The sequence below is a fragment of the Nesoenas mayeri genome (assembly GCF_963082525.1).
Source record: "Nesoenas mayeri genome assembly, chromosome: 7".
Taxonomy (NCBI): domain Eukaryota; kingdom Metazoa; phylum Chordata; class Aves; order Columbiformes; family Columbidae; genus Nesoenas; species Nesoenas mayeri.
The window spans coordinates 26,185,859-26,401,548 of record NC_137551.1 but is presented as its reverse complement, the minus strand read 5'-3'; the positions used below and the strand labels follow the sequence as shown (position 1 = coordinate 26,401,548).

Sequence of the window (215,690 nt, the reverse complement as noted above, 5' to 3'; positions counted from 1 at the left end):
TATTGCAATCTGTTCACTTATTTCCCTTCCCAGCACCGGCTGGAAGCAAAACTCCCGTACAACCGCAGTTGGGCTGCGCCTGCACGGGGGGAAGCCGTGAAAGGCTTACTGGGAGCAGCACGGGCAGGGTGCCCCTCCACATCTCCTGTTCAGCCAGCTGACCAAGATGAGCATCTATATCCTTCTTAATGGGAAAAGAAAATTAAAAAATAAATAATACTCCATTCGGAAGAGCAAAGGTTGGAAGTAGCTCCTCTGCTTGCAACGTGCCGTGACCATGCGGCTCGGAGCCGCAGCGCTGTGGGCAGCACAGCTGGGCAGCCAAACGCAGCCCCAGATAAATAATCCTGCGAGGAAGGGGAGCTGTCGGGTAGGTAAGGCCCCAAGCCTGAGCTGTGTTAGGAGCTGGTAGGAACGCCCTGCAAATAAACCATCTGGATGACAGGTTTTTTAAATAGACGTTGTCCTTGCTGCTTGGCTTCGCAACCTTTATTTTGTGCTACTGATGGGAGCCGGATCCTGCGAGTTTCAATGTGTTTCTGGCTGGCAGGAAAGCTGTCGGGGCTGGGGGTGCTGAGGTGCACGCTGCCAGGGAGCGCAGGTCCCCCCACGCTGCCACCATCACCCGTGGGCCTGGGACACCGCGGTGCCTGCGACCAGGCAGAGCCCGGCGCCTTGGGGCGTCCGAGCAGCTGTCCTGCCTCGGCTCCATCACCCTCCCTGATGTCAGACGGGAGGATTTATATGTATTTTGAGTTCATTTTTATAGCCAGCACCTGTGAGGCCAGCACCAGGCAGGGATAACTGAGGGGGCCACACTGGGGGGGGCCAGGAAGGTGGCGTGGTCATGGAGAGCTGGTCTGGCGGAATGGGGAAACTGAGGCACAGCAACCCCTGCGCACCGGGGGGCAGCCCCCGGGTCTGGGGCCGGGCAGGGTGCTGGGCTGAGGCTTGTGGGCGCTTTCAGAGCCAGGGCAGAAGCTGCAGCTCCTGCGGGCCCGTGGGGGCAGGGGGGGACGCTGAATCGAGCACATTCAGCGCGGCACAGCTGGTGCGGGCTGTGGGGCAGGGGGGCCGCAGTTGCTTCTGACACTTTTGCTTCTGAATGTAATGATAAACTCCCTTTCCCGATTAGCGCTGATCCCTCTGCCTCCAAAACAGTTGGCCCTAATGAACATACGGCCCAACAGCTGTAAGCGGTTATACATATGCATAGATATATATATTTATCCCCCCCCGGCCCATCCATATATACTGGAGATCACAGCTGTTGCTATTCTTCCTTGCAATGCAGATCAGACACTCTCTCTCTTTTGAGTCTTACTTGACCTATTTTGCAGGCGCAAGATTTTTTGTGATGATGATTTCCCCAGTTGGTGCTTTTCATTCTGCCTGAAACATCTTGATTGAAGGCGAACAATGGCAGCTCCGGCAGCCGGCAGCGCCCCGCACCCACGCGCCGCCCCGGGCCCGCCAGCCGCCACGCGCCGGGGCCGAGGACGGGGACGGCGGCGCTTCCCGGGTGGCAGCGGCTGCCGGCTGCTCCGTCCCACCCGCGTCCTCCGCAGCCGCCTCCTCGCGCCCACGGACACGGCTCTGCCCCCCGGCCCTTCGGCTCAGCCCAGCCTGGACATCGAGGCCTGTGCACCCCCAGCCACCTCCACCCGGGCTGTTCCGCACTCAACCCTGAGCCCCTTCCCGGCAGCTGGAAACTGCTCCGCTACCCCAAAACCTTGCAAACCAGGTGTTGAACCCCTTGGGGTCCCAGGGGTCCTTCAGCTTTAAGGTCGGGTGCAGAGATGGTTCCAGAGCTGGCAGGGATAGCAAAACCCCATCAGCTGCTGCATCCCGCAGTGCAGCGATGCTCTGGTCACCTGTGGGTGATGGAGACCTTCAAAACCCTTTTTCCTGGGGAAGCGCAGCCTCCAGTCACAGCTCAGTGCAGGGTTTTGGGGCTGGCAGGGAGCCTCTGTTGCCCCACAGCCCCCCAGCCACACAAGGTCCCCCGAAGAAGGGCCCGAAGTCCCTGCATCTCAGCATGGCAAAGCATCCACCTGGGTGCACACAAAGCCATTTCTTGTTTGGCGTTTTTCATTTGAACCATGTCCTTCATCGAGGTTTCTACAGCAACCGGGAAGTTCCTGTCCTGGCCCGGCTGGAGGGAGCGAAGCAGCCTGGGGAGCGGAGCAGGAGGGCGACAGGGGAAGAAGCGAAAAATAAGGTTTGAAAGAGCCAAGGCTGCACTTTCCTCCTCCATCCTGGGCCTGGGGCTGCTGCGGCCAGGGCAGGGCTCCAACCCTGCCCGTTCCGCTGTCCCCAGAGGCACTGCAGCCAGCTGGGACCAAGTCAGGGGCTGTGAACCGCGGGCCACTGGGGCCCTGCCAGGTCAGGGGCACCACGAATGTCCCACCCTGCCCAGCCGCGGCCGCATCCCTGAGCCTCCCCGTGGGCCTTGCGTTAAACACAGTGAGTTACCTTAGAAACACACTTTTCTTACAAAACACAACACAAAAAACCCACAACAAAACAGAACAACAAACAAGCAAACCAAACCAAACCAAAAAACACAGAAAAAACCATAAGCTGACAGGGATTCATCTTAGGCAGCGAGTCTCTTCATTTATTCATTACAAGATAATACCCAAATCTGGCTAATTAATATTCCTGCATATTTTCCAAGGGCTGATGAGGTATCTTAAACATCTCTCTGAGATGGGCTTTCATATTTATAAGGTTGATGTGTGAACTTAAATTGATGCCGTCTAAATATACCCCTCACGTTTAAGCACGGGGCTTCACTGCCGGGGCACAGGGGCTTTATCCCGGGTGCACAGCCCCAGCTCTAGCAGGACCCGGGGTTTGGTGGGTGGGACAGCCACCAAAAAGGCTCCCACGAGCTGGGGCGGGATGTGGTGTTGGCATTCTTTCCACGAAGACGTGAGATTTCTGTTTCCTTGGGTACCGGGAGCTGAGCACGGTGAGCGCTGACCCACTGGTGGCCGTGGGGTCAGCAGCGCTTTGTGCGAGGGATGGCTGTGAGCGCCCATGCAGCTGGACGTGGCGACAGGTACTGGTGCCGGGCTTGCGGCTCCTGACGAAACCCTTTTCCAAGGTTAAAAATAGGACTTGGTTGCAAACTCAAAGCCTGGTTTGCATTTGCCCTCATTATGTTGATTGTTGATTTACATGTATGCAAATGGAGAAGAGGCAGCGGCTCCTCCACCTGGGGACCCCTCGGCATGGTGGAGCCCAAACCCCAACAAGTAAATCCCTGCTGAAGGACGGGGCCATGGCGCTGCCACTCCTCCCCCATAATCAACCTGGAAAAGAAGCATCAGCCCCTCTCCTGGCACCGATCCGGGGGACAAGCCCTGCAACCCGAGTGTGGTGGCCAGAGGCACAGCGGTTATCGGTGCCGCCGCCTTTCCCCTCGCCCTGTTCCGCCAGATGTGCGTGCCCAGCTCCAGCTGTTCCCCATCAGCCTCCCCCGCGCAGCACCGCTAGCCCTAGGATCCTTTTTCCACCAGGCCCCACGTCCTTCATCAGGCACCAATTTGGTCTGGCCCAGCTGCTCATTTTTCTTTCCACCGTGTGACATGTTTTCACCCGGCTCCTAATCCGTCTCCCTCCATTCACAACTTGAGCTGTTTATGGATGTCTCTCCGCTCCCCCTGCTTTTAACCCCCCTGGACAGAGCCATCCATCAACAAAACGCCCCTGAGCACCCAAGCATCGGTGCTTTCCTCCCAGCAGCTCGGGACACCATTAGCCCAACCGGGCCAAGGGCGCATGTTCCTCCCACTGCTCAGGGGTGACCCTGGGGGCCCATCACCTCCTCCCTGCCACCAGCAACGCGTGGGGTGTGATGGTGCCATGCTGCAGGTAGCCGGGACACCAGGGTCCTCCTCCCAGCTAGTGGGGCCGAACTGGCCACAGCACCAGGGTTCTGCAAGGGGCACCCCGTTTTGTGGGCTCCTCCCTCAGGTGAAGGTGCAGGGTGAGGGTGATCTGTGGTGGGAACAGGTCCTGAGCCCCTGGGGTCACCCTGCAGGGTGAGAGCTGCACTCGCATCCCCCCGTCTGTCAGCGACAGGTGCTTTAATGCCTGTGTGGGGCTGGCAGCTGCCTGCTCGCAGCGGGGGAGGCAGCTGTGCTGAGGACGAAGATGATGATGATGGGGACAGCTGGGAGGGAAAACCTGAAAGCACCAAACATAAGGACCACAGCTGGGGATCACCCTGGGGTGGGGGGTGGCCCTGACTGTGCATCAGGGACCCTCCTGGGCCCCTCTCCATGGGGACAGACATAGCCCATCTCGCCTCTGCTTCAGTGTCTCCATCATCACAGGGGCTATTCACCGCTCGGCTCTGGCCATGCAGACATGGAGGAGGCAGCGCAGGGTCCCTGCGGAGGAAGCTGGGAGAATTCTGTTCCCTCCTGCTGCCCTGGGGTGCTTCGCTGGTGCCCAAGAAGTAAACCCCCAAATACCCCAACGGTTTGGGTGTTTCCTGAAGTGTCTGAGCAGGACAGGGCTGGGAAAAGCCCTCTGCACCCTGTGCGCAGGGTGGCACGGAGCACACAGGGGCAGAGGGTGCTGCCCCCCAGCGCAGCCTGGGAAGGGGCCCTCTTTGCAAGGGATTCACTGTCACCTGCCTTGGGATGGAATGGGGGGAGCTGGGTGCGAGGGTCCCCCTCCCTCGGACCCGCTGCTCCCTGGGTTCCGCTCACTGAGACTCAATCCCCTTCCCGTTTCCCACCGAGGCAGCACGGGGGGAATCCAAAAAGGAACAAAACCAGGGATGTTTTGCAAACAGGCAAAAAATTAAAGCAGGCAAGCCTGAAGACAGCGACGGAAAAACCCTAACGGCTCTGAGACCTGCTCTGCTGTGGGAAGCCGGCTGCGTTCTCCCCAGCTGAAGAGCTCGCCCCTGCACGACCGCAGCCAGGACAGCCCACGGCTGCGCCACGCGCCCCAGCCCAAGGCTTCCCCCTCGCCCTCCCAGCCTTGGCCGAGCATGGTGCCAGCCCAAGGTGCTGCCAGTGCCCACAGAGCCCCGCAGGGCAGGGGGCTTTGCGGGGGGAAAGAGCCTCAAGGGCCGGGTGCCGGCACGGCGGAGGCAGGAAAGCCGCCGTCCCCGTCACACGATGGGGACTGTTCCGGAGGCTGTGGGCAGGATGCAACCCAGCAGCTCTGTCCCTGACTCACATCCTCACCCGCTGGGACAGACGGCACAGAGCCACGGCTCCAGCACCCCTCCCTGCGGCACTGGGACACGGGATGGGTGCCGGTGGGGACCCCTCCCCAGCCGGGACCCTCTGCCACCCCGTCCCCAAGCTGTCCCTCCGAGCAGCCCTGCAGAGAACCCCCCCGGGGGGCACCCGTGGGCGGGAGCCAAAGCCGGGGGAGCCTCGCGCCGGAGCGGCACTCCCGGGGACGAGCTGCAGCACAGCGAGGCATTTGCACTAAGTGATCACATTTATTTGAATATTTTGTGTGTGTGTGTGTTCTAAAATCGGTTACAGAATAAATACCTGTGCCTTATAGCAGGAAGTCCACTTTTTTTTTTTATACAAAGTGCTTGTTACAGGAAGTTGCATCAGCGATACGCAGGAGGGGGGTGTCTCTGGCCACGCTGCCCCTCCCGAAAACTAGAACAGATTTTTTTTTATTTATTCTTTTTTTTTTTTTTTTAAAGTTTCTTTTCCCTTTTTGTTTGTGCATTAAATTTCCTGCCATTGTGTATTTACAAATCTCTGAAAGGAGGAAAAAAAAATGCCAATATGCATGAGAAGTGGCCTCATAACACAAAAAAAAAATGCCTTAAAAAAAAAAAAATAAAGGTAACAAACCCAAAATCTACAAGTATCGTTTCATATTGAATCAATGAGAGATTTTTTTCTTTTTTTTTTTCTTCTTAAAAAGGGAAAGAGAAGGGTGGGGAAAGGGGAAAAATTGAACCAAACCAGAAAAGAAATGAACTCAGAGAAATGGGAAGAGAGAAGGTGCCATTGTCCCTTCTGAAGTTTTCCAAAGGCAGAGGAGTGAGGAAGAGTACGATGCACAGACCCAGACGCCCGACTGAAATCCCCATCAATTTCTTCTCAGTAATATCTCCCTCGTCTTTTCCCAGCGAGGGGCAGGAAGGACTTCGCAAAATTAAATTAAAAAAAGGAATTAAAAGGATTTTAAAAAAAAAAAAAAGAGAGATTAAAGAACAACCCTCCCCAAAATCCTGGAGGGGTGCGAGGTGGGAAAAAATTGGGTTTGATTTAAAAGGAAAGAAAAAAAAAAGCCAACCCAACTCAGACTTTTCTCTCCAAACGCATCATCGAGCGAGACTCTCCGGAGAGCGACGGTTAACTGGTGACGTAGTGTTTCGCCGACGGCTGGCCGTAGACCCTATAGAAATCCTGCCGCCCGTGCTGCTGGGATGCATCAATCCATTCCCTCACGGCAAGTCCCGGGAGCGACTGGGGCACGGCAGGGGCGGGCGGCAGCGGGTGCGAGTACTCCTGCGAGGAGACCGTCCAGGGGAAGTGCCCCGACCGCGGGTAGGGCTGGTGCCCGCTGTGGTTGGAGACGGAGGAACAGTAACAGTTATCCACTGAGCAGACGAGGATTTTGCGCCCGCCGTACTGGGAGAGCACGGACTGCTGAGATGACGTGGTGTTGGGGTAGTGAGATGGGTTGAAGACGGAGCCCGAGTGCACCGGCTGCGGGCCGCTGGGAAGTCCAACTATGTGCTGCGTGGAGCTACAAGGCACCATGGCTTGTGCGGACTGCCCCTCGCCGGCCGAAGCGCCCTGGCTCATGTACTGGCTCGCCACAGTCCCGGACGATGGCTCGAGGAAGCTGCCCTCGGGGAAGGCGGTGGAGTGCTTGCGCTTCTCCGCGCCAGAGTTGCTGACGGTGCAGGGGTACATGGGGATGCTCTGCAGGAAGGGGACCGGGGTGCTCAGAGGACCTGCGGAGGGGAACAGAAGAGGGTTGCGTCAAGCACGGCACAGCACAGCTCCCTGGTGCTCTGGCTGCCGGTCTGAACTCACAGCGAAGCACCGAGACCCGCGGTCCAGCCCTGCGTGAGCAGAAGGTCCCCCAGCCACCCCTCCAGCGGCAAACTGGGCACATGGCTGTACACAGGCAAATTTGCAGGTCCTGTTCTGGGACCTTGCCAGCAAGCTCGGAGCAGCCCCAAGTGCTGCTCTGGAAACACGGGCACAGGCTGAGCCTGGGGACAGCTCGTGACCATGGGATCTGTGACAGGATCTGAGAGGGACAGCCTGGGTGACAAACCCAAATCCCCAAGGAGAGAGGACTGGGAAGCCCTTCCAGGACGTGGTCGGTTCCCAGGTGTGGGGTGGGGGCTCTGGGACCCACATCTTGCCACCGACTCTTCCTGGCGATGGCCGGCCTGTCCGCTGTGTCACACCAAAACACAGCTGTTTCACAAGCCAAGGCAAATGTCCTAGGGACAGCCAGGAGCTGGCTTCATGGCATCTCCGTGTCCTGACCCCACCGACCACAGAGGGGTTCCCAGAGGGCCCTGCACCCCAACAACTCTCCCCATCCTCTTGTACTGGGATCCACAGGGCAGCCAGCCATGGATACAGGAGGCAGAGAGCTCCCATGCCCCCCACCCACTACCCCTCAGGCTTCACCCACCTTCCAGCAACTTCCTGAGCTGCTTCTCCTTCTTGGCGATCTCATTCAGGAAGAGCTTGGAGTTGAGGTGGCCAATTTTGGGTGGGGGCAGGCTGCCACCTGTACAGTTCTGGGTCCTGATGGGGACCGTGCGCAGAGAGGAGAGGTGTGAGGGACAAAGCACACTCAGGAGAGGGTCAGGAAGCCCCCACGCTCCTTTCCCAGCACTTTCCCAGGGCTGAACCCCTTCCCCAGGGGAGCAGCACCGAGGGCAGTGGGGAGCTGGCCCTCCCAATGGGCCAGTCCCTTCCCACCCAGCCTTGCTGTGAACATCCTGTGCCATCGCGCACATCTCACAGCCCCTGTATCAGCACCCCAGCTCGCCCCCACTCTGCTAGTGCTGGCTTTAACCCCGGGCCCTGGAGGGAAGAGGAGATAAGCAGAGCTGGACTGAGCCCTGCGCCCCAAACCAGCTGGTTCCATCCTGGCTGAGGTGCTGGGCCCCAGCTCTGCTCTTCCACAAACACACCACTACGTTTTCCCCAGTCTAAAGTGAAGACTTGATTCAGTGCCCCTGGGAGGGGATTTCTCGTCCTCCCAGACACAGAGGGAAACCGAGGCACAGAACATGCCTCTCCCAGGCCCTGCAGCATCCCCAGTCCTGCTCCTCCCTTGGACACTGTACTGCTGCTGCCCCCACAACAGTCCCCTTTGCCCCCAAACGCACCTGCCCAGCCACGCTTACCTGTCCATTAAGATTTTCACAGACTTGGTGTTCTAGGAGGGGAAGGAGAAGTCCTGGTCAGTAAGGACAGTCCCTGTCACTGCAGCCACATCCCCTTTTGGTGTCACCTTCTGTGGCCCCCCAGGAGGGGACAGGCTGCCCAGGGGTGCTGAGCTCCTTCTCCCCCCAGCACAGGCTGCCCCAGCCCCATCTCCAGCTGCAGCACCTCCTCGTACAAGGCTGGTGCTGAGACTGCCCCACTGCTTCTCACCTTCCAGCAGTGGGACTGCTGAGCCCTCCGGAGGCATCAGTTAGTCCTGGTCACTGCCCGCCGCCCGCTCACCAACATGCCTCACACCTCCCCGGTTCTCCCCACACAGCCAGACCTCCCCCGCCCCTTCTCACCCCCAGCACAAGCAGATCGTCTCACCTTCATGAAGTTGATGTCCTCGGTTTTGTCAAACATGACCTGGACTGAGCTGAGGAGCTTCTTGGCCTCCTGCATGCGCTCGTTGAGGTGGAGGACCTGGGCTGCGTTCTCATTGCAGAACTTGGCCTGGGCCTTGTCTAGTATCTCCATGGTCTTCCGCAAATCCTCGTCCAAGATCTGGTGCATCTTCTCATACTGCAGGCGCACCTCGTCCTTCAGCTGGCTCACCTTCTCCTGGGGGAGAGGAGAAGGGTCAGGCCCCCTGCACCCTCCAACCTCTGCTGTGATGGCCCAGGACACCTGGGTCCTTTCCCCAGCAGAGGTGGGTCAAACTGAGAGCTGCACTACAACTCTGCTCTCCTTCAACAGCCACACAGACCAAACTCTGTGGTCAGCTGCTGTGTGGGACTCCTGCGTGCTGGAGACTGTGGGGCTTTGGCTAAACCAGCAGATCCCCCGGGCCTGCCTCCTGGGGTGCAGGTGGGGATCACCTCTGAGAGGTGATGCTAAGCAACAACCTGCTGTACCGAGGCAGATGTGCTCCCCTGAGAAACACTGCCCAGCCCCATCCTCACCCTCATCCTCATCCCTGTCTTCATCCCCACTCCACGATAAGGTCATGTCACACTTCAGAGCCCTTCCCTCCATGGTCTGGGAGGCCGAGGGGCTTTACGGACCACGAACTAATCTTGTTTTACCTGTGTCCCAGCAAAACGCTTGCATCTCTTCCACCTGCTGGATATTTCAGCGGTCTATTTGAGGTTCTCCTATCTCCAGACTCTCCCATTGCACTCCAGATGAAGAGGGTGGCCTGGGGAAGGCTGTGCCGGGCTGAGGTGGAAGGGCCACCTGATACTTAGGCACAGCCTCATACCTTGCCTCCCAACTCAACTCCAGGACCCACAAGGCTGTAGGGCAGCCTCAAACGCATTTAATCGCCCAAAAATACGACTGCCAGGACAGGAATGGAGACAGCAAGTCTGGCCAGCTGCTCTTCCCCTGCGTGTCCTCCCTCCTCCCTGCCCCCGCATCCTGGGAACCTGTCCCCATCGCGCCATGGGGTGACAGTCCCCAGGGCTGGCCACAGCAGGGTGAAGCACCAGCTACCTCGACCAGCCGCTTGTCCGATTCCAGCTTGTAGAGCTGCTCTTCGATGTCTTGCTCCCGCTCCTCCAGGCGGTCCTGCTGCTTCATCAGCATCTTCTGCAGAGACGGGAGAGAAAAGCAGCCGTCAGAGCCCGGCAGCCACACGTGCTGGGAAGCTTCGGTGCCACCCGCACCAGCTCTGCCCACACGGTTTGGAGAGGAGGGGGCTTTTTCCCAGCAGGATGCCATCACCAAGCTGAAAACACCCATGTGTCTGATGCAGGTGGAAACCTCGCTATTTCAATGGCCATGCAGAGGGGCCATGTGTGCTGGGGTTCTTTATCAGCTGAGGACCTTGATTTGGGTCCCCTGGATGGGGGCAGCCCCTTGCCACGCCCTGGGGAGTCAGGGACAGGCTCATTTCCCACTCTGGCAGCACTATTTGGAGGCACATCACCCACTGCCGGCAGGCTCCCGCGAGACATCGCCACCCCCTTTGTGCCCCCGTACACCACGACAAATCCTTTCTCCCTTCCCTGCCCCCATGACAAGCCCCAGAGCCAGCATCAGTGTAATCGGGAGGGACAGAGAGAGGAGGAATGAGGTCTCCCCCAGCCACACTGCCAGCCCCGGCCCCCACTCCTGGGGGCTGGGCCGGGGCTATCAGCTGAATAACTGGGACAAAACCTTATCCCCAGCCATCAGTGTGCGCGCCTTGCTCTTGCACGCTTCCCTGGCCAGGGTGAAACCCATGAGAGAATGGCTCCGTCCCTGTGAGCAGGGGCAGGGCTTCCCAAAACACCCCTCAAAATTAACTCCTATTATAACTCTTCCCCCCAGTGGTTATCCCAGGGGAAAGCCACCACACCGACGGGGCAAGAACGGCTTCGCCCCGCATGGGGAGGCAGCGTTGGAGACTCTCAACAACGAGGGCGAGATGGGAAGAAAGCGGCAGTGAGGACGTATTTCGAGGGGATTATTGCTATTATAAACCGTCGCTCGGGGATTTATAATCAAGTAATTAATTCCTGGACGAGGCGGGAGGGGGAGGGTGGCAGAGGCGCTGCCGGGATTAATTGCATTGCAGGGAAAGGCTGTCACCTCCGACTCAATTCGGGAGCAGGAATGCGAAGCCTCCTCCCTCCTGTTGTTTTTCTTAAGGTCTCAGGCACCTCCAGCCTCACTGCTGCTGGGCTCCTACCACTAATAATAACAAGGAGCTAAAAAAATCCGGCTTCCCACTCACAGTCACACTCCACATATGTGCCCAGTGCCACACGCGTGCACCCACCCACGCACGTGCAGAGGGACACACAGACAGTACATCCACCGAAACAGGGCTCAAGGGGCAGCAACAGCGACGCAGACCCCCAGGCACGGGGAGACATTTGCTGGCGCGTGGGTACAGAAACACGGGGGCTTGCAAGCATCCAAAGGCATCGCTGCTGCTTTTTTTAAGACCAGCTGAATACGTGGGAGCATCGACATGGAGAAAAATTTGATGCACATATTAAAAATCTCATTTTTTCATAGTAAAGGGCTTGTTATTTGAGCTGCTGCAGCGCTAAGAGGCTGCAAACTGCTGACAGGTTACACACAGTGGGAACTGAGCTCCGGAGGGTGGGTGCAACCCCAATTGCTCAGAGAAAGCCAAGGGCGCAGGCAGGAACCGCGTCCCAGGTCCTGTGCCAGGACTGCTGGTGGCTTTTCTGAGGGCTCCGCCAGTGTTCTGGGTCCGGCACCAGGCAGAGCCGCGGGGCAGACAGGCAGCAGCCCCGGGCAGAGAGGCGGCACGCAGCACCCTGCTCTGGCAGCAGTTCATGCAAGTGCACGACACAACCTGCTCCAAGCACTGCTGGCTGAAAACACAGTTTGCAACATCCCCCTGCGCAGGTCTGGTGTGGAGCACAGTGCACCCAGCATCCACAGGCTGGAATCTCCCCACTGAAATCACAGTCAACTGAAAGAAAAAACACCTGTTCTGGGGAAGGAGATGCCTTCCCGCATCCCTACTTGTGGGAAGTCAATCGAGGCAGCCCCTGCTCTTTCCCCCGATGCTGCCAGGATGCTCTCACAGGGAAAAGCAGGGCTTCCCATCACTGCATGAACCACCCGGCCAGCCCCACCAGCATGAGGGACCCTGAGGGACGGACCGGACAGCCCCGGACATGCACGTACCACCGTCCCCTTCCCGCCGCCCTGCAGCTGCCGTGGCAGAGCTGCCAACCTCTGTGTTTTGTAACAAACCTCACAGCACTTTGCTCCTGGAATCATACAATTATGTGAAACCACAAATAAATACATAAAAATATAGATATTAAAATAACTTCTACAAATGAAAGTGAATTTAATAGGCCCTCACAGCTGGAAAAGGTGACCAAAATCCAATCTACAGCCGCAAAAAACAGAGAGAACAGAGGACATGCAGTGTTTTCTTGAAATCTCACATTTGAGCCACTCTCTTGATTTTAGGGCGATTTAAAAACCATACATGCCTGGGATTGCGGTGGGATGTGAGGGATTTTCACCCATGGCAACTGAAACCTTAACAAGACACGTAGGTATGAACTACTCCTTCTGGCACTGAGGGGAGAAATCTCATTGTCTCCACAGCACGGGCTGAATTCCTTAGGTATTTTGAAAAGGAAAACATATCCCTTCTCCTTGCATCCCCTCCCAGATCTGGCATTTCTGAAGTCATGAACTCCTCCTCCTCCAGGATCAGAATTTCTCAGGGTAATTTCTCATATTTCATGCATGACCTTGCTGCTGGGAGAACCGCAGCTCCCTCCATACAGTCCCTTCCTGGGCTTCGAGCAACTCCGTGATCCCAGTTTGTCTATTCCAAGACACGTTGCCAGTTTGCAAAACAGCCACTGAAAATGCTCTGTATTCCAACATCAGTTGAGAGTGAACCCATCTAATTAATTAATAAGTTAATCTGTGGCAGGGGTAAGTGGCTGGTCCACCCAGTGGACCCAGTGAGATGGGCATAGTCACCAGACACCAGTTTATTCTGCTGGAGTTGCAAGGAATTTCCCCGCTCCTCATGGGAAAAAAATAAAGGGGGAGACAGAAGAAAGGCTGAGCCCTAAGAGGAGGTTAGTGGGGCTCTCTGCAAACATGCCACAGGCATCAACCCCACACAAGAGAAAGATCACTGAAGGTGGAAGGAGAGACGAACAGAATTATCTTTAGCGCACTGATCAGGAGCCCCATGCAGAGCAGGAAGCACCCTGGGAGCAATCGCAGCAAGTTGGGTGGGTACCGAGGTCATGCACTGGGACAGAAATGCTGCTTGGAGGGCTACCTCTGCGGGAAGGGAGACAAGTGCTGCAAGGTCTCATTGTGGGAAGGACACGCACAGCTGGTCCCCGTGGGATAGTGCTGGGGAAAGGCTCGCTGGCCATTGCTATCTGCCCAGCGCTCCTGGGAGGACACTGCCGCCAGGGAAACTGCCCTCGCCCCCTGCACACCTCACTGCACATCCTGGTCTGTCCCCCCGAGCCTGGACACGGGCAGCTCTGCACTGGCAACAGCGGCCACTCCAGTGTAGGATACGTCCAGCTCCCCAGGCAGGGGACAGAGGGATGTCTGCCAGGGGACAGGGCTGCCCCAGCAGAGCAGCACTTCTGCAAGATTAAGTGTCTGCAGCCACAAGACAGAAAGATGGAAATAAAGAGTTTAACAAGGATAACGCAGGGCATGTGGGGTCCTCATCCAAGAGTCATTAAATGGCTGCAGCATCACAAGCATCGGCTGTGTCACACACGTGGGTCCAGCTCAGCTGGCCAGGCAACCCCCCACTGCAAAGAGGGGCACTGGGGTGTGGGAAGGAGCTCATACCCACCTAAGACCTCCCAGGCAGGGACAAACCTGTGGGTAAGATGTCTCCCTGGCTTGTCTCAGCCTGTTCTCACCACTGTCATCTCCCAAAGGCCAGGGCTAATTCTGCGGTTGCTGCTGAGCCCACGATAACAGTGGATTATGTCCCTGCCCTGCCAGGAGCCCAGTGCTCCCCTCATCCTTGCTTTGAAGCCCCCAGCAGCTCATGGCTCCGGGGCCAGCACCAGTGCAGCAAAATGTCACGATGTGCCTCAAGGTGTCACCTGCTCCAAGGATGGCCAGGGTCCCTGTGTGCCTCCTGGGCAGAGCTGGCGGGGAGAGCCTGCGGCACCCCTTCCCCAGGGGCTCAAGCACTTGCCAGCCCCTGTCTGACGTCCAGCGGGATCAGGAAGGAGCCTGGCACCATCATCAAAGCCAAAAAGATGCCACACAACCCACTGAGCAGCTCTGGTTTTAAACGAGAGCGGCAGCAGTGAAAAGCTTTACCGTGTTCATGGGTGAAGTGAGGCCCATGCAGCTTCTCTGATGTCTAATAAGGGTTGTGCATCCTTCAACCACATCCCTGCACACTGACCTGCAGGATGCTCGCAGGGTGCTAATTCCCAACAAACTGGGCTGAGAACAGCTGCGGGTTCAGAAGGTAGTACAGGAGGGCAGGTGGACAAACCACAAGAGCACAGAGCTCTCGTTCCCATAGGAAAGCGGGGGGAGCGGGAAGCCAGCCTGCCCCACAGACAGCCTTTAACTGCAGCTGGACGGCTGGCCCAGGACCGGCACGCTTGCTCCTCTGCCTCCCTCCTTCCTCCTCCTCTACGCCCAGGCCTTCCCCTCGCCGCCAAATCCCAGCACCGAGTGAATAAGGACATTGTCTGCAACCACCGGAAAGCCAGAACTGAGGGAGCAGCTCAGAGCACAAGGAGGAGGAAGGGCGAGGAGGAGGAGGAAGGTGGAACCGGAGTGAGGAAGCTGTGAAGGGCAGATGCCTGTTGCGGGAATGGCTCCAGACACCTGCAGCTCAGCCCAAGGACCGGGATCAAGGGCCCCCATTGAGACCCACATCCCGGCATGTTGCTGGAGACGGGCCTGAAGTCACAGCGACTGAATTTTAATGCACTGAGAGCCCTGGACCGAGGAGGCGAGCACAACCTTTCTCCTCGCAGCGCCTCCCACTCACAGGCTTCCTGCTCCCCAGCCCCACTCTGCTGTCAGCTGGCCAGTTTTCTGAGAAAAACCCACGCAATGAGCTATTCTCATCCCTCCTGAAAGCGTCCCCCCACCTGACAACACACCGGCACCTTGACACCGTGCTGCTCTGGACCACGGTACGCCAGTGCCACCAAAACCAGGATCTCAAACCATGAGATTCCACACCGCTGCAGCCCAAGGGGACCTGTCTCCACAGCCCAAACCCCCTGATCATCCCTCCCATGGTCTCCTGCTGACCAGACCCAGGCAAAAGCAGCTTTGTCAAACTCCCCACACCCTCTGTGGCCCTTGCTGGAGGTTGATTCGCTTACAGGGACAGGAAGGAAATGTTTTCTGTTTGGAGTTTCATCTTGCACACATTTACAGTAAGCACCAGGCAGGAGGGGAGGTCTTGGGCCAGAGCAGGAGCTCCACCTCTCCCCAGCCAGCCCGGAGCACACGCACACTGCTCCAGGGCTTGGCTCTTCTCATGGTGCTCCCTGCACAGAGATCAGGCCGGTTTATCCCAGCTGGGGAAGGAAACGGGGGAAAGGAACGGCCTCTGGGATATTAATAGCTGCCATTGCTAGGAAAGGATGGGAACAGCAGCCATGCAGGGCATGGGCATTAGAGGTCCCTCGCTAGCGTCAAGGGACCCCCTCGGTCATCAAGAGAGTCGGCACTTTGTAGGAAAGGGCTGGAGGCGGAATATCCAGTGCCGAGCTAGGGGAACAGGATACAGGGTGCCTCTCGCAAGAGCGGTTCTCTGCCCTGTTCTCACGCCAGGGTGGGTGGAGATGCTTGTCCCCATCTCCCTGTGAGACGCTGCCTGGTCTCCAAGCCTTCCCCAGCATGCCAGGGAGGAGAAACCAGCAGGCTAAGCCCCACATTCCACCACCATCAGCTACCCCAGATGCAAAGCCCCATGTCCCACCGTGGTACAGGGCATCCCTGCAGCGTGGCTGGCACACAGCAGCTGGACGCGCTGCCCAAGCCACAACTCACGGCTGCTCAGGTCGGCAGGATGGTGGGCACAACAGACCATGCTCCTCCACAGGCCTTCAGCCAGCAGACTCCAGAGTGCCAGGGGTCTGTGCCAGTGCCCACAGCCCAGGACAGCTCTGCCCCTTGTTTACACCCAGTAGAAAGGAAGAACTCGTTAGCAAGGGGAAAATACAAGGCCTTATGTCGCGTGGGGCCAGCAGCAGGATTTCTGAAGGCCAGGAAACGGGGACCTATTCTCCATTGGAAAGCGACCTTCAGAAGGACCTTGAGGATGTTAATTTGCCTCCCCAGGCCTCTGTGTCCCCCCCTGCTCTCCAGTGCCGCAGAGGTTATTTGTGGCTGTGCCTCTCGCACAAATGGGATAAGGATGCTGGGGCTCTACCTGCAGTTTTCAGACCAAAACTTCAAGCCATGGCCCGGTTGTCACTGCTGTCAGCATCCTCTGAGCAGGGACAAAGATCTGCTTTGAGGGGAAAAAGGAGGATAAAGGACATTAACAAGGAGGGAGATGAGGCCGGTAGCTGCAGAAACATCCCCTCTGTGCCAGAAGCCCCCCAAGTCCTGGAAGCAGGAGGGGGATATGGAATGCCCAGTATGGGCGATGTGCTCCCCAAAGCAAAGGAACCCCAAACACCAAAGCCACTTCTGCAGCATGTTGGAGGGTAGGAGCGAGGCTGTGGTGATCATGGACCAGCACCAGATGAGCTGCCCCTGTGCAAACCACAGTAAGAGGCAGTGAAAGCAGGGTGAACCAACTCTGCCAGACCTTAGGGTCAAGCCTTGCTCACAGCGTGGGGAGGTGAGGAAGAAAGGAGGTGAAACATGCCGGGAAGATGAATATGTGGAGGGAGGAGCTGGTTTGCAAGCCGAGCATGCAGCCAGGTGAGTCCCAACTGATGCCACCTGCTCTACAAGACAAAGATGAGCCTTAGTGATGCCCATGACTTAGGCCAGCACAGCCACCCCCTGACCCAGATCTGCCAGAAGAGATGGAAAATGTACTCCCGCACTGTGTCCCAGCAGTGTGGGGACAGCAGATGCTTTTGGGTGGTGCAGGAGCAAGACAGAGAGACCAGCCCCAAGAGCTGCTGGGGCTGCAGCTGCAGGCGTGACCAGGCCCTCGGGGCAGCAAGCAGCTCAAGAAATCATTTTCACTCTGCTGAAAGGGAGGGAGAGGAGATCCCCACCCAGGCCTGGGCGCGGATGGAGGCCAGCAGCCCCCGGCCAGCTTTCGGAAGGGAAGACAGTCCAGGCCTCCTTCGCCTGGGAGCAAGGAGAGCCAGGAGGAGTCACAGGGCTCGGCTCTGTTTAATAAGGACAAGGTTCACATCTTCACCACCACCAGGGATGTAAGGGAGGAGCACTTCCCCTCTCCCGACTTTTGGTTTTAGGAGGAAAATGTCCTGGTTTGGGGCTGCTTAAAATCAATGCCAAAATTCATCCTGCTGCCTCTCCAGCACAGGGCTCCAGCTGCAGATCCCAGCACAAGCTCACCCTGCCCAGCACAACCCAGCACCAAACGCCCTTTGAGCGACTGGTCCCACAGCATTGGCAGCAACATCCCAAAAAGTTTCAGACCCAAGCACCCTGAGCAACCGTTTCCAGCCACTTGGGACTTCAGACTGACACCAACACCTGGAGCTGACCTGGCCCCTATGACCAACATTGCCTTGTGCTTCCTCCCCACCACGCCAAAAGATAAATTCCGCTGCACCGACTGAGATTTACCAGGTTTCAGAGTTTTTCAGAGCCTAAGAGGCTGTGTAAGAAGTCCTGCCCTTTCCGCCTTCAGCGCACTCTATGCTTGTGGTTTCTTGAACGCTTCCATCAATTTACATGTACGTTACGGGAGCTCGAACCTCCTTTTCTCCCTCTTCTGTCTCTGTTTTCATACCTCTGTCCCTTCCTGACCACGGATCCAGCTGAAAAATTAAGCCAGTAAAAAAAAAAAAAGCAGTCTCTTTTTTGCTGGTCCATGTTTCCACAGTGGCTCTCACCAGCACGCTGCCAGCTCCAGTGATGGCAGCCTGGGCAGAAATGGGAGGTTGCTCAGCACTGAAACTCAGTCAAATCACAAAATCCTGCTCCTCACTCAAGCCCTGTTCCTCTGACATGTCATATGCGAGTCGTTCCTTCCATAACCACCGCAAAAAATAAACAGGCTCTGGCAACACCTCCAATCCTACCTCGATCTGCTGCTGTCCCAGCCTCTTCTAGCTTTGTTGAATCCCAAGATCTTCCCAACATGCTGCCTTGCCTTCAAAAGCAGCCATCCTGCAAAGACCCACTCCCATCGCTTGGCAGCAAACCTAGCCCCATCTGCAGCCCCTGCAAAATTGAGAAACCCTCACTCCCTCTTCCAAAAAAACATCTTGGATTCAAGATCCAGCTGGCCTGTGTGATCTCAGAGCTCCCTCCCTCAGGGGTGAACCACAGCCAGCCTCTTCCACCCTTCCTTCCATTGCAGCCTGAGGTGCCTTTTCCCTGTCCAAAGACCTCGTCTCTGCAGCCACCACGGGAAGACATGAGATCCGAACAACGGCCCCTTCGGGTTCCTACCTCCCAAACTGCTAATTTCTGCTCTGGAGAGAGCCTGGCCTGAGGATCCGGATGCACGAGCAGGTTTTTGGGGGAACCCAGCAGAGCAGCCATACCCACACACACACACACATCCCAGCCACGAGACCACCGATAAGTGTGCAAAGGTGACAATCTGCGTCTATGTTTCCCATCAGTGTCTTGCTTGGAGACCCAGAGGTAAGCGGTAGGGCTGCACAGGTGGCACAAAGTCCCTCTCCATGCTCAGGCAGCACTAGAAAGAAAACCCTGCTTTGATTTAAAGGCCATGATTTTACTTTTTTCCCTCCTAACTGATCTAGTTAAACTTCCAACTGCTCAAGGCTATTTTAATTTGTACTGGTAAGTTAAATCAACACAAACAAGGGCAGAACAGGTTTGTATGCACCTCTGTTACTGGCTTGCACCAACTAGAGCATAGCTAGATTTCTCCAGGCAGCGTTTTTTTTCTTTCCTAATAAAGATAAGGGGGGATTTTTTTTTTATGCACCTTCGACTGACAAATGGAGCCTGAAAGCGAGCTGGGAGTCAAAGCCTTGTGGAAAGTCAAGGTGACTTATGCACCAATAGGCTGGATTCAAAGAGCTTTGCAAAAATGCAGATCAACTAACAAGATTTATAAAACCCGCTAGGGGCTTAGAGGCCGCTTAATTCTCAAAGGTGCCAGTGAAAGTGCTTGACTCACAGAAGGATGGATGTGGCTTACAGAGGTGGCTATCTCAACTTTTTGGTTGCTTCAAGAAAAGGGGACTCAATTTCTCTTGGAAACGAGCTTTTGACATGCCGATATGTATACTGTGAGCCTTGGCTCCTCCATCACTTACTTTAAAGAAAAAGAAACCAAGTCCTGCTGCTGCAGACAACTGTTACAAACATCTACAGAAAGCCACAGCAGAATCTGCAGCTTCAGCTCGCCAGCGCCAGACAACACCCAGAGGAGTATGAGACTCAACCGGATTCGGCACACAAGCTGGAAAAAATAAAAAGGGGGGGAAGAAAAAAAAAAAAAGAAGAGGATTTTGCACTTCTACAGCTTCCCAACACTCAGCGTTTCGCAGGCTGGAACCAGCCCGTCAGCACCTGCGGCAGCCAAGGCGGCGCACAGTCAGCCCGTCCGCCGCTCGGCATCCAAGAGGGGTCCGACCACGACCTGCTGAACGCCAAGGACCCCTCAGCTGCCTCCCTGCTGGGTTTTTTCTCTCCCCCTTTTTTTTTTGTGAGGCGGCTGTTGAGAATCTGAAAGCCCGGATTATAATCTTTATGAATCCCATAGTTAGATCACACTGAACAGCAGCCCAGCAATACCAGATGTTCAAACAAAGCTGCCAACCGACAGCTGTCTGCAGCTTGCAGCGTGTTTTTACTTTAAAATGCAAAATGATACCAATCTATATTAAAAAAGAGACGTTCGGAGCCTTGTGATAGCAGCTGAAGCCGTGGATATTACTCTTCCATGCAGGGTGTGGCGACAGAAGGAAATATCTCAGAAACTACGCTTCAGCCACCCTCCCGGCCCCCCCAAATCCTGGCCCCTTTCCTAATGGGAAAGAGACTCACGTTACTGCCTGAGTGCCGTGAATGTACCAGTGCGTGTCCAAACAAGCCAGTAAAAAGAAAAATGCAGCATGAACAAACACTGTATAACGAAGGATGCCAGAACAAATCTGGGCGCTGCACAATCCGCACCTGGCTCAGTACTTCTGGCTTGCAGGAATCGCGCAAAGAGGGTTCTGACTTAGTCAAACGTGACATCCCAAATTCCCCACCAGCCGAGATCACAGGAAATCTTTGGGACCAGTCCCAAGGCTGCCTCATTGTGCTCTGAGCAGCAACAGCATGAATGAATCACACTCTCTTTAATGTGACACCCAGCTCCCAGCAACATACTCAAGACCAAAATATTTACGTTGCACACGAGTAAGAATAGGACCAGATCCCCTCCCCAGCCTGGTGACATAAAAAGGCCAACCTGGTCTTGAATCGAGCAAGTGAGTGGTGGCAGGGTAAGAAAGCAGGATGCAGAGACCAGCCCCGTGTCTCACAGCCTGACTCTGCCCCGCAATGCTGAACAGGAGCCCTTTGCCGTGGCGGCAAAACCCCCTCAGCGGTGAGCACCAAGACTACAAGGCCCGTGGTACCACACTCCTGACGGAGCTCAGCAGCCAGGCGACATGCGATGGAGCATGCTGGAACCTGTAGTTTCCAGCCAGCCAGCTGCAAAACGCCATCCACCAGTAAACACGTCTCAAATTAAAGAGATGCGAGGCCCCCGAGCTCCTGGCAAGGCGCCAGCCACGGCTTTTTGTTGGCAGGCGCTTGGCCAATTCCCATGTGTTGCATTAGCTCCTTTCTGAGGAGTGGCCAAGAGGCTGCACCCCGCAAGCCCCCCCGGCAGCCGAGCTGCGCCCTGCCTGCACGGACAGAGAGGTGCTCCCAGAGCTCCGGTGCAGCCCTGGGCCCCAGGAGACATCAGCCTTGCTCCTGCCTTGCTGCAAGCTCCTCCGCTTCTGCTCTATGGCACTGGACCGCTGACACCGGAGCAAGATCCTACAGCCAACCCTGTCCAAGCTTCACCTACACAGAGCCCAACACTGCATCCCTGGAACGGTCAAATAATGCTGCCACCGAAGCAATCAGAGTCACAGGCAGCAAGAAGCAACATACCAGCACGGTGCTTTCAGGAAGCGCAACACAGCAGGCAAAGCTTTGCTGAACACCCAGGCTGGCAGGGCTGGGGGCAACCACCACCCTGCAGCATTGCCGACCAGGCACACAGCCTCCCCCAGCTCCAGAGAGGCCGGGACCGTATGTCAGCCCTTGGGGAGCGTGGCACCCTTCTCCTCGCCTGCTAGCCCTCCCCGCTGCGGAGGAAATCGCGGGCCGGCTGATGTCAGGAGGCATCACTTCACACAAAGGCCAGGCTTCCTGGTGGGGAAGGGGTGGGGGAGCGGGGAGGAAGGGGAAGAGGAGCCTGGGGCAAAGGCAAGCGGCATCTCCAGCTCCCGGTCTATGCACGAGGGGCAGCGGCAGGAGATGGCGCAGCCCCTTCTCCTTTAATCGCCCTTGCATGAAGGAAAGAGGCAAAAACCTACTTCCCAGCACCCTTCACAGGAGCCCCAGCGTAGCCCTGCCCGCAGAGCTGAGATGGAATGTTCACCCCTCTAAGGATGTACAGAAAAAAGGGACTCAAGTTTATTTTAATTTGGTCCTGCAAATAAATTAACTCCACCTTCTCCACTTCAGCCGGACTGTGGCTGCTGCCTACTGGGGGAAGCACGTTCCAGTTGCACATGGGGGCAGAGCCTCCTGCCCAGTGCTCACCCAGGAGAAAAGCCACCTCTGTGACAAGCCTGAATTCCAGCACCCCCAAAATGGGCACAACCACACACCCCACCTGCCTCCTGCCCACAGGTGGCTAAACGCTTACGGCACACATTAATTGATAAGCACAGGTAAAACCAACATATTCAGGACAAAGTCAAGAGTGACCCGCAGCCAGGTTTCCCATTTCCGCTCCTTAGTGTGCTCCCCAAAGCCAAGCGTCTTTAAAACACGCAGCAAATCACGGTACCCACACCATCGACATGACCTCCTGCTTCAGCCTCTCCTCACCTCCTCTGCCTCCCACAGCCCCAGCTCATCCCCCAGCAGTGAGGGCGGCTGGCGGCCAGCACCGGGCTGCATTGCTTTTGTCTTCACCTCAGCCGCCCTCCCAAGGGCAGGAATGCTCTGCACCAGCTGCACTGGGACTGCCGAAGAGGGGGTGGCCCTAGGGGACCTGCAGGATCTGGTTGATGTTGACTGAGGGAGGGAATCGCTGATGTTGCAGGAGGCAGCCTGGAAAGGTGGGTTTTGGATGCAGGCACCGCCAGGGAATAACCACAAAGGAGCAAACCCTGCTCCTCTCCTTCAACGTGCTGACTTCTGCTCCTAGGAGGAGGCCTGTCATTGGTTTTTAATCTCGCCTGATTACGGGCCAGCCTTTGACATTATTGATCTCAGGCCCCTGAAGTATCATTTATCTTCCAGGTTTGACTCTGCAGTCAGAGCTTGACAGCTCAGACCCCAGTCAGCTCCATCCTCCCAGGGAGCCAGGGGAAACGCTCTGCCCTGCTCCCCATCCTGCTGATTCGTGCGAGCTGTATTTGCGGCTCAGTTTCCATCCACAACTGAGGTGGCTTTCACCAGATGCCCTCTCCCCACCTAGTGTTTCATCTCCTGACTCAAAAATCCAGGTTCTCAGGTCTCCAGCAGACCAGCAGTGCTGCAGCAAGCCCAGCAGTCCAAGGTGCCTCCAACACCCACTGCTTCCCCCTTTCAGTTTCATTATCCTCTTTTAAAGAGGATGTGGTGGAAGCACAAAGGTTACAGGATCTGCTGAGAGCCGCACAGGGATCAGGGGGCAGTGCCAGCATGCAGGGTACAACCAGAGAAGCCATTTCTAGCCATGACTGCACTGCCATTTTCTAGAGCAGGGAGAGAGACCAACAACAGTAGCTCCTTGTCCCCTGGCAAGCTTGCACCCACAAAGAAACCCAGCGCTTGTGGTGGCTTCTCCTTACCTGCTGGCTAGCACAGCCATGCTGCAGGACTAGCTTGTGATTTCTGCTTGACCTTCAAAACGTTAATGCCTGCTCTCTCCGCAGGGCAGAACAACAGCCAGGCTCCACGGAGGCAAAGCAGCAGGCAGGGTTGGGATTCACGATGCCCTGTGGATGGGACACACCTGGGATTGCTGCCCCATGGGTTCCTCCATCTTCCACCTTGGCTGACAGACTTTCCCAGCCTCCACCTTTTGAGAACCACAAGGTTTTCCTCAAACATCTGTGTCTATGATTACTGGGAGGCAGCGTGCGTGTGAAGGTTGTCTTCTCAGATGCCTCCTGTCTGTTCTGCAAAGCTAAGCCTTGCCTTTTAGGAGGAATGTTTCCCAAGGAAGACTCCAGTGGGCAGGTTTAACATGCAGAGGGAGGTTTAGCTTTTGCTTGTTGCCTCGGTATGGTTTATCAGATTGCTGCAAAAGCACTTTGATAAATGGAGATTAGTACCATGTAAATTCATAGATGACAGTGGTAGCCAGCAGTCAACCTTGGGAAGGACCAAGGGAGAAAGAAACTGGGTGAGAACTGGTAGCAGGGCCCATGTTGAGCAAGGAAAGCCTGAGTCTCTACGATTACTTGCCCATGGTGCCACGGACTTACAGACTCCATAGGAGGTCTTCCCACCTCCACTTACTTCTACTTCAGGGTAACACCAACTCCCCTAAGCAGGCTTCATGTTGATACTGACCATTAAACCGACCTTCTTCTCCCCTATTGTAAGTAAAATGCTACAGAATCCTTGGCTGGAGGACCGGCTGTGGTTTTACCTGCTGGGCTCTCACCCCTGGGAGCTGCGTTAAGTGAAGGGGGGAGTCTTTGCAGGTCATGCTAAGTGTCATTTCTAGTCCCCTGCCTTGATGCAGGACGCCAGGAGATAGAGGCAGGAAAATAACCCACAAATGTGCTCCTGTTGCCTTGTGGGGGGCAGATCCTGTCCCTATTCCCTACAACAAAGCATCTCTGACCCGAGTGCAGCTCGCCAGGCCTCGGACATCCAGCCACAACGGTGCAGTAATTCCCTCCCGAGCCTGGCCACCCCCATCGCTAAGGGCCCAGCACAATTGCTCAGGGAAGGGGGACTGCAGGCCCCCCCATCCCCAAAGGGTCTCTGAGGGGGACAGAGACCTCACAGCGCATTTATTCCGCTCCATCCATTTGAGAGGCGCGCTTCAAGGGGCTTTTTGCTGTTGGAGGCGGGTGCACCAGGACAGGAGAACAAAGGGAGGAACTGGCACCCCCAGCCCTTTGTCTGAGCGCAGAGGAGTTCACCTGCAGGGAAAACCAGCTCCCACCGCAGAGCCGGCAGCTCCACACGGATTCAGATGGGGAGAGGGATGCAGCCCCCCCGCTAGCAAGAGGATAATGAGCAGAAGGACACAATCGCGTTACCCTCTCTCCCCTTGACACATGCACAAGCCCGTCACAGCCCACGCCAACCCCTCACTTTGAACAACAACCACATCAGCAATAAAAACCATCGCCACAAAAACATCAACCCACCCCCCCGCATGATCGATCTGTGTCTGCGTGTGGCCAAGCACCAAATCCTGGAGCTCAGCTCCACTGACCAGGATCAACTGAGAGGAAAGGGAGTGGGTGACTAGTTTCCAGAGGATGGGGCTTTAAAGCCACACAATAACTGGCTCAAATGAGGGTTTGGATTAAGCTGTTTTACAGCGAGGGAAAATACTGCCTCCATTAGGATATCAGGGATTTTCCTTTCTCCAAAGCTCAAGCTCTAGGATGAAGCTTCCAGGTCACCCAGGCAGGGAGAAGAGAAGGGGGTGATGCTGAGCAAACAGGGGATCCCACAAAGGGAGAGGTAGGTGGAAGGAGGAAAGGGCAGATCAGCCCTCCCTAAGCCCCAGATCACACAGGCGGCTGGTCTGACAACGTTTACTCATATTTCAGAGAGACACAGCCATCCGGAACGTCACTCTCTGCCAACTGCCTCATCTGGAGCCATCCGCAGCTCGGCTCTTCCCAGCCCACTCTGGAGACAGCCCCCTTAGAGCATCCACACACCAGGGAACTGAGAAAGGACAGGTAGGCGGAAGAGAAGAAACATAAAAATTAAATTAATTCATGCTTTTTTTTTTTTTTTTAATTTTTTACAGTTCTGGTACATCGTCCCAGCGAATGGTGACTTCGAGTGCGTGTTATGTAGGCAGCACGGTGCAGAGTGGCAGAGAGCTGCCCTGAGCCAGGAACCTTGCTCACTTTACCATCACAAGCAAATGACAAGGCAGAAGAGGTACATCTGCAATCCCCTGACGAGAACAGGCCAAAGCTGTCCTTATCAGGGAGAATTTGGGACTAGGAACCTCTTCCCTGAGTTCATCTGGGGGACATATGTAAGAACTCTTGCGTGCATCCAGTCTCATGCCTTCAAATAACTGTCCCTCCCTCTGTATTTGGGACCAGGCATCTCTTCCTCCCAATTCCAAGTGCCTGCTGCAGCTCTCTTGGGTAAAGGAGGGCCCATGGAAGGAGAAGGGCAGGACATGCCTGGCCCCCCGCTTTCCACAGTTCCCCATTGGTCCCCCCCGCATCTGCCCCATCTTCTCTACCAGCAAACAGAGGTTCATGGCAGAAAACTGGCTACCACTGCAAGTGAGCTCAGCAGCTCCAGCTCCTCTGAGCCACCCCCCTTACTCCAACCAAATCAGCACCTCATGATCCTACAGGCTGCTGATAAATGTAGAAAGTTGACAAAGTCACCAGAACCTAGCCCAGATCCATGGCATTTTATATTTTAAAAGAAAAAAAAGCCAGGCCAGACCAGATTCTGCCCCGGAGCCTGCGTGGCAAAGCAGAATCCGGCTCCAAGTGTTTATTTATAAATCCGTACATACACGTACATTTGAATTCTGACAGAATTAATTCTGGCATCCAGCTAATTCAAAGCATTCCTCCCCCATCACACTACTGTTGCAGGCCAGCCCAGCACAGAAGCTGATTATAAAATGCTGCACTAGCCAGGCATTTCTGCAAAGGCTTGTGCTATTGAGCATTCAGTCTTTCCTTGCTTGGCTATTTCATTGTTTCGGTGCCGATCCCTCCTCTCTTGCCCTGTGTTTCCTGGTTACTTTTGTCCCTGCTCTGGAAGCACTGCTGCTCTCAGCCCCATTTCAGTTAGATTAAAAAAAAAAAAAAAAAAGGCAAAAAAAACCCAACAAAAAAACAACCCAAAACAATTACATGAAATTAAAGAGAAGAAGAAATCACCACCATGTACTAAGATTTCCAGTAAACAGATAAGTAAGAAGCAAAAAATAGGCCAATATGCTGCAAGGCAAGCTACAGACAGATCTGGGGATAGAAAACCCGCTGCCTCCCTCCGAAGCACAGCTAAGAAATCCCTGTGTGGTCACACGCTGTCCTCTGGAGCAGAGAGGAGAGAGGTCAGGGCAGCCAGCACTGTAAGAGCCTCTTTATTCTTGGGCAGTTGCACGAATCTGATCGCTTGTGCCCTTTGTGAGACATGGAAATCTGCCTTCTCCTCCCACCCCCTTCACCAGTCCCCCTCCTTTGGCTCCCTGCTCAGATGGGGACAGAGGCAACTCCTCAGCTCCAGAGGCAAAGACCAGAGCAGCGGAGAGGCTGGGGACCCCGCTCCGGCAGCACCAGCGTTGGCCGAGCATGTGGGACAGCTCGAGGATGGGGCTTTGCTGGATGATCCTGGGACTCACACATCCCTCAAAGCGCCCACCTGGGCTCCCACATGCGGTGCACAAGGTTGGGGGTGCAGGAAAGCCCAGGGTGTCACACCACAGCCCAGGTCTTTCCTACTTCTCCCTATCCGCCATGCTCATGGGCTCAAAGAGAGCAGCATGCTGTGCACCTCCATGCCAGCATCCACAGGACACTTACATAAATATCACAGGTTGGATTTAGACTAAACAAGGGTCTGGGCTAAGTTTATTATGCCCTCATCACCAGCCAAAGCTTGGTTTGTACCTCCTGGCTCAGAGATCAGACCAGAACACGTCCATCTCAGCGGCTCATTCAAAGCCGTCTCCAAGGGAGGGCTTCAAGGTGGAAAGCTCTCTGGACAGGGCTGGCTGGCAGGGGTGGGCAAGGCTGTGCCTAAGACATCGCCACCTGCGCAGCAGTCCTATGCACCTCAGGGTAAGCCTGGGCTACAATATGTTGCTATTCCTTGCGAAGCAGCTCAAGGTCCTCAGATGAACCTCTCCTTCCCTCTCTTCCTCCCACCTCACTCTTCAGCAGCATCCATCCAAATCATCTTGTCCCCATGGGAAAAGAATGTTCTCCACTGCAGTCCCTGTCCTACTCCCTTACCAGAGCTGGCCCCTCCATGCAAGCCTCCTCACCCAAACCCACCAGGCTGCCCCACTGCATCCTCCATCTCTGCTCTCACTTCTCAGATTGGCTCTACACAGACATGCCAGACCAGCTGCAGGCCTAGAGTAAGCAACCACTGGCAACCCGGTGGGCAAAGGGCAAGGAAAATGCTCAAGCTTAGCAGGAAAGCAGCAGGTAAAAGCCCTTAATCCAAACCCTGGGGTGGCAGGAGACTGTCCCAGTTCAGCCAAAGATCTGAGACTGCCAAGATATCTGCTGCCACTGGGGCAGCAAACCCAGATGGGTTTACAGCAGGGTGGCTCAGACTGCTGAGACCTCTCAAGGGCAGTACAGACCACTCTCAGTTCAACTAAAATCCCCCACTGCCCCTAACAATGCAGCACAGCAAAGCCTGACAGATTGATGGTGGTGAACAGCACGGAGCTACAAAGCAGGGCAAGGTGGGTGCTGGGATCTCTGCAACTGCCCAAGGCCCTATAAGTCATTACTCATCACAGCAGCTTGACCAACTGACAGCATCCCAGGGCACAATGATCAGTCACATTTAGGAGCCTGGCGCTGGACACCCGAGGCCCCTGAGCAGGAACTAGGGCATGGGCAAGACCTGGGGAGGGAAGGACCCAGGCTAGGCTGACCAGGGAGGGGGAAGGGGCTGGTGGTTCAGCTCTGGGGTGCTGGTGGAGGCTGAGATGGAGGGTGCGGCGAGAACCTGCACATCTCCAGCTTCATAGGACCCACTAACAAAGTTGTCTATGGACCAGGTATGTTCAAAGAGTGCTGCAGGGAATGCAGCCAGGCACCACCCACACCATCTACAGTCATAAGAGCTAAATTAATACTCAAGCACTTGGGCACTTGCACTCACAATGCCTCCAGTGAGCTGCATGCTGCACTCCTCATAAACAAGTCATCTGGTAAATAAGTAAGCCTGTAAAGATCCGGCCCATCACAAGTTACCAAACCTGTTTCAGAGTAAAACAACTCTTGTCAGGATCCTGGCAGCAGAGCCCACCCCAGTCTTCTCAGCACTGAGGCTCCCCAGGTGCCAGAAACGCCCCCCAGCACGGATGGCAGCATGGAGATGTGACATGGGACTCATTTCAAACAGGAAGGTGCCTCTGGTGTCAGAGCCATCTATTGAAGAAAAGCTGGTGGCATTTTCCTTCTAGAGACCTAGAGCGTTCAAACCGCAGAAGCAATCAGTTGGGACAGGGAGGAAAAGCACACAGGCCACCTCTGCACTGGGGCTGGTGACCAATGCTGGCAAAGGGCCAGCATTCCAGGTACAGACCTGGGATTCACCTCTTGCTGTGCTCACTACCAAGGGCTCAACCTCTCCTCCCTCCGGCATTTTAGAAAGCACCTGAGCTGGATTTATCTGAGGGGCTTCCAAGAAAGCAAGCCCAAAGCCACAGAGGAGCAGATGGACCCAGCAGCCCAGTCCCCATCCGTCCCCCTGGATTTGCAGAATGGGTGCTGCTCCGTGGCCAGTGCTGCGGGATGCTCCTACACACCTGCCGGAGGATCCCCAATGTCTTCCTGCAAGTCCCAGCACCATCATGTGCTTCCTCCCTCATAGTGTTCAAAACCACCAGAGATCTTCAGAATGTGGAGCGATTTTCCTCCAGTTTCCCAAAAATGCACTGCAAGCTGGGTCAGAGGGAAATCTACCTCCACCCCCTGAAATCGAACAGAAGCAGGAGCAGAACCTTTGCCCAAGTCCTTCCCCACCAGCTGAGGACAGGCGGCTGGGACATCCCCAGGCAAGCTCAGCTGCACCCAGCCTCAACAAATCTTGTCCCACACAAAGACAGGGCAAACATGGTAATACCCCATAAATGAGTCCCTTTCTCTGGCTGCTGCCTTCAGACCTGTGCTCCAATCCCAGCAATGGATTTTTCCCCTTTTTTGGATTAAAAAAAAAGGCAATGCATCAGCCTCACAGCGGAGAAACTTTCAGCCCTGGAAGTAGTTCCCCCATGCTCAAGAGGCAGCAGGTTCCCCAAGTAGGCAGGAGGCACGTGGCTGGGGCAGCAAAGGCAAAGATGGAAGAAAAAATGTTTCGTTTTGAGACCTTGACACAAACAGAATGACAAGAAGCAAAAAAAAGAGGGTGAGTTGTTGGCGCTTTTTTTTTTCCCCTCTCCTCTTTAAGCACTACAAAAACAGGAAACAAAGGAGAAAACATCTCACAGGGGGGAAGAGGAGGTAAGTGCTTTATACGCCCACAAAAGAAAGATTAACCACATATTTTATTTACTGTTTGTATTACGGTTGCACGGTGAAGTTCAACCAGTTCCTGGCCAGGGCTCTGCGAGTTTCTGCAGCACCTAACGCCGAGCAGCCCCCTTCACCCAAACCCACCAAGCATGCACCTCTGCTTCAAGCCAGCCCTCCACAGACACCCACCTCCGACCCCTTTTGCCAGCACAAGGTCTCCCGCCCCAGTTGCCAGCTGAGAAAGCACCGGTGTTCTCCCCAAGGAGTTTTGAGCGCCTCTTCCCCTTCAAATTGGACTGTAACTGGGGTAAGATGCCCTTTGAGGTGGGTTGGCAGCAGAGCCAAAGCAATACATGCTAAAAAAAGGTGAGTTTATGGGGAGGATGTTAACAGGCTCCCATCCCTCTTCTGCCACACCGGGTCAGCGTCACACCCCTCACACCAAGGACAGGGCTCTGAGACTCCGAAATTTGACTCATTTCTCAATTAACGGCTTCCTGAACGCGAGCCACACATGGAACAAACCTCTCACGACGGGGCCTCCCAAGCCCGGTGTTACTCATTCCCAGTCCCAGCCCTCCTTCTCCGGGATGCTCCAGGAGCAGCTTCACCACTGCGGGGTGAGCAAGCAGCCAGGAATCCCGGGCCTGGCTCCCGCAGGCGGGAAGCCGTCACCGGCCGAGCACACGCACCCTAATTCGGGAGCCAACACGGCCACCTTCCTTGCCGGCTCGCAAGGGGTGGCTTTCAGCCAGAGACCTGCCCAAGGCCAGGCAGGGGGTGCCAGCAACCTGCAAGGTGTTTTTCCTTCCCTCCCACAGCCAGTTCACGGAAGAACTGCTCCAGCTGCAGGGGCGATCCTTGGGGCACGCCATCCCCCCGCTTCAGGCTGCCCTCCATTGCCCCAGCCTCCGAACGCCTAACCAAGCCACGCGCCCAGCGGGAAGAGACAAGCTTATCATCGCAGAGAAAGGAAATTAAGATAACACGGCGACAGAGGTACCGAGGGATTTTGGCCAAGGTCACAAATTAAGTCCGCGGCTCTACAATACAGCTGTCCGACGTATTCTGTGTCTGGCCACATATCCTAAAATTTCACACCAGGGCCAAAATCCAGCCTAGCCAGTGGCAGCTTTCTGCCAGGTCATTAGCAGCGTGCATCCGCAAAGAGCAGCGAACATCCAGCCATAACAACGGCAGCAACAACAAAAAAAACCCACGCAGCAAGAGCGGGAATAGATGAGATCAAAGTGTCCTGGAAAAGGACCTGGAAAAATAGTTTTGGTCCCTGGCTAAGACTCCCGGGAAATGCACAAGCGAGCCCCATCTCGGCCCTGCATAGCCTTCCCGGGGTGGCTCCCCACCCTGGCAGAGGGAGACCAAAATGACTCCCTATAAATAGAAGCAGAAAAACGCTTCTCCAAAAGCCTGGCTGGGTCTTTTCCCTTCCAGCGCGTGTGGCGGAGCTGCTGGCACCTCCGCGGAGGTCTCTGGTTTTCCCCCAAAAAACCTGGAGAGGAAAATAACCTTCCTGTGAGCTCAGGCTGACTCCTCTCTGCACAGAGCTGCCCCCCTCCCAGGCCTGGCCATCCAATTGGAAAGTAATTATAGTGCAATTTTTATTTATGACTTTTTTTTTTTTAATTGCTAAATGGTGACTCATTTTGGCAACATCAAAATACACAGGAAATCATCCCCATTTTACAGTAATCACCATTCAATTCATTGTTAAATATTTATTTGGCGGACAAGCGTCGGGCCTCTTTCGAAGGGTCGGAGGGGGAGCAGAGGGGCAGCCCCGGGAGAGGGGGAAGGTGGTGGTGGGGTCACCGCAGGGCTGCCTGCGGGGCTGTTAAACGCCTGCCACGAACTTCGGGGTGGGGAGCCAGGGGTGAAAGCTCCCGCCAGATGGTCTGGCCACGAGCAAAATACAGACTCGCTTTCCCTTGAATCCAGTGCTACGCCCCATGCTGCTTTAGGGAGAGGGGGCTGCCCTGTGTCCCCTAATAAAACCTCCATTATTCGGCAAAACCCCGAGCACGAATGCCCGCCAGCGAGGAGCCGTGGGTCTCTGACACGAAGCTCTCCCAGTGCTGGGGGGAAGGGGATGGCGGCCACCGGCCCCGGCGGGAGGGGGTGGGAAGAGTCAGCAGTTTGACATTCATAGGCCTTACAATGAACGGGGTCCACATCTGCAGCTGCTTTGTCCCCCCAGGGAGCCTGATTTCGGGGCGACTCGACCTTGGACACAGGTGGCTGCCCTGCCTTCCCCAAACGGCTGCACATCCTAGCAGGAACTGAGGAAACGGCCCCTCCAAACCCCCCAGCCCAGGCCCTCCACCCTTCCCCGCACAGCCCAGACCCAAGGGGCTGCCAGTTCCATGGCCAAACAGCTCCGAAGGACCCACAGCACAGAACCCCATCCCCAGGGAGCCCCCCAGCAACCACAGACTCCGTCACTGTTCGGCTGGAGCGGCCACCTAACATGTCTGCCACGGGGGGACCAGGTGGAGGAGGAGGAGCACCAGGGTGGATTTGTTCCAGCCCTACACAAACACAGGCCTTCGGGGAGCAAACGGGGCAGAGAAGAGGGCAGCCAGGGAGCCCGGCAGCCCACCCGGGCCGGACAACCCCAGGTCTCCAGGAAGGTCTGACTTACCCTGATCTCATTGCGGCGGATCTCCACATCGCAGACCGAGTGTCCCTGGTGGGCCCCGCTGTAGTAGCAGCAGAACTGGCAGACGGCCACCTGCTCGGCCTCGCAGTGGTACAGGCGGTAGGCGTTGTGCTGGGGGCAGCTCCAGGCCCGCACGTCGTCCGCCTCCACCAGGAGATGGCCCCTGGCCGTGGAGGGCTGCTGCAGGTGCGTCTGGACATGGGACTGGCAGCACGGAGCCTCGCACCTCAAGCAGATCTTCTGTGCCGGCAGCGGCGGGCCCCGGCGGCAAAAGACACAGTGCAAGACAGAGGGAGGCTTCTCCAGGTTGAGCGAGTTGAACTTCTCCACGATGTTGGTGAGCTTCAGGTTCTTCTCCAGGTTGGGCTTCTGGTTGTAGGCCTGGTTGCACTCTGGGCACCGCACCAAGCCCGACTCCTTGGCCCACGCCTCCCCGATGCAGCCCCGGCAGAAGTTGTGCTTGCAGGGCAGCTGGACGGGCTCCACGAAGACATGCAGGCAAATGGGGCAGATGAGCTCCTCTTCGAAGCAGTTCTTCCAATTCTCGGCCATCTCTGCCGGCGGCCTCTGGCGACGTTTCCCACCACCCGCTTCGGTCGCTCAGTGCGGTCTAGGGGCGGACGCCGGGGTCTGTCCTTCCTGGAAGGGGAAGCCCGGGGGTGAACGGCTGCGCTCCCCCCTCCCCGCAGCACGCGCAATGAATAAATAAAACCGCACCAGATCTTAAAATCAAGGATATAATAAACCACAGAGCAGCACTCTAGGAATCTCCAGAGAGAAAACACGACATCCCCGCCACTTCGTTAGAAAAGCAACACAAACAGTTAAAAAAACCCAACAGGGTATTGTAAGATTTACAGCCCAGAGTCTTAACCACCCCTAAAAGCCATTTGTTTCTTTCTACCCCAGAAGGTGAATCAAAACTTACCAAAGGTTGAAAAAAATCCATACAAAAATCCAGCAGAGGAGTCCAAGTTCTGTATAAAGCTCCTAAATTTAGCGCTCCGGATCTGATTTTTCTTTTCTTAGGTTTGCAACTGACATTCAATATTTTAAAGGGACTTTTGTCCCCCAGCAACCTGGCTAACAGCTGAGAGCACTGACTTGCTCGGTTTTGTTTTTTTTTCTCCCCTGTATTTCTCCTCCCTCTCCCCCTGATGGGAGTTGCGATTGAGAGTCTTTTAAAGGAAACAGATCAAAGGGTTAAGATCCAAAATGGGAAAAGGACAGATTAAAAAATAATAATAATAGCGATGATGACGATGGCAGCAAAACGAATTCGCTCCGCGGCCCCCGAGATTTGCTTCTAGCCCGGTGGAACAGCTGAGAAAAAAGGAAGAGGGGAAAAAAAAAAGACAAGACAGGAAAAAAAAAAAAGGAAGGAAAAAAAAAACCTCTCGCCTGCTTCGAGGTTGCGAGGTCTTGAATGGGAGAGCTCGGTCATTCAGAGCAAACCCCAGCCCAGCGCAGCCCTCCCAGCCTCGTCCAGCGCTCCCAGAGAGGGAGGGACGATCGGCTTTGCCAAGGGGGGATCTAAACCCGGCGGGCCCCGAATGAACCTGCTCCGGCTTCCCACCGGGGCTGGGGGAAAAAAGGCGTCCGGGGGCTGGGGGGTGTCCGAGCTACCCCGGTCTCATGGCCGGCCGGGGGGACGCAGCCCCGACGGCAACAATGCGATGGAGCCGGGGGTCCCGCAGCGCGGGGCAGAGGGACGGGTGTCCGAGCCGCCCGCCGAGCGCCTGCCGCTCCCGGTGCCGCTTCCCCGGCCTGGCCCCGCCGGGAAGGGGCGAGGCGGCGGCGGGCAGCCGGGAGGAGCCGGCCGAAGCGTGCGGTTCCGGGAAAGCCGAGTCAGCTCTCAGCCATTTTGAGCTGCCCTACTGGAGAACGGAGATCGAAGGCGCATTAAAAATAAATTTTTTTTTTTAAAAAAAAGGTATAAAAAATAAATAAAGTCACCGGAACAAAACCGCTCCCGCTCGCTCCCCCGCCCACGCGGCGGGGCTCTGCGGAGGGGCTGCGGCTGCGGGGCCAGCCGAGCCTGAGCCGAGCCGTCCCGTCCCGGCGGGGCCGCTCAGCAGAGCCCCCCGTGCCTGCCCCCGCCGCCGCCGCCTCCAGCCATCTTGGGCTCGCCCTGGGCGCCGCCCGCCCGCCGGAGCCCCACGCCCCGGCCTTCCTCCCACCGCCCCCGGGGAGGCGGCCGCGGCCCGGGGGGGGAAGAAGAGCGTGGGGGGGTCCCCGCAATGGATCTCCTCGGGGAGGGGGGGAGGAGGGGGCGGCGCCGCGGAGGCGACCGGGCTCAGCCCCGGCGCGGGGGGCCGGGGCGGCGGCGGGGGGCGGGCGGGGTGGCCATGGGGGCGGCAGCCGCGGGGGATATATCGACCGGGAGGGGGGGAGCGGGAGAGCCCCGCCCCGGCGCGCCGAGGGGCCGCCCCGCTCAGGAGCCGGTCCGGGTGGGTGGGGGAAGCGGAACGGAGGCGCCCGAGCCCGCAGGTCCCGCCGGGCGCTGCCGCTGCCGCCTCGGAGCTGCGCGGTGCTGCGGCGCGACCGGCCCCGCCTCGCCCGCGGCCCCGCCCACCGCGCGTCACGAGGACCGCCCCCCGCCCCGCCCCGCTGCGAGACGGCGCTGCCTTAAAGTGGACACGGCGGGCGGTGGGGTCCGCGCGGTGCTCGGCCCAGCGCAGCCCGCGGCTGGCGACATGGCCGTCCCTGCTGCTGCAGCCAGCCTCCCAGGGGCCCGGGTTTGTCCCGTCTGGGATGTCCCCGCTGGCCACTACGCCAGCGGCAGGGCCATCCTGCCCGGCCACCAGCATTCCTGCGTTGCCAGGAGCCAGGGTTGCTCAGGATGCCAGTCCATAAAAAGGGGCTGATTGTCCTGGAACCAGCTCACATCTGGGCCACAGCTGGCCCTAGATATCAGAAGAGCCCTCTGGAGCTTCCTACACCTTCTTGGCTCCCCCCTGGATGGGCTGTTACTTTGCACAGGACCATTTCAGGTCTGCAGAGCAACAGCCGTTTGTCCTTTGGGGTCTTTCCAGAACTGGCTGCCCCAGCACCTCCTGCCACAGCCTGGGACACAGAGGTGTCTCTGTTAACAGCTCTCCCACCAAATGCTTCTGCAGCTGTTTGGTGGGATCCTGTATATCCAAGCCCTGCCAAATGTGCTGGGCCACCAGGAATAAAGCATATTGCTGGTGTAAATCCATTTCCAATTGGCGATGGGTGTCACAAGTGTCTTCAAAATTGAGTATTTAGACCAAAAAAATGCTCAGGATGCACAATCAGGTTTTCAGTGGAGTGACAAAGGGGCAAAGGCTCAGACAGTGGCTTCAGGATATGGCACCAATCTTGCCCCTTGGTGACAACCACTGATGGCAATTTGCCTCCAAGAGGGTTTTACCAGGAATTCCCTGACTGCAGCCTCAAAGCCACGGACCAAACTGTCCAGAGACACCACCCAGGAGTGTCTGCTATAGCACCCTATAGCCCCAGTGCAACAGGCCAGCTGGGGCAGCTGGCTGCCCGCTGGAGGGATGAGCCTCCTACAGCACACTCGAGGCGGGGTGATCAGGGTCTTTCCAAGCTTTCCTTTATGGGAACCCTCTGTGCACAGGCAGGTCCTGCCAAGAGACACCCCAGTAAAGAGATGGAGTGACGGCTACCAGCCATCTTTGGGTTGGTTTTTGATTTGGGATCCCCCATCCCACTTCCCTGCCTCCACCTTTCTCCTCTCACTTTGTGCTTCGATGAGACACGAGGGATAACATCTACCTGCTATCTACACTATGCCCAGCACACCCCAGTCCCGAAGTGCTGCCCCGGGGCAAATAATAACAAACAATAACAGCATTCGTACCCCAGCACATCCCCCAATGCTGGTGGGATCACAGCCAATGTGCAGTGTCCAGGCTGGCTTAGGACACTTCACTTGCCTCTTGTTTCTGAGTGAGGCTCCTACAGCCTTTTTGCTGTGATAAAACCTATTTCTGGGCTCAGCTGGCCAGTTCCTGCCTGCACAGAAACCCACAGCCAGGCCCCCCCAGGACTGGGGCTCACCCTCTGTCACCCCCACCACCCTCCTCAGTCCCCGCACACCCAGCCCTCAGCTCCCGGGGCTCGAGCACTGATTCCTGCAAAGGGAGCGGTTTGCCATGGAATTCCTCTGCCAGGCCTCAAAGCCTATGGGCTGTACGTCTCCTCTGGGGTTTTACAAGCCATCCAGCAGCCCGGACCGGAGAGAGCTGTGCAGGGTGGCATGGGATGTGTCAGAGCCTCTGCCTGCGCAGAGGCAAATCTCTCCTCGAAAAGTCAGTGCAAAACTATTTGTGACTCTCACTTTATAAATGCAGGCAGCGCCTGGTGGCAGCCACCGTCCCCACCCCAGACACGGCATGGCTTTCCTGCAGGGGCTGCTGGCGTCCCCCCATGCCCTCCAGTGCAGGTGAGCTGGGGAAGCCAGCTGGCATCTCACAGGATTTAATAAAGGAAGGTGGATGGGATGGGGCTGACCCAAACTGAATAATGCACCCTGCTCTCGATTGGGAATCCCCCTGCCAAAGGAGCACTGCTGGCCTTGCTGCTGTCACACCCACATCTGGATGGTGCCATCTCCCTGCCCAGCTCGGAGCTTCCCCCTTGCCAGGGAAGCCCCAAAGACAGGCTGGGCATTGCAACCCTTCCACAGCCAGCAGGAGTTGCCAGGGGGGGGGGTTGTAGGCAGGGACCCCCCTGCTCACACAGCTTCCAAACACCCTCCTGCTAGTGCTGGGCGGGCGATGGACACCAGCAGGACATAGCTGCGGAAAGCCTGCCCATGCTTTGAGCTCCGCTCCACCAGGATCCGGCCCTGTATGGGTGTCCCAGTCTGCGCCGCGGGGCCACAGAACTGGTTATCAGCTGAGTCCTGGTGCGCATCCCTCAATCACTCCCAGCCTTGGGTTTCCCAGCTGCCGCCAAGCCATCGTTCCCCCTTGCTGGCAGTTTCACTTTGGCAGCCCTTAGCCCTGCCCTGGAGAGACCACCACCCCCCAGCCCCTGGTAAAGCACCAGCATCTCTGCCAAGGGCCAGTTAGCACTAACTGGGCTGCGGGAACCCACCCTGGCAGAGCATTGCCCCATGCCCTACAGAGCCAGGACACTCAACAACTTGTCACTGGGGTGTGACATTGCCTGGCACAGAGCTACCTCGTCCCTGTGGAGCAGGGATGTGTTGCTCGGTCTGCAGAGCCAAGCTGCCTTCATCACTGCGGCAGGGGATGAGCGGGGCTGTGCCTGGCAGCTGGCACCAGGGACCTGCCTCTGCTTTCCCAGACAGACTCCAGGGGTGTTGAACCAGCCTACAGACACAAACTCTGTTTGCTATTTAGGGCCACGGACCCAACCGAGCTGACCAGACGAAGGGTGTTCACACAGATTTACTGAGCAGCTGGCTGTTAAAGTGACAGCTTCCTTGCCTGCCACCACCCTGTCCCTGGGATGTTCCCGAGGGGTCCAGCACCCAGCCTCACACCTTCCCCAGAAGCCTTGAGCCTTCCAAAAGTAATACAAAAGTAAGCCATCACTGCCCTTCTGGTCCCCTTCCGTGTAAGCCTGGCGAGGTGGCTTAGTTTGATGGAGAAAGCTCCCTCCACCCTGCTCCCTGTGATTAATGCATTAAGTGCTTTTGCTGAAGTTTTAAGACTGAGTTTGAGGAATTAAGGAACTTGCAGGGTGGCAATAGCCTGGTTTGCAGCACTGAATCTATCTGCTTGTATCTGTCCCCTGTTCCTGGCTGGGGCAGAGGAAGAGGGTAACACCCCCATGGAGGAAGCACGACACACAGGTCCTCATGGCCAGTCACCCCCTATCGCAGCCCAGAGTACAACACTGACATGCACTGCTTGTGCCTGGCCATGCCATGTATGTCCCCACTGCAGTGTCACACTTGTCCCTCCCACTCTATCGCCTGCCTGCTCTGGCATACTCACAGCCCAGCACCTGCTGGGGAAAGATGCAGAGTGCCTGGTGCATCTGCAGGAGAAACCTCCCGTCCTCTACAATTAATAAAAAGTGACCAGGAGCTGGGTGTGCTGCCTGGTCCCCGCAGCACGCAAAGCACATTCCCTTGCCCAGCATCCAGGCGCTGGAATCCAGTGACATTCACATCTGACCCGACAGCTGGGAGCAGGGCTGGGACAGTGTGCTCGATGCAGGGGTGGTGATGCCCCTCTGGCCCCTGGGGAGAGCTTTGCCCTCATGCAATGGGTGTGCAAACAGGGCTCCTCTTGGAGCAAAATTGCTGGGCTTTCTCCCTCCTGAAGCCTCAAGCATGGGGCAAAGAAGACATTGGGAGATGGCTAAGGGGCACTGCAACGGGGTGGTGACGGAGGGGAGCTCCGCTTTGGCCCAGGGCAAATCCAGGGTGGGACAACCCAATCTGCGGTTGAACGACCAAACCCAGGGTTGCACAGGGAGCCCCGGCGCAGGGGCGATGCTCTGGGGCTCAACACCCTGGGCAGCCTTGGGGTGCCAGTGGGTGCTGGCGAGCGCAGCAGCGGGTCCAGCAGCTGCGGGGCTGGAGCGCAGGGGGCCGGGACCGGGCCGGAGCAGTCCCCTGCCTGGTGGGGTTACTTTCTATGCAAATGCCTGGGAGCAGCTGCCCTGCCGGTGTGACTCATTTCCTGCTCTTGTGTCACATTCTGGTCAGGCCAGTTTGGCAAAGGCTTTCTTCTCTCCCTCCCCAGCCTCTCCTCATTCTCTCCCTCACTGCCGAGGGCTGGGAAGTGCATTCGCTCAGCCACTGGCAGGATGAGACAGGATTTTCAGGAAACTGCGTCAAAGCCACAAAACCTCCATATATATATATATATATATACACACACACATATATATTTATGTATAAAACCTCAACAAAACAAAAAAACTAGCACAATTTTATTTTATTTGAGCACAAGGGAGACGGGTAGCCAGACAGGCTCCTGTGCTCTTCCCCCACTGGGACAGCTGCTTCCCCCAAGACAGGATGGGTCCCTGCAGAAGAACTGCAAAAGTTTGCTGGGTGGTTGAGAGGGAAAAAATGTAGCTCAGTCTAATTTTACCCTCTGCTTCCAGTCGGAGAGGTGGTGTCGGAGCCGGGCTGTCTTTCACAGGGGATGGACGGTGCGAGTATCCGAGGGATTTGCCAGCCCTGGGGTTTGCCTGGGATTTCTCGCTCCTCGGCAGTGCTCCAGGGCAGCCTCACCACTGTGTCCTGAAAAACATACTGGCCAGGGTTAAAAGTAACTCATTCATCTTAATGGGACTGGGAAGTGATGCTAGCAAATGCTGTCAGACCCCAGTGCAGTGGGTCTCCCACCACAGGGCAGCACAGGGGAAGGTGATGGCAGGAACAAATCCCTCTGGTTGCTCCGCAGCCCCGTCCGGGCTGGCGCTGCCCCCAGCCCAGGCTGTGCTGCAGATACAAAAGTCACTTTTTGAGGAATTTCCTGTGTGTGTTCTGTGTTGTAGCTGCAAGGGCAGGTTTTACAGCCCCCCAGGCAGCAGTGCAAGCCCTCCTGCTCCATGGCTCTTGTTCCACTGTCCCTCTGTCCCCTGTGGGGTGTAGGGCCCCACACATGCACCCCTCGCTGCCTGCAAGGCTGAGGCAGAAAGCAGCAAACCTTCTCCTCAAGCCTGTGGCTACCAGTAGCCCAGTTTCTCCTTCGGCATCAGCCCTTTCCCTGGTGCATCAAGCCCTGGTACAGCCTCCTGCACTGTAGCTGGGCACCTCACTGGGGGAAGGACAGAGCTCATCGGTGCTGCCGGCCGAGACGTGAACTTGGGGACGCAAAGCTGTGGCCCTGGGCCCGCTGGTGGGACACTGCGGGTGGGAGCGGGGTGCAATCCCACCACCAACTGCGGCTGGGTTCAGCTGCCCTCCCATCACAAGGCCCCCACAGTCCCCAGCCGGGCCGAGGTGTAACCTTTGCAGTCTTCACTCTGGAGCAATTTCTCAGCCTTCCTGTTCCTTTTCTTGCGTGCTCCCTGCAATCAAAGCTGGCTGCAGCCAAATGACCCAGGGCCACATGCATGCTAAAAGCCTCCCTGCCGGGCAGCTACTGAGTTTTCCTTTGAAGGGCAGAGCACTCGCAGCCACAGTGCCCCATGCGACCCCCAAACCCGCAGCCCCCCGAGTCCAGTGGCACCGCTGAGCCCTGGTTCGGAGCAGCCGGAGGAAACTGAGTCAGGGTGAGGGCAGGGGCTCAGCCCAGAGCTGCAGCCCGTGCACCTCCCGCTGCTGGGGCTCTGCTTCCTCTGAAAGCTCAGAGATCTGTTTGCCCAGAGCAAAGGGAAGAGCATGAGGGTATTTGTGTAAATTAGGTCAGGAAGCATTGATAATAAACTGTCACTTCTGGTTGTGTAATGGGAGCAATTACGGGTTTAGGCCTTGTTAAGACATCGGTAAGGAAAACATGGTTTGTCTGGGGTAGGAGGAGTGTGATGGCAAACAAAAAGGAGGGTCCTGTTGACACAAGGATGAAGCTGCCATTGTGTTGGAGGCATTTCTGTCCCATCTTGGTGCTTCAGCAGCCTGGGGCTTGGATTGACTCCCATGCAGGGGGATGCAGGGGGATGCAGGACGCAGCAGAAGGCAGGGAACAGGCTCCGGGCTCTCCCTCAGCTCTGCTCCTTCTCCCAGGCACCCCACGGCTCCAGGAACTCAGGGCAGGTAGTTTTAACCCCTCTGAAATACCTGGTCCCTGATCCACCCCGCCCAGCTCTGCACTTGGTGCCTGCACAGCTGGTCCATGGGGCCTGATGGGGACCCATGGGCAGCGAGGCTGGTGCTGGGCTGTGCCAGGACAGCCTGGGAGAAGGGTCTGAGCTCTTCCTGCCTGCACAGCCACCACCAGCCCTCCTCCCCCGGGAGCTGCCAGGCTGCCCTGGCTGCCCTCCGCACTGCCAGGCAGCAAACGCCCCTGCCCGTCGCTCCCGGCCCCGGGCAGCCCCAAACTCAGCGGGCGGGTCCCTGCCGGGGTCTCCGCAGGGATGCTCAGGCACTGGCACGGCCCACACAGACCCTGTCCAAAATAAACTCAGGGCTCCCCACCAGCAAAACCCCGGGGGCATGGCCAAACCCGGGATGGAGGCTCTTGTGTCCCCTCCATGGGTGCAGGGAGAGCGGGAGGCTCCCGGTGTGAATTCATCCCAGGCACCCCACAAAGGAGGGGCTGGGGCACCCGACGGCCAGGGTAAGCCTTTAACCACCCACAACACTGCACAGCAGGAGAAGAAATTCTCGAGGCATCTATTAATGTAAAAAGAGCCATACTTTACATTTGGTCCTGCTTATGAAGGATTACTGCGCCTTTTAATAAATAGTTAATCAAGTGTTAGAGTCCAAGCAAGTTGATAGGTTGCTTATTACCACGGTTTATAACCTTTTATGAATGCTGTCTGTCGATGTACTTATAAACATCCATACCACATACTTATCGTGTCTTGACATGTTGGTCACATCTGTTGGAAGTTTATTAACTGTTGAGCTGCTCGCTAACGGCAGACCGGGAGGGATCCCGCTATTTATCTGTATTAATCTGTGTGGCTCAGAAAGCACACCTGCATGGGACGCGTGGGCCGAGGGGTGATGTGGGCATCCCCCTTTGTCCGAAGGGGGTTCAGAGCAAGCAGGATGCAGCCGCATCAGAAATAAGTTGGCAGCGGGGTGTTGCTCCCGCGGGTGTGTTGCTTTTTTTTGCCACCAGGACAAACAGCCAAAGGAAGTCAGTGGCAGATTCTTGCTCCATTGAAGTCATCGAGCTGAGACATGACATTGTCCTGGACCACCCGCTTGAATCAAAAACACAAGTTATTGGGCTCAACGTGAGAAGAATTGGGTGAAATTCTCTGGCCTGCGAACAAGGGAGGTCATACAGGAAGATTTAATGGGATCTTCTGGCCTGGAAATCCACAGAAATATCCTTGGTTGTCGCTGTTCGTGCGCAGCTGAAGCCCCCCTCGCGTCATGTTGCAAATAATGAAATAAAACTCTCAATAAGCTGAATAATCAGAAAACAATTTTCCAATAAAAGCATCCCCCGAAATCTCCTTTTAAGGCAAGGACTGGGATTCCCACCGCCAAGCGTGTTCCTGACGCCTTGCGTTATTGTTCAGCTGCCCGTACCGGGGCCGGGCAGGCTGCCACGCCGCCCCGCGCCCCTGGGGACGGCCCGCCAGCCCCCCCGCCCCTCAGCCCTTTTTGCCTTTATTTTTCCCCTTTGCCGGATGCTTCAGATAATTTTCCTGTTCAAGAAGCAAGCGAGGAGTACGAGGTGCCGTGGCCCTGCGCTCGCTCCAGCTTTTTTGACAGCCAGAGAAGGGACTTGTGCGTTAGGCAGGCAGGGGTGATCCCAGCCTGGGCGAGAAGCTGCGTCTCCCTGGTCGCCTTGGCCTTGGACACTCTTGGAGATATTTTTTAAATATCTAACCACGCTATTCCCTTTGCTCCCTGCTCCTCAGCGCTTCTGGAGGGGGTACCTCATCTCCTGCAGCAGGAGCATCTCCAGCACCGGGCAGCCTTGCTCACTGTCCCCCAAGCCTGAGGAAATGTTAATGATGGGGAAGGGCATTAAAAATACTTGTCCCCTTGGTAGAACAAAATCAAACCTGAATTACGCTTTTTTGGAAAGCTGCAGCAGCAATGGCTGCTGCTTGAAAGGCACCGGCAGCCAGCACATCCCTGCCGTAGGTGAGCAGTGCGGGGACCAACGGGACAGACCCCTTGTTGAGGGGCGTTCTGAGCCGGGCTGCCATGGCCTGTGCAATGTCCTGCTCCGGTCAGCGTGTGCGATGAGGTGTTGGGGCAAGATGGGGCCATTATTTTCTCCAACGTGAACTCTGCCTGACAGCGGAAACAGTTGCTTCAAAAGCTTCTTGGAGAAGCCAGAGATTCTGGGCACGCCGTGGGCTCCAGGCAAGGAGCTGGGGCACACGGGGCTTCCCTACCGTGCTGCGCCCAGCCCCGGCGGGTCCCGCCTTCCCGCGCTGGATGGCGAGGCTGTGGCTGGCAGCGGGGCGAGGATGCTTGCCGGCTCCCTGCCGTCCCAAGGCTCGGCCGTGGGCTGGGGGTGCTTGTCCCGTGTCGTGGGGGAGGCAGCAGGACCTGGCCCAGCCTTGCTGCTTCATCCCCTCTCCGGTTACAGCCTGGCCACGGGGCCCCCAGGAGCACGGGGTGTTAATGTGTCAGGTCCTGCTGGGAGCTTTTCTTCCACGCCAAGGTGCTACTGTGGCTGGCTGTGCCATGAACAGCGCTGGGCGAAGCCGCGAGCAGGAGAGAAACCAGGTAAAAAGAGGGTAAAATAAAAATCCCAAGCGACTTGTTGTGCCGATTCCCTGCTAGCCCATGCTCCTGGGTGCTGCGTGACATCCTTGCGGGCTAAAGTATGGAGAATCCCTCCCTCCGTGTCTGCACCATCCTGCTACGGGCTGGGGGATGTTCTGTGGGATGGAGGACATGCTGTGGGACTGGGGACATGCCATGGGAAGGGACATGCTGTGGGGTGATGCTACGGGAGGGGGTTTGGGGTCAGGACCATCCCTGGGTGCCCAAGTCCAGCACAACCAGCGGGCACACTGGCTCTGCCCTGGGTGGGCAGGGAGCACCGTGGGATTGGGACACCTTTCTGTGGGGGCTGCTCCCTCTTCCTACCCCATGGGGTCCCATCTCCCCATCCGTCTCCCACTCTACAGTGCACACCCTCCCCCATCAAGGTTCGCAGGCACTGCTGTTAACTTTTCAGATGGGAAACAAGCTCCAGCCCTCCCTCTGCACCCAAAAAAAAAACCCAACCAAACCCCAAAAAACAGAGAGGAGAGAAATAAACAAACAAATCCCTTCCCTCTCCTGGCTTGGCATCTGCTCGCAGCCCTTGCATTATTAATTAGAGAAGCTGCCGGCATTATTAGCAACAAACCGCTCCTAATGAAGTTCAGAGCCGCAGATCCAGGAGGGGCTCCCAGACACCGCTTTTCAGAAACCTTAATTAAATTCAGTGCCCGAAGGTGCATTTGGCTGGGGGAGGCAGAGCGGTGAGGCTGCCCAGGCCGGGCACGGCCGCGCCGGTGCTGGGGCCCGGGGTGACGGGTGCTGGAAGGAGAGGGGCGCCCTGCTGTGCCACAGCCCCAGGGACACCCGGTCACCTCGAATTTGGGGCCGAACGGAGAGATCGGCTGCAAAGGAGCTGCTGCCCAGCCGCTGCAGGGATGGTGAAAATGCATCATTTAATTCATTCATGAACGGAGTTGCCAGCAGGGAGGGTTTTCCCACTGCATGAGCAGGGGGTCCCTGGCCGGTCCTGGTTCCACTGCTCTTGTTGGGATGTCCTAACAGAGCGGCCCTGTGCTTGCAAATGCTTCGAGGCCTGGGAAGGTGAGTGGCACGGGGGGTCTTGGGCCAGGGGACCAGCTGTGGGCAGCCTCTCACCCCCCAGGCCCCTGCCTGGGTAAATAACCTCACTGAGGAACCCAGCCGTCCAGCAAGCTTTCCTCAAGCGACATGACAAAACCCAGCCAAGCTGTGGCCACGTTCCCTTCAGAACGGCCGGCGGCTGCAGGAGAGGCTCATCAGGAAAGGATGGTTCTCACCCCAAACTTCAAAAGAAAACAAATCCTCGCAGGAACGCTTTCTGCTGATTGCTCCCCTTCCCATGCAGGGAGCGCCGAGATAACACCCCTGAAGAGCAAGGGCAAAACCTGCCCAAAGCTGGATTTTGGCTCCCCTTGCATCCTTTCCCTTCCCTGCCACCCTTCCTCTACACACGGCAATCTCCCTTCCCCCTCGCGAGATATTCCACCCTTCCTGACCTTAAAGGAATTTATTACTGAGGAGTGTGAAAAGATTACTGCAAAATCGTTCTGCGTTACTGGGAAATCATTGCAACATTAGCTCAGTAATATTTTTTCATGTTTGCTGTGTCTCTGCTCTGACATATTCAGTCTCCACGCGCACATCCACACCCCCGCAAACCCCGCCGCAGCCAAGAGGCGCTTGGCGGAGGATGGGAGCGTGGACCTGACCCGGCACTCACCCCGGTCCCTCCTTCCCGCACTGGAGGATGAGGTTGCCATCCCTCAGCTGACCGGCCGTGTCTTCAGACCCACGTGTGAGCATTCCCCAGCCTGGCAGGTCCAAACAGTGCAGAAAACCCGGCTGTCAGGGAGCCAGGGCTGCCCTGGCTCAAGGGATTTCGGCAGTGGATGCTCAGGGAGGACCCTGCACCCTGTGGGGCCCTGGACTGGCTGTTTTGCTGAGCTTTTTTGGGAAAGGAAGATCCCTTTCTCTCCCATGCTTGCGCTTGGGAGGCCTGAGCGACAGATCCCGCTCCACTGGGGCCGGGGGAGAAGGTGGCGATGAGAAGAGGGGGCTGCGGAGGCCTGTGATCCCGCCAAGTCGCCCCAAGAGAAGGACACCAACAATTCTGCAAATACGTTTAATGCACTTTGAATACACAGGAGGAAAAAAAAAACCAAACAACAAAAACGCTGTGATTCACAAAAATATTACAAAAAGTCACGTGCAGGCGAAACACACCCAGCACTGCAATACCAATGTAAGAATTTACATTAGAAACTAATATAAAATATTTAAAAACCTCTGCTAGTTTAGCTTTCCATTTGTTTTTTTTTTGACTTTATTAAAAAAAAAGGAGGCGAGGAGGGGGCAGAAAGGCCATCTACAAGGTACTGATACACCGGCTGCAGAAACTCGGGCTCCTTCCAGCCCGTCGGTAGTGTCCTCAGGCTCCTCGCTGGACGTGACCCCGCACACACCGCACACTCACACGCCTGAACTACAGCACAGTTCACCTCCGCGCTGCGAGGGCAGCCCCAGCGGTCAGGGTTCGCTGTGGTCCTGGTCACCCCATGTATCCCCTGCCCTCAGAAGCTTGCCTTTGCTCTAGGTTTTGCAGCAACCGTCCAGCATACAAAACAAGTAGTGTCCCCGGCCAGCGGCAAAAACTCCATCCCTTTAAAAAAAGGGAAAAGCGTGTCCAACCTGAGCTGGATGAGAGAAGGGGTTTTGAACGACTACACTTGGGTTGAATGACCGTGGCCAAATGTGGAGCACCAGGACTCCTGGGCTGGATGGGTGCAAGCAGCATCCCATCGCGGGGGCCAGGGCATCAGTACAAGCCCCCAGCGGGATGTCATCTGCTTCCACGGGGCTGCAAACTGCCACTTCGGGGAAAGCCAAAGGCTGGGAACAAAAGGGCCCGGCGTCCCCCAGCCCGTGATCAGTCACTGCCGGGACAACACGGCCACTCGCCCCCGCCTCCCCTTCCTCTGCCCCCGTGAGTCTCTCAGCCTGTTTGCAGGAACAGCATGTGAGCTTCGCCGCCAGCACCACAAAGTCCTTGTGCACTTCTGCGCCCATCCTGCCCGCGGCATTGTCAACACACGCCGTGCTTATGTAGGACCTACCGCACTCGGTGGCGACAGCTCGGTCCCTCCCACCCTCGTGCAGCGGAGGGTTTCCGGAGCCGCACTTTCGCTGCAGTTGGGCCCCAGGGAAAGGAACAAAGGAGCCATTTTCATCTCCAGCCTCGCCAGGAGCAGAGAGAGAGGGCGAGAGAACAGACCAGTGTTTGCAAAACACAACAATCGGCAGGAAATTTTCCTCCGGCTTTTTTTTTTCTCTCTTCCTCTTTTTAAAGAGGGGAGACATAGCATCAGGACAGTTTAAAGACAACCAGGCACTGGCCAGCCACGTCTGCCACATGCCATCCTTTCTGGACTCATGTTCCTCTCCCACTATCAGAGCCCTATGAGCCGAATGGTGAACGATGCCATGGCCTTTTGGCGAGGGAAAGGGCAGGGGCTGCCTTCACCGCAGACTGGAAATGATGCTTCTGAACTGATGTGCCGCTTATGATGATTTTATGGTCTGTCAGTTGTTTTAGGGGAAACAGAATCACAGTAGAAATGGAAGAGGTGGTGAAGCACGATACACGACAGGTTCAGTGCCTGAGAGAGACAGGTTGATGCGAGGCTGGGTTTAAAGCACATTTGCAACCTCAGGCTTATTCTCCATTTGAAATTTTGGACTCATGTTGAACACAAGTTGTTTGTTTGTTTTAAATAAAAAGAAAACAAGCAGGCAATGCACAACAGAAAAAAAAAATGTTATAAAAATAGCAGGTTGCTACAGAGCTCATTGAAAGCTGCCACAGTCCCAGAGACCTAAATCCAGCTTTAAAACCTTGGGACGTGAACCTCACCGGCAAAAGATTGCTTTGGATACAGTCTGGCTGCTGTGCAGGCTGGCATTCATCGATAGGGACAGATGCACAAAAAGGGATACCTGGTTGCTCGACAATCCATCTGCCCTCACAGCTTCACTCACAGGGAGAATTAAGGCACAATATATAGTCTAAACGAAGGGCAGTCACATTTAGGCTGGAGTCCCTGGGAGGTGGAAGGGTTCTCGTGGTGCCGGACCCCTCCTCACCTGGCCGCGATGGCATGGCGGCTGGAGCCCAAGGCCTGGTTCAGTGGAGCCGCAGGGTGCAAGGCTGTGCCCTGGGCTAGGGCAAAATCAGACACACAGGTCTAAGTGTTTCCTCTGGCCTGAGGATCTGCAGATCTCTTCTCCCCTCCCAACACGACGCTGCCTTGCCCTGGCCAGATACAAGCCGGCAAAGCGGGTCAGGGACTCCAGATGCCCATAGCGGCGGGGGGAACTGTCATCAGGACAGAGAAACAGCCACGCAGTCGCGATCCCACACCGACGTGCCGTCTGACCTGCGTCCTGCCAAGCACATGGGCAGCCATGCACTTTCCAGTAATGCATCTGACAAAGGTTTTTGTGAGGAGTTGGGGAGACTTTTGATGAAGGGAACGGATGCCGGGTGAGCAATGAAGCTCACTCAGTGACCAGCCTGGAGGTTCTCCCGAGGGGCAGCGGAGCAGGAGCTCCACTCCGCACCCCACACTAATTAAAATAACAAATGAGACTGAAGCAGCCACATGGTGAGTCCCCATCTTTGACTCAACCTCGGACGCAGCTATTGCAGCCACCTGCAGTCTCCCCGACCAGCGGCGGGCAGAGGCCAGAGCGGGAACGCGCAGTGGGACGTGCGCGCCCAGCTGCTTGTGCCTGTGCAGGACCTCAGTGGGTCCTGGCGTGGAAATGAGGACCTGCCTGCGGGGACCCCACAATGTGCCCAGGCCCTAACAACTCTCACTTTGGTTTTTAGCTTCCCTGCACCCGTGTTTGCTCCCCCTGCAGCACCTGAGGGCTGCGCTGCCTCAAGCACCCCGAGCTGTGGGTGCGGGAGGGCGGCTGTAACCCGCTCCCCACCACAACCTCTCCGCAGCATCTGCCCCCTCCAAGCCAAGCATTGCCTTCAACTGTCATTTCTTTTTTTTTAAAGCTACACCCTCTAAATATTTCTACTGGTCGCAGATGAAACACAACACAAACCCCACTTCTTCAAAGACCACTTGATGACCTGATGGTGTCATTTCAAAAGCCATCCAAGAGCAACTGAATATTTGAACTGAACAGCTTCAGAATATCATTTCAAATCACTGTTGGCAAATCTATGCACAGTAAAACCAATATATCACCATTCTCAAAGACATTATGCACAGCAGGCAGCACCTATCTAAGCCACTGAAAATATCACTGTAGGTCACACCAGCTACAAGACTGACTGCTCTGCTCAGATCGTATCCCACATACTTTAATACTGAAACTATACATTCTTTCTCCTGTTTTTAATCACGAGCTGGCTTTTGGGGCTTCTCCTTTCAAAACTGCTGTCACATGTTGGATTTTCAAGGCATTGAGGGTCTGTCACAAGGTTCTTCGTCTTTGGAAACATCCCCATCAACCTTCACTGCAAGATTTCTCCAGGAGGGAGAAAAACTATACTTGCTGCTTCTAAACTGCATTCATGTCCATTCAGACCATTCTCTAGCCAACAAAAGCCTCACAGGTTTTGGTTTCATACACTCCTGCTTCTGACCTTCCACACAATCTAGAAAACTTCAGCACCAGTGGACCTACCATCTCAGCAGCTCTGGGCTAGAAAAATACCACAACATATATTAACACTGATGCATTTCTCTCTTGCAAACTGTTTGCTCACTAAAATACAAAGGTTTCTTTTCCATTCCCTTCACATGCAGGCATGTCCTTTTCCCCCAGATGAAAATATCCAAACTCGAGATCTCGTTTACTTGCCAATGAGTAAGACTTTGGCACAGTTGCAAGCTTGATGCGAATCGGGAGGGGACGTCCTGTGGGTGAACAGCTCTTCATGACACCGAGTAACGTGCAACTTTCTTATTCTTAGATAACTTCTGAGAGGCAGCAGCATGACCCTGGAGCTTAAGGGCTGACTCTCACCAGTTTCTCTCTTGTCGTTGGTCTAACAATAAGACAGACATTTCTATTTTGGCAGTTATTTGCCTAATATTTTTCTCCTTGACTAAATAGGAAGATTTCATTTCCTTCCCTTCAAACCTTCCCCTCAATTGTTATCTGGCTACCAGCAAAGATCTGTGAGAAAGTGTCTCAGAAATAGAGATTTCTGGCATGCCACCTGTTCATAACTCAAATACACAGAACTATATATAAATACATGACATGGAACAAAAATACACACACACAAGGATACTGGGTGGATTTTCAAATGCATTCAGCCTGCTCCCTCTGAAGTCAATGAAAACCCAACCCAGAGCGTCTGATGAGAGTAAATACGGTGAAGAAAACATACACATAGAAAGGCAGAACTGGAGCAGGAGCCGGCTCGGAGGAGGTGCTTCCCTGCGCGCAGGACCGCAGTCCTGCTGCGAAGGCTCGAGGAGTTCACAGGGCAGGAGGCCCTAAGCTTTCCAGATGTGCCTGAGCCCACAGAGGGTCTGACGGACTTTCTCTCTGCCCTGTGCTGATCTCTGCAGGAACAGCAACAATTGACCTTCCAAATGTCCCTTCTCCACTAAGATGTGGATTTTAAGCTCCTTTTAATGAGAGCTAGCATCTGGAAACCAGGAAGAGCAGCCAGCATCGTGGCAAGGGGCCAGCTCTGCTGCAGGCACGCCCAGCAAGCTCCTGCAAGAGCCCTCCATGGGCTACTGTTGGTGGATGGCTTTGGGACAAAATTGTAGCTGCTGCCCTTGCCTTTTTCCCGACTGCCACAATCGTCTGTTTGTTCATTATCTTGGGGTGGGACACTTGGGCACGTCATTTTTGAAGCTGGACTGGTACATTTTCATGCCGCTTTCTCGCCCACGCTGTCCCCTGTATATACATCTCCAGTGCTGAAGGGATGCTTAGTGCTAACCAGGACAACGAAAACTGGCCAAAGATCCCACAGACGAATGCAGTCTGCCACAGCACAGACATCACTCTGGCTGGCACAAGCAGATATCTCAAAGTTTGTTCTTTCACAGCAGGATTTTAAGATGATCCTCTGAGTTCAGACCAAATGACAAACTCATTTACATGTAAATTGCTTTCATAGCTCTGCAGAAAGGAAGGTTCTGCTGAGCAGTGTTGGACCCTGCATTTGGTCTGCCTTAAATTATAATATAACAACAATTATAATAATACAAATACTACTTAATACACAAAGCACGCCCTCCCCTGCAAACCCTGGCATGCTTCGGTAGGTCCTACAGCCCTCTAGTCAATAATCAGCCTCTGCACAGAGACACACTGAATGACTTGCCTGAGGCCACAGAGGAATTCTGTGGCAAGTCCAAGGAGAGTTTTGTGGCTTCTAGCTCTGCTTCTTGACCAACATTAACCAGCCTCAAATATATGCAAAAAACATCAAAGCTGACTTTGCCAGGAAGAAATTAAATCAGGAAACAGAAAACCAATTCTGGGGTACTGCAAGGCTTCCTGGACTTTGCTGTTTGATCAGGGGAGTTCAGTGTTAAAAGCTTTTGTTATACTTGTATTATGATCACACAGCAACTGTGCATAAATCACCAAGTTCGCTTGTAGGCAGAAAGGGGTGGAAGGAAAGCTGCACCTCCCCTGACAAGGAGTAGAAGAGTTGTCATGAAAAAACAATGGGCAGAGGAAGGCTGGGAAATTCGCATCAGAAAGAACCTGCAACAGCAGCAGGGGGTTTGCTGCAGCACATCCACAGGGGCCAGCATCTCAATGCAGACACACAACCTGAGCCTGCAGAGACCACCTCCTCTGCACACCACGTTTTGCTCCAAGGAAGAAGCCACGGGGATCTCAGAGAGTGTCTTTTCAAACTGATTTGGATGCTTTACAGTTCAAACCTATCTGAAAGGAGGGACATCATCAACAAGAGCCACCACAGCGAGGCTAGAGGGGAACACAGAGCTGCGCGAGGGCCCATCTCTGCTGGAACAGGGAGAACAGTCGGCTGAACTGAGGCTGAGTCTCCTCTCTGCTGTGCCAGGGCAGTGGAGATCTCCATTTCACAAACCTTCAGGCAGCCCTGTGGATGCTGCAGAGCTGCTGAAGTTGTCCCTGTGAACAAATGGTCCTCTCTAGCTTCTTGAATTCTGTACAATAGCAAGGAAAAAATACTTGACAGTATCTCTTTAAAGATAAACACACTGTAAACAGGAGATCTCCCCCGCCCCGGTAGCTTTCTTCCTCCTGCTTGTGCAAAACCAGAGGTTGCGACCTTCCCTGGGGTTCAGGCACAAGGACAGGATGCATGAGAATAAAGTTGCCTCTGTTTGCAGTGATACCATAGCTAATAGCACCAAGACCAACACTTAAAACATGCCTAATTTGAGGGCAGGGAGGATCTGGGTTTGTTTTTCTTGACTGAACTAGAAAGTTCATCTTTAAATCTGTTCAGCTTCAAGCATGTGAGCTTTTGGCCTCCTTTAAACAGGGGAAATACCATTCTGTTTCTGAAAAGAAAAAAAAATAGCACATGGAAGAACAGTTCTGCAGTCAGTAAAAGTTTGGCTAACAAAAGGACTCCAGAGTCACGTAAAGAACATTTAATCCATGGATTATAGGCTCGCACCTGGCAGAAATGCATGTGTAAATACAGGCGTGCAGAGCATCTACACCCTGGGCTAAGGCAGAGGGGAGTTCTGTAGCTAGGAGAAAGAAAGGATTCTTACTACTTATCTTCATAGTTAAATATTTCTCACTCGCACTCACACATACGCAGGCTGTTCCCAGAGAGCTCAGCCTTGGGAAGGATAAAGGAAAGGGCTCAGTTCGGCCTGGGCTGGTGCTGAGTAGCTTCTCTTCTGTTTGCAGTGGTTGTGCAGCAAACTCTTTTATTTGCAGGCAGAGTTTTTACTGCATTAATTATCCTGTGAGTCACTGGGCAGTGGACAGTAACTTGGCTCTCCCGGTTGTTAGAAGGGTGTAATTCAGCTCTAATGCAGCGGGTTGTCGAACACGGCATCTGGCAAGATGGAAACTTTCAGTTTCTTTTCAGGCCAGCTGTACTCCTTTGGAAGTTTAAACTGTAAGACAGTAAAGAGAACCAGTTAATGTATATCACTGCAACCTAACTCACAGAGAAAACAAAATCGTTACAAGGGCGGGCAGCCCCACGTTGTTGTTATTTTTTCAAACAAGAGGCCACTAAGAAAACATTTCCCCATTAGTATGTTTTGGACAGCAGTGGACATTAGATAATGTGGCCTGTGCCTCAGCTGCCAAAGTAAAGTTCTGAGATTTCGGCCCAAGCGCTGTTTACTTCACCAGACGGATTCTGGAGTGTTCCTGCCCCCATCATCATTTCTCTTCCCCAAGCTCTCTGAAAATTCACAGCACAAGTATCTCGGCTCCTACCTGATGATGTGCCTTTCCTTTTACCTACCCCAGACCCCAGAGCTGCCGTTTGCTTTAAAGAGAGACTTATGTCAGGCTTCAACCTCCTGCTCATACAGGGTGGGATATTTGTGATCTAGCACAGCTCTGCTGAGCACCAGGCTTGCAAATGGCCATCCCCTCCGGGGGTGCAGACTGTGCCGCCCTGGCTGGGGAGAGCCAGTGTGCCCAAACAGCATTTCTGCTCCGGCCCTCCCCACCTCTGGTACAAAGGCTTTGCAGAGCACCTGCACAACGCCTCAAATTCACACAGGCACTTGGCTGCTCAGGCTGTTTTGCAAACGTTGATTGAAACACGGGGAAGAGGGATTTTTTTTCCCAGTCTGGTTTACATAGCACTGTCACTGGCCAGTGTTTCCCAAACAAGGCAAGTGCACTAGTCCAATCCTGATGTTGCTCCAGGGCATCCCACTTTAGGCTGGGATGTCAACACAACATCTCTGGTCCCAATCATGACTGTGTTGGGGCAGATGTCCAAGGAACCTTACCACCAACCCTTCTCACAATCACCTTTGACCACAGCCAGATGGCAACCAGTCTGGACAAGCATTTCAGGCAATCCCAATGCCCAGACTGAGGGTCCAAAAGCCATGGGGGACAGTTCTGAAAGCCCATTTGCAGGATGATTTTAAGACTCTGCTGCACCCATGATGTGGTACCACCTGACACCCCAATGGGAACCCCAGGGAGAAATCTCGCCAGGACCCCACACCACCAGGGCCAATTCGGAACAACTACAGCAGTCCTCCCCTAGGAGAGCCCTCAGACCAAGGCCAGCAGTGGGTAAGCTTCCCAGGGGCTACATGAATTAGAGAGTTGGTGCAAGGAGGCCTGTGAGACATCCATCTTTATTCAATTACTTGTCTTTCTTCCTGTAAGTGCCCCATTTCTGAAGGACATTAACACAAGCTGAGTGGTAGGTTCCTGCTAAAGGAGATCCCCTCCAGCTGCTTGCTCTGCAGCAAGGGCGGCTCTAATGTGAATTTGCTCCTGACCTTGCTCCATTTGTAGCTGTGTACGAAGGCAACCTGTAGTTGAGACCCACTGACCTTAGTGTGCTGGGCTGGCAGCTTAGGGTCTGACCCATGATCCAGGGGCACAGTGGGAGAATCGTTCAGGATGGTGGCTACCATAAACTACCCCTATTTCTCCCCTAGGAAACATAAACAATCCAAGTCCCACTTACGTGTTTTTTTTAAAAAAACCTCAAGCTCTGCTTGTATCTTGCACCACATAATCTAGTGGCCCTACACTGCCCTGAAGATTCCTCTGAGTTCAACGTCTAGGGTATGTGAAAATCATGCTAAAGATACTCAGATAATTTCACTTAACAGGAGTGGCTCTTCATGCAGCAAAGGACAGACTGTCCTTGCAGTGCTTCGTCCTACCACACGAATATCATCAGCAACAGTCATGGCTGCTGAGGAACGCCTTGAGTTGGCCCAAATCGAGATCCTGCAAGCTACAAATCCTTGGAGGAATCTGGATGCTGAAAGATCACATTTCATCCCAAGTATTTTCTGTTTTATAAACAGGAGTGGTTCCAAAGCAATCCTCTTGGAGAAGTCATCCTTTGCATTTGTTTGTTTTCCACTTTTTAATTTAGCAGAATCACAGTAACTCAGAACCGAGCGCCTGGTCACTGTGCCAGGAGCTGCCATGCCCATTGCGCTGCCTCTCAGCGGACAGCGAAAGCACATGAGCCGTCCAAAGCCTTAACTAATGGGCCTTCAAACCAAAGCGCTCCTAGGCTTCCATGTCACTAGCAAAAATGAGCTTTGGATTAGGTTTAACTGGATAAAAGCTGGCCTGAAAGTCACTGCACAGCCAGCAGCATGCTCCCCTCACTCGCACAGTGAAGAACATCCTGGCATTGAATCAACCCTGGATTAAACAATTAGAGCCCTGAGATTTTCCTGGGGGGAGGGAAGCAGGGCAAGGGATGGGAGGGCTGCTCTACAAGCCAAGGAAAGTTTCTTTAGAGTCTGCAGGGAGCTGTAAAAAATGAGATTAAAAATATTACATGTCATTTCTGCCACTACTCTTTGAAGTCAAGCAGAATATTTATATGGTATGCATGGGAGACAGGGTGTTAAATGTTCCCCAGGAAGAGATCACATGGCAGGGGGAAGTTTAGCACCGCACAGCAAAGCTCTATAAAGCTCCCTTGGCTGCTGCTATAACACTTCCAGGCTGGTGATGGTCCTCTGCACACTGTGCAGGGGTAGCAGGTGAAGGCCGAGTAGCAGATGTGAAAAGCCCCCGTCTGCTCCCCAAACCCAAAAAAGGAGGCCCCTATAACAGACTGCTCAGCATTAAGTGTGCTGCCACTGCTTTCAGCCTTTCTGAAAGCAGGGAAGGTGATGTGCCTGGCGCTGCTGCCAAGGACACTGTGCATGAAATGGAGGAAAACCTGGCCTAGGGGCTGCACCACTTTGATTTGAGGTGCTCAGATACCATGTCAGGAAAGATGCTGGTAGAAAGGAAATGCAGTGTCTCCCTTAGTACCCACCCCTGCCCTGTATTTCTTGCAATCCCTGCTCTCAGTGCCTTAGTTCACAGCAGACGTGAAGGTTTAGCAAGGCCTCATGTCTACAGGGCAGGGCTGCAGCCTATGGGCCAAGGGCAGGACCAAGGCGAGCTGCAGGACGGGCTGAGCTCCCCGGGACAGTACATGGGATACATGGGAATGACGCAGCCTTACTTCCTCTGGAGAATTCAGATCTTCTAAATCTTCCAGCATTCTCTCTACAAACTCTTCGGTCAATAGGATCTGCAAAGGAAATACGGTAGTTTATGCATTTACACTCCTAGTTTTAGCTAATTGCCAAGAAACAGAACGACTTCTGCAGAGAGCGGACTGTACCAGCTCACTCCGTCCCTCATGTCCTTCTTTCCTGCAATACAAAGGTCGGAGGGTAAGGAGCTCCTAACTTTGCCTCCCATCCCAACCACTGCAAAGAAACATTAAAATTATACAGCAATCTTTTTTTGACCCTCTATTATCTTCCTCAGGCTAAAATTAGAGGCTCGGCTTTACACAGACAGAGTGGGAAAGGAGGAAAAGGGGTCAAGATAACAACTGTTGGAGAGACAGTGGGAGACAGAGCTGCTTTCATCTGATCCATTGAAGGTAAACGCACAGTTTAATCAGGAAACGGCAGCGCAGGGAGAGCCTGAGACCCACACAAAGCCCATGCTCTGGGCACGGGGAGGGCGCTGACCCGAGCGTGGCACATTGCACACATCAACCAGATGCCGGGGACAGGAGGTGCCAGTGCCAGGCACCTCTATGTTGTATCACACGTGCCCATCCATGTACCCGTGCTGGGAAAGCTCTTGGCTCATCTCAAGGCCAGGCTGGCAAGCACAAAACTGCCCAGGAAAGTGGCTGCTGATGGGTCAAAAATTACCAGCTGAAGGCCACAGTCCTGGGTGCATGGAGCCCCCAAGTCACACAAACCAGAGACAGCGGGGAAACCAGGGAATTCGAGGGGAGGAACTCCCACCCTCTTTAAAAAAGCATGGGATAGCTAAAAGCAAACACGTCCTGCCTCTCCTCACAACAGCCGTAAAGGCCAGAGCTCCAGGCAGGCCAGCTGGCTTGGCACAGGAGCAGAGATGGCAGCGTGGGACCAGGCAAACATCCCCGTGTGGTGAGGGGGTGTTGGAGTGGCATTCCTGGGAGTTGGGTTGCAGCACCATCCAGCAGATTATTCCCATTTCAGCCTACAGGTTTGTTCTTTCCCCCTGTTCCTCCTTTCCTTCCTTTGCTGCATCCTTTCCTCTGTCTCTGGCATCGCTTTCCATCCTGAAGCAACCACCGTCCCCAGGCCTCTTTTCTCACTCTTCTCCCCTTTTGCTGTTCCCCCCAGTCACGAGCTCCATGCCCTCCCAGAGACAGGACTGCTGCAGCACCAAAGTGACAGAGCTAAGCGTCCAGCCTGCTGCCCCCCCCTGTCCCCTCCAGGGCAGCCAGGCTGTCCCATCTCCGTGCAGAGCCACCTCTCATGCCCACCAGATCCTTGCTGCTAGTAACATCAGTGGAATGACCACCAGGATGCCAAGGGCTGTTTGGCAAGTCGAGGCCTCTGGGCTTCATTTTGGTAACATATAAGCAGAGCTATCGGACAGAAAGAGATAGAGAAGACTCTGGTCTCTCTCTCTTCCTTTGCTAAGAGCAAAGACGCAGAAACAACAAAAAGAGATTGAAAAGCTACCAGGTGTCTGCCGTTCTCTCCCCTTTAACCTGGATCATCCCTTGAGCCTGAAAAAGCCCCGCTCCAGACAGAATCCAGGAGCTTGCTGCTTTGGACAGGACTCTGCAACCTGGCACCAATCCGCAGACTGGCAAGCTGGGAAACGTTGCACTGAAACACGCAGCACTACCGCAAACTACTGCAGTCTCCTTGCAGGAGCCTGTAACTGTTCTGCCTGTTGGACTGGAGACACTTGGCTGTTGGCTGCTCGCAGGAGGAAGCCGCTGTGTCGGAGGCAGAAGGGCAACCCGATCGCTCAGCTCTGAAGAAGAGCTGTGTGGGGAGCTGGGGCTCTGCACGGAGCAGGCAGATCTGTTTCTGCGGAGGTGCAGCCTGCAATGGGGTGAGGGAATGAAAACAATTTGGCAGACATCAAAATCTACAGAACAGCCGGAAAAAGGAGGAGGAATTGGTATTCACAGTAATCAGGCAAGGAGGAAATGAATATTCAGCCATCCACGGATGAGCAGAAATGCCAGAGGTTGGGATGGGTGAGAAAGCAGGAATGAGGAGCCACTGCTTTGACAGGGGGACTAGAAGACAAGTGCAGCAGGAAGACTCCTGGGTGCTCGCAAGGTGCCAGAGGCAGGAGGGAAATGGGAACCACGTGTGCGAGGCAGCCAGCTGCTCTGAGGTTGGAGGAAAACAAGACAGGGTACACAGGGGTAAACAGCAAAGGGTGGAAAGACTGAAGGAGGAGACAGGTCAGGTCGCAGCTAAGCCACAGACTCCCAGAGTAGGGACAAACCTACATGGAGGACTGACCTGGGGTGCAACTCCCTGAGATGGCTGAGCCCATCTGCAGCTCGCTGCTCCCCGTCAGTGAATGTTGGTAATTTGGGTGAAAAAAATCCCAAACTCCACTGATGTAGTGAGCTGAATAGGCTCCCTGAAGGGTCTGACAAGCGGAGTGGGACAGGTGCCCCACAGCTCAGCTGTCTTGTGGACTGCATTTGCGGGACTGAAGTGATGGCAGCCTGAGTACGGAGCGGGCTGAGAAAAGATCACAGTACTGTTCTGCAAGCCCTGCACAGACAGTTAACTGTGCTGGATGGCAGGTGTCACAGGCTGCAATGACAAACTGCTGCAGTAACATTCACACAGGGTGTCACTCAGAGCTCATCCTCAACAGCTCAAGTCAGAAAAAAACCACTCCAGACCTCACTATCACACGCTGCTGGGAAGATCTGCTCTTTTCGGAGAAGAAGGGAATATCTGATGCAAGGGCGTAACCAAATACACAAGCAGCCCTGTCCCTTGCAGAGGAACTGGCACTCTGAAGCCCTCCTGGGCACGCGGGGGAATGCACGTGTCCGCAGCACACCAGCTGCTGAAGAGGGCTTTGAAGCTAGAGGTATTGTCATCTTGGATTCATGTCTAGATAAGATTTCTTCTCTTAGAAGTAGCCAAATCAAAATGGCCCAACAGCATGAAAGACTGTGCATGTAGATCAGGCTGCCATCCCCACCTACAATCAGCAAAACCACCTTTGTGCTGGTGAGTCTTTGCTCCTGCAGAGAAGGATGAGAATAAATCCAATCCTATCTCAGTTTCCCTCAGTCATAATATTTCAGGTTTCCAGTTCTTGTAGCTTGCCTGCTCCTGCACAGTATGATACCCCATTACATTAACACACACACGTTATATGTGCATGATATTAAAGGTGACATTCCCAGCAAATAAACATGACAGACTGCCATTGCTCTAGGCACCTAATTTAATTTCCTCTGGGATTTAAACCTTAGAAGCTCAAATTAAACAAACAGGCCCCGTTCACTTTATATTTCAGACCTGAATCTAGAGTTTTCTTCTGACTGTTAACTGATCTTATCAACAGGACACTGCGCAGAGATCACAATGATGAAGCAGCTTATTCCCTCCCCAAAGAAAAACAGAGCCCTGCTGTTGTGCTGCAGCCATGGGAAAAGCCGTTGCAACCTGGAGGGCAAACGAAGCCGTCCCATGCGCACTGAGCACGTCTGTTCTCCCATGAAATCTCTTGGACGGTGCTGAGGAAGCAAAGGAGCTCCCCCGAGCAGCAGCGGGTGCCCCGGGTACTTGCAGCGCTGTGTTTTCCCAGCTCTGTGCAAACACTCCCACCGCCCAGCCTGCCGAAGCTGGTTACGGGTGTAGCTCAGCCTTTGTCATGGCTGTTTGCAGTAGGAACAGGGAATGGCCTCACCAGCCAGCTGTGGGTATCGGAAACATCTCCTTCAGTGCTGCACAATCCTGCTCACGCCAGGATCTCCCCGACCTGACCCAGAGAGGCCCGGACACATGCCATCCCATTGCCCGCAGATCCAGACTCCATTTTCTGTGTGCTTTGCAGCTCTGTAACTGTTAGTCACGCTGCAAATGCTTGGAAGACAATGAGCAGCCAAAAGATAAGTCCTGTGTTTTCTATCACAGGAAGCTACTGCACAACTGAGGTTCGAATTTTGAGTTCTCACTGCCTCACTAATAGCTGCTGTGTGTAGAGACACATTACAAAATACCAGGCTAGGCTGGTGGATGCACTCAGGGAAGACAAGGGCTGTGTGCATCATGTCTCCCTCTCATGGCAAGTCTCACCTGAGCTTGCTGAAACCTACTCCTGACCTACAGGGCTTACTCATGGGTCAACTGAAGGAGCTGGTGTTGAAGCTTTCGGTGTCGAAGCTTTCATACCCGCACATAGTTGAGAAACCTGTATCGTGACTTGTTACAGGTACATGGCTGCGAGTGTATGAAAACAGGCGAGATCTAAAATGTACACAAGGTCATGGGGCTCTAGACTAGTTCGGCTGACTTTGAAAGTAACTGGTGCTTAGTAAAACATTAAAGACTTTATAGTCAGCTCATAGGTACCTCCCCAGAGTTAACACCCCATTTCTCACTATAGGGTTCAACTCTACCATGAGGGCTTGAAATTCTCAGCTCAGGAAAGGCTGGCCGGGGACAAAGGTCACACCAATGTTGAAAGCCTGGCACTGCTGGGAAGTCTTTGATCAAAAGGAAGACCCTCAGAAGCTGAGCTTCTGGATCAATCTGCAGCTCCATCTATTTTCAGGAAACATGCTTTATCCAGGGCAAGACACAAGCGATTAGTCCAGGGACAATTAAGTAGGAGTGCTTTAACTGATAACACCCAATTTTCTTGCCTACCCAGAAACAAACCAATCCCACACTTTGCCCTAGTGCTTTGTTTGCATTAAACATTGCCACTTGCTCTTCTAGCAGGTTTGTCAAAGAAATGAAAGGTTTTATTAGTTCTGGACTTAGTACAGAGCTGGCTTGTAGGGCTCAGCCAGAGAAGGTGGGGATACATTGCAATAAACCCCTATGTAAACCATACCAACCCTCCTAAGAAACTGTTCATCTGTCCAGGTGTTGTGCCTGGAATGGGTGGAGCAGTTATACCCTAAGCCACATGTCATCTGTTCATCTGCACATAAATATCCAGCAAATTTTAGGAGCCCTTTGCCCTAACAGTGTTTCAGCTTAATTACTGTCGACAGCACAGCAAAAAGTGAAGTTAAAGTACATCAGCATTTCCCACTGAAATGAAACATTACCAATAAAACCCCTGGATGAATCATGCTTTGTGCCACAAGCATCCCCCAACCCATCTCTCTGCTCGCCCCTTGCCTTGGCCTTTTTTGTGCTGCTTTGCTTTGACGGCAAGTGGCTCTGGGCAGAGGCCTTGTCACTGCATCTTTCTACGTCACACCCAGCCCCGACACCATCTGAAGAGGCCACCTTGCTGCCTGAATCCACCACAGCTCTCATTACAGCCTCAAAGGTATCAGTATTGCAAAAAACACCTTTGACGGGAAATTCCACTGTTGCTCTTCCAAGAGATTCACAATCCTCTTTGTAAAGGAAAAACATCCACGCACAGATGCCTCAGGGACCGTATTGCTTCACATCGCGATGTTACAATCCCAGAAGAGGAAGTATATGGTGATGCTGAAAGATTCTGATCTCTTGTGATCTCTCTGTGACATTCCCAATTACAAGGCTGATCCCGGGGACCTGGGCTCCTCAGAGCCCAGACTGACGAGATCTGACCTGCAGACAAAGCTGCTTTCAGTGAACATAAAGTTCGGCTCAGTTGAGGAGAGGGCTGACCGGGGAGCCAAGACAAGTGGCAATACCAATTCTTGCAGAGTGAAAATGCAAAGGAAGAACAAGCATTTCAGGGAGTGCTCCAAGTGGGTGGAAGAAAACCTACAAAAAGTAGCCCAAACGTTTGAGTTGCAAGGGAGGGGCATTAGGCGGCGGGATAGTCAGGCGGTTTAAGGATGGAAGAACTTGACTCATCCAAAACCAGCCTGGACAAAGTACCAGAGAACATGCTGCAGAAGAGTTGATATGAGGAGGATCGTGATGATCTAACGGGACATGTTTTAACCCCAGTGTACATTTCCCCCAGCGTTTCATTCAGCAGTGAGACAGAACACCACAAAGGGATGATGTGGTGAGGTTTTGGGGAAGACAAACTTACTGGAAAGTGTTACTTAGATTGCCCTAGACTTGCTCAAGAATTTGAGGGAAGCCACCCAAAAGATTCTGAAAAAGTTTTTTTTTAGGAAAGATGCATAAAAGTGCTTTGGGGAGGAGTGGTTTGTTCATGACTTAAACCCATTTGTGGGTCTTGTTCTTACACTCACCATGCTAGGCATAACACACCTACTCAAGTTTGACGAGACCAAAAATCAACCTCTATCTCTTCAAGACAGGGCTTGACTCACAGCTACCGCTTACAGGCGACCATCTCAAGCACCAGAGCAGCTCTTTCCAAACACTGCCTTGAACCGCTGCTGCCGCCATTATGCCAATGAGCATAAATGATTTAACATGTGGTACAGCAGAGAGAAGAACCAGATGTGCTCATTTCCAGGGGAATGTCCTAACGCTACCGGAACAGAGTCATTCTCTTGTGCTCTCCGTCTCTGTGACTAATTCAGTGTTTTATATGATGTGGAACAACTCCAATTGGATGAGCTGAGGAAGAACCAAAATACCCTATAGTTGTGGTGCCCATAAAGCAAAGCAGCAGAAACAGGGGTTCAAATAAAAGGAAAGGGATAAAATAATGAGTTTCTCATATCCTAGACGAGCATTTTATCCCTCAAATATTGATTAGAGAAAGCAAAACTTCTAACAACTCCAGCTCCATTCTGCAAAACTAGATTATTTTTTTTCTGTTTTTATTGAAGAAAACCTATTTCTGGTCTCATTCAACATAAAAGGATTTTTTTTTTCAGCTTCTGGTCTCTTTAAGGCTTTTGTTTCAGCAAGAAAAACTGAAAATATTTAAAGATTGGGCTCAGTCTGATCTTCTTTCCCAGATTTTTCCCTTAGGTTGCCAAACCAAAAGAATGGATCATCCCCCATGACCCTGCTCACAGTAATCCCACCCCCCCGACTGCCAGCACAGATAGCGCATGTTGATAGCTCCTGAATGCTGGACGCTTCCCACAGCCTCCATGTACCTATCCTGCCCACAGGCACGTTTAACATTTTCTATGAGAAGTTTGACCTTGCTGTTCTAAGCCTCAACTTATTTTTCCATGCTGGATGCCTTGTTTTTGATTTTTTTTTTTTTTAAGGTTTTTAGGGGAAAAGGAATCAAGTTATCTCAGAGAGGTATTTTGGAAAAAGTACTTTTTGACAGTGCTAACAAAGGCGGATGATCATTTTCTTGCAAAGCACTAGAACTAACCCTTAGGAGGAGGGCAATGAAGATTAGCAAAAAATGCCCTGCAAATGAAGGGAAAGTCTTTCTCCCGATCATGCAAACGCTTTGCCAAGTCAGAGGCCTCTGAAAGTAACTGCCCATAGCCTTTCAGAGAAGGGCAGAAAAATGTCCTGAAGAGCCCTCTTCACTGAGCATGTCCCAGCCCCAGGTGGCTCTGCCCCAAACACAGGGCTAAGGAGCAGTTTTGCCTCCGATCATTCCTCCGAGCAGCGAGGGATTGCTATGGCACCCAGCACATCGGGACGAAAGGCAGGGAAACTCTCCAGCGCTCTCAGCGTTTCTGCTGGAAGTCAGGCTGTGTTGAGGGGGAAGAGAAGGAAACTGCCAACTTGAATGAAGGGGAGGAGAGGAAAGCAGAGACGGGCCAGGACAAGGGTAAGACACAGACACAGAAAAACAGGATGGAGGGCAGATCAGAGGCCAAAGCTGGAGGTGACACAAAGGGCAGGGAGGCTGGAGGAGAACCCCATTTCCACAGCCCCAGCACCCACATGCTGTCTGCTGGATGTTGTAAACCCACTGGCATGGGAGGCGAGCAAAGAGCGTCCTCCAGCAGCAGCTGGGGCCAGAGTATAACACCCCACCGCCTCTGTGAGTTCCTCGGCTTACATGGAGTCATCAACCTTGTGCCGAGAATCAGGGGGTGCCAACTGCAAATGAACCATAGCCTCCATCTGCCTAGCAGGATTTGTTCTGAAACCAAGTAAATTACCTGGAAAAAAAAAATCCCTCTGCATTCAGAGACCAGCGACATCGGGCACACAAAACTTTGGAAATGGCTGCACAGGGATCGCCTGCGCCATGCTCGTTTGGCCCCAGCGTGCGTCTGCCTCACAAAACAAATCTGTAATCACAAGATCGCCTGCTGTTTTTCTCCCACAAGACCTCTGCCCTGCTCAGTCCTCAGGATGGTTCTGCTCACTGAATGCAGCATTAGTCATCATTTCTTTTCATTATCATTCAAGTTGTTTCCTTGTCCCCTCCTACTCTCTTCCCCTTTATTTAGTACGCTCCATCCGACTACTGCCAGCATGGATTACACTGGAAGTACCTAATCTTACTGTCCTTACCACTCTCACAGCCTCTGACGTGCTCAGCCTCACATTTCTGCGAGGCAGGGAAGCGCTCTTCTCCATGCACCAGATGGGGGAGGGAGGGTAAAAGAAGCTAAGAGACCTAACAAAGTCAGAAGAAAATCTGCAAGAGTGGGGAGCTGAACATGGGACTTAAGCTCCTAGGCTGACCCCTTACCCCAAAGAGACCCTTTCTCCCTCCTGACCTGCCAGAATGAATTTTAATCTCTTCCTAAAACTGTTTCTGGTGTTCATCTGTGGAGCTGGAATGCTTGGCAAGCATTGAATTAATCTTCCCAGGATGACTGCAAGAAGGTTTTCCTGAACAGACATGGGAAAATCAGCAAAGAGAAAACTGAGTCTGAATGTCCACTTTTTGTGTGTGACCATTTCAAGACTCGCAGGTCCTTGTTTCCCAACCCACTCAGCACTGCAGGGCACAGGGTATCAGCAGAGGAATTCCTCCTGGCCTCCCGGCCTCTGGGAACATAGATCAGACCTCAGGTCTCGAGTGACCATTCAGAAAACAAGGAACACAAACTCAGTTGCCACCCAAAAACATTTCAGCTTAAGACTCTGGAACAGCATTGAGAAAGAACAGGGTAGCAGAGGCAGGAACACGATCCAGTTCTCCAGGGCAACATTTAACAGGCTTTGCCATGAGACTGTTGTGATTCTTCTGCAATTATCTGCCTCATTCACTATGCACCTTCTAATTTTGACAAACGAACAAAGTGGAAGTCCTATAAGCAAGAGTCTGCTTTATTCCACACTCCTGATTCATCCCCTAAACATGCTGCACCTTTGTGCACTGAATGAGGCAGGCATGCTTTGTAAAGAATACATATGATCCTTCAATTAGATATAGTATCAAAATACACATATGTAACAGAGGCAAGGCTAAAGTGCAGAGATATTTCTTAAATACTGTGTGCTAGATTTTGCAGTTAACGAGGACTCCTTAACTATAGGTTTGTTTTTACTGCACTGTATTGGCTCGTACGTCAGAGTCTGCAGCAATATCTGATGCGTAACATGTATATTGCACATGATCAAAGACTTGAGTGTCATCTTCCTCCCCAGAACAATGACTGCCTAAAGCAGCAGGAGAAGAAATTATCTAAAGGTAGTGTTAAACAAACCTTCTTCTCCCCTCTGGGGAGAGTAAGCAGTCCAGGTGAGCAAGGTAGGAGGGGAGAACAGTCTGCTTTGTGCTAGACAGGCACAGAGCCCCACATAAAAGCAGAGGAGCTTTGCAGAAGCATGTCCTGACTCCCATCACTGGAGACTTAATGATGGTAATTCCTAAAGGATGATGCATGCTGACAGGCTTTGACACAAACTACCCCAGGATAATATTAATATGTATTAAAGGCTCAGGCAACTTTATTGGGACAGGCTTGATCAGTAACACATTTCAACAGAGCATCCCTATCATCTGCTGGAACATAAGTAAGGGAGGGAGGCAGAACACACGCACAACCTCACCTTGCTTTGGGTAGGCTCAGAGACAAACAAGGTTGATTCGTGATGAATTGCACGCTTGGCATAGCTTGGATGTTGGACCAAGAACCTTGGACGCTCCACCACGAATACAAATGTCACTGTGGGGCAGTTAATGTCAGAGCCTGTTTGCATGATCAGCATCCTTAACGTGGGGCCAGACACCTCCTGCACAGCCTTTCTCTGTGCGTCCGGAACATCTACCCTTCGGAAAGGAGAGGTGCTGAGGAGCCAGCGTGGGGGCTCTGCTGTCACAGCTCTGGGGGGAGGGGGAGTGGAAGAAAGAACTGCAGAGCCTTTGATCATGTGTAATGTTAATGCAAGTGTTAAACATCAGAGACTTTGCCACAGTAACTAGCACATAAACAGGCGTCTAGTGTTAACAAGGAGGACTTCTTGAATATGTTTGTACATTTCTGAGTCAAAGCAATTTCCCTATTCAACAATACATGACACCATGGAAGAAGTTCAGAAATAAACCAGCCTGACATGCTTAGACCTTTAATAGAATTTAGCTTCTTAGAACTAATTAAATGTTACCTAAATGAAAAAAAAAAAAAAAAAATCCAAGTACTTGGGAAAGGTGCCAATTTGACAGCTCTGGAGAATGAAATAATCTAATCATACCCAATGCATGGGCAGCAGCAGGACAGGCTTCCCCTACTAACATGCCTCGAATGCGACCTGGAAAGGCTGCTGATAGAAATGGGGCGTACCATCTCCGTGCTCTAACAACTCCTTGCCTTTTCTGCTGAGACCGCTAAAACGGCTCCCGCTGAGTACCAGCTGCAGTGGTGATATGGACACCTGTCTGGTAGGAACGGCGCTGGGTCCTGCCAAACTCCTGTCGTCTGCAAACCCTCCCCTGGAGCCCAGCGACTGACAGCTCATTGCTCAGCCTGGGCAGCGGGGGCCGATAAACTGTGCAACACCTCCAGCCTGTCCCACCTTGGATGGGCTTCACTCCAGCCCACGAGATGTAAACAGGAGGCGCTGTGTTTAGTCTGCAGGTTTGGGCTTTCACTGCACCAAAGCTCAGGCTCAAGAGGAGTCAGTCTCTGGCTGCTGCAGAGTGGAGGCCAGGATTTTTCAGGCTCTTATCTCTCCCCTAAGACAGCAGAAAAAGTCCACAGGAGATGCCTGCCACCTCTCTTCCTCTCCACAGTCCCTCCATTTACTTGTCTCTGCAACAAGCCTCTGCATTGCAGTGATTTGCTGTCAACCACCAACTCTCCTTGGAGCTCGTCGCTGTGCCTGGGGTCCCAAGCGAGGGAGGAAGAAAATCCTCTCTGGGCCTCGCTGTGAAAGCTTTGTGGGGCTTGCCAACTTGGCCAGCCCAGGCTGCAAGGGACTAAACCAAACACAGCTCGCCTCCTCGGAAATTTTATGCACCACAACTTCTTTTACTTCTGAAGTAAAGCCACATGAACCTCCCTCCTCCGCTCCCAAGACCACAAGGGACTGCTGAGCACAGATCAAGCCTCCCATTGCATATTCAGCCAAGAGCCTCCGACACTCCCACATGTATCTCACACAACCGGGTGCCCCTCCTCTTGTCCCAGGCTGCTTTTAGCCTCCCTTCCTCCCCCCACCAGGTCTGTCCTCCTTCATTCTTATCCCAGGACGGGGCAGGAGCCAGCAGCAGAGCCAGTCACATCAGAAGAGAAGATCCAATTAGTTGACCTTGTGTAGGAGACAAAAGAGGGAACTTGCTTCTCCTTACCCCTTGGAAGGCAGCAATTATCCATCTTTCCCTCCCAGCTACTCCAAAGATTTCCATAATTTTCAGCAGACATGGAAGCAAACAGGTTGATAAGAGTTAATATCAGTTACGCGTCTGAATGGTGACCTAACTACTGCCATTCTTCACTGTTTAGAGGTTACCAGACTACTCTACACATCAATACATTTCGATATGTGATGTAAATGCAAACAAACACTCTTATGTTTGGAGTTAAAACAGTCACAAGATCCTGTGTATCGTGTGCTGGCAAGCACAGGAACCAACAGCAAATGACCCACCCTTAAACCTGACCGTTTGCTGTTAATCATTACAGGAGTGTTGCACTTTCCAGTCAGCACAATCAAAGCACGCAAGCTCTTTGAAAAATCCCTACACACAAGACGATTCTAGCCAAGATCAGCTTCTTTACAAGTCATACAGATTTCAAGGTATGATGTCCTCCAGACGTATGAATACGGGCAGTTGAATGCCTTGAAAACAAGTCACTGGAAGGTTAACTGCAACACTGCAATGCTAAAACTAGCCCTTGCCTTCAAAATAGCAGGGGAGGCAGGAATGCAGTGAAGGCAGAGACGTACTGCATGCATATAGTCCCTCAGAGATGAGCTTTTCTGCATAAACACATTCCTCAAAGCTTTTTTACTTTCGCAATATGTTTATAACCATGAAGAAATTCAAGGTTAGAATAGTGCTACGCCATCATATCATTAGTGCATCAGTGCTCCGTAGGGCTGACCCTCAACACCGAGCAGATGGGGAGTTTCCGAGGAAAATCTGTGATACAGAAAAAATATGGGTGCAGAAAATGTGTGGGTGCTTCAAGCAACCACGAACTTTTGTCAAAGAAGCAACAGGAAAGAGCTAAAACTGAAAGAAGCAGTGCTCTCTGTGCTGCTCTCCTGCTAGGGGATGATGTAAAGCTGAGATCTTGGCTCTGTAGGATCACAGCCCCACAGCTTCCTAGCTCTTCCACCCTGGCTCCATTCTTGTTTAGGTCATTCCACTCTGCCTCCCCAAATTCCTTTCTGGAAGAAATCAAGAGTAAATACAGCCTGTAAAGTGCTCACTGACTGCAGGAAATGGACACTACCATATTCACAGATGATTTTTGAACTTTCCAGCCACTGCTTATCAATTTGAGTTCCATTAGTATAAATAGTAACAGTTCACCATTACTTTTTGAGTTCATAATCACTGGAAATATTACGCAAGAGCTATGGGAAATGTTGCAGCAGAAAATACAGATTTGTCACTCTTAAACCACACAAGACCTCAGCAGGATCATTTTTACAACACGGTAAAGGATGAAGGGGGAGAAAAAGGAAGGAGGCTCTCTCACTTGTAACCAGGGTCCGTGTGCTGCATAGGGGTGCTCTTCTGTAGCAAAGGCTCCTTCCACTCCTGTTGATACAAACGTGATGGCTGTATCTCCTGTAATACTTTTATATGTAAAGTGCCGTCCATGTAAGAGTCTTCCCCTGGGGAAAAAAACATGTATGTGTGAATTGACAGGGTGTGAGCAGCATTCAACAGAATATAGCTTCTGCCATCAGCATGAGAAACCATTTTGAAGGCAGTAACCACTAATTTTTCAGGAATACATGAATAATTTCCTCCACAAAGCAGGCCACAAGCCTCCTTCTGAGGCACAGAGGTCCCCCTTATCTCCCTCCTTAATCTCGGGGCCTTGTTTCAGAACTAGAATACATCTAAATCCCAGTGGATGCCTATCCCCGTGATGACGCACTGATGTATGTGAAGGCAGGAGACTGGCAGTCTTTCAGTACGATGAAAACTGCAGGAGGGAATCCAGACTCCACATCATGTGGAAATATGAAGATGCATTTTCTAAGCAGGCTCATGGTGGGGCCCAAACTTACCAACTGCGACAATACCTAGTAATCCCACTGCCCCAGCGCTTGACAAATGTAACCTCTTATTACTTAAGCATTTCAATAAAATGCCTAGAAAATATACACACATGACTACCTACACTTCTGTTTTTTTCATTCAATGCCTTCCATGGGGAAAATCATGGCTCTGGTGCTTAAGGCTCAAAGCCTGTGTGACACACATGAACAGCTTCCAACAGGCAAGGGGGAAAAATTCAGGTATGATATATAGTGCCTAACAGAGTCACAGTTGCTTGATGAGTTACTGCTGGTCAGCTGAGCTGTGGTAACTGATCAGGACAGACTGTTCACGCATTTGTGATGTAAAATAAATTATGTTCAAGTTAACTATCCCATTGGTTTCTCAACAGGCACAGGCAAGTGTGCACCTACTGCTGATAACTCTGATATGACAGATATGTAACTCATTCTAAAGTAACTCAGTCAACCTGCAATCATTTGTCTTTACCCCACAGCTCATCTTTATGTTAAGGACTACATTTGCCACAGGTATTAAAAATAGTGTTGACTTACATTGTGGAAACCTAGAAAAGTCTCTTACAGTGGTATGCACAGTCTGATCCTTCAAAAGACAATATGTAGAATATGCATGCTATGTTTTGTTTCTTCAATCATGCAACTGACATAATTTGTCTAAAAAACACACTTATAAGCATAAACTGACTGCAAATAGGCTTTGCACAACCACTTGTGTCTGAGTCCATAAGCCAGAGTTAACAACTTAAGAGACTTCTTTGACAGAATATAGTAAAACATCCCTTCTTTATCATAGAGTTGCCAGCATTAGACTAGTAAAAAAATCCCTATACTAACCCTGTCCTATTTCAGCATTCAAAATACACTGGACGACATAAAAACAATGAGAAACAATCTTACCACGAGGAACATACATGTAAAGAATCATCTGTTTCTAATGTGTTTTGGCAAAATATCTCAGCTCTGGCCTTTAAAGACCCATTGCATACATGTCTGTATGGTGAAACAAAGACACAAGGCAAAAACAGCATGTTAGCGCATGCTGAGGAGGAGGACGGCTTCACTCACCTTAGGCAGAGGGGAATGAGTGCTCCGGACTCCTGGTTAAATTTCAGGTGTACGCTCTCCAGCTGTCTTGTGCGGATTAGCTCGTGAGGAATGATAGCGGCTGAGCTCTCGCTTTCTAAACTGTCCTTACGGCTTCTAAATGCAAAGACAAAATGCACATATTTAGGATCCCAGTGCTGTGTGCTATTTCTGCTGCTTTTCAGAGTGATTGTGCAAATATTGAAGGACACAGGAGCAAACTGTTACCAAGGCACATCTGAGTTTTCATTGTCCCTACAGAGACATAGCTTCCCTCAGCCTACTAGTCCCAGCACGCAGCTCTTGACCTTGATTTAATGACACAGGATCTGAGCTGGTGCATACACATGGTGCATCTCTTCCCAGCATACAAGAAATATAATTTCTGGGAAGAACTGGAGCAAAACTACACTCTCCAAAACCCCAAGCCCCTAGAAAATGGCTTGGAAGAATGAGCAGGCACGCCCTCCCTCCTGCTTTTCCTTTATCATCAGGATTTTTTGGCGGTACTCTGCAGGTAAGAGTTGCCCAGTCCCTTGTACCCTTGCTGATCTTTGAGGTCTCAGGAATCCCTACAATTGTCTCCAAATAATTTATTTGCACAGTTCAACCAAAAGGTTTTGAGAACCCTCTGCTTCCACCAGCATCAAGTGCAACAGTGAGAAGATGGACTCTACACGTGATGAGTAGGACATCCACAGACTGATTTCCCTTGCAAGTGAGGCTGCTTTAAGACAATGCAGCTTTGCTTTCTTATTCACTTCTGCAAGACTCACATATTGTGAAGCTATGGCTAAAGGTTAGTTTGTTACATGATTATTAACTTTGCCAGACAGAATCCTCCAGATAATCAAACAGGTATATCTCAAAATACTTGATCATAAACACTTTATATGTTCAAAGTGCATCAGTGTGATCCCTTATTTAATAGTCCAGAAAAAAGAATGAAGGACAGGGGGTTTATGATTTCTGCAGATGACATGGACTGATGTGACGTGTCAGATACATTATTTATATTTTGCCACCTGGTGTTCCATGTGCGTTTAAGTAGAGACTTTGTTAAGTTAGTTTCTATAGCACAGAATCACCAGAGAAGGGGACAGGGAAAAAAGGGGTGAACTGAGAGATACCACAGGGCAACGTGGTTCCGTCATGCCAGACAGACCAAAAGTCTGTTTGGGAGCACTGTTCCTTCCTCCATCCAAGTGGAGTCACCTTTAACATACATCTGGAAATGATTGTAAAGAAACAGTTTGACCCTCATGAGCTGACTTAGATCACACATCTACTTGATTTTACGTTTGGGTGCTGTCCCAAAATTACTCCCATCTACCACACACATAGTAACACAGTTCAGTGTGGCTTCCAAAGCAGATCAGCCTGTTGGCTCTGCCAGGTCACCTAGTCCCAGGTGAGCCTTCCCCCAGGCTGCTGAGCTGCCTGCTCTGAACTGAGGATACATGCTAAAACTGATACCTTGCAGTGCCTTCCTGCAAATACTCTGCACGGCCGGATCTGAGACACGCAGGAAAAAAGAAATCAGAGCAGCTCAGCTCCCTACAAGATAAAAGCTGTAAAACATGTCCCATGTTCTGTCTTGACACCACACAAAACCAATAATGGACCCAGCAAGGACACAGTAGGTCAGGAGAGAGCTTATGCATGGGGTGGGCTGATGGACTGACAGTTAGCAGAGTGTCAGTCTGGCGGGTTAACCCTGAAGCAAAGACACAACGTGCTTTGTAGTCTCTAGGTGGCACTTAAAGCTGTGTTTAATCTACTTCAGCAAACATTTTACAGCTCTTTGTAGGTGGGGTCTTCAAAGAGTGGAGTGGGCCAGCATTTTGCAGGCTGATTACCTGAAAGTGCAGTTACAGTTGATTAATGATCAGTTGACCTTAAGCTAAGCTTTACCTCAACTTCCTTATCAGATCTTATATACACAGTCAAATGTGGGAAAGTCAAGCCTGTGGTCTACCGCTTCCAATCATTCATTTATCAATCCCTACCAAAAGTGTCAGCCATTAGCAACGCATGATTTTCAAGCGGGCCATAAGCTTGCACTCATTAAATGCAGCTGCAGAGTTTAGACACCCTGGAGCAGATCAGGAGTTTTACAGCAAATATTATTGCTACAGACAAGAGACTGTGCCCTTCTCACCTGGACTGCCTAAGGGCACTGGGCATGTCCCATAACACAGCCTCCCTCCCAGGCAACCGCTGCTGCGGGTTCACGCTTTGGAAGGACAGACAGTCCCAGGACTGATGCCTGTATACCCCTGGGCTCCAAACCCCTTGAGCTGAGGTGGATTTTTAGGTTTCCAGCATGCTAGCCAGTACAGCTACCAGCACAATGGGGCTGCGGTCCAGAGGGGAAACAGCCTCCAGTTACTAATGCAATAACAGGAATGACGACAATATTCTGGAGAGAAGGGGCAAAGCTTTCTAAGTCTTATTAAAAACAGCAAATGCTGTTTGTCATTACACGCTCAAGAGAAGATGTTGACTAATGTATAACTATCAAACGGAACTGTCATGACATTAAGGCTGTCAATAATTATGACTTCACATTAATAAGTAACCAGCCCTTCTGTCAAAGAGGTGGAGGAGTGAAGCAAAATGGTAGTTAATACTTTGAATGGTACGGAATTATTAATCCTTTCTACAGAACTTTTTCAAAATAGTCACGGTCTCTGTGTTTCTTGTTTCACTTTAGTAGACCTCACACAATTTCAGCTATTTAAAGTTAAGGCGAAACTCCAACAGCAGAAACCAAACAACCTTCTAAGGAAACGACACCTTTCTAAACCAGAGGTCTTTTTGGGGGGCACTTCTGGACATGTTGTGGCATGCACATGACACAAGGCCAGAGTGTCATCACTTCCAGACTCTGGAATATGTCAAGACCCATTAAAATTCTCCCTTTGGGAATGGAAATCCTTATGCTGACCTTTCCGAAGGGTGATGGCCCAGATGAAGGGTCAGCAGACTTCTAGGTTGTTATTAATAACAAGTTCCTTTTGTAACACATGCTGCCATCCACAGCTTGTAGTTTTCAGCCTCAGAAAAATGTAGAAAAAGTTTGCTTTCTAACACTAACATCCCTGGTTTTACGACTGTCAGCCACCCATAAGCCTTTGCTTTCTCTACCCCATCACCAAATAAATCAGCAGCAAAAGCCAGTGGAGTTTTATTTGTTATGACTAAGGCCTAGCTGACTATCACGTAAAATGTTGCAAACTTTGTCTATTCCAGATTTAATACTTCATCCAACCCCCACAAAAAAAATCACGTTTCTCAGTGTCCAGAAAAAACAAGTCTGCAAAAGCCAGGGCTGCTGCATTAGGAAAGGCAGCGGATTTAAATGGAAGCAGCGTGCCGGAAATGCCCCAGTTTAAGGACTGCACATCTCGTGTTTTGTGAAACTGGAGGGGAGCTGGAGGAGATTAAAGCGCATTTCCCTCTGATTGGGAGCTTGTGGGAGGTGTAAACGTGGGCAGTTGTCAGATTAATTCTTTAGATGATTACATTCTTTTTGTTTCTTTAAAGCTGTTTGTAGTTGGGTTTGATGTCTCCTGTTCTGGGCAAGTGTATTGCTGCAGTTACCAAGGTGACTTTATCTGACTTTCAACTATTTTTTCCAGCTTTGGTTTCTACCAGTAGTCTGCTTCTGGGTGGAAGAGAGAGGGAGGAAACGCTGTTTGTTGGTTTTTTGTATTTTTAAAACTTGTGAATGCTGATTAACAGTCCATGAACTGAACCAAAGCCATATTCGATTCTTTTTTTTTGAGAGAGAGAAAGAGGAGTGGTCAAACCATTGCAAGGGGGTCCCTGTGCCCTGCAGCTTCCCCCGAACTCTGTCAGCAGAGAAAAAGGGCCAGAGGAGACTACAGGTCCCAGTGTGCTGTGCTCCTCCTTGATGTGAGCGGCCACACGCTGGAACTTGTAGCCTCCCGGGGGCCCTCTCTTTCTATTCAAGATGAGGGTGGCGGCAACCTGCCTAATTTTATGCCAATTAGCAGCAGCCCATGGGGATCCTGGAAAACTGCCAATGCAATCACTAGGTTGCACAAAGTTTGTGTGCCCCCTCCTTACAAGTCATGTTTATAGCAACCTCTTCTCAAGCAACCCCACTGGCACTTATTTTATTGGGTTCAAGAATAACCAGGTTGATCGGATTAAGAAAGGTTTGTTTATTCTTGCATTTGCGTTTCGCTTTATGATCAGAGCACTTGATCTCATGGATCTGTCACAGAAGGAGGCCTCGGTTCTCTTCCAAGCTCTGTCGCTGACATGGAAAATAATTTTTCTGTGTTTCCAAGTTACCCAGGTACCGAAATCGCAAAGTACACAGCAGGGGCTCTCTGTAGGAGTGGGTGCCCACTTCCTCACTAACCTGAGTTACAGTCGCTGATTCTTGCTTCCTTGGTACAAATCCCAGCACTGAGTTAGCAAATGCAAACCATTAGCACAAGCTTACACAGCTTGGAAAGGAAGGCTGGACTGCTTTTTTTTCCTCCTTTCTTCCCTTCTCAACTGTTGCTGTTTCAGACCTCCCCACTCCCTAATGAAGATATGGTCAAAGATCGCTTAAGTGCCAGCAATCTTCCAGTGTCTTTCCCACAGTTTCCCCTGAAGGGCAAACCAGCAGTTGTGGGAAAGAGCCCTGAGCGTCTTGGCACACAGAGTCACGGGACACGTCACAGACGCACAGAGGCAAAGGCAGGAATGGGGAGGACACGGTTCCACAGCTCCTGCTGTGGCCACTCTGAGGCAAGGCTAGCTTGAGTGCTCAGGCCTGGGTGCTCATCAGCCTGGTTAAACCAGACGGTGAAGATGTTCTCTGTGTGGTTCCTGGCACAGAAGACCTCCAAGGACAATGCCAGTTGCAACAATCCTCTTGCCACTCACATATCCTTTCGGAAAGCTGCATAATAACTACTCCCAGTGCTTACAGGGGCCAGACTGTTCCAGACCTGCAGCTGAACTGGGACTGAGAGATTTAGGCTGTGCCACTGGCACCCTGCAGACTCACGGGCAAAGTCAACTCTTTTTATGCTTCACGTTCCTCGTCTGTAAAACTGAGACGTTTTTCCACATAGGGGTGTTGCAAGGATTAAGTCAATGTTTGCAAAGCACTTTTGGATTCTTAGATGGGGAAAGCTATGCAGAAGTGCAAGTTATTAGCACGGTGACCGCTCTGCACTTCTACTGACACTGGTTTTCCAGACGTTTGCTTTCCTAGTTCGCAGGCTTGTCACCCAGCACTCAGCCTCATGCTTAGAGACACTCCCTAAAGTATATTGCCTCCCCCCATTCAGCATTCCTTACTCCAGCAAGACACCACTGAATGGTGTCTCGATGAGAGAGCATGCCTAAATAAGCAGGATTGGATTGGAAACTTACTGCTTAGTGGTTGCAGAATCAGAAAGTCTAGCCAGAACCAGGCAGTTTCGGAGAACGCTGAAATGCTCCCCTTATGTAAAAGTTTGCCTCCAAGAACTGAAGACAGGAAACCAGCTACACAGACAAGAGCTCCCCTCCGCCCAAGCAAAGCAGCAATCAAACCCCAGCGCAACTGGGAGAAGCAAAGTGCAGACTCGCCTCGAAGCAAATCCTACATCTTGATATTACTGCCAGAGCTTCCTCAGAAATGCTGCTCAGATGGAGCTTGTTAATGTCCATTAACCCAACTTTACCGACTGAAAGGAGAGATCAGCACGCTCTATTTACCGACTCAGAGGAACTACATGAGCAGTGGACTCCACTCCTGCAAGTGGTGTCACTGTTGCTCACATGTTCCAAACCAGACACACCGTGTGACAGTCTGGGGTTATCCCAGGACTGCTGGAGTGACACAACTTCTCCCTCTTGCCACAAGGGAAGGGCAACAACCTGAGATGCTCAGGGTGCAGTGAACCAGAAGGTCACAGCCAGGACAGTCCTGCCAGCCCCACCTGCCGCAGGGTTGTTCCCTGCTCTGTTTGCCAGGAACCTGCCTTCATTTCCCTGCACAGCTGGGAACTGTTCAGGGCTGGATGGAATTAGCACATGGGCACAGAGTTACAATATGTTCAGGTTTCCCTAGACTCAACCTGTCCTTCTGCCCGGAAATTGAATGCAGATGGGATTTGAGGTCTCTGGGGCATCTGTTGTCTGTCTCTGGACAAATGACCCCTGTGCATGAGGAGACCAGCACATACAGAGTTATCTGGGAAACCCAAGACAGAAACATGGGAATCAGACAAGTTGAACCACATCGCTTTATCCTTCTTGAGAAAAGGGAGAGCAATAAACAGCGGAGAGGTGCTAGAAAAGCCTTGTCAAAGTAACACAGCCTTGGGAGACCTTTTTCCACCACTCAAGCCTCACCCGCAGACACTGGGGACGCGCATGGACGTCACTTGAATACTGGCACAACAAAACGTAGCAATTACTTATAATTTTAGCCTCAACATGAGCAGTAATGCAGTGTGCTAGCTCTAGGTTTCTACTCCATGCCTCAGCTCACAGGAGCAGAGAACGGTCTGAGTCAGCCAAGGGGCAGAAAAACACGACTTTAAGCAATGCTGTGTGATCAAGAGGACCCCTGAGGGGTGGAAAAGGTCAAAAATTCTCCTACCCCAACCATGGCTCTCACTGCAACTGTGGCAAATAACTCCTCTGTCCTCATCTGTAAAATGAAGATACTACCCTGGTACCTCACAGAAGAGCACAGCTAATTGCCAGGGACAAATAAAGACTTGGCCCCAGAACTTATTACATCAAGAAATTAAGTAGCGAATGAAGCAAAACTCCGTAAGTGTCAATGATCTTTGACATATGGAGCTTCCAGCCCACTGAGGTCTGAACAGCAGCAGTGTTTAGTCTGACATCTAAACGTTCCCTATGGGTAACAGCTCGTCGTATCCAACAAGACTGAATCTGCACAGTTCAGGAGACCAGGAGCCTTGTCATTCCGTCTGTCTGAGCAGCACCTACGAGCCTGATGGGTCCTAAGAAATAAATAATGCGCCACTGTAAAGTACACTCGTATTCATACATGCCTCATTTTTCCAAGCAGTAATCAAGAGTATTATGTTACCTATGGTCAAAATGATTAGTCATGTTTCCAAAGATTAATTTACATGTTCTTTTGTTTAATGCATACGAACTGATTTAATGGCTGCTTATGAACTGAGCTAATAGTCTTTTCGAGAAACAGATGTCCGATGCAGTTTTAAGCATTAAGAGTGCTTTTATTCATATCCTTAGGAGAAAAGGGCTACACAGTCTACAGTAATAACACTAATGAATCAAAGTACTACAGCTGCCCAACAGGGTTTGACAGAAAACAGCTTTTTCTCAAAGGAACTTTTTTTTTAGGACTCTGGGACAGTGAACAACTGGTAATATGCATGCTTAACATGTAAGCATGTTCTTTGCTGGAGCCAGAAAACTGAATCAAGGCCTATCTGCAACCAAACAATGTGAGGCTTTTGCATAAGCACTGAAAACTGAAACTACACAAAGACAGAGAAATCTGTATGGAACTTGAATCCTTCACACTTTATACAAATAAATATTCAAAAGTTTGAGTGTTTCTGATACTATTTTGTGACGCTGAATGCAGAACAGGTTGTCTGATTTAAACTCTGATAAATTATTGTGTGTGGGTGGTAAGGTTAGGATAAAAGGGAAGAAAGCTACTAGGAAAGCAGTTGGTGGCTGCAAATCTATGATAAATAAACAGCACATTCCTCTTCTGCACAAAGCCATTAGAGTCTGTGTCAGACTTCAACATCCTAATGTCAGCTGGGTGCAAATTTGACAGCCTGGGGTTCTGCAGTGCTTGCTATGGAAAGCAGCTTTGGAACAATTTGCCATGTCCCAACGGAGCATTTCTGTCAAGTTCCCAAGGAGCGTCTAATGCACCAGTTATCCACAGGACCCTTGCAATGAACCACGGGTTTGATATTTTATGGTCTGGTGTGTACAGTGCAGGATATGATTACACACAAGCCTGCTTCCCATCAGCCAGCACCTCGTAATCGTTAACATATTTATCCTTGTGGTGCCTCAAGAAGATGACATTGTTATTGGTCCCATTTTATAGATTCAGAACTGAAGCTCAATAGCTAAAGGACTTGCCTTTAATTACACAAGATTTATAGTGAAGGACAGAACTGTGTTGCTGCCCTACAATGTCCAAGCAAGGATCACACCAGAAGGACTAGATCTATATGCAGAGTTGTCTTTCATCTCAGGTGCTTGTAAATCTTCTGAAATGACTTTATCTGTACTGGGTTCTGTGCCTTTTGTGTCTCAGCCTTTGCCACTGCTACCTGCTACCTGTTCCTATAGCGAACATGGATGTAGATATACTACTAACACACAAAAGCTGAACTCCTAACTTACATCCCTCTGCAGCAGCTGGAAACGAGAGTCTCCAGATCATACTCATGTACTTAGCAGCACGTTGAGCAACTTTGCTCAAACACATAAGACGTGTTGAGACAGTGTATTAAGAAAGGCTGAGACCTAATAAGATCTTCCTCTTCTGGTTCATCTGTACCGCACTGTGCTGGAAAATACGTTGACTGGTAAGTTTTAGCCACAGTAAGGGTAACAATCAAGTCTGATTTAAGTACCAGTTAGTTAGAGGTTGTGAGTAAACACTGATTTCCAGAACAAACCACCCCTCTCAATACGGTCAATGCATTGAACAAGTCCCGTTGCATCTGCTACATGAACTGGAAAAGAGAAGCCACCACTCGAGTAGAAAAATACCTTTTCCAAACTTCTCTCAAAGCCGTCAGTAACATAGAGGAAGTATTAGGACATACTGCTGTTTTAAGTTGAGGAGATCTCCTCTATCCCTCCGATACTAACTATCACCAGAGGAACTGCTGGCAAGACACACAGCTGACAGCTCTCTTGCCTTAACCGAGTTGCTATTATGGAGAAATAGGCTACCTATCAGTTTCCACAATGGTAACCATAGACCTCAGAGAAATGTATTGATCTTCCAGGAGGCAAACACCAGGAACCAGCCATTCCTGCAACTCAGGCTTCAGGTAGGGGGTTGTGCAGCTGCTGCAGATAAGAGAGATTGGCAACAAAGATCACTGTCAGGGATATGAGGCTCTGAATTTGACCTGCCTTCCTTTCTGTCTCAGAACAGTTAAAAACCCAGGTAAATATTTGTATGCTCCATCTTAGACCTCTGCTACTCTTTCACCACTCTGTCTTGAACATATCTCTGTTTATCTTACCCTGAATAACGTAAAGCTTTCTTATCTAAGCAACAACAGCCTCCTAGCATTAAGGGTTACATCAGCTGGCTCCCTGACCTGATGTGCACCCCAAATGTTTCTGGTCATCCCCAACCACTGTGAACTCAGAGCTTTTACTGGGCATGCAGATTCATGCAGGAGCACAGAGCCTGTGAGAAATCACGCTCAATACTTTCAAGCCTCCCAAGGCTGGGTGTGATATGTGCAAATGCAATGGTATAATTTTATTTTTTCAGTGCAGCCAATGGACCACCCACCGGTCCAATGGGACTGACCTTCAGGTAGGGAAATACTACTCAAAATCTGAGTCAGGTCACAATCTGGCTCCATAGAACTATATAGCAAAAGTAAGATTATTCCTAAAGCAATAATAAATCCACTTGAGATTTTTTTTTTTTAATAAGCACCAATATCTCAAATTACTTATTAGTACACAACATCAGCAATTGACATAATACTTCCCCAAAGGACTGGGCAACTCAGAAACATTCATGTGTAAGGCAAATCAGAAGTCAAGCACAAAACGTAACAAAAAAGAACATCAGGGTCCTAACCAAGTATGAGGAATCTTTTTCTCATTAAATGCTTGAATTAAGAAAGAAACAGGAATTGAAACAGAGCAGGATGCTGTCCCTGCCTGGCACTACAGGAAAGAGATGATTTCATGATGATCTTTACTCCTGGAACAAGAAAGCATAAATGTTCATCGGAGACTAGGAAACCAAAGGAAATACCAAGATGAAAGAGCGCAGCCAAGATGTGTGCCTTTCTGTATCATTTAGATGAAAACATTAAAATTGATGGGCAGACATTTAACTAGCAACTGAAATGAGCTTAAGAGGAGAAGGGGAGAAACTCCAAAAGAGAGAGGTGCAGATGCTGCAGATGGCTTGAAACTACAGGTAATCTCCTATAGATTCACTGAAGACAAAAATTACAAATGAGGAGAGATCTACAGGTCCATCTAGTCCCACTTAAATCACCCATTAGTCTGCAGACTATTAGAGACCAGGGCGGTATTGGCATATAATTACTGCCAGTACCTGTCTGTTTAAAAGCAGGGCAAGATCAAAGTCACTTAAAAAAAAAATTAAAAAATTAACATTTTAACCAAAAGGTTCATAATTATGAACTTGAAAACAAAGTGCTCAGGTGACAATTATCAGCAAATGCTCATCTATACCACCTAGCTCTTTGGATACCGTAGCACTGTTTGCCACAGTCTGATTTCAAACATTGCACACCCTGAGCAGCAGGTCCTCCTGAACACAGTCAGAGCCACTCTGCATTAACAAGGGTTGCCTAAAATCCCTCTCAAAATCTGCCCTCCAGAGCACTAGCCCATTAACCCAACTTGAACAACTATTCTCCTTCTATCCCCTTGCTTTGCAAGTACTTGCTGCCAGCTTTCCACTCCCCTTGTCAAGGCTTTTACCACCCAGCTTTAACTTTGTTTTCTAGGTTGAGCTCTTTAGGCTCCCTCCTCCCACCAGCTCAACGTGCCAGGTGATACTTACGGTGCTCGGTCATGGTTCAACCCGTTCTGTCTTTGTGCATTTATCGGAGGTAGAACAGGTTTACTGTTAATCTCAAGCCCTCTCCGCAAAGTCTCCCTGATTTGCTCCGTATCTGCAAAAATAATGTTTTTAACATGATTTAGTGTCCCCAGAAACGTCACAGACACAAGATGTCAGCTTTTTTATTTTTTAAAGGCCTGTTTCTATGTTGTATTTCTTCTAAACTCTTCCTCTTCAGAAAGAAATGAAGAGATGCTAAGGGTGCCACTCTTCCTGCACCTTAGGAGTTATTTCACGTTATAAAGTCAGCTTGAATTCTCTCGGTTTGGACTATGATGTCATGTCAGGCAAGGAGAGCTGGAACCTTTGGTACTAAGCCCTCCTGATGAGGAAATTCTGAGTAGTTTTGCATCCTTTCATAAATGAGATGTTTGCTGTTTCTGCAGCTCCCACAGACCCTCCCGATACATTTCTCACTAGACCTAATAGTAATTTGTTCCTTTACCAAACAAGTTTAAGGAGGTTCCAGAATTTTTGCAATTGGCTTTGCAAATCTGTTGATTTATTTGCGACCAATACTCACAAAAGAACGGAATTTTATGCAGTGCAAACCTTAGCCTCAAGCTCACATTTGAAAATAAACTGCAAATTAGGCAGTTCAGACGCAGTCATTTTAATGTTTCATTTTCCTATAATGTCTAATGGCCAAATATTTTAATAGGATGCTTTCCCACTTTTCTCAGAGGTTTGTTAATATTTTTTTTTCAGAAATGTGGGAACTGGATAGAGTAAAAAATATCCAAATTATTTCAAAATCTTTTGAAGGATATACAAATATCACCATATATATACCTGTCCCGGGCTTTTCATTTGCAGTGCTGAGGGAAAATAGCCTTTTTAGATCCAGCACAGTTTAAGGTATTTGCGCAGAAGCCAGAAGGAACCCTACATGCATTTAAATATTTTTTCTACCATGTACTTAAAAACAAGTAAGATTCCATTCCTGTGGAAACCATTGTTAATTCCAGGAAATCTCAAGCTCTCAAATTTTACATTGCTTCACCCATTTGAAAGGTAACATGCATAGTTTCAAGCATGTGTAATAGCTATGACATCTGCATGCTAAGATGGCATCTCACAAAGGGGAACTCCACGGTATTTTATTTCTCCTTTCCAGAGTTCCGTATTTGCAAGAATCACTTGAGTTCAGCTACAGCAACGTGCAGTGTCAGTCCAGCTTGCGCCCAAGAGGTGACAATGGTAACACGGCAATGTAGCCCAAGAAAGCGCAGTTGCTTCACCTTGTGGGTGTTTACAGTCCTGGTTTCACCCAGTGCTCAGTTTAACTTTGCAAATTCAGGTTAGAAATAGCCTAAAAACTGAAAGAAACATTCAGACAAAACACACAAAGATCTCTTTTTCCTTTCTCCTACCTTTCTCAGAAAGGCCACACCAAAAATAATTTTGCTCTCTTGAGACATGCTGAGCCGTCCAGTAACTGCGATGTTTGTTATGAACCCCAAGATGCCGCATGACCCAGCCCACTGCCCAGACCCACTAGAATACAAGTCAAAAGGCCATGACAGCAACTCTGCCCAGGACCTCCTACCTTTCCCAGAGAGCCGCCGCGGCTGGGTCCCAATGCAAATGCTCCTGCTGTCTTCGTCATCCTCCGGCGGCCGGCTGAGGTCATCCCAGGCACATTTGGCACTCACTCCACTCAGGTTTGAGCCATCTGTCTCAATTCCTTTATCCACTCTCTCCTGCTTGAAAAGATCCAAAACCCCAAGACTTTTTTGGAGGTGGCTTGAACCTGAGCTGGAGCCCACCCTGGCTCAGCCCAGCCCTCAGCAGCTCCTGCACATCTCCCCTGTGTGCCCAGTGTCCACTCTCTGCTTTGATGTGTCAGCTAATGGTGACTGCACATTGAGCCACATCAGGGAGCTGGGCTGAACTGGAACAAACCTTTTCTGCAGCAGGTTGGTCTGAACTCCTGCCCCTTCCCCACTGCTTCACTCCGTGGCCCAGGCAGGCACAAAGGGGGAAAGAGAGAGGTGGAAATCAACAGCCTGGGGTACGCAGAGCTGCTCCTTTCAGTGTCAGCTCCTGTTTACACCAACTCAGAGTATTTATACACTCCGGTATAGAAAACAGCCTGACAGTCTACCTATCATACATCAGTGATAAAAAACCCCTAAATAACTAAACTTAAGTTCTCTTTCCAAGCTTACCAAGAAGTGCCACGATCAAAACAGCTCACAGAGAGACTCATCGTTCACAAGAGCTTGTCATTTGCAAACTGCCCAGGCAACCACAGCTTTTCAGTGTGCTAGGGTGTTCACAAAAGGACAAACGTGCAAGGAGACACAGGTCTGTTCACAACATCAAAGCTTTTGCAGAACATTTTGCAGAACATTGGCAAAATACACAAACTCCCTCCGTTACAAGCTGGACTTTCCAAGCACTAACCACTGTTTGGGTCTCGGAAGGTGTTGCACACCAACAAGCAGCTGGATGCTCTCAGACATCATGCATTTTCTCAAGGACATGTGCATCAGTTGCCAGCAAGACCATGCTAAGCTACAGCCAAAACTTCCACAGGACACCTGCCTGCCAGGGGAACGGGCATCAGTCTGAACTTCTACCTGTGTCCCACAAGGGGGTAATGTTGAGCTGAACAAACTCAGGGCTGAGCTATACCGAGGAAGGGCTGCTCTTATCGATGGCACCCAATCAACCCTGTCAGGTTTTCCCTTCTTCTGAACGGGTGTCAATTCTGGTATTGCTCAGTGGCGTTAGCAAGGTCTTCATCTCACTGCTTACAGCTGGGCCACCTCAGAATTGGTGATAAGTCCCACCGCTTGCAGGACAGAAACACTGAGGATTTGAGGTTAGAGCAGAGCTGTGTTACAACAGGAGCGGATCTCTCCGCTTTGCCACTGGAGTCAGATCGTGGGAGCATCCAGCGCTTTGCAAAATCTGTTCCCTAAGAAGCAGTCTCCAGATTAAAACCCACATACATTCCTCCCCTTGCTCAGCTGCGCACGCCGTGCCCTAGAAAGGGCCTGTTCTTGTGACCATTCAAGAGAAGATCTGAACAGCTCAAAGATAAGCACAAGCACTTGGGGTGAGGTTGTGCAGCAGTTTTAGCTGATGTAATTTGCAGTGGCTGCAGTCCCACCCTCCTCCATGTGCTCCTGCCTTTTCACTTGAGCCAACTCAAGGGAAGCTGGATCACCTGCCTAAACTGGCTCTTTGGCCAAGTGGAGGCCTGTGGCTGGGGGCAGTACCAGAGTGGTCCTGACTTAGGCATTAGGTCCTGATTTAAGCATTCAAGAGATTGGTTTCCTTCTGCCCCTCTCCCTGAAAAGCTGCTCCTTGTTGGGATTGTCCTTCGGCGTCAGGGGAAGCTGGCTTCTATGAAAACATAATGGAAACATCTGAGAAATAATAAATCTGCTGGGATTTTCTTTTGTTATATGCTAAACATAAAATTAGTTGTTTTACCCAGAAATAGAAGTCATGGAAAAAGAAATAAAAATATATCCGATCCTACATATGCAAATGATGCTCTAAGTGAGATTTAGCACGTGGCTCCTTTGGGAGTCCTCCCTTGCGCTCTGTGTGGACCCAAATCAGCTTGCAGGGGGAGGTTTAACTTGTCAACACAGTTATTTTTCATTCCAGTGACTGGTGAAGCATGGGAGGGCCACCAAAGTTGCCCTTGAGCAGGGAGCAGAAGAGCCCAGAGGGCCCCAAGGATTCCATGGGGCAGAAGCTCTGGTGGGACGTGCTTCTCCAGCCCTGCAGCCAGGGCCCCCTGCTCACAGACATGGTCAGGACCTCTGGACGGCGCACGGAGTCTTGGGGAGGGGGAAAGGGACTCATCATCTGCATCTCAGCTGGTTCGCAGAGCACTTCCTCAGGGGAAGAAGTGCTGCTCTGTTGGCATCCCTTGGAGATCAAGGGGGGCTGATGGAAATGAGCTGGCCTAAGGCAGACTAATTTGCATGCCTGTTTTATAACATTTGCAAGTATTGATGTTGAAGGGAAAAAAAAAACCCAATAAACTAAATGAACCAACCAAACAACAAAAAGCAAAAACCCTAACCAGTGCAGACTCTCAGCTGGGGCAATGCACAGCTTTACCCCATCTTTAGCCAGTAAAGATGTGCCTGGGCTGAGGGGCTGTTCTTCCTTCCTTGGAAGGGCAGTCTGAGCAGGAGGCTGGAGGAGCCCAGGGCAAAGGAGGTTCAGCTTTTTCCTTCCTCAAAGAAAGGATGTTTCTGTCCCATTTCCCTCTCAGCATGTGGGAGGGATGGCTCTGAGGCTCTTATAAATCATTGATCCTTTTCTAAACAAGCCAGAGCACTGCAGCGTGACCCGCAGAGCAGCAACCACAACTCAGGAAATTCAAATCAGCTTTATTCTCTTCTGAGATATCTGCTAAAACAGAAGCAAAGCACTGAGAATCAGCGCAGAGCTGGGGACCGACAGGGATTGTTTGACAGTGCTGCCAGGGAAATCTGAATGGCCTACAGGGAAGCCTGGCTGTACAGAAAACAGCCAGCATTGCCACAGTGTTAATTGCCGACATCCTGGGATGACATCTTAGTTGGGATCCATTCTCAGCGACTCCGAACAGAAAGTACAGCTGCTGCTGCCAGGGCTGGGTTTAGGCCTCAACCAATTCCCACCAGAGACAATGAAGCCTCAAAACAAGCTCTGCCCGCTTCCCAGGCAGGCAGCGTGCTTGCCTGCTCCCAGAAAGCTGTCTGTTCTCTCTGCCTGCTCCCTCTCTCCCCTCGGCCTTTCTTCCACCGCTGCCTTTCAGCTCCCACCTACCCTCTACCACCACCAAGAAAATGCCAAGCGAACGACACTTTATCTTGTTGTCACTAATTAGAGCAGGAGGCAAACAACGTGGCTGCACCCAGCCCAGCTCCCCGCGCTCAGCACAGGCTCTTTGTGGGACTCAGCCCTGCAGCAGCGGCAGGTTTTGCCCTGTGAATGCCCAGGGGCTGCGGCGGCGGAGCAGGATGGAGGTGCAGACACAACTGTACATACGCACCACTGCAAGGGCAAGAGGGAACAGAAACAGGAATGTCTTCAACGTGAGGAAGTCCGGAAAGACCACAGACATAGCAGCTTTCAGTGGCAGGACACACTGGTGAGGCAGACGTACTCTTTATTTGCCTTAACTTGCCTTGGCTGACTCAGATTCCAGTAAGCTGAGCTACTTTTCATTTACAGTAAAGTGAAGAAAACCCTGTTATCATTAGGAATCACCAGTGTGCAGAGAACAAACACCCTCCAGGAGGAGAGAGCAGGCAAAAACATTAAGAACCTAAAAACTTCATAGGACTTGTAGTTGAATTAGCTCCCACTCTGGGACATTTGTGGAACATTTTTTTGTGTGCGTCTCTCAGACTGGGGTTATTTTAGATGAACGAATTCTTAAAAACAGTAAAAGTAGAATTTGGTTTTGTTCTGAGGCTTTCAAAATAAAAGATGCTGTGAGGCAACTGAGGCTAATCAGATGCAGACACACAGACCATAAGCAAACGCAATAGCTTGTATAAAACGTGCACACATGCACGTGCCCTACCAGGCTAGGCCAAAAGTTCTCTGTTAAAGACAAATACTCAGCGATTCACTGAAAGAAGATGAGCACCACACTGCATTTGCCTGGGACCTACGTACTCCAGTACCATAACTCTGAAGGGAAGCAGAACTGTCTCCCAAACATATGAAGTAGCAGCAGTCCACGGGATGGTAACCCCTCCATAGAGGTCCTGTTCTGATCTTTAAGCTTCAGAAATTAACTTGAACGCTAAAGAAGAAGAAGGTTTAATATATATTCATCCATGATTGTTAACAACTTTTGGCTTCCCGTTATTTTTCAGACCATACCAACTACTTGGCCTCAAGTGACATCCTACAGGCATGAGCTACACTGTCACATTTGCTGTGAAAAAATATTACTCTGCTCTGAATTTTCTGCATATCACCTTATGCTTGCATATAAAATAAAGGAGGAACTTCTTGATCTATTATCTCTAAATTTTGTAATGTTCTATGTTTTTATCTTCTTTTATTTTCCTCCTTTCTAAAACATGCAGTCTAAATCTTAGCAATTTGTCTCATATATGAGATTCTGTTTTCCTGGTCACCCCTTCTTTAAATTTCTTCCTAGAGCTGCCATCCACCTGAGGCTGAACATGTGCATTCTTAAACAACCCAAGAGGGCAAAGGGAGTCTGTAAGACTTTCTGACATTACTGCAAACATTGAGAAGATCACAGCACCTTTCCAAAAATAACAGAACTGTTTTATACTACTAAATCAATTCTCCCTGGCTACTACAAAAGACATGACATTTTATAAACTAAAGACATACTTGCAAATGTGGGTCAATCTCAAATATTGTCTCTCCTCTTCGCATATCTGTTATCAGCCAGGGGCCTCCAGCTCTACAAAGAAAGAAAGGCAATGAACCAAACAAGGCCTAGAGGTAGCACTCCCCAGAGTCCTCTGAGTGGACCTCTGTAGGAAGGAAGCACAAGGCCAAGTGCAAAACAAGCCTAAAAGCCCGTCTGTGTTGTATACACATCCCAGAGCATGCACTTGTCCTTTATGTTTCCCATGTACATAATGAAAGCCCTCCATGGCCTCGCTGTCACCTGCCTGGTGTCTGGCACCACCCAGTCAGGATTGACACAGGCTACCCCTGTGTGGATCCACTTACTCACCCAAGACTGAACAGGGTTTCCATCTTGCAGGTACCTGAATTGGGACTGAGAAGCCCAGTGTAGCCTAGGTCTAAGAAAGATGGGCAAGGTATGGGGTCAAGATTTAGATCTCTATTAAATATCTAAAGATGCAGCATGGACCCAATGGGACTGCTCTTTTTGCTGAGATCAGCAGTCATGTTCAGTATCATAAAAAGCTTATTACTCTGATAAATATCCTCACAACAGACGTTTTGCCCAGTTGGTTGAGTACTCAGATGGTTCAGGGAAATCTTTGTTTTCATTAGCCATAAAAGTCTGAAGGGTCAAGAAGTTTCTCAACAAAGGCGACAGAAAACAGATTACTGTGAAGACGAACCACTCAGAGACTGGACTTTGGGTCACAGTGCAGGCAGACTGCAGAAGTCAGCGTTAGATGGTGCTTTTCATTTGAAGTAAAAATGGAAGTCTTTTGGAATTGTCATAAACATTTTCATTTTTTTCATGAGATATTTTGCTACTGCAGTCAAAAAGCCCCCTCCTCTGGCCTTGTCTGTGTTACAGTCTCTTAAAGCACTTGAAGTGAGAGCAAGAGAAGTTAATATTTTATAGCTTTTCAGATGCATTGATAGCCGCTCTTTTTTCACATAACTTTGGAAGCTGTTAATAATTAACTGCAGAGGTACCACTTGCTTCAGTCCCTCTCTGGGATGCAAGAGACTTTTACCCTGACTCCGTATCAGCGGCTTAGTAGTTTGCAGCTTTTCCTTCAAATCATGCACATTTGGGTTTCATTTTATCCTTGGAAAGGTGTTTGTACCACAACACAAAACCCAAAAACCACCATGCGAACAGACTGAGGAGAGGGGTGCTCTATCTTTATTGACTTAGAGGAGCCAAGGGAGCTGCAGATAGTGTTTATTGTCTTGGGGACCCAGAAACAAAGCTTGCAGCTGGACAAATTCACTCTACTCTAGGGCATTCGCATGAATTATCTGCACTTGTGCCTAAAAGGGAAAAGTTCAAGTTTAAGAAGTCCAGCAGCAAAGGGTCTTTCATACAATCAATCAATTAAAGGCCAATGAGACACTAGAGATTGTACTATTGTGCCCAGGAACACACATTCAGAACCATTTTGTGTGTATATATATATATATATATATATATATATATATATAAATCTTTTGAGCTACAATCACAGCAATAACTTCCACTAAATAGAAAAGTATTTTTAAAAAAACATGCAAGCCAAAAAGGTTTAGTTGCAACCTGGCAGCAAATAAAGCATCCACATATCATTTAACATTTAAACCCCATTTCCTCCTTTACCCATCTTTGTTATGCCGTGAGAGAAATAACAATGAACTTCACTTGCATGAACACTCCTCCTGTTGCATACTGGCCCACCAAGAGTGCGATCAGCTTGAAAGTGACTTTCTGACTCCCAGACAGTACCCAAACTTCGCTAGGCGCTGTAAGTCCGACCCCCTCCCTCCTTCCTTTCTTTTGAACTACACAGAGAGGTCACCAGTCACAGTTATCCCAGCTCTCTCAGGAAGAACCAATGAGAAAATGCTGCAGGCACAAGAAGAAGGAAATTAAGCTTTCAAGACCTCATTCTGTTTCACCCTGAACATGTGGACTTCACATACATTAATCTGCCATCTAAGTGTCTGTGCGTGAGAACAGATTTGCAATGAATTCCCATCTCTTGCTACAGCACAGGATTAAATAAATTCCATCAACAAGCTAAAGATTGTTAATAAAAATAAACAACTGCATTGTTCTCTGTGGGAATGCTCCCCTATATCGGCTATATGAGCACTTACACTGGGACCGTCCGAAGCAGTTCCAAGATCCCTTGCCCATTCCACTGCTGAGCCGCATGCAGTTCCTCAGTGCAAACCCCAACAATCTGGAATAAATGAAAAGAGAGATACTAAACTGGATGTGAACCGTGCAAGAACTGCAGAGAAAATGCACCACATGGTGCTGGATCAAACAGTGCAGATACAGAGAAGCACCATTTCTTAAAATGAACTAGATGAGCAAGGACAAATGGAGCCTGAGGGATTCTTCAATCCCTTATGCCCTTGCTCTACACTTACCATGTGAAGTACCCTGGTCATGTAATATTTGATCTTGCATGGTGTGTATAAACTTAACTATGAGGAGGGCCTGGCAACACATCAGGCTTTACCAAAGTTGTACTTCTTCTCCTCCAAGACAGGACAGGTCAGGGTCTGAGTACATTCACGACATTGCACTGTCAGCCAGTTGCTGGGGGCAAATGTGATACTGCACCAGGATTCCAGCAGGCAAGGGACCTGCTGCCACCAGGGAATGCTTCGGTGCTCATAAATCCTTGACCAACTCAGTTTGCTGACTGGTTACATATTGCGCGGCACCGTAAAGTAAAGCTGCTTACACATGGCATAATCCTCTTGTCACTGCAGGCAACTGCAGACTTCTGCCTTCCTGCGTGAGGCAGGACGTCTTTGCTGCTCAGGACGGGAGCTGCCACACTGAGCAATACCAGATGTCCCTCTCCCAGCAGCTGAGATCAGCCACTTCAAACGAAGGGGTGAAACACCCTTCAGCTGACAGAGGAAGGCAGTTTCTTCCTGATCCATCAAGCACTGGCTTGTGCCTTTGAACACAATGATTCACTCTTTGGGATTAAAAATTATTTTAGCCATGGCCTTCTGTTTTCTTTCTCAATACTCTAAACCTTTTCCAACGACACAGGATTTTTGGTCAAAATCTGTTCAACTGCTGTTTTATCAGAAAAGAGGAAATCTGAAAACTAAGTTCTGAAGAGCACCAAGCAGAAGTACATTTTGCGCCTTTTCTGCAAGCGTGCATCTGCATCTATAGAGAACTACGTGGAAAACCATTAACGTCAGCATGTACCCGGTGCGTCACACCTCACACCCCCTGCCCCTTGCAGAGCTCACTTTCTGAGGACCCAGTCCCTGGCGATGCGCTTCATCCCCACCCGTCTCCCAGGCTTCCTCCATCAACAGCCTGGATCACCCTCGCTTCAGCACACCCCTCCCTGCGTCTTCATTCACTAATTACATACAAACAGCAAGACTCTAAACAGGAAATTATTTTGTTTTAATTATTTTCTTTTTGCAACCATTTATCCTCATGGGTCAAAATAAATCCATAACAATGAGCACCAAAACAAGGGGAAAAAGAACTCAATCACATGTGTTGTGGAAGATCAGAGGCCCAGAGTCTCAGAATGCAACAAGTTGACTGTCCTTTCATCCAGGACAGCTGGACACTGAAGAAGAGATGGGGACTAACGCAGCACTAACTGCAGAGTCATCCAGGAATTCCCCTGCTCAGCTTGCTTACCTCTGCTCCCAGGTCCCACAACTCACCTTTCACTGATCAATCCCATACCCATCTCCTTCTTGTTGGTAAGATACAGATTTTGGGCACCTCAGAAAATTCAGGAAAGCCTTTGCCCTTGCACAGCAGTTGCCTTGTGCAGGTCTGTGGTAATGGAGCTTCCCTTTACATGTTGCAACTACAGCCAAGGACAAATGGAAGCAACCTGAAACCTAAATTGTACAATATAGACACTTGCATTTTCTCCCAGGAGGGAAGGTTTTCCACAGAGCAGGGAGAAATCAGCTGGTATAAAGTATGCCAGCTCTTCCACCAAGGTTAATAACTCCATACAGAACTTTTAAATGTCCAAAGCAGCTCATATCTGAGAGACATCACTGAGAAGGACTTTGGGAAAGCAAGCCAACCTGTCTGGCTGAGGAAGCTCCTCTCACTGAATAGCAGGGTTGAAACACAAGGGATTTTTAAAATGTTTCTTTTGCAAAGCAAACCTGAACCTTTCTTAAACTGTAGGCCAATACGGGAAAACTCACTTAGTCTCTAAAGAGTCTTTGTGTCAATGCTGAAAGCTACATTTCTACCCTAAAATAATGCTAAAGCAACCAAGTCCTTCTCCAAACACCTCTTTTCCGGGAATTCAAACCACTGGATCACTTACCAATAGTGCTATAGAATCAATTTGAATTTAGCTCTACATAATCTTTTAAAAGTGTTTCAGCTTTTTTCCTCATGTTCATGTTTGAAATTTCAGAGTAGTCATGTAATATTCCACTCCAGGTCTGTTTCACCATGTAAACCTTTCTCCATCAGACAGACCTCTATCTTGAGAACCGAGTGTGCTCAATCCTGGTAAAATACTTACTGAATGAATAACAACTCAAAGATGAGATCCACAGTAATAAACAAGGAAGAAAGGCGGAAGGCAGGATAATAAACATCTGACTTATCAAAGTTAAATGAAATGTAATGTGAGCTGCATTCCACTCTCAGGAGGTGACAGTCAAGAGCCAACACTGCTGGGTCATACCTGTAGGAACGTAACAACCCCAAAAGGAGTCTGCACCGGCTGCATCTGAGGGTCTTCTGTCAGTAACATATGCTGGATTCTGGATTCACTGTTGTCCAAAGGGCTGTGCCACGATACATGGTCACCGCTGCAGAAGGTGTTTTCTGTAAAGAAAAGAAATTAGAAATATATAGTCCGTAAAGTCAGCTAGAACATTCCTTCTGGCAGCACCTGCTCCTGACTGCTGTCAGGCAGGGACCTCTGGCTTGGACCAGGACGGCCACTGGTGGTTCTTCACAGTGAGCAGCTCCAGCCACCTCTGCTGAGGCTCTGAGTCACCCGAAGCAGGAAAGGCATCTCTCATTAAGTCATCTGAATTCAAGTACTGACTTTAAAATTGCCCCCTCTTGAGTCCTGTGGCAAAAAAAGGTGTCCTGCTTTGTTATTAATACCAACACAGGAATACTAACAAATAAGCTTCTCTCTCATTTAGTATTGGTCTTGTTTTGCAAGGGGATGCAGAGTCAGCAGGTCATACTGGATGCCTATGGGATGGCAATTCATACTTAATTTGCAGCACTGATGTGCCACAGAGAAAATATTATGAAATGTGAACTACACACAAATAATACTCTGCTATATCTAATAAAAATCTACAGTTTGCAGCCCAACTTGTGATGGTCTAAGTAATTTTCTCTCCTAGTTGTCTGGTGGCTCTGGTGCAGAATTATAATTAGTAAGTTCCTTCTTTCCTGAACAATGATAAAACCAAGTAGGCTATAAATTTCACTCTATGTCAGAACAGCCATCAAAACAAAGAGCCAGAAATTATCTTTTCCTCTTCACGACTGCAAGCATTCCTTTCATTTTCTCCTCTTCTCCTTAGAAAGACAAAACCCTCAGATAATCCCATGTTCCACAGTTGGTGCACACCAGAAGGCACACCAGAACCCACCTTTATGTTTCTGTCCCATCACAGAAAAGGCTAACACTTACTTTCTGAATGAGTTAAAAGTAAACCAAGCAACTAAAACCATTTTCACAGCAATTAAAGCATGCTCCATTTGCACACAATTCCTAAGCATGTGTGCAATAATGCTGCCAAGCTGACCACCTGCCTCCTCCTTGGGTCTTGTGCTCATCCTGCTGCAGGCTGAGCTTTTATAGCGCATTCAAATAACCAGCCTGGAAGCCACCATCTGCCCCCAACACAGGTACAGTGCCCCAGGCATGAAGCGAGTACTGCCTGTGTGCTTCCAAAGCCAGGGCAAGCACGGTGCCTCTATCCCTGACCGAGCTCAGGGACGAAGCCAGTCTGGGCTGCTGTCCTCACCACGGTCCCTCACAAGGCAGCTCTTCCAGGAGAGTGTGAAGGGAGCCCTTGCCCACTGGAGGAGGACTAGGGCTTCCACTACAGACTGGAAAATGGTGGTGGTTACTTGAGTTGCTGCCCGTTGAGACTGGAGCATCTCATATGATACGGAGCAGGGTCCAATTCAGATGGATGTTCTCCTTTGCTGTGCGGCTACGAGCAGGTGTGGTCCTGCATCTTCACCTCTTAACCCTCCCACATCACCTTCCAAATACATGTCAACAGGACACCTCTCAAATAAATATCTATAGGGCTTACATGAGAATCCTTGAACACGGCAGCTCCTGCAGCTGCAAGAGAGAAGCAGCATTTGCCAGCAACGGCAGCTTTGTGCCTGGTCACATTAAAGAGCTGCTCACACACCACTCACCGTGCAGCGGCCCCACCACACTGTGTGCGGGCAGGAGGCTTTTGGGGAGCCACCAGCAGCACTGGGGTGACATAATGAGTTATCCTGCAGCCTCTGTGGTTAAAAACCCCCACAGCCATCCAGCCCCTGATGAGCAAACTGCACACCCGTTCGAGGGTTTAACAGGGGGCGCCCTGGGCAACTCAGAGTTTCCCCACCAGGTGTCCCCATTGGCGTGTATTTGAACATTTATTATGTATGTTTTTGCAGATGAATTTCTTGAACATCTCATTTGATTAAGAATTAAAATAAACCTGAAATACCATCAGGAACTTGGCATGAAAAAAAAGGCATGTAACAGAAGTGTTGCGATAAGTAAAGGAATGTTTTCCTTAGTTAAAATTAGGACAGAAAGAAAACATAGCAAATGCAAGCTGCTTGGAGAGTTTATCATTATGTACACTAAATTACACGCTTTCAGCTCTGTGACTGAAAGGAGTAGTTCAGATATTACTTTACTTTTAGAGCTGGGGAAATAAAAGCAGACAGAAATGAAAAACGATTTTCTTTTAGTATCAAAATTGAATTAAAGAATGAGCACTGAGAACGTTGCAAAGGATCTGGTGATATTTTCCAGGTTAACCAAAACGTGGCTGATTAATTTTTGTTTTTAAATGATAAAAGCCTCTCAGTCACAGTTTTCAGGAATGAAACAAAGCCACAAAGAGCTTATTCTTGGGCCCTGTCTTTATACCACAACATTTTGCCCATCAAATGCTCACACAATTCTATGCTGATCGATCCCTGCGTTTCATTGCTGGTGTTGCTTCTCCTGGGAAAGCCCAGCCCGTTTAGAGCAGGTTTTCAAATGCAAATGTCTCTGCTGGAAACCCACCTGTTTATGTCCATGTGAACACTGAACACTTTGAAAATCTCTCTCTCCCTTGCATGCACACAAACACCACAAAATTCACACTGACTACTCAATTAAATCACAGCAAAAAATTTCTGCAAATAATATGAAGCTGAATTAACATCTGTAAGAGTTCAAGAAATTCAGAATTAGAGGCTGAAACTCAGCTCTTCGCTTCCTACGTTGCAACCCCTATGGAATGTAACATCAGCTCTTGCGCAGAGACCATTGCAGCACGGAGAGCAGCTTGAATTGCAGGACTTGTAGCATCAAAAGCTAGAAATTGCAGGAAAAAACACCATTAGAGTAGCACAGTCAGTCTTCAAGGCAGGAGACCAGCATGGCTGCATAAGCCTGGTTCCCTGAGGTGAGCACAGCAAAACCAAGTCACCAGAAAAAGCTACCAGGACTTCACCAGGGAATTGTCAAATGCACAGGACAGATGGCAAAGCACAGAAACGATCTAGCTGTCAACAGGAGGAATTAAATAGCAAAGGAACTCAAAGAAAATACATTAAAAAATTAAAACCAAATTATTTTAGTGTATGGCTAAATCAGAAAATCCTCAGGTGTAAACTAAGACTGATTTACAGCATGTGAGCTGATTCACAGGATCTGCTGCTGAATACTTCTGCCTTAGAGTAAACCTAAGGTGGTTACATGTCCCACCATGGAAGGAGGAGCTAAGCGACCTGACCTGCCCCAGGATAACCACACAGCCTTTGGCAGTCACTACGGGCACGCTGGAAATGCTGTAAATACACAGGCTTGCTTACAGTAACCTCAGTGACACTCGTACCCCTTTTGCTTGGAAGGGGCACTAACCGGAGATAAACCCAATGCAGTGAGGTGATCCATCCTCACGGACTTGAAACTGGTTCTTTTTCTGCAAGTTTGTGTTTGAACAAAAACTACTGTTTCTGTTAGGCAACCCTGATTCCATGAAATCAAACTTCTTCATAGGGAGATACTGATTTCAGAAGAACTCAAATAACTTAGTGTTTTATTTCATAATTTATACTAGCAAATCCGAAGCCTCTCTCCATCTCTATAGAAATGAGAAGTCTTTAAATTTCCCACAGACTAGCTCTTGTACCATTCTATTTTGCAAAAGCACCATCTACAAGACAGTTATACCAGACCACTCTGTTAAGTTTCTCATATTTTGAAGTCTTTAAAATGTCATTATCCATTTTCTTTTACAGCCCACATAAAGCAGGTGAGCTTCCTTTGTGCAGCAATGGTCATAATTCAGCTGCGCAATCTCGCCTAACTTTACTATCCAACTGCTCGATAATGAGAACTGGGGAAATAACTCAGAGGTTTGCATACCACTGGGGACTAGTAAATTTTCTTTGTGTAACATTGTTCATGTATTTTCTTGGAGTGCATTCCCCCCACCTTTAATTTGACTAAATATAGCTGATGCCTAAAGAAATAAAACCGAATCATATTCTTGGCTTCAAGATGTTTTATAAACAGTGTAATGCATGCAGTCTACGCTCAAGAGGTGTTAGCCAGCTCCAGAGAGAAACACTGATTATTTCCCGCTGTATTTTCAATTTCTTTTTTAAATCTGCCAGTGTTGCTTTTTATGGGATCCTGCTAGAAACCCTTACTTCTTTAAATAGCCACAGGGAGCAAGTTGAAAATGACAGCAAACCAGGCAAGTACCTGACCTAAGAGAGCTCCACCCAAAGGGTGGCCCCAGGCTCAACCTGGGTCAGGGAACATCTTGGGTGAGTTTGCTGCCCTGCATCCAGGGCAGAGGGGAAACAGCTCTTTGGACATCTGGGACTCAAAGGGGACTGTATGGGGGAAAACAAGGAGCTGATGCTGTTCTACCAGCAAGCAGACAGCCAGGGAACTTGAAGCCTATCTCCTGACCATACGTGGCCTGGCATACAGTCCCCAGACTGGGTCTGGCTCCAGGGCAGTTCAGATTGCAGCACCCTCGTTCATTCAAAGGGCAGACACTTCTCCCTTCTGACGTGGTCACATCATGCAGTTCCTTAGATAGATTTTCAATTTAGGAGAATAGATTCGTAGCCTGACTATCACTCTGTATCTCTTCTAAGACATGTCCTCCTTTGAAATGCAGCTAAAATCTGCAACAGGTGGGTTAAACTGTTCTAAACTAATCAGTCCGATAAATCCATCTGGACAGTGATGCGGAGCTGATACTGTGCAGAGTAGGAGAAGCCCTAAGTACATTAACTACTAAGTGTGCTTGGTTTTAGGAAAACATCTGCTCTACTGCACTCATCTCCTTCAACAGCGAGTTTCTGTGGAAAGTCAGGCTACCATCACACGGTCACTTCATTCTGGGATATGTGTGAGATGATGCTGAAAGAAATGATCCTGCTTGTCCCAGAGAAAGCAGCACCTGGATCACACCTGAGGCAGCGATGTTGCTGAGCTGTGTGAGCACAACGCCTGGCACTTCTCTGCTAGCCTGGTCTAAAACAAATATACCCAATAAGATCGCAACAGCATGTACCACTGGGGACGCTGGCATGCAAACCAGATGACCACGTTCCTCACACAAGCCAGACCTACGTTACCCGCTGCTCCAAGAGGTACAAACCTGCATTTTGCATCTGACTGTGAGATCTTGGCTAAACTGCGGGCAGCGAGTCACACACGACAGAGGAATTCTGCATTTGAGGGCAAAGCAAAGGAGGATCTGGACTTCATGACTTACGGGTGCAGGAATGTTAAAAAGGCCCCAGTGAGTTCCTGACCAGCATGACAGTGATGCAGCCAGACGTTTAAATTGAACGCAGCTTATCCAATACTTACAGAAACAACGTAATTTATTGCATTGCTATTACCGCATGCACGGTCTGTATAATTTATTACATAAATGTATTTTCTCCAACACATTTATAATATTCAGTCTGGCTTTGTTAAAAAAAAAAAAGAGTAATCTGGCAATCTATCACAAATAAGATTTGATGCTGTTTTTCAGTACCATTTTGCAGACTGAACAGCCAGGATTGAGAGAAACTAAGCGTAGACACGAAGTTCAGTGCTGAAATGTATTAGATGTATTTTTCTCTGGTGCTACTTAATATATTTCTTACTAGCTCAAGAATGGATATAAGCATGTGTGCAAAGACATACCTATAACAAACAGATACAAAAATTAAAGAGGAAAATCATGTCTAAAAATCTCAAAGTAATTCTGTTGTTGCAACTTATTATATAGATGCAAATTTAAGAAAAAAAAAAGTATAAAGAGAAAGACTTCTTTCAAACTCATTTGCCAGCCACATTAAATTAAAATAATCTAGGGATAATCAAATGAAATTAAATACAGTCTGTCTGCTTGGTTTCCTAGCCTACAAAGGACTGTACACATCAATTGGTAAAAGCAAAAAACGACGGTGATATAATCTGTGGGGCCCACTAGCAGTTAGTTTGTAATTTCATTTTCAACTCAAGCTGAACGTGTTTTAAGAACATACAAGGAATGAGTAGAATACAAGCTATGATGTTTCCTAGTATGACATTAAAAAAAAAAGCTCTTCCTCCATGTTTTTCTTGTTCAGTTCAGTTTTGCTGCTCCTCATCTCCTGTCTGGGGAACAGGAGCAGCCGCAGCCCCGGCGCTCCACAGAGCTGCAAGTTCACACGGTGCTGCTGCCCGCGCAGACGGGCAGCACAGACAAGATGCCTTCGGAAGAGTTAAATCCCTGGAGCACAATTAAACAATAGCTCCACTACAGGGATTCAAGATGAGCTTTTAGAAACAAGGAGCCTAGGCCAAAAGTTCTTTGAAAAAATAAAACAGTGTGGAAAAAAAACAGATTATCAGGACTGTAAAGAGTGCTCAGCCTCGGAAATTTGAAGACAGTTTCAGAAGACAGAAAAATGATCCTTTTTTTTTTTTTTTTTACATTGATCAGCAGGTTTAAAACAGAGTCGATTATTGCATAGCTCCAGGTTGTTAAGTCTCAAAAATCACCCCCTCAAAAGAGCTCCATCAATTTATGCAAGCATATATAAGCTTATTTGACTGTTTAAGTCTCCTGGACTGAAAGCCCGACGAAGGGGCCAGAATCGGGCCCTCGCACAGGTACATCACCAGCAGGATAACCCCATCCCTGGCTCCTCCATGCCCTGCTCAGAGCCTGCCCTCACCCCTACTGACAGTGGAGAACATGTCTTGCTGTACTGCAGCTCCTGCTTATGGAGCTACAAACGCTGCTTTTCATATCGCAAATTAGATCCCAGACACCCAGATGCCTTATGTGACGCTGGAGAGTGTAACATTTTAGCCGAAAAACAAATGCTAAAATGCTATCATGCAATAACCAATTTGATTCTGGGCCTCCTCTACCTCTTCTGCTTTCCAGGACATTTTTTTCCATCCTCACACATTTACGTCTCTGTCTTGCTCCTTCTCCCTGCCCATCGTTACGCGCGGGTACAATTTCCATGACTGCAGCCTCTGAGAATTTCTCACGCAGGCTCCCAGCGAGTGACTCCGGTGCCCAGGACGCCCTCCCACCCTCAGCGAGCGCTGGGCCCCCTGTCCTCTCCCTGACTCCTGCAGCCTGCCCTGCCAGCCCCCTCATCCCACGCTGCCTCCTCCCCGCAGCTCCGCTCAGCTCCTCCGTGCCCGCTCCTCGCAGAGCAGAGGCAGGAGCTGGCACATCTAGCGTCGGCATCCCCCATGTGTAAGCATGGCTGGGTGCAGGATGCATCTCCTGCCCTGCTTTTGCAACACCACAGTTCTCACCGATCTCCAGATTTATCTGCGTGGCTCCCTTTCACAAGGAGGGAAGGCTGGAGGATGGCACGGCAGCATGAAAGGACTCACCTGGCATTGCTGAGTATGGCAGAGAAAGAAAACAAATGCAGATGCAAGTTGATCATTCGCAGCCACACAAAACTCTCTTGCTCCAGGCTCTTGGTCCTCTACAACCCACCATTCAGACCCACCACTCTTGAGTGCTGCAGAGCTGGGCTTTCACCTCTTCCAACAGACAAGTGGGACAACCTCTATCTTACCCGCTCCATCCGCAGCCAAGTATCTGCAAGGGAGTGATCCACGTGCCAAATCCTGAGCTCCAGACTAGGCGAGACCCTTCCCACCTCTGTCCAGCTGCGCCGCCACCAGCTTTCTCCACTCTTCACCTGAACAACACACATTTTACAGCTCCCCTTCAAAGGATCATATTTACATCTCCAACAGCTTCAGCAACCGAAAAGCCTCAGGATGGGGTGGAGGCCCAGAAGTGAGAAAGGATGTTATACAGCAGAATCTCCTGTCAGATCAGGGCTCCGCTCAAAACACATATTTAATGACAGGTTATTTACTGATTATGTGGTCCCACACAGCACACTTGAAGAGATACTTGCCTTTCATTTAGAAACCCTATCCTGTGTTCTGACATGTGAAAGCCAGAATGTTTTACTGTTACTCGAATGTTTCCCAGCCAGGTGCAACTAAAACAAAGACTTGTATTTGCAGTATTTAACAACCTTTAGGTGTCCTCAGTGAGGGAGAACTGCAGCAAGAGAGAAAACTTTTCTTGTTTTTGAGCTTCCTACATATTTGCACACGTACAAGTCACTGAGAAGGGTGGATGCTTAGATGAACACAGGAGCCCCATGAGACAGTATAGTCACTTGTGATCTTCCCCCAGACATCAATGAGATGTTTCTGTTGAGGAGCTTTCAAGGACTTTGAAAGGGAAGCGAAAGCACTCTCCTCCTCTGAAGGACGCAAATAAGATGCAGCAGCTTCTTTTAATAGCCTTCACAGCACCAATGTCTGACTTTCAGAAAGAATGAAAGGCTGCACTAGGGTACCCCTTTTGGCAAAAAATACTCAAGAAAGGGTAAGAAAGGGAACATGGTCTGTGAGAAAACATCTATGGAGTTATCACTTCAGAAAAGTTATTTAGTTACTCAAGCATTAGTTCTGGAGCTTATAACAAACAGGAAGGGCAAGGGTCTTTGAGAGAGCACTGCAGCATTTTTCTCAGTGGTTGATTATTTTTTATTAAATTTTCAGGAATTTAAAGCTTGCACAGGCCAAAATTTTGTTTTACTTTGGCAAAGCAGGAGGCCAAAGGGCAGGAAACAGGGGAACTTTGTATTCACACATATTTGTGTAAAATATTAGTTGCACATTGAGCTCTACCAATCCATTACAGTAGTTCAAGAGAAACACACAAACTTAGTGCAAAAGCTATATTTATGGTTCAAATCCAAACTGATCAGCCTGGTTATGGAGCACCTTTCAAAATGCCATCCCAAGCATTCAGAGGTGATTCCTTTAAGGCTCTAATTTTAAACCAAAAAGCAGGAGAGTCCACTTTTCACAGGCTCCGGGGCTGCCTGCAGCTTCTGAATATACTCTCCAAATTTATCTTCCCCACCAAGAACAAAACGCATCCCCCACTGTGCCCATTTGCTGCCTCCTGGCTGAGCAGGCTGCTGCAAAGGCTCTTTGCATGGGAGTCCATCAGAAGCCGGTCTGTAATGAGCTCTGCGTACTGCCGCTCACAGCACAGTGCAGAGCGGGTTAGTCAGAAAGCACAGTTTGAGCACCACTTGCAGCACAGATCTTCAATAGAAAGTGTAAGAAGGTGGATATGTAACAGTGAAGCCAACCTCCAACTCAGTCAACTCTTCTCTGCCGTTTCATCTAACGTGGGCTTGGCAGCTGTCAAGGGAAAAACCAGTGCTTTTCACAAGGTTACTCAGTATGTGTAACCTTCAAACTCTCCTCTGTGCATCCCAAACAATTGCACACAGGCAGTGAGAGAGGATGCTCCTGTGACCGCAGAACAATCCCTCTGTTGTGGCTTTCAGCTTCTCGATAGGAGGAGGCAACACTATTCTGAGTAGAAGCCTTTAACTGTTAGAGCAGCTGCTTCCGTTTCCCAGAAAAGGGCGGGTGGGACAAAAACCTCATATATAAGATGCCAAAGGACCTCACACCAGCAGGAGGGGGAGTTTTCTGCCTTCTTCGGGCTGTTTCCTTTGTTTTGCATTCCCCCTTCAGAGCAGGGGACAGAGCCTTTGTCCAAGGCTGGGCTGACCACGTGCAGCTTCTCCCCCGCATCCTCACCCCAGAAGTCAGAGATGCTCTTCTTAACAGGGACTGCTGGTCCCTGGCATGGGGGCTCCTGCTCACCCTCCTGCAGCAGGGAGGCTCCAGGCAGGATGGAGAAAAGGCTTCCTGCGGAGAGCTCGGCTCCCCTCTGCTGAAAATATTAGTGAGATGAGTTCTGATCCTGAATTGCGGCCACTTGGGATGACACCGGCTGGGGACAGCATCCCAGGGCACAGGGCCGGCAGTTGTCCTGCGGCCGCTCTGGCTGCTGCAGCAGCCTTGCACGGACATGTGCCACACTGCTTTCTCTGGGTGTCCATGCCCATTTCTTTCCTCCCTCTCCCAGTGGCAGCCCACATGGAATATGAAGGCTAAAACAACTTGTGCGTTTATAAATGCAACATGCACATCAGACTTAGAAGCACCAACGCTTTGTCCATCCCTGACATTTGGGAGCAGCCTTGGGGCACATTGACTGAGGCAAAGCACAGAGAGAAGACAGGTCCTCCTTTTATGTTTTTTTAATAAACCAATTGAATGAACTGTATTGAACAGCTGAAAAGCAATGAGCCAAGTTCAGTTCTCAGTCAGGAACAGGACAGGAGCTGACAGAATTAAAAGGGACAGGATCATCTGAAATCTAGCCAGCTCAAACTGGGCCTAGACCTACTTTATCTAAATTGCAGTAGCAGCTAAAAACAAGCCTCCTCTTTCAGGCAGTGCTGAGGTCTCTTGCTTACTGACTAGAAATGCTATGCAATCAGTAAAGCAGTCCAGGGAAGACAGCTTTCTTTCTATTTCAACAAAGTCTCTTTTAAGGAACAAAGACTTTCTGTGCCTCTGCTCCTGGTACAAAGTCTCTCCGTGCTTTAGTGTCAACCTCCCCTTTGGGGCTGGAAAAGGTCAGAGACCTGTTCTCAGCCAAGAGCTGGAAGCTGGAGAGACAACAGTGGCTTCCACAACAAGGCACAGAAGTACCCAGTCTGACTGATGAGCCCAGACAAACTGCAGGAGAGAAATAAGCGCAAAAATCCATGAGGTTAGGGAGGTAGAGGAGAAAAGGCTTTATTTCATATTAACATAGCTAGCTCACTGACAACATAAGCCATAGACTTTTCCTCCACCAAGTCAAATAGGAGTACAGGTGCCCTTGGAAACTCCTGGGTTCTCAGTCATGTTTTCCTACTGCTGAACTGCAGACTGGGAGGCAGCGTGGAGAAGCCTCATGCACGGTCCAGGTTCACACCACCCAAAAGGCAATGTCACAGAGCAGTGGTGCTGGTCCCCTCTTCTCAAGTTCCTGAGAAAGTGTTCTGTGCTTTTTAAACCTGGCTACAGGGTCGAAAAGGCTTTTCTATCACCACAGCAAAAGGAATTTTATGGAGAAAAGATTCTCTGGTGTGGCACAATGTCCTACCAAGTCCCAAGCATAGGCCAGGAAGATGTTACCTACCGAAACCAGCAACTACTGCCGCTGCTGAACTACTGCCAGCTTGTCACATCAGTGGCTGAAGGAGTGACAGTGCTCCAAGGCTCTGTGACATTGCCTTTTGGGTGGTGTGAACCTGGACCGTGCATGAGGCTTCTCCACGCTGCCTCCCAGTCTGCAGTTCAGCAGTAGGAAAACATGACTGGGAACCCAGGAGTTTCCAAGGGCACCTGTACTCCTATTTGACTTGGTGGAGGAAAAGTCTGGAGCTCAGCCTGGAGCAGGACTCAGTCTGGAGCTGGGGTGCTTCCAGTATTGCAAAGGGGCAACACTCTGCCTATTTGGAACAGACGGAGAAGTGAATTTAGCCAGAATGTAAGGTCATGCAACTACATTTATACTGCCCGGAGGAAAGAGAATATGTACCACCTGTACAATGGCATAACAGCACTCAGCAGCATTCACAACCGTATTTCTGCTCTATGCCCTCAGCTACTTTATCACCTGAAACCCCTCTGACTGAGACAGGACACACACAGAGGAAGCACAGGCCACCAGGTGTGTGCTGCTTCACGCCCTGGGAAGCCTCAGTAACACCTGGAGCCACCATGAAGCTCTTCTCCAGCAACTGGCAAGCCTCTTACCTCTCTCTGTGCCTTCGCACCCAGCAACAAAATGGACTTGAGTGTTTCTCTGCCTCTCACAAGTGAGGATAAAAGCATCGGACTCTGAAGATCCCCAAAATTATGGTCATACAAACAGACAAATAACACTAAGCTTTGCAAGCATGCAGAGAGAAGTTGCATTAATTTCACCTGGGGAACCCTAAAGCACCTCTGTATGCTGACATGTGCCAGTCTCACTGTCACCAGTGCCAAGACCTGTCCTCTCCCTCCTTTCCAAGTGAAAGGCTCCTTTCACCAAAGAGCACGGATGTTGCAGACGGTCAATATTGCTATGCTTATTCCCTACAGATCCCTGCTAGGGTTTGGCAAGACCATCTTAACATTAAAAGGAAGCGCTGGAAGTTTACAGTTTGAGAGGAAGAAAAGAAGAGCTGTAATAATGCATGTCAATGAGCTCTGCTGGACCAAACCCAGAATGGTCACAGAAAAAAAACCCCACAAACAATTAGAGAAGAAAGCTTGATGCCAAAGACGAAACAGCGACAAGGCTTCTCGATAAGTGTCTGAGAATTGCTTTGTCAGGAAAGCGGATAGGTGCCTACCTGCCTCATTGTTCAAGAACATGCAAAGAAAAAACACATAAAACCACACTGCAATACTGACGTCTCTCTGAGAGCTCAGATACACAATCAAGCTATAAATGCACGCGCAGGCTGAGGCTGGCACAAGGTTAGCTGCCATCTCTCGTGCTGCAAGGAAGGATTTCGGCAACTGGCACTACCCTGTGTGCCAGCTCACGGGCGTGCATACACAGACGGAGCAGAGTTGCTATAGCAGAATAACGCTCATCTGGCAGGACATGCAACAGGTATGGGGCATCCAGCTTCAGGCAGGGTGATCGGACAGTGCCAGCAGGCGAGTTCCAACCCTTGAGCATCCTGAACAGCAAAACAAGATGGTAAGAGTAAACCTGTTCCCAGCTTCAGTGTTCTCTCTGTGCAACCCTGAGACAGTGTTTCAAGAGAAGATGCATTTATGTGCCTGCAAAATGCCTCCTCTTAGAGTCATCGCCTCTGAAGAGAAAAACATTTCCCATGAGGTCTCTTTGGTGTTGTCTGTCTGATTTGCAGACAGATGCTTCTCCCTGGATTATCAGCAGTGCTGCATAAGCTGTATTTGTGATCTACAGGCGGAAGTAAAAAGGTCTGGGTCCATCTGCAACCAGCACTTCACTGCAGTGTCTATCAGGACAACTTACAAGAGTTGTATTTGGCAATTCCCTCCCTAACAACTTCAGAGCCTCCAAGCCAGCTTTGGGGGGTGCCAGGGACAGGTTGGAGACTGAAGCATGAGCTCTACAGCTGCCTGTCATGCCTGGCACGCCAGCCAACCGCTCTGCACACAAGAAACGGGTTTGTTTTATCAGCCAGCACGTTGTTTGGTACCAGCCCCAGCACGTACGTCTCAGCTGGAAGCTCGGGGTTGTGACAAGACTGGCTTACGAGATGGGGAGAGGGATGGGACATACTGGGGAGGTGAGCTCACAGGCAGCAGTATGGGGAGAAGTGGATTTATTGTGGCAGTGTGGGACGTAGAGGGGCTGGTGCACAGAGATGTAAAATACCAACGTAAAAATCTGTGCTGCTGCTCACAGAACAGCTTGTTTTATGGGAAATGTCTAAGAGGAATTAGGCTAAAACCCAAGCAATTTCTCATGGACCACTGAATAACTATCAGATGATGAGAGCTTTGGCCATGACAAACTTGGGTTAAATTGGAACCAGTGACTTAATATTTCCATACCCTTTTGCAGAATAAAGGCATGTAGCCTGCACACTTTGTTGAGTCCTGTTCACCTACGGCAAATGATAGGCCAGGAGGCTGTTTTATAAACTTTACTGCCCTACAGTTTCAGTGTTTGCACAGCAGGGTTCACTACATAACAGGTTCTGTTGAAATGAAATTGATGTTGATTTATACTTCTTTGTTGAGCTAAAAACCACAGTTAATCCCCTCATTTTTAATCTGAAATCCTGAAATACTACAGAGGAGCCAGGGCCAGCTCCACACTGGAAACTGGTCAATATTACAAACAGATGATAGAAAAATATATATATATTTTACAGAGCCATAGCAACCAGAAGAGAACAATAAATCAGCCTGGGGATGAAAAAAAAATAAAGGCACAGTCAAGGAAAAAATATATATGAGTTACTGAGAGATTGTATTTGGCTTTACTCATCCTACTGAGAACAAATAAATGCTGTTTTACAAACAAGCTAGACAAGATTCACTTGCATTCAAGGAAGCAACAAGTTTGGTTCGGGTTTTGTTTTTTCCCCCGTTTACACACAGAAATTGGCCACTGTCAAGAATGTTTGTGAACATGCTGGCAAGGAAAGAGTCACTGAGGCTACCACACTGAAGCTTTCTGGACTCCAGAAGATCTGAAGATGAGGTCTAGTGGTTACACCAGGGCAGTAGGTGTCAAGGTATCCGCTGGCTTAATGGCTGCAGGTCTGTGACCCCAGACAAATCACTTGATCCCACTGAGTCCCATTTTCAGTGTAAAAGTTATACCACCTGTCAAATGCAAAGTGCCTCCATGGCTCAGATTAACTTGAATCAGATTAAAATTGCTAAGTAAGAAGAGTGCAGCTATACCTGCAGTCCTTACAACCCCTGTAGTCACCCTTGTTTACTGAAGGGGAAACTGAGGCATGCAGAGCTGGCATAATACCCTCAAACCGATGTGCTTAGCCAATGACATGGGCAGGAAGAGTGTACGAGCTTCCTCAAATTACAGACAAGACATCAGACAACAACTCCTACCTAAACAGAGTATGATGTCAAAAATAACGAAGGAAGGCCAGACATACCTCACTTTGGGCTGGCTTTCCAGCCGGGCTGCTGAAGGCTTGCGTGGCCATCCTGCCTCGGGCACTCACACGCATCAGTCAGAACCATCCTCCCTTCCAGTAACTTTTGGAAATTGGCCCATGGACTTGAATCGTGATAGAAGACAGAAGCTCATAGATAGTAAGTTCCTGCAGGTTTCACAGAAATAACTACAGGACAAGAGAAGCTATTCATACCTTATCCTCTGAAATGGGAATCTCTTACCATAACGGTGCAGAGGGGGCAGAGATGCCAAGAGAGGTGTTTGTAGGGAAAAATCCCAACCTAACACATCAGCTATAGCTAATCTGGTCATCGTTGTTATCAACATGTATAACTTGTTCTGTACCTGCTGGAATTAGTTCTGTCCAATACACTTTTCAAAAGCGTAGTAAGTTCTCTAAGGAATAATTTGTGTAAGCAAGTTTCTCCTGAGGTAATCAGCCGAAACCTGCCTTAAATCACTACCCACAAATTGCATCTTGCATGCTTACTTCCTTTGCTCATAGATTTTGTTACTACTGTTTTGCAGTCCCCAAGACACAAACAGCTTCCTACTACTGATTAGTCAAAAGTTAAATATTAAAATTTAACTTCTAAATTAGCTAAGACTTCAAAATTCATATTTAAATATATTTAGTGCACTGAGACTCCTACTCCACCCTCACCTAAAGGAAGGATCAACTCTTCCTGAAAAACATACATGAAAAATAGTTTCACTTGTTCTCAGACATGCAGCAATGAGAAACCTGCTACTATTCTAGTGCTTCATCGTTTTTCCTAATAACAAACCCTAACCCTAAATTACAGAAATTCAGTAGTGATTGGTCTCTCATATCCCTAGCAGGCACACATTAAAAATTATTACTTTATTCCCTACAGCAACCTTTTGCATATTTAAAGGCTGTTCTCACATCTTCCTTCCATCTTCTCTTCCCTGCACTAAACCAACACAACTCTTCTGATCATTCCTCCACAGGACATATTTTCTGGACCTCTGGGTCATTCTTATTGCTGTCCTCCAGTCCCCAACTGGGATGTATCTCCCTTGAAGTCTTTTGTCTGAAACAAGAAACAGTGCTCTCCCTTTCCCTTCAAGGTGTTGCCAGCAGCGTAGAACCCTGTCACATCCAATACACAGAACACTTATACATCAGGATAATTTAGCTTCTTATCTCTCAGAATGAAGAGTGTTGGTCCAGGTATACTCCATTTGTGATCTTAACTCCAAATAATTTTCTTCTCCATCTGGTCATTGTGCACTGGATTATTCCCATGCAAGCACAGGACTTTGCAATTGCTGTACCTTCCTGACCCTACTGCACACAGGTACCTCAGACCATTTCTGTAATTTGCAAAGGCAATTGAAGTCCAGCCCTCTGCACCATTATGCTTTGCTGTGTCTGCAGATTTCATCAGGACACTCCGCATTTCTTCAGTACCAAGTACCATTCAGTACCAAGGATAGATTTTGGATAAATCCAAACTCTACACATCTTTTGTGGCGGATGACAACACATTGACAATTACTCAGAGTCTAAATATCCAGCCAGTATTGCCATCCCTCTTTAGTTTTTACCAAGATTGGGCAAACTCAAGTGGAAGAGGAGAGTTTACAGATCATGGAAGGAGGGGCTGGCCACTTAGGAAGAATATAAGGCTGTTGTCAGAGGATGTAGGGAGGCAACTAGGAAAGCTAAGGCCTCCTCCCCCTTGCAAGAGGGGTCAAGGACAACAGAAAGAGCTTCTTCAAATACATGGCAGATAAAACTAACACTAGAGGCAACGCAGGCCCACTGATGAATGAGGTGGGTGCTCTGGTGACAGAAGATACAGAGAAGGCAGAGTTATTGAATGCCGCCTTTGTCTCTGTCTACACATACCTGTCAAAAATCTCGCCAGTATCAAGGTAACCAACATTCCCTGTTCCACATGGTGCCTGTTACTTTTCACAATTAGTTTGTTCCATATGTTCTTGATCAATCCATGCTGAGACATCTATTATTCCCTGAATGCCTTCTAGATGGTTTGTTTTTCCTAGCAGTTTCTTAAGACCTGAAGTCTGTTGTCTTTTTTTGGGGTGATGGGAGTGAAGAATAGCATTTGCCATTTCAAGCCTCACTTCATGCTACCTGTCCCCCCTGCAGCAGCGGGGATTCCTACTGCTCAGCCAACCTGCAAATCTCTAACTAATTCATGGACATCGTCTCAACACTTCTGAAGCTCGTTTCATGAGCTAGTTCCCCACTACAGTATATGCATTGCAGAGAATACAACCACAACATATGCTATACCATGACCTTTAGGCTCTATCCATGATGAGTTTTTCCTGGCAATTTCTCCAAATTTGTACTTTACAGCTATTCTCTTTCAGGTCAAGAAACATGGAAGAACCAAGAATTCAAACAACATATCTGTCTAAAATATATTGTCCTCATGATGTATATCAGGCAGGCCCTTGAAAACAACCTAAATTTACCTTAGAGAGAAACAAATCGCAGATTTTAATTTGATGAAAGCATAAACCATAGTCTCTCTATACTGATCAAGCATCATAATACTGCAGCACCTAAAGAGTTAACCATTGTGACAAGCCCTGGATAAGCCTTCTGCAGGAATAGTGTTTCTTCTTTGTTTGAAGTATAAGTTTGTTCTACTATGAGATATTCCCAGTATACCCACGAACCATGACAAGCTAAGGTCACTGAATTGTGCGGTTTCATTTTCAAGGTTTGCAGGTTTCGGTTTTTGTAAAACTAAAAATAACAGAGCTGGAATTTATGGTCATGGTCAAACAGTGATAAAATTAAGAACAGATAAAGCCACAAATAAATTTTTTTGAGACTTGCAAGCTTGGTTTTGTTGAAGGAGGGGAAATAGTGCCATTTAATCAAAAGCACAAAGCATCAAGTGTTCGTTACAGTGAACAGGGAAGCCAAGGCTCAAAGAGGTCTGAAATTCAATGCAGAAGACTGCTTTTCTAAAGCATAACCAGTGCAGGAGAGATGGAAACAAAGGAACACAACATTGATTTGCCTAGAAGTGTCTGTTATGAAAATACAGCACCTGCAATGAGACAAGCTTTGTAACTGCAATACACAGTAACAGTACTTAGGACAGCAGTAGCTGCTAGGTGAGCGTTCAGTGCAGTCATCACCATCTGAAAATGCTCAGGCTCGGCAGGAATGTAACTACACCTTCCTCTCCCACAACTTCAACCAGGCCCAGCAAAGCACACCTGTGATAAGCAAAAAGTTGCCTTGGTATTCAAGAGGTAAGAATTTAGCCCTTAGCACAGCTTTCAAAGTAAACAATCCTTTGACATGCCAAAGTGCCTGGAGCCTATCCAAAAAGTTCCTGCCAGTTTTAATTCTTTTTCTTGCTCCTCGTTCAGAGTGGATTCATAAGCATTACTCAAGTTGTTTCAGTTCATCAAATGTTTTCAAGACTGTTTTGGAGTATTAAAGAGACGCCACAGATCTTTAAACAACTGAAGAGGACAACATTAAGGTACATACACCAGAGTCAAACAACACTCATCATTGTTGCATTTGACAAACGTTCCAAGTGGCACAGTCAGAAAGAATCTGAACAAAAATAAACCTTTCATCATGTAAAACAATGCTGTCATGCCACAGTCTGCCCAATAACCAGCAGGTTCCAGAAGAACCACCTCTTCAAATACTTGACAGTTTTAAAGTTTTAATGTCTGACCAGAGAAGTCCTGTAGAAGACCAAGTGAAAAAAAAATACCAACCAACAGCAGAAGCTCAGTTGGCTTTGCAGAACAGCCAAGTTGAATCGGGGGAAATCCCATTAGGCAGAAAAAAATAAATAAATAAGTAACACTGCCTTGGCCTGGGTGCCCGATCACCCAGAGGTGACACAAGGGAGAACACGGGATTGCTCTGGAGACTGCCGGCCTGAGAAGCACAGCTCCAGGGAATGAGCAAGGCAAAGCGGGACACGTCAGATGCAGGAGGAGGACTGGGGACTCGGCAGAGGAACGGAGTGAGCGAGCTTACACTAAACCAGAAAATGACTGCACCTAGTCAACTGGTATTTCCCTGAGAGATCAAGAAGAAACATGATAGTCTGCCCCATTACAACTTTTACTTTTAAATGCATCCTCTCGTCAGGATTAACCTGACATCTATGATTAAGCAGCAGATTTTAGCCTGAGAAAGCTCTTATTCAAAAGAGACAAGTGATAAGTTTGTACAAAAATAAAACTAGAGCCTGATCACTTGCTGCAACAAGACCCAGTTTCCTTTTATACAGGGCAAGGAATGGTTGGTAACACCCAGTGACAGCACACAGCTGCTTGCTGAAGGGCACAAAGCTGTATGAAAAACAAAATCCAACTCTGATATTGTAAGGGGCCTCTGGAGGTGTCTTCTCCAGCTTCCTATTTGAACTTGAGCCATCACTAATGCTACATCAGGGTCATTGTAGCTTCACTGAGTCCTGAACCCTGTCAGGAAAGGAGATCCACCAGCTCCCTCATAAATTGTTCCCTGTGCTTTGCCACTCTCCTTATGAGCAAATTTTCCTTAAAGCCCTTCTAGAACCTCTGATACTACAATTCAGAGCTGTAGCCCCTGTGTGTATTATCTAGGGCTTGACTCCACAATCTTATAACTACCCTCCCAACAACTGTAGGCTCACTTCAGATCACCCTGCACCTTCTCTTCACAAGCCAACCCGGGCCTGCTGCCTCCAGATTTCCTCAGAGCTTATGTCCTCCAGGATCCCCACCACTGTGGACTCTGTTTTCTCAGCATCTATTAAACCCCAAAAAGGACACAGTATTTTAAGTGAGGCCTCTCCAGTGTCATGCAGAGAACGACCAACTTCCCTCAATCTGCTGCTCATGTTCTTCCTAAGGTAACCCGGCACATGGTTTGCCTGTTGCATGGTAAGTGTAGTGTTGGCTCATACTCAATTGTACATTCAAATAAGTCAATTTATGATTCATATACAGGGCTTTTTAATAATATAAATCGAGAGCTAAACACCCAGAGGCTAGAATCCATTAACATATGTTTGAGCAGCACCTTTAAAGAGTCAGGGTGGGTAGAAAGTCAAACCCAGACAGATAAGCAGAGGATAATACAAGAGGCCCTTAGAAGTTCACATCAGACTGATATGCATGGGCATAACCGCTCTTTCCAGTTTAAAAACAATTCATTGCCTTTGAGGTCAGAAGGGTGCGACTGCAGCAGTGCAGGAAACCAAGCAAGGAAAGTCTCTGCCCGGAGTGCCAGCTCCGACACCAAGAAGCTTGTCCTGAAGTACCCTACCAAATCTCAAGTCATTCTGCAAACCTCCTCCCACCCATGGAAAGGGTGACACAAACAAGCAACTGCTACAGGGAGGCTGCTTAATGTGCAAATAAAAGGCACTGAAACTACTTTAATAAAGAGACTGTTATGAGAACTTACACTGGACTAGAAAATTTAAAAGGCTCCAAAAGGGGTCTTATATGATAAGATACTAAGTTGACATATACCATGTTGTATGTTATTTTATATTAAGATGGAGACATAAGACTTGGATGTTTCCTTCAGACCCTGTAGTCAATACATAGAAAACGTGAGTACGAATTCATTTCCACTTAAATTTGAGAAAACACTTCTTCTCAGTAAGGGTGACAGAGCACTGGAACAGGCTGCCCAGGGGGGTTGTGGAGTCTCCTTCTCTGGAGACATTCAAGACCCGCCTGGACATGTTCCTGTGCAACCTCACTTAGGCGTTCCTGCTCCAGCAGGGGGATTGGACTAGATGATCTTTTGAGGTTCCTTCCAATCCAGAACATACTGTGATACTGTGATACTGTGATCACTGCATGGTCAGTATCAAAAGGCTACTGTAAAATACAGTTTAGATAGGAATATCAAACAGTGGCAAAAATTATGGCCAGTCACATGGATTTAGATGCTTAAGAGAAGCAAAAATCAAGATCAGGGGGTAAACCCAAATTTGAATGGCCATCAGGGAAGACAGCCACACAGCAAAGGTCACCAAAAAAAAAAGCAGCTTGTCATTTTAAACTGTAACAAGAGACTCTCCCAACATGAAGACAAGCAATAACCTGTGCTGGCACTGGTCTCTGGCAGTTAATATTTAGAAAAAATACCCCAGAAGAGTTACCAGTGCCTCAGAGATTTGTCACAGAGGTTAGCAGAGCAATCCTGTTTTCATCCAGACCCTTCCCCTTTGGGAGTCAGCCAGCTGACTGAACACCAGCAACAGAATCAGAAGTTACTTAGCAGTTTATTAACTAGTAGAGCCAGCACCAAATGTTACAAATTCAATAATCATTGATTTAGAAGGTACTTCACCTGTAGAGGACCTCAAACTATATTAAAAAAAGTTCTTCAAATATTTTCATTCAGATCTTGTGATGTCAGAGAGCGCCTTTCTAGTATGCTACGCACTCAGCCATTCCCAGGGTCTTCACATGATCACACTACAAACTAATATTCAACCTACTGGTATAAATGAAACCCAGAAAGAGTAGTGCAAGAGGATGTTTTGTAGGCACCCTGGTCTGCAGTTTTCTGGCAAGTCTCCATCTGCATTAATGATTCCCAATTGTTAATTCCTTAGCCCTCCCAGCCTTGACATCTCCTACAACTTTGACATTTTCTCATCTCAGCAGCTCCTTGTTCACATGCATTGCTGCTGCCCAGGTGCACAGACCATGGGAAGAGACTTGCTTGTGAAGGAACTGCAACGGTTTTGGAAGTTACAGCCCTTCTGCTGGGAAGGGAGACCTTACCAGCTAGGTGCTCCTCAGCCATTTCAGGATAAGCAAATGAGGTTTTCTTACCAAGAGAAGGTGAAACCAACAATGCAGGAAAACAAAGAAACACTGGGCCAAATTCCTATGTTTAATAACTGTTCTGTATCTTCAGCTTTTCAATACTAAGGATTTGGAGTTACCTGAAGAGCAGCTGGGTTTTGTCCCCAGCAAGCTGGGCTGACGGAGGGAATACACTCTTTTGGGTTCTCACACAAAGATAATTCCCAAGATTTGATTGAGTGTTGATAAGACAAGTGTTGCATTGTGAAACAGATGTGGTCCTTCAGAATGAAAGCAGGAAAAAGCATATTTAACCCTGCAGTACCTGACTGGAAGACGTATCTGGCTAAGCCTTGCATTAGTTCTGCTGGCCAGGTAGGTGGTGCCGACTCCCCCGTTTCTCTCTTTAGTCGAAACGTCAACTCAAATCCAAAACCACTTGGTCCATCTGTTCCTGTAAACCTGGAGAGAATGAAAAATAAAAAGTCACAACATACTTCTTGTAAGGAGAGCAGGCTTCAAGATTAGGATCATGGGAAAAGAAGAGTATTTTCCTCATAGAAAAAGAGGAGTTTAGAAGTTCTCTTATTTTAGTCTACTATTTGAGTTCAAATGGCATAATATTGTTAGGTCAGCTGATGTAATACAATTTTGAAGATAACTATCACAGCAGTGTTCCCAGTTAGAATAATGCAGTCTTGAAACCATAACTTCTTTCCTGGGACTGGTGGGATTTTCAGCAACCTGAATTTATTCTTAAAAATCATTGTAAGTTTTGCACTGATAGCTAAATGGGAACACCAAAGAAAGCGCATAACAGAAAATAACATTATTTCACCTGTGTGAATTCAAATTTCTATACATTGAGAACTGGGATGAAACTAAAGTACTGTCTAGTAGGTTTCCGGATTGAAACAGCTGAATATTTTTATGTACAGCATACAATTTCTGTGTTGCAAGGGAGACGGAAACAAGAAGATGCAGGCAGAAAGTTAATAACCTCTCAAACAACGCACTAATTCTCATTCTGCTCCAATATATGCCCACACACATTCTCCTTATATATCTAGGAAGGCAAGAGTGGACAAGCTTTGAATTTGACAAGTACTGTTCAAGAAGCAGTAGTCTGCCCATTTCCCCATTTGACAGAGATAGGTATCAATTTATTTGGTCAGATAGGGTCACGGACAGGAGAATAAAGTCACAATTGAAGTATAAAGGCTCTAACAAAAAGGAGTAAATAAAGGATACTCCATAGTACTTTCTGCTTTAACAAAACCAGTCCTTAAGAACACTTTTAAAAATATTTATACATAAGGGAAAGTTCCTGTTCCAAGTCCCCAACAGCCAAAAATGTCACATTTGCCTGTGGAAAATGCAAAACTCCAAGGACAAATACATACGCTTGCAAACTTGAAAGCAAGTTGGGAACATCTGTGCCCTTTTTACCACTGTCACTGCATCTCTCACTCTTGCTGAGGCTGTTCCACAAAGGCAGAGAAAAGAAAGAAGGATTTACACTGAGCATAAAGACACCTCACAGAAGCTTTCAAAAACCAGTATCATTCTGCAAGTTCATCTCCAAGACCTGCAGCCACTGGCCAATCTTCTGGAGAAACTTTGCAAATGCCTTGGATGCTGGTACCTTGCTGGCACATATGAAAGGTACAGCGCTCAAAGTGTTAACATCGCACTTCTGCTAAAAACAGCCAGAGCCGCCAAGAAAGTGATAAGAGCACTTTCCACTTGAAAAACACAGCTCACCAGCAGCAGTGGTGACCAGCTCCAAGTGTTGGGTGGATTGTTCCCACAGTAAGAAGCTGGGTTTGAAACTGAAATGCTTTATTTCAACCCTGGCTAATGACAAGTGTTAAAACTGATTAAACATAAGCATGGATGTAACTCCTTCATCAGGCAATGGAACTTCATTTGAGGATTCATCAAGGAGAGCTTGATTGTGGTAGAATTTGAAATGATGTCACTAACATAGTTAAGAAATGCACCCAAGTACAGAACTAAGGTATGGGACAGCCCAAAGAGATAACAGCTGTGACTGAAATCAAGAGACCAGGTGCTGAAAGTCAGTCAGACATGTACAATGGCACTAAGTGCCATGTCCAATCTCAGTTTAAAAACCTCTAGGGACGGTGAGTCCAGCACCTCCCTGGGCAGCCATTCCAATGCCTGACCACTCTCTCTGCAAAGAATTTCTTACTAATATCCAGCCCAAATTTCTCCTGGCAGAGTTGAAGCCCGTGCCCTCTTGTCCTATTGCTGACTGCCTGGGAGAAGAGACCAATCCCCACCTGGCTAGAACTTCCCTTCAGGTAGTTCTAGAGAGTGATGAGCTCACCTCTAAGCCTCCTCTTCTCCAGACTAAACAACCCCAGCTCCCTCAGCCTCTCCCCAGAGCTCTTGTATTCAAGTCCCTTCACCACTCTTGTTGCTCTTCTCTGGACTCGCTCCAGCACTTCAGTCTCCTTCCTGAACTGAGGGGCCCAGAACTGAACACAGTACTCCAGGTGTGGCCTCACCAATACAGAGAACAGGGGAAGGATCACTTCCCTTGTCCTGCTGACCACGCTATTTTTGATACAGGACAGGATACCATTGGCCTTCTTGGCCATCCGGGCACACTGATGGCTCACGATGAGCTTCCTGTCAATTAGCACCTCCAGGTCCCTTTCTGCCTGACTGCTCTCCAGCCACTCTGCGCCCAGCCTGGAGCGCTGCAGGGGGTTGTTGTGGCCAAAGTGCAGGACCTGGCACTTGGCCTTGTTGAACTTCATCCCATTGTACTTCATCCCTTTGTACATTCAGCAGCCCTGTAGGGTTTCATTAGTTTCACATATCAGATAGCAAAGGAAAACCAGAAATATTTCTTAAAGGGAGAAACAAAAACACTTCAAAGTTGGTAGTTTTCAAGGATTTATACCAGGAAAAAGCATACACCAGAAACTCAAACACATCATGAACGGGTCAATTTTAAGAAGGATCAAAATTAATGAAAAGCTTTCAAGCTGATCTTTCACAGTTAAAATTTTTGGAAAGTTAAGATGGCTCCCTATTGAATTTCCTCCTTTCAAGACATGTTCTGAAACCACAGCTTTACTTCTAATATGCATCAAGCTAGAGGTTAGTGAGGTTTTCTTTTTTTAACTCCACAGATCTCTCTGTTCCCCAGAAATAACTGTTGAAGAGAAGGCCACGCATGCTTCATATCGATCCTTGCGCAAGCTACTGAGTAACAGAAGCGTTCAGGTGAACATCCATCACATTTAAAGCAAGCGGAGCATTTAGGAGAACACCGCTGGTCAGTCCACAGTAGCTGCGAAGCAATAAAACTGACAGGCAATGTTACTTATGTGGTTTTTTTGTACAGTAATGAAAGAGACTCTAAAACAGAGAAGAACTACTTGAAAATAAATAGAACAAAAGCTAAGGAAGTGAGCAGTAAGTTCCTTCCCTTCTAAGATTTCAGAAAATCCCGGAAGAAACAAAAGATATTTCTTCTAAAAAACACTCAAAAAGTGCAGCAGCATACAATGCTTGGAGTTCTCAAATTCTTAAATTAACAATCAAATATGAGAAAAAAATCCTATTTGCATGTAAGAGATCTATACTTAGTGACTAGATTAAAAACATTTTTGAGCAGTTAATGGTCACAGGTTGCTGAAAATACACTGCTTTGCTATAGCAAAAATTTAAATACACGCAGTTCACCAGTATTGTGCAGCTGTTGTGAGGTAACAGTCTATAAAGTAAAGACTTTGATCTGTTTAATTTTAGCTTGCTAATTTGTTTTTGAAGAAATTGTGACAAATGTGGCTTTAAAAAGCTTGCAATCATTTCAGAAATTCTTTATGTTTATTTCCGACAAGTCTTTCATAGGAAGAAATATTAATATTCAGAATGCAATTAGGATAGTCATTTTCAGCTAGTATTTTTGCCAAAGCTTTTGATTTATTCTTCAGAAAAAGTCTTGTATTTGAAAGTAAGTTGAACGGAGTTTCAACAGCTGCCATAAAATTTCTCTCAATGAAAAATGGACCATAACCCAGGACCAGAGCTCCCAGCCAAGGTTCAGAGGAAGCACATGAGAATGGAGGCACGTGTGAGCTTCAGGAACTAAATAAACCTATAACCCTGCCACATGCCTCTGACCCTGAGTCTAATGAAAATTACAGAGAAGAAATCAGTAACTGAGTTATGCAGCTTGGCTTCTCTTATGGAAGTCCTTTTCACCAGGGAATGAGCACTTTGACTGTTCTTCACTCCAAAATTTGTGAGGATAAGGATGCCCCAGTCCACTGGCAGAGAGGGAAGCAGCAGCCACAGCCAGCACATGCACAGGAAATGAATCTGCCCACTAAAACCAAGACCTCCAGATACATATGTCATATGAATGGAAGACCAAGCAAAAGGATTTTTGTCCTCCACAAGGATAGAGACTCCTCCCTCATATCTGGGCTGTATGCAGCTGCTCATACCCTCAAATCACCTGTGTCCATTTTTGCTCACGGCCTTATCCAGAGGATAAAAGATGCAGCTATTGTAACAAAGAAATCCATCCGTGGTGGGGGAGCTAATAAGGTGAGATTCCCCATAAACAAGTTAATTTATACTAAGATGTTCCATTATTTCCATGTGGAAACAGTGAATTCCTGCAGCAGTCTCCTTCTTGTAGGGTACATCCCCACTGCTTGGGGGTTATCTTGGGAGGCTGCCGAGGAACTGGACAAAAAGGATCATATCTTGCAGGCTTGTAGATGTCAAACTCATGCTCCTTCCCACAAGTTCCCAGTTTTCACTGAACTTCCAGAAAAGTCAACCACCTTCAGCCAGCCACAGTCAATGAACAAGCTAAAAAACCCCATATAGTTAAAGAGAAAGACTGGTATGTCCCATTTCTACATAAAACTGGATGGAGGGGTGAGGTTAACCCACAGATGGAAGAAGTCCTGCTAAAGCACACAGAAGCCAGGTTTGCTCGTGACATCTTCCATCGGCCCCCAAGTTCAGTGCTACCTGTCCTACCTTGTTCCCTTCCAAGCCGCAGCAAAGGGTCCACAGCAGCTCAGCCTGACCCCCATTCCTGCGTCAGCCCTCAAAGGAAAACGTCCTTATTACACACTTTTTGTTGTACAGAAACAAGATCCTGGCACTATTCGGGGCTGGCTTCTTGTGAAGAAGGGAGGTGGGGACTGGGGCTCTGCTTCTGGGGTGGGGTTTTTTGGTTGTGGTTTGGCTGATTGTGGTTTTGTTTGTTTTGTGTGGGTTTTTTGGTTTGTTTTGGGCTTTATTGTTGGTTTTGGTTTTGCTTTAGTTTGGGGTTTTTTAAAACTATTTTTTTTAAATCTGAAGGTGACTAATCCAAACCACAGCCAGTTTAGAACAAAGGCTTTGGAGCTCAGTTCAGCATCTCAACACTGAAGCGCTTTGCAGGTCGTTTCTTCACCAAAACGGTTACAATGCAGCGGTCCAAAAGCGCCTCAGCTTTGTGGTAAAACCATGACCTGAGATGGAGCATGTGCAGAAAGGACACTTCAAAATTAGTATTTTATATCTGTGCGTGGCCCTAGGTACATAAACTGAAAGCTGCAACACGGCATTAAATTTCTGTGCTAACAGATCTGAATATTTCACATAGTTTGGTTTATGCCTTCATTCTGCTGAACCCTGCAGTTTTGAGTGAAAGTTTCTTTTAAACATCCCTGAAATGCTAAGAAGGGGAAAAAAATATGAAATCAATATTTTGCCCCAAAACTAAAGATACTAACCATGAAGGACAGCATGGATCATATTGTGCCTTTGCCCCATCCAACGCAGGCAAACATCATCATTAGAGCCAACCCAATTGTGAAGCAGCTGCCCAAATTTTCACAAAAACAAACATCGATGGAGAAATTCTTGGCTTGCTGCACGCCCACTGGCACACAGCACATAGTTTTATATTATGACTACAGCAGTAATGGAAGGCTCTGGTATCTGCCAAGTCAAATCCAACCCTATATTTAATATTAAAACCTTATTTTCTCGCATGAATAAAAATAAACTGTTTGAAAGCCAAGGTCATATATTACATACCATTCTTTGGGTTAAAACTCCCTTTATCTGTTCAGCAAATCAGCTCAGCAGAACAGACTACATTGCAGCACTGCACATACGCTGAAGGAGCCTGGCTTGTTCCTTTAATGAGGTAAGAGTTTCACTGATCACGATATTTAGTTCCAGCAAAAGAATCCAAAGAAATAGAGGCCCCTTTATTTACAGAGCCGTGCGGCCGGCCCCCCCAGCCTCTCTCCTGAAGCCACACACAGAGAACTGAGAAGCTGCTCCCCCCTGCAGCAGAGCACCCAGCGCGTTTTTCACATCAAATAGCCCAGCTTAAGAGGATCAAAAGCCAAACTAGCCCTTTGCTTTACAAGCAGCTCTGAAAACCCAAGGCTTTTCAGTTTAAATCAAAGCAATTTGCCAACGAATTTTCATTCTCACTTTTGCAAGGAACGGGACAAAGTTTGCTGCTGCAGTGCAGTGCAAAATGGCTGTATTTCTGAAATTCTGCTTTTGAAAGCTACACAGCTCTAGACAAGGAGCGGAGTGTACTAGGTGTTTATTTTTTGAGAGTTTAAGGGTTTGTGTATAGAAATATATTAAGTGAACCAATCCCTGAAAATGGGAGTTTACATATGTTATGATTTCTTCAGCCAGTGAAGAAGAAAGCTCTTTCAGGGTATTTACAGAATCACAGAATCAACTGGGTTGCAAAAGACCTCAGAGATCATCAAGTCCAACCCTTGGTCCAACTCCAGTCCGTTTACTAGATCATGGCACTAAGTGCCATGTCTAACCTCAGTTTAAAAACCTCCAGGGATGGCGAGTCCACCCTGGGCAGCCATTCCAATGCCTGACCACTCTCTCTGCAAATAACTCCTTTCTAATATCCAGCCTAAATTTCCCCTGGCAGAGTTTAAGCCCATGCCCCCTTGTCCTATTGCTGACTGCCTGGGAGAAGAGACCAATCCCACCTGGCTATAACTTCCCTTCAGGTAGTTCTAGAGAGTGATGAGGTCACCTCTGAGCCTCCTCTTCTCCAGACTAAACAACCCCAGCTCCCTCAGCCTCTCCCCATAGCTCTTGTGTTCAAGTCCCTTCACCACTCTTGTTGCTATTCCCTGGACCCGCTCCAGCACTTCAGTCTCCTTCCTGAACTGAGGGGCCCAGAACTGAACACAATACTCCAGTGTGGCCTCACCAATGCAGAGAACAGGGGAAGGATCACTTCCCTTGTCCTGCTGATCACGCTATTTTTGATACAGGACAGGATACCATTGGCTTTCTTGGCCACCTGGGCACACTGTTGGCTCATGTTGAGCTTCCTGTCAATTAGCACCCCCAGGTCCCCTTCTGCCTGACTGCTCTCCAGCCACTTTGTGCCCAGCCTGGAGCGCTGCAGGGGGTTGCTGTGACCAAAGTGCAGGACCTGGCACTTGGCCTTGCTGAGCTTCATCCCATTGGAATTGGCCCATTTTTCCAGTCTATCCAGATCCCTCTGGAGAGCCCTCCTGCCTTCCAGCAGGTCGACACTCCCTCCCAACTTGGTGTCATCAGCAAATTTGCTGACGATGGTCTCAATCCCCTCATCTAAATCATCAGTAAAGATGTTAAACAGGATAGTTTAGGGGTAGTCAGGACTGCACTTTCAGAAGTCACAGCTCCAGTCCCAGCACCTCCAGCGAGACAAACCAGGTCTGTCCCGGGCAGCGAGCGCAGGCTCTTGCACTCTGGACTGACCTGTCCCAGCTGCAGTTTTCAGCTCCATCACCACTACTTCTGTTAAACAGTCGCTTCATGCCGCTGCTTCACAGGTGCCTTTTGCTTCAACTCCTGAATTGCATTTCCCCTCATCTTCTACAAAGACAAAGCTTCCTGCTCTGCTGGTGAGCCACTCTGATACCATTTTGAAGGCTGCAGAAATACAGTATCACTACACTTGTAAGCCTGGCATCTGGAAGAGCTGCTGTTATTTCCATCAGAAAACAGTTTTAATTCTACCATCATCTTCACCCCCCCCAACCCTTCAAAAAAAAGCCACAGTAATTGCCAATCCACTGCTTTCAGTACTCCAGGTGAACCTACCAGGATGTTTGAGAAGTTTGAGAAGGTGGTTATACCAAGCTGATGGGCAGTGTCCACCACTCTGCTTGATGAGACCAAAGTACTTCAAGGTCCAGCTCTCATTAGTGTTTTAATACTGCGGAGCTAGTAACCATCCTGGAAGATTTTTCTATTAGCTAGCAAAGATTAGTATTAGCAACACAGAAGACTGGTGCAACAAAAAGACTGAGGGTACTCAATGACTTCACAGGTCCTCCCTGAGAAAAATCAAGATGTATACAATTTCCCTTTCACTGCCCACATGTGCTTACAAACAAGCAACGCAAAGGGTGGTCTCCTGTCTAAAACCCAAGGAGAAGCCTTCAGCAGGTTGTTACTGAGTCAAACACCTCAGTGTCTCTGTCTCCCAGGAAGGGTGTCAGGCAGGAGCTGATGTGTCCCAAACAAGATGATGCAGAGAGTCAGCCTTCTGACTTCAAGCTCCATACGTGTTAAACAATGTCTTCCCACTATAAGCAAATGACACTCAAGATTCCAGAACTTCAAGGAAGGGAAAAAAAAGAAGAAAAAGAAACAAAGAAGTGACCTCCACCTAGTGCTTACAGCATCTTGCTTAATGGGAAACGGTTGGTTTTAGTGCAGCTGTCAAATACTCTTAAGTCTCATCCAAGTCCCTGATGGCATGCTGGGATGCTCCTGTGAAGCAATTTCATAAGACAATAGGCAGAGCAACCCCCATACATAAAAGGCTTGAAAAGTATCCAGAAAAGTTATTTTGGCCAAAACCCACCTGCTTATATACATATTCTCTCAGATTATCTCCTGGCATTTAAAAAAGCATCATTTTTAAAGAAAAGCACATAAAAACATCTGAGAGAAGCAGGGGGCAGTTATCTCTTCAGAGCACTCAACAGGAAATTCCATGAGGTCTTGCCACCCCAAACCTGTGCGCAGGGTCTTACTGGACTCCTTTCTAGCTTAAGAAAAAGCTTCATGCATAAGCAGGGCAAAAACAAATGCTAAACGAATACACGCTCAAAGACTTCTATCCATGTAAAATCAGGGTCAGAAAGCCAATGACACATGGTGCTTAAGACAGTTTATGGCTTTGCCCAAAGCTGTTGCTTAGAGCCTGCTCTTGCAGTATATCATATCCAACTTGTAAGCCATCAACCAGATGCAAAACCTTCCTAGAAACAACAACTTAAATTGTTTTTAGAGAATTATTCCAACATCTAAATCCAAACAGATGCAGAGGCACTTGCTCTGTAGTTATCTGGAGGCAGTTTTCTCAGTTTTCCAAAATACTCATGTAGTATCCACTTAGAAAGCTTACATTGAGATAGAGCTGAGTAATATTTGTGAATCAATTTGTCCTGGCCAGTACGCAAACAGAACTGCGCTTCACTGAGCTGCCATTCAGTGCATGACGTACTGCTACAGGAGGAAGAGGAAACTTCAGTTTAAGTTTCACTCACTTTTTACTGTTCAGCTTCTTCAAAACTCAGGTGGTGACAATCTTGTCCCTGAAGCCTGGAGATTGAGAGTTTAGGTTTGGTTCTTAAATTGTTTGTGTAAATACTGAATGTTTATACAACAGATCAATTGACTGTTTCCTCTAAACCTTCAGATTACAGACTCAAATCAATTTTACTCCTAACTCTGCAGACACAACTATCTTATGAGACAGTGTCACTCAAAGTCCATGATAATATCGTGAGGGTTTCCAGCAGCTTTAGACACAAACAGCATGGGAACTGTTGTGTGCATTTTGTGGACCTGACAGATTGGCCACTTTTTAGACACCCAAATCAGTCAGGCACCTGAGAAGCACTCAGCACCCAACCGTTATTAAAAGGTGTCCATACCACAGTCAACTACATCACATGAGCAAAGGTGCTGGGTCTGCTCAGCTCTAATAAAATAAGCCTAAAAGGAGAGGGGGATGTTATCACTCAACTACCTATCGGGAGGGTGAAGGGAAGACAGAGCCAGACCTTCCTCAGAGATGCATAGGAAAATGGCAAAGGTCAATTGCAGTTACATGGATCTGGAAATCTCTCTCACAGGACAGTGAGCTAACCCTGGAACAGGATCCAGGGAGGCTGGGGAAGCTGCCCCTCTGAGCAGGCATCAACTGGAAACTTTTAGAGGTCCTTTCCAACCTGTGATCCTATGAAGGAACACAGCCAAGAACTTCTACTACTGGTACCCTGTATCCAAAACTGAGCTGGCAGGGCCCACAGCTGATAATTCACAAGCACAAGGTAAGCTTGTTTTGACAGAAGTGGTTACTATACTCAGCTCCTGAGCTACGCTCTCCAGTCTATCACATTAAAGTAAAACACCATCAGTTTTCAGGTCACTTCAGTGTGCTGGGCTGCAGGTTAAGGCAATTTAGGGGTTGCTTCTTTGAGGTTCCGCTGTCAATGCCATGAAAGTAGTAGCATCTGGAAGAAGCATAGGATCCCTCTTAGCTGCTGGAGGTTAATCCCTTTGAGCTCTAGAGGCTTGGAAGCATCATCGTCTCATTCTGGAGGGTGTCAACATACAGTCATACATGTGAGGATAGTGCACGTAGATTAAGGGGAAAAGGCTGCCAAAGGGATTTATCTGCTTCATTATTAAGTCAAGAAACTTTAGAATACTCTTAAAATGGCATCCAGGTGACCTGAGTTTGAATCCCTCTGTCTTCCCATTGTCCTCAAATTACTTACGAATTTGACTCTCAGAGGTAAAATAATGATATTTCCCTGCTTCAAAGGGAAATATGACATACTCATCATATAGGAAGTGCTTATATACTCCATCTATCAAGGTCACAAAAGCTGGGAAATTAACTCCACATTCTGCACAGCATGGACAAATACTGAACATAGGAAATGACTAAAACAACAAAATATGAAACAGGAGGTTGCACGGGACATGTCACTCTCTATCCCAGCAGAAGGTGCCCACATATGGGCAGTTTACTTTTTATTTTCGCTGTTTTACAGTTCATGGACCTAGCTTTACCAGTAGGTGATAGTCTGATCTCCCATTACAGTCATAACTAAACTGACAAGACCAAGCCACTTCATGGTCACAATTTCCAAAACAGGTAATAAAAAATAAATTATGTGGAATCAAGTGACTAGAGGACTGGCTGTACTTTTCAGCTTGAGGGCTCACACATTTATCCACAGAGCCATCCAGGCTTCCCACCTCACAGCCAGCAGAACCCGTTCCAGCCCAGCTGAGGTGTCCCCGGAGCGGGTTCTGGGCAGCACACTGCAGGCACAGGTAGCACAGCAGCTCGGGAAAACACGAACAGCCTCGCTGCAATGGCCCGGGGAAGGGGCTGCAGAGTTGCATCATCTTAATGCCCACTGAAAGGCTCTGGAAAGAATAGCTGAGAGCACAATAAGGATTTTCTGTGGCACTTACAGAACAAGGGGCAGGGAACTAGTGAAAAAGAAAACAACTCACCGAGATCTGTACTCCAACATTTTATTTAAGCTATTTGTGCTGCACTTCAGAGCTACTTATCCTTCATTTCTACAAGGTCCAGCAGAACATTGCTCTCGCTTGGCCTGAGTTGGAGGTGATTCTGCAAACACAGCATGCAGTCACCATGCTGCACAGCACACCAGGGAAGACAACCTTCCATCTGCGCACAGATCTCATTTCGTACAAGGACTGACTGACCCCTTAGCTCTGACACACTGGTCTTTGCACAGTCTGCAGGGAATGGTAATGTTACACATCTCCAAAACTCCACCTAAAGGCTCAGCTGCAGCCTCACCAGGCGAAAGAACAGAAGTGAAGGGGTAGTTCAAGCCAGCGTGGCGGGGAAGGCGGTATTGCTGGGAAAAGGGCACCGATTCTCCTTGCAGTGGCTGCTGCCTGCTTCCCAGCCTCTACTGCCGAGAAAGTTCTGCAGCTGCTGGGAGGAACCCATTGGCATAACAAAAGCAGCTTTCAGAAGCAGTATGGGAGGCTGGAAAGAATAAGAGAAAAAAAAACCCAAAGCCAGAAGCTACACTAACAACTATGGTTAGTTTTTTTCAGTATTGCCTAAAGTCTCAGGATCTGGGCTCCAACATGTTATGTAGATTATAAACACTGCTGTCTCCCATTCCTTTCCTGCCGACTAAAGAACACAGGTTAAAAGAAACAACTTTAGCACACCCACAAGCACATTTTTAGGACTCTCATGTAATTAAGATCTCAGCTGTGCAATAAATGAGCCTGGGGCATAAAAGATATTTAGGAGATTTTAGGAGCCTGAACTCCAGCTTTCAAGCAGGACTTAGGTACCCAAGTATCCTGCTGGATCTAGGATTCAATCCCCCATCTTCCACTTCATCAGCTGTTGAAATCAAGGCAATACTTCCTTACTTGCTGAGGTGTTACATAGTCTCATCTCACTGTAAATGCTGCACTCAAAAACATATCGATGAGCATAATAAGAAACCTTAACCAATTAAACGGGCAGGAAAAGGCCCTTGGAGCCCCACCTGCAATTCCAGGAAAAGAAAGCACCAGGCTGCTGGTGAAAGACTCTTGAAAGGGAAACAAATGATAGCTGCAATTAAAAGTCTACTCTCTCTCTATATATATATTTTATTTTTTTTTAATCTGCCTTCAAGCATGAAGCTTCTCCTCCACAACTAGAGTTCCTTTGAAGTGTTGAAAACTTTCAGAAATAGGAATCATAGGCTGATATTTTTGACCTATAGAAATAAACATCTGGCTTATGAACGTTACACGTACTCCATCCATTGTAGGACAAAATCCAAAAGGACAAAATAAATCTTGGTCTCTTTAAATCAAAAGAGGGAAGAAAGCATCATTCTCCCCCTTCCTTTCAGTGGGTTCAGGCTTACCCCTAAAAAATTTAATAGTAGCAAAATAGTGTTGCTTTCAGACAAACCACTTCAGTTATGGAAACAGCAAAATGGCCCAGCCACTCTTACAAACAGGAGTAAAGTTGGGAGGGAGACATCAACTTACAGCGTATTTTGGTACCACTTACTTTTTAGTGCAGGAAGCACAAACACGCTCCTCACGTCGCTAATCACTTTAGGAGGAATAACCAGTGAAATAGAGTTCAGCGTACGCTCATCACAGCCGCTATGCTACAGAAAATCCCCCATCCATCTCTGAACACTAAATTCTTTGCTTTTCTGCTTAACGTTACTCTTCTGGGTAAAAAAGAATTCAAGGCCCAGAGACATATTATTTTTTCGTAATAGAGTTATACATATGGATTCAACTTAGCTAGGAAATGTCAACTTAAGGCTTGTCTTCATGAGGAAATTTACTGTAACTAGTCTACCAGTATAATTATATTGCTGTAGTTCTACTGGTAAAATTCCCCTGTTGAGCCTTATTCTTTACAATAGCCGCCTTTACGGTTTATTTTTGTCAACTATGCCAAAAAAGGCCCCTGCTCCACAAAGATCACAACAATTCACAGGGGAGGAGGGGAAGGAGCTACACCAGTGCAACTGGAGCGGTAGAAAGAATAACAGTATAGAAATGGCAGTATTTCTCTATACTAACAAATTATTTGCTACAAAAAATAAAGCTATAAGAAAACTATACTGTACATCAGATATGATTGCATCCCCATCCCTTTTAGGAGAGATGCCTCAGTCCTTCCCCACATCCCTTGCGGGAGCGATGCCCCCTGGGACAGAGCACTGACCCTCCAAAACAAGAGGTGCTGGTGTTAAAGGCCAACCCCTCTGGTTTACAGTTTGCATTTTCAGGGAGGGATAGCTGAAAAGCAAACAGCACTCTTTGCAAAAAGGATTTTAAAACAATTGCCCTTCACTTCAGCAGCCCAAGAATGAGGCGCTGGAAAAAACAATGAGCCATCTGTGCGCTCTTCCCTCCTTCCCTTGTCTCTGTCCTCTGGGCTTAAATTAGAGCTCCCCAAGAATGGCCGGGTCCCCCTCCACCTCCGCCCACCCTGTTTACAATCTGCAAAAAACAGTTTTCTGGCCTTTTTTTTTTTTTTTTTTCCTTTTTGTTCTTAAGACACATTGCAAAAATCTTCCTTTAAACCTCATCCCTTTGTCAGGTGGTATCCCATCTACCCAGCTTTGTCAGCTGATCAAAAAATGCCTCCCACCAGATGATCCGTTCCTTGTTTGCCATCCCTGGAGGCAGAGTGGCACTCAGGAGCCCCAGTCACCCCTTTGTCCCAGGAAGGGAATACCATCTGAATGGGAGACCACCAAAGATTTGCAGCTCTCTTTTGTTATCCTGGTGTCAGGGCCTATTGGGCCTTGATTCAAAATTGAGATGACAGTAGAGAGGCAGCCAAGTTTGGTAACCACTGTGGAGTCTCCAGTTTAGGAGAGAGAGATACTAATAGCTCAAATTTTCAAATAAAATTGGTCATTTCATTACCGATGGTAATTTGTGGTTACGAATTGTAACCACTGTTCCATCAAGAATAAGAAGACTATTCTAGCACTAGTCAGGAAGGTATGTTCCCAATGCTAAATCTGCGTTGAGGGAAAAAAAGGGGATTAGGTCTGAATAACAGCATTCAGATGCATCTCTTCAAACATCCATTTTGTTAGTATCATTATTCCAGCAAGCAAAGGGATAAAAAAGTCAACCCTCCTTTGATCTCGCAGCCAGAATGGCCACACAGCTCAAAAAATGCTTTTACCTTCATGTCCCACTGAAAAAAAAAAGAACAACCACAACAAAACCCCCCAAAAAAACAACACATACCACAATACTATTTTAATTCTTGCTTTTTAGAGCATCCTAAACAGATCTTTATCAAATAAACACTTTTTCACAGGAAGACCCAACTTTGATCCCCAGTCGCTCCTCTTCCCACGCAGCACGCACCGAGCTGGGAGATCAGCGTGAGGAAGCCTGGTCCCTGGCCAACCCTTCTCCAATATGCCAAGATCATAAATGTCAAAGTTCTGCTGACAAAAAGAAATCACCCAGTTTGAACACCATGCCTCTTCCCCTGCATGGCAGCAAGAGGCTCATCTTACCAGGATGCGTGTGCAGATGCACTACTGAAGGGGAAGCAGGGCTGCCATCAGCAACCTTCAGCTATAAACCTACTTCCAAACTCTTTCCTTTTTTTTTTTTTATTGAAAACAGTCCTTCTTGTAAATTGAACTACTGTGCTGTAAATGTTAAATGGTTTTTCTTCAATGCTTCAACAAAAAAATCCAAATCTAGTGCAGTTCAAACATGCTTTCATCCCGTGACCTCCGCACACAAGCACGGAGAGCTCGCAGCACAAAGTGGACTTCTGTCTGTAGGTGGGCTACATCTTTCACATTATTAGCAGTGCTAACTGCCTCCGACAAATGACATTTGAAGCCAAGTGCATTCCGCCTTGGAGGAGGGAAAAAAGATTTCCCTGTGGTGACCATGGCTTCAAGGGAGGTCTGCCTCCAGCACAGAAACACAAGTCTTAGACATCCCGGTGCTTTGACTCACTCATCGGAAGGACACTGTCAATGAGGCATGGAAATAAGCATGACACTTGATCTAACTGTTTTTTTTTCCTGGGAAATAGGGAATTGAACTTTACATGATCACACTTATACATGTGCTTCTTTTAAATCTCCCCAACATCTTTTAACTCATTGGTCAGATTCAATCAAGTCCTTCAAAGGAAGAGTTGTCCCCAAAATACTACATTTCTACAAAGCAGGCAAAACCAAACAGCCAGACAGAAGAGAAGGATCTACAGGCACTCCCACTAAGCAAGTTTCAGTAGAAGCACAACTGTATTTCTAGACACTAAAGAATCCACACAGGTGAGACCTGTTAAAAGCACCCTCATTTTAGGAAAAGCTCGGTCTAACTCATATCTTTATAGACATGAAAAAAAAAAAATACAACCACAAGACAAATCCATTAAAGAACAGATCTTATTGCCATCCCTGCAGCTAAACTACTCATTTCAACTTTGATGGTTTCTCAAATGAGCTATTGTTAGGAGGAAATACTATTTTTGACACAGAACTCCCTGATTCTGTGGTCTCTCTCTCCACTCTGCCATCAACCTTCCAACTAGAAAAATAAGCATCACATATGGGTTAATCTCTGATAGACAAATGAGACCTAGGAAGGCAAAGGAATATAAGACTTCCGTGCACATCTTGGGCTCTCCAAGTCTTATCTCTTTTATCTCCTTCCTAAACCAAAGCTTGCCAGTGTCCTCTTGCACGTCATTCCCTTTAAGCTGGGGCAGATGCTCCACCTCCAGCAACAATATCCAGAAAAAACATTTCTTCAGTGCACTGGCTAAAGCCCAATTCCCACAGACGAAGCTATGGCAACATGAAGTAGGAAGCTACAGAGACCTGGAAGAAGCTCCTCAGAGTGACATTAAATCCCCATAATTTCACTGCTGTCCTGGTTGTTCCCCACAACCAACCTATCACAGTCATACCTCACAAAAGCCTGATCCAGGAGCAGAACTGCTATTTCCTGATCCTCAAGGATATGTCCCCAAAACTCAGCCTCACTTCCCTGTTCCATGTGCCAAATTAGCTACTAAGCAGCCAGCCCTGACACAGGAGGTGTCCTTTGACTTCAGAGGTAATAGCCTGGTAAAACAAAACCAGGACAACCAAGTGAGCACTATGCTATTATTTAAGAAAGTCCTTAAGTTCCTCTGCGTGAAGTATGCTTCAACATCACACTCTAAAGAAACTAGACACCATGAGAGGTGGAAGAAAAGCTTGGGTTTTAAGTAACTTTCTTTGAATTCCAGGCTCAACTCCCAAACTAAAGTGATTTGATTTTTCATCTCTCCAAGGCTGACATGCTGAACTCTGCAAAACTGTTTCAAAATCTTCTGTGAAATATGGATCCGCAACAAGCACCACTCCTCTCTAATTTACTGTCTTCCCAAAGGCCCTTTATTGCATTTTCATGAAAACAAAGAGGGGCAGAATCAGTCTCCACCATTTTAGAAGTGTTCACTGTCACCTTGGAGTTTGGTGTAATATTTCAGCGGTGCTTTAGGCATGTGGTTTATAAAGCACTGAGGGACCCATTAAATACCAAAATTTAAGGCTAAAGGCTAGCAAGCTGAGGGCAGTGAGCTTTTAAATTTATGAAAGGCTACAGAACTAAGAGGCCACTAAAGTGACAGCTGTCAGCACCACTCCATCCTACATTCATGCAGGCTCAAAGGAAAAGCCAGCACGCACTTAAAAGAAAGAGAGCACTCGTTCCAACTTTCAGGCTATTTTCTAAATACTCTTTTGAAACTCCTTTCATGCTCGGAAAAAGCCTTCCAGAAAACATCCACCCCTCTGCAAGCCTTGCATTTGTTACCTGATCCAGTTTTGCGCTCCTTTTTCTTCCTCCCAGCTCTAACAAGCATCCTTGCCCTTTTACAAGTTAAGGTCATTCAGAGAATCTATACAAGCAAGCAGAACACAAGCTGGACTGGAGATCTTGAAAGGCTCATGCTTACCCTCACCTTTAATAGGGAGGCACCACCCACAGAGCAGCACGTTATCCCGGTTATCCCGGCATGCACCGCTCCCTCCCGATCCAAATGGTAAGTAGCGCAAATCAAAAGGACCACGGCAAGTTGGAACCTGTTGTCTCCGCGGGTGGTACCCTGCATCTGTATGAGAGATGAAGGCAGCTGTAATCTCTTTGGTTTTATGCAAATGGGATGCGGCACTTGGGCTCCTGGCTAGCTGCCAGGAAAAAAACAAACAAACCAACCAACCACAAAACAAACCAAAAACCACCACCCTTGTCAATATGAAGTTTGTGTGGATCAGGAAACCCAATTATTGAAATCTGCATAAAAAGCTAAACATTAAAACACAGTTGGCATGTTTCTTCTCAGGATGTGGGAAAGCCACAAATACAAATCTTATCTCTTAACCTAGCCACAATCTAAGCTTTGCTTTCTATTGTGGTTCTGAGTTACAACCTTGCAATTTTAATACAAATAAGACTACTCAAGGTTTTTAGGAATTCTATTGCATCATGGTTCTCATTCTCCACGCGCTTATTGAACTGTTAACAAAAAGAGGGAGCACTTGAACTGCAGTAACAGTTAATTGGAGATTCAGCCTTAGCCTTACAGCGAACTGGAGATAGAAGTTGGTCTAGTGAAAACGCACGTCGCTCCCTGGACAGCAGAATCCAGGGCTGGAGTTGGCGTTGCCACTGATGGAGACCGAGTCCAGCTGCGCTTGCTGACGCTGCCGTCCTCAGGCACCTGTTTTCCACATCAGCAGAAGTCACCATCATGCCTGGAAGCTGCAGGAAGGCTCAGGTGCCTGTGCCATGGTGCTGCTGCCAGCCTGGCATCGCAGCACAGATCTGCAGCTGCCAGCAGAGGCACTGCGCTTCGTGCAGACGCACAGGGGCACGTTCCTGGATGCTGACATTGCCATGGGCAGCAGCTGCCAGCAAGAGGTGGAGGAGGGCGCAGGACTTCTCCCCTCTCCCACAGCCACACGGGCCAGACAGGCCCGGCCAGGGCGTGCTCACACACGACACACACACTCGTCACTGCAGCGAAGAACCTCTTCAGAAAGCAAGAACAAGAAAAACCAAGGCAGGCTCTACTCTAACCCTGCTGAATAGATTCAAGAAGCTGCACATTGGTTTTGATTTTAAAGTAGATAGAAAAAGTTAAAAATGGAACATAACTTGCAAAAACGTCCCGGAAGGATTTCTGCTGCCACTCAAGTTGTGCAACATGCTCGACTGGAAAGACTTATTTCCACTTATTTCCACGCAAGCGGCTTGGCATGAGATCCCACTGAAAGGTCTGCGGTTCCCTAGCGCTGTCATGACGTCATGATTTAGGATTTTTAGAGCGATCAGCCCAGCACAGCTGGTGTCATGGTTGCCATTATACCATGAAACACTGAGCGGTTTTAAATGAAAAAGGTCTCCCCATTTGAAATTCTTAGATTTCTTCCATCTTATTCTGTGGCCTCTTAAAACCAGACCAGGTCTGTGAGCAGAGTAGAGCTGATATTTAAGCAGAGCAGGAAATAGTGCTGCTTTAACTGAAAATAAATCTGTCAACAATGAGGCACAGGGAGAGCTCCACATCAGACTTTTCAGGTTCTTATTAAAAATATAAATTAAAGTCAACATTTTCACATTACTTGCTACATCTGTTTGCTATTCCATTATAAATAAAAATACAGGGGCCTCCAGTTCAGCATCACTTCACTCAAAAGTCAGAAAGTCTTTTTTATTTAATACTGCATTATAATTGGTCTAGATTGTACTGTAATACCAGAATAGGTCTAGAAGAAATAAGCTATACGTTGTCCAAAGTCAAGCTAGGAGATTCAAGAGACCTCTGGCAGCATACTGTCCTTCCCTTTCTAAAGGACAAAGGACAGCAAGGTTATAGAAGCACATCCCTCCCCACACTCTTTGCAGAGGGCTAGGAAATCAAAACACTCCACAAACTAACTCGTCTCCAGAGGCCAGGGGGCAGCTGAGCAGAGTTCAGTGGAATCTTCCAAAGATTTAAACAACACCCCTGTCACCCCACACGCCTGCCATCCATCCCACAGCACGCTTTACCTGGGACAGCAGAATCCCAAAGTCCTTCAAGCAACAAACTGATTCCCATTTTCTTAAACAAAGGCTTTATTAAGTTCCCTGTCGGATAAAAAGAACTTCCCAAGAACATAGGAAAACCACTACATTCCTGCAGTGTGCACCCAGCGCTGGTCTGGCGACGTGCAGTTCGCATGGCAGCCGCATTTCAAGAGTAGTTAGCAAACAGGTAGCCTACCAGGTGGCAACTTCAGGTTCAGTGTTCAAGAGATGTGCAGGTTTTGACAGCTTTACCACACGCATAATTGTATATTAAGGCTTTTTGCTGCAAAGGCAGAGCCAGCCTTCGCAATAGCACATGGAATATTAAGTTTTGTAGCTCCAAGAATTAGGCCAAAATACAGGTGACAGTCTGCAGACAGCTGAACATCTCTGGCGAGTGACATGGTATGTCCGGGAACAATGTTCAGCCAGAGAGAGAGACAGGAAACACATGCACGTACTCAGGGCATGGAGATCACTTTGATGGATCTGAACAAGCCTCTGCTGAAGAGGTGTCAGCCAACACCCCTGACACAGGGCAGCAGCCAGGGCCCCTGTGCGTCCCCAGCGCTCAGCTGCAGCAGCCCCTGGCAGCACAGTGCCAGGGCACATCAGCTCCCCAAACCTTCTCCCAGGCTCATGTACACCTGGGGCATTCACAGACTTCACATCTCCCAGACTTTGCTTCTGCTTCACCCAGTAGGCTTTGGAAATCACCTGCAGCCTACGTCTAGAGATGGGGGTTTAATTCTTATGCCCTGCAACCAGCAAAAGGCATATTCCACTACTTCAGTCCAAATTTCCTGACCAAACCATACAACAGTATAAAGAGTTAGGAGGTCTCATGCCAGGAAGTTATTTAAAGTTGTGACATTCCACCTGTGGGACACTTTCACTCCTCCACTCCCAAGCTTTCCACTACAGAAGAACAGCAGCTTTGGGTCTAGCAGACAGGTTTCAGGAGCCAGAGCATGTGCCAGGGCCAGGTAGGCTGTGTCCTTACATAATTTGCTTCTTCATTCATAAAAACACATCACCCTTCACGTCTTCAGTTGAGATCCTCAAGTCCACTCCCTGTTCTCACCCAAAACCATCAGGAAAGAGTCTGAGCAAAGACAATTAGTCTCACAATGGGAAAATATCAGGCTGACAAGTCAGCAAAGAGAGGAAGGCAGCACAGCACTTACTGCCTCCAAAATTAGTCCCATCAAAACAAAGTGGGCAAACATGCCATCTAATCTTGGCAACCTCAGATTTTCAGTGGCAAAGGTGAAATACCAGGATCTGAGAACAAAGGCACCACGTGAAGGCCTGCATGGCCATGGTAAGGTCTTATTGTGGAAGCAAGGAAAGGCAGTTTTTAACTTCACTTCTTTCTTTCACTTGCCCTACCTTTCCTCTACCCCAGCAACTCATGACTGGGTTTGTTGTTAGATGTGGTTAAATGTCCCGGGCAGATCTCTGTGACACTAGGGTCTTGTAGAAACTTAAAAAGACTTGTCTTCTGAAAAACAGTTCTGTAATCATGAAGATGAGAGGAAAACAATACAGAGAAACTGCCTTGTAGATGTGGGTAAGGTTAAAGAAACTGCCTGACTGCTGCTGTTGCGAGAGAAGCAGCTGAGTGAAAAAACCTGGTGGCTGAATCTAAACCAAGACAAACGAAAGAAGGAAAGCCTGGGTGAACAAACTGAGGCCTTTGCTGCACCATTCATCAAGGACATTTACCCTGCAGCTATGAACCAGCGCAAAGAGACAGCAACAGCAGAAACCTCCTGCCACTTCTGCCTGGTTAAAAGGCCACATCCACAGCCCCAAGATCATAACAGCTTGACTACTGCTACTCACTTTAACTAGAGTTAAGGAGCAAGGTCAGTAAGAGAAAGATAAGGATAAGGTTAGATCATGCTGCTTGCCTGATCTAATACAAAATGCCTGCTAAAGACCATCCATACCAACAAGCTAGGATAATAATTTAATTACTGGAGGAAAAAAAAAAAAACAGTAAAACAATTAGAATTTTATGCTTCTGTTACACAAATTGGCACTTCATACAGCAGCCACTGGGGTGGCAGTCCACTGACAGTAACACTGCTGTGCCAGCAACAGGAAAAATGCCCTTACAGCATTTTTCCAGAGGAAGGCATTTAATATGCACAGGGAGGGGTCAGGATTTAAGCAAATGACCATGACAGACTACCAGGAGTGAAAAACACAAGACATTCAGTTTAAAAAAAAAAATCCTAACCAGTTAAAAGAAAAATAAAAAATAAAAGCACTCAACACTGACAAAGAAATATATAGCCTGCAGAGGGGCACACAGTAATTATTCTATATCCAAGTACAGACATACGTCACTCCTTGTGAGACCAGGGCTAGGGTATTCTCAGCAGAAAAACAGCTGTTCAAATAATAACAGCAGGACAAGGTTTTACTTACGCTCCCCCAAAATGTGACACAAAACACAACACACAGCAACAGAACGTAAATGACACTTACTCGTGTACTCTGTTGTCTCCATACAAGTCACTTAACCCAAAGCTGATGTAATGCCAGTGCTCAGGAACATTCAGCGCTGGGTTTCCCAGGTTTCTGTACATGCTAACATAGTCCAGGGGATCAGGTCCTCCCAACCTGCATTCAAAACAGAAAGATTCTTAGGTAAGTTAGTTTATTCAAGACAAATGGGAAGTCTCCACAGGTGCTACGAGGGGCTGTACAAAGACCTGTTTAAAACACACCCAGTGACAAAAATTAAATTAGCATGTCCAAGTTACCTCTAAAAAAAATAATTGATGAGAAAGGCTGTGTTAAGGCTGTGTTAAGTCCAGAAAGGTTCTCAAGCACAGGAAGGCAAAATGCATGTGTGCAACAGGCTACAATGTTTTTGATACTAAAGCATAAAAACCTCTTGAAAATCATATTAAAGCTTCGACAAAACACAAAATTGGAAGACTGTAGTAGTAGAAGAGCAATAGCTGTATCTGCACTGTAAACTCTTAATTCAGTCCAGAGGTATATACCTCAATTAAAAAAAAAAACAAAACCAACACTGATGCTATTCCTCAAAGCAGAATTTGAAATGGCTACGTTTTGAGGAGAACAATCCCTACTTCTGCACATAGGCACGACAGTTATTACAGTCGAGGAGAAAAACGTTGATTCAGAAAAATTAGTACCAGAACTTGTAAAATACACTAGCTGTATTAATCAAGAATGAGTAAAAAGCATCAGTGCAAACTCTGCTTTGACCTTAGAATGAGTTGCTTAAAAGCCAATGAAGCAGAGCCAGACCACATTAAGCAGCCATGACCAAAGCCTGGAAGGGCAGAATGAAGCCGGGCTGGTGGGACAGCAGAGCACAGCACGCTCGTCCTGCGCTCGCCTCGCTTCTGCCCACACAGAGACAGGTCAGCTCCCCGTCAAAAGAAGGAACGTGTTAGGCTGTTTTGCTCAGTTTGCCCTGTCAATCATAAAACACACAGGTAGAAGCAAGCAAGAAGAGACAAGACAAACCACCTACCACAAGCATTTACAGAATATCATGAGCAGCTGTTTAACTCTTTCCTGCCTCTGATTTGCTTCTTCTTCAGGTAAAATATTCTCAGCTGCTCCAAACAAGAAAATCCAGGCTAAGATGATGTCCTCCATTCAATCCACTTACTACACACCAAATCCCCTCGTCTGCATTGTCTGCTCAGATCCTGACTCTCATCTGCAGGGTGGCTGCAGGGCATGCCCGTGTCTCCCTTGCTAGTCCTGGGGGTTTGCGTATCATCATTACACAGGCCACAACTGCAGCACAAGTGTTTGAACACCTTAGATTTGTTCCCTGATTAAAGTACCACTGTCTTATATCAAACAATGGCAGGCTGGACAATAAATACTTTCTCAGCACCTAGCCTGCTCCTCAGCCTTCCGTAGCACCCTCCGGCCCCACTGTTCCATGCCTCCTGGAAGTGTTTGTGCTCCGCAGGTGGAGATCCATATCTTGCCTTACCAAAGAGGCCCTGGGGTGATCAAAAAGCAAAGCTTAATTGCAGTTATCCCACCTAATGCCAGTACCCTCTTAAAAGTCCCATCTAGCAGCACAGAGGAAGCACTGACAAGCATTTCAGTTCTTAAGCATGAGTGAGGTGGTTCACTGGTGGCTCATGGGTCTGGCGAGAGGCCAGCACCCAGCTGAGCTGACTTTCAAGGCACCTGTAAGAAGATGCTTTCCAAGATGAGCACTGAGCAGAGTTAATGCACATGGGGACTCCCCAAGTTTTTCACCCGCAGGAAAGGTGGTGCCAGAAAGGGCCACAAGAGCAAGTTTCCTCTTTTTTCCAGAAGGCACCTACACACTCTACACAGATCTCTAGTGATAGTGATAAACTATTTGAAATCTTCTGCCCAACCTTATCAAATCTGTACAAAGTAGTATGTCACCTTGTATTAAAGGCCTGTGGGCTGTCTCCACAAGTGCACTGTGCTGCCCTCTCTCCTACTGCTGCAGGTAAAAAACAAAAAAAGAAAAAGCAGAGCAGGGTTATCTAAAATGAGTGACTTTCTCTAGGACAGCTTCCCTCCTCTTAAGTCACATAAGGCCACCATAGTGGCTCCAGGCCAGCTCCAGCTTCCCAGAGGGTCAGTCAAGGATGCAGTCCCAGCATATCAGGGCGGGACAGAGGGGTGAGCAGCCCAAGGGCCAAGTCAGAATTACACAACCTTCTCATATGACAGGCGTCATCTTTATGGAGTAAAAAGTAAACTGGTGAGCAAGCATCATGAATGCATGTTAGAACCAGAGATGAATCAGAGTTTGATCCCCAGTGGGGCAGCCTGAGAAAACCCATTCTTCAAGTCTGGCAACAGATTGAAACACTCAGAAGACACAAGTCTCCCTGATGCACCACATTTCCACCTGCCTTTCCACTCCCCCTCACCAGCACCAGGTCACGCTGGCAGCTGTCTGAGGTCTTTGCTGTAGTTACCCATTCAGGCGGCCACATCCAGAGTGTGGCAGTGACACCTCAGCCAGCACTCAGGGTCCCCTCAGCAGTAACTCCTGGATCCATGACAGAAGATCAGGTGGAAGCAATTCCAGCAAGGACAGTCATTCACCCCCAAGGAGCCGCAGTGAACAGCAAGAGCCACACACAATTACCACCTGACCAGGAAGACTCCAGATCTAGGGAAGTCAATACACTGACTAGCAAACCAGAGTGAGAGATTAGCAAGTGGTGAGAGCAGGTGTGTAGGATTTGCAATGCAGGCAAAATGCCTCCATCTGCTAAGCAACAAGCATCTCCCCCACACACACAAAACCTGCTTCCAAACTGGGTTTAATAGCACCTTGGACGTCAAATGATTTGCACTAGAACACTGCTGGCACAGGCACTTTGACACTGACAACACACAAGACAAACCCTTATGCTGCCCTTTTTCAGGGCAGGGACTGCTCCGTGAGTTCGCTCTTCCCCAGGGCTACTCAAGCACATTTATCAGGTCTGATGCAGACAGAGAGCAAGTCCCACACCAGGTGAGCCAGACACCTCTCCCTCACTCCTGCCACGATCCCACGCTTCTCTCCAAAGGCCAAGCCTCCCCGAGGACGCAAGGAGCAGCTGAGGGACGCAGCAACAGCCAGCTTGGGGAGCTGAGCTCAGTCTTGCCCAGAGTCAGCTACCCACTGCACAATAACCCAGATTGTCTTTACTCCCTGAGAAATTTGGTAGGCTTGGAAGCGATTCAGACAAAAAGCCTGCAGCAGTGACTAACTACATTTTAAAAAACAAAACCATCCAAGCCATATACCTATCCTAAAACTGCTGCAACTGCAGGAATAGCCAGCACTAGCTTTAAACCAGCTACCTGCAGCACAGCTAATAACATACCCATGGCAATAATGCTCAGCAAAGGCTCGTCAGCACAGATGTTTATCCAGTTTCGGTGGCAGGTTTCGCTGCCACGCTGACTAGCTGAGGCTGCTGATGCCTGCTGCGGTACATGCTGCCGCCCACAGCCGCTGTTGCAGGGTTCGACCTTGTATCACAATCTACATATCAGTACACACGTTCACACAAAGAGCTGGAAGCGTTGGAGGATTTTATTAGGAAAGCCCAACTTCAAAGCTAGAAGTACAGTACAAATTTGTTACATTCTCTATTCATGAAGCTCATTCAGGAGCAAGAAGGGCAGCCTCAGGGGAAACCCAGGATTTGCATCTGCACCAAGAGCCTTTCTTTGACTGACATTAAGAGTGCTCTGAAGTTTGTGTAGAAGAAGAAACCCAAAGTGGGCACAGAGGAAACAGCTCCCCAATGAGAAAAAAAAAAAGTAAAATTCTCAATCCACTCACCCTGAGAAGTCCTTAGTGGACTGTTCATAGCTGACAACAGGACTGCTTTTCACAGCTACCTTTTGACATCCCCCCGAGAAATGGTCCATGAGCCCCAAACAGGCCACCGACCAGCACACTGGTTTTCAAGTACGTGGCCTAAGTTCAAGACAGTTGAGGAAAAAACAACAGTCCTGTCCAAATTCTGCCTATCTCAAAACCTATCACAAAGCAAGGAAAATACAAATTTACTTTTTCACCAGCAATTTTACGTATGAAGATATTTCATCACATTTTAAAAATAAAAGCGGATACAGATAGAAACTCCTTTCTCAGCACGTGACCTTTATAAATACAGCCAGGAACTTTTCCAAGAAGTTTCAACTGCAGTCACAAACTCTTTCCCAAGATACGCAAATAGAGGGTAAAAAAAAGACTAGTTCCATGAATCAATCCATACAGCTAATCCCCTGCATTTAATAGGTAGACAGTTCTGCAGATTCACCAATATTACAAAGTAAGGATCTCCTCTGCCATGCAAGCCGTAGAATATAACCTCAGCTCCCTGAACAAAAAAAAAATTGCTGTTAACCATAGAGAAACTGATATGTATAATTAAAAGCTGATTAATGTTACAATATTTCTCCTAAGGCAGGGAACTTTGTTCAGCAATTTCCTCTTCTAATCTAAACCAAGTAATCGCTGGCAGCCTAGGCAAAGGAGGACAGACTAACAGAGACCAAGCAGTGGTAGGAGTCATTCTACCAACCTTCAACAAAACCAACCTCCAAATTTAGCCAACTTCATTATCAAAGGGAGAGTAGGTACTGGTAGCTCAACCTTGCACAAGAATTTCCTGCACAGGACAGTAGGAAAAAGCTCACTTCTGATTTCTATAGGCAAAACTCTCAACTCTTGCCGCCAGACAGAACTGCTAAGTGGAAAATGCCGGAATAAACAGAGCATCACATTACTACTTGCATGCAACTGGCCATCACTGTCAATAGCAGTTTTTCTAGTATTTGAGTTCCAATCACAGTGAAGCCATATTAAAACAATTAAGCAAACAAGCAGGCAGGCTTCTTTCCAAACAAGGGTCTCTGTCATTCTTCATTACAGACCCTCCATCCTACACACATCTTGGGTCACTCTAGTCAGGATTGGTTTAAGCTGCTGTTGGAAAAGAAGTGCTGACTCCAAATCAAGGTGACTGGAAACTCATCAAGCTTGAATATATAAGATTAGAAATAAGTGTAGGAACAGGCCAATCAGACCACCATCAAAGTACCACATTACTAACCCACACAGATGATTAAGAAATTGTTTGTATTTTGAGGTCTCAGATTCTTATCTCGGCCCACTGTATCAGTTTAAGTACAAAAAACACTAAGCAATAAGGGCTGACAGACATAATTCTTGCTAGAACCGCATGAAAAACGCCAGTTCTTTGGAAGACAACAGCAACAGCTTGGCTGTCAGAGCAGAACACAGGGAGGATGTTATTCTGCTGTTGCTCGGGACTCAATCAGTAGAGACATTCTGGTTAAAATGAAGTGTAAATACAGAAGTTAAGTGTTTACTAAACTCTTCCCAAGTGCTGGAGCAGGGACTGGTCAATGTCAGGTCCAGCAAACACTTGGGGGTTACCTGATAGTGTTCTGTAGGCCCAGATGAGGGGGTTGAGCAGCAGAGAAACAGTAAAAAGCAAAAGGAAGCCTCTTTGCACAGGGCTAGACACTAGACACTTATCTCCACAGCTAAACAGCCAAGTACTTTCTTCATGTTACTCTCCCACATAAACAACTGCTGTTACTGGTGTCAGACACTGTGTCAGCAGAGACAGCAGCGGCAGATTTGCAGTCTGTGATAACACATGGCTACACAAGGGCAAGAGGAGCTGGCTCTGCCCCGTGGGTTTCACGGGTGGGTACACGCGCAGCACGCGTCCGGCTGGGAGCCCGGAGCGCAGGTTGGCTCCGGTCAGCACTGGCCAAGCCTGCACCCTCAGCTCCAGAGCTCCCGCTTCCCGTCCAGGGTGCAGGAGGGGAAACCCCAGCCCCACCGGCTCCGTGGCAGCCCTTTGCTGGGTGGCACACATTCCCTTTTCCTATGACCTACCCCAGCCAAGGCCCTCACCAGCTACCCCTTCCTCAGGGGAGCTCCAAACCACCCCAGAAACCCAAATACATCCTCCTGCCTCAATGCACCCCTTCCCAGACCCTTCTTCCTGTTCCCAGTGCATCCTCCCCAAGAAACCTCCCCAAAACACACCCCTCAGGCACACAATTGCACCCCAACGCCTCCTTCCCTAAGCTCACTGCACACTCCCAAACTCCTGCATCTCACCCCAAACTCCGCACACAAACCCAGTCCTTCTCTCCTTGCTGCACCCCTCCCCTGCCCCACTGCCTACCCCCTCTACCCCGCGCGGCACCCCCAGCCCCACACAAGGCCCGGCCCTACTGTTCCCCCTCAGCCCTACACCAGCCCCCGGCCCCCTCCAGGCCGCAGCCCCGGCCGCCTCACCAGTACTTGAGGATGGCCGTGACCTGCAGCGGGTTGGGCTGGTCGGGGTAGAGGCGGCGGCACTCGCCGTAGATCCCGTGCAGCCCCGGCGGGAAGAGCGACGGGAAGGAGCCGGACCCGGACCCCGACCCCGAGCCTGACCCCGGTCCGCCGGCGGGAGGACCCCCGCCAGGCCGCGCGCCTTCCATGTCCCGGCGGCAGGGACGGCGCGGCGGAGGCGGCTGGTCCCGGCGCGGTGCGGTGCGGTGCGGCCCGCTCGGCTCCGCTCGGCCCCGCTCCCAGCCCGGCCCGGCCCAAGCGGCGCTGCGCGCGGCGCTGCGGGAGGAGGGGGCGGGACCCGCTGCCCGGGCGATGGTGAGTGACACGGCGGCTCTGCCAATGGTGACGCGCGGCGCGGAGGACGGCCCCGCCTCTTCCCCCCGCCCCACGGCACGCCGCCAGCGCGCCCTCTAGCGGCGGCAGCCGGGCACAGCGGGGAGCGGGCCCGTGAGGCGCGGGAGGCCCGGGAGTCGGGGGCCGTGGGCATGAGGGAGAGCCCAGGAGGGAGCAGGATGTTGCCGGCGCCTGAGTGGGCCCGAGGGAAGAGGTGGCCGTGGGGCAGCCTCGGGGGAGCCCCGCAGCAAGGAGCGGGGAGAGGCCTGTGCAGCGCCGGGCCCGGCTGGCGGGGGTTCTGGAGCAGAGGCCTGGGGGACCTTACCCGGCCCCGGCTCACGCAGGGGGCTACAGCCGGGAAGGGCCCTCCTGCGGCAGCTCCCCGCCCGCAGCCGTCTCCAGCCTGTGTTAATCTCATTTGAAGAAGCGCGTCTGTAAGTTGCAGTGGTTCAGGAGCTGGTTCTCTTGGGCTTGATCTGTCCGTGCAGCAGGGTCTGCTGTGAGACTGAGCGCTCACCCCGTGCCGTTCATAGCCCTGTGGTTCTGTGGGACCACGGCTGTGCTCCAAGACTTGGTCAGCTAACAGCTGTCTTTATTTTACTATTGCTCTTACAGCTTCTGTTACTGCTGTCTCAGTATCTTTTACAGTCCTCACAGTGCCTCTGTTCTGCCCATGCACCCTTCTGTATCTGTAGGTACCCCAGTGGCAGCTGTGAACCAATGCAAAGCAACACATTGAAGATCTAGCTCATACCTGAGTTGCAACTACACCTGTGCCCTGCAAAGCCTTGTACATACGTGTGAGCTGGTGCATGTTCCATAGTCCTACATACCCTTGCTAGAGCAGCGTCCTGCTTTTTAATCAGCATAGAGGAAAAAATGAGCTGTAAGAGTGCTGAGAGGATAGGATGAGTGCTCCCCATTGTTGCATTTCTGATTTATGTAGCTGAGAGTTTATTCTAAAATCAACATTCACAACATACCTTTTAGGAGATCCCATCACTCAAGAAGCTGGCAAGCAGACAAATGACTATCCACTGGGAAAGGAGGTGAGCTTAACGTTTCACTTGTCCCTGTGACACTACTTTTTGTGACATCCACCCAAGAAGTCAATTACGGTCAACTAAGAAGGTAAATTTAACAGACTCATGTATAGAATGCTATGTTGACTTAAAACACACATGATGTGTGTCTCCTGGCATTTACTGAGGTGATACAATACTGGTATTGAAATAATTCCAACCCTTCCACCCTGTCATACAAAAAAACCCTCCTTTACACTAGGTGAATGATGAAAATCACTGAAGATAAATATCTGAGATGAGAATATCTGCTTGGACTAAAGGCAGAAACTTACAGAAGAAGAGTCTCAGTGTCCACATGAAAGATGCAGAACAAGACAAGCGAGTTGTCAATCAGCATTTGTGTGCACTCACTGGCTGTGAAGTTCATTTTAACTCATCTGGCGATCCACTCTTGCTCCAAGTTTGAAGTAAACATATAATTTTAGTATTGTTGTCAGATATCAGTTATTCACAGTGCTTTTAGTACAAATGGTAAATAAGAGGCAACACATGATTTAATACTTAGAATGCCCATTATGTGCATTCTTTGTACCGATGCTACTTTTCTGGTTGCTGCACCTCAAAAAATGCAGAGAAACCAGGTAATACTCAGAACAGACACGTTATGACCAGTTCACAGAGATGATTCCGTGAAATGATGGGGTGGTGAAACACTTTAATTAGTGATGGATTCCTTCTGCAGAAGGTGATGTGATTATTTTTTTCTCTTCCTTTGAGAAAAATTAGGAGGGGAAAAAAAAAAAAATTAAACCAGAAATCAGCCAGTTGAAATCCAGTGCTTTTTAGTGAAGGGCACAGTTAGCCCCGGAACACGGCACCCGCCGCCCCGCTCGGGTTTCTCCCCGAAAAGGCAGTTTTCACGTTAAGGGTTAATTTTGCTATCCGCACTACATCTCCCAGCATGCCCCGCTTCCGGCGCGCCTCCACGCCGGTGCCGCTGGGCGCAGACTACACTTCCCAGCAGGCACTTCGGCCGGAGGAATACAGCACCCAGCCGGCTCCGCGCCGCTGCTCCGCGCATGCGCCGCAGAGGCTGGGCTGTTGCTCCCTGACGGGTGGCTGCGGCGGGTCCTCGCCATGGAGTCCTACGACGTGATAGCGAACCAGCCCGTCGTGATAGACAACGTGAGTGCGGGCGGCCGCGCGTCCTGGGAGCTGGGAGGGCGGGAAGGGCCGGCGGGCCGCAATCCCTTTGTCATCGGTGACGGCCGCGCCCTGCCCGCCGCCGCGCCCCCCCTCCCCCGCCGGCCCGGCCGCCGCCTCGGGCCCTCGTACAGCGCCGTACGCTGCATCCTCGCAGGCCGCTGGGGCGGGGCCGCCGCGGTTCGGCGCACCGCGATTGGCTGCGGCGCTTGCCTCTCACCCGCTGGAGGGCCGCAGCCCCTCGCTGGTGGGGAGCAGCCCCCGGCGCCGCCGAGGTGCCAGCTGGCTGGGAGGGGCGGGGCGTCCCCATTGGTTGGGGCGGCTGTCAATCAGTGGGGGCTGCTCGCCGTTACCTGGCGAGGCCGTGCTCCTCCCGCCACGCCCTTGCGGGGAGCAGCAGTGCTCATTGGCAGCTAGAGCTGTCCGTCAGGGGGGCTGCACCCCGGTTCTGCGGCCCCGCCTTGTCCCTCTTTGTGCCTGAGGGACAATGGGGGCTGGTGGGCCCGGCCTTGGCCAGGTTCCCAGCATGCTCTGGGGCAGTCCTTGGCTGGACTCCCGGCATGCCCTGGGGGTGCCCGCTCTGCCCTGTCGGGTGATGGTGGAGCTGAGGGCCTGCAGCCGCTCCTCCAGCACCGCCCCAGCGCATCCAGCCTGGCAGTCACAGCGAGTGGGAGCTGGCACTCAGGACTCACATTCCCGTGCTGAAGCCCACGGGAAGCAGAGCTCCTGGAGGAACTGCTCAACAGGGGTTGCATCAGATTTAATTTGACAGTGGGGTGTGGTGTCGCAGATGGTGGCTCCTGGCTGATAATGCTTCTTGTTAGTTCAAAGCAGCCCTTCAACCTGTATGGGTAATAGCTGAGTTGGAGATCAATGGGAGTGATTGTGTGCCTCGGTGAGATACTTCTGGGTCCAGTTCTGATTAGCCCCATCCATGTTGGCCTCCCAAGAGAAAGGTCTATTCAGGAAGCAGTGGGAGGGCATATCTCGGAGGGAGCCTCCTTTAGTGTCGTGAGTCACAAATTCATGCTCCTCCCTTCTGACCTCTATTGCCAGTGATTAAGATTTTGTTGTTTCAGAGGGTCAGTGCTGTACTCCTTTCTCCATAATCTTAATTTCTGCTGAATCTGTTTGCTGTGTGACATGTGAGCTTGCTAGCCTAGTACTTCCCAACCTATTGCTTTTTTTCCTATAAGCTGAATGATGTAGGTCTCCTCAGATCAAGCCAGCTATTCTTCTGACCCCTTCTTTATTATTGATCCCAATTTCCTCTCTACAACTTGAGCTCTCTGATACAGTTTTGGTTTTGTTTCCTTCTCTGGAATCACAGCAGAGACATGTAGGTTAGACAATGAAGGGAAATACCTTATGGAAAAGGAGATTTAGCAGTAGAATTGACTACATAGAGAAAAACATGTTATTGTCATTATTAGAAACATTACAGAATAAGTTAGGTTGATTGTTCTTAGAAAAGACTGGGATTGCACTGACTCTGCTGTGGTATTGGGCGATTACCTAACCATTAAAGTTATTTCCAGGCACTCTGATACTGTGAGGATGAGTTTGTTGTGCTGTAGTCATGTAATTGCAGCCTATATCTAATTTCAGCCTGTCCTTTTGTTATTTGACATAATGATTGCTGCCTCTGCTTCAGACCTGAAGAAGGGCTCACATGGCAGCAACTGAATCTGTTTCTCTTCTCATTTTATCAGCCGGTCTTATAAAAGCTAATTCTTCTCCTTCCCTCTCTGATAAATGAGTTCCCATCCTTGTACAAGAAATAGAATGAAGCAGTTGTTGTGACATCTGCCTTTAGCGCTGCCAGCCGAGGAGCCTTGTGGTGACGCTGCATTTTTGGTGCTGCTCTGAGTTCAGGCAGGATGGGAAGTGGAGCTGCACGGAGCAGGTGCTGCCGTTCCTGCTGCCTCATCGCTGCTGCTCCTTCAAGAGCTGCAAGCAGCTTTTCAAGCCTGAATGTTACCCTGTCTCGTGTGTGTGTGTGTGTGTGTGTGTATGGGAGGGGGAAACGAGATACTGAGCTGGCGATCAAGCCAGACCCTCCCAGTCCCAGCCTTGCTCTAGTATCTCCATGTGTTCCAAAAGGGCATTAAGGTATGTAGCTAAAAACTCAACAAGGTTTTTTCTCTTACCAAACAGTACCCTCAGCTTTGTGTTTTCAGCAGGGATAGCTTTGTAATATGCAGTGAGGGCTGGAGCTGTACCTCAGCACAGCCTTAGTACTCCTCATTGTCCAATAAGTAATTTTTAAAAGAATTGTGTTCCTGTCTTGCACTCCAGCAAGTTTTCTCTGAAATAGATGGTCTGGGAGCTCTGATGATGTAACACACATGTAAACAGACAGCATGGTTCAGCCATGGCCTAAGCAAGTGCAGTTTGCTTGACCTCCGTGGAATTGTCTGTGTTTATGTAAAAGAGGATAAGTGGTGGCGTTTTAAACAGCTAAGCTGCCAGTAACAGCCGTTGTGTCTTTGGTTTGCTCCTGATCTTATAAAATGTGTATCTAATAAAATAGTTTCACAACATGAAATGTGTACTCTCTATAGAAAGTGCTGCATGGCAGATTGGCTCTCTTTGTGATTTTCATTTAAATTTGAGTCCTAAATGCATCAAGGTGAATTAATCAATAGCTGACTAGCCACAGAGATAGTGGAAATGGCATGTTCAGTTACTTCAAGATACGAGAATTTTCCATGAGATTATCTTCCTTGACTTCTACATTTGACATGTCTTTTTTTATTCTTCTTCTATTCTTTTGCTCATATAAAAAAACAAAACAAAACAAAACAAAAATGAATGCCCAGCCAGGATAGTTACAAGTGAAAGGATGTTAATTTTGAAATTCTTTTTAAGTTTTAACAAACCAGAGCTTGTAGCAGAAGGGAGGATGCATGGGGTTTTTTTGTTTATTTGAAACAAAGATTAAAAACCAGGTCTTTAAACCTTCTGAATTAGTCAGGGTTATTTCAAAATTTAAACCTTTTCCTCTCATTGTATAGGAATCTCAAACTGATCTATAGGATATAGATTTACCTGGTCCACATATATCTTCAAAGAAGTAAAGTGTTTTAAAGAAAAACTGAATAGATCAGAAAGTGCTGTTGGGTGTTTGTAGTGTGGAGATGGTGAACAGTTGTGCTCCGTTCATCCCCAGGTGCCTGGAAGCACAACTGTGCTGAAGTCCCATCCTACCGGCATATCCAAACCAGCCATTTGCCTTTGGCTCTAGCCAGAAGTTCAGAATCACCGACACATTCAGTTAACTTTGAACTTCAGTATGTAAATATTAAAATGCATAACTTGCTGGGAATCTCACCGGGACATGCTGGGTAATTTTGGACCCAGCATAAGGAAGTTTTGGTCTTTGTGTTAAAATAGGAGCATCATTGTTCTCCTAAAACCACTTTCCAGCAGCAGACCATGCTGGCAACAAGATCAGTCACTATCTTGAATACAGTGTTCAGTAAGCACAATATTCTTATGTGGTCACGTTACTGCGTTTGATTTAACTTGTTTGCTATGGCGCTTTACAAAGGATGGTATTATTTCCCAGGCATAGAGTTGTTTATAAGCTAGGATAAAGAAAAACAAAATAGTGGGTTTGTTTTATTCCTCGTTTCGCTTTGAAGTGAATAGCCAGAAGAGAGTCAGTCTAAAGGAAAGGCTTTTTTAGGCTTCAGGGGCCACCTTGTCCCACGGGTACCTGGCAGTGCAGACCCTGGGAGTCCCTCTTGCCCAGAGGCAGAAGTCCTGCCTGGGCGCCAGCTTGTCTCTGCTCTGTGAGCCAGCCTGCCTGCTGCTGTTTGTCAGGACATGAGGATTCAAGGGATCTGTCTTATAACTAGCTCAGTCTGGTTTGCAGAGTGTTCCTGACAATCATCTCTTCTGGATGCATCCTGGCAGGTCCAACTCCGGCAGGTTTAAGGCAGGAGTGCCCCAGCCTTGATGGCAGAGCACACATGCTCTGTGCAGAGCCTGGCACCTCAGCTGGCACTGCTGATGGAAATAGATTGGGAATAAGGCACTAGATTGTGAACTGGAGTGTCCGGCGCCGCCCCACATGCCTTTCTGCTGAGCCTGCTCTGGCTGGTGACCTCTGGCACTGGAACAGTGCCGGCGGCTGGGATGTCAGCATCAGAAACCGCTGCAGCCAGAGCTCCTCTGGCAAAGCCCTGAGCAACTCATTGGGCCTCAGCCTCCAGGTGAAAGCAGCGATGCTGACTTGTGCATAGGTGGTGCAAAGGGAAAAGCAGTGGAGGAGCTGTCTCATTACTCATTTGAAAATGCTCTGGGACAGCTAAAACATCTTTTTGGCCTCAAAAAAGAGGAGTCTTGCTGCAGAGCCCTTGAGAGTGATCAGGAACTTGACAGGTTTCAGTGCAAACTCACGTGCTTTGCTCCAAGTACAGGATAAAGTAGAATTGCTCCTCTTTCTGCAGAAGTATTTGCTCCAATGGTAGTGTAGTGTTATCACTGAAACGGCTTATCCAAGGCGATCCTATGAAAATCCACTCCTTAGCAAAACTTGGGTGTTCCTGCAAGCCACGTGTTGTTTCAAGGAGCCATTCCCTTGCATGGGAAGAGGAAATGGAGGAGCGGAAGGAGTCAGCACAGATCCAAGTCGATGATGGGGTTCCCAGGATGCCTCCGGATGATACCAGCGGGGATGGGAGCTGTGCCCTGCACTGACTCCCTGCCAGGGCCTCCCTGGAGCTGCTTTCACCCGCTCTGGGTTTGCTGCTTGTGCTGCTTTGAATGTCACAGGAGGCTTTTTGGACTTGTGCCTTTCTGACTGCCATACCTAATCTCTTCTTTATTGTCCCTTTTAAACAAGCCCCATCCTGTCAGCTGCTCTTCCTGCTGCCAGCCCTTGCCCTGTAGTCTGACTGGCACCTTTGTTCTTTACAGGCCCCAGTCTGGTTTATTTTCCAGTGTTTTTTCTGACCACATTTCTGTGACCTGTCTCCGTAGCATTAGCTAGTTTATCCACCACCTCATCTTCTTTTCCTTAGTCTCCACTACAACCTGTTTCACACAGTCCTTTCCTACTCCTTTCTCTGATTTTTATCCACACCCCCTTTCCATCCTTTCCAAATCTGTAGCCTTCATCCTCCCCCTTTAGCACGGGCTCCTTATGCTGGCAGGGTTTGATTGCTCTTGCTCAGCTTTCTGCAGTGCTCTTCTCTACCCAGAGAATATTTAAGATCGACGGAAAACTGCAGAGCTGGGATTTAGCCTCCTGCACCCCTAGCAATAGCATTGGGTGGAAAACTACTTGCCTGTACAGAGCAGCATTTGTGTGTGTGTGGAGCAGTACCAGGACACTCAAGGGTGTTGTGCCATGTGTGATGTTGGTGCCAGGGAAGGTGCTAGTTACTCCCCTTCAGTGGCCAAGCTGGCCTGCTGGCGCCTTCCCATCCCCAGCTCTGCCTGGAGATTGTATCCCTGGGGAGCTTTATTCTAGTATTATAAAAAGGAGAGGATCTGGCAGTGCTGATGTACTTGGCTACTCCTTTAAGGCTTGTGAAGATGGCTAAATGAATGATAAGCTCACGTATTTATCTGTTGTTCCTACAGGGCTCGGGTGTGATAAAAGCAGGTTTTGCAGGTGATCAAATACCAAAATACTGCTTTCCAAACTAGTAAGTATTCTGCTGGTCTTGGTAAGTTCTTAGTACTGTGTACCAATTCTTTGACGCATAGAGGGGAACAATGGTCCAGTTTTGCAACTGTATAAATAAGCTATTCTTCTGCCTGCTTCACAGAAGCATCAGGGAGGGGAGGTCTCTGATATTAAATACTTTGAGATTTTCTGGGGGACACACACCATAAAAATGACTTATCATTTTGTCAGGCTCAACACCCAGCCAAAGATGTAGGATCCTTTACTCTTGAGACACGAGGAAAAGGACCGAGAAAAAGACAAAGTTGGGACGAGAGGTGTGAAGTCCTCTATATTTCTTTGGTGTGTGGTCTGATGTCTCGATTCCTGCCAAACTTCCTTGGAAGTTTTCTGAGAGTTTTGCTGGAAGAAGGACTGCTAGATCAGGAACTCTGAATAGTGAATGTCTTCTATTTTCGATGAGGTGGATTTTTAATGAGTATATTTGTGTTCTGAGCAATGTGTTCTGTATGGTGAGGTGGGGTGTGGGACTATAAATGTCTAATCTGAGAAGCCTACCTGACGTCAGGCAACACCACGTGGATCTGTCACCTCAGACCATTGCTCACTCTGGCTGTGTTCCCCCCAGGCAATGTTAGAACAAATAAGTCCTGAATCACCAGGGAAAGTGTGGCCAGACTCAACTGGCTTATGTCCTGCCAGATCAGAACTGTCTACAATCTGTTCCCTTCACCTCTGATTTTGAGATTAGCTGAGAGCAAACCTGGGTCTGTCTGCACCTGCTAGCGCCCCCATACTTGCCCAGCACTTTGAAAGCACTGGTTAGGACAGAGAGTAACACAAAGTAGTTAATCTTTGGGTGTATCTGAGCTCTCAGCATTTATACTCTTGCCTCTGTTCTAGTGTGGGCAGACCGAAGCACATTCGTGTTATGGCTGGTGCTTTAGAAGGGGACATTTTCATTGGTCCAAAGGCAGAGGTAAGAAAACCTCTATGCTGCACGTCTCCATATATCTCTGTATGCTGCTGTAAGGAGGGGCTGTAGCAGTTGTGTTTAAAAGGGCTGTGGTTCATTTGTACCAGTGTATAGATCTGAAGAGCAAAATAGATTGTCGCTTTTAAGTGTGTCCAAGGTGGAGTGGGAAGCTTCATGAAATTCTCGTGCCAGCCTGCTGACCTTTTTCCCAAGTCCTTCTGTATCCCTCCTTTTTATTTTATTTTTTGGTTTTTTGTAGGCTTATTCTAGGTCTGTATGGTTACATTCCCATCTTATTGACTGGGAACTTTAGAAATGGGCTCTACTTTGGTTGCCTTCTATCTCCCTGGTGTGAACAAGAATCTTGCTTTCCACAGTCCTGCTTTTGTCAGCATGGAGTCTTAGGGCCTCACATTTCTTGTGAGCCCTCCAAACAACATTCCCCAATACCAGCCTGTTATGTTTTGTATCATGACTGAGCTGGAAGAACAAAGATACCATTTGATAGGTGTCTGTATGTTGGCTTGAAAACTGTTGGGATAGAATGTGCTCTGCAAACATGGTATAAAAAGACTTTGTTTCATCTCATTAATACTTCTCTTGGAGAGATGTTTGTGATTAATGTTCAGTTTTTGCCCTATATGCTAGAGATAAATTGTCTTTTAGTGAATCAAAAATGAGTCTGCCAGATGAAATCATAGTCATAGTGCTCAGAAATGTGGTTTTGAGTCTGGCAGGTATGCTCTATTGTCCTTTCTGTTTGCTCAGGAGCACAGAGGTCTCCTCTCGATCCGATACCCGATGGAGCACGGCATAGTGAAGGACTGGAACGACATGGAGCGCATTTGGCAGTATGTGTATTCAAAAGACCAGCTTCAGACGTTCTCAGAGGAGGTGAGATACCTCATTACAGAATGACACAGGTGACATTCAGTGTGTGTCATACAACAGGAGCCTTGGAAGTCCAGGAAAGATTTGGGACTTTTCCTTTGCTCTTCTTTCTAAATGTGTCTGCTGTTAAATTGGGCTCTTTCACCTCTCAGGAAATACTGCACAAAAGTGTCCAGGCAGAGTTCCTCCCTAGTTCTGGCCTGACTGAAAATCTAACTTTCAACATTTGTTATTCACACTCTCTCTAACAGTTCTGCTCTAGGCCAAGTGCTTCTAACTTTACCTGTTCGGCCTGCGCATCAGGCACATCCACTTGGCAGTGACATACTTTGAACAGAGGAAGGAGAAAACCACAATCCTTCGGTCTGGAAGGAGCTGACCAAGAAGTTACTAAATGACTGAGAGCAGTAGGTTGTATAAGTGGAGTAGGAATATATCTGCCGGCTTGTGCTAAGACCGTATGCCTTTACCCTTTCTTAGTGTCTGTATTTTGGTTAATCTGGCTGACTTTGGTGCATCTTGTTCATCCTTCACAGGACAGGAACAGTCACAGAGCAGATTTCCTAACACTTCTTCATAACTAGACCAGAGCCCTGCTTGTCCTCTGCTTTGATAGAGGTTATTCACAGTTAAACACACCTCAGTACCTGTCCTCTTGCACCAGTGGTACCTAAAGTGAATAAATACACAGAGCAGAAATTTTCAGGAACACACATCTAGCTGCCTCCTGGTTACTGCAGCACGGCTCCTTCTTTTCTTTGCCAGCATCCTGTGCTGCTGACGGAAGCACCTCTAAACCCACGCAAGAACAGAGAGCGTGCTGCTGAGGTGTTTTTTGAGACCTTCAATGTGCCAGCACTATTCATCTCCATGCAAGCTGTGCTTAGCCTGTAAGTGTGTTTTGTCTTTGATTTGTGTTTGTGAAATGTTGCTGTGAAATGCGTTTGTTTTACAAACAACAACAACAAAACCCAAAACAAAACAGAAGACTGTACTGATGTCTGACTTATCCCCTTTTCAAACAAGAACTGAAATTCAATTTTAATTTCTGTAATATGGAGTTTACAGGAATTTGCTGGACTATGAGGAGAACTAGGTTGTTGGGTTTTTCTCACCCCTCTTCCTGTGAAATCTCTGCTCCCTGAGCTGAGCTTGGATGTGCTGGATACTTGCTGTCACTTGGGACTGCTTGCTCTGACATGTTTGTTTGCCCCTTTGCTAGCTACGCTACTGGGAGGACTACAGGAGTGGTGCTAGACTCTGGGGATGGCGTCACCCACGCGGTTCCCATCTATGAAGGCTTTGCCATGCCTCACTCCATCATGCGGATTGACATTGCCGGCCGGGATGTCTCACGCTTCCTGCGCCTCTATCTCCGGAAGGAAGGCTATGACTTCCACACCACCTCTGAGTTTGAGATTGTCAAGACCATCAAGGAGGTGATGTACTGTCTTTTTCTGTGTTTATCCAAGAAGGGATTTCTGCCCAAGCGAGGTTGTGACTTGTGAAGTCTAATGGGAATTGTCAGCCTACCCATTACTAATAATAGTTCCACACCTCATTCCTTTGCCTAAGGGCCACCAAGGTGGTTAAAGGACTGCAGAATCTCTCATAGGAGAAAAAGCTGAGAGAGCTGAGACTGTTGAGCTGCAAGCAGAGAAGGTTGGGGAGCATCTTACCAATGTATTAATATATAAATACCTGAAGGGAGAGTGCAAGGAAAACAGAGCCAGGCTCATTTCAGTGATGTCCAGTGAGACGATGAGGCACAAAATGAAGCACAGGAGGGTCTGTCTGAACATAAACTTTTTTACTGTGAGGGTGACCAAGCACTGGCACTAGTTGTCCAGAGAGCTGTGGAATCTCCATCCTTAGTGATACTCAAAAACCACCTGGACATGGTCCTGGGCAACCTGCTCTTGGTGGCCATGCTTGAACAAGGCGGGTAGAGAAGATGACCTCCAGAGGTCCCTGGCAGCCTCAGCCATCTCATATTCTGGGAGACTTATAGTCAAGGTGACATCTAATCCCTGTTGAGGGGCTGTTAACATGGAGGTGAAGACAGGCTGGTGGTTCAGAGTCTGTTTTGCCTTTATCTGTGCTGCAGTTTCTCAGAGTCTGATGATATGTTTCACTAGTGCTGGACTTCAGGGCAAGGCTCTAAAATCCAGGGCAGGTAGGGATCACAAGCAGGAGGAAACAACTTGATGTTCATTCTCTAGTCTATACACTTTGCTTTAAGATTAATTTTAGCTGTGGAAAGTGTTGCAGATTTCTAGGATATATGGGCCTGGAACTTGCAGTGAGATTTCTGTTGATGCTGGTGCCATTTGTGACTTGCTTTGCAAATCTGAGGGGTTGAGAGCGGCTTCTTGTGTTTGCAGCTTTCTTGCCTTGGGAGAAGTTTGGGTATGCTGCCTGAATGCACCATGGCAAGCACAAAGCTGAGATCCTGGAGTTTGTCAGTCGCAAAAGCTGCCTGTGGTCTGTTGGAGTCTGTCGGACTCAAGACGTTTTGGTGGTTTTTTTGTTTGTTTGTTTGTTTTAAAGGAGGAAAATGTTAGGAAAGAAATTCAGAGATGTTGAGAAGTCTGGAGGAGAAATTACCTTAAAAGGGGAACTCTTAATACCTGCTTCAGTGCAAACATTGTTCTCTGTTTCTTGGTTTACTGTGAGAGTGGTCAAATACTGGAACAGATTGCCCAAAGAGGTTTGTAGATTCTCCACCTGTGGAGCTGCTCCAGACATGACTGGACATGGTTTTGGGCAGCCTGCTCTAACTGACCTTTCCTGAGCAAGGCAGTTGGACTAGGTGATCTAAAGAGGCCTCTTCCAGCCCACGTTTCACATGTTTCAGTGAGTCTATTTAGATTTTATTTTTTTTTAATACCCAAATGATAACATTTGGAATAGCAAAGCTTATTGTGGAATAGAAAATACGGGGTGCTGCAGCAGTTTGAAAAGTCACAGTATTTTGTTTCCTGTAGTTTAAAAGTCTTAGATCACATTAAGAATTTTTTTGCTGTTAGCCTTTAGTTATCCTTAACCCTGTTGAAATGCAATAATGCACTTTGTTCATGCTCCTAATCTGTTGTGAAGTTACCTGAGCCTACCTTTATACAAGGTTAATGTCACTAAAGGTGATCTAGGTGTGTGTTTTACTTTGCCCTGCAGTAGGCTGGAAGCGCTCACAGGTTATTTACACCATCTGCACTAGAGGGAGGTAAATTCTAAGCAGTAAGAGAGCTGGAAGCAAGAGGTGAGCAGCAGCTAGAGGGGGTGTGAGCATCCTCAATGGAGCTGTAGCATGAATAGGTATTTTACGTAATGTGAACCTAAAAGCTCTTTACCCTAGCACAAAATATTGTTGAAATTGGTTTCCCCAAAGAGATACATGGATTTTGATTATTAGTGAGAAAAGTATTTTCTCAGAGGCATTTGGATTTACCCTTCTCATATCCCTCTCCCTGACTCTGTTTCCTCTCCAGCGTGCCTGCTACCTGTCAATAAACCCCCAGAAGGATGACACTCTGGAAACTGAGAAGGCTCAGTACTACCTGCCAGATGGAAGCACTATTGAGGTTTGTAGGGACCACTCTCAGAGGATTCCTCATGTGAAGCACAGGGTTTCCAGAGTAGCCTTCTGCCCAGTGATGGGAAATCTAATGCACTGTTAAGTGGGAGGGGATAATTTTAAAAGACCAGAACTGATTCCAGACTGTTGACTGGGAACTAGAATTTTTAGGGAAAGAGAGTATTATTAGAAACCTCCCAACTTCTACTGGAAGTCCTGGGTAGGGATGTAGTTTGACAATGGGGACTCTGAGCTGTTTGAGCGCAGGCTCTGGTCTAGCAGATCTTTATGCAGATCAGGTGTGGAGTGTGAGTTGTAATCCATTCACTGTAAATTCAGCAGTGGTTTTGCATGTGGCTTTTGACCTGCCTAGAGGTGCAGAAACAATTGCTTTGAAGAGTGAGTTAGGAAGACTCCTCAAAAGACAACCCTCTACAAAATGGTTGAAGGAGGGGAAATACAGGTTTTACCTCCAGCACCCAGGGGTGGACCTGCTCCCTTTTCTGCCAGTGACCTGCTCTATGGGGCTGAGCAAGTTTCTTCATCTCTTTCACCTACAAAATGGAAATAGTACCTTTTCTAGGAGCAGCAGACCGAACTGTACACTTGGAAGCTAGCAATGCAGCATGAATGTCAAGGAACCTTTGTTACTCTGAAGTTTCACCTAAGACAAGTCCAAACTGTAGAGAGTGAAAAGAGCCACAATGCACTCTTTTCCCCTCTGTGCTAACTTCTCCCTTGCAGATTGGCCCTGCCCGTTTTCGGGCCCCAGAGCTCCTGTTCCGGCCGGACCTGATAGGGGAGGAATGTGAAGGACTCCACGAAGTGCTCGTTTTTGCCATTCAAAAATCAGACATGGACCTGAGGCGAACGCTGTTCTCCAACATCGTGCTGTCTGGAGGCTCCACGCTTTTCAAAGGTTCCTGCCTCTCCTCTTTCAGGGGGCTGTGACACACCTGAGCTCTTGCTTCCTTCTCATATGAAACTGGGCACCCAGCTTGTCCTGTGGGATGAGGGCTGCAGGAACTCTGCTCTCTCGGGTTATTTAATTTTCTGAGTCCTGGTCATACCCTTCTGGGCATGCAAAACACCTCTGCCCTGCACGTCACTTCCTGGGCTCAAAGGGCTTTTTCTTCCTGTCACTCTGCCTGTGTGACTCATTTCTGCTGCTCTACTTCAGGATAGTTGAGACCAGGCATGTGAAAGGCTCTTGCACCTGCTAAGATTCCTTTAGGTATTTGGTGTGTGGGAGAGTCCAATGGTCCCAGTACTGCATGAAGTGTCAGCTGCACATGTGCAGAAAGCTTTCTCCCCTTCAGTTTCAATATACCCTCTGCCAGAACCCGTCAGCTTGTTATCCACAGGTGCACATCTCCAGATAGGTCCTAGTCTTCCTATTCAGACCCTGCTCCCCAGTGCAAATGAGCTGGACACAGGAGGAATGCTCAGGGAAGGATGAGAGAACTGGCCCACCTGTGTTCCTAGCTAAAAATCTTGTGTGCTGGTCTCAAGTTGCTGCTGAGGCATCGAGCCTGTTGAGCCGGTGTTTGAGGTCTGCCTGAGGGAGAGAGAATCCTGTTATCCCACTGGCTGTGTTCTGTGCCTCTCCAAACTGGTCTCACTCTGATATCTGCAGTGGGATATTTGAGTGGGGCTGCACAGGGCATGTCCGCATTGTTAGTAGATGGAATCTGGGAGTTTGCTGAGAGGCTCAGACTACGTATTTTCTGTCTTGTGTAGGCTTTGGAGACAGACTGTTGAGCGAAGTGAAGAAACTAGCTCCGAAGGACGTCAAAATAAGGGTAGGGTCTTTTGTGTTTATATCACTCACTATATGTGGTGTTCTGTGGCCTTTAAAGAACCCCACGCTGAGAGTGCAGCTGCCATTTGCTTCAAACCAGAAATGGCTTTTGTGAGACAGCCCAACAGCCTTTCCTGTTGTGGTGAAAACCTGTTTGTTTTCATCACTAAGAATGTGTCTCTTCTGACATGATCCAGGATCCTGGACCGCAGTGGCTGTTTTGAGGGGAAGCTGCTGGGTGTCTTTCTGGTGGGAGGGACCATACCTGCGTTTGTGCACTGTCGGCTGTAGTGACATGAGGGCAACTTGCCAGGAGGAGCAGACTGGAGCTTGGGAAGGTACTGACCGATTCTCTCTTTTTCTCCCAGATATCAGCTCCTCAGGAGAGATTGTATTCCACGTGGATTGGGTACGTACTGCAGTGACACGTCTCGCTGTGGGGTGTGTGCTGGGGAGGTGCAGCCTGTTGGCACTTGCACTCTTGTCCCTTCTGGTGCTGCGTGTCGGGAGGGTTTCATCTCTCAGCTGCGCAATGCTCAGCACGGTTACTGAGCCTGACTCCCTCCGCACTGCCAGCCCCTGTACCTTTTCTTTCCTTAAAGCTCCTGCAGGACCTGTTAATTTTCCTCATTTTACCAGTCTTAACATACAGTCTAAGGTAGAACAAGCTCATAGGTAGTACATTCCTTAGGGCAGAGGCTCTAGGTACGTTCTCCCTCTTGTGTATGTTTTTGCTTCAGGTTGGGAGAACTACACTCTGCTCTGTAATTCTAGAAAGTGAGAGCAGATCCATAGTGAAGAGCACTGGTGTTGGGAGGAGCAGGTCATTTGGGAAGGGTGGCTGGTGCCAGGCTGGGCATGATTGAGGCCAACAGGAGAGGAAGCGACTGTCCAGAGCATGTTTCTGATGCAGGTAACTGGGACCCTCAGGACCTTTCTGACATGGGGAAGTGTCACACAATAGAAACAGCTCGTCTCTGCGGAGGTATGAGAGTGCTCCCAGCACTAACCTGTAACATCCCTGTCTCTCCCCAGTGGTTCTATCCTGGCTTCATTGGACACCTTTAAGAAAATGTGGGTTTCAAAAAAGGAATATGAAGAAGATGGAGCTCGTGCCATCCAGCGACAAGCCTTCTAGCCCTGGGACCTGTCCTCAGTCTCCTCCGAAGACTCACTTCAGTTCTAAACTCGCTTTTCTGAGTCCGAGTGTCTGAGAGCTGCCTGTGTGTGTGTGTGTGCCAGCATGCCCCGATGTCACTGAGCAGACGACAGCAGCAGGAGGGTTGTATTAGTACTACTAACTACTTATTTTCTTATTTTATTTTTGTTTTTGTTTTATTTTTGGTTTTGTTTTTTTAAATGGAAAGGAGAAAATACCAATCTGAATTTCTCCTGAACGGCCCATTCCTTTTTCATTTCAGTCTCTTAATTTCTGTATCGCAATCACATTTGTCACTTTAAAACAAAAAAAGCAAGCAAAAACAAAGGGAACAGCTTATAGGAACTGCCTAGCAAGCCTGAAGGGAGCCAACCACTGCAGACTGCTCACATGGGCTTTAGTCAGCCGACTGCAATGCCTGGATTGTCTGGAAACACGTAGCTGAAGCCCCATCGCTACTTTTTTCTTCAGCAGTGTCTTCACCATCAGTAGGTTTTTTGAAGTTGTTTTTAATATAATTTTTTATTAAGAGAAAGCACATTCTCAACAGCTAAGCCCATTTGCCCCCACTGTTTTTGGTGCGTGAGTGTGTGTACGCATGTGTAACTTCTTAGCCTGACGTGCGGGTCTGCACCGCAGCTGGAGAAGTTGGTGATAGGACTTAGTTTGTATTGCATGGAGTAGAACAAAGCAAATCTAATCAGCTGTTATTGTACTAGACGGTTATTCTCTTGTACCTTTTTTTAAATACCTTTTCTCCTCTGGAAGCAAGTGCCCCAGAGTGGGGGTGAAGGCACTTGTGTGTTCCCCCTCAACCTGCCAGCATATACAGTGCTGAGTTCTCATGTTTGTTCTCTGTAAGAGTCAAGGCTGTTTCCCTCCTTCCTGCAGTGTCAGGCCAAAGGGAGCATGTATCTGCAGCCAGGCATAACTCTTGTGTACTTTATCCATTCTGGGGCAAAATAATAATCGGAAAGGTGCATTGTAATGTAAGAATTGTTTTAGTTATTGCAATGTCTGAGGATATCTCAAATACTGACCACAGCACCTGGGAATTACTCTTTGGGTCTTCTTTGATAACCTGCTACCCTGCTGTCCGTTGTTTGATGTTACACTGTTTACAGCACACATGCTTAGTGGAATTGCCAGTCCTGCGACAACGTGCAGCAGCTGCTCTTTAGGGCGTCTCCCTGTTCTCTGTGAATACACTAAATGAGAGGACAATAAACTGTACGAGGACATTGGTGGGAGCAGCAGCTTTGTTAGCAGGAGGCTGTGGCGATGGCTGCGTTCTGCTGTACTGCTGATGCCTTTCTGCTCACCTGGTGGCTGCTTCACTTCTGTTTTCACAGCCATGGGCAGCCCTACAGCCCCGCTTGCGTTGGCATGTGTCACTCTTTCTTCCTTATGCATTATTTGGTGCTTTTTTTTCTTTCATCCTGTTAATTTTCTGCAGGACCTGGCAGTAGCAGTGGAGCTGGAGTTTCTCTGTGGCAGTTCATCCCTGTTCCCTCCTTTCTGTTTGTTGCCGTGCATCACCTCGGGGTCACCCTCAAGCGCAGAGATGGGGTGAGAGCTGGGGGGCTGCAGAGGCCTGGCAAAGCTGGGGCACTGGCCCAGCTGAGAGGATGTCAGCAGCAGTGTGCAGGGTGCTGCTCCAGGGGGAACCGCTGTGCTCGGAGAGGCTGTAGCCAGGCAGGTGGGGTGGTCTCTTCCCAGCTGAGGCCAGGTTGCTTGTTCACCTACCCTCATCAGAGCAGAGTGTGTATTTTTAAGCAAGAACCTGTCAGAAAAGAGCAGGCAGTGCTCAGCCTTATTCTGCTGTAAAATCAGTTGCGTTCTTGCGGGTTTGTTGCAGCATGCAGATGAGAAGCAAACCCTTCTTGGTGCGGTTTGCACACACCCCAGGCAGTGCCAGTGATCTTCCCCCAGCCCCTCTGCTGGCCTGGCAGAAGCAGCAGTGCTCCATTTTGTAACCTGCAGTGACTGCACTGAAAGGTGCCGCCTCCAATCTAGCATTCATTTGATCTGCCTGACTGTTCCCTCGCACACTGTCCAAACCATGTTGCCTGGTGGTGCCCAGCATATTTAAATAAAGTCATTCATATACAACTCTCGAGCCTCCTGGCCTCATCTGCCCACATTTGCAATTTTCAGGAGGTGACTTGCGTTCTTCTCTTGCCTGTGCAGAACTGTTGCTGGCCAATCTCTGCGATGAGGTACCATTTCTGGTCCAGGATTACCTTCCTGATCTGGCTTTTGAGCTGAGGGAGGAGAGGCCTGGGCTGCAGCCCTGGTCTGCACTGATGGCCTCCCCAAAAAGGCCAAGCCCCAGCACAGTTTTGCTGGTTTTCTCCTATACAACCACAGCACCACATAAACCCAGCCAGGTGTGACCCACCTGTTAAAAAAAAAAATCACCAAACATTACAGAAAAGATCATCTTTAATTTATGAAATGAAGAATCATTCTCAAACTGGATTAGAATTTGCACAAATAACTTACGATTGAACCATCAAGAGCTACAGCAGCCTCATGGCAGGAACACCTTGGTCCAAGGCAGAAGGCAGCCACGTCCTGAGGCAAGATGGCAGGTTTGCGGGCTGAGACCGCAGAGGGAACCGGGCACTAAACACAAAGAGCCTGTCCCTCAGCACAACAGCTTTCGAATGCTGCCTGCACCCCCTTTCTGCACGCAGCATGGGGCAGAGCTCAGCTTTGGCACATCTCCACCTGCCCCCAAACATGCTGCAGGGATTGAGACCCTCCAGTGACAACCTGCCCCAAATACTCCCACCCAGAACCAAAGACTAAACCCCCTGCTCTCCTCCTTGGGTCCATGGCTCAGCAGCCAGGTGAGATGGTCAAACTCTGGGCCACCATTTCAAGTGGAGAGGAGCTGAGGTGTCTTGTCTCTTTGCAGAGAGGTAAAATCTCGACCCTGTGACTGCCCAGCATTATGTCAAACAGGCTCTTAAGAGGAATTGAAGGCACAAAAGCAAGACCTGGTGTCTCCTCCAGGCTGTGCTCTCTCCCTGCGGGAGGGGAAATAACCAGGCTGCACCACTGGGTCTCCTCTGCGGGCCTGAGCAGGGAGGCGCTTCCCTCGGCTCCATCATGGGGGTGGTTCCTGACCTCGGGGGCAGTGCAGGGGAGAGGAGGGATAAACACAGGCAACATGATGAGATGTTCCAGCTCAGTGCTCTGAGCCCAGCTCAAGCCCTGTGCCTTTCCCAGCCCAGCAACAACTCTCCCTGCAAAGCCACAGAGGGAGCCTCAGCATAAAATAAACACAGCCAGCAGACCCTGGCTACGCAGGTTATTGTCCTGGAAACAAGAAATGCGTAAGAATTGATTTGGTCCAAGAACTGCAAAACTATGTGAGAGAGGTTGAGGCCTTCAGGGTCCTCTTGACCCTGCTCTTCCCCTGGGTCAATTGATCCCCCTCAGGTGCCTCCCACTCCACTCCCCAAAGCTGCAGGGCTCCGGCAAGGTCTTGTAAAGCAGCCTCTTCTGTGCTCCCTGTGCAGCCTCCTGCTCAGCTGGAGAGGCTGCGGTTCCCCAGGGCCATGCCCAGGGCGGAGGACTGCACCAGGGATGCGGCTGTCTCTAGCCCACACTGCAACCCAGCACCTCCCTGCTGGGATGAGCAGCCCTCTGCTCCCCAGGCCAGCTTGGGATAAAATCTTCTTGCCCCTGCAGCCAAGCGATCTATCCCAGGCCCGTGCCACCGAACAACTCTGCCTTCCCTGATGACCACCTCCTGGAATGAGTAAACATTGTCATTACAGCATTTCACAGTTGAACCCTAAACCTCAGGGTTTCTCAGCCCGCAATCCCTGCGCTGAGCCTGCAGTCCTGCACCAGCCTGGAACCAGCAGTGCCCCAGGGGCTCAGACACCCCTAGATCGTTTTGACCTCTGGTGCTCGGCCTTCCGTCAGGCTTTGGCGCTGGGCCTTCACCATCTGCAGACGCTTCCCATGCAAGCTGAACTGAGACCAGCTGAGGAGCTGCAGCAGCGCACATGCGATGGGTACGAAGACAAGGAGGTAAAAGCAACCCTGGCGAAGAGTTGGCTCCAAGGCTGCGGCAGACTCCAGCTTCGGCTGGGCACTCACCACGTTGCTCAAGGGGTTGCGCTGGAAGATGTCGTAGCCTGATGGCAGAGAAGAGTTTGTGAGGCTGGGGACAGTGGAGATGGACCCTTATCCATTCTCTCTGAGTGACTGGCCTTGGAGATGCAGAGACCAGGCACAGCTTAGCAAAAAGGAAAAGCCCTCCACACCCACGCAGGGTGCAGGACATAGTGGAGAGCACACTGAAGTCACAGGTCCACCCTCTCCTGCCCTGCTGCTGTCCCCAGGAGCATCCTTACCTGTGTATGCACAGAGCAGCCAGGTGCCGATCAGAGGGGCGAAGGTCTGGCCTGGCTTGGTGACCAGAGCCACCATCCCAAAGAGCAGTGCGGAGGCTGCCTGCTTCCTACGGTTCAGGACTAGATCCTCATCCACCAAATCAGTCACCACCAGGTTGAGCAACTTACAGGTCCCTTCTGTGAACACCCGGTTGCTGCAGAACAACAGGCAAAGAACTGAATAGGGGCATCAAGAAACAATGGGAGGAGGTAAGAGATCAGAGAAAAATGGAAAGAGGGTGAAAAAGGTTCCTCCACACTTAAAGAATTTCAGAAGCCCTGGTTACAGAAAAGGAGTGCTGCTAGCAATAAGCCTTGTGTACCTTGCAGCGATACCTTGGATCAGTTCTGAGCAGCCACACAGTCCTGGGGACAGGACACACTGGGCCAGAGGCTCACAGGCAGCTGTGGCACCTACTGAGGGCTGTGGCCCCAGGCAAGCTGCAGAGCTGGGAGAGGATGCTGCAGGCTGCCAACAGCCCTTCCAAGTCTCTTTCCTGAACATTGCTCCCTCACTTGCTTTGCTGCAGGCACAGCCAGTGAGTTCTGCAATGATCCATCCCACAGTCAGGTGCTGTCAGAGCTGGAAGCCACATGGCTTCTGTGTGACTCTGACTACTGTACTCTGCGCCTCCCACTCCTCTCCATACAACAGAGATAATACATTTCCCTTCCCTGATGGCAGAGGGCAGGAAAAGTGAGTGCTGCCTGCCTACCTGGCAATGAAGATGCAGAGCAGATACACCTGGTCAGGTCCTGCCAGAAGCATGACAACGCTGAGAGTCAGCTTCAGGAAGAAGAGTCCTCGAACCACAGCATAAACTCCACAGCGGCGGCAGAGGGACAGGAAGTAGAGGTTGTTGAGATGGGGGGCAATGTAGGAAACACCTGAAGAGAGACAAAGGCTCAAGTAGTTTCAGTATTCCCCAGGACTGCTACCAAGAGAGAAGAGGCTGGCTATCACCAGCAGGGCTGTAGGACACAGGGGACAGAAGAGTGCCCACGCACATACAAAATGCTGCGGCAGATTTACTCAGTGGCTTTGTGGCACAGCACACACTCTTCCTGCCGAGGGAGGCCACCTTCCATCAACCTCATGGGCAGGAAGGAAGAAACAACTTCCCCAGTGTCATGCAGGGGCTGAGACTCAGCCTTGGAGCAGAAATGAGGGACAGGACAGGGTGACCAGACCTGGACCACACAGAACCCTCCCAGGGTAACTCCAGGACATATCTCCAGCAGCCTGTAAATGGTCCATGTGCCGCACAGAGAAAGGGATTAAATTCAGGGCTGTTCCCTGCTGCATGCTGGGGACACTATCTGCAGCCACTAATGCTCAGAGCAACGCCTCTGTGAAGTCTAGGCCAGAGTCCAGCACACCAGGCTCATCATCATTAGAAAAGGCTCCCAATTGCTTCTGTGCTCAGGAAGGACAACTCAGAAGTCCTGGGAAACCACGTGGGGTGCGCACATGTGTGAATCTGACATCCCAGAGACCTGCACATGAGCACACCTCTCCCCAGAGCAGCTAACCCAGCTGCTCCCTCCAGTCCTACCCAAGACTCACCAAGCAGGAAAGATCCAGTAGAGACAGAGATCTGGTCTGACAGCAGGTGCTCCAGGAACAGTGGGAAGAAGTTGCTGTTAAAGTGGCAGTGAAAAACCTGTGAAGGCAGCATGCAGATGAGCTGGTCAGCTGGAACAGCAGTAAGAGAGGACAGAACAAGCTAACAGCCCTCTGGGCTCTGTTATCCTAGGAGCCCTGTGCCAAGGGACCACGCAGGATGGGCCTTGGAGTACTTCAGCAGAGCAAGAGCTTGGCTGTGGAGTTTATGGCTCCGTAGGCTTTGAGACTGCAAAGCTGCAATGCCACCAACCATGCCCACCACGTGCCAGGGGTCAGCCCTGCTTCCCAGCTGCCGAGGCATTGCTCGCAGGGCTCCTGCTCAGCACGCAGCGCTGCTGGGGCAGGCAGGGCAAGGAGGTGACAGCAGTGACCACAAGTGTTTCGGGGGGACAGTGGCATGGCAGGAGGGAGGAAGCAGCTGTCAGGAGGACAAGGATGAGGCAGCAGCGAGGCTTGAACACAAATATGCAGACCAGCATCAAGAGCCTGCCTGAGGAGAACTGAGGGATACCCATGAAGTTGGGAGCTGTACCTGCAGCACACAAAGCTGGGCACGCTGCCAGCATTTGGTGGTAATCACTGAGGAGGATGAAGAACAGAGATGGCAAAAGCCAGCTGGGAGGTGGATCCAGGTGGACAGTGAGAACAGTGATGTGAGCCTCAGGAAAGCAGAAGGGAGGAGGAGACTGTGCTTATAGTCAACACCAGCAAACTGCACTCCTGAACTCATCCCTTCCATGAGCCCAGCCTTGTGCTTCTGCACCCCAGATGGGCTGCCCAAAACTCAACCAGCCCCTGTAATCCAGCCTGCACTGTGGAGACAGGAAAGGAGCACCCCACAGCTCGCCAAGGAAGTATCCTCAGGTCACAAGCGGGGAAAGTGGCTACCAGATGCTGAAACAGGGAGCATATGCAGGAAGCTCCAAGAGAAAGTGGGTGCCGGAAATATCTTTGCCCTCCATGGGGCATTCCCATACTGCTGTATCACCTCCTCAAAAAGCCAGAGCCAGCACTCATACTCTGAATCACAAACATGTCGCTGCTGCGCCTACCTGGATGAGGTTCATGCAGACAAACCAGAGGAAGTTGTGATGCCGCGAGAGCTGCTGGAGATACTCTGCCAGGGTGATCCTCTTCTCCTGGGGGACGGAATGTTTCTCAATGTACAGCCTGAAGAGAGAGGAGGAAAAAAAAGCAATTGTAAATCCCTCACACCAAGCAGGGGAGCACACCCTCAGCTCTCTTCACGTAGATGCAATGCTGTCCCTCCTCAGCTCCTATCCCAACCTTCCCTCTCCCTGGACAAAATGCAACCAGTAGAATCTACAACAATGTTTGCTTATTGCTAGCAAGAACCACAGGCAACAGGTCTCCCAAAGGACATCTGTCTTCTGAACCCAAAATTCAGATTTCTGTCCATAGAAGCATTCTCCTCTTATTAGCCATTCCACTACACATATGCTCCTCTTCCAGACCCCTGCAGTTAGCTCACATGGCACATCACATCAGGGTGTGCTGTGTTACTACAGCAAAATGCTGGCAGCTCATAACCAAGTAAGGCAGCCCAAGGAAAAGCAAGGGAGCTGAATGCGGAAAACCAGCTGCATTGTGGCCAACCAGCAGCCCAGCTGCTATAAGGAAGCTAAAGCGAGCAAAAGGGTAAGAGACATTCGCTTGTCCAACTCCACAGGACGTGGGCAGCGAGGTGGTCTCATGCAGGAATGCCTTCATGATAAGCTGCTTCTGACATTTTGCCACTCACAGGCCTCACTGGGTGCTCTAGATATTAACTCATTTCATATTCCAAACACTCATACAGCAGGTCAGGGCTCTGCCTCCAGTTTGGGCCAGGGATGTCACGAGATAGTTTTGTCGTATTTTCAGAGGGCCTTAGAAGCCAGCGTGACAGAGGCGGTTCTGAAAACTGTATCAACAGACAAGAACCACAGACGATTAACAAAAGTCTGCCTTGTCCTGGATCTTACCACAGATTTTATTTGCTGCAGTGCATTACCGAACTCTGCAGATCTATGCCAGGCCTTTGTCCCTGCTGCAGAACTGGTGACACTTACTCTTTAAGGGTTGATTCCTGGTCCCATTTTGCTTTCCCATCAGCCTCAAACCGCTGGCGAAGCAGCTGTGTGGACAGGGTAAAACCAATGATGGAGCAGAGGGCCAGCACCACGCAAAATATGCGAAAGGAAAAGAAGTCCTCTTTGTTCCACACTGCGTAGGACATGAAGACAGAGAGGGAGCCTATGGCACTGAAGAGGGAGCAGTAGAAGTTGAGGCTAGTCCTGTCTTTTGCTGAAACAGCCAGGTCTGCGAGCAAGGCGTTGTGATGGAGGTCAACCATGGTGAGAAAGCTGTCGTACATGCAAAGGCAAAGAAGGAACTGCAAACCAGGATGAGCCCAGGCAACCCAGAAAGCCAGGAAAGAGATGGCAAAGAGGGGGCCATTGTGACTTAGTGCTCTGAGCCTCTTCAGAACTACTTCTGGGGAGGAAATCTCTGCTCCTGGCCTGCAACAGAAGAAATACACTTTAGACATCTGGACAAAGTTCTGCATGACCATGTATTCTCCCTCTCCAAAGAAGTCAAGTAAGTGGCATAGACACAAATACAGCTTTTGCTTATGTAATGAGCACCCACAACAGACACCCTCTCAGCTAATATCTGAATGCACTGAAAATTTGGGTTCGAGAAGGCCAAAAAGCATGAAGGAAAGGGTGGTTTGTTGTTTGTTTTGTTTTTTTTTTCTCCAGAGCAAGCCTCTCCCTAATAGCACTGCACTGTCTGCACCTTGTACAATGAAAACTATTTCAACGAGCACTTGTAATTTTTACTAGTTGCAGGAAGCCACACCATGATTTGCATTACAAGCTTGACGTAAATACATGAGAAATGCTGAAGGCCAACAGTGATCCACGATCCAGTGAGTTGGGGAACAACTGGTCTGAGGCATTCCAGGTGGAAATAACTGTCCTTTCGCCCCTTGTGTCTCCCAAACAACACACAGACACTCTCCAGCACCCCTCTAAGAGACCTGGCCATACAGCAGGGGCTTGAGATTTTAAATGACATATTTTAGGTTCTGTATAAGTCAGGTGATTGTTAAGGGTTAGGGTCACGTCTACCCAACACATGTGTGACTTCCTCTATACAGCCGGGTACTAAAATAACTCACAAAGAGCACTATAAACTTCAAAGATGCCAGGAGAAGGAGGTATATAAGAGTTTCACACCCCAGAAACCATTCCCACACTGTCATTTTAACGCTGCCAATTTTGCATCATCTCCCCCAGAGACTAAACAACTTCCTAGCCTCTGCTGGAAGTGGAACTTAACTTACTGCTGCGTGCTAAGGAACACGCGGTCGCTCAGCCAGCCAAACAGAGGATCATTGAGGCTGTTCCAGATCAGAAACACTGTCTAGGAAAGAAAACAGGTCAGTGAAACAAACCACAGGACAGCTCACTCAAAGCCTCTGTTCTGTTAGCAAAGCAAGCAGGGCTGAGCTGGCACAGTGAACGAGCAGCAGGAACCGTCCCAGAGCACCTTCCCTGCCCCATCACTGCTGTTCGATCCCCCTGTCTGGGGCAGCTGCCAGGTTAACACAGCAAGGCCAGTGGTTTTTCCTGCTTGTGAAACACCTCAACATCCCCAGAGGACAGGCAGTCTTAAGAACAAAGTCTGTGTTTTCTATCACAGCTTGTTCTACCTTTATGTAAGTGGGACAAACTGGAAAGCCCAGCTCCCTTGCTCCCTTCTCTGAAGGGTAACACTGCTATTGCAACTAATACTCTTCACACCTCTCACAAGGAGTGGTCTCGGTTTCAGAATTTCTTACTTTAGAGGGCAGAAGCCTACAGAAAAGACTCACCTCTCCTATCCAAAAGGACAGTTTATCAATCTTGTAAACAGAGACAAAGGTGTCCACGTAGTACAGGAGGAATACGTTGTGCAAAATGGAAACAAAGAGCGACAGGGACCCGTAGATCACTGCAGTGGGCAAATGAAAAAGCCAAGCCAACAGTCGCAACCCCATGTTGGTGCAGTTGACGTTCAGCTCCCTTGATCACCTCCATTTCAGATGGGATGTCTTATCCCAACACCTGCTACACCTTTGTTGGGGCCAATCCATTGTTGCTCCTGCAAGAGAGAAAATAAACAAACAAACAAACCAACCAACCAACCCACACCAATGAAACCAGGTTCAATTTCTTAATTAAAAGTTGAATCAAATTAATTGATAAATCTTTGCCTGCAGAGATCAGAATTCGTATTGCTTTGAGGAGCTGTTCAAAAGTGGATTGGAGGGGATTTAAGAGGCTAGAAGCTGTCTGCTGCACTAAAGCTGTTGCACTAAGCTGAGGCCAGGCTGCGGTCTCCCGAAGGTACAACTGTCTCCTCGTGAGGAGGCTGCCCCGTCCTTTACCCTGTAATGTTCTTTGTTATCCAGCAAGTAGCCGATTAGCTCTTCCCAGCTCTTAAAAGGCAAGGTCAGAGGAGGAGTTAAGTTATATAGCTGAAAAAAAAACAAAGCAGCCTTCAAAAAAACACACGTAGTCACTGACGTTTTTAGATACCAGTGTAAATTTTAGCCAAATAAAAACACAGCAGTTGTGAGGTAATGCCACACGTGCGCACTGCTTTCCCCCAGCAGTCACAGCTGACTGCACCTGGGCTGGCTCAGACAGCAGTTATTTATGGCAAGCAGCGCTGCTGCTTTGTGGCATGACAAGACACAACTAGAACATGACAGCACGCAGTGGATACACTCCTGTCATGCAATAAAGGCAATCAAAAGTCACTTAGCAGCTGTCCAGCTTGTCTTGAGGTGGCCTGAATTTTAGGATCAGTGTTTGAGACAAAGATGCTTTGGCTGGACAGCAACATATAAGAAAATAAATGGAAACAGCAGGTTTATACCAGAACAAGTCACCGTACGTTCACAAGGGGCTGAGGAGTGAGGGGAGAACTCCTCACACCAGCATGGACCAGATGTGGGACCACGGTCCGCCCTCAATATACTCTTGTGCTTTTCAGACCGAGTCCCCTCTCACTATTAAGTCACTACAGATCAAAGACAAAACACAAGGGACCTCTTCAGAGGCACCTGTGTGTCTGGTAAGATGTTAAGGGTCCTTACATCAGTGCATGCCAGCTTCTCCAGCCCGTGCCATCCTAAGAAGCCCTGTTCACAGTGTAGGCATGATGGGTGACAACAGGGTCTTAATGGTGTCACAACCAAGAGAAAGGGCTGAAGTCACTCCTGCTTCAGCCCCCCGGGGTCTGCACTCACCCAGCTCGGACACGTCATGGGGACAACTTCACAACGTAGGATAAGAATAAGCACATCAGAAATGGGAAACTACGCACCACACTAGCCTTCTTGGGCTTGCGACATCAGCGGCAGCAAGTCCAAATGGAAGATCAAGGGGAAGAATAAATGGCTAGGTATGAAAACCAATGAAACTCTAGTCCCATTCAGCATTTCCCAAAAGCCACGAGTCTGACCACTTCTAGGCAAGACTAGAAAAGCAAAAATAACCATCCACTCTGCCTATCCCAAGGAATTCCTCATAACTAGTTCAGAAGAAGCAGGAACAGCATTTGTTCCAGTCAATTACATCACTAGATTGAAACCACACAGCAGCTCCACTCCCGGCCAAAGCGCTAGACCTCAACGGGATCCAACTGCAGAGCCCTCGTGGAGCTGAGCCACCGTCCTGCGTCCCCGCCACGCCAAAACCCACCGCCAGACACAGCTAAGACACTGCTTGGAGGGGATCTCCGCCAGACAGTGAACTTTTATGGCTGTAATTAAAGACAGACGAGCAGCCTCAAGGGGAAATTGCGTTTTGTGCGGTCATTAATTGAAAAGGAATCAAGAATGTGTGATGTGTAAAAAGAAAGGTTAAGAAGGGAGAGCTCAGCCAACTGACCCACTGAAGAGCGCTCTCTCTCCCCAAGAGCCTTCTGCAGGGAACTGGCTCACGGGCAGATGAAGCCACGAGATAGCTGGGTGCCCTCATGAATGGGATGGAGCACACATGGACAGTATCATTTTACACCATATGAAACCTCTGCATATCCAAACCTTGACCACTGTGTGCACATCTAACCTTACAACAAACTTCCTGAGGCACAGAGATGAGGGAGATCAAAGAAGGTCAACTAAAGCGATGCAGGGACTGAGGGAGCTGAGGAGAGACTGAACAGCTGGGACTCCAGGCAGAGAGGAAAGGCTGAAGGGGTACACGACCGAGGTTTACGGTAGATAAGGTGAAGGTGGAACTATTGTGTGACACGACACAAGAGCTGGGAGCATTCACTGTAACTAGCAGGATATCAGTTTAAAGCACACAAAAATACTTCTTTACCTGACAGGTAGCAAACACCTGACTTTTGCTGCCAAAGAAGGTTGCAGAGGTGCTATTCCCTCTAGCATCCCTAATCTGAGGAATTCGCGTGCTGGGGATGGACGAGCAGAAAGGCCCCCAGCCAGCAGCCCGGCTCTCATGCTCTCCCCCTAAATAGCATCTCCTGCTGCTGCCATGGGGCAGAACATGGGGTCTGACCCCCCAGGGCAGTGCTAAACCTAAACCTGGACTTGGCTTTGCTACCCAATGCCTACTTGAAAGCAAAGCCTGCGCTAGGCTTGGTCCTTAGTGCTGCACTTTACACATGTACCCATGCAAATGGTGCTTCACTAAGCACATGATGCACAAGCCACAGCTGCTGAAGTTTCCAGAGACACCACATTTTGTCGTTTATATGCTACGGCGCTGTTTAAAGAAGGCAAAATTCCACTTCTCACCTTCTTCTCTCTCGTCACTCCCTGACAGATGTGCAACTCCTCCAGCCAGCTGACATTTGTAAGTGATTTCACTTTGCTGGGATAGTTGTTCGGTCATTTTTTAGTTTTTTATTTTCCCTCCCCATCTTCAAACGTGCAGATGAAAAGTAACAAATCATAGCTGTCCGTAAAAAGTCAATTTTGCTTCTACATCCAAAGCATTGCACTATTTAAGCCTGCCACACTGGTATTTTCATAACCTTTTCCTTGGGATGGAAATTACTCATGGAGTATGTCAGAACTTTTCAACATTAGGCTTTAAGTAGTGATGGGAAGAGGAGCTGCAGGAGGGAATAGCTATCATTCATTCCCGCTGAACTTCTAACGCACACTCATAAAGCAACAAGCTCGTAAATTAGAAAGTAACAGGGCTTTATTTCAGAAACTCCCACCTCCGCATCTGACATCTGGCGTTGCTCCTGCCAGTGACGTTTGCAGATCTTATCTTCTTGAGACGGATGTTTGAATACCGGCTACCAGGAAAGCGTTGCTTTTGTTTGAGAGTGCTGGCGTACGGTGGCTGGAAACACACCACAGCTTGGGGCTCGCACATCTGCTCCAACCTCCCAGCCAGCTCACAGCTGGATTCACAAGTCATCATGTCCCACAGCAACTCAGCAACTCTTTGGCATTACAACAAAGCTGAGCTCCAGCCTTCCACAGCGGAAGCCGGTTGTACCAAGTTGGCAGCAGAGCCGCATACGTGAATCTTGGCCTAACCCAGTCTTTTAAGCGGGGCCAGACAATTCCTATATGCTGCAGTTGCCACTCAGGAACCTGAAATAGTCATCTGCAGACCTGACCGCAGTAGCAGGATGAGCCTCTCATTCATTCTCCACTATATGGGTAATGCAGGCTGGAATATTCCAAATACTACTTTAGGATACGTCTGTGCTTGCTCCAGCTGCCACTATGCTGCCTCTGCTGCATAGTCTGGATTTGGGGTAGCTGACTAGAAAAATATACCAGCTCTGTGCCCTTGCATCCACTAGACAATAAATCCATCAGCTAGATAAGCCACCCAAAAGGGCACCCAATTTCCAGACATTCCTCATGGCCAGACAGGACTGAGTGGCTGGTGGTCCAGCCCCAGGGAAGCCAGGCTGCAGCAGTGCTCACAACAAACCTGCTGCCCTGTGACCTGTCCCAGCACAGCGTCTGGTGCTGGGTACATTGATTCCTGACAGGTCCCTTAAGTGACATTCTCAGGCAGAGGACACAGATGTGGATGTTTTCCTCTGGTTGGGCTAATCCACCAGTGACAAGTCTGTTTTGTAAGCACAGACCAGGTTCTGCACACTCCTTCCTACCCAGCGCGTGGTACCCCAGGAGGCCCCTGAAGCACAGACACACCCGTGGGTCTGCACACCATGGAGCTACTTAGATTCTGGCAGGACTCTGTTCAGTAGAGAGAAATCCATCCATGGAACTATTTCATTGACTGAAACTGAAAGAGACTCCACTTAAACCAAAAAAAGTCTCAAAATGCTATTCCTATCCCAGGAAAGCTCCTATCTAGACATACTGCACGAACTCCCCAGACCCCCAGCAGCCCAGTATCTGAATTGTAAAGCAATGAAGCCCTTGAAAACCTGATGCCACCTGGATCACGCAAGGAGACGTGTCACCGCAAAGAGACTCTGAGGGCACCTCCCAGCACTGTTTACTAATTCAACAATCACAGATGGCTCTGTATCATGAGAGATTTGGTAATACCCTTCTTACAACAAGCAATCACGTGCTTCCATCACTCCTGCAGAGTTCATACACGTCAACAGAACTGCCATACAGACAACAATTAACACCTTGAACCAGCTGGTAGTTTCTATGGAACTATGTTCCCGCAGAGCAATCTCATTAAATCAGATCTCATTCTGTAATGAGATTACAAGGTTGGTTAATAGAGGTAACCGGGTAGATCTCATAGTCTTGGAATCTGGTAAGGCATTTAACTTAACAGCAAGCTGCATCCCTCTTCTTAGCATTTCATTGTTTTACAGTATAAGAAAAACATATTAGATAAAGAACTGGTTTCCCACGATGTTACCATTCGCATAAGTGCTAATCCTATAGCAGACTTCCACACCGCTGCTACAGGGGCCATTGCCAGGTAACTGTGGCCTAAATTACAGATTTGGAAGTAAATGTGAAACCCTTACAGAAAACAACTCCCAATAATGGAATCACAGAAGGCAGAGGATGAGATCACTGCACATATTGAGCCTGTTCTTGTCAAGACATAACAGGAAGCACAGGCGAGAGGTCTGGTTTACTGCTCTGCCCATGCAACCTGGGAGCTTCTGCTACAGTATCTCCATCTTCTCTCACCAGGGAGACTTTCACCAACACAAACTGTTCAAAGAAGCTGTCACCTCCCTTCTATCCCTGGCTTCAGCCACCAGCCTCATGCTGCTAACTAAAGGGCCAAAGGAAGTCCAGCTGCCAAGGCCACCAGAGACCTCTGTGACTTCTGGGCCTGATAAACACAGACACAGGTCACCAACCGAAGCAGCCAACGTCACCCATGGTGGGGAGGAATGCGGGGAGCAAGGTGGTGCCTGCAGGGCAAGGCCGCAGATGGGGACGCCATTTCTTTGGCTACCAAGAGGACAAGCCCAAGCAGCTGTGCCACCCACAGCAGCCCACCCGCAGGTCCCTCCACGCTGAGGGGACGCCTGGCAGCCCCAGCAGAGGATGCAGTGGCTGGGCAGGGCACCGCCAGCATTTGCCACTGGGCTCAGGCTCCATGGCAGCCAAAGGCCCGTCTGGGGTTGTGCTGCCATGCGAGGGGAAGATGTGACAGTGACATGGCAGACAAAGCCCGCTCCACACCTCCAGGTTGGGTGGGGCGATGCCAGGGCCATCTCTCCTTGCCGGGACTCTGCGAGGATGTGAGAGCCAGACCCCGACCAGCTCCAGAGCAGGGACAGACAAAGGCCCCTGCCCACGAGCACTGACAGCACAGAGGGACGGCACCCCCTAGGCCCACATGAGCTCGTCCACTGTAACACAGGGAGGCCCACAGCGGGGCTGTACCACTGCAGAGAGGGGGGGAACCTCTCACCGCACGGGCGGCGCCACTGAGGGGAATCCGCACCCGGACGGCCCCACTGCATTGAGGGGAGGGGGGTATCCCCCACCCCGCTCAGACGGCCTCGCTGCAAGCGGGGGAACAAACCCAGGCCAGCATCGGGGTGTAGGACGCAAGGCACCGCATCCCTCCCCGCAGCCATCCCCTCAGCGCCTCCTACCTGCCTCCGTTACCGGCGCTGCCCCCGCCGTCCCGCCGCCGAACGGCACACCCGCGCATGCGCACCCAGCCACCTCCTGAGGCCATCTTGTGTCCTGGCAAGTGAAGCCGCCCCCTCTCGGCCGCCATCTCGTGTGAGGTCACCTCGCCGGGAAGCAGCTGAAAACCGCGCCGGCCGCCTCGGCCGCCTCATTTGCATTAGCCCCGCCCCTCAGCGAACACGAGTCGCAGTCGGGAAGGGCTCCCCGGGGCCTTTCTAGCCAGAGCGGGTCGGCTCCTCTATGGTCCACCCGGCTCGCGCGGCGCCTGTCGCCATGGCAACGCTGCTGGGCCGGGGGGACCCGGCGGTGCGAAAGCTGCGGGCTGGGTCCCCACCCAGGGCTCGTCCCCCGGGGTGTCCTCCACTGGGCGGCTGCCCTGGAGCCTTCCACTCCTCTCTCTGGCATTGTGGGGCTGGAGGAGGAACGGGCCGGGAAACACAGGATGCTTCTTGGTGATAGCAGCTGGACTCGTGGTGCATTTTTACCTTAAACACCTTGAACTGCGCCAAGGGAGCCTCAAAAGAGCACTGTGCCAAGCTGCAAAGTGACAAAGTGTAAGCAAAGCAATGCACACTGCTGCCCGGGGGGCAGGCAGCCCTCCTGTAATCCACCACATACACTGCCTGTCTCTGGCCTTAGTTATCAGCTTCTTATCACAGAATAGTTCAGGTTGGAAGGAACCTTCAAAGCTCATCCAGCCCCACCTCTGCCACGGTCAGGGACATCTTCACCCAGATCCGGTTGCTCAGAGCCCCATCCACTCTGGGCTGGAATGTCACCAGGGATGGGACATGCACCACCTCTCTGTGCAACCTGGGCCACTGTTTTGCCACTCTCAATGTAAATGTACTTAAATGTGCTTACACTTATCTCCCAATGTTTATTTACATTACATTCCATATATTTCACAAAATAGAGACAGTTAATTGTCCTTTATTATTTAAGTTCTCTCTTTGGGGCCTTCTCTCAAAGCAGCAACTCCTGTTTCTCATGTATACATCTTCTTCCACAACAGTTGCTCCCACCCAACTATTCACAAATTTTACCAGGGAAATCTGAGGTAAAAGCCTAATTGAAAAGTAGCATAGCATCCTATTACTTACCAACATTTTTGTGTATTAGATTTACTAGCATCTTCCCAAACAGGTAATTTTTTATGAATTCATAGAAGCAAGACAATTAATCAGTCAACAGGTTTTGTAATTAAAGAGTGATTGGTAGGTAATTAGCTTTGGCTGTTGAGATCACCTGCAGCAGGGTGAGGCATTCAGCGTCCCTGAGGAGTGTGCTCCGCTGCAGCAGTAGTGCTGAACAGTGATGAGCTGACCTTGCAGACCCAGTCACCCTTTTTAAACCCATCTGGGGAATTGTATCTGTAAGAGCCCATGACAGTGCAGGTGTTGACAACAAGGTAGTGCTGATGGGAGTCATTTGTATGGCCTCTTACTTATTTACAACCTACTGAATGAGCAGTGAGTACAAATACCAGCTTAGCTGCCTGTTGCTGAGTATAAGCAAAAACAACACCTTCGGGGGGACAAAAGAGAGCAAAGGTAGGGTCTATTTTGGAAGTATCCAGTGATGGGCTCTTTTCAATGCTATTCAGTTTGTTACTTTAAAATTAATGGTTTTTCTTTGAGCACTGCTAATAGTGTTTTGCTGCTTTGAGGAAGACTGTGCAGTTTTGGTGAGCGCTTTTCATGTTTTTCTTCTGTTGGCTTCACATGCTGGCTTTAGCTGTTCCTTTACTTGTGTCTTCTATCCTTGTTATAACTAGCTTTTTAGGTTCAAGTTCTATTAGTTTGCAAGGCATCTCACTAGCTTAGACATGTACCTTGCCGTGGCTTTAGAAGTCTTGTCTACAGGCAGCTAGGCTTAAGGCTCCCTGTCTGAGCATGTAATGTAATTACTGAAGGAATGAGCTTCCTGTTGCTTCCGTTAGCTACAAGGGCATGTTCAGACAGGTATTGCAGCCCTGGTTACTGTAAGAAAGCTTCTGTGAGGTGTGATCTTAGTGTATCTCCTGGCTCTGAATGTGGTATTAAGGTGCAGCAGTGAAAAGAGACTATAGAAGGCAAACTGCCTTAAGATCAGGTTGTGTACCCTACTGCTTCTTGCTTCTCAATTAAGTGAAGGCATCATCTTGGCTATTTTTTCTCAGGATGTGAGTACCTGCACACCAAACAAATGTCTATCTCTGGTTTTTGCACTTATGACAAAAGACTAGCTTATGCTGTAATGTTTCACCAGTTGTGATAGCAAAACAGTACTAGTGCTACCTTAAATATTTGTAGTAGTAGCATACAACTGAGGTGTTCTGCGCTTTGCTTGGCTTTTTGAAAGCACAAATGCCAAAACCCCTCTGGAGGTTATGCCTCTTTCACCCCAGCACATCTGCTGTTTTATCTAGTAGATGCAAGTCCACATAGAGTAGCATAACTCAGTTGGGGCATTGATTCATTCCAGTGCTCTAGTCTGTAACTTTCCTAGCATCTCCTGCTTGTGAAAGGTACTAACGTAAATTGTTATTGTTGTGTGATGATAGGCTTTAAGCACTTTAGTTTGGAGAGAATGACACATAAGGGCTTTTCTGAGTGATTGTGTTCTTGGAAACAGAAGATTGCCTTTTGATTCCCATTAAAAAATCAATAATGCTACTTGTGAGCTATGTTCTGTACTGTCTAAAGACTGTAACAGAAGGTAGTTGGAATTTTTTAATGTATTACAGAGTTGTCGATCAGCAGATGAGGCAGCTGTTTGCCTTGGGGGCTGCAATAAGAGCAGTATTCCCATGGGTAATTCTAGCTCAGATGTTTGAACTTAAGCTAGAAATACAGTGTGTGTTGCTGTTGTAACAGAAGGCATTTTTATACACTAAAGAGATGATACATAATACAAGCCCAAAGTCTGGATAATCTGTTTCCTGCCCTCTCCCGCTTTTTGGGGTGTTGATCCTATGGGAAGAACTAGTACAAGTGCGTAAGTTACGCCTTCCTCACTTCTAAACACACATCCTCAATGCAGGATGCACTGGAATGCGATCCAAGTGTCGTTAAAAAGCAAATGGTTTGCTGTGACATGGGACTCTAATGGAAGAAACCCGCTGTGAGCGTGAAGCCTCTCTGGGGAACCAGGCTGTGTAACCAGCTGAGGCCTTTGCAGGGCAACAGGAGACTCTCCCAAAAACATTTCAAGGGCAAAGACTTGTAATCAGGCAGCTGAGAGAGTGGGATGCTGTGAAAGCACGAAAACAGTGTGCAAAACATCTTGTGCTGCTATGCAAACTGTCTGTGTGCTAGATAAGAAAGTGCCTGTGGGTAACTGGAGCTGGGCAGAGGAATTGAGGCTGAAGTAGAATGATTTGTCTTGCAGTGTGTAAAGTAAACAATATATAACCAGGAGGAACAAGATAATTGTAGGTGTGTCTGAAGCAACTCCTGTAGGTTAGAACCTTGCAAGGCCACCATCCAGTATCAGTAGTTCCATGTAAGGCTGAGATCGCCAAGGTAATGATATCGGAAATGCCAGACTTGATTAAGAATGTAGCAAAATGGAGACCAATGGGGAAGAAGTAACTAGGGGTGGATTGTCTGTTCAGGTGGAGACTGGCTGGAAGAAGAGGCATGATCATGGAAAAAAAAAGTGGATCCTGAAATGATAGAAACAGGGGATAAGGTATAAAATTATATGAAGGAAGGATCAGCTGGCTGCAGGAGACATCTGCAGACGGTAGTGAAGCCTGAGGGCCCAAACACACCGGGATGCTGCAGTGATGCTCCTTGGACAACTTGCTGGACTCTTCATCAGGTCTATATTGGGAAGATTTTGTGTGGGAGGGCAGAGCAAAGGGGGGTGGCTAGACTTGTACCCCAGTGCTAACTGGTGTGGGACAGAAGCGTGACATACTTGTAACTCAATAGCAACCATTTGTGGTTCATAAGACTTGATTAGTAGCTTCGTGGTTGTGTGCAAAATTATATAAATAACCACGAGAGATTAGTGGTGTGTTAATGAGGTTATTGATCATTCAGTTGAATTATTGGTGTGATTGATTAATAAAAGTTAATCTCCAGAGTTGGTTGTCTCAAGACTGCAATCTGAAGGGGGACAGCTGGGCAGAAGTGATAGCTGGGGGCCTGTCTAGGATCTCCCACTTTGGAAGCTTGAGCTAACTGATATTGAGATTTTTCTCTTTGAGGAAGAGGGTGTGTGGATTAAGATGATGGATATTGGATGAACTCGAGTGAAAGGAGGAGATGGGTCTGTTTGTGCAGGCTGTGATTGAACATGGCAAGGATCATTTGGGCTGTGAATACTTTGAAGTGCAGATTAAAATATGCTCAGTTAAAGCAAAAGTAGTATGTAGATACAGAGCTGTGTCTGGAAGAGGGTTTAGGCGAGAAAAAGGTGGTGGCTTTTGGAAGGGTGACTGAGGTCCTGAGATGTGAGGCACAGAGATTTGAATCTTAGGTGAGGAAGACCTCTGCAGCAAAGGGTCCCCGCAGGGGTTACTAGGAAGATGAGACTCATGGTGGGAGCTCTAATAACACAGATGTTAGGCTGTACCAAAAGGAGGACATGTCAAGAAAGGAGAAAGCTTGGAATGTGTCCAAAATGTAGACCTTGGTGCAGCAGACATCTCTACGCAGGGAGACGCTGAGGGGGTGATGGTGTGAGGATGGCACCGGCAGCAGGCAGGGCTGGTTTCCAGAGCCTTGCTTGCTGATGCAGTGACCCTGTTCTAACACACGCCGTGTTTTATTCTTGGCAGTGCAGCTGTTCCAGACCTGCTATGTTATCCAGTAGCTGCAGTGAGAGCAGGAGGAGTGGTTGCTCCAAACTTCTCTGTCAGCAGTGAGTTGCATTTTGACCACTGTTTGAGCAGAGTTATGCAAGGGGGTGGCTTTTGTATCATTGGAGTCAAGTAAAGGCTTGCTCTGCGATGACTAGGGCTTTTCCTGGTATTTTGACCTCATGCAGAGTCTGGGCTTTGCACAGACCTCAGAAATAAATGCCAGACCCATACTAGACTTCAGTGCTTTCTGGGAATGCTGCTTTGAATAGCTGAAACGGATCTGCTTGCTCCTCAAAAGGCCTATATACAGGGATGACTGACTGTAATACATATTAACTGCTATTTCCACAATTACCAGTACCAGTTGGGGCTCTTTTCTTCCTGGTGCATTAGTAACAGCAGGGTGAGGACTGGAGTCTTCTGGCTTCGGAAGTTAAATCTTCCCTCTTGGCTGAGCTGAGGGTGCAAGAGCTGGGAGCAGTTCTGAACCCACCCCTCTTGGAGGGGAGCACCGAGTGCAGTAGGTTTTGCATGAATGTCCTCTAGGCAGGGTGGCAGCTTGCTCACCTCTTGAGGTGGAGTTGGTGTGTCCAAGGACCAAAATAGAGTCTGTACTTACCTTTGAATAAAAACATACAAAAATGTCATGATGGGTGGGTTTCTCCTGTTTCTACTAATCTCTACTTCTAATCTCTCCCTTTCCAACTTGTAGCTTTACTGCTCTTTGGGGAGTCATTAAGCTCTCATTCAAAGTACCTGCTCTTTCCTGCAAAGCCCTTTTCTTTCTCATGGGCTATTTTAAAGCTAAGTTCACTATCTGTGAGCTTCCTTTATCTGTTGCCACTAGACAGCACAAGGGAGCAAGGCAAATAGCTGAACTCCTTTTCTGAGAAGCAGAGGCTGTTGCTCTCCTGCCTCACCAAACTTTCTGTCTAATATCTAAGAGAGGCTCAGCATAAGGAGGCACTGGTGTATAACAACTGCCCAGCTCCTGGTATGCAGCTCCAGCAGTGCCTACAGGAGGCTGGTTATTGCTATGTGCACTGTGGCTTTACAGAAAATGAATTGCATATAGAAATCTGTGACCATGGTGGTACTTGGGGTACAAGTCTGAAGCAGATGGCTCCTCCTGAGCTGGCCTGCTGTGCCACCTGAACGTGGAGAGGCCATGGTGTGCAGGAGAGGGACAGAGATGGCTCCACTTCATCCCAGCCCACCACACAGCATCTTCCTCCCTTTCTCAATGTTGTAAGGGCTTGTCTCTTCCAAGAAGTCAACCCTTGTCTCAGGCTGTGGTGGGCTTTGCCCAGCAAACGGGAGGCAAGACCTCTTCCCTCAGCCCTGCTTTGTGCTGCTGTTAATCATCTACTGCCTTATGGCACCTGGTTGTACTGGGCATAATGTGGAAGTATTCAATGCTCCTTGGAGTGCTTTTGCTGGGACAGTGTGGGTTTGCTTTTCTCTTGGAGAGTGCAGCAAAAACCTGTGGTGCCCTTCTAGCTTTGAAAATGGAAGGTATGTGCAAAAATCTAAAAGCACTTCCACGGTTAAGCAGCGCTGCTGTGGGAATCTGCTCCCCGAGGTTAAAATTAAGGCCTGAAAGGACCCAGTTTGAAATGAGCTATTGCACTTTCCTTGGATTCTTGTGTTGCTGCCAGGCACATCTGGCTGAGCGCAAGCATCACTTTTAGGAAGGCAGCCAAGCGTCTCTGTCCTACAGATCAGCCCTGGTGATGCAGCAGCAAAGCTACAGTGTTGTGCTGCATGGCTTTCTGTGCTGTGCTCCCACTGCACCAACAAGTACTTGGGGGGGCTTCTCCTGAGTCAGTCCTTCTTCAAAGACCTCAAACAGAGCACTGTCTTATGTTGGCAATAGTGGGGGGGGAGATGACAAGGAAGAATGAGAAACTTCGTAGTTGTAATCCTCTCCCACACGCTGTCTCCAGCTACTAGGATGCTGAGTGTGTGGGACTCAGACAGCAGAGCTGTGGAGGATAAACCCTTGGTTTGAGAAGGTTTGGTTTTAACCTCTCACCTCTAGAACAGTCCTTGAAGTTTTGGTTTGGTGGTGGTGTGGTTTTGGTTTGTGTAGGTTGTTTGTGGGTTTGCTTTTTGTTTTGCTTTGGTGTTGTCGTCTTTTTTTTTTTTTCCCCAAGGGAGGCATTTGCCAAAGCTTTGTCAGATGACAACAGTTTTGCAGAGTCTGCTCAAAATGGAGAGACTAACTGGAAACAACTCATGACTTCTTCATCCCCTTGGTTAGGGGAAAATGTTGCTTTTGCAATATTCATCCCTGTGCCCTTGGGAGTTGCTACAGGGCAATGGTAACAGATCTGGTTTTTTTGTAGGGCAGGGAGGGCAAGAAGAAAGCCAGAAAGAAGGATCTGAAAGTTTGGGTTCTGGAACAGGGGAGAGGAAAAGGTAATTTAATGGAATCTCCCTGTTCTCTTTGTTTGGGAGCTGATCACAGGGCAACAGTATGAGGCAAGAATAGTCTTGATTGATACTTAGAGTAAAATAGATGGCCATGTCCTCTCCTGTGGGCCAAAAGTCTCTACAGTTGTGTTGGCTGTCAGTGTGCTCCCTGAGGAAGCATCTAAGCCTGTTCAAACTGCCAGCCTGACCTGAGGACCCAGCTAACTTCGGTTGCTGGTGGACAGAAGACTTGGTGACACCAGTCTCTCTAGACATGAGATACTTGTATGAGATTTTATACATTGGATACTCTGGCACACCTTGTATGTTGGTCTGTGCCCATGCTACCATCAAGCTCACTTTAAGTCTCTCCTAGAGAATGTGTAGTCTGGCATGGACTTGAATATTTCCACTTTCCTGTTTTCTGCAGTTCACAGTGGTTTGTGTGCTCCATGACTATGAAAACAGAAAGCTCCCCAAATTCAGTGCTAGCTTGGGTGACAGTAAATCTTTACTGCCCCGAGACATGTCCAGCAAAACCACACTCTTTTGTAATGCTAGGAAGTAATTTCTGCTGCTTTAGATACTAAAACAGCCCTACCAGCCTTGGATGTTTCTGTATTAACTAGTGGTGGATTCATGACCTGTAGTTACTGCCTAACAAAGCAATGAAACAAAATCTCTGTACTTGAGCTACCAAGTGTACTCTCCAGTTTTGTATTGCAAACACTGCTTGATTGCTCCATAGCAACCCAGTCTGGGTTGGCTGGCACTGAAGCATGCTTTCCTTGGCAGGCAAAGTATTTTGGGAGCTGTGGTGTCAGTCCCCTTGACCTGCACCAAGACGTGTGAGGAGGGAGAAGCCCTGCCAGATGGCTGGATGGTAGGTGAGGGAATTGCTGGAGTCAGCTCTGGCAAGCCCAGGAAGAGTCTGAAGTATGTTCTCACTAAGCTGCGATGATGATCTCCTTTCAGTTGGCTGTGACCTTGGGAGTTTGTCTCTCTCTCCCCGTCTCTTCCCCTCCCTCCTTGCTTTGTGCCTGGCTTCTCATTCAGCTCCAGACAGGCTGTGTTGGACCCTTTTCCATCAAGGTCAAAATTGCTGGAAAGGCTTTAAGAAGAGGCTGCCTTGTCTCTTGCTGTGGCCTTTCTTACTGGGTTGGTCCCTTTTTGCTCCCTGCTGGCAACCACCGCTCCCAGTGCCCTGGCTGGGGAGGCTGGGCTCTCATGCAACAGACATCATGGTTCCTGCCCATCCACCCTTTCAGGCTGTGCCACCACGGAGCTGGTGTATATTGATGGCTGTCAGTGGCTCTCAGGACCAGGGAGGCATTTAGCAGAGCTCAGCTCAAGCTTTAAGGACTGTTTTGCCCTTTCCTGCTTGGGACACCCAGGTACCAGGCAATGGACGTGGTGATTTTTTTTCTCAAGGCATAGCAGAGCTTGAAACTGGAGCAAGGGAAGAAAGAGCATGGCAGCCTGAAGAGAGTGGTCAGCCAGGATCCCCTCTCCCTTCTGGTTCTACAGCTGCTGCTGAAGAGCTGGAGGCTCTTGGATGCGGGCTTCCAAAGTCAGGGCAGCCTCTGGCTGCTGGCACTGGAAAAACAAGAAAAATAAGAGCAGAGGAGAAGAAACTGGGGGTTAGACCATTTCCTCAATGGATACCACTAGGTAATGTTGGTGTTTGGGGGTTGGTTTTCTTAAGCATCTGGCTTTTGATGCCTTCTGGCTGTCAGATGTCCTAAAAAAACCCCACCCTTCTGTCAAACCCTCTTTCCCCTGAAGCACTGCTTGCTCTCACTTCCCAGTGAGCATGGCACAGGTGAGGCAGGTACTGATGCTCTCAAAGCTCCCTCTGTTCCCAGACATGTGGATTTGTCACACCCTTGCTCAGCCCTGCAGAGTCTAGCAGGGTTTTGTTCCAGCTGTGATATCCCAAAACCGACCTCTGGACACTGGAGCAGCCTGAGGGTCAATATGAGCAACAGGCACTGGTGCAATGGTGGGGTAAGCCATGTTGTCTGCCCCTGGGAGCAGAAGGTTGCAGCTCTGGAGGGACAGGACAGGAGCCTTGTGCCTCCCATATGCCTTCCAATGTGGAGCAGTGCTGTGCCCTGCAAGCTGGGAGCTGGCATTGAGCCCTTGTGCTTGCAAAGGTGAACCTGTGTTGGGGCAGTCCTGGTGGCTCTGTGCTGGGGAGCAGGCAGGGCAGTGCCAGGCAGATGTGCAGCGGAGCCCAGGGAAGGCAAAGCCCCAGCCACTGAGCCAAGGCTGTCCTGATGGGTTTGCAAACCTCCTCTGGGGCTGCGAGGTATTGACTGCACTGTGGCTGTCACCACGCTCCTCTGGGGTGATCTGCTTCCAGAGAAATGTCTTTGCTTCTGTGGTCAGGCATATGTTAGTGCTGCCCTGCGATGCTTCCAGTGCTGCTTAATCCTCATCTCATTCCCCTTCTTTTTGGTTTGCTTCCTCCTGTGGGCCACCCTGCCTGTTCCTCTTTTTCCAGTGCAAAATCAAAGAAATTAATAGCTGTGCTCGGGCTGCCTCAGTGCTAAAACCTGAGTGATTAGATGGCCTGTCACCCCTTCCCCTGTGGCTGCAGGGAAGACCTGGGAGCACTGATGCTGCCAGCCAAAATGCAAGGTGATACAGCAGATGGTAGGTGGGCCATCTGTAGCTTTCGAGCAAGAGCTGGTCATCAACAAGATGAGAGAACAGCTTCTGCAGGGCTGTCCCGAACTGGCTGGAAGGAGCACACTGATCCGGTGGGAGGGCTGGGCTGGGCTTGATTTATTTCACTCATGGATGCAATAGCTGTGTGCTCCCTGTGCTCTGAAACATGAAGGATCCATGGAAATTATCCTATGGATCTCAGCAGAGGTGCAGGACTGAAACTGGATTAAAAGAGGCACTGAGACTGTTTTTTAGGAGACCATTTATTCTATTTATCCACCCTGTGCTGAACTGATATAAATAGCCCTCTGGATTTTTGTGGTGGTTGTGAGCAAGTTAGGTAAAGCATGGTATTTGGAAGCTACCTAATATCGTCCTTTCAATAACAGTCTAATGGGGAGAGATGTTTAGGAGCCCTCAAGGACAGAGGCACCCAGCCCTGTCCTTGCCTGTGCTCTGTTGTAAGCTGGGCTAAATGCTGGAAGCATCAGGCTGCCTGCTCTCCTCCCCAACGCCTGCTAGTGAGCTGGGGAGACCTCAGCCAAAGCTGTTTGAGCTTGCTTTATTTTGCTTTAAGCTGTCTGAGCCTTTTTTTGTAAGGGCTTTAATGACGTAGGTTGGAGTTTTTCTTTTTCCTTTCCTCCTGTCTGGAGAGGTGGTGGTTGTGGTGGGCTCTGGCTCCCAGGCTGCAGCTCTTGTTCAGGGGTACTGCCTGCTGTGGTCTCTGCTCCAGTGCAGTTTCCCTGCTCAGGGGTGGCCTTCTAGCTCTGCGCTTATGGCAAAAGCAGACTTGAGCTAGCGTGGATTGCAAACCTCAAGGGACAGGAACAACTTGTGCTGGTTGAAAAACAAACAAACAAATCCATTTCCATTGTGTAGTACCCAGGATTGCTTGTGGCAGGCAGGTTCTTAGGGGACCTGCCAAATTTCCTGGTAGGCTGGAGGAAAGCACTGAAATGGGGGATGAGTTCTGTCTTACCTTCTTGGTTGACACCTGTGTGAGAGGCAACTCTATAATTAACGCTGAAGCAAAAAGCCTCTACAAGATCTGGGGTTGGGAAGAAGGTGGGGGGGGTAGAGGGGGAGAGGAGAAAATAAACTCCACCCACAAAAGCTTACTGCCTTTTGATCTGTGCATGGTCTTTTCCTATTCCTGGTAGCATTTTTTTCTTAAAAAGCCCATGCTATGTACAGCTTCCCTTTCAGGCCTTGGGGAGAGGATAATGAATCATGGGAGGACATTGCTTAATGCCCTGGAGGGTGCTGGGATCATCTGGTGAGGGCAGGCCAGGAACAAATTCAGCTGTGGGGCAGAGTTGCTCAAGGTAAACGCACACTTAAACAGGAATGGGGTATGGTAACTAGTGAGACCAAAAAGAGATGTTTTCATGTGAGAACTTGTCAGAGGAAATGTAGGTGTTCCTGGATTTTGCTCTAGAAACAAATAGTAGGCACGGCTCTTGTTCGCATATCAGAATAGAAGCAGTGCTTTGGGAGGAATGAGGGTCAAGGACAGCTGAAGACTTTAAGATCTCCTTGTCTGAACAGGATGGCAGCTGAATCAATTGCAGCAAAGCTCAGCTGTGTCCTCTTTCCTCTCTCCTCTCTTTGCCTACTTGCTTTATTTTTGCACTTCTTTCACTTGTGCTTGCCTTCCCCATTTTTATGCCTACTCAAGGGTCTCTAGTTTCTTGCAGTCTGTCTTGTGGTCTCCCAGCAGTGCAGGGCTGTGTCACGAGGATGTGCAGCCATCTTTTCTGCCCTCAGTGGTTTTTATACCAGCTTGTTCCCGTCCTTGTAACCCTGAGATCTGGGTGGGTTAAATGGTGATTCTTGCTGAGCAGCCAACAGGCAGTTGCTGGCAGTGTTGCTCTGCTTGTTCTTGGCATGTTAGTGCCCCTGCAAGCTGCAGGCTCAGGGAGCTCTTTTTATTAATTAGTTGTTGCGTTTACAGTGCTAGGTGTATCTCCTTACTCAGCCTGGTTCTGGGACACATATAACCAAAGGAAATTGTTTCTCCTCCCCTCCTGTCCTCACAGGTTTTGAGACTCGGCAGCCACTCTGAAGCAACGTCCCTTGTATAAAACCCCAGCTGCTGTACCATGTACCAGTCTGGCTTTGTGCCGCGGGAGTATTACCCAACCGTGATCCCACCTTCTGCCTATGCCTACCCACCGCTGCGGGCTGGCAGAGCAGAAGACATGACCAGCTCCATGATGTTCCCTCCCATCCATGTGCACAACTTCTACAGCCGACCCATCACCTTTGTGGTGGACCAGCATGGCTACCCTGACTATGCGGGAGGTCAGGTGGAATATCATCATCTCTACAGTGCCTCCCATCCTTACTTCCGTCCATACTATGCCTGGCACTTCCCTTCAGTGGTCCCCATCCCTCTTTACAATCCCTACGCAAACTACAATCCCTACACTGCCTACCAGAGGTCAGATCAGTATCGAGACACATGGCCAGAAGGCTTCACAATGAGAGGGGAGCTTCAATGGGGGAAGCTTGGAAAGGTGTTTGGACCAAGGAAAGACCTCCCAGAGTTTGTGAAGGATGATCTTCGAAGAGTTTATGGCACCTACCCACGAACCAATGTCTCCATAACCTACCGGAAAGGAGAGTTCTTGATCAAGGGAGACCCCAAGGTAGGAGAGCAGGAATATGCAGTGGAAAAAAAAGTCATCCAGCAGGCTGTGACCCCCAGTGCCAGCGAGGCAGATGACAGCAGTGAGGACCAGAACCATAAGAAGAAAAAGAAACTGAGACGTTGAGGTAGTCAGTCACCCGATGGACAGATGCTCCAGAGCCCTCATGGGAGCCAGCTGACAGCTGTTCTTGGTGCCACTGGCAAGCAGCACAAGTAATGGATGCCACCACTCCCGTTGGCTTTTAATTATTCCCCATCCTCCACAAGCTTATGGCAGATTTACCCTGTTTGCACAATGCCCATCCTGTGAAGAAACCACATGGCACTTGACTGTCTGGGATCTGCTCTTTAGTCCTGGCTTTCAAATGAATGTTTGATTTTCACTGGTTTGGTTGAGTAGTCACAGTCTGGTTTGGGGACATCCAGACAGCAGCTCTTGATGAGAAAACGGGCCTCTTCCTACCCTGTCCAAGGGAAGCTGGCTCCCTTCCTGGCACTCAGTTAAGGAGATCAAAGCAGGATTTCCTCTAGGCTGGGGGCAGTGTGGATCCCAGAGGAGAGAGGGGTTCCTGAACACTGTAAAAAAAACCAATTTTCTGCATATCTTGTCACTGCTGTTTATGACCATACCATTGTGCTTAATCACCATGTGATTCCTGTACACAGCACTTCCCTACATGCTGGCAGAAGATCCTAGTGTACCTATCCTCTTGCACTTGGTAAACTGGTGGCCAGTTCTTCTGGACATGTGTCCTTCTGAAGTCATTGCTTGAAGCCCTGCTTTGGGTCTGCCTTGGCTCTGGGTGGGGGATCTGTCTCTCCAGTGAGGTTGCCACAGTGAACCAGAGCAGTACCATAACTTGGTCTCTTGTAAGGGAGTTGTGCTGGAAACCTGGAGGGTTGTGAGGGGCTGGGTCTGACTTACTTGCAATCTTCTGTACCTTTTAAATAGTTATAAATAAACAATAAAAATTCCTCAAATGCAAATGCTCATATTTCTGGTTTTTAGCTACCTGACAGCAGTCTCTCCTGTGAACAAATGGCGACCTGATCTGACACCTTTTTCCAAAGTTGGGGAGGACTTCCGACTCATTGCTCTTGCCCAACCATGGTGAGTTATTCTGCTTGACAGCACGCTGCTTTGCCCCAGTTTGTTGCTTGACAGCTTCCTCTTTGGGGACCAGCAGGGGCTTTCTGAGCGTACAGGAGAAATAGGGACCTGCTCTGCCCCCCTGTAGCCTCCCCCTGACCTGCCACAGGGGAGAAAGGCCACCTAATGCAGGAGGGAGCTGGGTGCTCCCCATCTGCATAGCAAAGCAGAGTGTCTATGAGTGTGAACTTGGTAGCTCTGAATTGCTGTAAGGTCAAGGCAAGTGGATTTTTTTTTTTTTTTTAATTAATGCAACAACTTTTGTTCGTTTAAGCAATAGCCAGCATGTCTCAGCAACTATCTGGATTTTCCCTTCCCTAATCAGCTTCTTGGAACTGGGTTCACTCTGCTGCCAGATAAAGTTCTGAGAAGGCTGAACCAGAAAAACTGCTGCAGAGATCTCAACAAGCTGATGCTCCTTGGCTGTGTTGCAAGAGGTGGCTGTGGGACTTACTGAATGGGCTGGGAAAGGCCTCCACTAATGACTGCTGGGTAACCAGTGCTCTGGTGGGGTGCTGGAAGGAGTCTCCTCCCTGTCCCCTGTAGCTGGTGTAGGACACCGCTGGAGATGGATGCTGCCTGCCTTGGGAAGGGGTTGCTTTAGCTGAGATCCTGGAGCAGCTGCAAACCAGCTTCTGGGCAAGGTGGGGGGGGAACATGGGGTTTACCCTGTGGTGTTCATTGGATGCTACATAAACTAATAATAATAATTTAATAATACTTTATCCTAAATGCTGCTCCTCCAGCCAATACATTCCTGCTGGCAGCTTTGAACTCTCTTATAGTGGAAAATGTCACCAAAACTCAGGGCAGGCAGCCAGGGTCTCCCAGAAGTAGATGATAAATGTGTGGAAAGAGAGGCTGTTGCCTCTGCAAAAGCTTTCTCCAAATAGCTGTCCCTGCTAGGGATATCTCCTTTAACTGTACCCGTCCTGTCCTGTTTATCTTCTCGGAAGGTTTGTTTGTTTTGCTGTGCGGACTCTGAGCAGGAGATTGCTGGGCACACCCTGGCTGTGGTTCTGACAATGTGTGTTCTTAGCAGAGGTTTATAGTTGCATGCAGTACATCAGGAACCAGCAACGTATTTATTTTCTAAAGTGTCATTTCAATTCCAGACAGAAGGAAACTCTTCCATAGCTAGATTCTTTTTCCCCTTGAGGGAAAGTCTGCCGCAGATGGCCACCATCTCAAGCAGCTCTCTGAACACAGGGTTTCTCATGGTCACTGTAACTCACCTCCGTCCCTACTCTGGTCTCTGTGCAGGAGCAAAGATTTACACATTCCTTGCAGGAACAGCTCACAGTTGCATTTTCTTCTTGAAGGTTTGAGGCTCATTTGCTGCCCAGCTGCAGAACTGAATCCATAGGGCATTTTTAGAGGCTTTAATGCCTATGGAATTCAGTTCTCAGAGCCAAGTAGCCAGTGCGAGTCAGCTTCCCCTGGCCCTAGCCGGCTGCGTCTCCATCTGCAAGAGGAGGAAAAGAATAGCAAAAAGCTCATAGTGTTGCTGACACAGTGCAGGCACTGAGCTGACATAGATTTTTGCAATTGGGAGCTGCTGCAGGCAGAGACCTCTGGCACCTAGCACTCCAGAAGCGACGTACACAGCTACAGCTTTCTTTGGAAACCTTGCTCAATTTGGCTGCTATTTTTTTCCACTGCTTCCACGTGTCATCCTGCAAAGCTTCAGGTCAGCCCTGAGCTCTGTAAATCTGCTGGAGCTGTAAGAGAAATTCCATTTTTTTCCAGATGGGGCTGATATTCACAGATGCACTGGGAATCCCACCTACGTATTTGCTCTGTGTGTGGGTGGTAACACATCTCTCAGTCTAAGCTGTTCCTCTGCGTTTGCATCTGAAAATGGGGAGCAGCCACTGTGTGGGGATGCTCAGCACTGTGGGAGCAGCCTGGTGCTCCTGGGCACCAGCCCTCTGCTCCATTCATACCAAAACCAATGCTCATGGGAACACCTGGAACTGAGATGTGCCAGCTGATGGATGGAAACAGTCTGTGCAGCCGGTGGTACCACAGGAGGAACACAAGGCTCAGGGAAACTGGCATATTTGAGACTGAGAAGGCACAAAGGATAATTCTGCAGCTTAAAATGAAGCAGTGAAAGGCCTTTTCCAGGCAGCTCACAGAGCAGATCCAGAGAGGGATTGATCTCAGTCTGGGCCAAGTCGGGACATACTGGTGCATCCTACAACTATGCACGTGCCCTTTGCTGTGCACTGCCCTCACCCTCCAGTTTGGGCTGCAAAGCTCATGTGCAGGGAGGGGCAGATGTGGGGTACATATGGGGATTCCTGTGAGCAGCTGTGGAGATGCTGACGCTGCTAGTAGATTTGGGCAGCCTCAGTTCTCAGCAGGAGATGTTCATTTTTCAAACCCGGGGACTGAGCTGATAGCTGAAAGGCCTGGCAAGAGTTTGACACAATTGTGATGACAGCAGCTCAGTGTGGCTCGGGCAGGAGTAACTGCTGGGAGAGGGTCACAGCCCTTCGCCTGTACACCAGCAGTGCAGGAGGGGAGCCCTCAGGTCTGACAGCCCAGCAGAAGAGACGGGAAATGACACACACTGCTTTGGAGCACGGGCAAAGATTTTGATGGGGGAAGCACGAGAACTGTTGGCACGAGGAGCTAACTCCACGATTGCTCAATAGCCAGCTCGGGGCTCTATTTTAATCCATCTGCGGGGAATCCAGGTTCAGCTGAGGCAGCATGAACTCACCATCCGGATGAGTGTCCTAAATGAGCCAAGTCCCTTTGCAAAAGCTGTGAGGTCCCAGTCCCAGCATACCCTGGGGACCACAGAAAGGGGCTGCCTGGAGATGCAGCAGCGGAGGGAGATGAGGTAAAGCAGAGTCTTACACCAGGGTCCCCACACTCTACAGTGGGTTGTTGGCGTCAAAAAGGCGTCTCGAAGACTGGACCATGCACTGTGTTGTTTTTCAGACCACTGTGGCATGGCAGAGAGGTTTCAATAGCTCTGAGCCCCCCAAGCTCAGGGAAGTGGGGTGATGTCCCTCCTCCTCCCCCAGCTCTGCAGGCAGGCAGTCTGTCAGAGATGTTACAGCTGGATGGGAGCAGACCTGTCAGTCTGTGATGGCTTGTAGGGATGGGGTGTTCTGAGACTGCTTCTTGGCCAGCTTATGCCATGGGGTGGTCACTCTGTGGTCTCTGGCTATTTAAACACATGCAAAGCTTTTGCTCTTCATTTTTTTCAAGTTGTAAAACTCCATTTCAAGGCATTTTTCCCAAAAGGGTGGAAGGATCACTGCTGTTCAAAGTGCTGGCAACCCACCTTCAGCCCTCAGCTGCTCTGAGCAACCACTGCTTTTGGGAACTGAAAGATGGAGGGGAGGGAAAAGCCTTCCTCCCCATCTTCCTCCATTCGGCAGGTTTGCACAGAAAGCGGAAGGGTTTCAAGCAGGCAGGTGGAGGAGCAGGAGGGGGGTAACCCCGACAAGCCCTCCCTGGAGGTGCTCCAGCAGTCAGCCCCTTCCCTCAGTCTGTGGCCCCAGGGAGGTGATGTGGGTGCTGGGGCCACATGGGACAGATCAGCAGCAGCCTGGCATGTGTCCCACCGTGCCCTGTGCCCCTGTCAATCCCATGGTGGGGCAGGGACAGCTCCAGCAAGCTACTGTCAGTGTCCTGTGGATGCTGGGGCACCCCACTGCCAAAAGGCACCAGAGGCAGTTTGAACTGGGTGCAATGGGAAGCCCATGGGGGCTGAGCTGGGAAAGAAGAGGTCAAAATGCAAACTCAGACAAGCTCCAACTCTCTTCTTTCACTCTTAGCTGTTCCCACAAGCAATCTTCCCTCAACATGGCATCCATGGCACCTCTGGGACCCAGGGGCCTTGGGAGCGATGTGGGCTGGCCCTGGGGCACGGCACCGCAGGCAGCTGTGGTGTGCAAGAGGCTGTGACCCCCTCCAGTAGCACTGGGCTCCTGCACTGTGGGCAAAGGGAAGGCACAACCCACTCTCCTGCTTCCAGATACCTCCCTTCTTGTGGGAGCTGGTGCTTCCATGGTGTTTTTGGGATGCTCTTGCAGGTTCCCATGTGCTGTGTGTGCTGGGCACATCTCCTCCTCCAGGCTCTGCCTTTGCTCCTTGGTGTTTCCATCTCCAGCTTTGCCTCGTGTTCTTGCACCCAGGCAGGGTGGATTTGTCCCTGTGTCTCTGAGGGTATCCCTGGCCCCTAGTCTGCACTGGAGCATGGTGCCAGGTAACACCAGGGAGGCCGGGATGAACACAGGTGCAGGAGCCATGTGGGTGCTGTGTGTTTTGTTGGTGTGGCAGTGCCCTGCCCTGGCTCGACCCCACGTGTTCTTGAGGATGTGTCACGATGCAGCACTGAGCTATGGAGTGAGCAGCAGGTGCTGAGCCTGTTGCCCCAGCTCAGCCCTGGGGAGGATTGCATCAGCCCAGCTGCCTGCCGTGCAGGTGGCGGTTTCATGGCCTCGCTGCAACCTGTTTCGCTGAGGTGGGAGGCCGTGGTACCCAGCACGGTCTTGGTACCCTGGTACCCTCCTCTCTGCCTGGCTTGGGGTGTGTGGTGTGCCCATGCTGGTTCTGGTTCCTATCCCCTTCTGGTGCTGGCAGCTCCGGGCTTGTCCTGCCTCTGGGAGAGGTCTGGATTTGAGACCCCAACGTGGGTCCTGGCAGCTGGGTGATGGCTCACTGGAACAAATAAACATACCCAGGAGCAGGTACCAGGGAAAAGATGGGCTCCAGCGCAGGATCCAAAAAGTCATGAGCTCCTCAAGACTCCTGACCTCAGCCCAAAATTGCTGGTGAGTCCAGAGACACCCCAGGCAAGCAGGTGCCCAGTGGGACACCACTGCTGTGGGGTTTTCTGTGTCGCATTGGGTTAACCTGCAGCCTGTCACAGCCCCTGCTCCTGGGGCAGGGATCTCTGAGGCCCCGTGGCCGCAGTGATTGGAAACAGCCAGCTGGGAGCTGGGGGCAGCCAGACCCTGGAGGGACCCACAGCAGCACCCATGTGTGCATTGAGCTGCTGTGAGAGCCACCCCAGGGAGGCATCCCTGTAGCCCCATTTGTCCAGCACCCACCTCTCCACGAGGCTTTGCAAGGCACACTTTGACTTCTCTGCAAAACCCTTATTTCCTTTTTCTGCATCGAGTGGGGGAAATATTACCAGCAAAGACAAAATACCCCAGCTGAGCAGCCTGGCCTGGCCCTCAGAGCGCAGCAGAGGTGACCGCATGAGCAAACTTCCCGACGGCAAACCGTGTCAAGAGGCGATGGGAGGACGCGGGGAAGCAGACGCTCACACACAGCCAACCCCACCACCTGGAGACCAGCACCACACCAATTCAGCCCTGAGCTGCTGGTCACATTGAGCCCTTTCTGGCTTTTGCCCCCACCCCCCATCCCATGGGGGACACAGGGCAGGCTGGGGGTTCCCCTCACTCCTGGGAAGGTGAAGCATGAGCAGCTGCGCCGGGAGGGGATGCGGCTGCCCTGCCAGGACCCCCAGGTACCTCTATCGATTGGCAGTTAACGCTTTATTGCTTTATGTGGCTAAAAAAGCAGCAGTGCCCTCCTTTCAATGTTGCTAGCTAATTAGCCCAGGAATTACTGATTAGCCAGGACATCCCTGGAGCCAAGCAGCAGAGTCGTGTGGGTGCTGCGCAGCCACCGGCACCGCGCTGACATGGTGGCTGGGACATTAAACCAGGATGTTTCGCTTTGTCTTCCTGGGAAGTTTGCCTCCTGTCCTGGCACTTTAAAATACTAGCAGAATGGGTCCAGTTTTGCAGATTACCAAAAAAACAGGGATAAAAGCGAAGACGCTCATGTCCCACACGCAGGGTCTGGCACCTCCTCTCCCACTTCCTGCAGCCTGGAGTGAGCGAGTTGCCATCGGTCACGAGACGTCACCGCAGCCCTGCTGCTTGGCATGGGGACAGTCGCCCTACACAGTGCCCAGGCTATAGCTTCCTGGGGAGAGCAGCAGCAAAGAAATCACCCCTTACTGAGCCACACCAGTCCCCCCAGCTTCAGCACAGACCCTCCCGCGGCAGCAGCGTGACCCCGGCACTCACCCGGCAGCTCCGGCTCCCGTCGAGGCGGGTCTGCGACCGGCAGGGAGGGCGGCACTGTTAAATATTGCAGCCGACTTACTCACTTCTCTTCCTGGACGGTGGCGTGCAGAGTTTCCACCCACTTCTTTCACCTTTGGTTTCCAGGCTTTCTGAGAAAAGGGGAAGCTGTGGGAGGGAGCGACCAGCATCCCTGTGCCAGCACTGCGGTCCCCAGCAGCCTCTGCTTCCCGGGAAGGGCTGGATGCCGGAGAGGGGGCTGCTTTCCTGGGAAGCTGTGGCACAGCTGTCAGCCCCCTCTGCTCACACTGGGCTGCCCAGCACCTGACGACTGTCCTGGGTTGGGGGGATTTTCCTCCTTGGCTGAGTGGAGAGGATGCCTGGGTGCTGCCTCCCTGGCACGGGCTTGAGGGTGGCTGCCTGTCTGGCTTAGACCTCCCTTTGGGAGTGAAAATTCCCCCGCAGGACTCATGCATCCTGGCCTTGGCTGGTCAAAGCCCATTGACCTCCTCCTTTAACGCAGTGTCTCTGCAAATGGTGCCAACGCTGAGGCTGGGGTCACCTCCATGTCACTGACACTTGTGAGCGGTGTCTGTCCTCAGCCCGCAGAGCCCTGCCAGAGCAGGCACTGCCGTGGGCCTGGCGCTGCACTGGCCAGTGTTCCATCCAGCAGCGTGCCCGTCAGCACTGTGGGGGGCTGTTTCTCCTCCCCTGGGACACCATGGCCAGGCAGGTACCCCCCACCAGTTACCTTTGGCTCTGGTGGGGTGAGCACACATGCCTGGTAGGACTCCTTTTCCATAAGCTGCCGTTGGCCAGCGTCCTCTTCCCGTCCTTTCCCCTCCGTGCTGCTGGATGCCTGACCATTGTTTTTGCTCAGAAATGACGTCAGGTCCCCGGGGTTCCTCTCTGCCGGCGGTTTGGAAACAAGAGTCGGGGGCCCTGGTGCAGGCTGCAGCGCTGAGCTGCCGGTGGGGCAAGCACCGCTGCTCCTCCTGCGCCGCAGCAAGCAAATCGATAAATAAATCAGCAAACAAATTGATAGCGGGATGGCGAGATGCCTCAGCATGCCTGTCTGCCTGCACTGCCCCTGCCGAGGCTCGAGAGATTCCCCGTGGGTTTAGATAACATTTGAAGGGTGGTTTTGGCTTTTGGGGCCTGCCATGCATTTCTGGGGTGGGAAGCACCTGGGAGGCTGTGCCACAGAGATGATGGAGATGGAACTGCAGATCTACCCACACGAGTCCCTAAAAACAGCTGGCATCATCAACTTGGGGGGCTTGGGGTGTATTTTTGGGTGGTGAGGCATGGGCTTGGCTGCCTGCCTCAGCTTTGCATGGCCACTGCTCTCTGCCCCGTGTCTCAGTCGCAGCAGGGCTGGACAAGAACTTTGGCATGTGAATCAGAGAGCTGAAATTTCTCCCATTTCTCGAGGCTGAGCCACCCTCCCACCCACAGCAGGTCTCACCCGGCATGACACAGCTTACGAGCACCCACTGCTCCCTCCCCACAGCCAGCGCCACAGCAGCTCCTGGTCCCACACCAGGGGCTAGGTGTCTCCCCACTGCTTCCTCACCAGCTCCTGCCCTACTGGCAGCTCAGCACTCCCTGTAGCATTGCTGCAGCATCGGGGCTGTGCCACTGATGTCCCCATCAGGGAAAGGGTCTGGCCACATCCCTCCCTTCGTTTTCCTGTTGGCCAAGGGCAGCGGGCACAGGTGAGGAACAGGTTGGCCTGGATCCCTGTGGAAGTGCAGCAGCTCAGTGTTTATTGGGGGGAAGTGGGAGCTTCCTGCGGCCTCAGTGGGACAAGGGGTTCGCCCCTGGGGTGTCCCGTGGAAGAAGAGCTAGGGGGACAGACTGCTGCAGGGATGGGGGAAGAAAATCCACCTTCCAGCCCTGGGGAGGGAGCCAAGGAAGAGGTGGCAACTTGATTTTCCTGCCTGTCCAAAGAAAGCCAGTTTAAAAAAAACCCAAAACACCTTTGAGCTCCTGTGACTGCAGAGAAAGCTAGCTGGCAGGACCAAGGTGCATTTTGTGGCTCAGAAGTTAGGTGACAATTAAAATACCTTGCAGTGTTGCTGCTTGAAGCAGCAAGAGGCTTTAAGGGAAGAGCTGATGGGTGATTTGAGAGCCTGAGCCCTGCAGAGTTTTGGACAAAAGCTGATGCAGCTGCCCAGTGTCCTGGGGAGGACACCTGGAAAGGGGACTGGTGAAACAGCTGCAGCCTGCAGGACTGTGCCAGTGGCCACCAGAGCCTCCAGGGCTGAGGGGGCACAAGGGCTGAGGGGGACACAAGAGTTTTCCAAGCTCCATCAACCACTGAGATGTGGTCCCTTCCTGGGGGGCTGCTGGGGGATGCAGCCCCAGGCTGTGCACAGCAGGGAGGCTGCAGCTGGAGATGCTGTGAGGGTCAGCCCGTTAGTAGACACTAGAGAAACCCAGTGCAGAGTCCCGATACACGCTTATGCCCAGCCAGCACCAGCCACCCCTCCCCAGGCAAAATTTCTCTCCAGCATAGACTCATAGGTGTCTAATACAGAGGTAATCCCACACTTCAGCCTTAGCTGAGGCTCAGTCTATCTCCAGACCTAAACCTTCCAACATCAGTCTTTCTCTGATTCAGTGTCTGGCTCTTGTGCTTCTTTCCTTTCCTTTCTCTAAGCCAGCAAGCCGCCTGCATGCTCACATTCCTCCACTGAGAAATGTAATACATGGGGGAAACCACATCTTTCAGCCTTGCCCTTGGGATGAAAGATGTGGCATTTGGGGCAGTTTGGGCTCAGCAGGTGTTTCTTACGCTGTGAAACCATGACAGTATGAGGCCAGAGATGGCCTCACTGAAAGAGCTCAGCAGCCTTAGCTCAGCAGCAGAGCCAGATCCCTCAAAATTGGGTTTGAGGGGCTGTACCAATGGCCTCAGAGCCAAGGTGGCAAGACAGGCAGCTCTGCTGATGCTCAGCCTGCTCTCATTCCTTCTATTTGGGATGCCAGCCCTACGCACGGAGAGCCCGGAGCAACCCACACGCAGCCCCCAACACACTGATGCATCCCACAGGACAAGCTGTTTCCACAGCTTTTGCAGATGCACCCAGACCCCACCGTCCTGGGGATGCTGGTGCGAAGGACTCCTGCCCACCAAACCCTCTGCCAAGCATTTGCACAGCTGCAGAGGAGCTCAGCTGTGGTTATAACCATCAGTGACATCTTGCAGGGAACCTCCCCCTGCGAAGACACGGCCAGCAGTGGCTGTTTTCCTGCCACAGGGACTCACGGCCTCTCTCCCCTGCAGGGTTTTGCTCAGGCTGCGTCTCTCTGAGCTGGGGCTCCCCCTCCACCTGGCTGGCTATATTTATCCCATGTCAGATTTTCGCATCGAGACCTTCTGCCCTCTGGCCAGATTGATAGAAATGGGATGAGATTTCCTAAATTACCACTACAGGCAAGAAATGGAAATGAATGAGGGACATGTATAGGAGTTTGGCTGGTGCAACTGCCAGAGATATCATTTACCCTTCTCAACCGCCTCTTTCTGTCCCCAAAGAGATGCTGAAGGCAGCACGTACCCCTTGCAGCTCCCCGCTAAGTGTGCTGTGACAGCACAAATCAGTCCCCTCTGCACTGGCAGCCCCAGAGGAAGCGTGGCTGGGGGGGAAGGGAGTTTCTCCGGTTGCTTTTCCCCTCAGGGTTCCTGTTTCCCCTTCAGCCCCGGTCCACAGATGCCAGCAGGCGGCCCCCATCCCCATGTAGCTTTCAGTTGGTTACGAATGAAGGAGCCCAGGAGACGGAGGAGGGCTGGGAAGGAGACACAGGGCGGCAGGGGTGCCCCCTTGCCCTGCTGCCAGCACAGCCCTGCCTGCCAGCAGCCCTGAAACTCTTTGGGAGCCAAATCTTCTGGTGGGGAAGGGAGGAAAACCACAGAGCTGAGTCACTCCTCCGAAGGCATTTGCATCTGGGCGAGTTCCAGTCGAGCCCCCCTCCCGCTACCTCTGCGCGGGGCGTCACGGGTGGCTTACAGGAACGGCCGCATCCTTTCCTCCTTGGCTGGTCAGGCTCAGCCAGCATCCGCTGCCGGCTCCGGCGGGTTTCCATCGGAAGACAAGAAGGCTTCCCGTCAGGGAAAGATGCCCTGATGAAGAAGAAGTGAGAGTGAAGGCGAGCGGGGCTGCGGGGAAGCCCATCCTCTTACTAGAAACTGCAAAGTGAGTGCTGACTTCAGCATCCCCCAAAAACGGGCAAGCTGGGGGTGGTCCCCCTCCACCAAGCTTTACATTAGCAAACAGGACAGGATTTGGGGTGACGGTCTGCAGGTTCTGGTCCCAGCCCAGAGGATGCTGCTCCAGGGATTTAGGCTAAAGGAAGAGCGGCTTATGAGGAGGATGCAGGGCAGAGAGCATTCCGAACACTGCCCCAGCACCTGCAGAAACCCATGGTTTTGGCCGGGGCGGTGAAGGGGTTGATGGAAAGGTGGCAGGGCTGATGTTTCCCACCAGTGGTGGGAGCTGGCAGGGGTGGAAGAGCCACCCTGAATGTCACAGAGTGGAAATGGCTTCTCTAGGAACAGAAGCACAGAAAAAGGGTGTTTCTTTGCCCTCAGAAATGTCTCAGTGAGCTGTAGTGGGGGGAAGGGATGGCCCTGGTGCTCCCCCATGTCCTGCCCCGGTGTAGCCCCCAAATTGCCTGGGTGCTACTGGTGCCAGGAGCGCCAGCGGGAGGCTTGGCTGTCCAGCATGAGCACTAGGTGCATTCTGGGCTTCGCTGCTGGAAAAGGCTGGTGAGCCTCGGGCAGCGTCATGCTGCCTCTTCCCTACACTCCGCACCCAGGACTGACATCTCCCCAGAGTTTAAATCCCCCTGATGGGCAAAACCATGTTGCTGCTTGAAAAGAGTCTGTCCAAGGTCAGGCGCTGTGCGTGGCTGGGGCAGGATGTGTCCCAGGATGGTTAAAGCATTTCAGGGTGAGAAATCATTGCCTGTGTCCAGATCTGGGACCCTTCGCACAGTGCTGGAGCTCTGTGCTTGGTCCCTGCAGCGACAGATCTCCTGCTCCTCCCTCTAGTGGCTAAAATCCCCGCTGAGCCCGGGGCTCCCACCGCCCCCAGCATCGCCCAGGGCTGCGGCATGGGGGTGCAGGGGGACCCTTCCCCCTAGTCACCCCTGTGCTGGGATACTGGGTGGGGGACCCCAGTCCCTGCCAGCCCTCCTGGCAGGGATGCTCCTGCCTGCCCCAGGTCTCGTCCAAGAGGAGACGGAGATTTGCAGGGGGATTTTGGACTAGGGACCGTGTTACAGGTGATGGGAAGCTTTTGCCTAGTGTGGGATGGGCATCATGCTGGTTCTCACACTGCTCCATGCCCTCAAATGCCTGATGAGGAATGCCAAGGGAAATGTCAGCTCATCTCTAAGTAATTCCTTTCAGCAAGACTTGCAGTTAGTATTTTGGAAAAAAATATAGATTTTGGGCTTAGCCAGCACTTCTCTTTGCAAACAGTGCCCTCATCTCGTAACTAGGGCACAGTGGGAGGTGAGAGCCAGTTAGCTGTTGGCTAGCGTCAGGCTTTCTGCAGACAGCACAAGGTGGATACAATGAGTTTGCTGAGCCCCTGATTCTGGGCTCCGCTCTGGGCAGGCTGCCCTCCTGCAGGGTGGGGAAGGGAACCTGCAGAGGCTGGGTGGGCAGTGAGAGGTACACAGCAGCGAGGGGTACGTGGCAGTAAAGGGTACATGGCAGCAAGGGGTACACGGCAGTGAGGGGTACACAGCAGTGAGAGGTACACAGCAGTGAGAAGTACGCAGCAGCAAGGGGTACATGGCAGTGAGGGGTACACAGCAGCAAGGGGTACACAGCAGTGAGGGAGGCAGCTCTCCTGCATCCAGCAACCCAGCTTGGGGCATACTGGGCACACTGGGAATGTTTTTCCCCTGTAAGTGCTGTGCAAGCGTGTGTGGAGCACAGGTTTACTCCTGCACTTGTGCTTTGCTGCAGGACAGGCTGGGAGGACGAGGAGAAGGAGGCACAGAGCTGCAGCTCCCCAAGCCGGGAACTGGTGCCGTGTCGCTCCCGGAAATCCAGCTAGGATCCACCCACTGTTTACAGAGGAAAGTGCAGTGAATCATCTGTGTGGGGAAGGAAAACACATCAAACGTGGGCCTTTTTAAGCTTTCCAGGCAACTGAAAGCTGCCTGGAGAACACCTGACAGGGATCAGACCCAACTCAGCAGCCTGGGTGCCCCAAGGATGGGTGCGAGGGCTGGCTCTGCTGTGGTTTGGGACATGGCACCCATTTCTACCCCAGGCCCATAAGCACAGGTGGCTAAACCCATTGCAGCCCACAGCAGCAGCACTTTCGTCTCCACATTTCAGCCTGGCAGAGCTCTCAAAGTGCAGTTTGCCAGATAGATGTCCTGGCTGGTAAGGAAGAGGTGACACTTGGAAATAAATGCTTTTCTCCAGACATGGGAGAAGGAGATCAGTTTGAATATGGGCTTGCTATAATCAGGACTGGGCAGCTACAGGTGCCCAAGCACAGGGGCACAGGGCCCTTGGAGATGGCCTGGGGTGCTCCACCTGGCCTCTAGAAGGACAGGGATCTGCTGGGGTCCTCTGATGTCTCTGCCAGCCCCATGCACTGTCTCAGATACCCTCTGGTGTCAGGCAGAGCCCAGGCAGCAAAACTGAGCCCTCAACATCTCAGCACAAAACACAAGAAAAGCTTACTTCCAACTGCAATAAATGACAGATGAGAAAAGCATTTTGTGTCCATGAAGACCTGTGTTACCTTCCAGCTGCAGCAGCTGGAGCAACCACTGTCCCCACAGATGTGCCCTTAAACCAAACAGCCTGGTGCTGAACCTGTGTGCTGTGCCCCAGGGCTGCAGCAGCAGAGGAGGTTGACCCCGGCTTCATTTAGCACCTGGAGAGTATTTGGGATGGGGTCTGGGCCTTGTTAGGATCCACCAGTGGGAGATGGGAAGGGCAGACTGCAGGCACCTGTAGTCAGCATCTAAAGGTCATGGGAGGCAGACCCAGAAGGCTGTTGCTGGATCCCTCATGTGGGTTCAGGGAAAGCTGGGTCCCTTCTGAAGGTGTGTTCTGGGGTCTTCAGGAAGATAGCAGGAGTGGAGGTAAGTGGGGATACAAGGGGAGAAGACACCTCAAAGCCACCTGGGACCCTAGGCAGTGGTCTGAGTGGGCAGCAAAGGGCTGACCTTGCCCAGGGGCTGTGTGGTTGTAGGGTGTCTCCAGCTGCAGCCCTGATGCCACACTGGCTGCTGACCCAGCTTTGGGTCCCTTTGGGGTTAGTGAGGTTACACCTGCCAGAGAGGACAGGAGCTGCTGGATCATGTGCAGGGTGCTGGAGTGCAGCAACGAAGCTGGAGCAGGCACCTCAAGGAAGCCTGGGCTTCTTCACAACCCACGCTGGAGCTGATGCCTCAGGTGAAAGTGAAATGTTCAGCACTTGTGGCTAAGTTAGAGGAATCAAATGTTGGGGATGCTGCCTTCAACAGAAATGCAGATGTATCAGCTGTGCAAGTTGAGGGAAGGTCTGTGGCTGGGTGGAGCTGAAGCAGCAGAAGGTGCAGGAGAAAGCTCCTGGACGGCCCTGCATGTGAAGAGTGCAGCCAAAAGCTGGGAACTTAGAGTTTGAAAATGAGATGGCATGGGCTTCAGGGTGCAAAGTCAGTGACCTGCTGCCCATCAGGAGTGGTTTCAGAAGTGACAGGTCCTTCATGAGAAGAGGGGCAGAAAGTTCTGGCAGCTCTGCAGGGACACTAGTGTTGGGAACATGGCCACACTGAACCATGGCTGGGAGTGGGCACTAGAGGGCTGCACACTCACGTTGTTGCTGTCGGAGGTGTCTCAAACTGCACAGCCTGGTCTGAAAATGCCGATTTACTTCTTCTAGACTCAGTGACCTAATAGAGAGAAGTGAATAACTTTGGGGAAAAAAAAAATATATATATATATATAAAAAAAATATATATATATTAAAAAAATATATATATATATATATATTACCTACTACGTGGCTGAGGTGGTGATTTTTCTTCATTTTAATTGCACTGTTTCCAAGCTCTGCTGCTGCCTAGGCAAACTCACAAGGTGAGATGAAGAAAGCTGTGTGTGACCTTGATGCTGAGGTGCGTGTCCTGAGCTTGCCCGGTTCCCTGAGCTCTTGGAAGCTGCTCCAGCAGAGCCCTCGCTCCCTTGAAAGCTGCCTCCTTGGCAGAAGCAGTGAGCTCCTTGCATTGTTTATCGGAGGTAAGCAGTGGCTGGGAATGGTGCGGGCATGGCTGATCCTGCCTCAGGTCTGGGTTATCCACTGAGTCCTCTCCTCACATGGATTTCTAGGGAATGTGGCAACACTGAAAAGGTGGAAAATTAAGGTGCAGTTACTGAGTTACCTATCTCCAGTAATTTTGGAGCCATGTTCACATGACCACTTATGTTGACTGCTTTTTTTTTTTTTTCTTTTAAGCTGTATTTGGCCTTTCTGTTCCCCTGCAGGAAGTCCCCACTGCTTTGGGGCCAGCTGTGCCCCCTCCACCTCATTTTGCAAACTCTTGTGTGGTTATTTATTTGCTATACTGTGACCTTCCAGGACCTCTCCCCTTGCTGCAGTTCTCCTGAATTTTGCTCCAAATAACCTTTTCATTTACCCACACTGTCACAGGTGGACCTGCCATGGCATCTTTGGAGTCTTCTGCGCAAGATGAAAGTCTGGCTGCAGTTTGAGCACGCCGTGAGAAGTCATGTCCGTATCCTGCATGAAGGATATGCCCATGCTAGCAAGCTTGAGACCGTGCAGCCTCACCCCATCTCCAGGGAAGCGCTGTGCCCCATCAAGTGCCGTCCCTGGCCAGGAGCAGACTGCAGAAATCTGTTGCAGAACAGAATGTTACACAGCTTTGATTCAGCAACTGTTTAGGATTTGTTAAGGTAGATCACAAGTTTAATATATGGTTTCTAATAACACTTAATCAACAGCTGAATAACAAAATGCTTTAAAACCATTCAATTGGATTTTCTATAATTAAAACAGCAACTTGATTACAGATTCAATGATGTCAAGGGTCACACTGTACTTACAAAAGAGGAAGTTAAATCACTTGCTTATAGACACACACAGGTATATGATTAAAAACTTATGTACAAATCTATTAATGTTCATTACAGCACCTCAAGGTATATGAGATGTTTGCTCTTAGCTCGGTGAACACTGTCTCTGGGTCGCTTTCCTGCTTTGTGCTGCTGAGAGCAGAGGATGAAAGTGTTCCCCTTGGTGCCAGCTCTGCGGTAAGTACTGAGAGCATCTCACAGCCTTCCCTCTTTCGTGCAGGGCTGTTCGAGGTCTTGCTTCTCATCTCCTGTTGAGTGTCCTGGCCAGGGAGCTGTATAGTACGGCAAGAACAGCAGCAAATTTAGTCTGCTTTCCTCTCCTCAGTTTGCCTCGCTGTAATGAACTGGCTCATGTTGAAGCTGAGGTCTGCGCTGTAAAACACTTCGAGGACCTGCTAGGCGCACCAAACCCAGGGAGAACAGCACTGCCTTCCTGAGCAGATCCCCTTCTGCAAATGCTGTTTGGGGAGTACAGCTGGCTTCCCTCACACAGCACATGGATAAATCTTCAGGTGCCCCATGAGAAATGTGGGCTGCCCTCGAGTACACAGCAGTGACAGCCTGAACTGATGCACTCTGCGCAGGTTTGTACCCTGGGTGGCGAGGATGAAGTAAAACCTCTGTCCTCAAAGGTGTCAGTGGCATAAGAGGGAGGTATTTGTCAGAGATGGTCTCCACATGAGCTCATCAGGCTTTGAGTCCTGCCTTGTCCTACCTTGTAATAACCTGGGTGGCTGGGGGCAAAAAAGGAAAAACAATGGTTTCGTCCCCAGAAACTTGATATAAATGGAGTGTGGGGAAAGAACTGTAGGAATAGCTGAGGATGAGGGAGTGTCTGCAGATACTGCTCAGGGAGCTGATAGAGCATGAAGGGAAGATAAAGCCAACACTTCGGAGATCAGGTAAAAATCAACCTGCCTATGCTAGGCTCATGATGACTTTGGGAGGATTCATTAATACTTTTTCGATTTAAACCCTACAGTTTTCACAGCACTAGCAACTGTTTGTGTTCTTCCAATAAACAAATATTTTCAGTTTCATTGTACTATCAGCACAGGCTCATTCATGGGTGCACAAGGAACCCTAAATTGCATTTGCTTGGTATCGTATCAGACTGGAGAATCATATTTATTACCTCTTCGAAAACTGAAGCTTTCCGTTTCAGTCCAGGTTAAGGACTTGTCATTTCTGACCTACACTTTGGTAAACAGATCCTGGGAAAAGCAGGCCAGTCTCTCTAGAAACTACTTGTATGTTGGATCCTTAGGCTTAGCATCATTTTCCTCTCACATAAAAATAAATCTTGAGTGTTGTTATGTTTGTGAAGACTCTTCTGAGCTTAATTGCTTTCTCTTTGCAGTGTTTGACTTGTATCAATCTTCTCATGAGAATAAACCGATCCTTTTTGGTTTTTAGAGTCCTCTTGGAAGCGGAGTGATGGCAGAAGTGTAAGTGAAGTACTCTGAACCCCATGCTGGTCGGGTTTTGCTTTGTCAGAGCTTCTCACTGATATTAGCAGGAAATAAGAGGCAAAGTTAATATTTTTCTGCCAAAGGAAATATTTTTGGGTTTGTGTGGTGGTCTAAGTGGGACGCCAGAAAATTAGAAGTGCTGGTTGGGTCTTTGTCTAATCTGACTCTCAAACTACAGGAGAAACTACAGAAAACTTGCGTTGCAGTAAAAGGGATAATGGAGTATGTAGGACACACAGGATCTGTTTTGTCTGGGATGATAACTTGTGTGAAGCAGGAGGGAGAGAAAACTGAATTTATTTGATGTTATGGAATGAGAAAAGCAGAAGGGCTGGGAATTGTATGTGAAATGAGCTGGCATGTGGCTTCGAACGGGCAGCAAAGTGCTGTGTGTGGATGGGGTGGTCAGCAGCCAAACACCCCTCGTGGGACTGAACACCACCTGCCTGTGAGTGCAGGATGTGCGTTTATGTAGATCCAAAAGGAACCTTTTATTTCTTCTCCTGGATTTCAGCTCTGTAGAACAGGCAAAAAGCATTAAACCCCACAGACTGGCCGTCTTTCACAGGCCACGCAATTTGTTTCTCTTGACATTAGCCCACTGATTTATGCTAAACTAAAGTACATATTTTTTTCCAAAAAAAAAGGACAGATCTGAAGACACCAGGAAATGAGAAAACCAACATTTCCCCTGATAATTTGTTCTATTAGTTAACCACTGACATTCTTCTGTTTCTTACTTCTTGTTTCAGTCTGTCTAGTGTGTCTGGTGTCTGATCCTAAACATTAGTTCCTGTTACAGGTATCGGGAGCAAACTAAAATGCCCTCTAGGATAGTACTTGCTTTCTTTTCAGAATGTGGGGTATGGTAATTAAATCTCCTTTTGTTTTTGTGGAAGGCTGGAGTTCAGTGCTATTGCTGTTTGGGGAAAAAGTAAATACCATCCCTTCCCCAGCAGCTGGTTTGTGCCCTCCCTCTGACACCCACATGTGTGCAGTCCTGTAATGCAGCAGGGCAGGGAATTGATTCTGTTAGAATATATGAACTTCACTGTTGTTGGCTCTGGGATATTTTCAGGGTGCGGTTTGCTCACCACAGGGCTGTATGGATGTCTGGTGGTGCGGTGCTGAGCACGGTGTGGTGAGGAGGAGGCTGGAGAAGTTGCTGGTGGGCTGGTGTTGCAGCAGAGTCCCATTTCAGGAGTCGAACTCCCACCAAAGCCTTTTGCTTGAGAGATGCTTTTCCAGTCCTCAAATTAAAAGAAAAGCAAAAGGCTGCTATGTTTGCCCAGTGCCTAACACAACTGTCCGTGTCTATGGTGCTGTGTAAGAAACAACAACAAAGCAGTTGTCAATAATAATGAAGCAATCAAGCTTTCTAAAGTGTGTGAGAGTGAAAAATGCCTTCCTTGCCTGACATGAAAATGGTTTTGCTTCCTTGCCTTTGAAGGGCCACAGCTGCTCACTGTGAGGACAGAAATAGGGTAGAGGAGGAAGCATACACTGCAAATGTATATGGCTGATAGGGAGAGGGAACATGCACAAACCATTTGAGATAAATATTACTGCCAGGATCAACCCAACTGAGGCAGAGGCAAACTAACTTACGGAAACATGGTTAAATAAAGAGCACACATGAGCTGGAGCTATTAGTGGGAAAATGCAGAAAGATCTTTGTTTCTACATTCCAGTCAAAACAATCTGGTTTGGCAAAAGGTCTATTTAAGAAGCCAGGAAAAGCTACTTGGATGGAAATGGGTGAAAGTGCCATGACAATACTAGGACAAGAGGGCTGAGGCTGTGGCACCCTCTAGGAGAGGGCAATGAACTGTCTTGTGCAGCTGTGGCTGATAGGGAACATGAATGGAACTAACTTATTTGACTGATTAGTCTCTTATCTTTACAAGTACAACTCTTCCCTAAGAAGGAATTAAAGGGAACTCCCTTGGCCCAGATGAGTGAAATATAAGGATATCTACTAAGCTATAACCATTTCTTACACCTATTTTTTTGTGGCCCATTTAATGAAGCTGTAAATGTTTCATGCATTGTATGACTCAATTCTAGCAGCTCATAGTTCTAACACAGGAAATGCTTTCTAGGTGAGTTCATGCTGTATCATGTTTTGTAGATTAAAAAAAAATTCCTCAGTTTCTTCAAGGCTGTTATATGAAAACAAAAGTTTTAGAATAAACAGACTCTATGACTCATCTTCTCTATAAACAAGAAATTATAACGTTAATTATGAGTTAATTATAAACTAGGGCTGTCACACAATGCAAAGTTAAAGGCACAGCTGAGCTCCATACCATTTCATTATCAGAGATGATATTCAGATAATAAAACTCAGCTAGCCTGTTGAAAAGACTAACCTTTTACCTGGAAATTGACTTTCTAAGGATTAAAATGGCAATTCAGGTTTTAGAAGGTCACTCATATTTCCCAAGGTTTATTTTGAAACTGTACCAGTTTGTCTTAGCTCAGGGTTTGACCTGTGGGATCAGCACGGATTGTTTATGTGATTCCAGAGTCAGCAGTTGATCATTAAATGGCAGATAAACTACTGAGAAAAACACCTGTGGGTGTCCCAGGATGGTTCTTCAGTGTAACTCTGAAATCAGAAAGAATGAGGTTTGGTTGCAAGCAGGATGCTGTAGTGGAGGGGCCTGTTTTAGTGATGCTGAAAGTGATGAAAACATGAAGAGGAGCATGGGGGGAGTGGGCAGTTTTCTCTCCTTTTTAGCCAGGCTGGGCATACTGAATGTACCAATTGAACAGCAAAGAGAAATGGATGAAGAATAATCCAAGATAAGCCTGCAGATATCTAATATTTGCAAAAAGCAGATTGATTTTTTTGAATGCTGTGTTGCATTTAGCTGCCCTGTGATTTTGTCACTAGGAGTATATTTACATATAATCACTATAAAGTGCAACTCTGACTAGCTTAGGTATACCTGAAACCACTTTAAAATTACCAGGCTCATGAATCCCTAACAATGTTGCCCTGCAGAACACCATTTGGCAAGGCATATTTGAGCAAATGTACATTTGTACAATGTACATTCAGGTATCTGTCTCTTTTGACATGTAGCCTGCAAAACTGACAGGGGTTTTGCCTAAATAGCATCAGTTGCTGGACATATTTATCCATACTGTGCTGACTCAGGTGAGTTACTAAGGGACTGTTGCCAGATGAGAAGGATTTATTGGCTAAACTTTTACAGGAGTCTGTCCAGTGTCCAAGGGCATTCAGTTTTCATGCAGTCTACACAATGGTATAAAAGGGATACTTACAAAGTTTGCAGAGTATGTTTGTTAAACTGTTGTGAAACTGGGAGGGATAGTGAGCACTGGAGAACAGGATTTGAGCTAAAAGGTATCTTGAGAAATAGTCTCAGGAATGCAAGAAGGAACAGTACAAAGGATTGCAGTGAGTTAAAACAATGAACTGCAAGGCTGTCAGATGGAGAGTGGTTGTTCAGCAACAACTCTGCCAGAAGTTATCTGTGGGTTGTAGCAAATCACGACTGTATCTGAGGGGGGGGAAATCCGAGGTGTACAATTGTTGTGTCTGTGCTGCGGGCCAGCCTGGGTGAGCTTGCTGGGGTGCTGGACTGGGAGGGTGTAGGAAAGCACATGAGACCCTAGGAAGATGAGACATGTGCTGTGTGTGCCCTATGCCTGAAAAAAAGTAACAATTTCATGTGAATCTTTATGAAAGGGGAAGTTTACTTTAAAGAAAACTTATTTCACTCATATTGTCACACATTTCATTCCCATTTTCACACCCATATACGCATGGGCTCCAAGACACGTGTCAAAGCTCACAAGGATCACTTACGTAACACAAAGGATGAGATGTTGGCTGTCAAATCCTTGCTGCATCTTCTGGGTTCCTCTTGATCATGTTAAATCTAGTGTTTAATTGGTTTGAACCAAGGTCTTTTATTCCCTTAAGAGGTCAGAAAGTTATTGCAGTGATTCCACACCACCTCCCCACCCCAATCTTTCTTTTTTCTCCACAAGTCTTAGATATGGTGGCTGCCCACTGTCTTTGTCTCATTGTGAGTATCCTTATGGCTGGTTTGCCTACCTGTTAGGACAGCAGAAAGCAGTGGCACATACAAGGTGACACAACCTTGTCACCGTCCTCCTTTTATTGGAGCCCAGGTCTCCTGATGAGTTGTTTCTGCCATGGCCTTATCATAGCACAGGCTTCATGATGTAAACATCTCATCTGTCAATATTTCAGTCTGATTGCTGCTGATCATGCTCTTGGTTGTCAACACAAGCCACTCTTCTAGCTCTTGCTTGATTTACACTTTTTGTTGGTGCTTTCCTCCATATGAACCGTAGTATTTCTGCATTTCTGTCTGCATGCCAGCTTTCCTGGAACAGGTAGGTGGATGCGAAGTATCATGATCCATAGCACTTTGCAGGTGTGCAATGAATCTTAAAACCAGTATAGGAGAAAGTGGTCCTTTCACAGCTGTCCACAAAGCTTGTTGCCACCCTGGTGTTGGTCATAAAACTGAGATACTCCAGATTAGTGTTTACAGCTTGCATTTGTGTAAAGTAGATGTTGGCTTTTGCCAGTTTGCCTAAATATCCCTAACTAATCATTCTGCTAGAGTAATTATGTCTTTTCTGAAGGCCAGCCGGTATCTCAGGCATGTTTGTGATATCAGTGACAAATTAAAAACCAAAAGCAAACAGCTTCATTGTTACTAGAACAGATCTGAGCATCCCAGCTGGTTAACTTGCTGGCCCAAGCTCTTTTTCTATTAACTTGCAAGTCTCTTCTGTTTGTTTTTTTTTTTAAAAGCCTGTTCCTCCTTCACCAAGCTGTGACAATGTCATCCACTAGGGTTTTTCCTCTCTGAAGTGACAACTGTGTGGTAGCTGGCCTCCAGGTCCTTCAAATTTAGCTAGTTACTGAAGAAAAAGTCCTTTAAAAAAAGATTTGCCAGTACTTGCCACTTTTGATATATCAGCCTTCCATTTGTTCACTCACAGATATGGAACTTGGATAAAAATAGTAGTAAGGCAGCTTAAGGGTCTTTACTGACTGACTGCACATACTGTTTTTGAAATACAACAAAGTGTTCATTCACTTCAGCTAGACATCAAATGTCCTGCCTGTGCTTACTTCTGGTGGAGGTTGTGCCTCTTCTTGCCCTGTCCTAGCAGGTATTTCCCAATGAATTGTTTTTCAGGCTGAGCAGCCCCTGACTTCATTAGGTCTCTGATTGCCAAAGAAAGATGACATTGGAGACTGATGCAGGGATTCTCTCAATATTTCCAGAAGAAATTTTAAGAGTTGGTCACAGCACAACACGTAAGAGGAAGAAGAGGAGAGAGGTCTGGCAACTTTGATTTAGCTGACTGAATCTGCTGAGTAACATTTCTGTTGCATTGTATAGGGAAGGCAATGTGTTCATGTTGTGGAAAAAAAGCCAGAGAAACATGGATGAGCTGCTGAAGGGAAACCCTTTCCACGGACTGCTAGCAGTGGATTGCCCTTCATAGCTATTTTTGTTTGACCTTTGTGTCAAGAGTAATTATTACAAAGAGTAATTATTACAATCTTTACAGTAATAATCAGTGAGTAACAACCTAATGCTGTTGTTCTCCAATAGAGCCTCCATAGAAAGGGATCTGTGAGGATGACAATTATTAGCTTTGGTGAATGTTGGCATAACAAATGTCTGCTGAAGACGGTACAGGTGAAGGCCATTTCCCTTTTAAATTTGCTTATGCTGTAAACCAAGGTATTTCTAGTACTCATGACAAAGGAATTTTGTGTATGTGGTTATATGGCTCTAGACTGTGAAGATTACATATTGAGAATCTTGGCACTCACAAATTTGAAAGACTTGAGTAACTAAAAGCTACGGTATAGGAGAAATAGAATAGGTAGAACTTTGAGTCATTTGAAGCTTTCCACTAAAATGATTGTGGGAATGGGTATGCATATCAGGAGAATGATTAATGTGTGTTAGAGGTATGAGCAAACTATGTAGTGATTTGTAAATGTGTATTAATGTAGTAGAATTATTATGGTACACAAAGCTATGACAGATGGTATTTTCTACACAATGTGTCCCCTTGACACATTGTGCAGTGCTGCCAGCTCTTTGTCCAGTCAAAAAAAGGAAACTAGTGTGCTGGTTGAGTTCCTGGCTAGAGATGCCAATTCCCTGGATGATGCAGGCTCTGAAATAAAAGCAAATACTTCATATTTTTTAGATAGGAAAATTCCCCATTGGTTAAACTATTACTGTAGTTGAACCTGTGGTACTGCAAATATTCTCTCCAGATGTTCAGCTAAATGAAATTGCAGCCTTCTGCTCAGTGAGCTGCATGTCAGGATATCAGTGTCTGCTTGGTAAAGGAGGTGTAAATTGGTTCCTGGAACGCTCAGTAGGGATTCTACTGAGCATCCAAGCGAGCATCCAATCTGATAACATCTGGGAGTTAAAGTGGGAAGGAAAGACATTCTCCAGAAAGATGGAAGAAAAGGAAACTGGTAATGCCAGGGAATGTCTGTATCTGAACTGTACTGTAATTTGTGGCTGTGCTGAAACCATACAGCAAATTGGTGGTGAAGGGAGCGAAGAGCAGCTGAGGCAGGCACAGCTGGGTCTGCAGGCGCCTGGAAAAGGAGGACATCAGCTTGACGAGCTTGCACAGGCTGAGATCAGACATGTTCGTGTGAGGTGCAGCTATACGCTCAGGTACATATTTCAGTCAGAGGAAGCCAGGCTAAGTCTAAAGAAAACATCCTTATGCTGCTTTCTGAAATGAGTGTTTTTCTACTTTAAAAAACAACAACGGTATAGCATTCAGCAGTCCCCTTTGCTATGTGAAGAGTGGCTTGCCTGTAGCAGAATGCTTCCACACAAGTGCAGGTTTTATCCTTTCTACCAGCTCCACAACTTTTTTCAGCATCTGTGTTCTCCCAGGAAAACCAAGGAAAAATCTCCATGTTTCCTGCCCCTATCCATGCCTTGCCATATATGCATTCAAATTGGTCACCTATTTCCTATTGCTTCCTATCTTTCCCCATATGTGCCACATAAAATGATACATAAATGGATGCTGAGACAGAGTTGGTCTTTGCTTCCTGTCCCACCCTGTCTCTGTTATTGTGTGGGTAAACCAAAGCAAGGCTGTAAAGGACGGGAAACCTCATTATTGTAGCTGTTCAGCTGAAATAAGGGGAAACTTGAAAGCATTAATAGTAAGCAGCTAGGCAACGCTAACATGCAGGTACCTGCAGCTGTTAAACACAATAGTATTCATCAGAACACCTGTGGCAGAATATGATAGTGTCTGAATATAGCTTTGGGATCTACAGCATGAACTGCTAGTAGCTAAGCATTAGATATAGCTTGAAAATATGATTAAATGCATGTGTAATGAAAAAAATTGGAAAAAATCTGTGGTAGCAGATAACCACGAACATGAAAATGCACCATGCAATGTACAAGAAATTATTTTAATATCTCTAAAGGGGAATGATGGATGTGAATTTTTGGGTTTGGGGTGCTGGAAAGTTGAGCTCCTCCCGAAGTGTGTCATTATATTGCCAACACACAATGTAGTGATCCCTGCTAGTGAAATAAAAGAAATGTGTGACTGGAGTGGTGGCACGCTGGGCTTTGTGGGTAAGCAGCGCTCTAGGTGAGACAGATTTGGGAATCTGTGCTGCAAACTGTGACCAACTGTGTTCACAGTGGTTGGTGGCAGAGATGTGCCTGGGAGAAACAGCCTGCAATGTACCTGGAGCACTTGTGTCTCAAAATCCCTTTCTGAGTCTAAACAGACTCTATAGGTACATCTAGATGCATATGGCATATCAGTATGAACCTCTGTATCAGAGAAGACCATTGTGGTCAGCTTCCCCTTCCCCACTGAGTAACAATGAGTGATTGCATGTGTGTGAATCGTGAAAGAAAAAGAGCATTTACTGTCTGGATAGTTATTTGCGATTAATAAGTCTATTATAAAGGCTTAATAAAAGATATGCTAATAAATATTGGTTGTTTGGTTTCTCCACAGACTTGATTGTGTATCAGGGGAAAAGGCAACTGACAACAGTTAAACTTCAAGGAGGGCAGATTTATTAAGATACCTGGTTTTGCCCTTACCTGTCATTCTGCATAGGTTCCTGAGAGAAATATTCCTTTTGCAGCCTCACTGCTTGTTTCTTTGCTTCTGTTCTTGTACTTAATGTTCCAGGAGAGCTTCATGGTCCTCTGCCACTTTGGAAAACTATCTAATCTTTTCACTCTGATTCCCTTGAGGTAGCAAAAGGTCAATGGTTTTGAACAACTTACCCTTTGCTGTCCATTTGGTGAGCTCAGGTATATTGAACAAGGAGGAAATGAACAGTCACAATAATGAGACAGGAGCTCCCTAGAATTTCAAAGAATGTGGTTAGGGTAAGTATTTCATATGGATCTTTGAAACAGTGATGTTATACAGTGGATGCAGGTTCACATTTTAAGATGGCCATCCATGTGAAGTGCCCCACATGTCATACACTAGATTACTCTGTGACCTGCAGCACTTCCTTCTTCATTCAGGGTTGCAAATTGCCCCCAGCGAACCACATTTATCTCACAAATTGTCTGAAGAGGAAGTTTGAGCTATTGTTTGAACACAGATGATGCCCTCTTCTGACTGCTGAGGGTGGCCCCATGACTGTGAGTATCCAGTGGCCTACATAAATGTCCATACTTCTCCACAACTGATCTGCTGTCTCTCTCTCCGTTGGCCGCGTGTGGACATGCTGGTTGCTCTTTTGCAACAACGCAGAAGAGCCCAATAAAGGTGGTGGTTGCAGTTGCTGTGGGGGTTGGAAGCTGGAATGTGCCCAAAAAGATCTTTTTTTTGCCAGAGGAGCAGGTGTCTGCATGCAGAACCCATTGGGTGAGGGATCTACCAAGGGAAGCAACAAACTTCTTCCTTTTCTACAAATAAATCTGAGGTACTATCTCTCTGTGTGGCTTCTGAAATTGAAAGCAAACATAAACTGTTCAGGAAATGGATGTGGTTTTTTTACAGTGTGATTTCAGCTGCCATTCAAAGACTTCAGAAATACGTAGTTTCTGGTGTTAAAGTAAGGTAATTCTGTGGTGATGAGTGGTTTTCTAAAAGAAAGATCGAATGTACTGATATATTTAGATGAAAATTGGACAATTCTGAAGTCCAGCTATGCTTTCAAAAGCCAAAAAGGCAATTTCTTTACAGATTTGAAATGGTGTTTTGATTTCACCTCCTTTGTTTCTTTGACAAATGCGTATGTGCCCTTTCTGATTCAGAGCTTTAAACTCTATTTAGAACATTTACATTAAAATATTATAATAAAGAATTCATGGTCGTGACTGGTATGCTTCAGATGTTAATGGGCTGTGGCTAAATCACAGTTCTTCAACATGATGTAGCTGAGCTGTGGGCAACCTGTTTCCCTGTGGATACTGCTTAAAACCTCCACCCTCTGAGCCGCTTCCTGCTTTTGCTTGAAAATAAAAGTGTGAGTCACTCTGGAAAGCTATTAAGGAAGAGATGAAATAAATAGCAAATAATTACTTGCATAATACCCCAGATTCTACTTGTAAACCGTATCAAGTTTCCTAGATTTGCACTTTTTCAAAGTTTCTGGTTATTTGTGGGTGTTGAGACTGTGTGATGGGAAGAAGTAACAGAAATAAAAATCTGATACAATTGGAGCTGTTGCACATTTTTTCTTACTTCCCCCGCTGTCCTCAGTACCACAATACCCTGCCCTCTGTGGTTTCTGAATTTCACTTGTCATAAGCAGATTATTATAAGCCATGTTATTGCTTAGGTAATTACTGTTTTTTGTGTCCTTGCTGTCTGCTCCTTACGAGAAACAGCTTCACCTTGCCATCACTAGTGTTTGAATCAGACTTTCTGCAGAGGCTGTTTGGTGTCTCCACATTTCCTGCAAACCTACCAATGCATTCGGTATCTGACTCCTTTGTTGTGTTTTGTAACTGTTTACATCTCCAGGTCCTGTAGCTGTAAAAATGCCTTTATTGCAATTTTGCAAGGTTAAAGTACTAAACTGAAGAACAGAGCAAATGTTTCAACTTCATCTCTTCCTTCAAGGTGATATAAAAATATTTCTGGAAT

General features: G+C 49.2%; 4 protein-coding genes across 7 annotated transcripts; 1 reads left to right on the top strand and 3 right to left on the bottom strand.

The window, feature by feature from the left end:
* Positions 1-5,453: 5,453 nt before the first annotated feature.
* On the bottom strand, positions 5,454-34,682 carry TRIM8 (tripartite motif containing 8). Its single transcript, XM_080347687.1, has 7 exons — positions 33,250-34,682; positions 32,304-32,960; positions 9,903-9,998; positions 8,796-9,029; positions 8,387-8,418; positions 7,663-7,778; positions 5,454-6,964 (listed from the first exon to the last, which is right to left on the bottom strand). Exons 2-7 carry the CDS (start codon positions 32,871-32,873, stop codon positions 6,357-6,359), a joined length of 1,656 nt encoding a protein of 551 aa, XP_080203813.1. The 5' UTR covers positions 32,874-32,960; positions 33,250-34,682; the 3' UTR covers positions 5,454-6,356.
* A 17,586-nt stretch (positions 34,683-52,268) lies between these two features.
* SUFU (SUFU negative regulator of hedgehog signaling) lies at positions 52,269-142,622 on the bottom strand. 2 transcript variants are annotated; one of them, XM_080347550.1, is made up of 12 exons: positions 142,340-142,622; positions 135,991-136,125; positions 114,116-114,252; positions 92,343-92,485; positions 89,782-89,867; positions 87,622-87,694; positions 82,832-82,988; positions 81,223-81,334; positions 70,413-70,547; positions 68,795-68,933; positions 55,838-55,906; positions 52,269-52,763 (listed from the first exon to the last, which is right to left on the bottom strand). In XM_080347550.1, exons 1-12 carry the CDS (start codon positions 142,525-142,527, stop codon positions 52,674-52,676), a joined length of 1,464 nt encoding a protein of 487 aa, XP_080203676.1. In that variant the 5' UTR covers positions 142,528-142,622; the 3' UTR covers positions 52,269-52,673. The 2 variants fall into 2 exon arrangements, with proteins under 2 accessions (XP_080203676.1, XP_080203677.1); XM_080347551.1 differs by having other exon boundaries at positions 82,832-82,985.
* A 2,211-nt stretch (positions 142,623-144,833) lies between these two features.
* Positions 144,834-159,701, top strand: ACTR1A (actin related protein 1A). Of its 2 annotated transcripts, XM_080348084.1 has the most exons (12): positions 144,871-144,921; positions 150,535-150,599; positions 150,812-150,897; positions 151,484-151,559; positions 152,325-152,450; positions 153,213-153,337; positions 153,670-153,886; positions 155,936-156,028; positions 156,766-156,940; positions 157,762-157,823; positions 158,191-158,231; positions 158,858-159,701. In XM_080348084.1, the coding sequence occupies exons 4-12, from the start codon at positions 151,512-151,514 to the stop codon at positions 158,958-158,960; spliced, it is 990 nt and encodes a 329-aa protein (XP_080204210.1). In that variant the 5' UTR covers positions 144,871-144,921; positions 150,535-150,599; positions 150,812-150,897; positions 151,484-151,511; the 3' UTR covers positions 158,961-159,701. The 2 variants fall into 2 exon arrangements, with proteins under 2 accessions (XP_080204209.1, XP_080204210.1); XM_080348083.1 differs by lacking the exon at positions 150,812-150,897 and having other exon boundaries at positions 144,834-144,921.
* A 2,260-nt stretch (positions 159,702-161,961) lies between these two features.
* MFSD13A (major facilitator superfamily domain containing 13A) lies at positions 161,962-175,163 on the bottom strand. 2 transcript variants are annotated; one of them, XM_080347830.1, is made up of 9 exons: positions 175,137-175,163; positions 168,907-169,175; positions 168,376-168,455; positions 167,096-167,545; positions 166,076-166,193; positions 164,964-165,060; positions 164,113-164,284; positions 163,358-163,551; positions 161,962-163,138 (listed from the first exon to the last, which is right to left on the bottom strand). In XM_080347830.1, the coding sequence occupies exons 2-9, from the start codon at positions 169,069-169,071 to the stop codon at positions 162,885-162,887; spliced, it is 1,530 nt and encodes a 509-aa protein (XP_080203956.1). In that variant the 5' UTR covers positions 169,072-169,175; positions 175,137-175,163; the 3' UTR covers positions 161,962-162,884. The 2 variants fall into 2 exon arrangements, with proteins under 2 accessions (XP_080203956.1, XP_080203955.1); XM_080347829.1 differs by having other exon boundaries at positions 167,399-167,545.
* Between the last annotated feature and the right edge of the window lie 40,527 nt (positions 175,164-215,690).

What these genes read in the sequence shown, in the direction of transcription:
- SUFU (XM_080347550.1), bottom strand. Translation starts at nt 142,527, where the DNA reads ATGGAAGGCGCGCGGCCTGGCGGGGGTCCTCCCGCCGGCGGACCGGGG. An exon ending in GCGGCGGCTCTCTGGGAAAG is followed by an intron (nt 81,335 to 82,831) that starts GTAGGAGGTCCT and finishes TTATTTTTGCAG; the next exon opens with ATACGGAGCAAATCAGGGAG. An exon ending in TTGAACCATGACCGAGCACC is followed by an intron (nt 70,548 to 81,222) that starts GTAAGTATCACC and finishes CTTTGCATTTAG; the next exon opens with AAGCCGTAAGGACAGTTTAG.
- MFSD13A (XM_080347830.1), bottom strand. Translation starts at nt 169,071, where the DNA reads ATGGGGTTGCGACTGTTGGCTTGGCTTTTTCATTTGCCCACTGCAGTG. An exon ending in CTCTGCATCTTCATTGCCAG is followed by an intron (nt 163,552 to 164,112) that starts GTAGGCAGGCAG and finishes GTTGTTCTGCAG; the next exon opens with CAACCGGGTGTTCACAGAAG. An exon ending in GCTGCTCTGTGCATACACAG is followed by an intron (nt 163,139 to 163,357) that starts GTAAGGATGCTC and finishes CTCTGCCATCAG; the next exon opens with GCTACGACATCTTCCAGCGC.
- ACTR1A (XM_080348083.1), top strand. Translation starts at nt 144,874, where the DNA reads ATGGAGTCCTACGACGTGATAGCGAACCAGCCCGTCGTGATAGACAAC. An exon ending in AGCCCGTCGTGATAGACAAC is followed by an intron (nt 144,922 to 150,534) that starts GTGAGTGCGGGC and finishes TTGTTCCTACAG; the next exon opens with GGCTCGGGTGTGATAAAAGC. An exon ending in CAGATGGAAGCACTATTGAG is followed by an intron (nt 156,029 to 156,765) that starts GTTTGTAGGGAC and finishes TCTCCCTTGCAG; the next exon opens with ATTGGCCCTGCCCGTTTTCG.
- TRIM8 (XM_080347687.1), bottom strand. Translation starts at nt 32,873, where the DNA reads ATGGCCGAGAATTGGAAGAACTGCTTCGAAGAGGAGCTCATCTGCCCC. An exon ending in TCCGCCGCAATGAGATCAGG is followed by an intron (nt 9,999 to 32,303) that starts GTAAGTCAGACC and finishes CCGTCTCTGCAG; the next exon opens with AAGATGCTGATGAAGCAGCA. An exon ending in CGGACAAGCGGCTGGTCGAG is followed by an intron (nt 9,030 to 9,902) that starts GTAGCTGGTGCT and finishes CCTCTCCCCCAG; the next exon opens with GAGAAGGTGAGCCAGCTGAA.